Here is a 243,793-nt window from a genome sequence, read left to right on the forward strand (position 1 = left end):
GTTGTACACAAAATAGCCGAGAATGTTTCAATTAAAAAAAGACCACATTCATATTTAAAGCTAAAACTGAAGCACTATGGGTTAAACACAGACTAATGAAGGAACAGAAAATGGGACATTAATTTGTCTCCTTTCTTCTGAAAGCCTAAAAGTCCACTAACAATAATGAAAACTTTAGTTGGAAAAAAATAAAGCCTGAAGTCTTTGCTTAGAAGTAAATCAAAATTTGATATGCACCTGGCAAAAAAGTAGCTTTCTTCCCAGTCCCCAGATCAATATAATGCTTAATAATGAAGGTTCTGCTAAACATGAATTTGCACATTAAAGAGGACCTGTAATACATGTATCATGCTAAGCCATGGAATAAAAGTCTGTCATAAACATCTTGCTCACCTGGTGCTATTTTTTCTTAAAATAGTTATGCTCCTGTTGATTCTTTTCCTTAGGTTATTTTTGGCACATAGTTCCCATCACTGGGAGAAGGTGTATTAGCATAGACAAGTCACTGCTACAACTTCTGTGAAGCTAAACATGACCATGCCCCAGAGTATCACCCAAAATCTAACGAAGTCTGAGTTAGAGAATGCATGGCTGTGCAATTCTCACTTGAATCATTCTTCTGTTGAATTTATATAAAATCCAGGGTGTCCAAATTTCTCACACCAAAATTAAAATTATGACTCTGCTGAAGATTGTGTGCATTTGCTGATTCTCACATCAGGCTTACTACAATGTCATTAAATGCTTTTTTAAGAAGGCAAAATAAATATGCAATCAATATGTACTCATTAAGAAATCAAACTGCTTGTTAAATTTAACAGTGTTAGATTGGTGGAATCAGTAAATGATGTAATTCTCCACATTACTGTGGGAGGCACCTTTGGTTAATCACAAGGAACATGAAACAAAGCAAAAATGAACCAATGCATCCCAGACCAGAAAAGCAGATTGCTCAAGCACCTGCTTGAACTGCTTCAAGAGCCATCTTCAATGATATAGATGGGAAGGATGGGCTTCAGGGGTTCTGCATGGTTTTGTGAGCTCTGGAGAAGTCTCATGGAATCTGAGGCAGGTCTAATGAGGCAGGTTAACAGGCTAGGGCAGGTAAAGAGGACAGTGATCATTAAATACAATTCTAAAGATTTTTTTTTTATTTCATTTCCATACTGAAAATATATGCTTGTTAGTGGAATATAAACTTTTTTTGCTCAACTTGTTCTTATAATAGCTGCCAGTGGATCACCTGACACATGTAAGGGATTCTGGTCTTCTGAGGCAGGCAGTTCCACTACTCTGTCACACAAAGACAAAATTCTAGACATTGTGTAACCCAATTATCAGATGTTCAAGAGTCTGTTGGACAATCAACTAATAAAGTGAAATCACTCAATAGAAGGCGAATAAAATTAGATATTCTGGCAAGGCGCCTTGATTAAATGCCACCAGACTCTTTTAATTATACCTCTGTTTTTTCTTTACAAGCATTGAATACAGGGAATACCTACTACTCTTTTCCTCTCTATTTTCCTACAAAACAAATAAAACCATCTATTATTTGCTCTTCTAACCACAATACTTGCTAAGGAGACTCCCAGGTGAACTGAGTCAGGCATGCATTGTCCTTAAAACCTGCACTTGTGACAGCAACACCAAGGATGAGTGAAAAAAGTCAGGATAGGGTTATTCTTCTCCAAGCCCTTTCATACAGGTTTTTACTCTCTTTGTGGGATATATTTCCATATCCCAGTGAAACCCATTATCTAGTCATTATTTATCATATCAAACATCTCTTTAATTTCTACTTCAATAGATTTTTGTTGTTGTTGTTGTTTTGCACTCTCCACCCCTCCCCTCTATTTTTTTATAAAGTTACACAACCTTTAGGGAAAAGGGAAGTTGTTTACAATTTGTAATTATGGCATTAAAAAGGAAATCAAACCACAAATTCATTGCAGTGTGTTTGATCCAGAATATTGCTAGAAACATAATTAATAGCTGAAAGCATTTGAAACAACTCCCCTCAACTTAGTCATTAGACATCCAGAAAAATATAAACACACAGCTTTTCAAGCTTTAATGTATTGATATTTGTTTTCCATTTCAGTATTTTAAGAGTTAGTTCGGTAGCCCATTTTGTTGCTTCTATAATGGAAAGCAGAAATTATCACCATATTGTAATCTCAATTTTATTTGTTGAAGGGTTTTCAACAGAGAAACACGTTGACTTTCACTGAAGGCTTTCATTTTGCAGCCTCCACCTTCAGATCTTCAGACCCAGGAAATGCAAGTAGAACAAAAGATGCAGCCTGGGATAACCCACTGAGTAGTGAGTTACCTACTGTAGGGTTTACACTACTTGGTAGCAGCAGTATTTCTTTGTTTCTCTGACTGGTGAAAATCAGTGGAGCTGTCTGGATTTGTGTGGTACAGTGTCAGATTATGGGGGTTTTGATCCTAGCAGAATACTTTTCTTCACTCTTTCTTTGCACCTCTCTCCTTTGTTGGTTTCCATAGGTTTTGTTCTACCTGAATTTAAAAAAAAAAAAAAAAAAAAAAAAAGTGAAGTTATGACCATAATGCCCAAATTGTTCAGAGAAATTGTGTTCTGCTGTTTACTTTCCTCCTTCAGCCCTTACTTTCTTTGATTTATTCACATTACAGTAATGCCTTTTCATGGAAGAGCCTCAGTGCACACAAGAAAAGTGTCTCCTGCATGAATTGATAGCCCTTACATATGAGTAGCTTAATTGTATACCTGTTATGTTTGTGAAGGCATAATGCTCACAAGAGTATATTGAGGAGGCTAAGAAAAGTCTGCAGTCTTCCAGGTCTAGTGCAATACTGGGGAACTGAAAGGCTTGGCACAGTGTTTGGGCACAGAAGCCAGTCTAAATCCTTTAAACATAGAATAAGACCTACAGCAGGTTTCCTGCACCCAGCTATCTTTGCTTCACACTCAGAGAATGGTGCAGTGCTTTCCTCTTCTTTGTTACTTATCCTCTGCAGCACTCATGTCTTATGATGTTTTCAAAGCATTGGAGGTTGATCTTTGCTATACTGTGCTGATTCATTGCTGCAATATCATAGGCATAACATGATCTCTTTGTGCGCAGTGTTACATGCAGTTAGCATCACAGAAAAGGAGTTTGTTTTGGGCTACTCTGTCCATCTGTGCCCTGTAGGTCTGTCCTGCTGCTGGAATTGCACACCCTTTAAGGATTTACTCCATAGCATAGACCTCAGCACAACATTTATCAGGAATTTTCAAATCTTTGAATTATGAGAAACAGAGAAAGTGACACAAACCAGAAAAATGAAAATGCTCTAAATAGATTTTCTTTAGTTTTGAAGTATATTCTTCCAGCTTCTATAGCACCATTCTTGATAACAGTGTTCTGTGAAAAAAAAACCTGTATTGTGAATGGGGTTAAGGCCTTTTAATTAATTTACAGATTAGAGATTCTAGGGATACTAGTCTAACTGGTTGTTGTATGTTTCTTATTCATTTTCATTTTGCCCTTTAATTAGGTGGATTAGAAAACTGTCATTTTTTAGTCTGGTCTTCTGTTAATTAAGTATATGAAAGTATAGTGATTTGGGAATTTCAGTCTCTATAAACTGGCTAAACGCTAATCATATCCTAGACTCAACATAACTAGTAAGCTCTAAAATGCAGATGCCTCTTGCTTTTATCATAAGGTTTCATTTCAGTGTATCACAAATAAAGATGCTTTAAAAGCTCTGGCAGCTAAAATTCAGTTACCAGACTAGTTTGCCTCCAATATAACTACATTAATGATCATCCTGTGTGTGTAAGCAATAATGATTCAAGTGTTCCACCGGGATTTTATACAAACATATGGCAGAATGGCCTTCTACTTGTACGGCAAAATGATGAGAAATGCTCCTGTTTGTTATTAAATTCAATCAGATATTGTCATAAGACAAAGGCAGGAGTCAGGTTGCCTTCTGCCTCCACCATTCCCTCCACAAGAAAGCAAGAAGACAGCAAACGTTTTCCAGCTTTCCTGTCTGTTAAACAGAAAAGCTGGGGTCTAAACATCCTGATGCCTCAGTAAAACAGTAAGAGGGGTCTAAACCAATTAGCAGAAACCTCCAGCTGGTGCCTGTGCTAATTCTAGTCCAGACTCTGGCTGTCTGTACTGGAAGTAACAGAGAAGACCCCACAAGCTTGTTACATGCCTTCTACAGCAAGTCAGCTGTACCCAGTGGACTTGACAAATCTTGTGCATGTTTTGATGAGCTACGCCAATAGGTAAGAGACCATGCTGACCACTGAGGCTGCAATATCATTCTTTGTCCTCCACCCACTGTGGCACCCAGGTGCCAGTGGAGCAAGTCTTTTTTCCCCATTGTTTCTGCCTTCAGCTCTAGAAGTGGCTTTAATAACCTGAGTAAAAGCATGATTCCTAGCTCTACTTGGCAAACAACTCCAACTGACTGGGGAAATTATTAATAAGATGATAAAGAAAAGGTTTCCTTCTCTTTCTTAAAAGATATTTCTTAGAGAACGAGTGCACTTGGGATACTATTAAGCTCACAGAGTGCCTGAGAACTACAAAATATGGCAAAAAGACTCTTATTTCCCATTTTTTACTTAATGACTGTGTTATTTTTTTCAGAAACAAAGGCGCAGATGTTCATGTTGTTGTAACTAGGTGTTCTGTAGTGGGCACTATCTTTAGAATACATCATTAAGTTAAACTGGATGAAAAATAATATCTGAGTGAAAGTGAAATTCACCATAGTGTCAAGACTAAAAGAAACAATGCTGTCCACTTTATCCTTTTTTATTTTGCTTGTCCTCATTTATAGCTTTTGCATTATTCATGTTGACCTTTCAACCAGAAAGCTTCTCCTACCAGACTTGTAAATAAAACACAAACTACATGCAGTGAGGAACATTTTGGACCAACGATTTTTAGCCCAAGAGTTTTGCAAGAGGCATGAATATAGTCAATATAAAACTTCCTGTGAAGTAGTTTACTACATAAAGACTATAGGCTAGCCTTGCAAATCACTGTCTACCCATCACTTCCATTGTGTTCTTTACAATGCATGAAATCTACTCTAAACCAACTGATGTAGTGGGGTAGGAAGGGAAGATAATGCAAGTATGAGGATGGGAAAATATGCAAATAATATGCAAATATTACAAAGTTTGTTTACTTCCAGAAGCTTCTATGAGCAAGTTCTAGCTCCTGGGAGTCTTTGCTTTAGGTATTAGTGTATCAGGTGTACCTATGCCTTGGTTCTGTAATCAGAAATAGATTTGTAAGTCACTGTATGTCTGAAGAGTTCTTGCAGGACTTTGTGTGCTTATGAAGACATTATTTGTCATTTAATTATCAGGTGCCATTAATATAACTCAAACAGAGAACATTGTAAGATCTTGGTCTTCTAAGCAGATATATATGGGTCAGAATGTTTTCTAGAAATCAAATACTTCTTCCTGTGGTTGTAATTATAAGCATTATGCACATCTAAATCTGAACTGCATGAAGAATTACATTAGATCTCTAGTTTTCTATTTGCCTAGAATCTTTGTTGGCAAAGACACTTTAAAGAATTTGTGATGAGAAATATCCTAGACTTTCAACTATATATGAAGTTTCCAAATCTGCTATCTTTGAACAGGGATATGATCTCCAAAAACATTTCTCTCAGCTTTCTTAAGGCATCTCCACAAACAAATGACTACCGTCTTACCTGAGATCACATCTGATTTTCAGATCCTTCATCTTTTTACCCAGGTGCAGTATGCATTTTAGAGGAGAAAGAATGGAATATGTGAAGTGTTTTATCCTTTAGAGAGGTAAATAATTGATGAAAAGGAATGCAGAATATAGCTCTTTTGTGTCTTAAAAATACATAAGATCTTAAGTGACTGATTTCATTGGATAAATTAAACTAAATGTCATATTTCCAGGAAGAAATGGCACAACTGAGCAATGCGCAGGACAGATGTTCTATAAGAATATAACCAGGGAAAGATTCTCAGAGGAACGTGGTTAGATTTCAGGAGGTGTGTAATATTTTTCCGTTCTTTTAGATTTATTCTGGAATACAGTAGCAAAAATAATTCACTTCCTTCCTTCCTTCTTTCTTCCTTTTTCCTTCTTTCTTTCTTTCTTTCTTCCTTCCTTCCTTCCTTCCTTCCTTCCTTCCACATTACATATCCATTACGACTGAACTTGTAGCACTGCTGCTTGAAAGTATACGAAGTTGTCCAGCATGTTTAGCTTGAAATTTCATCATGTCTGAACATCATAACTAATAGCAGGCTGATAAATTTATGAAGCAGGTTTTAATAAAGCTTTCATGTTTCTGGTTTATTATTCCATCAAAGTAGTCTTTTGTCATATGAGCAATAGAGATATTCTCAAAATAACCTTAGCAGCAATTCAATGTAGCTTTTAATGTCACCATAAATTCCTGTATTACTAAACTTATTTGAAATGTGATCAGTCTTGGTTGCATTTCTAAACATATGTTTCATGTTATTATATAGTGCCAATCCCTTAGGCTGACAAAAATGCCCACTGTCTGAAAGTCAGGGGAAAATCAGTAACAATTTAGGCACATTATTCTGAGGGACAATTCACTGAACAGGAGAATTATGAATTTGATGATAGTATTGCAGATCAAGTAGATACATATACGAAAAAGCTGAGATTTTCAAAATGCTCAGCACTTGAAAATTCTCTTGAGGATATTCAAATCAGGTCATGTAGTCTAAACTTAGAGCCAAATGTGCCAATAAATTTGATACTCTGATCCTGGTTCATAATTAATTATGAGGAAAAATAAAGCCTTTAAAGCACAGAATTAAAATTTTTCCATGTAGTTTTAGGCTGATATGCCTGTGGATAGGCCAGTTACTGTACCTGATGTTAGTGTATTTCCTATCAAGAAACATGTCACATCCAAACATTTGTTTTGGTGGAATTTAAGCGCAGTTTCAATATTCTGTCTTCTTTGCTAGGCTGAAATTAGAAGGCTGATGAGGTGTCATGCATAACAAGATGATCTCAAGCTTACAGAAAAAGTAGGCTTTGAACAGAATGTACCTTTTACTGTCAAAACTGTTTGCTATACTGGTTTCATGAAAAAGAAATCCTCCTGCATACTGAAAGCAGGCTAGATAACAATATTGTCCTAGTTTGGGGAAACACATAAGCTGCAGAGATCTGTAAAGTGCCAGCTGCAGCTGTACAAGGCACTATACTCATTATATACTGATGCAGCATGAACCAAATTCTGCCTTTGGTCTGCTTCTGCTGAAAGTGATGGGAATCCTGGCCTCAGTCCAAAAGACCACTGAAGCACATGCATAATTCTGAGATTGTAAGTAACCTCACTGATTTCAATGACCTTATAAACTGAATTTTTGGTGCATACTATAGGAAATTTAAATTAAAACATAAATATAGCAGGGTAGTCTCCATCAGATAGCCATTCCTTAAAAAAGAAAAAATAAAAAAAATAAAAACTCGGTTGACAAACAAGAGCATGCATAAGGCAGCTATACCATAGCCAATAGAAAACATTGCTTTAAATCAATGGCACTTCTTTAGTGTTCCATATAGCAGGATTTGCTCTAATAAGAAAGCAAACAGAATAAAGGGTCTTCCCCACAAGACGAAAAAGATATCTTCATTTTCTCACTGTGGCCTCAGCACATTCTGTTCATGTTGAAGTTGGAAACTTAAATGACCTGTTTGAAAAACTGCATATTTTATAGTCCTCAAAAATCTTTGTATTATAATGAAGATATGATAGTGTAAAGTCAACTGTAAAATTATGATGATACTGAGCAACTTTTATGAGAAATAACTATACTATGTGCTTCTTTAGAATGTGATTCCAATTCTGAAGAATCAGTTGTTTTTATCACCACAATAGAAATATAGAATTATAGTTGCTTCACTTCCATGCCACTTGTCAAAAATTCATTAGGCTAAAAAAGGATCATATAGTACCAAAGAAGGAAAAAGACTTTAACTCTTTTATGATCTTATATACAGTCTGACCATTAAATTGTATAATGTGGTCCTGGAAAATGATTTAAAAGTACTCTCAAGAAACTGTATATAACTTTAAAGGTATCGATTCAGCATATCTAAATGACACCCGCAATATAATTTAGGTTAAGGAACTTGCGCCATATTGGGTGACAGAAGTGTAAATAACCACAGAGTATCATGTCCAGAATCTTGCCACTTTCACTTACATTATGTAACAGTAGCAACATTCAATATTCCATAAATGCAGGGTTTATTAACATGTAAAGCTTGTCTGTATTCTCACTTTCTTAGAACAGTTGTTATTTTTCAGGGAACAGATGATTGTACTAAAATCCAGCAGACTCCCTGAATTTTATTCCAAAGCGTGTGTAATGCCTTCTTTTACAGAACCATTTTGATCAAGGGAAATCATTACATAAAACGGATAGTTATCTTCAAGGTCACCAACGGATCAGAAGACATTCCTCATTTGTTTTAAGAATCATTTACATCTTTGCATAACATCACACAAAGGATGAATACTCTAGAGGACACCATAATATAAACTGTAAAATTTATGTGCCTTGTACTGTCTGTTATTATTTTTTTGTTACCTTTCATACAGCTGAGACCTGTATTCTGTTGATTTCTCTGAGTTTGTCAAATACTTCTTTATGATGAAGACTTGTCAGGACATTTCTGTCATGACAGAAATGCACAAAGCCTCAGAGGAAAATTGTAGTGATACATATGATATATGTAAAATAGAATATTTACAGTGTTAGATTATTTGTGATGAAAGATCATCTCTTCAGAAAAGAAACATTGTCACAGAAGGCTCCAATCACTTTACTGATTTTCTCCAAAGCCATAGTTGAAGAAGGTGCAATAATCTCCATTTATCTGGGCATTGGGAAACACTATAGCGTGAAAAGAGGAATGATTACCTACGTTAAAGAAAAGGGATCAAAACTTACACCATGAGTAAAAGCTTTCTGCAGAATAAGCAACACCTATTTAATAGGTTCTCCACCAGTGCAGAGAAAAAGAACACCAATAGAGTTCATAAAAAACAAATTCTGGAACTGATCTTGCTGTATCTTTTAATACAGCTAAAATGTAGATGTACCCTGATACATAGGAAGAATTGGATAACCTTGAGGACCATAATTATATATATACTACTATTATAAATTGTATACTTGTCATTTCAGAGCAACAAACTAAGAGAAAGATAAAAGTATAACTGGCATTTACAAGATTTTACTATAAGTCACTTAAATAATGAAGGTGGGAAAGGTGAATCTGATCACAGAAAAGTGCATCACATATTGTATTCCCAGAAAAAAAAAAAAAAAAGACTCGGTAATAATATTGCAGAGGCTGTAATAGGCAATTTTAGAGTGCCTATTGTATGCCTTAGAGAAAGATCCAAGCGTTAACAAAAAACAAAAGATTATTGAGAGAGAAGACTAAAAGCATCAGGCTATGTTATTCTAGAAACTGAAGGTTAATTATGAATAAACTGGCACACTATTATTAAGTTTATTGCACAAGGGACATGAAAGGAAAACAAATATTTTAGACAATATACATATGAATCTTGTAATAAAAATGCTTATTTTTTACTCTATAGGTCACAAAGGTGAGCAATTAGTAGGATTTTGACTACCAGAGCAGTTCTGAAAGAGCTTGCCAACACAAGTGTCAGGATTAAAAAAAAAATGAACCATCATAATCTGGACAAGACCAAATGTTTGCTAGAAAGCAAAACTGAAGACTCATTGTTTCCAAGAGCTGGAGGAAGTTTTAGGAAGAATGTATCTGATAGAGTCTTGAAAAAAAACACAACTTTACTGTAGAAAAAATAATAGTTTGAAAGGCTTTCAGCTGAGGGTCAAGCTATATATTTTAATGTGTTTCTCCTCATCTATTTCAAAATCACAACTAATTTGCAGTCATGCTGCACAAAACTTGAGAGTATGCTTGAAGATACTGAAATTATAAAGTCATACGAACACACTCTCTATGCATGTTTATGCACACTGCTCCCTTTAAATTAGGAGTTTATGCACAGAGATGCATTGCCTTCCCTTATGCAGAGGAAATCACTGCCTCTCCTACTTTTTTCTATGGGAGCATGATATGTGCGCAGCAATCTGTGGAATCAGTGCATGATGTCCCTTACTAAAGACTGTGAAGGTACTAATGTACATTGTGTCATGACTGCAGTCAAGACATCAATCAAGTGTTAAGAAAATAATGCGAAGCTCAGTGAGATTGTGTGGAACCTCTTGACTCTCACTCAATTCTTAAAAATTGATTAATTTAAATATGGGAAAAAATTTATGTGCATAGGACATAATTTTTATTAAACATTGAGCTATGATATGAAGTCATTAAAGCAGATCTTAGAAACTCAAATTCTAGAACTGTCAATGGGATATTAAATGGTTCTGTTTCAGCCTAAAAAAAAAATAGGTTAAAAATAAGCTGGCATCAAAGACTCACAGTTATTTGTTAGGTCTTGTTACATATTCAGTATCTTCTAACTTTCCTTATTATGAAAAGAGAAAAAAAAGTGCTCTGGTATCTCTGAGGATGTTTTGTTATATTCAGAGAAAATTAATTCAACTAAACCAAGGTGCAGGCAGAGAGAAAACCATGCTGATGAAGAGCACTGTAAACACATTTTAGGAACTCCACATATCCTATGAAATATTTTTCAAGTGCCATTTCGAATCTGAAAGGGACTATGTGTTCTTATTCCTACTATGCCATCTTTTGAATAAATTCTCGAATTTTGGTTCAAGACTTTTTTTTACAACAGTGAAAATGAATAAGTTTTAAATGTAATGTTTTATGTTACGTTAAGAAAAGCTACTTCTGTATCATGTAGTAATAGATTGCGATAGGAAAATTTTGCTATTCTGATACACAAAAATAATAAAAATGGCAATTGCAAGATAAGAATAGCAAAGAAACGGAATAAATCAAAATGATGCTGCTTTGCTGATCATCTACAACTTCTTTCCTCTCTAATTTTTTCTGTATTCTGTACAGTTTAGCCCCTGAACTTACTACCAAAATAATCAATATTTTTTCTGAAGTATGGAGGGTTTTAGAAAGCAGGTATGAATTTATTTCAAGAATCCCTTTGCTGTCCAAGTATTGTTGCAAGTGATCTAGATTTAGAGGTTGTCCTTTTCATAAAGCCAAAAGGGGTGGTGTCATGGCCAGCATACTGATGGGGAATGAAGGACATGAGAGCACGCAGAAGCTGATGTCAGACTATAAAATAAAGGCTAAGGGATCTATAGCTATGTAAATGAAGACTGGCTTCAGTGTAGCTTCACCATTTTGTGCCAGATGAGATTGGCACAAATCTTAGAGGATATATCTTAATTAAAGATGGGACTGAGAGAGGCAGGGGCAAAACAGTACTGCCCAATGCTAGTGTTAGAATCTGAATAATTCTTTCTAACTCTCCTGTTCTATAGTCATTTGTTGAGGAAAAAGGAAGAAGTTGAAGTGTGAAGCAAGAAATAGTGGTCAAACTAAATTCAGGTATACTTGATTTGATTTTATTTTTTTCCCATGAAATAATGAACAATTTCAAATTTACACAGCTTTCATCTTCCATTTAAATAAAGTAAGATTCCATTTGCCAAGTTTTAATGATCAAGGTGTTATCTGGCATAGAAGGTTGAAGTTAAATACCTGCATTGACCCACTTATTTCCACACAATATAACCTCAAACTGGATTTAACAGTAAAGGAATTAAAGCGAGATGAAAGACAGTGGTGCATGCATTGTGTATACAACCCTACCTCAATCTACCACCCTGTGGCAACTGCGGGTTGACAGATCTCTAAACAGCAAAACCAGTTAGCTTTGATACCAAATTATTTGATTGTATTTCCCTCACTGAGAGCAGAATGTTAGTAATCAGAGTTAAGAAGAGAGATAGTAGAAAAATCTGTCTATGATGAAGACCACTCTTGGAACAATGGTACAGTTAGACTTCTGTCATCTTACAGCACTGCTGCTGGTGTTATTCATGGTATTCAGACCCATTTAAAAATATTTAGACTGCTGTTTCCTCTGGAAAGGGTGGTCCTCAGACCCAGTGTTAAGCTGCAGAACATTACTGAGGGGTGGAAAGTCATCAACCCTGGAGAGAAGATCTTGCCCTCAGGGGCGGCTGTACTTCAGCAGGTGTGAAGTGTGGCTCTTGGTGAGTTTCAGCATTTAGTCCTGTGGCAGGCTTGTGAGACCTTTGAGCAGGGAGGCCTCTGCTCAAATACTTTCTCAGCTTTATCCGAAGCTCATCAGGTCAAAAGGCATGACAACTGCATGTCGTTTTATGAACTGTGTAAATCCTGCCAGGGTATGTTTCATTTTTTATTCAAAATTAGAACTATTTGTTTCAGTTAATTAGAAATCTCTTTGAAAAATATTAACATTATGAATGCTACCAATCCTTTTTATTGTGTACAGAGAGTTAATAATGTGTGCACACAATTCAAAAGCAAATGAGATGATGCATCTCTTCCCAGGGGAACTTGTGCTCTAGTTCAAATGCAAAGTGTTTCAGACACAGACAGTACCTGCTGTGCTAGTACAAGGTATTTGGAGGTAAAGTAGAAACTGGCCTGTTCATCTCGGTCTATCTCTGACAGATGTTCTTTACGTACTTTCTAATTTCCTCATTACTGCTGAGTGTCAAAGCATAGAGGGATCAGTAATTCCTCTTTTTTTTTTTTTTCTTTTTTTTTTTTCTTTTTTTTTAATAGACATAAGAAGCTGCTGAGGGGCAGGGAGAATATGTTACTGGTCATGTTACATGAACTGGTCAGCATGTTGCACTGCATAAATTTATGCAGTGCATAAAACAGCACTGACACATTCATCCATATGCAGGGGGATCCCCATGTTTTTTCTAGTAAAGCCATACAGTTAGTATGATACCAACTTTCTAATTGCAACACTAAATGAATGGTTTTGAAGATGTGTTCAGAACACAGATGAAGCTCCCAGTTTGGTCTCACGACTTGTAAGATCTCATTAGATTAGAAAGAGATGTCTAAATTAAGACATGCATCTGGTAATCTTACAATTTTTTCAAACTGTTTTCTTGCACATCCTTAATCCATTCTACTGATAGAGCATTAGGGGCAGGGGGTGGAGGGGGCACATTTTTTTAACAAAAAAAATTGGAACACATGGATGGTAAAATATAGCACATCCCTCACAGACTTCATTTTCTCTACAGGTTTCCAAAATGCAAAGAAAGATAACTTGTATTAAAGACATCACTAACAAGAATCTTTTTTCCAGCTAACCTGATATTATGGTTGATACTAGGACAGACTTTCTAGCTATATTTTCAAGGTGTTCTTGTAATGACAAAATAAGACCCTGATTTACAGATTCACAGATCGTGAAATTCAGAATTTGTTGAATATGAAGTATTATGATCACATCATATGTATTAGCTCTTGTCCTTCTATTACAATAAAGGGGAATGAAATATGTCAAAGATGATACTGGTAAACTCCTTCATAGTTTTAAAAATTATATATAATTTTCTTTAGAGGAGACAGAAGCAGGATTTTTAACCCCTTTTACAAGTGTACTCTCAATTGTGTCTTGATCGAGCTTGCATTAATTTGTCAATGAATCCTCATGGGGAAAAGAGCAGTTCAGTAGAGCAGATCGACCCTTTAAAAAAAGAAAAAAAAAAAAAAAACCATCAAGTTAAACAAGTTTCTGTTATACAACATATATTTTTGGCTAAAACTGTGTGAGGTGAGAATGCTGCTTCAATTACAGGCAGTAAAAAATAACTTGGTAAAATCGCACAGGAAGTCCTTATTCAACACTTTGCTTTGCTTTTTCTTTGAGTAAATCTGACGTTATAAGCATAACTGACTCTCTGAGGACCTCTTAAATAATTTAAAGATGCTGAGCCTCATATTCTACAGGCGAAAGATGCTGACATTATTTTAAATTAGGTTTTTATACTTAAAATATATTGAAGTGCGTTTTGGGGAAATGAGGTTTTGCTACCTGTGCTTTTTCTGAGAGCTGCTATGAATGATACACACACTGTGGGTAGAATAATGTCCCCATGTATTTTCTGAATATTTTTGAAGAAAATTTTTAAGCACAATACTCTCTCTTTCAAAGATGAGCTTAAAATATCTCTGTTACCTTCTAGAAATGTACTAGGTCTGTGTGTTTTTTTGCAAGTCTTTGTGCCTGATAAATGGCAGGCAGTGTTTAAATTGAGTTTTCTGAATTAGCAAAATATACTCCAAGTAAAATTTTACACTGGCCCTTCTGAAGTATGTTTGGACTTCTGTGAAAGTCCATTTGACATTTTTTCCTAATAGCCTGAGCACAGTACCCTCACTATTATTTATCCTTCTAACTCTTGATGCTTTAAGTTATTTGCCACAAGCAGCTGGCCTCAGTCTTATACTGCCACATTGTTCTCAGATGTCTTTCAAGTCACAGTCCAAGTGAGAACATGGAAAGACTCATGGATAAATGAATTTCATCTTTACAATGTAGAGAGCACTGAATAGAAGAGTTGGGACTTGTAGGGCTTTTTTGTCAAGTTTATTCTTATCATCTTACGGCTATTGTAGAATGATAGTTTAATGAGCAGACCCCCAATAAACCCTTAGTATTCCCCAGAAACAAACCAAAACCAAAAGTATCCACAAATTGTTCTGACTCTTCTGCTTGCTAAAACCTAATGCATCCTTCGATTTGTCATTTGCCAGTTTGTTAATTGATCGTGTCTGATAGTGCAGACATGATCAATAATACCAAGAGTTGTGCATCTCTCTAACAAATGCTATTGCCTCATCTGTGAAGTCCTAAGAATCCACAAAAGCAGCCGCGTATTCTCCCTCTCACATTTGGAGATAAAACAGCTTTTAAAAACGTAATGCAGCCTAACCATATTTGTCATCTGATTTTTTGAGCCATTGGAGTCTACCTGCTCTTCATTTTCAATCTTTGTTTTGAAACTTGGGCAGCTGAAATTTTCTTTTCTTTCTTTGTGAAGTGGTGCAGCTCCCCTGTACTCATTGTCTGATTAGCAAAGACATAGCAAATACCTCTACAGATCTAGTTTCCACTTTGCAGTCAGTAGACCTACCAAGAGAGAGAAGGCATTCTTTTTTCACCTAAACTCATCTGTTACTTTATGAAATAATTAAGTAACGTCCCATTTGGTCACAGAACTTTGGGAAGTGAAATTCAGACAGTAGCAAAGACATCACCTGGGCAGTTCAGTCCCTCTGTGACTTTGTTAGGTATCTACCAGCAGTCCTCCACATACTCTTACTAATCACCACCCTTAGTGCTGGGTACAGCTGGTGGGAAATGCAAACTTGGTATGAGAGAGAAAGAGGTAGAGGCAGACCACTTCAGAGGCTTTGATAATACTCTACCCACTGATCAGTTTGGTCAGTTTACTTGTACATTTCAGTGAACACCAAACCCATTTTTTTCAAGGATGGGAGACCATTTGCAACCAAAGATCTCTGAACACTTCCTCTTAATGAATTTGGCAGACAAGGTAATGGGACACTTTTTTCTCTTTGTTCTTCAAAAGCGATGTGCCAAGAAAAAAGGCATTTTATTTTTTTCCAGCTTTAATGGTGATGGAAGCAAGCTCATAAAAAGATGACATCAACTCTCATGCTGACCAATGGCTTTGTGTTCAGTTGTTCCTGGATGACACTTATATGGCCTTTTGTCTCTTATTAATAAGTCTGAAGAAAAGAGTTACTTTAATCATAGCAACAAATATGCTACGCCTGCTGCATGCTGTCTAGACTTGGACTAAATAGATTAAAGAAGCCCTAGAATTGAAGGATGTAATCTCAGTGACCTGTAAACTGCAGCCAGGACTTTCCACCGTGGTCAGAACCGTAGAGTTGCAATAATAATGTCTTGGATGGAACTCACCTTTTTTGTGGTGTGCAGCCTAATACCCCATACACATACACACACACAAAACCAGCATTATCAGAGGTATTCATGCTGGATACACCATCTGACAAAGTGGAATGGAAAGCAATCAGCACTTCTGCATAAGACTCTCATTTTTTGCTGGAGACTATTGAATCAAGAGTCTACGGTGAAAATTTGCCTGAAAGTCTTGGAAGTCCAATCAGGAAGGGCAACAAAGAAATTACTGGATCTTTTTGTCATTTGTTAAAGTCAGTATTAAAGAGGGAGTAAAACAAATGTTGTTGCCCTAGGCATGCTTTCAGTGTACTTTTATTTTGTTTTTGCTGCTCAGTTCATTGAGCTGGTTTGCCTTTAATGGTTCACTGAGCTTTGACTCCTGTAGAGATTGTGGTAATTTCTTTTACTGGAGTAGTCTCCTGGACTGGAACGTATTCTGGTGCATTCAAAGGACCAAATGTGGTAAATATCAATAATGATAAAGTTTTCTCATCTGAGACCACCCCCTGAACTACAAAATCACAACATTGTTAACTGGCAAATGCCAGTTCAGGAGAACAAGAGATATTGTTTATCCAGGAACTTATGGTCTGTTTTCTCTATTTGCTGTTTTGGACACCTTGATTTGGGATTTAAATGAGCTCCAGAATCCCAAGGTTTATCTAGATTGCAATCAAAGTACAGATAAAATGTTATATAGAGCCACCAAAACCATGAAGTTTCAAAGCCAAACTATGTTCACAGACCTTTTTTTAAAAAATAAATTGGCCAGATAGTTAAATGTCACTCCTATCTTAAGAAAAGGCAAGAAGGGCGCTCCAGAGAACTACAGGCCTATCACCCTCACCTCAATCCCTCAGAAGGCAATGAAACAACTACACCTGGAAACCACTTCCAGACTCTTAAAAGACATGGAGATGATCAGCAGTAGTCAGTATGGATTCACAAAGGGGAAATCATGCCTCTGCAACTTGATGATCCCATGAAATGGCTGATTTAGTGGATGATGGGAGACCAGCTGATATAATCTGCCTTGACTTCAGCAAGGCTTTTAACACTCTCCCATAAAATCCTTTCAGAGGAGCTAATGAAGAATGGGCTGAAGGAAAAGACAGTGAAGTTGACTGAAAACTGGATGGTCAGGTGCAGTAGGTGGTAATCAATGGTACAAAGTCTAGGTGGAGGCCGGTAACTAGCATTGTACCCTAGAGGTCAATACTGGGTCCAAACATCATTAATTGTAGAATCATAGAAGGGTTTGGGTTGGAAGGGATATTAGAGATCATCTAGTTCCAACCTTCCTGCCATGGGCACAGACACCTTCCACTAGACAGGTTCATAAACCAGGCTGATGGGACAGAGTGTAACCTCAGCAAGATTGCTGCTAACACAAGACTGGGAGAAGCACCTGGTGCACGTGAGAGTTGTGCTGCCACCCAGAAGACCTCACCAGGCTGGAGAAGTAAGCTGACAGTTCAGAAGTGAAGAACAAGTGAAGTCCAAAATAGTGAAGTGTGAAGTCCAAAGTAGTGAAGTGTAAAGTCCTGCACCCAGGGAAGAAACAATCCTATGCACCTCCATATGATGGGGGGAGCTGGCTGGAAAGCAGATTTGCAGAAGAGGACCCGGGGGTCATGGTGGACACCAATCTGGACATGAGCCAGTGATGTGCCATTGCAGTGATGATTTTGGCTGGGGTGGACTTAATTTTCTTCCTAGTAACTGGTACAGTTCTGTGTTTAAGCTTTGTAAGATTATATACTTGAAAAGAGCCAATTTATATGTCATCCCTGCAGAAGACAGTAACACATCTTTATCTTACCATAAGTGCTGAAATATGTTTCCGCTAAAATTAATATGATAGCTAGTATTGTTGATTCTGGCCAATGTACTTTAAAATATTTATGATCAATTTGGCCTGAATAAATAAAAAGGTAGTTTAGTAAAAGTAATTTCTAATAAAGCCAAATTCAAAAGAATAGTCCAGCTGTTTCAATAACTATGCCAAAAATATGACTATGAATTTCTGGCATAGCTATTATTGAATATTATGATATTGCTATTGCAGCAAAATGTACTTCCTACCTTGAGTACAATTGTCCTAAGGAAGCGGTAATAATGAGTCAGGACTCTTAATCTCAGGATTAGGAAGAAAAAAAAAAAGTGAAAGAATACAGAAATAAATTGAACAAAATTCATGCCTACATTTGATATCTTTTGCCTTTTTCCGTCCTGCTTTACTGCTATTCCTAAAACTCTGTCATGATGAGTTTACAATGGCATAACTGCTGCCCTTATGCCATTCAAAGTCTTTCATTTTATAAAAGAGAAAGTACAATCAGGAAGTTACATTGCCTTGTTTTGATTTTTGAAGTAAAAGTTTAAAACAGTCCAATAGGCAGCAGAAATGAGTTTTGAAGCTGCAACAGTGTTGACGCTAAATCTTCAGAGATGATCTTGAAAAATTCTCAGAAACAAAATGCATTTAGAAGTTAAATCTGTCTCTCATTTTTAAGTTCAGCTTTTGTTTTAAAGATCTAATGTTCATTAATTACATGTTTTATGCACTGATAGATCTTTTCTGCTCAAACACAAGTGAATTTCAATGACTGGTACACCATAATGATGCAAATTTACTGCTTTTCATATTCATAAACTCTACACCTAACATATCCAACCTCACAACCTCCTTAACACACCCCAAGGGTGTACAACTCTAAAAGGAGGCAGAGTCAGCAACTACTTTACATTACTGCTTTTTCAGACTTGGAAAAGTTTCAAAAATTTTAGGAGTGCAAATTATTTCTGCTAGGGGCAGAAATGAAGTTTGTAGAGTCTTCTTAAAACACCGACAGAAACAAATTCTCAGTGCTTTTTTTCTTCTTGTAGAGAGTGAGATAACAACTTGGCTAATGCTTTGAAATGGTCATCAACACCAGCGTTATTCACAAAGATATTTGTAGTTCTTTCTCTTCTCTGTTCTTTCATGTTGTATCTGCTTTACATGGAGTCAAAAGGTGGTACTCAGGAGCTTTCACAATGTTTTAAAGGGGACAGGGATTTTTCCCAGTCTTTCACTGTAAGTTTTAGTGAAAAAGAACAACAACGAATTGTCTTGTTTGGTTAGTAATTATTTCTGCACCCTATTCTGAGCCCATTGAAGCTAATGTTCCCATTGGCTTCTGCAGGCACTGAAAAAGGCCATAGATTAAACTGCATCAAACGTACAGACCATAAAAAATATACATTAGATACCTATAGACTCACAGCCCTTGCACACAAAATAGTGCAAAGCAAAGACCTCCAAAACTAGAAAGCAGAACAAGTAAAAAAAAGTAAATAAATGATATCCAAAAAAACCCCAAACCTTTCTTAAAACAAAACAAAACAAACAAAACAGAAACAAACAACCAGCAAAACCGGCCTTTCATTCATGCTATTTATTAATAGGCTTGGTAATTCCTAGACTGAGTTATAGCATTTGCCAAGATGCAAGTTCCACAGAAGGCCATAAATGTGCACAAATCTCTGATAAGACTGTGCAACCGTGTAGCTGGATTTGTGTCTTCCAGTCATTATCAGTGGAGAATTTTCAAAGTTAAGGCATGACCTAAAATAAGCTAATGATCTTCTTAAACAGCCATCTCCTTTCACTGTTTGTGTCCTTCTGAACTAGATAAGGTAACATTTCAGTTCTAGGGACATGATGAATCATCCTCCGTGGAGGTGTCTGTCATATTTATTATAAGTTTGGCAGCCCTCAAATTAAAATCTAAGTGTTTTATAGATCCAATTGTACTTTCACCTTTTTTTAATCAGTGTTGTATCTTCTGAACTTCAGTAGATATAAAATAGTACACATGAAAGAAGAATTAAGCTCTAGAACAAAGCATAATCATCACTGTTGGTTTTCTTTTTTATCTGTATAGTATTCAGTCTGGGTAGTTCTTCTACTCAAACTCAGTGACAATGCCAAGCTGGGAATTGTCTGAATTGTTCATGCTGCCCACAAGTAAAATAAACTCTTGAGCTGCTCTCTATACTCACACTCCTCATTTACTGACTGGGTGAGCAAATACTATACCATATGTTTTATGGGAAAGCAGTATATTCCAAATGTAACAAATTCTACCACCTCCCTGCTTGCTGTTCTAAATTGTTAGAAGGTGAGGGATTATTTTCTACACAAAGGAAAAAAAAAAAAAAAAAGAAAAATCCTCAATTTTCAAGAAATGGCATATCTAGCTCCTGGTGTCTTGATGGGAGTCCTCTCCCTGTGTCCGATGGATGTCTGGGTCTAACTCAAACTGACTAAAACATGATTGAAATATTCTGCACCTTACTGTCTCAGGAGGTTTTTGCAGTGAACAAGGTTTTCAGAAGTAGTTTTAAACAATTTAGGAAAGAGACTGACCTTCTACATTTAAAAAACAGTTTGGTTCTGAAATGTCTAAAGGAATGTCAATTTGTCCATACCAGAGTGATGCAAAAATGTCTGTGTCTGTACTTAAGTAAGTTTATTTAGAGCTACCTCAAGTACCTATGCATTTATTATGCCATGCAGATATTTCAGAAAGTTTTGTCAATCACCTCTTTATATTTGTAACTCAGCTAACTGGTCAAATGTCAAAATGGGGTTATAAAATGTACAAAGCCACTGAGATTAAATCTGCAGGTATTTTCTTGTACAGGGATTTATCTTTTTAGCATATGTAAATGAAAAATATGAAAATGAAAGGGTAAAAAAAAACATACAAGATCACTCTCCCCTCACACACTCATCCTCTTACCTTTCATATCCTTCTGGATTAGACAAGATAATAGAGCTAATTAGTCTTCTGACCATTGCTAGTATAGTAATCAGGAGTATTTCCAGCTAGAGTGTGACATTTTACACTATAAAATTATTTTAATACTTTGGTATAAATGTGGGCAAAGTGTAGCTCATTAAAAAATAAGTCCTTCTAATCTATCTTTCATATCTTAACAGTGAGATCTCCTGTTGTAATAAATATAAAGCTCCCTTCCTCCCCCCTCCCCCCCCCCGCACATACACACACACATGCACACATACCTTTATCAAGAAGCTGTTAGAGGTCTAATTTTCAAAAAATTCCATTTACTCTCCAGCAAAGCAGATCAATTCTTCAAAGGCATCCAGATTTTATTTTTTTAATCAGAGGTACTGAGCAATAAATTTCTTAGAGATCAAATGCATTTGACTACATGAAAAAGATTGTGATAGAAACTTATTAAGGCATTAGATGAAAGAAGTAAAGAAGTATTCTAATTCAAAAGGAGACCAGACGCAATATAAAATGATCTCCTTGCTTCCAGGTAGAGAAGATGTAATTGTCAAGATGAATGTGAAAGAATGTTCTACTTCCCCAACAAAATGAATAGCGTGTACCAACACAATGAATAGGGTGTAGAAAAATCTAATGCTTTTTGTCTCCTTTTACATGGGTTGAGCAAATATGTCCAAATTGTTCACAAAAGCCAACATTTTTACCATAAAACATTTGCATCCTACATGGACCATTTGTTTTCTCTCTCATTATTTATCCTATCACCAGATAACATAAGCTCTGTACAAGCACATGTATGGTGGCCTGACAATGAATAACATATTTATGAATATAGATATTAAGTTTATTCTTATAGTGTTCCCGACTTCTTCAAGTCAGTGTCTTCTATCTCATTTCAGTGGCATGTCTGCACATTGGAAAAGGTGGATTCCTTATCCAGATTACTCAAATTGGGGGTAAATCAGCTGACAATTTTATCAGGTCACCATCAATTCCCATTTAAAACAATCTCCATTAATTTTCATACCTCTATATGATATCATTACAAGTGCCACCAAAAGTAGCTGACATCTCACATTTTATGTGGCTTGGTTTTAGCAATGTATTCAACATGGACACAAAAGTTAACGTAAGGCTAGCCCTGCTGCTGTAACTACCCTTTACTCTTAAAATTAGCAAAAATATTGCAGACAACCATTTGTTTGCATGGTTGTATTTTGGTGGGGGTGGGGTTGTTGTTTTATCAGTAATGTTTTGTTCTTTTAAAATACCAATCAGATTTTATTGGTGGTAGTAATCTAATGGATTTAGATACAATAATTTCAAAAGCCCACTTCACTGCTTTATTGCTTAACATGTAGAGAAAAAAAATGTGGGACTTCTTGAGCTACCGCAGTTTCTCTGTATCTTCTTGGTTGTGGAACTCCATACATTTCAGATGAACCACTTCTGAAACTATACTTTTCTGATTTTGGAAAACAAATGACATTGTGAAGACATAGCCTGTATTCAGAAAATTTTAAACCACAATCTGCCCTGCCACTGATTTTCTGTATCATCCTGGACAAGACAGTTAGCCATATATCTACAGCTGCCCATTTCAACAAAAGCCTCACACTGAGTTCAGCAGCAATAGGTGTTCATACTTGAGAAATGGCCTTCATCTTTACCCATTTTTCATCTCTAAAATGGGGATTAGCAACCTATCCCTAACTCACAAGAGGCCTCCTACAGGGCAGATCATTTGAATGTAGTAAAAAACGGATATGCACAGCTCTCTTCACATGCCAGGATCTCCGTCTCCAAAGTGGAGTCAGCTCTAAGGTGCCCGAAAGAAAAGGGGAATGGGGTCTCAATGGTTAGTACCCAGCCAAGTAAACTTGCCCTTGGATGCTAGCTAATATGAGTTAAGATACTTTTATCTGGGATGGAGCACTGTAGATTCTTAAAATAGATTAATATAATAAAAAAATAAGGAAGGGAAAATATTAAGAAAGCAGGAAGTATTTGGTTCTCCATGCCTATTATAGTAAGTAACAAACTAAATTATCATCAGAGTTCAGAAAAAGCCAGATGTCTAGATGCACATTGTGAAAAGGACTGTCTGGAGGAATTTAGAATCACTCAGCTAAGCTATCACACATCAATCACAAAGAGGGTTTTACATCTTGTTTTTATTCCATACTATTCCTATTACAGTTTCCTGCAGTTCTTTTTCTATTCTTTTCATTGGTAACATAATTCTCTAGTGTTTTCCAAGTTAAAGCTTTCTTTAATTGTGGGAACATAAGAATCATTGCTAACTAACTGTTGCAGATCACATATTTCTTGTCCATTATCAGGGTATTGAACCAGCTAAACAAAGAAGTAAACTAAGCAGAGTATTGTACCTGTTTCATGCCATGGTCAACCTGTAACTGCCAGACCTTGCTAGTCACATGATAGTAAAATTAATAATGTATCATGAATTCTATAAATATACTCTTATGGATAACTCCATTATCTGAACGTGCTTGTAACTGAATGAATTTTTGAGAAATATATACCCTTTTCCCATTTTAAAATGGCTGGGGTTTATGTGAGCTCTTAGCATATAAATTTTCCTTCCAGTCACACAGATTTTTCACCCGAAGTTGCCAAATTACGATTAAGATTATGAATCAAAAATTGGGGACAAAGGGAGTACATATTCTGAGAATAAAACCATGAGTTCTAAGAGTATTTCTGTTTCGATTCTCATATATAAAGATATGTTGTACTTCAGTTAGGATAAATTTAATCAGCTTTCATCATCTGTGTTCATAAACTCCAACCACATACAGTGCAACTTGAGATTTTAAATTAGGAACTAGTTATCTGTGATACAGAATTAATCTATTATGAATATCACATCCTCTTTCCATCCAAAGCTATCCCAAAATATCATTATAGATTTTATTAACCCCACATATTCCAGGTGTTGGTTTCAGTTGGGGCAGCAGAGATGGAGAGTCTCCTTTTTACAGAAGTGCTTGTTAAAAGCTATGCAACTTTACAGGAAGTCTATTATCCCACAAGTTCATTTTAGTCTTATAATATGCTAGGTCTAGGGAATTTAAAAAGTTGCATAGAGGTTTTGGATATATATTTCTTTTCTCTTAGAGTTTGCTACTTGTATCCTGAAAGGGACAGAGCTTATGGCCTTTGAAATCAAAACCAGAAAGTTAATGAGGAAAGTACTAATCTTCTTATAGAAATGTATAACTCCCTTTTAAATTAAGTAATGAATTCATTTAAATCATTTTCCATAAGTTCTTCTCTGACACTTGAAATTCCATGTTTGCATGCTAAAAGAGGCAAGGATTTCCAAATATAAGAGCTACAATCAGGCTGGATTGTGCTAAAGCAGACTGTTGGCTTCCCCAGTTTGAAGAGTTTGTCAAGTAGAAAATGCTAACTTTTAAAGTCAAAATATTCATTTTGGCTGTTGGAGATACAATACCAATGCCTTTAATCCCACCAAGCAAAAGGAATTCCACACATTATGTTTTCAAGGACTTACAATCTTCCCTGAATAGTTTGCAACTACTATCACGTAACTTTAGCCACTGTCTGTACACACCAGTGAACTCCTGGCTGTCATGTTTTATGGTTGTTAGGGAATAGAAATAGCGAGACTAATACTTTCAGTTATTTCAGGCTGACTGAGGAATCTGCCTGATGAAAACTATAAATTAAAACATTCCACATAAGGGAGAAATGAGAATATTTTTCTGTCTCTGCAAATGTCTGTGTGCATACATATACACTTGCATATTAAAGTGTAATATTTTATGAGTCCAGCTGTTGGAGTTTCGTTTTTCTATACTAATGATCATTTCAATCCAATTTATTGAAGGTTTTGACCAGCTTTTCTTTAAGGATCATGTTTAAGTATTCTAAGTGGTTTGAGAAGATTAAAACATATTGGTAATATGGGAGATGGTATACACAAGTGACTGAGCAGCATGAAACTGGAGCTAATTTCATCCCTGACTCTATCACTCTGATAGAGTTATATTAAGAGTGTATTTGGCACCACATAGCTAAGGATGAAGAAGATGTGATGAAAAAAATATCTGCTCTATTAAGTATTAGCATTATTAAACAAAACTCAGTTTTGTAACAGTATCTTTAAATCTGAGTGCCAGTGCTTTCACGAGTAGCACAATTTCAGTATTGCATCCTCAGCAATAAAACTGAGGTGATTTAAAAAAGAAAAACAAAACTAACAAATTTTTATCTTACCACACTGAAAACAAATCAAATTCTCACCTCATTCCTTAGAAATCAACTACTGTGTTGCCTTAGGAACAACTCTCTTAAATTGCATTGCCACTGTTTGCTACAAATATCCTTGTTCCCACATTTTCCAAGATTTTGTCTACATGTAAATATTTGTCAATATTTGTAAATGACAATGCTCTACTATATCTGGAATAAATGGTGTCAGTTTATTTCCTTTTAGTAATGGACTATACTTCTCCACAACCACACTGTTCCACACTATGATGAGAAAAAGTCTCCCTTTCTGAGGAAAGTGAGCTAGCCCAGAAACTACATATCAGTTACGCTACTGTCACTGTTTCCATCAAACATTATAAATTTTCTGAAGGAAGGCATTGCCCACAGTTGCTTGTAAGAATGTATATTTATTTCTGACTGAGTCTAGATAGGTGGTATTGGTGCAGATTTGTAGATGTCATGCCATGGTTTGGCTTTGGACGATGAATAGTATGAAAGAGAAAGAGCCCCATACTAAAATGGAATATCACAGAAATAATTCTGAATATGCTTGATATATTTGTTAAATATATAGCAGACAGCACACAGAGTGGTAAATACACCCAGCAAAAAAACTCCTTTCCAGTATTGTCTTCTTAAGATGCAGATTATGAGTAACTAGAAATGCGTCCGGATTTCAGTGAAGCTGTTGAAAAGAGGGCTCTATATATTTGAGAAATCATTCATGTTGGCTAGGATAGCAGAGTGCTAACTAAAACTCATTCAAACACTCTTCATCCCTCAGTCTTCAGAGGAGTTTTCTAGTCTTTCAGACAAACTGAGAGAGTAATCTCAAAACATACTGTTCCCACAGAGATCTCTATCACTAGTGTAGAAAATATGCTGAATGCTGCAGAGAGCAAAAGTAAAAGCTTTTTCAAGGGAGGTTTTATTACTAAAGTACCACAGTTGCCTATTACAAAGAATAATAAGTGGCAAATAGAAAGTCAGACACGGAACTCTTCTCACAATTGCTAAGGGAAGGATGCCAGCCACAGGCTCATTAAACATATTTATTAATTACAGCACAACTGCTTTAAAGAAAAATTAAGAGTATAAAGTAAAGCAAGGAAAAGTTAAGAAGTGCTAGAATTAAAGTGGCACATGCACTCTTTATTCATCCCTTATGTGTGTAGCTTAATTACCTGATCACATACTATCTTTTTTCCCCCAGACCACAACTTCATTCAGTGCTCATGGCTCAGCCGCCAAGTCTAAATTACTACCTTCAAACTGAGATTTTTAAAAATGTGAAAACATTTTTTCCCCAATTTTAAAGATGCACCTTTTTTGAGTAGCTGACAGTCTATTCCTAACCTAAGTGAAGAAATGTATTTCTCCAGTGATAAATCTTCCAGAAGCAAACGTGACTTGTTAAAAAAGAATATAATTTTTAAAACTATCATACGGACTTTAGCCTGAGTTATTAATGTTTGGCAAATTCAGAAGCAAACTGTCTGCAAACCAATCATGAAATAGAGATGGTAAACTAATTACTGTCAGCAGTTTCAGCTCTATGATAATGATCTACTGTGAAACAAGTAGAATTGAACATAAACCTTTTCAGATCAGGCAGAAAACCTGTGGAACTTCTTATTAATAGCATAGTGGATGCAAAAAGTATACATGAGTTCCACAGAATGTGGACAAATATTTCAAAATTGCATTCTTTGAGATCTCTCAAACAAATAAAATATATGAGCATCAAAAAAAATCTGCATTAAAAAGCATTGGTTGGGAGAATATTGCTTTTTTTTTTTTACCTGTTCTTACTTTTCCCATGTGTCTATTCCACACGCATGTACTTTTGCCTTTTTTCTTTAGACTAGTCTCATATTTTTGCTAGCTCTTTGTTTTGTGGCTCTGCATTTACCTGGGCAACAGTATATATACCCAGTATAGGGCAGAGCACACTCCAGCGATATAGTGACTTTCATCCAGTGATTGTTCAGATCATCACTGGGGATGGCACACTACAGATGCTGAAGAGCAGCGCTGATGCCCTTCATGTTTCCAGATGTGTGACACCCACCTGAAGGGTTACCACAGCACATCACGCCCAGGATGTAACTGAGAGTTACCCTGAAGGGCTGGGACTGCAGGGTTGGAGGAGGTATCGGTCGGTGCTTGGTCGGGCTTAGGGGGGAAGTGAGTTATCGGTCACCTGGTGATGGGGTGTTGTATTCTCTTCCCTTGTTATTTCCTTTATCATTATTATTATTGGTGGTAGCAGTAGTGATCTGTGTTATGCCTTAGTTACTAAACTGTTCTTATTTCAACCTGTGGGAGTTGCATTCATTTCAGTTCTCCTCTCCATCCCTCCGAGAGTAGGGGGAGGGCAAGAAGGGGGGGGGGGGAGGGGGGGGGAGTGAAAAAGCTGTCTGGCTGGGGTTAAACCACAACAGTTCTTCAGATACTTAATCATTGTGGATATGCACATCTGGGCACTCCACCTATCCATTCCTTGATATCTGTTCAGGATCTTTGCCCTCGCAGAGCAAGTGGTGTGTGTCAGTCACAGGCGTTGGAACACAGCTTGGCAAGAATGAAACTCTTAAACCTCACCTTGTCACTGTGACTCATAGCTTCTCCTCTGTCTCTTAACCGCTTGTAGATAATAACTATGATGCAAGCCTGCATGGAATGATGGTCTGAACTGGGAGAATTTTTCTTATGTCTTTCCTAGCAAACATTAGCTTAATAGACTTCTGATCCAGGAAAATGGTCAGTAGATTATTAGCTCCAGCAGGAATTGTGCAGGGAATGATGACCTATACCTAGAAAAAGGAAGGCAAGCTAATATTCATGTGTAGACAGAAAATGTAGGATGTTCCACTCTTTTCTGTCAGATTCATACCACCGGAAAAAAAAGTTTTCCTAAGATTTGAAGAGAGAGCACAATGCTCTGAGTAACTGCTGCTTTTCTGAGTGCCTCTAACCAGTTTTAGCGATTTGATTTTCAGTAAATTTTAGTGGTGGTACAGAACACCTTGACCATTGCAAAATAGATTAGATGTCTGGCCGTGCCTTAGTATGAAAAAAATCCACTCCCAAACCTGTTGTATTTTGACCTACAAATATTGGAATAGTCATAGGGAAAGTCAGTCTATGTACCACATAGTGTCTCTAGCTCTCTACTGACAGGCACTTTGGGAGAGTCCTTGGTTATATGAAGGGAATTTTGAGAGGAGCAGTTTAAAGATCACCAAGACAATAAAAAGGATAATTACAAGGAAAATTTGACCAGCTGATTGTATACGGCTTGACTGAACAAGTGCCAAATAGTGGGGAAAAAGAAATAAAAATTGACCACCTGATAGTTGTAACTACTGTCACAGAACTGAATCTGCTTTTTATAGGTGATGGAACATAATTAATATAAGAGTGGTAGAATAAAGCTAAGAAAAGGATCAGGATCAGGAAGACTACCCTAAGAGTGATATCAGGAAGACTGCAAATCTCCCAAGAGTCTGGGAGATGTTGCAACGTATAAATCTTTTAATACTGAACTGACAAAGTTCTCAAGAATATTCTGTCATCTCGTGTTAGCACAGAGAAAGGATAATCTTACAGAAGTTTTTTTAATATGCTTATGTACGATTCTTTTTACCTTACATAAGGGTATTCATCAGATACACCTCGAAGCATATTCCATTAGGAAATGAGGCCTATGTGACTCTTCTTTTAAACCAGTGTCTTTGCAAATAAGAGTTCTCTCTTTAAAATTCACTCTCTTTGAGTATGTTACATTTCACCCACCTAGGCACCATGCATATATTGAGCATTTCTCTTGTGGTAGATTCTCCTATGTACTGTGCATATATTGAGTATTTCTCCAATGTTGTACCAATATATACGTTCAATGTAGTCTAACAAATTACAGCTTTCAAGGATTTCAGTAAAACACAGCATACAAGACTTTATATGTGTGCTTTCTGAAAGACACTGGTAGAACTATATGATGACAGCAAGTAAAACAGAAGGATGGTAATGCAGTGAACAGGATGTTTTTTTAAACTTCCGTCTCTGACAGCAAGAGAAAGCTTGAATTTACTGTAGAAGAAATTACTTTTCTTGTCTCTTGTGCTACTAGCTGCATTTTGAATTGACCATAAAGTCTGAAATAAAAACTGAATTGTACCGACATTTAACAATCATAGCAGAACAAGCAACCCCTTTTCCCTTGACCAGTTCACACACCTTTTAAGACTTTCTTCTTCATGCCCTCAAGTGGACACTAATTGTTATTGCATTTATAAGGGAAAAAACCTAGTAGAGAATACATAGACTTTAAGGGGCTCTGTCCTGTTTTGGAACAGTTTTTCTGTGAAAAGATTAGATTAGCATAAACTCCCTGAACTGAACTGAACTGAAGGATCTTTCCAATGGAAGAAATAAAATTCTGCAAGTTTTCTGAGACAGGCTGTTAGTGTCAAATCAACATTTTATTGACCAATTAAAATCAATAATAAGTTGCTTTGTAAAAGGTTTTCTCAAAGTAGAGAGTTTTTAGCTTTTCAATTTTAACAATTTGTAAGAGAAAGTCTTCAATGCACTGAAGCAGAAATTCCAACATAAGCATATGTTTGGCTGAGCTCTTTAAAAAGTTGGATACATCATCCAGGTGTGAGAATACTCTTGGGTTAAACGGAGTGGAGCATCCTTTCTTGTTAGGACACTCAGAGACTATACTCAACAGTCCACAGATCTCTCGGGATGTGTTAGCTCCAGGTTTCCACATCTGCACTTTTGCTACTGTGTGACTTTAACTTCTGACATTTTGCACTCTTAATTTTGCACCATTTTGTCTGACCAACTTCAAAAAGAATGTGTCTTCCTAAAAAAGAAGACAAAAAAAAAAAAGACAAAAAAATGTGTTATGAGTTCTATAGGATTAATATAGCCACTGCAATTTTAATTATGGGAAAGAATAAATAATATTTGACTGAAAAACCCATGCAACTAAATGCTTAACTAAATATATGGAATGCACACTAAAAAATAGCTTCAATGTTCGTACCCTAATCTACGGAATATAATATTTTCTTTGGTATTTATCCCAAATTAGTGGCAAATTAATAAATTAATTTCTGTTTGTTTTGGTGTGGTTTTTTTTTCCTACTGATATGAGCCTCTTTCTAACATTAGGTTTTCTGAAAATTATTCGTTTTTTCTTATTTTCTTGTTTCAAAACTCAAAATAAATATTTTATGTGGCTAATTCCTAGCTATTTAATTTATCTATAAGGTTTACAGTTATTTTCTATTACCCTTAATAAGAAATCTGAAAGTTGCATGATGGTGTTGTGTGTATGCATTGGATAACTTTGATTATTATATTGGTCTACATTCTTCAAATACTCTGAATTAAGAATTTATATGTTCCTAATCACAGCATTTACTGACTTTATTGCTTCCATGAACATCCCTGACAGTAAACTCTCTTTCCAGTTTATTAATGGAAAGCAAAATAAAGTTATGTTAATTCAGCTAAAACAAACATAGTGAGTCATAACCTCAGGTTCCTCATACCAGCATAGCACCACTGAATTATATTAGTTAATATTGGTGCACTATACAAAAGCTTGAGGTGTTCACTCTATTTTAAAATTAGAGAGTTCCTATCTAGTAATACCATCTAGTTTATCATCAACCATGTCACAGTGCCTGGCACCAGTGTTTGTAAACAGCTTTCCAGTCATGCAGATGGAAAATTTCATAGACGGTGCTGTTTCTTCCTACTCCACATAGATACAGATGCTATATTGCAGCTTTTGTTTCTTCCAAAGAATATTTTCAGGCTGAAAATGTCAAAGGTAAGCACAAACCCCAGGTGAGTCAGTATCTGATGTTCCAGATGAAACAACTCCACTATGGGCTCAGTGAGGAGAGTGCATTAATTTCGAGGCTTGCAGTCCCCACAAAAGTATTCAACAACAGCTGATGTCACAGGGTGTTAAGTTTCTGCATCTGAATATTTGGTTGATTTTTGCACACATTTCAAATTAAATAGCTAAAATTCTGCTGCTCATAATGAATGAGACTTGGATTCTGAAGTGCTCCTTGCAAAGTTGAAACTTACGGTTAATGACCTCCTTTAAGTTTATTTATTGTGCTGCAGTATGACCATGGTTTTTCATGTGTTATTTTGCTGGGCTACTGTTACTCAGAGAAAAGGAGTTTTCTGTGGGAGGGTGTCATCGTTGAACACAGCCATATTGTACTTGCAGAGTGTGCAGAACTGTATTGCTGCATAGCCATGCACAATTTGCTGTAAACAAAGCATTTCAGTTCAGAGTGCCTGGGGACATCTCTCCCTGCAATAGCAGGATGTATCGGACTATTCCAAATCTTCGGCTTATGTGATCAGCAAAGCTCCATGTGTTCATCAAAGCTATGCCAATTTAGTCAAAACTGAGAACAGAGTCCTAAAAAATTTAGAGGTTTGCCTGTCTAATTCGGTAGTCAAAACATTTATTGATTATACCTACTAGCTAAAGAAACAGAAATTGCTTTTAAGCACACATCACATCTTGCATTAGGCACCAGTTTATGCCTCTGCATGAATACCATTTGGAGGAGGTCAAAGCTATTCTGGAGCGTGTATGTTTCCTAAGAAAGGGTATCTCGGTGATGCACTAATATATAGTCTGATTCATGCTGAATCAATGAAGTAAATTAGCTATTTTAAACCTGCAGCCAATGATACATAAATCAAAAGATGAGACCTTACAACATCCATGCTCATAGTCTGTCAACATGATCACCTGTATGATGGCTTGCCTATTATAACTACCCAGAAAGTGTTTTGTCTAGAAATAGTTCTCTCCAGGCTACAACACACCAACCCATAAGTTTCTGACTGAGAAAATACAGGCATTCATAGGTTACAGTTTGTTGATTTTAGCCACTCACTGGTAATTTTCCTGGTTTGGCAATTGGTTGTCAGCACTGAAAGGTCTGCAGTGCAAAGGGCTGTGCAACTTTGTTCAAGCTGTGTCTTGATGAGATGAATTCTAATGAATCCCTCTTCTACACAGTGAAGCTTAATCCCTATTCAGAAGGGATTAGTATTCAAATTTATCATAGAATCAAGAGTGATTAGTGGTCTATCACGTACACTATGTCATGAAGTATTCAGTGTAAAGCTTGAGATCTTTCTTGTTTATTTCTTAATTTTTGTGATATTCTTACAGTTAGCAGGGTGGTCTCTTTGGTTGTTGTCATTTGCTATTAGAAATTATTTGCTAAAATGTTGAGAGGAACTGATAGGGAAAATTTCAAATCTGGCTGCACTGTGTGACACTTAGCAGCTGTATGCAAATGATGAGAAAAATTCTTCGTTTCCTTGGGGAAGGTCAGGATGAATTCTGGTTGGGTGCATTGGCTCAGTAGATGGAGTTTTGATACTGCCTGTCGAAAGAAGTTTCAAATGGGACATTTGATCACAAGCATGTGCTACAGTGGGAGGCTTGTAATGGAACATTTGACTGAGAAAGACTTGCAGGACATGGATAGTCAATAAAAACGCTCTTTTAAAGTTCCTCCCTTCATAAAATAGAGGTAGGTTTCTTCCAAAATTTGATAAATTTTAATATTCTGAGGGACTGGGGGGAGCTAGTTTGGCAAAAACAGGAAGAGTATTTCAGCTAGATAAGTATACCACCAATCAGTTAAAACTGACAGTAGTTGCAGTTGTGAATCAAATAGTTCCTGAGTACAGAAAAACAATTCTTAAGTGAAATTTCAGCCCAGAAGTCTGTGTTGATTAATGTCCTGATGGTGAGGTCCAAGATTCTCTATGTGCATTTCAGGAGCGCTTTTCTGTCTCCTCCTTTTCCTCCCCAGTCCACATAACAAAAAGAGTAAGGAAAATATTTCACATTATCTCATGGCAATAGTGGCTATGGAGCACAAATAAGAGCAGTATTTCTTCCTATTTCTATTAAAAATGTAAATGAATACTGTTTTCTGACATATTTTACAAATTTTTAATGTTGTTTCTTGATTCAAAGACAATTGATATCAATGGAAATTTTTTTCTGATCTCAGTGTTGTGTGGGTTTTGGTTCTTAATAAGGTTGAATGAGAAGCAGAAAAACAGGGAATATTTTCAGGGAAAAAAAAATACAAGCTACCTGATTAGTGTACAGGTCATTGGATTAAAAAAAAAAAAAAACACAAAAAAAAAAAAACAAAAAAAAAAAAACAAAACAAAACACAATCATGTTGTGGCTATATATAACACAACAGCTAAGTATTTTTTACTTGCATATTCATACTATCCAGGACTTTCAACTCTAATTAATGCAATACCATCATGTAGGTAACAAGTCAGATCATAGAGGAGCCCAGTACCTTATGATGCATGAAACATCGATATCAATAAAAGGTGTGTGCAAGAGACAGTAAAGGAAGCCCTAGAAGCATTCATGGCTGTCCATTCCTACTTAAACTGGAAGTTGTAACCTGTCAGTAATGTGGTATTTGTAGTTTCTAATATATAGCTTGGGTGTGGGATATTTCCTAATCTTAGACACTAGGTGAATATGACTTCTTCAGTGCCCATCACCACATATTTAGGGCATTCTGTCAACACTAAGGAATAAGGAGTAAGGAGTTAACTGAAAGCTGAAATTTGCAAGCATGTCACATAAGTACCTTACAAACTTAGTTTGCACATACATACTTAGCTTTTACTGGACCTTAAATTAGATGTAGGTCATGGTCAAGGTGAACAGCTATTTTACATACAGAAAGTTGTAAAAAAATGAGCTACTCCTTTGATGAAATGAGTTTCAGCTTACTTTGTGGTCTCTGTTTAATATCAATGCTCTGAGGGCAAGAGAGTGCTCAGAGTCAGACTCCTGAATGATGTAAATTAGCTTACATTAACTGAGCATAATTATCATCAGCTGGCAATACCACCCTTGCAAACAGCTGATTGTACTGAAGGAAACAGGAGAACCAGGTGAATTGGAAGCCATTAAAAGGATGAGGAAAGCTCTAGGAGATGTGACATTCTTATTAGGGCTAACCATGCTATATCAGCTCCCTAGTCACACTGAAGCCAAAGCCAAATAAGTGTGGATTAGGCATGTATCCTCCCCCTGCATTGTCTTTAATGGCATCCTCACTCCAAAGCTGTGTATAGTTAAATGAGAAATATTTTACAGTGCATGCTGAAGCTGGGGAGAAAGCAGTCATTTCACACCTCAAAGTGTAGAATTAGACTACATGATTTGCTTAGCTTCCTGAAAGTTGTGCTCAGGTTGTGAAAAAGTCATCTATAAATCCAGTTACAGATGGATATCTGAAAATAATGTTTCATTTGTGGAAGATTGCTGATTAAAAAAAAATAAAGTGATGTTATAAGAAATGCGAAGGGTCTAGAAGAGAGAAGACAATGAGAAAGAGCTACAAATGGGCTCTGAAAAGAGATGAAAAAAAGGAATTTTAGTTGGATATCCCAACCTTCAAGCATAAAGGCAGTTTGAATAAGCCTCAGGAGAGGAAATAAAGGGCAGAACCACTTACTGTGTTTGGTCACTTGTAGTGACTGGTCTTAAAATGAGTAATATAGCTTACCTACTCAGTGAAGATGAGCTATACCTTTGTCCACTGTAAGACAATAGACTTTAAAAAGACAATGTGATCCACCAATGTTAATTGCCGCTGTCTTCATGAACCCTAACAGGATCAGGTATTTTGATTAATCTCAACACATGATCACTGTGCTGACAAGACTGTGCTCTTCTGTTTCAAGTGAATGGACTAGAAGCCATAATAAGTGAGAAGGGTGGGATAGGCATATAGCAAGAGGAGTGTGGGGAGCTCATAGCTATTGAAGTAGTGTAGGGTGAACAAAAACATTGAGGAGATCTCTAGCATTCTTGAAAGCTGCTTTTTGGCCACAGGCTAGGTACCTTACTAAAACTACAACTCGTCACTAGTCAGATGACTTACCAGTTTCATCCCTTTCACTGGAGGCTTATACCTGGCAAAACACCTTCTTAATACATGCTGAACTTCTGTTTTGTAAAAAAAACAGCAAAAAATTATGTGCTCTCCTAGGCACCCTCAAAGCATTCTTGTTCAGGCAGAGTGTCTCAGAATATCTCTTCTCTTCTGCAGTAATGGTTTTATTCTCATTTCTAGTGCTTCTGGGCACACAAAATAATACATATAGGGTTTAGCTAAATTCCTTTGTTAGGTAATTGTTGATTAATCTTGGTAGGTTGAAGTTAGTATAGCTAAAAAGGCGAATGAAAAAAGAAAGCTTGTAGCAAGGTGACTTCTATTTATCTTTAATATCTTAAAATAAGAGAAAACTTTACACTTGTGTATTGCATCAATTCAGAGAATTAAAACAGAAGCTGCTCTGAGATAGCATGTGAAGAGGAGCTCATGGTAAGAAATAGCAAAGTCAAACTCTCAGTCCTGTTTATCATCCAGTCAGAAAGTTTACCACATTATTGTCTTCTGTTCTCTTATGTTCACGTGATTTAAGCAGTAATCTTGTTTGTTGCATGGGGCATATTGATTGTCTTACAGGTGCCTGACATTATTTGGAGTCTTGGTTACATTACAGCTTCTTGGTGCTGCAGCTGGCTGTGCTATTGCTAGAAGTTATGGATTATACTGTCTCTGTCTCCTGACCAGGTATTAATAGAGTTTCCTCGGTAACCCACAACTGATTAATGAGATGAGAAGGTAAAATACTCCACCTGCTGCAGCAGCCATGAAAACTAAACTAATGAGTAGGGAAAAAAGGGAAAAGGAGTCTCAAGGCTTCAGTGTATTGAACAAGCCAGATCAGCTGCTTAATGCCTCAGCTCCTAATGATGCTGTTTGCGAATAAGTTAGTTTTTCCTGAATTAGACCACTAACAGACAGTCAATTGAGGGAAAACCATGCATTACTATGATAATTACCTTATACCATAAAAAATGCCTACCTGTCTTTAAGATTGTAGTCTTAGGAAAAATGCCTTATACTCATTACTCTGTTGTGTAGTATTTCAGAACAGTAAACTGTTTGTTAGAATACACAGTGCAATAAATGTATTGATGAGAGTTTTAATAGGATGCAGAAAATGTTCTTTGGATGTAACTGACATGCATTTCCAGCAATTTGGTATTAATCTGAAGAAAGAAAAATTTTTTAGAGTAAGCAGTTTAACAACCATAATCTTGGATTCAAACTGTGTGACTAGCAAAACACAGGGAAAGTTTCTCAATATCTATTTCAAATACATTAGTAATCTTTATTTGAAATAAATTGTATGCAAAAACAGTGATTTCCTGATTTTAAACTAGATACCTTAATTTTCCTTATTATTTTAAAATTAATGTAAATCTTAGCCATACAAATCTAACCAGAATCCATGAGTACTTTACCAAACAAACCTCTTTAAATAGGCAAATCTGTCAGCATACTCTGCAAAGTAATCAACCTAAATTGCTGGATTGAGGGGAAATCCAGTCATAGGAGGTACTGACTGAAAATGTAGTCCCCACTCCTGTTACTTATAAAAGGAACATGCTTCAGCAGCCAGGTCGATGGAAATGTAAAGAACTCTATATTTTAAAATCTCCTATTTTAAAACTAGTTTATCAACTTCAACTTTTTTTTTAAGAGCTGCAGAGTTTCGAAGACATCATTTGCAGCTGATTTTTTAAACCAACACTTGCAGTTTTCAGCGAACAGTCAGGAACTGACATCTGCAAGCGAGAGTTCTCACACTCAGCTACCGACTGCCAGCAGTCTTTCCACTTTCATTTCCATGGAAACTGGGCAAGAAAAGTTTATAGAAAGTTTGGGGTGGTTTTTTTGGGTTTGGGTTTTTTTGTGTTGTTCTTTTGGGGTGTGGTTTTTTTTTTTTTTTTTTTGCTTATTATTTCTTATTATGTTCACCCAAGCACTCAATTTGCAAGGATGGGCTCATATCATGCAGGGGAGTTCATATGTGACTGGTGCTTTAGCAGAAGGATTCTAAAGCTGCCACATGATTTATTGACTAGAGGAACCTATCGTGACATTTTGTTCTTTTTGGTTTTGTTTACTGGTAAGTCTCAAAAGCTTTGGTATTTCAGTAGCTGGTTTGCCATTAGGTCCATACTAAACAGAGAGCTGATTGAAAGATCTAGGTAACTTATATCCTCTTTCTAGACCACAGTCACTGTATAGCTCATTGCAAATATATGTGTATTAGAGATGGTGGTTACTCAATTCAGAGCTTTCTGTCATCAGAAAGAGACCTTGCACTTACGCAGACTCTGAATCTGTACTTGTTCACTCTGGTTTATAGGTGAACTGAACACATGGGTTCTTATTCTGAATTTCTTTCTTACTCAGGTCATACCTTCATACACCTTCACTGAACTGAATTACTTCATCCTGTATTTACCTAAAAGTTCAATTCCACTTAAGATCCAGTTCAATTCCAGTTAATAAGTGCAAATGTAAGGGAGTACTCCAGAAACTACTGTAGGACAGCATTTGATAGTCATCTTGGTAACAGTACTGAAACTGCCCAACTATAATATTGCTGCATGTTCTAGAAAGCTATCTGCTATAACTGAATGAATCTCTCTGAATCTATTGAGTTTTCTTCCACAGTGAACACTGTTTGCAAATAAAAAAAAAATCCTAAAAAAATATTACTCACTTTCTCTAGCAGCCTTAGTAACAGTGCTGAATGTTATTAATCTACTCTTTTCAGATGCCTAAGCTATTCAACAGTTCCAGAACTGACTGGATTAATCAGATGTCAGTGAATACGATACAACGAATCACAAAAAATAAACCAAGAACATATGAAATTACTGTGATGGTTGGTAATAAAGAGTTTAACAATTATTTGACTATAAATCATATTGCTGAATAATAAACAAACAAACAAGCAAATAAATAAATAAATAAATAAATAAATAAATTAACCCCAAGCAACACAAACCCCAACATTTATTCAGGAAAAAAATAAACAAATTGTATTATGAATAATTCATCCATCTCTGTACTATATAGAAAAGATCTTGCTATTCTGCCCATAGATTTAGAATGTTACTTTAAAGCTTCAGTTTCAGTGACTTCAGGCAGTGTTCATCAGCTGAATAAATCCAGGACCACAGCAACCTGCCCATGCAAACCAGAAGACCTAATAAAAATTTTTTGCTTCTGATAGCCCAATTGACACTTTCACCATACTAATTCAGTGTTATCACGGGTGCACAAGAGCTGTTGGATGTGCTCCCTTTTCAACAGTGGTTGTTGGATTCTCCAGGGAGAGCTTCCGCCACTAGTCACAAGAACTCTGAGGTTACATCCCCTGTTCCCATGCAGAAACCTTCCTAAGACATACTTGTCTTCCCCAGCTTTGACTGGCAAGGCTTTTATTTCCTTCCTAGGGAGTCACCTGTCTCTCTGCATCACACTGAATTGAAATACCCCCTATTACACTCCTCTAAACACTCACAGAAAATAAATTCACCTGCCACTGAGTAACATGGTGGATGCAGCCTTTTCAAACATGGGTCTTCCACTCACTACGAAAACCTAGTGTGCTCTTCCTGATGATTCTTTGGTACGGTAGACTATGGACCTCATCCATTAGCTCTGTGCTCTTGGAAAAGAAAACAAGATTTCAGAGTTGTTTTATAATTGCTGTTACAGTTTTCACAACTTTGGCTCTAGGGGAGATGCAACATGAGTCTCTCCTTGGACAACACCTGTGGTCTTAAAGTCAGCTGAAACATTATGATTTTGGCCCATTTGTGTCTTTCCTTGTACTAAGTTACACATGAATCTACCTACATACAGTACTGTAAAACATCACGAGCCTTTTGCTTACAAGGAAACAGCTGGGCTAGTACATGTAGTGCATGTAAGGAATCTTTTCTAAATGCAGAACAGCCGATTACAGAAACCCACATATACTTCCCTTCTACACTAATTTTGATGTTTCAGTGACTAGTCAGTGGTCTGTATAATTATTTTTTATCAAGTAGAATATCTGGCCACTTTCACTTACTTTATCAAAAATGTAACCTGCAATGGTGGTGTTTTCTGTCAGACTTGCCTTTTATGTAGTTTTGTAAGTTTATTGTGATAACATTCAAAAGGCTGAGCCTGAAAAGTTCTATAACATATGGCATATATTTAACATTGGTTGTGAATTAAAAATAACATCTTGCCATCTGCCTTTGTGAGCAGCTTTTATCAAAGCCTAAATGAAAAGCTCAACGACATGAATGTTGTCAATTAAAATGTGAAACACTCAGATTCATGACAGGGTGAAAGTGCTCAGACTTACCTTACTTGAACCTGAGTCACTAACAGCTTAGCTACCATGTTTGAATTTATACAGGAATAAAACATTATGCTGAGCATCAAGAGCAAGTCTTATATTGAGAAAACATAAGCTCACAAGTCAGCCTATTGCCTCTTGGTTTCTCAGGTATGAACTGTTTGAAAAGGTGTGATACTGGTAATTTTCACTCATGCCAGTTCCTTAAATAAACACTTTTATAAAATCTCATTAAATCTTTTCAATAGCTATTAGCTAGTCTGTTTTTCATAATTTTAGATGTGCTAGAGTAATACAGTATCAACAATACCTTCCCTCAGCCTTATCTGCCTATTGAAGTTGGAGCTAATAGTTGATCATTGGTCCATTTTTAGTTCCAGGGGGTTTTCTGTCAAGCATGTAGATGTTTTTACATTTTTAAAGGATGTAAATCTCTAAATGGAAATTCATTTTAAAATAGAAAGTCAAAACATTCCATTTTGAAAATGTCAAAATGAAACACTGAGTTTTTTAAAAGAAATCTCTCTCTCCCTCAATCTCACTTATTTTTTTGGCTAAAATTATTCACTAACTTGTCAAAAGATATAATGCTAGCCTAGCTTACACCGTCTGTATAGCATTTTCTATTTTTATGACCTTCTGACTTGATTATTGTAACCTTTTACCTGAATTATTTTCAACTGGTATACCCAGACCTGTCAAGAGAGAGTTCAGACGTTTGTCCCCATCACTTGCTAGAACCTGTTGAATCTTGAATATAAGTCAAAATACGCATTGAAACCATGAGTGGTAATAGGACTAAAAATCCTAAAACTGCCATCAGATGGATTCTGCGTATGCATTCTGTGAGATGTAATTCTGGGTGGGGTTTTTTCAATTTTGCACGCATTACTTAAATCTCTATGCACTTTTGTTTCTCCTTTTAATATGAAACAGGACTTCAGATATCACAGTGATGCTCTAAGGTATCTAAAAGAGTTTGTAACATCCCACAAGATATGTCACTGACAAGAGAGAAGTTGGTCAATATTTCAGTCAATTGCTCCATCTTTTGCTCAGATATGACAACATTTCATACAGAATACTCCAAATTCAAGAGAAACAAACTGAAATTCTGTATGTGGGTGGTGTGGAACTGTATATTGTCACCTTTACTTGTCCTGAACTGCTGAATACTCTTCAAAAAGAGGTATTCAAGAGCAATATCTGGAATGTTTGCTGCACAAAGATTGAATTACAGAATCATAGAATACCAGGTTGAAAGGGACCTCAAGGGTCATCTGGTCCAACCTTTCTTAGCAAAAGCACAGGATGGGCTGGATATCCCAGCACCCTATCAGGCCGAATCGTTAAGATGTCCAGTATTGCGGAACCCACCACATCCCTAGGGAGATTATTCCCACGGCTGGTTGTTCTGACTGTGCAAAGTTTTCCTCTTGTGTCCAGTCAGAATCTCCCCAAGAGTAACTTGTGCCCATTACTTCTCATATTTTTCCATGACTTCTTGTAAAAAGGGTGTCTAGATAAGATGTCTTAAATTCAGTGCTCAGTTTGATGTCAGCACTTTTAGCAAAACTTCAGTGACTTCAGAGAATCTAATGAAATTAAACTAATATAAAGCAAGTGTAAGCAAGTTCCTTTTTTTTTCTTTTTGACAGAAAAGCTTGAATTGTCCTTTTGAGCAGCACCATGAAGTACAGAAGTATTGAGTCACAAAAAAATATAAACTAGTCAACTGTACATTAGACAAGTCAAAATAGATTTGATTTAAATTTAACTGGAGGATTATTGGAGGAAAAACTATGCTTTCTTTAGCTGAGGAAAAATACAATTCTTACAGTCTTACTGTCTGCCTGACTCCAAGCACACACAACTAGGGAAAAAATACAACTTTTTCATAAAAATGAGTTTTCTTGTCATGAAAGTGCATTGGGATCAGAAAGTTTCTGGACCAAAATCTTTCAATTGATTACCATAAGACTACGGAAAAAAGTCAAAATTCACCTTCAGAGTAAAAAAAAAATAAAAAATGGACATATGAATAAACAGGAAGACCCTACCACAGGCACTCCAGAAAACTCACATGTCTGAGATACATAGTTGCAATTCCTCCCTTACATATTCTTTATAACACATTTCAATATATATATATCGGATGAAATGCACCAAATTTTCACAGACAGCCAAGTTCAGCCTATCAGTGTCCTGTCAGGTAAAGCCAATTTGTCTGGCTGCAAACATTTAACAACCCCTCTGTTGGACAACCTGAATGTTTTGAGTTTTACTGTTTCTCTGGCCTAGAATTATTTGCTTATTTATCATGATCCTGTTCTGGTCCACCTGCTAAATAAATATACAAAAGCAGAAGGAAATTAGAGCTGTGTGAATTTTTGCCGTGGATGTAGCGAAGCTCAAGAAGAAACATTTTTTTCTGTGCAAGAGAGGAAACAGCAATTTGAGGCAAAGGGAAGTTTTGTGGTCAAAGCACAGGAGTAAGAATCAGGAGAAGGGCTCCCTTCTTCAGTTGCTGTGGACGTCCTATGTGATCACAAGCCTGGTTTCTGCATGCTGATGCTCAGACACTGCATTCATCCAGGTGGAAGGAGAAGCAAGCTCCTAGTCCTGCTATTTAACTTGTTTGAAAAATGGACATCGTCTTTGATCCCATAGAATAGACTTTGAACCTCACAACTGTCCTCTAAGGGTTCTGGGAAGAGCAGAACAATTATTGCTGACAAGTAGGTAGTTGATACTTACAACTTTACAAAAGATACACCTATGCATGTATAATGATGTACAACACATTCTATATAGGCCTAAATGGAAAGCTTCCAAATGTCATGCCTGTACTGTTTCTCTATATTTTTTATTTGTCTATACTGAAAGCATTTGCTAAACTATAACAAGCAGTTGCAATTTATTTCCCAGGCATTTCTGCCAGAAAAAAAACAAAACCAAACCAAATCAAACAAAAAAAACTACCCAAAACAAAAACAAACAAAAACAAATTACAAAACAAAACAAAACAAACAAAAAAACCAACCAGCTGTAAGCCAGAAAGTATTTTACTTGAAAGTTCTCTCCTTCCTCTGCATATGTCTTACCATACTGGGAACCGGAAACATAATGTTTCTCTGAACTCCTTGCAAGAGTTTGATGTCTTTTTCAGTTGCACACTTACAACTTAAGCTTTATTTGACTCATCATTATTTACAGATATACTTAAAGGTCAGATGCAGTTTAAAAGGCCATATTAGCTGGAAAAATCCTTCCGACACTGGGCTCCATGGACAAAGTTTAGGTGGTAAAGGGTCTGGAGCAAACCTAGGGACCTGTATAAAGCAGCAGCAGCAGTTGTGAGCAGGAATAAGTCCTCATCAATGGGAGCTAAGAACAATCTCTTTTCCTAGTTGCTCCCAAAGGAAAGATAAATAATATGGCATTACAGTATTGTTTAAATCTGGGGAGGGAGGTGTCAGGTTTATTGGTCTAGCTTTTTTTTTTATTTTTTTTCGAATCTTTTTCAGGAAGTCCTCTGCTAAAGTATTGAAAAACAACCCTTTACAAGCATGCTTTTGAACCCCACTGAAATTGAAATATTCTTGATATTAATTGCAGGTTACTTACTTGTTTGATTTAGGTAAATAAGAGAAAGTTTTACACAAAGGGAATCCTAACTTACAATGCATCTGCAGACAAAAGAACAAGAGTACCGATTTTTAAATTAACAAAATAACAAAGAGAACTCAAATAACCCCGCTTTGGCAATAAGAAAACAAAGACCTCATTTTTATCCCCCAGTGTTTTCTGAGAACACATCTGTCAAAAGAAATAAAAATAAAAAGAAAAAAGAAAGATGAATTATAAGATTCAGGTGATCTTGGATCATCAGTAAAAACATGTTTCAGACTCCAACAGCTCTCAGACTCTCTGCTAGTAATTCTTTCCCTGTTTGCCAAGTATGCCATGGAGAAGTGGGATCTCAGGTGTACTCCGTTGAAAATTCCAGCCTAGCATCTTTGGTGCAAACAACAGATGGTTAAACTAGAAAATACTTTCCAGGTTTCTACTCAGTTAAACCCTGTTGCCTATAAACAGAAGCAAGTTGAGGTAACTAAATTCCTCATAATTCTAAAAGTAGGTGAACAATATGGAGAAAAGCAAGAGCTCAAAAGAACAAGCCATCAATAGACAGTGTTTGTTCTTCCTTTGTCCAGAGGTTATTGACTAATACAAATGATACATAAATGCTAAATCCCAAACAGTGGATCATTAGCATGTGAGAAATATGACATGATCCTTGTTCCTCAAAGGCCCGAAACCTAAGAGATCTAATAGTGTGTTACGTATAACTTTATATATAATTAAAGAACTAGCTACTTCTTTCCATCTTCTATCTATAAATGACACTTCCAAGACAAAAAAATTTCTACTACTGGGACAGCAGCTGGGGATGCTATGCACTAACACTCATCCCCACTCCCACACATTCCCTGACCACGCTTTTGCTCTCCCTATGGCAAAAGCAGCTCCAACATCATGTCAGCCTACTTTTTTGAGGTAGCAGAATCTAGTCGCCTCTCCAGAGCTGACAAACCCAGACCTTACCATGAATATCATTCAGCAAATGCTTTACGTTTGAGTGTTTAAATGTTAATGACAGTTTTTAACATGTTACAAAATCAAAATTATTATTTTTTAAATTTTATGATTTTGATGTTTTTCAAGGAAATGAGGAAAATAATTATTTTTTATAGTCTTATTTTTGTAGCAAGCAGTTTGCCCAGCAAAATGTTTCATTTATTCTTTTAAAGAAATTGCATGTTTTAAAGGAGGAAATGCTTGCTGTCAAAAAATTGTCACGGAATTCTGGTAATTTACAAACAAAAACTTTGGGTTCAATAATAAAACAAACCAGCAAAGCCTAACTTCCTATATATGTAAAAACTGCAAGCTTCCAAAAGGGAAGAAAATTTCTATTTAAAGCAAAACATTTTTTATTATTATTACTTAGTCAAAACAAGCCTAATTTCTGCCAGTGCTAATTATTGCCAGCTGTATCAATGTGGTTTCTTTACTGCACTCATTTTACATATTTGGGAAAATGACAGCAATTCTTTTCATTCCAGTTTTCAGTACCTTTATAGTGTTAATGAGAACTCTGATAGCTTCTATTAGAAAATGGATCTCCCAATGCATTTCAAAAGAGAAAGAGGCCTGCTTTTCATTGTAAGTGACCTCTGATGTTTCTAGTAGCCTGTACAGGAGGCAGAGGACACCTGGGTACATGTTCTTGCTGTGTCTGATTAGAAGCACAGCATAGTGCCAGTCACTCAGTAGCTTTACAATGCTGGTGTGCCTGTAATAATTCACAGTGTAAGGTGTGCTGTGCCTGAGATGAACTTCTGAAACCACAAAGAAAATCCAGAGGTAGTGTGATATGACAGCTGGGTGATTCCAAACTGAGAAAATGAAAAGTTTTAGCTAAGGAGAGCTGAGGAGTCAGCACTGTAGCCCCAACTAAAGAAGGACTGAAGTAACAGGGCAGTGAGCCTTGGGATGCAGGCAGGGTTTGGCAGATAGAACAACAGCTAAGGTTTTTCATTGCATCTTTGAAGATGCCTGTGGGGTCCTAGCACATTAGTGAAGCAAGCAAGGGCTGCCAGGGGTTACTGACAAAGCAGGGCTTCCAAAACTGCAGATCCCCATGCAGAAGCACCTTTGCCACATGCCTAGAAACATGCCTGCCAAGCAGTTGATAATCCAGCCTCCAAACAAATTAAACCAAGAGGCCAGAAACACACAGCTTTACAACCATGGGCAGAAAGCAGATGCCAGCAATCCAATGACAATAATAAAACATCTGGAGCTCAAGCCTAGAGACAAACTGCATAAAAAGAAAGAAAGAGAAAATAATCTCAGCAACACAGGAAATATATACTGGCAGATTACGATATCAAAAGATGCCAGAACTCCTACAGAGACAGAGTAACAGAAACCACCATGTCACCACCTCCTCCTGGTGTGATGTGCTATTGAAGGAAAATTCCAATGTAGGATTAAGTGAACTGGAATTTTGTATTAAGGACAATATTGTAGAAATACCTTCATTTCCCTGTTGTTTGTGTGTTGCAAGGAAGATGCAGGAGGTATTAAGATTTGCACACTGAAAATTTCTGGACTTCTTACCCATCTAAACTTGTCTGTCATACAAATTGACAGAAATAACCCTTGCCGGTCATCTGTAAGAGACAAGATATTTCCTTTAAAGCATATGTTAGGACTTAGTAGTGTAATGTTGCACAGAGATAAATGTAACCCATGTTAATGATGCTGGAAGAAAACAAATGAGATCCTTAGGTCTCCTTAACTGTTCTTGTTTAATTAAAATGGAATTTAAAATAGTCCTCCTTCTAGAAGTACTAAAAAAATTGTTTCTTTTATTTAGTTCCTACACAAAACTTTGTGTTGCATCAATGTGAAGAATCATCAGCCAGCAGAAGAATAAAACAGATTTAAAATGTTCTTGTCAGTAATATATTTACCTGTTTGCTGCTGCTAGTGACCAAAGATAGCCGGAATCTAACCCACAGAAATTATGTTGATATATCCTAGAGCAGAAATTGTACAGTAAATTTGTGGTGAGAGCAGTAATTCCAGATTCTGTTGCTAGTTTGTTGTACAGGTGATGCTCACTGACTTCCTTTTTCCTTCCTATCTTGATCGGCATAAACCTGTAGCTGTCAGGTATGTTGTGTGCCCCAGAAACAGCTAAGAGGTAACCTTGTAGTGTTTTCAGCCCCATTGAAAATATAAAGGAAAATCATATTTAAAATATGCATTGCTTAAAAGACAACAGATTGAAACACAGATGTAATGTAATACCTTTGAAGGCTAATATATATTATGTGTTACAGAGAGCAAATCAAGAATGTGAAGCTCTTGTAAAAATGTTGTGTTTATATCCCTTTAAAATTCAGCAAGATGATTCTGTTCCTGTTATTTAATCTCTGTTGATGAACATAGATCAATTGAGTTTTTACAGAAATATCTGCCATGGGTTTTACTAATATGACTTAACAGCAGCAGTAGAATAACCCTATGCTCTGTGATCAGTATCTGACTTCAAGTGCCAAAAGAAATATACAATTGACAGAACAGGCAAATACAGTGCTATCCAGTCAAGTCACGATTTAGGATTGATTTATTACAGAACACAGAAGCAATGCAAGTGGTTGATGATCAGATAAGATTCATACTGGATGCTTGAGGCTTTTGAATTTGTTTTACTGTGCTAGAGAGCTCCTGTGGGGAGGAAGCATAGGTTATGACCTATGTCTGATTCAAAAGGGAAAATAGGTCTGTTTTGAGGGTTATTGAAGTATTCCTCTCTTGTAAGACGGCAAAATTTTGGTATTTGCCAAACAGAAGTCAAAGACTGGCTTCCCTGAAACAAGCACCTGTGCAAATCTGATGCTTTGACATACGACAAGAGCGGGAAAGTAATCAGGGAGACTTTGTCAGGAGAGCAATGACCTTTGTAATCACTCCTACCAGTTTGGTTCTTGAGGCCAAATATAAAATGGGAATGAAATACACACTATCTAACCAGGCAGAGCAGCAGTAATACTCTTTGCGTGCCATGCTACCAACCAGTTCGTTAACTAGCACTAGATTTGACTTAAAAGGGAAGCATTTGCTCTGAACTCGTTAACTGCAGCCAATGGCACAATGAAGCTATAAAAGGACTAGAATGGAGAGTGAAGGAGCCATACAAAAACTTGCATAAAAGCCTGTGAAGAGAAATATATACATAGCCTGAAGAAATCCTGGTAAGAAAGTCTTTTTAAAGAGGAAATATGCATAAATTCATTAAGATAAAATCTTCATTCATCCCCAGTAGTCATCCTAGACACGTGTAGGCAAAGTACAATCTTACTAACTATCTCCCGTGTTAGCTTGCCAGCCCTTGATACAGAAACCTTAAGGCAGGAAATGAGGAAGTAAATAATATCCAGCTGAAACTAGATGGAAAATTCAGGTAGCAAAAATGTAATTATCTTAAAAGGAATTTTGCCAGAATACTTAATTTAATGGCTCAATGTCATAAGGTGGGAATAGCATTTGTGTGCTTCTGAACTTTGACTTTTATGCTTTGTGTGAGGAGAACAGGCCAGTTGACCTCCACCAATATAATACAGATTATCAGCAGAGGCAACAGAATCACTTTCTGAGAATATAAACCAGTAATATCTTCACAGAAACTCTGTAAACATAGTCTTTCTAATACCTTTTGAGACAGAAAAGGCCTTTTAAAACAAGTTTCTACTTGTGCTTTGCAGAAGTTTTTGGCCATGTCCAGAAAAAAAGACTTTATCTGCCTGAAGATAATGTTCTGCTGATGGCAAGCTAGCTGTTTTCAGTCAGACCCCTTTCTATTCTGTCCCTTGTTCTTTGGCTGCACTCCAAAAGATACATAAAGCAAATATTGATCTCACTGCAAAAGATAAAAATGGCAGTTTGTGGTTAGGTAATGATTCTAATTTCCTTTTTTTTTTTTCCTTTCCAACTGAAATAGTTTCCAGAACACAGAAAATAAAGGAAAAAAAAAAAAACAACCAGAAAACAAACAAACAAACAGAAAACCCCAACAACTTATTTTTTTCTGTGTTTCCATTGGAAATTTCAAAAAGTAAACTTTTTGTCAAAACGCACATATGTCACATGTAGTCTTGTTTCATGCCATTGTCCAGAGCATTTCTCTTATCCCTTGTTTGCCTAATGCAGAAACCTCGACAATGTCAGTACTGACAGAATAGAGGTCATAAGAAATTTCTAGGCTTTGTGACAGTAATTTGTTAATGTTGTGACAATATACCCTTAGTGTAGAGAATGTAGAGAATAAAGAATGATAATACATTTGTAATACTATCATGCGATTTATAGCGGAAATTATTTGATCTCTAGTAAACTGTGCCAAGCCTTTAACTGAAAAGGCAGCTATTTGTTGTGCTAGTATGTGGCTCTAGATGTGTAGTTTGCTGAAACAAGAGTTTATCATGATTTTTTTTCTTTTTTAATCAGTGACTTCAAGATTTTTGAATGTTGCAGACATGGTTTTTTTCTTCTTTTTATCAGAGACTTCAGGATTTTCTGTGTTGTAGAGTACCTTTCCAAGTACTCACATTTCTGCGTAACAGAAAAGCAGAACATTAGGCCAAAAGCTGGTGTGGCAAAGTGCTGAACATACAGAGAGTCTTCAGGTCTCTTCTTTAGAAGGGAATTTACTTTTCTGATATGGAGCTGAATTTTTTGTGCTCTCCTATTCTGCCAGTGGTCCTCTCATGGCCCCATACCTATTGGCATAACTGATATGCCGTGTTACTAACACAGTACCAGGCTGTGCGGTGCTCATCCTCTCATGCACTGCTCCCCTGAGTACCTCACTGGTTCTACGAAGACAACTTCTTGCAAAAGACTATGTAAAAGGGCTTATAATACCAACAAATACCTCTAAGATTGTGACAGAAGTGTGATCACAATGGAGCATATTTTGTGTTAAAAAACAGTAGCAGAATTTTTATGTTATTCTAAAGGCAATGAAGAAATCAGAGCTCCACCTTGCTCCTAGACCATTCACTCTCATGTTTGCCATTTAATTCAGCTAAGGAATTTCTCACAACTAACTGACTGCTGCACTTCGTTTCTGCCTGTTCTGCTGCTAACACTAGTGACTTACCTCACTACTATAACGAATGCAGAAGAACTTTGCTGAAGTCAACAGCCACTGCATGTAATGCTTACACGAACTGGGGATGGCAATTCAAGTACACCTGTGTTCTTAACACCAACATTTTTATGAACAGACAAGAGACTTGTAAGTAAGCATAAGAGAAGATGTGCTCCAGCTCCAGATCTTCTAGCAGTTGGCCATTTCCTTCACAATGAGATGGAATGCCAACATGATCAAAGTAAGACTCAATGAACCCTTGAATTTGTTCATTTCTTGTGGTCATCAGAGTTCTCATCTACACATGTTGAATGTACCTCCTAGATTTGAGTGATTAAGACTCCTTGTTGCAGAGGTCGCTGCAACTGGTTCTACCCCCCAGCTTCTGGGTTGCATAAGAAGACTTGCATAGAAATTAACAATGGTCCATCTGCTTTTCAGACAAAGCAAGCATCCTGTTGCTTTGAAGTGAGGCTGTATGTTTGATTAGTTTGTATTTCAGCCACTTATTTCATCATTAAGAAAAGTATCAGTATTAAACTCTTAAGCAAATTACAGTCTTAATGTTCCATAACTGGATCTTACCTGTGAAGGTACAAGGTAAGTACAAAGCTTTGGCTAAAGAGCTCTCTGTATTATTTATAAAGTGGAAAAACAACCTCTCTCTTGAACCCACTCCAAACACATCAGTTATGCTATATCTGAGCACCATGAAATATTAGCTAATTTAAAAAGCATAATTGGAATTATACAGTCCTGGTACTTTACAGGCAATTAAACCACAATAAACAGGATTGTGTTTACTTTTGCACCGTGCTTGGACCAGCCATGTCCACATGTTCCAGGTGAGTTTATAAAGCTATCATATCAAAATGTTTTACATCTACTGAGAACATTTTCAACAAACATAATGAAGAAAATGGTTATGTCTTATCTCTGCAAATTTAGTACCTATTCAATGAGTTATCAATAAAAGAATGGAATCCTTTTTTTTGGAAAGGGTTGTAGCACACACAGAAACTTAGCAAAAACTTAGTCCTTAAAAGGTAATTTTATACAGGCTGTCTTTTTTCCAGAGACATTGTCTTTGAACTAAGCTTTGATTTATTTCTTATGGGGATATTCCAAAGTAGAGGAATAGCTTAGGTAGTCTAGGTCATTTCCCTGAAGGAAGTCTTCTGTACCTCAACTAAATGGTACAGAAAGAGTAGGAAAACTGCCACCTGTGGCTTCATGTTGGCCTTAACCATCCTTAAAGCTTTAAAATCTTAGACAAGACTAGGTAAGTTTGTATTAGAGAAATAGTGATCAAATAAATAGGGAAAATATTTGCTATTATAAATGTGATCAGGTGGATGATCTGAAGGACTGGTAAGACGAAAGCAGAAATTAAAACTGTTATTTCTCTAAAGAAAGAATCCCTCCAGAACACAGGGGGTATTAAAATTTATGAATGCTTTCATGCAGGATTATTACCTGATTTCATCCTAAAATGTCCCAGACACTTAGGAGATGCTAAGCAAGCCATGTGCAACAGCTCCATCCCATGACTGAGAGTTTAGGGGTGTTAATTTATGGTTCCAACCCTGATTTGAAAGACTTTCTCAAATGGCTCAGATTTTGATCTCTAATTGTGTATAACTGGGCTTTTTTATTAAAATAAATTTGAGCTATAAAGGCAACAATCTTTGTAAATACTATGAGGAATATTTTCAAGGCAATATTTAGCCATAAATACAGCGATGGGAGACATTACTGTGGGGATATGTTATAGACCACATGACCAAGAGGAATCTGCAGATGAAGCACTCTATAGGCAGATAGGAAAAGCCTCACGCTCACACGCCCTCATTCTCATGGGTGACTTCAACCACCCTGACATCTGTTGGAATGACGGTACAGCCCGGCACAAGCAATCCAGGAGGTTCCTCGATTGTGTGGAAGACAACTTCCTTCTGCAAGTAATAGAGGAACCGACAAGGAGAGGTGCCATGCTTGACCTTGTGCTCACCAACAGGGAAGGGCTCATTGGAAATGTGGCACTGCAGGGCAGCCTTGGATGCAGTGACCACGAGATGGTTGAATTTGAGATCCTTAAGACAGTGAGAAGAGCGTGCAGCAAGCTCACTGCCCTAGACTTCAAAAGAGCAGACTTTGGCCTCTTCAGGAGCCTGCTTAGTAAGGTTCCATGGGATATAGCCCTAGAGGGCAGGGGGGCTCAAGACTCTTGGTTGGTCTTCAAGGATCACCTGCTACAAGCTCAGGAGTGTTGCATCCCAACTAGAAGGAAGTGCAGCAGGAGGGCCAGGAGACCTCCTTGGATGGATAAGGAGCTCCTGAGGAAGATTCAAATGAAAATAGAGTTTTATAGAAAGTGGAAGCAAGGACAGGCGGCCTGGGAAGAGTACAGGGATATTGTCCAGGAAGCTAGGGACCAGGTTAGGAAAGCTAAGGCCCAGTTAGAATTAAACTTGGCTAGGGATATTAAGGATAACAGGAAGGGATTCTACAGGTACATAGCAAATAAAAAACAGATTAGGGAGAACGTAGGCCCCCTCAGGAAGCTCTCGGGTGAACTAGCTACACAGGATTTGGAGAAGGCTGAGGTTCTGAATGACTTCTTTACCTCGGTCTTCTCTAACAAAGGCTCTGACCACACCACCCAAGTCTTGGAAGGCAGACGAAGGGACTGTGAGAATGAAGACGCCAGGCCCACTGTAGGAGAGGAATTCGTTCGAAACCATCTTAAAAATCTGAACATGCACAAGTCCATGGGTCCTGATGAAATCCATCCACTGGTCCTGAAGGAGCTGGCAAATGAAGTTGCTAAGCCACTGGCCATCATATTTGAAAAATCATGGCAGTCAGGTGAAGTTCCTGACAACTGGAAAAAGGGAAATATAACCCCCATTTTCAAGGAGGGGAAGATGGATGACCCAGGAAACTACAGACCAGTCAGTCTCACCTCTGTGCCTGGCAAAATCTTCGAGCAGATTCTCCTGGAAGGCATGCTAAGGCACATAAAAAACAGCAAGGTGCTTGGTGACAGCCAGCATGGCTTCACTAAGGGGAAATCCTGCCTGACCAATTTGGTGGCCTTTTATGATGGGGTTACAGAACTGATGGACAGTGGTAAAGCAGTTGATGTCATCTACCTGGATTTGTGCAAAGCGTTCAACACTGTCCCACATGACATCCTTGTCTCTAAATTGGAGAGACATCAATTTGATGAATGGACCACTCGATGGATAAAGAACTGGTTGGAGGGCCGCACACGAAGAGTTGTGGTCAATGGCTCAACGTCCAGCTGGAGACTAGTAACAAGTGGTGGCCCTCAGGGATCGGTGTTGGGACCGGTCTTGTTTAACATCTTTGTCGCTGACATGGACAATGGGATTGAGTGCGTCCTCAGCAAGTTTGCAGATGACACCAAGCTGTGTGGTTCGGTTGATACGCTGGAGGGAAGGAATGACATCCAGAGGGACCTTGACACGCTTGTGAGCTGGGCTGATGACATGAAGTTTAACCATGCCAAATGCAAGGTCCTAAATCTGGGTTGGAGCAATCCCAGGCACAGCTACAGGCTGGGCAGAGAAGAGATTCAGAGCAGCTCTGCGGAGAAGGACTTGGGGGTGCTGGTCGATGAGAAAATGAACATGAGCCGGCTTCAGTGTGCGCTCGCAGCCCAAAAAGCCAACCGTATCCTGAGCTGCATCAAAAGGAGCGTGACCAGCAGGTCGAAGGAGATGATCCTGCCCCTTTATTCTGCTCTCATGAGACCTCACTTGGAGTATTGTGTGCAGTTCTGGTGTCCTCAACATAAAAAGGACATGGAACTGTTGGAACAAGTCCAGACGAGGGCCACGAGAATGATTAGGGGACTGGAGCACCTCCCATATGAAGATCGGCTGAGAAATTTGGGTTTTTAATTTGGAGATTATCCAAAACTATATCAAACAAAAAAGCAAGCTGCTAAGTTTGAAAACCTTGCTGCCTCTGCAGAAACACACACCATAAAAAAAAAAAAAAGAGACATTTTGTCACTGGATGAAAAAATACTGAATACTGACATTCGATTTGTTGACATTAAGCTAGTATATTAAATATGTGTATCTACATATATATGTACAACCAAGACAAAATGGCAATGGTCTTGAGAAGCATAGAACCTGCTTTGGTCACTGGCATTATCAGAGAAGATAAGAGGCTGTAAAGGATTAAAGTACTGTGATAGAAAGACAGATTTAAGGGAAAAGGGGCATAAACATATAAGAAAGTAGGTTTCACTAGTGTTCCTGATTATCGAACAAGCTACTGAGCTACATTACACTGCTAATGAATCAGTTTCCACATAGTGATACATTCTTTTGAAACAAGATATGTTCATCTTACCTTTCTTGGATTGGGGGGAAAGAGGAGAGAAGAGGATAAAACTGGAATGTTGAGACACACATGCTGATGGACTGTGTATATATACATATATATGTATAAAAAACTGATCACAACACCTTCTGATTTTAGTTTCAGCAAGAATTCTGGATTTACTGTGCTTCTGATTAGCATGGCTACATTTTAAAGTTTGGCAAGGTGCCTACAGGCTCAAGTACATATGTTTTTAGGTAGTATAAGCATCAGAAGGTCACATATGAATCAAATCTGTGATAGCCCTGTTGAGTTAAAGGTAGTGCAATTGCACATTTTTATCCAAAACGGTCTATCTATCTGCTTCCTCTCCCTTCAAGAAATAAAATAAAAAATTCCTAAACATTACACTTACAAGAAAAACTAGCAGTTGAGAGAAGGAGGATTTATACCTATGGAACAGTTATATGAAAAGTTATATTATGGACATAATAAAGTTGCTAATTATACCAAGTTTGAAGAAATTTATTTAAGCCAAATTACCTAATATTCCAACCTGAAGTTTTTGTTTTGGTTTTTTTTATATTTTTATTATATTATTTTATATTATTTTATTATTATTTATTTTATTTTATTATTTTTATTATTTTAAAGAAAAATATGTCAATACATAATGAAAACTGTTATATGGTTGTTATAACAATTAACATCTTTATGAATTGGCAGTACAGCTCACTGCTAATCCAGCAATTGTTGTTTCATGAGAACAGTGGTGAATCCTTAACATAATAAGAAAAGTGTGGTCACTATTCATATTAAAATGATGTGTGTGTGACTGCATTTTAGACACATCAATATGTTCCACTGATGTAATTTATTCTACCTGTTCTCTTTGTAGAAGCAATTTGTGATAAGTTCCTAGTTCATTAGACTGTTAAAAGACCAAAATATATGTGAATCTGCATTTATGATGATACATTGTACTGCACAGAGAGAAGGTGGTGGCAGTTGGGTTCTGGATTTGGTTCAAAGAATTCTGGAAAGGGGTGTTATGTCACAAAGACTGTGTTACACCCTGCTGAATTTCTTTGCATAATCAAGAATATCTTGTAGAGAACTAGAATCAATATGGATAATTCCAGAAACTTTTAGCAATGGAAAATAAAATTATCTTCATGTGGTGATCTTCTCCAATAACTGTGTGTTTCATCTTCAAGATTCATATTCTTTAAATTCTTTAAAATTGGATATGTATCTTTGGTTTAAATCATCTATATGTAACTAAAATTTTAAGTTATAAAAAAATAAGAAATTCTAACTAATGAAAATCAGTGAAGTTTTGTGGAATGATATGAAGGTATTAAACTGTAGAAAGCACATTTTACTATCAGTCTAAAAGGAGAAGATGTCTGGCAGGATACCTGTAGTTCAACAAAGATAAACAAAAGTGCCAAGCAAATGAGAACAAATCATGAGGAAAAAGATTAGGAAATGGATAACAGCCACAACTAGTATTTTTTTATCTAAGCGTTAGACAACAACATTCATATAAAAGTAGAAAATACTCATTTGAAGGGCCACTTATATTAAAGAAAACAATCTTAATATACGGTAGACAGCAGATACAGGCTCTTGAGAATTCTGTATTGTTCAGTTTAGAGACAAACTTAGAGAAAAAAATGTCATTGATTAACACTTTGGAAGGAAAACCAGGCATGGAATAATGATTGAATTTGAAAAAACTTTTAAATAAATGTTGAACTTTAAGTCTGCTTATAGCACCCTGATTTAAACTTCCATTAAAAACAATACATTTTCTCAATTTCAAAATTATGCACTCTTTGATCACAAGTAATCTTAAAAGGAATGATTGTTCAGATACATTACATGCAAGCATGATAATTTTCTCAAATATTGAGAATGCTTGAAATGTCCTTTTTCTGTCTTCAGTATACAAAAGCACTTGTGCAAAAATATTTTAACAAAACGTAAGATAAGTACTTTCACTGTTGGGTAATAATTATAATTTCTGATTTTGTTTTTCGGGGAAAGGGAACTGTAGACAAATTATTTTATGGCTGGATATAAACAGTAAAAGAGAATACATAAAATTTTAAGATAGTGTTTGAAATTTTAATAATGTAAGCCACAGGATGTTGTAAATATCTTTGCAAGAATATTGTGATTGTGAATTTGAGGGTAAATATCAGAGCCTGACCTCCCCAAGGTTTCACTGGTGAGAAATACATTTTCATTTAGACCTGAAGTAAACCTGTCTGTCTCTAAATATAAAGTAACTAAGTTTGAAGTGTGGTTTAAAGGGGGTTTAACAAAGAGGAATGATATTCCTCAAATCCCCACTTAGAACCCCAGCTGCTTTCAGGGCCCTGCCACACCACCATTTAAGAACCAACAAATATGGTGGATAATTTTGTACTCTGAGCGCGTAGAGATGGAGATTGCAATACTGACAACAAATTCACACTGGCTGGGGGGGCTTCATGTCTGCCAACATAAATTGAGACAGGTTAGCTTAAACCAAACTTGAAACTGGATGGTTTTGTCCTTAAGTGGGTTAGGACAGAGAAATGGAAGCAGCCTCTTGTGTCATTCCAGCTGGAAACATATGATGCCTGCTACAGTTATTGTGTGTAGGTTCATTGGTTGCTGGCAGGAAAACACCAAATTTCTGATCTGCTCTCCAGAGGATGTCAAGACTTCTGTTAGCTTTCTCCCCTCCCATCCTCTGTATTTTTGTAATCAAACTACTGGCAAGGCCACAATGAAAATGATCAACTCAACTGAAATTCAACTACATAGGAATCTTACCTCTAAAAGTGTCTGACTTAATTTTGTTATAGTAAGGCAGGATTGATTTTTCACTCTAGAAGATCTTTCATACCTCTATGTACTATGAAATAAAGCACACACAGAACTGATCAAATAAATGTAGATTAGATGAAATTAAATACCTTTTTCGTAATTACTTGTTACATTTTTTAGTTATGACTTTTAGCACATACCAATAGAGTTAGCGACATTAAGTTAGTGTCAGACAGAGCTAGGGAACTGTATTTCACTTTGAGCTTAACAATACTGCTGTTTTAAGATGGTTTGAGGAAGAAAACTTGAGATAAACAAGGGACCATATTGTTATCTGGTATAAATGATGATGAGAAACTTAACATGAGCTGGCAGTGTGCTTTCTCAGCCCAGAAAGCCAACTGATCCTGGGCTGCATCAAAAGGAGTGTGACCAGCAGGTCCAAGAAGGTGATCCTGCCCCTCTACTCTGCTCTCGTGAGACCTCACCTGGAGTACTGTGTGCAGTTCTGGTGTCCCCAACGTAGAAAGGACCTGATCAGGGGGCTGGATCACCTCCCGTATGAAGATAAGCTGAGGGAGTTGGGATTTTCAACCTGGAGAAGAGAAGGCTGCGTGGAGACCTCATAGCAGCCTCCCAGTATCTGAAGGGGACCTATAGGGATGCTGGGGAGGGACTCTTCATCAGGGACTGTAGTGACAGGACAAGGGGTAATGGGTGAAAACTTAAATACCCATTTTTTGGGTGTTTTAAAAACCCAGGGAAGTTTAGACTGGATGTAAGGAGGCAGTAGTATTACTGTGAGGGTGGCAAAGCACTGGAACAGGTTGCCCAAGGAAGTTGTGAATGCTCCATCCCTGGGAGTGTTCAAGGCCAGGTTGGACAGAGTGTTGGGAGACATGGTTTAGTGTGAAGTGTCCCTGCCCATGGCAGGGGGGTTGGAACTTGATGATGTTAAGGGCATTTCCATCCCTATCTATTCTATGATTTTATGATTCTATGATGCAATACAGCATCAAGTAGGGCTTCAAGGGTTACACAGTGATTGTAAGGCTTGTTCTTGATTTTATTTAGTTGTTCTTTCATGTTCCTCTATCAGTACTCATCTTCCTTCTTACTCTTCCTGTTGTTCTTCTAAATAAGTAATTTTAACCCAAGAGCTTATGTATTAATGCCTAATACAGAGTAATACAATTCTCTGTCACAGTTAAGGTAATTCTCTAATTTTGTGTGGCTAAAATGGCAGTGTTTATAAATCAGCAAGTGTTCAAGGCCAGGTTGGACAGAGCCTTGGGTGACATGGTTGAGTGTGAGGTGCCCCATGGCAGGGGGGTTGGAACTAGAGGATCTTGAGGGCCTTTCCAAGCTTAACTATTCTATGATTCTATGATTTTGTGATTCTATAAATCAGATCTTCTGGAGCCTGTGGAGTATGCTGATCTAAACAAATTTTGGTGTATCTGCCACAGTATTTCTAAGCCATAGTTTCTGTGTAGTTTCAGATGGAAATATATTCATCTGATGCAGCAAATAATTTTAAACTTATTTGTTTTCATAGCATGCATTGTTCTTTCTCATTTGTGCTTTTCTGTTTCTTCTTTAATATGTATACCTTTCTTGCAGTTATGGAAACTGTCACAACATGCACTAGGTTATTGTTTATAGTTAATGTGTGAACTCTGTCCTTGCATAAGCTATGCAGCTGATACATTTCCTCTGTGGTATGAAAACACTGCTTTGTTAAGAACCTTGGTGAAAGGGCTGAATGCAGTCCCAGCTCTGCAAATATGACTTAGCTGCAAAATTTTATGCTTCTGGCTAAGTCCAGTGCACTTAGTTGAACTTCTCATCAGCAGAATATTACATAACCATACCTTGTGTTTTGTGCAGAGCTGTCACTAACTTCTGAAGTAGTATGGAACTCAAGAGACATGTTCCTAGAATGGTCCCTGTCTAATTTTTTTAGACAGATCCCAGAAAATCTCTAAAAGGGTGTAAAATCCAAGTAGTAATACCTCAGCAGGTCCTCAATCTTACTAAACTGCTCAGTCTCAGTAAACAAGTCTGCCAATCAGACAAATTATGCCACCAAAACTTATTCTAACCCTGAAGCTTGAACAAATGACTTTTTACAGTAAGGATTGTATTTAATTTTGACCATGTCAAGAAGTTTCATGTCGACTTCAGTCTTCTCATCCAGTAAATGTTTCTACCGTGTTTTTTCTATCATAGAGTCAGCTGTGGTAGAAGAAAACACAGCAGGAGTAATCTGGAAACAAGAGGGAGAAAAAGATTAGCAATAATACATATGCAAAATAATAATGATGTGATTACACACAGGTGCAACATAAAAACTTATGCAAGCACACACAAATATGATAGTATATTCTTAATTTGAGTATTTGGTCAATATGGAGAAGATTGTTTTTCCAAAGCTACCGCTTTTGACACAAAAAGAGAAATTTTACAAGCAATGAAAAAAAAAATGTCACCAGATAGGAGGAAATGTTTTACAAATGCTATGAAATAGAAATACAAATGTACACATGAAGTTTCTGACTTAATGTAATGTATAAGATACGTGGACCTATAGCAATGGAGAGATATAAATTTGATGGATGTACTACCCAATCGATAAAGAATTGGCTGGATGGCCACACACAAAGAGTTGTGGTCAGCAGCTCAGTGTCCAAATGAAGACCACTGACAAGTAGTGTCCCTCAGAGGTCAGTGTTGGGACCGCTCTTGTTCAACATCTTTATCAGGAACATGGACAGTCATTCCTGTTTGATTGAGTGCACCCTCAGCAAGTTTGTCGACAACACAGTTATGTGGTTCTGTTAATAAGCTGGAGGGAAGGGATGGCATCCAGAGGGACCTTGACAAGCTTCAGAGTTCAGCCACTGCCAACCTCATGTTCAGCAGTGTGAAGTGCAAGGTCCTACGCCTGGTTTGGGGCAATCCCAGGGACAGCTATACGCTGGGCAGAGAAATGATTCATTCAGAGCTGCACTGAGGAGTGATTCAGAGAAATCCTTTGTCTCAGGAGAAGGACTTGGGGGTGTTGCGTTAAAGAGAAAATGAACATGAGCCGGCTTCAGTGTGCACTTGCAACCCAGAAAGTATCCTGTGCTGCATCAAAAGGAGTGTGACCAACAGGTCCAAGGAGGTGATCCTGCCCCTCTATTCTGTTCCCGTGAGACCTCACTTGGAGTATTGTGTACAGTCCTGGTGTCCCCAACATAAGAAGGACCTGGAGCTGCTGGAGCAAGCCCAGAAGAGGGCCATGAGGATGATCAGGGGACTGGAGCACCTCCCCTTGAAGAAAGGGAGCACCACCTATATGAAAACAGGCTGAGAAAGTTGGGGCTGTTCAGCCTGGAGAAGGCTGCCTGGAGACCTCATAGCAGCCTCCCAGTATCTGAAGGGGGGCTATAGGGATGCTGGAGAGGGACTCTTCCCCAGGTACTGTAGAGGGAGGACAAAATGTAACCAGTTTAAACTTAAACAGGGGAAGTTTAGATTGGATATAAGGAAGAAAATCTTTACTGTGAGGGCAGCAAGGCACTGGAATGAGTTACCCAAAGAAGTGGTTAACAAGCTGAGGATGTGGAGGGTGAGGAATAGAAAAGTAAAATCTGTGGCATGCCAGCTCAGTTATCCACAGGCTATGTCCTCTGCTAAATGTGGTAATGAGAACATTAAAAAGGTTGTTTTCATTCTGTGCTGAATGCCTGTAGTTTAGTAATATAGCATTCACTTTGCTGGCTAAGGAAAAGGCAGTAAGGTTTGAAGCCACAAGGTTTACTGGGACTGTAGATGTCAGCAATTAAGAGCAACCAGGAAGGAAATATGTATGACCATATCACCTAAGAGCAAGAAGGCCTAACCAAGAAACTTACACAGTTGTAAATACTTTGCTTTCATTTGTTATATGCTCCTTTGATAGCCTTTTTCCCCCCCTTCCTTTAGAGTCACTCCTTTTTTCTCTACCAAGGTCTCCTGCCTACAAAAGGATATCTAAAATCTGAGCATAAATGTGCTCTTGCCAGAAAAGGGCCTCTACTGCCCCTCAAAATATTGTTCTGCTGTCATGATGGCAATGCCTGAATGTGGTCACTCTTCCCTGTCTTTTCCTTCCCACCCTTACCTTCTGGTATCCCTCTTCTCTGCACACACCCTCTCTCCTTCCATGTAAAGCTTACCCTGATATATTCCTTTCAGACAAGTCATACTGCAACAGAACTACCGAGCTCAGAATAACATCAAAATTTGCATGGAACTCTTGGAAGGCATATTTATTTCTTCAGGAGCTTTAATAAATAAGGTCAGACTACTCTACAGTGACATAAAACACAACAGAAAATTTGAGATCACAGTTAAGGAAAGTAATGTCAAGAAGATAAACAGCAGCAAACCTACTGCTACTGCAGTCTTGTTACAGGAAAGTTAAAATGGCCTATAATTTGAATATTGTCCCTAAATTAAGTCCCCATGGAAAAGGTTTTACTGTTTTTAGCTGTTTAGTGGTTTAATTTCAAGTGAGTAGGTAGGCATGAGAAATATACTACAGCTCATCTTAATTTATCATTGTTGCACTAGATTTCGCTTGGATGGAGTTAATTTTCTTCACCATTAAGAAGCCTGTACAGTGCTGCGTTTTAGGTTGTGATCAAAACAGTGTTGATGACACACCAGCATTGCTCAGTGGGACCATGACACACCAGAACACTTAGGAAAGGGTGCAACACTGTGATCAAGGTGTGAACACAACCAATTGAGACCATTGCACAGATTATCCTGCAAAAAGTGCTATAATCAAGAAAGCCAAGCAGGCACACTGCCACGAACATGCGAAGGCAAATGCCACTTGCTTACAACAGTGGAAGTGATCACCAGATGGCCATAAGCATGCCCTGTAACATATATCACTGCCTGAAACACCATCTCGGGCCTCATGGCAACAAAGAACTCCAGAAATCTTGCTACTGGACTTACAGACACCTGGACCTACCACATCCTCTATCATGCACCAGCCTTTGACTGAAGGGTTAAAAACTTCACTAGAATGATGGCTGCTGGGACCTTCAAGCATTGGTGTACAAATCCAGCAGAAACAACATGTCTGAGTAACACTAAAGGATCTGCTAATCAATCTGGTCTTGCCCAAATAAAGCCTCTACATACTGTGGAAGGACACAAAATCCCAACAGTGTGCATAAGCAGCACTCTGAGAAAGTATGGGTTACTCCTTCCTCACAAAAAGGCAAAACCATTCATGGGGTGGCTTTTGCACAATCTGGATGCACTTGGTGGATAAAGAAAAAGGACAGGGAAATGCAGTGCACATCTCAAGGAGATTTAACATTGGGTGAAGATAACCCATGGTCTGGGTTGCCATTGTTCTATGATGCCATAGTTCTGTATCAAAAGTACCAAAGCATGAGTCACCCAAAACAATAGATGATCAACCTTGTAAGGATCCAGGCAAATGCACCAATGATCCAACAGTCCAAATCAGCATATCATCTATCCTGTCTTGAGTGACCACCACAACATGTGGAACTCAACTAATGGACTAAACTAACTGAATGGACATTTGAATGGCAATTTGAATGGTGATAGTCCATATGAAGGAAATCATATCTGTGCGTATATCAGAGTAGGGGGTGGCAGCTGATGAAAATATGTTGAATAATGCAGTACCTGAGCATGATGCAAATGATGTGGAATAAGGTAGAGATTGTACTAGAATGGACTTAAATTTTCTTCATAGCAGACCATACGGTGTTGTGGCTTTTGTGACAGAAACTGTGTTGATAACTCACTCATGTTTTAGCTGTTGCTGACCTGTGCTTGCACAGCATCAAGACCTTCTCTATTTCTCACTCTGACCCCACAGTGTGTAGTCTGGGAGTTTGTAAGCAGCTGGGCAGGGACAAATGTAAGACAAATGTTATGTGAACAAACCATAGAGGTATCCCATGCCATAAAATATCATGTTCAGCAATAAAGACTGAAGAAGGGTGGGAGTTTTTCCCATGTCACTTTTGCCTGGGAGCAGGCTAGGCAGCAATCTGCCGGTCACAAGCTCTTGTTTTTGCATCATTTGGTGTGGGTTTTTAATCATTTGTCCTTCATTTATTGAAACATCTTCATCTCAGCTAACAATTTTTCTCTTTTGCCCTTCTGATTCTCTCCCACTGGGAGTGGAGTGAGCAGCTGAGTACTGTTTAAGTAGCTTGCTGTTGAAGGCACACATGTGAGTGGGAGACCTGGGCTGTAACTCCTTATTAATTTGTTTTAGAAGGGGATTTTATAAATGGATTTAAATTGTAAGCTTATATTCTGTGGAGAAACCTCATATGCTGTGTGTACTTATCTATACATTGCCTAAGTGTCTTCCTCATTTCAGCTGACAGATATTCATTGAAGAAGGGTTTTTCCCACTTCAGAAGCCAAATTTTCAGCACTGAGATTTTTTAATTGTTCTCTTTCTTTCTGCCCCCCCAAAAAATTAAACTTTATATAAAAAAAGGTCTTAGAAAGGGTAACCAGCTTATTCTTAGAGCTGTGACAAATTAGGCTCAAATCTTTGTCATGAGAGAAAGAGTAGAATATGTGTTCTGGTCCCATTTTTTGTTAGGACTTCAGGGTTAACATGTAAGGAGCTAGATGGCAATAGTGGTGGTTAACATATGCTCCCTTTCCTTATGTAATGTCTTTTATTTTACACATAGCATAACATATCACATACAGGGATAATTCAGATTTAGCTTAACAAAATGTTTTGATTGAAAAAAAGAGAAAGGAAAAGAAAAATTAAACAGAAAAAAGGAAAAGATAAAAAAGGAAAAAAGGAAAAGGAAAAGGAAAAAAACAATTGGGAACTAAGCCAAAAAGTCCATTATATATAAAGGCTTATCTAAGAGGAAATGACTCAAAACCAGAACTCTGTAATGAAGATATTACCTCTAATGGATGAAATAATGCACAATTACAGTAAAAGAATAATTCATAGTTTAAAAACTCAAAATGACACAATAGTTAAATGCAAAAATTATTAAAATATAGTCATTGCATTCCTCTGTAAAGACCAGTTCACATAGACAAACACCTACATATACAGTCATATATGTATATATATAAAAATATATATATACAAATGAAATTAAGACTGAAAAGTTTCAGGAAGATATTTCAGACTTGCAGTACCAGGGATCATTCAAATGAACTTTTCTAACAAACAAAGGTAAGACCAACCAATTGGTGCAAATAGGTTGCCTAAACTAAACACAACTGACGACATGTGAGTAGCTGGCCCATGCTCTTTACATTGAAGTTAATAGACAGCATCTGTGCTGTGATTTGGATAATTGAAAACACCTTAAATAAATGGATCATTTCCAATTGGGGGTATGCTGTATAGCAACTGGAGGAAAGTTCACAGTTTATTTCAAGTACGGAAGTGTCCGTGGTTTTTTTTATCTAAAGATAAAATGGTCAGATTCTTGAGAATAACTTCTGTAAATGTTCTTTCAGGCTCTGATAGCTGTTTTCCAGGCCTGTAAATTGATAAAACCCCCTTTCTATAAAATAAAAGTTATTCTTTTCTGGGAATCAGCAGTTCCCATTTGAATTCAAAGAAAATAAATCACATGTAAAAACAAAGTTCTTTTCCTTTAGATTAGAAGCTGGAAAATAACAGAGAGGAGAGATTGTAACTCATAGCTGCTTCTCTTGTGGGTTTTGTACATACACATATAAAATGTGATTTTTAAGGAGAAAATGGTGCAGAGAATCTATTTGAATATGCTAAATACAAAAAAACTGGGAGGCAAAAATATACCATTTTGTTGTGAAGAAGATGCACAGTTTGATTTCACTGACATACTTCAGTTATGATATTCTTCATAATTTAATGTTTGTGTTATCATGGTATCACAGTATGCTAGAGATTGGAAGGGACCTCAAAAGATCATCTAGTCCAATCCCCCTACCGGAGCAGAAACACCTAGATAAGTTTACACAGGAATGTGTCCAGGCGGGTTTTGAATGTCTCCAGAGAAGGAGACTCCACAACCTTCCTGGGCAGCCTGTTCCAGTGTTCTGTCACCCTCACTGAGAAGAAGTTTCTTCTCAGGTTTAAGTGGAACCTCTTGTGTTGCAGTTTGCACCCATTGCCCCTTGTCCTATCATTGTTTGCCACTGAGAAGAGCCTGGCTCCATCCTCGTGACACTCCCCCTTTATATATTTATATACACTAATAAGGTCACCCCTCAGTCTCCTCCAAACTATAGAGACCCAGCTCCCTCAGTCTTTCCTCATAAGGGAGATGCTCCACTCCCTTAATCATCTTAGCTGCCCTGCGCTGGACTCTCTCCAGCAGGTCCCTGTCCTTCTTGAACTGAGGGGCCCAGAACTGGACACAATATTCCAGATGCGGTCTCACCAGGGCAGAGTAGAGGGGAAGGAGAACCTCTCTCGACCTACTAACCACCCCCCTTCTAATACACCCCAGGATGCCATTGGCCTTCTTGGCCACAAGGGCACAGTGTTGGCTCATGGTCATCCTGTCATCCACTAGGACCCCCAGGTCCCTCTCCCCTACACTGCTCTCTAACAGGTCGTTCCCCAGCCTATACTGGAACCTGGGGTTGTTCCTGCCCAGATGCAGGACTCTACACTTTCCCTTGTTATATTTCATCAAGTTATTCCCCGCCCAACTCTCCAGCCTGTCCAGGTCCCTCTGGATGGCAGCACAGCCTTCTGGCGTGTCGGCCACTCCTCCCAGCTTAGTGTCATCAGCAAACTTGCTGATAGTACACTCAATTCCCTCATCTAAATGATTGATGAATATATTAAATAATACTGGTCCCAGTACCGACCCTTGAGGCACTCCACTAGATACAGGCTTCCAACTAGACTCCGCCCCATAGACTACAACTCTCTGGCTTCTCTCCTTCAGCCAGTTCACAGTCCACCTCACTACCCGATCATCCAGACCACACTTCCTCAATTTAGCTGCAAGGATGCTGTGGGAGACTGTGTCAAACACTTTGCTGAAGTTAAGGTAGACCACATCCACCGCTCTGCCATCATCCATCCACCGTGTTATTTCCTCATAAAAGGCTACGAGATTGGTCAAGCATGACTTCCCCTTGGTGAAGCCATGTTGACTGCCCCTCATAACCCTCTTATCCTTGATATGCCTTAAGATGGCACCAAGGATAAGGTGTTCCATCACTTTCCCAGGGATGGAGGTGAGGCAGACTGGTCTATAGTTACCCGGGTCCTCCTTCTTGCCCTTTTTGAAGACTGGAGTGACATTTGCTTTCCTCCAGTCCTCAGGCACCTCTCCCGTTTCCCAAGACTTGGTAAAGATGATGGAGAGCGGTCTAGCAATGACCTCCGCCAGTTCCCTCAGCACCCGTGGGTGCATCCCATCTGGACCCATGGATTTATGGATGTCCAGATTGCTCAACTGGTCTTTAACCCATTCCTCATCGACTAAGGCAAACTGCTCCGTTGACCTGACTTCATCTGAGGTCTCAGCGGTACAGGGCTCTTCAGGACTGCCTCCGGCAGAGTAGACAGAGACAAAGAAGTCATTCAGTAACTCTGCCATCTCTGTATCTTCTGTCACCAGGGCACCCGTCCCGTTCATCAGTGGGCCTACATTGCCTCTGGTGTTAGTTTTACCTGCCATGTACTTGAAAAAGCTCTTTCTGCTGTCCTTGACCCCTCTCGCCAGATTTAATTCCAAGGAGGCCTTAGTCATCCTAGCTGCCTTCCTACATCCTCTAGCAGCCGCTTTATATTCCTCCCTAGTGGCCAGCCCCTCCTTCCATGACCTGTAAACTCTCCTCTTCCACTTTAGCATACCCAGCAATTCCCTATTTAGCCACGCAGGTCTCCTGGCCCTCTTCCTTGACTTCCTACGTGTCAGGATGCTCTGATCTTGAGCTCGGAAAAAGCAGTCCTTGAACGTCAACCAACTATCTTGGGCCCCTTTCCCTTCAAGCAGCCTAGCCCATGGGATTTCCCCTAGCAATTGCTTGAAGAGGCCAAAGTTTGCCCTGCTAAAGTCCAGGGTTGCAATTCTACTTGCTATTCTACTGGTCCTACCACACAAGATCCTGAATTCTACCATCTCGTGGTCGCTGCAACCAAGGCAGCCCTCAACCTTCACTGCTTCGACCAGACCCTCCTTGTTAGTGAGGATGAGATCCAGCAGCGCACCTCTCCTGGTTGGCTCATCCACCATTTGCATGAGGAAGTTATCATCCATACACTGGAGGAACCTCCTGGACTGCAGCTGGGTTGCCGAGTAGTCCTTCCAGCAAACATCAGGGAAGTTAAAATCCCCCACGACGACCACGGCCTGTGACCGTGAGGCCGCTGTCAGCTGCCTGTAGAAGGCCTCGTCAACTTCCTCACCCTGATCCGGTGGCCTGTAACAGACCCCCACAACAGCATCGCCCCTGCCAGCCTGCCCCTTAATTCTCACCCACAGACTCTCGACTCGCTCATCATCTGTCCCTGGACAGAACTCAATGCATTGTAGCTGCTCTCGCGCATAAAGAGCAACCCCACCACCCCGCCTGGCTGGCCTGTCTTTCCTGAAAAGGACATAGCCCTCCATGACTATATTCCAGTCATGTGAGCTGTCCCACCACGTCTCTGTCTGGGTTTAGCAATAGCAGTCATTTTTCTGCCTGTCCTGGGTTTAGCAGTAGCAGTCATTTTTCTCCTTCTTGGTAGCTGGTGCAGTGCTGTGTTTTGACTTTTGGGCTGGGAACAAAGTTGATAAATATGATGTTTTGGTTTGGCCAAGGACTTTGTGAGCCTCATGCTCTGCCAGGGAGGAGGGAAGCCGGGAGGAAGCAGAGACAGGACACCTGACCGAAACTGACCAAAGAGGTATTCCATACCTCAGCACGTCATGCCCTGGATGTAACTGGGAGTGAGCAGGAAGGGCAGGTGGACTGCAGGGTTGGAGGAGGTATCGGTCAGTGCTTGGTCAGGCTGGGGGGGCGAGTTATCGGTCGCCTGGTGATGGGGTGTTGTATTCTCTTCCCTTGTTATTTCCTTTATCATTACTATTATTGGTGGTAGCAGTAGTGATTTGTGTTATACCTTAGTTACAAAACTGTTCTTATCTCAACCCGCGGGAGTTGCATTCCTTTTTGATTCTCCTCACCGATCCCTCAGGAGTAGGGGGAGGGCAAGAAGGGGGGGGGGGGATGAGTGAAAGCTGTCTGGCATTGGTTAAACCACGACATTGCCACCAGGTCATAATCTCCTGACTTAACACAGGTTTCTAGGTCGTCCTGCTTATTTCCCATGCTGCACGCATTGGTGTACAGACATTTCAGGGAGTGAGCTGAGCACACCGATTTCACCCTAGGATTATAGGAGGCCTCCCAGTCTTCATCAGTTCTGGAGTGCTGCCCCACTGGGGCAAGCCCAGCTACAACCCTATCCCCCTTCGAACCTAGTCTAAAGCTCTCCAAATGAGCCTTGTTAATTCGTGCCCCAGCATCCTTTTGCCTATGTGTGATAAACCTTTCCCACATGCCATTGTCCAGACTGGTGCCCTATAAAACCAGCCATTATCAAAGAATCCAAAGCCCTGCCTGCAGCACCAGCCTCAAAGCCAATCGTTTATGAACTGAATTTTCCCATTCCATCCCACATCATCAATGGAAGATAGGAGTGAGGAGAAGATCACTTGAGCCCCAGAGTCTTTCACCATCCGCCCCAAGGCCCTGTAGTCTTTCTTCATCCCCCTTAGACTGCGGAAAGCAGCTTCCCCCTCACCCGTCTGGAAGACCAGCAGAGGGTAGTAGTCTGACAGGTGCACCAGCCTGGGGAGCGCCCTGGTGATATCCCTAATCGGGGCTCCAGGCAGACTACACGCTTCCCTACGATGAGGGTCAACTCTGCATATCGGGCCCTCTGTTCCTCTCAGAAGGGAATCGCCTACTACAATGACCCTTCTTTCTTTCTTATCAGAGGCAGTCTTGAGGTGCGAAGTCGACCGCCTTTTCCTATGTGGCCTTGTAGGCAGGCCTTGACCTATTACGGAGGGACAACCTAGGGAAGCAGGGCAGGAAGGCAGGAGGGCTGCCCAAGACGCCGAACTGGAACTCACTTCCAACCCTCGTCGTCTTTTTGGTCCCCTACCTCTGCACGACAGCTACAAGGCAGGGGCTGTCTCGGGCCATACCCCTCTGTCTGAGAGGGCAGGGGTCCATCCCCTTTTGGGGGTATCTCCCTGGAACTGTTCCAACTGGCATGCCAGGGAGTTACTCCACCAGTCGATCTCGCTGATGGTCCTCAGCGTCTCAACCTCCCCCTTAAGTTTTGCCACCAAGCTAAGCAGATCTACCTGCTCACACTTCACACAGGTGGAATGCTGTCCTCTCTCCCCCGGCAGTAGCAGGCTCTGGCACTCCCTGAATCCAGAGACCTGAACAGCCATGGTTTGGGACGGGGTCTCTGTCTGAGTTGCTACAGTCTTTTTACTGCTAGCTCTCTTTCTGGAGGCGACCATATTGGTCAGCAACACGAGCTACTTGTTCTTCCCTGCGCCTGGTGGGCAGCGACACATTGCTGCCCTCTCAAAGGCTCTTTCAAGTCAAAGGGGCAGGGAGGTGGTCGCTGTCACCGTAGGAACGCCTCCCACCACATCAGCCGCTCTCTCTCAAGGGCTGCGGGGGCTTCGGGGATCGGGAAATGTCGGGAACTGCAATGCCTCTGCGCTATCCCCTCTGATTTTCCTAATCTCAGTTGAACCTCACAGTCGCTGAAGCCTGTCAGTTGCGGCTCTAGCTGGGCTAGCTCCGATCAGCTGACTGAATTATGTTTTAAGACTATCACTTACCTCACTACACAGTCAGCAAAGAGACCAGGTGGTGGAAAAGTGGGTAGGAGAGCCCTAGTAACAACCTGGCAGCAGAGGCCTGGAGAAGAGCAACAACTATTATGTACAAAGAGAAAACAGAACATGAACTATTTCATTTAGTAGCTCTAGAAGGACCCTTATGGAAAATAAGATGCTCAACCAAATAACAGCCAGAGGGCTGACTGCTTGCAAATCTCCAGGGCTATGGAGGGAGGACCATTCCTGCATCTGGAAGAGATACGATAGAAAAGAAAGAAATGCCATCTTGGAAAAAACACCATTTTTAATACTATCATCTAAATTTTATATATAATATTTTTCAAGGAGAATGATTTCATAAAAATGGATGATGTGGTAGGAAAACTGGAATTAAACATGCATCTGGAAAAGCCAGTTGTGAATTTGAACCTGACAGGGAAGCTAGTGGTGTACAAATACTTGAACTCTACCTTTTCCTTTCCATTGGCTTTTGCAGAAATCACTGGACAGACAAAAGACTAAACCTTTTTCCCATCTTCAGTTAGGTAGCTGCAGATTATTAAAATGTTCCTAGTAGCAGGTAAAAGTGCAGCAAGGAATGGCCTTGACTCTCCACTAACTTTTTCATTTGAGGATCACGTACTCAGAAGACTCATGGAAAAGTATTTCCAGTTTATGGGAGACTTCCACCACCTGTGAATATCTGACAGTCCTGGCATCTTTGTGATAGTGAAGGTGAATGCTTTTGGTGCATCAACAGAATGTAAGAAAAGCCACAGTGATCTAACCCACCATAACTAGGTAAAATAGAAAGACTGTCAAGCACCACTTCTCTTCCTCAGTCTCTTCTTTGCATATTAGTCTTCAATGTTATAATTTTGTTTCTTGCACTGCCCTAAAATCCAAACCCTTTAACTCACTGCATATGGAAGTCAGATTAAGAATGGTTTCTTAACGGTTTTAGACCCAGGTTTTAGACCCAGGAAATTCAGATATAAGTAAGATTGAATATCCTGCAATTAGTCTAAATAATCAATACTATCTTTAAGTGTGGGTTTAAATCAGATTTTTGGTCTTAATTCATTACGGATTAATACGGTCAATGGGAGTCTATAGGCTTTTGAAACTGAAAAATATAAAGCTCTGATCAACTAGCTCTTCTAAAACCAAAATAAAGCACAGAATATGCTGTAGCCAGTCAAGACTCTATCTCTCTGATTATTTGATTGTGATATATAATGAGATGGAGACTGGGTTTTCTTGCTGTTCTACCTTTAACACAATGTATTTTATTTTTTTATTCGAGAGCCTTTGAAAGAGCTTAAGCTTTAAATCATCATTTTTCTCTGATGAAAAGGCTTTATGCCTTCCTCACTGACCTGTGTATTCACTATACAATACATTTATACTTGCTTAGGAGCTTTGATTCAGATTGAACAAAGTAAAAGGAGATCTTACTCTTAATTGACTTAGGTGTGATATTTCCAGCCCATTCATCTTAAAAAAGTGCAGAAAAAGTCATTGTTTAGAATGAAAGGTACACATTATAACCTTTTACTTAAGTATGGCTCACTTACATGGCTGTGTTGTCTCTTCTTGTCTCTTAATTTTGCACATATTTTTCATTTCACCTTTTCTTCTCTTTTTTTTTTTTTTTGTTGGGTTTTTTTGACAATAACACATTCGTTAGCATGGTGCTTCTTCAATTTATATGTAATTTATTTAAATGTGCTGAAAACATACAGCAGAATTCTTGTGCAATAAATACAATATGGAATGCTCAAAAGCAGACTACTTCTATACAACATATCAGATACTTTTCAGGTAGCATCTGCTGTTATAGGAGTATTGTACAATACAAAAAATGTAGCAATAGAAGATGTTTTCTTTCTGGTGTACATTTAAGGAATCATTACCAAAGTTACTAGAGTTATTTCATATTTTTCAGGTCTGTGTGAGAACTGAATGTGCCAATACTTTAATTTAATTAAACTTGCACATGAAATCAAAATGGACTACATTTCTTGCCTGTTGTATTTCAGTCTACTCAGTGACAATACACAGGCAATAAAACTGGCGTAGTATGTATAGAATACAGAAGGCTCCAGTGAAAACCAGGTATAATCAGACATGACTATATCAGTCTGTTGGAATATTTGGAAACTGAATTTGGCCTCATCCTTCACTTATCTAGGTTTATGTTGGCATATCCCAACTGAATTCTGCTGTTACACTAATCCAAGTCAGTAGGGAATTTGTGCCAGTGATTTTAGCAGCACCCTTAAACATGTAAGTGAGAGAATTAGCTTCAGAAGACTATTCAGAGATTTAAAAAAAAAATCAAAGTAATATTTTAAAGCAGTTCTTCATTTAAAAAGAATAAGGAATATGTACTCAAATTTGAATTTCAATCTCAGAAATCGTTACTGGCTCATATTCTATTAAATTCTTTATTATATCTGTGTATTCAGAATAATTTTTTTCTGTGCTGGAGTTCAGTTTTAAAAAGTGCTATTCTTTATAGCTGATACAGAAGAAAAATTTTAAAAGTTCCAAGAATTTCCAGATCTGACTCTCACACAGGTAAAGGTATAAGCAGAGTGGCTCTAGGGAAGAGTCTGATTTGACATTTTTTATTTTCCTTCCTGACTTTGGAGATACTGGTCTATTCAAGACTTTAACTCACATCAGAAAGCCAGTCCCTTTACAATGTATGTGCATGCCCTGCCAATTTTACTATCACAGTTTGCAAAATAGTATTCAGGTGATTAGTGTTATTAATCATCTATCTGCCTGGAGCATTTTATTTACCACAATTTTAAATATCATAGGGTTTTAAGGATATGTTCAGTTGTCACACTGATCTAAACCCAGAATCGTTCCTGTGAAGTGTGTGAATTATCCTAAATGTATGTTGACGGACAAACACTTCCTATCACATTTATTCTGTTAAAACCATACCTAACGGGCTGGAATTTTGCAGGTTAGTGCTTCAAACCTGAATTTCAATGGTATGTAAAAATAATCATCATTAAGACTGCATAGCTTAATCATCTTCTGACAGGAATGCTTCTAAAACTTAGAAATGTTTGGAGATCTCAGGCTGGCACAATGGTCTGTTCAGGGCTTTCATGGCCTTCTTTACCTAGAGAATCTCTGAACCACATCTAACTTACACCTGCTCTGAATCGGTCCCTTTTTTCTTTCCAAGATCCCAGTTTTTCAAAACCTATACCACTGGTATACGAAAAAAAGAATAATATTTCAGGATCGTTTTAAGTTACAAAATAAAATTCAGCCTGGGTGCACTAGGCATAATAAAGCCATAACCACCTCCTACTTCATCTTCTTGCCATGCTGTTGACAGGGGGGACAATTACTTTGGTTATATGATTGATAAGTAATAGTTCTCTGGAAAGAATAATAATTTCAAATTTTACTTCCTCTCTTTCTTGGGGAAAAAGGTGATTTCTAGAAGTGTTTTAAAATACACCTTTGGGCAGCATCTTAAGACTGGACAAGATGAACAAAGATTCTGCCAATTAACCTAACTGATTTTTAGTACCTTCTTACTGATTAGTCTTATGGTAGCTATTATGGTGGGTGATAATGGTGACAACTTTATCACATGCTTATTTTGACTGTGTAAAAGAAGACAAAGTCTGAAAGTGCCTTCACAAATAAATAAAATCATGTTTACCCAAGCTATTCTAAAAATCTCAACCTGTGGAAGAATAATATGCAAGTCCAGCAGAAGATGTTACTGGTGAAGTTTATGGGATGGAATGTGAGCAAGACTATAATTTTTTCTCTGTTATACAGAATTTTAAAATTAAATCAAACTGTTTTGCATTGCATAAGAAAAGCTTAGGGGGAATCAAATCTAAGTTCAGCTCAAAAAACTGCTGTGGTTAAGACATTTCTGAATATTCAAAAGAAGACAACTGGTAGATATCTTCTGATTGAGTTTCTAGTGTTCTTTTCATAAGCATGTCATCTTCTCCATTGAATTGATAACCCAGAATATTTTATTTTTAAATGGTTACCTGAAGTAGTAAAAATATAAGCCTAGAGGATACTAGAACAGTTAAGTGCTATTTTTCAGTTATGGGGTGGAACTTAGATAACCCACATAGGAATGCTGAAATTCAGCAGCCACAGGCTATCAATTGTGGCTTTTCAATACAAAATATTTAACATGTTGTTAATCATACAGTGCAGGACTGCTTATTTGCCTGGAAAGAGAATAATGCTGCCCAGTATCCATGCTGCATGTTGTAATTGCAAAAAAAGCAGCACACACTTCAGTGATGAGAAAGCACTAGTGAAACTGTCACATAAAGGTGGTAATGAAATAGAACTTTCTTCCAGTTTTCTGTCTTTTAAGAACTTCTGGGCTCAAATCGCCCTTATATTTTAAGTATTCATGAGATTGTATGTAAGAATGCCACTCAGAGTAGAAAATCAGTGTAAAAGACATTTAAAAATTATATACTTCAATATCAATTCTGCTATTATTTTTGGCTGGCAGAGAATTTTACCATCTGAATGAAATTTAGGTTTTAGATTTTGTAGATTAAACTGCATTAACATTCATAGTGAAATATGAAAGATGTTGCCACTGAAATATAGGTGTTTTGTTGTTTTGTGTTTTTTTTTTGAGCTGGAATGTGGTGAATATGTAGCTGTCACTAGTAAAACTGCTTTAAAACACCATCCAAAGGATAAGGGAAAATATCCTAATCATAAATATTCTGCTTTCCACAAAACTTTTATCCAGAAACACAAAAAAAAAAAGAAGCCAGAAATAATAATTAAAAAAAACCCACAACCGAAAACAAAACAAAAAAAAAAAAAACAAGACTTTTTCACATGCTCTATGATAAAATCCAAAGTGTGACTATCTGTCCATACGCTTCTCTGATGTGCATGCAGAAGCACATTTAGAGATTTTCTTCAAAAAGTGTCTTCTGTGCATAATCTATAAATCTCTAATTGTATATTTGGTGTATTTCAACAGAAGCCTTGCAAAGAAGATTTCTTAAAAGGAACTGGATAAAAGCAATGAAAAAAAAAAAAAGAAAAAAAGTGTTTTACACAGAGGAAGCTAAAATGAGAAAAAACATAGGCCAGGGCAGAAAAGATTGAATTTTATCACTTTTGAAGTAAATGTCAATATTGAAACTCACCTCACAAGACATTCTTTAAAAAAGTCATGTTGCTAACTAGCAGGCTAATAATCCTTTTAACTAGAATTTTTTATAAAACAAACTTCCTTGATTTCTGTAGCTCATAGTAACTTTTATACTTATAGTGATAAAATTAATAAGGACTGTGAGCAATAAAATGTGTAACTCTCATGCAGAGTACTTAATGTAATGATGTCTGTAACATCTCATCTTAAATTCTGTGTACCACTCTTATTAGACTGCTGTACATTAGCCATCCAGTAAGATGAGACATATTTATCTGCAGTTACCTTGACCAATGCTAACTGCCATAAATGTTATATGAGTACGCAATGATTAAATGAATATCCCAGTGTTTTGTCATCCATTTTTATTAAGGCTGGAGCCCTAGATGATATTTAAATGATTTGTCTATTTCCTAATGCAAGTAGTAGAACTTGATTTGTGCGCATCAGTATTTAGTATCGGGTTGCTGAAAACTTAGCAGAATATTATATATTTTTTTTGTAATTGTGTGCATTGAAACTGTAGCATTTTAAGAGGAAAAAATTCAGAAGCCTAGTTTGCATTCAAATTCCATCACAGGTTGCAAGTGAGAAATCATAAACCCCGCATGTGGTGACAGGGAGTAGTGACCAACCCAAGCATCTCCCCAACAGCAAAGACAGCTGGAGCTCATGGGGCAAGCTCATGCTGACTGGTTTTCACTATCCAGGACTTGACAGACATGTGATGGTATAGTTGGATGAAAAAGAAAGTTTGGTGCAGGGCTGCAGATCTCATCTAGAGCTGTTGGAAAATTTCTGTGGCTGCACCAGAGAATGATGGCCTTGCCTTCAAAGTCTTGTGATGCTGGGAATGTCCTGGCAAGCCATGAGACATTCAGTTGCACCCCATGTGGTGCTATTTTCTATAGTTAATCTTTGTGCATCTTTCTCTTCTCCCGTGCAAAATCACACAAAAAAAAAAAATCAGATGCCATGCTGACTAACATCTTTTCAGTCCTTAGAGAAAAAGATCTGCTTTTAAAGCCTATATTTTTTTCTTTCCCTTCTTTTAAGTCTTTGTCTTTGTTGGGCCCCTTGATTTATGATCCCATGAGTTTGCAGGCAGGGCTCAGCACAGCTTCACTTGTATTTTGCACGTAGGTTGTCTTGGGACAAAATCCAGGGGAGAGGGGAAGGGGAGGAAATCCACCTAGATTTCTAGTATCTCAGTATTGAAAACCATTTATCCTATTTGGATGATTTCCTTTTTTTCCCTCCTCTGTGGTGAAAGACAAGAAAAAATGTATTTATTGTTGTATGCAGCTACCTATCATCATTATTACTGTTGTTCCCTTAAAATCTCTCTTTTTCTATTACCATCACTTTCTATAAGCATTTTGAACAGCTGCTTTTTTTTTTTTTCTTAGGGAATGGTGGCAGCATCATGTCAATTTGCTATAGTAATTGCTGAAAATAGTCCATCCACAAGCAAGCTCAAACAACCCCTATTAAAGTATCTTTCGTGATCCTTTCCTGTTTTCATTCCCTTGGGAACTTCTATAGCTATGGCTGTCCTGAAGGCAAGAATCTGTGGCCTGTAGTGAAGAGGTGGCTGTTACTTTTCTGAGCTGCTGTTGTTCCCATAAGAGACCAACTCACCACCGCTATGGTTTGTCAGGCATTTATAACATCTAGCTTTTCCAAACCAGTCTCAGACAGATACAAAATAGGCATTCCCTGCAAGCTGAGTTCAGCTTTTGAAGAGTAAACAAACATTTCATTAAAATGGTCTCACTAAAGACGGTCAGAGAGATCTGAACTGAACTGTCACCTTGTATTAGTCACACCCATAAACTCTGCCATGTTACAGTGCTCACTTGAAGTATCCCAGAGAGCTTGGAAGAGGCAATTCTTTAGCTCAGAGGCAATTCTTCAGGTTTCCCTCTCTTTGTTTTGGCGTTTTGTCGGGGGAGGGGGGGGTGGGAGGAGAGTTTATCATCTCCCTTGCAATATCCAGAATGTGTCTGCATCACTACTGCCATACTCACTTTGCGTACACGTATTCAAATACTGACTCTGAGAGCAGCAATTTTTATTAGGCCAATGAAAATACATGTTTTTGTTAGGAAGATCGCTTTACTGTTTCAGTTTCTCTGCTTTCAGGTCTGAGACATGACATTTCTGATGTTGATGATTTCATGGTCCTTTGGATTCTTTTTTCTTCCAGTAGCAGTGACAGTGAGCTCAGTCTTCACATTTGCTCTGACAGTCTGACGACTGATATAGCCAGGTCACAGCTAGGAGTAGTTTATTACTTTTAGTAAGATTTATTTAATTCAGCCTTGCAGCCTAAGGGCGTGGGGAGAAGAGATTTAACTTACAATTTAATTCTTGTAGGATTCCTTTTGATATAAAAAAAAGGACAGGAGGAATATGGAGGCAGGGCAGAAAGGCAATGATTGGAAAAGTGTGTACTGTGAATGTGATTACTAAATGCAATGAGTCATGGGACTGAGCTTGATAAAACATGTATGAAACACAAAAAAATAGCAGACGAAAAAGAATAGCAACAGGCTTTGTAACATATATGTTAAGGTATAAATGAAACCTCTGCCTCTGAGATTTTAATAGACTATTGGCTTGATGTTTTATGTCAAAGTATAGTTTTAAAAAGGAAATTTAAACCAAAGCCTAGATGAATAATTCTTGAAAGCTACTTTTCCAATATAAAAAAAAAATCCAGTAGAAACTGCTTTTTTATTAAATAAATATTACTTTGCTTTCCACAACATTGATACTATTATTATTTTCCAAGTGAATAAGAGGAAAAAATATTTTAAAAAACAACCATAAAAGTAAGGAAGAATTAAACTGAGTTTTTCATAGCTTACTTCTATGAGCCCGTGTTAAAGAAGATTGCATAAACAATGAAATTATGAGAGCTGCCTAGTGCTCAAGTATTCCAAATTCAGACATAGTTCCCTGCCCATGTCTGATTAGGAGTTTTCCTCTCTAACCTGGACCATCAAAAAGCAATAATTTCTTCCGCACAGACTTGTGTGTCCCAAACAAGGAAGCTTTTTGACACTGTCTTTCACTGCCTACGGTGAAATATATGTACTTATGAGAAAAAACAACCTGGAAATAAATGGTATGGAAGTAGCTGAACATGATTCTAAAATGTGCTGATCTCTACCTTTTACATAATTACATGGGGGGATTTTGTGCAGATTTTTTTTTTACACGGATTTTTTTTTTTTTTTTTTTTAATTGTTGAAGCTTTCACGTCACTACACCATGGACTACCAACTTTCTTGAATACTTCAATTGTTTCTTGAGCCCGTGGACCATCCAGTTGGCTGAGAAAGTAAGCAGTACTTAGCAGAAACTCAGACCAGCATTCTAGCCCACAAGGAAGCAGTGCTCTTCCCCTGCGAGGCTGAAGAATACTCTGCATTCACGAGGAAGCTTTTAATTTTCATGAAGTTCTATTTTTTATTAACAAGCCACCTGTGGGTCAAACTTACACAGTCATCTACCTGGGATCTGCAGCATCTCCTTGAAAGTTGATGTTTATGGCAAGAAAAATCTTCCAATAATAATGGCAGTAACGCAAAATGACGCTCATGCTTGTCCACCAACGATGCCGCAAAAAAGATGGGTTTACCAAAATAGACTTCTTTTGATATTCTGTGATTTCCAGGTTAATATCTTTAGTAAACTTAGCTTGAATCAGAATGTAGTAAGTGGGAGCCATGTAATGACATACGAATGTTGCAGTTTGTGACATGTGCTACATTCAGCACTATTAATACTCTCTTCCACACTCCTTTACTCACATTTGGCCTTCAGTAAAACTGTAGTTGGCTACAAGGGAATGAATCTTTGAGATGGGACCTGTTTTAGGCACATGGTACTTACAAAATGGAAAGTCATTAGGAGAAATGCCTTAAGCTCCTGCTTCTGCTATGAGTAACTTTCTGACTGTTAGGAAACCATTCACTTTTTGCATGAATAATCACCTGGAAAAAAGCAAACTAACCAGATGTTTTAAAGCCAGTGTCATGTATTTCTGCAAGGATCTGTGAATATAGACAACTGTTAAAAACAACTGCAAAAGGAAGGAGACAATCTTGGGCACGGTATGAATTCAAGGAGGGAGCTTGAAACAAGTTTTTAAACAGAGGCTGGGGGGTGACAATGATAATTTGACTACCCATAATCTGGCCATTTATTGTCATTTTCCTGTACTGAACAAGATCTGTCAGAAGACTGAAATGCTTTCAGATCCCTTATAGTCACCTTCTTTATCTGTGAAACTTCATGCTTTTGCCTCTTCCCTTGAAAAGAAAATGATGCATTAACATTAGCATATTGCTCATAAGAGAAGAGAGGGGTAACTTGGGAAATGAATGAATGGAGGAGAGGAAACCAGTACACAGCAGTTCATCATCTGTGTATAATTGCACAGAGTCTATCAACAATAGCAATGTTCGATTTAGAGACTGCAGGAAATCTGAATAAACCAGGATTTTGTAAAAATTGCATTGGGTCTGCGCAGAAACATCATCAAGAGCGCAGACCTAAAAAACAACCTGAATTAAACCATGTGCGTAAAAAAGAGCTAACATGGCCACTAATCTGGAAGTCTACTATCCAGCTCTTGAAACCTGTATATTAATGTACGTCCTGCCTTATGCCAGATCTGGGCAGCTCCCTTTAAACTTATGCCCTCACATGCTAAGCAAAAACAAGTTATCTTTGAGGTTTCTATGGTATATATTCGCAAACATTTTAAAGAGCTCAGGTAATCCTTGTAAATGATAAGATTCAGGGGCAATATTATTTCTCGCACTAGAAATACGTGATTGCAGGGGGTTGAATGCAGGCTTGAAAGTATAATTTCTACCATGTTGAATCTATTGCTATTATCAATCTGGCTTCACAGATAAGACTCTGAAGTGCTGATAAATAAAGTTTATAGATGAATAGGAAAAGGAGAGTGTGTGGCCCAAGTGAGGAAAAGGGCTGGAGGGCAAGTTTGCATCGTTTTTGAGTAATGGGGAAAAAAACATTTTTGAAACCTCAAATCAATTATGTTTTACTTGGAACTCGTATCTTATAAGCCAGATCAACTCATCACAGGAAACAAGTCCATAATATGCACCTTTCAGTTCCACCCCACAGAGAAGTACCTGCAACTTTTCATTTCATATGCAAAAATAATGCGAGACATTAATTAATGGGAAATGGGGCAAGAAAGCCAGGAAGCCTCCATGGATAAATAAGGAGCTGCTGAGGAAACTTTGAAGGAAAAAACAGGATTATAAAAGGTGAAAGCAAGGACAGGCAGCCTGGGAAGGATACAGGGACAGTGTCAGGGAAGCTAGAGATCAGGTTAGGAAAGGTAAGGCCCAGTTAGAATTAAACTTGGCTAGGGATGTGAAAGGTAACAGGAAGAGATTCTACAGGTACATTGCAAACGAAAGACACGCTACGGACAATGTGGGCTCTCTCTGGAAGCTATCAGGAGAACAGGCTGCCCTGGATTTGGAGAAGACTGAGGTTCTTAATGCCTTCTTTGCCTCAATATTTACTGGCAAAGGCTCTGACCACACCACCCAAGTCTTGGAAGGCAGATGCAGGGACTATGAGAAATAAGACCTTAGATCCTCTGTAGGTGACAACCTGGCTCGAGACTCTCTTCAGAACCAGAACATGAACAAGTCCATGGGACCTGAAGAAATCCATCCATGGGTCCTGAAGGAGCTGGCAAATGAAGTTGCTAAGCTCCTGGCCATCATATTTGAAAAATCATGGCAGTCAGGTGAAGCTCCCAATGACTGGAAAAGGGAAATATAACCCCCATTTTCAAGAAGGGGAAAATGGATGACCCAGGGAATTACAGACCAGTCAGTCTCACCTCTGTTCCTGGCAGAACCTTGGAGTAGATTCTCCTTGAAGGCATGCTAAAGCACATGAAAAACAACAAGGTGCTTGGAGACAGCCAGCATGGCTTCACTAAGGGGAAATCCTGCCTGGCCAATTTGGTGGCCTTCTATGATGGGGTTACGGAACTGATGGACAGGGGTAGAGTAGCTGATGTCATCTACCTGGACTTCTGCAACTTGTTCAACGCTGTCCCACATGACAACCTTGTCTCTAAATTGGAGAGACATCAACTTCATAGGTGGACCACTCAGTGGATAAAGAATGGACTGGGTGGCCACACACAAAGAGTTGTGGTCAATGGCTCAGTGTCCAGCTGGAGACCAGTCTTGTTCAACATCTTTGTTGCTGACATGGACAGTTGGATTGGGTGCGCCCTCAGTAATTTTGCCGATGACACCAAGCTGTGTGGTTCGGTTGATACGCTGGAGGGAAGGAATGCCATCCAGAGGGACCTTGACACACTAGTGAGGTGGGCTGATGCCAACCTCATGAAGTTTAACCATGCCAAGTGCAAGGTCCTACACCTGGGTCGAGGCAATCCCAGGGACAGCTACAGGTTGGGTGGGGAAGAGATTCAGAGCAGCCCTGTGGAGAAGGACTTGGGGGTGTTGGTTGAAGAGAAAATGAACATGAGCCGGCTTCAGTGTGTGCTTGCAGACCAGAAAGCCAACCGTATCCTGGGCTGCATCAAAAGGAGTGTGACCAGCAGGTCAAAGGAGGTGATCCTGCCCCTCTACTCTGTTTGCGTGACACCTCAGTTGGAGTATTGTGTACAGTCCTGGTGTCCCCAAAATAAAAAGGACATGGAGCTGTTGGAACAAGTCCAGAGGAGGGCCACAAGGATGATCAGCGGACTGGAGCACCTCCGGTATGAAGATAAGCTGAGAAATTTGGGGCTGTTTAGCCTGGATAAAAGAAGGCTGCATGGAGACCTCATAGCCATCCCCCAGTATCTGAAGGGTGCCTATAAGGATGCTGGGGAGGAATTCTTCATCAGGGACTGTAGTGATAGGACAAGGGGTAATGGGTGAAAACTTAAATAGGAGAAGTTTCAAGTGGATATAAGGGGGAAGTTCTTTACTGTGATGGTGGTGATGCACTTGAACAGGTTGCCCGAGGAAGCGGTAAATGCTCCATCTCTGGCAGTGTTCAAGGCCAGGCTAGACAGAGACTTGTGTGACATAACCTATTGCAAGGTGTCCCTGACCGTGGCAGGAGGCTTGGAACTAGATGATCTTAAGGTCCTTTCCAACCCTAAACAAGAAAGGGTTTCTGAAATTCATAATAATGGGAGTATTAGATGACATTATTCCATTAGCTTTTCATCTTTTAAGGAGACTAAATGATACCATGTGAACCATTATCTAAGCACGTATCTAGTGCTCTTTCTTAGCCCCTGATCTTTACAGCTGAGGTAAGTACATTCATGTGCATGACACACGTTTTTTTACTCCAGTTGTGGCTGATGTAAGACAACCAAAAATGAAAGCTGACACACAAATCATTAAATGGAGTTGTTTCTAAATACATATGAATCTTACCTGAATGGATTTTTAATGTACTCCAAAAATTAAATTATTGCATTGGAATTTAAGACAGCCAAGACAAATGTTTGTCTCTCTATCCTGGGCTGCTTCTGGTGTTCTTGGATAGGCATTCAGAAGTCAATAAACACTTCTGCATCTGCTATGAGGAAGCAAGGTGCTTAATTCAAGCTTCTGGTTTAGATTCTTGGTCTGTTCTTGCTTATGATCCCTCCACTAGTTCTTGGAGATTCCTAAGATGTTTAAAGATACCCATTCTGCTCCATTCTCTTCTGTTTTCTTAAACACTTCTTTTACATTTAGCTCTCAAAATTGATGATAAAGGATATTTCACTAGCAGGAATATTGAGTTTAGCGGTTTTCGTTAATTTCTCAGTGCTATCTGATATAAATGTAAATCTTCCTCTCAGTTGTTCTCTGTCTTTAGCACAGCTTCCTTCTTCACAGTGGTGCTTTGTGCTGACAATCACCTAGCGCCATGCTGCAAGAGTGGGAGCATGGTGTGCCCCATGCTTAAAGGAACCCAGGGCTGTGTATTTAATCCATTGTAGAAGGTAAAAGGGTCATTATTGCATTTTTAGAGCTGAAATTATTTACTTCTACAAGTAAAGTTTATAATAAAAAAAAAATAAAAATTAAAGTTCTTTACCTCAATCAGGAATCAAACTAAAAATTAACTAAGTCTGCAGCCTGCTCCATGGCAAAGACCTCCACATCGTTTGTAATATAATGACTCTGGGATCCTAAAATCAGTGTGGATTAGCATAGGTCTCTTAAATTAGAAAAGGGAAGAAATGAAACATCTTCTCTGGAGAGAGCAGATGTGAAGTGTAGCAAAGACTGATAGAGGCCCAAACCACATCATAAGGGGGCAGGTTTGGGAGATTTTAGTTACTAAACTCTGCCAAACATTTACTTAGCCAGGTACAAAACTTGGTGTCTGAAAGATTCATAACGTCAACAACCAAGACAAACATGCATGAAGATGACAAAAGTTAACCCTTGCCAAATGCAAATATTTGTTCTGTAGTGCAAAGGCAGTAAATTTCCAAAGGTATAATCTGTATGATTTTATACTGAAAAACAAGTATTTTTCCCCCAGTAGTATCTGAGCTAAATTAGGTGAATATAAAGTAATGCTCATTTAAAAAGCTTTATGACTTTAGCAACATGCTCTAGCAAAACCTTAGGGTGCTGGCTGCAACTTCCACACTAATCTTCCAGTTTATGTCAAAATCAAATGTTCTTATTTGGTTATAGTTGTAATTTCTTTTAAACATGACTCCTGAATGTTTATAGGAAATTGATATTTTCAGTGGTTTTGGAGCAAAGAATAAAAAAATAAAACCAAAACCAAAACAAACCAAACCAAAAAACAACCCAGGTTGAAAACTCCACAAAATTCTGACTTTTTCTAGTTTTTGCCTTCTTTATTAAATTTATTTTAGGATAACTGAAGAATACAAATAACAAGCAAACTATAATTAATCATCTGGCTAATCAGAGACAAGATAATCAATTTGTGACCCTAGTCACTCTTTTCATCACAAATATGTTTGTGTAAAATTATGGACAATAGAGGAAAGAATTGCATAACTTCACAAACTCTTTGAAAACAGGGACAATTAATTAATATTAATTCCTGGTTTAACCAGGTGTAGTTTTATTGGTCTTGGTTGACATACATTTCTACACCAGACTCATAGGCAAATTATACAGGGAAAATCATATAATTACATATTTGGCATAAAGGGGTGGGAGGCAAGGAAGAAGGAGAGGGAGAGGAAAAGGAAGAGAGAAAGGGAGACGAAGAGGGAAAGGAAGAGAGGGAGAGGAAAATGAGTGAATTCCTTAAGACAAAATACCAATGTATGATTTCACAAATATCCAAAAATGGGACTTCTTCACTATTTAAACTTTTTTTTTTCTTCTTCTTCAGCTTATTTCTCTCCTTCATAGATCTTCTTGAGTCCTGTTTAAAAAGAACAAACTGAAAAAAAGGAAAAGCAAAATGGAGGAAGAAGAAAAGACAAAAATGTAAAATGTTTGAAACCCTTGTTTCATTTGTCTGTGTATCTAGTGTCATTTCAGAAAATACTAACCAAGAGGGAAGAGTAGAGGTAAGAGGACACTTTACTGTTCTCCCCAGGTGTTATTCCCCTAGTCATCTCTCACAGAGATGGTCCACCTCAAGGAACATCCCCAGCCATACTCAGGCTGTGGTTTCATAGCCTTCTCCCTCCAGAGTCAGCTTTGTTCCCAAAAAGGGCTGCCACTTCTTGTCCTTAGCATTTTTTCCGGTGCTGCTGTGTTTGCAACATTGGTTGCTAGCCAGAGAGGTTACCTGATCCATCTCACCGTGCAGCTGTAACATGTCATGAAAGCGAGGGAAAGGGACAGAATCTGTCTTTTTACAGGCAATCCAGGTCTTTTCTGGATTAAAGTACCTCTTTTGCCACAATCTCAGCGCAAACCGCAGAATCAGTCCTTTGATGCTGTACAACTAGAAATTTCTTTACTAACAGAAATTTATCTTTTCTTCTAATGCACTTTTGAATTACTTAAATATGGTCATGTCTTTTCTACAGCTATGAACACTGAAGCAATTGAAGAGAGATGCCTTAAGATAACCTAAAAGGCAGTGGAAAATCAAAAATAGTAAGTCAATGGTTCCTGTTTTTCAGATTCCTCCTAATTCACTAGATTATGATATCTTCAAGAGTTCTTTGACCTGTCACAGCATTAGGAATGATACTGTAGATTTTTTTAAATGTGACCTAAATAGAACCAATATGTTACCATAGAGCTTTATGCATTTCATAAGGAAAAAGGAGCCTTTTAAGACTATTTAAGATTACATATTTTTATTAAAAATTGTATTTAACGAAGTATGTTCAAGCAAATTTCTGTCAAAGAGAAGTTTAAATGTGAAATTTTCAGCATTACAGTTGCCATGTGGCTATATACAATAAGAAACATTTCTTTTCATGTTTAAAATATATTTTTAAACAAAATATATTGTAAGAATACTAAGATGAAGTCTTGTGTTTGTGCTTATCCAGTTTTGCTGTTTGCTTTTTTTCCACGTAATTTTTTTCCTCCTCACTGATATTCCATCCTAAAGCAATTATGCTTTACTTAAACTTGTCAGCAAGTGTGGGCAATAATGTAACCTTTTTGAGAGGATGACAATAGCCTCATTCACAAAACAAATTCTCCCTAAGGATTTCAAAGATAAACACCAGGGTTGAAACAAGTTTTCATAACCTATGCCATCAAAGACACATTATTTTTTCACAAAGAAAAGGATTATATTTGGTTTTGACGTCTATAACTTTATTAACAAGACTGAAATTTTAAAGTTCTCTTCCATGTAGCATTTCAAGACATTTTTTCAATATTTCTATACACAGATTAGCATATGGAGAGCTATAAGGAGCTTTCTGTGCTGATTCATTACTTTTCTGAAGTCACACAGAAATAATCTGAATCATCTCTAATGTGTAATTGGCAACATCACTCTGCATAACCTCATCACTGTCTTTTTCCATAATGCCACTGACACAGGCATTAGAAGCAAAAATATGAAATTATTTGTGTGTCATCCTAGCTAAGACCTTATCTTCTGCTGCTTTATTGGTTTACTAGCTGAATTTTGTGGAAGAAACCAGTTTAGACTGATGTTTCCCATCAGTTCTGATCCCACCCCCCCCCCCAAAAAAAGGAAAAATTATTACAATGAAATCTATAACATAGTTAATTTTGAAATAAAGTATTTAATTTCTAGTTAGGGAGAGAAAAATCAAGCTGGTTTAAAGGAATTAACTTGGAGCCTATATTTTGGTAGTTATACCAACCTAAGCAAGAACCTTCAGTTGCTGTTTCACTACCTTACTTGTGTGCTTGCACAGTGAACTGGATCAAGCAACCATTCTGGCTGGAAAATAATCATTTAAGTCAACATTCCACATCATGCTGGTTGACTGAGAAGAGAGGTAATTCAGAGTTTTCCAGCGTTTGGAAGGATGTCCTAGCCTACAAGTTTATACAGTCATGTCCATTTCCTCTGATAGAAGAAGACTGTTAACTGTACAGTGCAGAACCAGAACAACTAAGTCCCCAAATATCTGTGTGCACTCATTTGATGTTCAATCGGCACTGGCCAACTTAACTAAGACACCTGAAGAAGCAAGAAAGGAAGCAACTATAGATGTGAAAAAACTTGACTACAAAATAATATGAAGTTTTATAATATTCATTCCCTTTGTGTGAGCAGTTTGTGTCTTTATACATACCCAACATAGAACCTCAGTTACAGTTGATTTAAACCTTATGAATACTACATTGTTCTGTGAATAAGTCATGTTGATTGATAGGCTTTTACAACCTCCCTCTAAAAATGAGAGAAATCTGCTTCTGCAACCTTGTGGTGCAGATGCGACTTTTTTTTTTTTTTACTTTTGGGGAGTTTAGCATAAGGATTCCTACATCTTCTAGAGAATTAAGATATTTTCCTGAAAATCACATAAAAATGCTAAATGCTAATAGTCTATGTAATGTTTTACATAAACAATATACTCCAAACAAATTTTTCCCAGGTCTTTCAGTTCACGTTTCAGCTGCTAAAAATATCCTGTCAACCTTGATGCAAAGCTGTCAAGACAGATACATAAGAACCATTTATTAAAAAAAATGTCCTGGGTTTGTTTGAAAAGCAACATTGAGAACCAATGAGTTTTGGATTTTATTTTTAAGAATGAGGAGTCAAGTGATAAAAAAAGAACAGGATTTTATTTCAAATAAAAATGAATGAATGAATGAATGAATGAATGAAAGATTACATACACTGTAAACCACAAAAACTGTTGCTACAGTCACAGTCTCAATTCAGTCATGTCCACATGAATCTCAAGCCACTGGCGTCACTTCAGCTTTAAGTTCTTTAAAGGAAAGCAAGTTCTTTGTTCCATAGTGAAACTCATTTCTCATTTCCTTTTTTGAAGGGCTAACTCCTGTACTGCAGGGAAAGTGTTTATTTGGCAAATATGAACAACAAAAAGGACTTGCATCCACAGCCTGCAGCTTCTGTCTCAAAGTCCTACTGCAATTTGAGTAAGGTGAAAAGAAAATGGCAAGCTCTCCTTGCATCACAAGTTCAGACAAAATGGGGTGCTGTAAAAGGAGAAAGGTTAGTTGAGAAGCTTACTGGACAAAAGCTTAGATCTGTCTTCCTTGAGACTGGTGGTTGAAGAGTAGACACTCCAACTAATCATGTTTGTTCCAAGGACACAGAGTGGGTGGAATTGGAGGTGTAATTAAAATAACAGTGCCTCATATACAACAAGAAACAGGAAACAAGCATTTAAAGGAGGATGCTTACAATTTAGCCATCAGTGGTTGCTGCATTTTTTAATAAAAATTTCATGGTGACAACTAGTTTTGTGAAAGAGGAAAGTCATTTTACCTCACTGAGTCAACAGTTAAAGTTTGGGTTTGTTTTGATTGGGTTTTTTTTTTTCTTTACTCTTTGAAGCAATTAAATAGCTTGCATTTTAAGATAGGAGTTACATATGAAAATACCACACATGGTTTTAGGAACTTTATATTTTCTTTAAAGTATTGGTTTGAAAAATATCTTTAGCAATATACTGCTAAAACCAGGGAAATGAAAGGTGGAGATGATCTTCACTGAAGAATATTTTCCACTGGGGAATCCAGTGGCATTCAGTTGTCTCATTTAATTACCACTTTCCTGATTCAACCATTATTCATGAGCTTCCTTGTGTTCTTAAAAAGCTCTGAGCTGTGCTCACCAATGTTATGGCATATTATGAAGCACAGTTATGCAGCAAGAAGGAGGGGGGCGATAATGCATTGGTCTACACTGCTGGCATGTTTTCTGTTTGAACTCCTTGGCTGCCAGGAGAATGCAGAGCTTTTTATTCAAAACCTGCTGGTTTTTTAAGCATTGCGCTAGTATCACGAACCTGTGCATTGCTTCAGTAAAATACAGCAAAACAGAAGTGGTATGAATTATTTGCATGAAGTTTACGCAAGTTTCCATTTGACTACATTCCTCTTCTGTAATAGTGGTGAAAGAAATGCATGGAGATAACAGTTCTTAACAGATGCAGGCAGAACAAACCCAGTCGGTTTGTAATTATTTTTAATTGGTGTCAGTTTTATCCATACGTGAAGCTGGAGTACATGCATTTCCTTTCTTCATGCCTTCTCTGCTTAATTTAAATTTTCAGATTTTTAGCTGAATTATACATTGCTAATTTACTAGATTTGGATTTTTACTAAAAATATGTATGTCCAAGCTAGTCAGGATAAAGATAAGGATAGAAAGGCTAAATTTAAAATAACTGCTCTCCAAAATGCGCCTCAAATCATGTCACGGGTAATTTGAGGGGCTGGGGGCAGGAACAACAAAAATGGAATCATTTCTGTATTAAACCAGTGAATTTAATTTATAATAGCAATAATCCTGAAGAAATCAGTCATTAACGAAGTTAACAACCAGTTTGCTAGAGTGTTAGCTGCCCTTGGTTTCACCCTAGGCCATTATAATTAAGATGAATTTAAATTTATTTTTACTGTTGCCCAAATACTGAGTGGGCACTTTATAAGTACAAATACGAACTTCAGAATACAGCTAAAGTGGAATATTTATTTACTGCAAGTACAGAAGCACTGCTACCTTCTTTTATATTCAGATGTGGAAAGCAAAATCAGGAAAAAAGCTCAGCATGTTTGTTAGCTGACTTCCATCAAATATATATGAGAGCAAAAGCTGATTTTCCCAAATTTATACTAGGGTGAAAGGAATACAGACCAATACTTTTCTACATAGCCTGGTTGAAATACTTATTACTCCAAATTTCTCTTTAAGGAGTGCAGATTCTTTTGGTTTAAATGAAACTATGAGGCAGTCTGAAACTAAGATGCAGTTCCAATAAATTCAGCACAGTTGCCTTTACCTCACTGGCAAACAAGTTTGAATTTGGCAGCAAATTATACACTAACTGAATATTTACAAAATGCAGAAGTCTTCACTTAGTCAAACCTTTCATTAATTTCAGTAGGAACAGTAATATTACATGAGTGGTAGGTTGCTTGAACAAGCCTTATTTTCATATCCAAATACATTAACACTAGTATGGGCCATGAATGAATAAACCATTCCAGCATCTATTCAGAATTACATCAGTGTAACTAAGAACAGAACTTGGCTCCACGTGCTTGGCTGTGGCTATAGTTGCTAAGACTAGTCTATGAATTGAAAAAGCTGCTGCAACCAGGATATGCCAACTGAGCAAGTGCTGGAGCTGTTGCATCTCCTGTGCTCCACAGACTCATGGACAAAACAACTTGCCCAAAACCTCTATCCCTCCAAGTGAGGACCATCAGGGATGATTTCCATGCTGTGTGGTCTATATCCTGTGCTGTAGAGCCAGATATTCAGCAAGTCGTACTAAGAAAGCAAGACATCACTGAAAGGGGTAAGTTTTAAAGACAAAGCCCCAGTAAGTTTATATGGTGTGGGTGTAGTTTAGAGACAGTAGCTTAGATTTTTAACAGGATGAGCTGCTAGGACAGCTCTAGAAAAGGGCACAGTAAAATATTCACTGCTGGTGAATTCCAAATTAGTGTTGCATGTTTTGCCTAAAAATTGTGCCTTAGTTCAAAAAAGTCCCAGCAGAAACCCTATGGATTTCACTGGAAGTCAGTGTAACAATTCTTCCTTGCTTTATGCTCTATAAATATGTTTCTTCCTGCAGATTTTTTCACCACATATACTGGCTGTGGCATCTATTCTTTTGCTCCTAATATTTTTTTCAGGGTTTTTTTTTTTTTTTTTTTAATGTAGGATGTGCAGTTCAATATAACCAGTACGTATCCTTGTTTAAATTCAGGTTTGATATGTAAAAGATATACCCTCAGTTTTTCTGCTTGTTTTAGTTTTGCTAGTTGCACTTACAAGGTAATACAATATATGGGTGATGCAGAAGAATTACAGAAGAATTAGCCAAGCAACAATTTCACAAGTTGCAAGTACAAAGGCAAATAGGTTCCAACAGAGGTTTACTACATACTTCACTTAACTAACTGCCTGCTTTGCTAGTGCCTATATAGCTTGACCATATCACACTGATAGTTTACCTTTCATTATACCTTTTTAAATAACCACTGCTATTTGCAGATATTTCTAAGTGACATCACAATCTGACTCTGCAAACACTGCATGCTAAGTAAAAACATTTCTACAGCATGTATACAGAAAACTGCAACTCCTTAAATACACAGTATGACCATATTTACTAGTATTTAGAAAATGTATTCTTCAGATTATATAGATCATATAGAAAAAGATATCTGGCAGAAGTATATAACCAAAACAAGACATTTTGACTGTAAAGAACTGGGGAGGGGGGAAGAATACAAACACAGAAAAATTGAAAATGCAAAATTAAGAAAATGCAGTTTTCACTGGAAAAGCATTTTGTTTATGATCTTCATTGCTATAGAAATTAACTTCAAGTAATAGACAAGTGTCCCTTAGAAGTCTTCACCTCCTACAGGCTTACGCTTATCCTAGGAAGTCCTGGTTTGACACATGAACGCAGACGTCATTTTAGAGCTTTAGGAAGTCTCCTAGTCATCTTGGGACCAAATATAGAGATGAGAGAAGAGTCCTTGAACCTCATTAAAAATTCTACAGGAAACCATTGGAAGGTCTCCTATGTTTGTGGTAGCTATCCAGCTCAGTAAATGTCACAGCTTCCTGAGCTAGTTGGAGTTCCCTAATCATCCGTGGCTTCACATCCAGCTGCTTCAGGACTGTAGCCCAGTCCCAGGAAGTCATTCTTCTGGCAAAATTGGATGGAGTTTCCTAGACAAAAGGACATAATTGGAAGCTTTTTTGACTGATACTTCCTGATCCAGGTTTAGCATCAGCAAGAACCCAGGAGCACCCATACACTGCACACAAACTGATGTTCACTTGCAGAATGATGTGGCAGGACTGTCCATAAGTAATAATTTTATTTTACTATCTCCAGTTAAGACTGAGTTTTGGCTGGTTTGGACTTCTTTCCTAGACAGGCTGGTGGCCATAATGAAGTGTAAGATAGGTAATACTGAGCAGCACATAGCTGCAGCCAGCACTTTGTCCTCTTCTGCTAGTTTACAGAAATCCTGTAAAAGCAGGGAGGAAACAAAATTGATCCTTGTGCAGTTAAGTTTATCAGTTAGGCACCAACTGACAGAGGTGCAGTTTTGCAGGAAAGTCAAAGGTATGATCAACAGATGTAAAATGCTGAAGAAAGACCTAACAAAATAAGAAGATGTTTAGTGAAGCCAGAATGCGTGACCATGGACAAAAAAGTATTTATCAATGTTGACTTGAGATCTTGCTTTGAAACCGGACAGTTTAAGATTAAAATTGAAATCTGGCCTTTGGCATCCTCCTGCACAAGTGTATTCGGGAACGAAGGGTTTGATGCAGCACAGAAATTGTGTGCCACACGCAATGTGGCTAGCCAGGAAGATATACACAAAGGAGTGGTTTATATGTTGGTTCAGTGTTAGTTCAATTAATGTATATTTGACAGAGGAAAAAGTGGTTTCTTTAAGTTCTATGTCTGTTTCAATGGTATAGTTTATAATACACAGGAAGCTAAGACGAGTCCTTTTAACTTTACTCTTCTCCTTTGCTTTTATTTTTGGAATAAAAAATGAAGAAAAGTAAACCTGTTATGGCTTCTACAGCTTGCAAGGCACAACTTGTCATACCTGTTATTTGAATAATGTTTTCATCATCCCTTGGACTCCTTAAAATTATTTGATTTTTTTTCCTATAATTTTGAAGTGGTTTGGCAGTCCTTGGCATTATTTTCTTTTATTTCTTCTTTTTTTGATTATTACCTTCCCAATCAAAAAGAAACACCAAGTATGGCAGTCCAAAAATATCTACACTGTATAATAATTACCTAATCTATCTTAATAATATCCTACCAAAGTTTTCTAACATAATACTTTTTTTTCTCCTAAAGGCAAATCTTCTTTAAACTATTTTGACACGTATAAAGTTATACAACTACAGCACTTGTACGTTCTAGCAAGCCTTTAGGAGTATAAAAATTATCATAAAGCATCATATAATGGTCTAAGACAATATTTATTCTCCAAAAATGGTAAGCACTGCAGTTTTTACATGCAAATAAATCAAAATCTTATAGACTTCTTCAAGAGCTAAAAATCAAGTTTTAAGATTGTTTCTAAAATGTGACACTTAGCAGCCTTAAAAGAAATCACTACTTCTATGGTTCTAAGCTTACTGAGTCTGGTCAGAATACTGTCTCTGCTCAGGGAAGAAGGCATAACTTACCCTTTACATTATATGCCTATAACCTGTACGACATTTGCAAGTTCCTCTAAAACACAAAAGATTTGCAAGAACCATCATGTATTCTTCCACCCCCTAAGTATTTCCTCTCTCTGGTCTCATCACAATAGTTGTGCTGTGCTAGGGAGAGTTATGAAAAAACATTGCACAAACCATGATCATTGTGGGTCAGTGTCAAAGGGAGATCAGCTATGGGGACATTACTGTGGGGATCCATTACAGACCACCTGATCAAGAGGACTCTGTGGATGAAGCACTCGACAGACAGATAGGAACAGCCTCACACTCACAGGCCCTTGTTCTCATGGGAGAGGGACTTCAACCCCCCTGAATTCTGTTGGAGCAACGGTACAGTCCAGCACAAGCAATCCAGGAGGCTCCTCGACTGTGTGGAAGACAACTTCCTCATGTAAGTAATAGAGGAGCCAACAGGGAAAGGTGCCATGTTTGACCTCGTGCTCACCAACAGTGAGGGACTGGTTGGAAATGTGATGCTCCAGGGCAGCCTTGGTTGTAGTGGTCACAAGATGATCGAGTTCAAGATCCTCAGGACAGGATCTTGAGCGTGCAGCAAGCTCACCGCCCTGGACTTCAAGAGAGCAGACTTTGGCCTCTTCAGAAACCTGGTTTGTAAGGTTCCATGGGATATAGCCCTAGAGGGCAGGGGGGGCCCAACACTGTTGGTTGATATTCAAGGATCAGCTGCTACAAGCTCAGGAGTGTTGCATCCCAACTAGAAGGCACTGCAGCAGGAGGGCCACGAGACCTCCTTGGATGGATGAGGAGCTGCTGAGGAAACTGTAAAGGAAAAAACAGGATTATAAAAGGTGAAAGCAAGGACAGGCGGCCTGGGAAGGACACAGGGACATTGTCAGGGAAGCTAGAGATCAGGTTAGGAAAGATAACACCCAGTTAGAACTAAACTTGGCTAGAGATTTGAAAGGAAACAGGAAAGAATTCTATAGGTACATTGCGAATAAAAGACAGACTAGGGACAATGTGCGCTCTCTCCGAAAGCTATCAGAAGAAAAGGCTGCCCTGGATTTGGAGAAGGCTGAGGTTCTTAATGCCTTCTTTGCCTCAATATTTACTGGCAAAGGCTCTGATCACACCACCCAAGTCTTGGAAGGCAGATGCAGGGACTATGAGAAATAAGACCTTAGATCCTCTGTAGGTGACAACCTGGCTCGAGACCATCTTAAGAACCAGAACATGCACAGGTCCATGGGACCTGATGAAATCCATCTGTGGGTCCTGAAGGAGCTGGCAAATGAAGTTGCTAATCCACTGTCCATCATATTTGAAAAATCATGGCAGTCAGGTGAAGCTCCCAATGACTGGAAAAGGGAAATATAACCCCCATTTTCAAGAAGGGGAAAATGGATGACCCGGGGAACTACAGACCAGTCAGTCTCACCTCTGTGCCTGGCAGAATCTTGGAGTAGATTCTCCTCGAAGGCATGCTAAGGCACATGAAAAACAACATGGTGCTTGGTGATAGCCAGCATGGCTTCACTAAGGGGAAATCCTGCCTGGCCAATTTGGTGGCCTTCTATGATGGGGTTATGGAACTGATGGACGGGGTAGAGCAGCTGATGTCATCTACCTGGACTTGTGCAACTTGTTCAGTGGTGTCCCACATGACATCCTTGTCTCTAAATTGGAGAGACATCAATTTGATAGGTGGATCACTCAGTGGATAAGGAACTGGCTGGATGGCGGCACACAAAGAGTTGTGGTCAACGGCTCAATGTCCAGCTGGAGACCAGTAGCGAGTGGTGTCCCTCAGGGTTCGGTGTTGGGACTGGTCTTGTTCAACATCTTTGTTGCTGACATGGACAGTGGGACTGAGTGCACCCTCAGTAATTTTGCCGATGACACCAAGCTGTGTGGTTTGGTTGATACGATGGAGGGAAGGAATGCCATCCAGAGGGACCTCGACATGCTTGTGAGGTGGGCTGATGCCAACCTCATGAAGTTTAACCATGCCAAGTGCAAGGTCCTACACCTGGGTCAGAGCAATCCCAGGCACAGCTACAGGTTGCGCAGAGAAGAGATTCAGAGCAGCCCTGAGGAGAAGGAGTTGGGGGTGTTGGTTGAAGAGAAATTGAACATGAGCCGGCAGTGTGCGCTCACAGCCCAGAAAGCCAACCGTATCCTGGGCTGCATCAAAAGGAGTGTGGTGACCAGCAGGTCAAAGGAGGTGATCCTGCCCCTTTATTCTGCTCTCGTGAGACCTCACTTGGAGTATTGTGTACAGTTCCGCTGTCCTCAATATAAAAAGGACATGGAACTATTGGAGCAAGTCCAGAGGAGAGCCACAAGGATGATCAAGAGCACCTCCCATATGAAGACAGGCTGGAAAGTTGGAGCTGTTCAGCCTGGAGAAGAGAAGGCTGCGTGGAGACCTCATAGCAGCCTTCCAGTATCTGAAGGTGGCATATAGGGATGCTGGGGAGGGACTCTTCATCAGGGTCTGTAGTGATAGGACAAGAGGTAACGGGTGAAAACTTAAATAGGACAAGTTTCAAGTGGATATAAGGAGGAAGTTCTTTACTGTGAGGGTGGTGATGCACTGGAAGAGGTTGCCCAAGGAAGTTGTGAATGCTCCATCCCTCGCAATGTTCAAGGCCAAGCTGGACAGAGCCTTGGGAGACATGCTTTAGTATGAGGTGTCCCTGCCCATGGAACGGGTGTTGGAACTAGATGATCTTGAGGGCATTTCCACCCCTAACTATTCTATGATTTTATGATTCTATGATGCAATACAGCACCAAGTAGGACTTCAAGGGTTACACAGTGATTGTAAGGCTTGTTCTTGATTTTATTTTTTCTTTCATGTTCCTCTATCAGTACTCATCTTCCTTCTTACTCTTCCTGTTATTCTTCTAAATAAGTAATTTTAACCCAAAAGCTTATGTATTAATGCCTAATATAGAGTAACATGATTCTTTCTCACACTTAAGGTAATTCTCTAATTTTGTGTGGCTAAAATGGCTGTGCTTACAAAGCAGCAAGTTTGGGAAAGATAACAGGAATATGAACATTCTATTAATTTTATTTTGTTGTGTTAACAAGGCAGCTATCTTTGTATTTTCCTGTTTCTTTATAGAGCTTTAATCTTGGGTTACTATCATTAATTTGTGAGTACATGGGGTTTAGCCTATCTTTTATTTGTTAGTTTTAACTGTGTTGAAAATTTGAGTTCTGTCATTCTGTCCCCCTGTTGTTCTTTCATGAACATTTTCCAAATCATTGTTTTTACCTTTTTTCTGTTAATTGAAATTACTACTGTGTTTTCATTTTCCTTAATCACTGGACTTAATACCTCTTTCGATTGCAGTCCCTTCCCCACCTGGCAACAAAGTTAATGTGTTTTGACACATGAGCTATATTCCTGTGATGTACTGGAAACTCACCATGGGCGGGGGGACAGCACCTTGTTCTTTGTGACTGGCATTACAGCAAAGAGAGAGAGACACTTGCATTTTTTGCTGTATCCTGTTAGCAGCAACAGTCTTGAAGTTGTTAATTTCACCTAAGAGTCTTGCAATAATTGTAGGTGTTTGGAGACTTTAACAACAGTGAACTTGCCTTCCCTTAAAACTACCTCATTTTTTTGTGCCATGTAAATGTTTTCGTTCTGTAGGAAGAGAGGATGCATCTCAAGATTGGACACATCTCACCCAGGAAAGTTCTGAGTAAGGGTGAAGTGGTTTCATGAATAATCAGAAACCATTAGAATATTTGTGCATATTATCAGGCAGTGATAGGCTCCAGACTAGCTAACTGCTTTTTGCCCCACGCCTCTGCTCTGTTCAATCAATTTTGCATGAGAAGGTATTATGCAAAATGCTGTGTCACAGCCATCTCACAATAATAGCATGGAGTGCAGGACAGGCTGTTAAACTTGCCCATGCAGCGGAATAAACTTCTTACGCAGAGTTAGCTCTTTGCTATCACAGCTTGGCTGTTGCCAGTACCCAAAATAATTTGTGTACTAGCTAGCTCTGGCATCTTTATGCTACACTGTGGGCTTTTACATTGTCCTATTCTTAGGATTTTAGCCAAAGAAACCAGTGGAGAACACTTGCAGTTTGTCAGATGCAACTGGCCAACCTGGAAACCTGAGATTTAAACGCATATCAGCTCCTTGGACTTGCATGTATGTGTTCAAGCTGTGCATTTATCCACCCATGAGCCAGCTACACTGGAGGTACTGAGATATTTAATGCTTGAAATACTTCAGCATTGCCTGCATTTATGTTGGAGTGACATACAGCAACATCAGCATGGGGTGGTATATGTGACAAGAATTTGATTTTACACCAGCATTTATTACTTTCAAATATATTAGTTTCAAACATATCTTAGGAAAACTTCTGCATGTCTATCTACAAATATGAGTTGTTCCGCATTTTTGTATCACTGTATCTGGAGGTGTTTCCTGAACTCAGTCATGCTCATATCACAGTGAGTATGACAAAAAATCATTCTGGAATTAAAGCAGGCAATGCTTATTAGGTAAGTTATATCTCATACAAATATTTATATACCCTATATAACTTGCCCCAAATTAATAAAACAAAGAGAACATTCATAACAATGATACTTTCTGCATTAGGTCAGCCAAAATGGGAAGATTTTCTTAATATCAGAATTGTAGCTAAATAAGCATTCTGACACAGATTCTAGTTCAGAAAAGCACATAACCGCATGTTTAATCTTAAGCATTTGCATTAGTACTTTCTCAGATCAAGACCTGCTAAACTGCCTTACTCACGTAAGGGGTTGACCTGAGGACATTTTTCCCCTCTTGGGATTGTCCTATGAACTGGAAGGAAAAATTAACTGCATAAATTCAAGAGGTGTTAATAGTTTTATATGAGAAAGAGGGTTTATTTGAATGAAAGGGGAGCATGGATGCTCACTTCTACTTTTGGAAACTGTTTTTGTTATCTGACGTAACTATCTTGTTTGCTTTGTGCTGGCCTGTAAATGGATCATGCCAAAAATAGGGGCAAGCAATCTGTAGACTCTTTTCTTCTCTTTAAATATCTACCTTAACACAAAAAATCCCAAACTGCTTTTTAGTATGTGTATTTTCAAAAGCCTGATTCTATTCTCATAGGCTTCAAAAACTAGGCCAACAATGGACACTTTGAATATCCCCGGCCTTACTGTTTGGACAGTGTTTAAGCATTTTGATTTTCTTTTTAACTATCTGAAAACAAGTGTGGTGGTTGGTTGTTTTTTTTATGGGGCTTTTTACTGATTTTTTTAGTAACACTTTACAAGCACAAGAAAGAAAACAGAACTTTGTATACAGCTCTGCAGTAGACATTATCAGGTCATTCCGTAAAAGGAAAAAGGAAAAAGAAAAAAGGAAAAGGAAAAAGAAAAAAAAAAAGAAAAAGAAAAAGGTAAAAGGTGAAGGGGAAGGGGAAGGGGAGGGGAGGGGAGCAAAGCAAGGCAAAAGACAAAGCAAGGCAAAAGGCAAAGCAAGGCAAAGCTAAGGAAAGGAAGGGAATGGAAGGGAAGGGAAGGGAAAAAGGCAGGAAGGGAAGAAAGGAAAAGGGAAAAAAGGAAGAAAAGAGGGGGAAAAAAAAAGGAAGAGAGGAAAAAAAGTAAAAATTTTAGAAGAAAGTAGAAATCCACTTTAAGAAGAGATGTCCTTAAGCATCCTTAATTGTAGCAGTTGCTATGAGCTACAGCTAAAGCTGCAAGGGGGAGAAACAGAGACTAAATGTGTATGGGAGATTAGCCTGAAACAAAACCCCAAATAAGAATACCTCAAAAGCCACAAGACGGACAAAATATTGAAACCTAAACATTTCTTGGCTCAGTGAAAATTTGAAGGAAGTATGTCTTTTTTCATTCCAAACCATGAAACATGGCCATTTTCAAATGCTAAATCCAAACTAACTTTTTATCTCAAGCCAATTGTTGTTTTGCAGGTACAAATTTACTGTAACATAAGAAGTTACTGAATGCTCAAGGGAAGGTTATACATTACTCCCTGTCAGTGTGTTTCATCCTTCTTCTCGAGTGCGGGATACTAGAAACTATAAATTTTTCAAAACTTTTTCTGTTTCATATTCCTGTCATTCTTCTAGTTTCAGTCACAACCTGTGTTGAAATGAAATCAAAGTGTTGCTATTTCCCTTAATTTTACCTTTTTCAGAAAATAATATTTTTGATATTTTTTATAGTGAAAGATTGATTTTAAACATTACGTAAATGTATGTACTGAACTAAAATCTACAATTTTCTAAATAGACATTAGCTCAGAAATAATAGTTATCTATCTTGCATACAATGAAAAAAATCGGTTACTATTTTAAAATAAAGTTTTTAACCTTCCTTGATTTCAAAATGTGAAAATGTAGTGCACAAATATTAACAGGAAAACTGTGATTTCACCAGAAAATTAATTATTTTCCTGATTAAAAAAAATAAAATCTGTATTCCAAGTTTTGCTTTTTTTCCAGTGAAACATCATGAAAAATTTAAAAAATCAAATTGCTTCCATAAAGCGAAAAGAATGCTTAGCTGGAAAGTCAGCATGCATTCAAAGTGGAATATCTTTGTTTGTAATAGATCTTTGCTTTTTAAACTACTGCATGAGAGCAAGACACATTTGAAGTATCATCTTGTTCCTGACCTACGGTGCCTCAGAGGCTGCTAGTAGGAGGATTTGAAGCACTGATCGGTAGGTAGGTCTTCTGTCTCCTGCTTCTTTGTTAAAGCATTTTATTTTGACCATGTGTTCCTTCCAACTCTCATCTCTCTGTCTCTTTGGGCTTGGGTTGCCTCGAAACAACTTAGGAATGCTTGGCCCTGCCAAGGAAGGAGAATGTGGACACAAATGTCGGAAGGTCATTGATTCAGCAGCTTTTTTCTGCAGGAAGAGTCTTTCACTGCTACCTCCTCACTTCGTCAACATTTGAATATGCTGCAGTTTCTTCAGAGCAAACACCAGGTTATTTGGGTACCACTGTCAAATTTAGCTCTTTCCCTGAGTTTTATGACCCAAACTATCCATTTAAGATATGTGGTTATTTAGGGTTAACACAGCTCTGACCAGCAGTTATAAACTTACAGACAGTCTTTTCAGTTGCTGACCATTCTGGGCAAACACTGGGGTGGAAGAGACCACAGGGGAGACTGGTGATAGAGAGTAATTCTCACCTCATTCCCATACTTGTTCAAAGAACAATTTAAGTGAGATCTTTTATACAATGATCCAGTGACTGATACTGTACTAAAAGTAGGGGTAAGTCACTATAGAACTCTGCCAGCAGGGCAGTGAAAAATAAATGAAATTAAATGAGATGCTTCATATTTTACTTTTTTTTTTGAGTTAACACTCAAAAAACCAGTGCATTTGTAAGAAAAAAGATAATCTTTATATCAACTATGAAAATTTTACTATAAATTTGCAGTACTATAGAAAACATCCATTTTTAAATGTCATGAAGTATTTACAGGAGTTGAGATTCCTTCACTGTGGCTAGGGATTGCTTTTCATCTCACAAGACAGAGGAAATAATCAAGTATGTTTTTTTCATTTTGATTTTTTCAAGTTTCTGGTTATCCTGTCATGCATAATGCATTACATTCTTAGCTTCTTAAACTAAGTTGGCATAATTAAAGATTTCAATTACTGAATATTGTTTCTGATTGTGTCAGGATTTTCCAAGGCTGCTTTTGAAACAATCTAACTAGTTTGGAAAAAAAAATACACAGTTCTTGAATGAAATTATATTCTGTGGAAACAGTTCGAAATTTTATGATGGTTCCAAGGCATTATGGGACATAAACACGGTATAATGTATGTGCATATGTTCAGATTGTAGGCATAAAAAAATTGGAGAGAACTAGAAAGTGAATCTAAAGTGAAGAATCTATAGAAAAAGTTCAGATTCCTAAGTCTGTCAACAACTCCATGCAGAAGTCATAAAATGAAAAATTGGAAAGTTTTTCTCATGACTTAAACAAAGGTGGGAATCTCTGGTGATGAGACTATGTCTGCTGGAGACAGATGAGATGAAGAATACTCTGACCAATATTACGCCTATTGAATCTAAGAAATTTTGACTATCAAATGCATCTGACTTCCTTTCATGCCAATACAAATTAGCCACTGATGTCCAGTGGAATGAAATTGGGCCTGCACACACAGTTTGCTTTGACTATTTCCTATTCAGTAATTTTTAATAATACAACTGAATTGGGCATAACTTCCTATAGCTCTAATGAATATATTGCAAATGATTAAAATGATAAAACTATGTGCCCTTAAATATTGTCTTAGAAGATTTGTCATCCAAAGAGCCTTGGGAAAAGTGCTAATGCAAGTGAGTATTCTGAAAGGCAATTTCTCATTGTTTAGTTTGCAGTGAAAATATAGTAACAATTATATTTTTCCCTGGCTTTCTTCTGAACTTTTCCTTTGAAGGACTCTTCTAAAACAAAAAAGTACCATTAAAGGCTCTTTGAAACTTAGGATAACTATAATTTTACAAGAATAGTGAGCTGAACAGTACTGCTCAGTTAATTTAACTACTGAAGATATTTGTTCAGTTTTTAAATATACTATAAAATCCTGTATGGCTTCAGTTCATATGGATTTCCTGTGTGTTGTTTACCCGCTTCAATGTATAATGGCTCCAAGCAGCCATATATTTTGCAAGAAAGTATTTAGGATTTGCCTGGTGCTCACTGAAGTCCACATACATTTATTATATGTATAATTTTATTGCCACCATTACTAGTGCTCAGCAGGCAATATCTTATCCTAAGCATTAGAATAAGTTGCAAATTTAATAACTTGCCCCAGCTAGTGAAGAAGTTAGCTCAGGCATTATAATACACTGAATATATTGGACTGACAAATAAACTAAAAGTCTACAAGGACTTCTGAAAAAAGATAAGTAAAAATTGCCAATCTATACAATAAATAGAAAAATTTAGGGCCCAAATTATTTGGGTTTTGTACATTAAAAAGAGAAGTTGTGTTTAAAAAAATCAAATTTAGAGGGAATAGTGGCATTTCAGTTTCTTCTCCATTGTAGCAGCATATAAATTCCAAATAAAGGTGCACCAGTACATAGCGCAATAGCGTAAGGTATTCTGAATGCACTGCTTAGCAAGCAGACAGCTTGTTATTTTCCTATCAAAGTTTTGACTCATGTTAAGATGCAGCTTTACCACAATTAAATCTAAAAATCATATTGGCATAGAGAAGAAAAACAAGACTCTGAATACGAAAAAAGAGTCATATGAAAAAAGCTTCCTCTCAAAATTCACCTAGTTTTTTATTCCTGCAGTTAGATAGACATCCGGGAATTAAAAAAAAATAAAGTGTATTGGTTGCAGTACACCAAGCATGAAGTTGATGGTACCTTTGCTCTTCCTCCCAGTTGTTTTTCCAAAGCCACAAGCACTAGCCAGGAGCTTATTAATCCTTCACCTAAATTCCAAATTAGGTACCATGTAAATTATACCCATTAGAAAGGTAACAGGAAGCCCCAGGCTTTCTAACTTGCTTTGCAAAGTGATGCGTGAGATTTTATTACAATTACCTCAGAAACTTTTGAGTGTGATGAACAGGTTGAAGAGATGGCTGACGGGAAAATCCACGAAAAAGAATCCTAGATACAAGCCTATCTGCTGCCAATTGCATCTGCTGAAATCTCAGTTATAAAGAAAATATGACATTGTAAATTCCTGGTCTCATGAAGTGAAATGACGGATAGCATGTAACTGATATTTGAAAATATGCTGATATAAGTGGAGTAAAAAATAAGCAATTGAGAAGAGTTTCTGCATGGGATCCTACGAAAATGCCCTAAAAATGAGTATCAACAACTTTGAAGGCAGTATATTAACTGCATAAATACAATGCTCAAGAATATAAAACCCAACTAACACCCTAGGAATTCAACATGATTGTTTTTAACTGACTGTGACTTAACTGTGACTGTCACTTAACTGTGACTTCATCACAATGAATGCAATTAAAATTCACCATGCTCAGTTATATTAAAGATTTTCAATACTGGCAGAGTTGATGCTTAACACTTTCCTCAGTTTCAGTTCAAACACATATTTTGAAAGAGGCTAACCATGAGAACCGCTGCCTGTAAACCTGTCAGCTTGTTCCCAAAAGTAAAGCTTTGTCACCTTGCACTCAGTGGAAACTTCACGTTGTCTCTTTCCTGTACTGATTCTTAACTTTTTCAGTGCAGAAGAAAACATACCTATGATTTCTTACATTACAGATTTAAAAAGAACTTAATCTCATAATTCATGTAGGAAAAAATAAATCTACTTAGTCAGGCCCATACTTAACTTAAAAGTATCTCTCTTTTTTCAAAACATATCCCATTTTGATTTATGAGGCATATATGAATAATTTTGTATGGATACACTTTATTTAAATAAGGGTCTTCCTTTACCGTTTTAGGGTTGGTGTTAGAAGCTGTGAACTCTGGTAGCAGGGACTTGTTTCCAAGATGACAGCCAAAGATCCCGTGGGGTTGTGTCCCACGGTTTAGCACACAGGAAAACCACACAATTAAAAAAAAAAAAAATTCTAGAGGATCCCGCACTTTTTTTTTTTTTTTTTCATGGACAAAACATCAACTAACGGGCCGGGGGGGCTGGGAGGGGGAGCGGGGGACAGGGGAGGAAGGGGGCAGTTTAAGTCAGGAAAAATCCTGCTGCCATTGGAACAAACCCGTTTTTCAGAACCGTCTGCTAGTCTTACACAGGGAAAACAAACAGCTTTCGAGTCCAGATTCGCTCCTTAATGAGAAAGTGACTCACCACCAAACTTTCCCATTCTTGTCGGAAAACGCCGTTACCCGGTGACAATCACAGCGGGGTGAGCGCGTTAATCTTCGTCCCCGGCGCCCACCGCGGCCCCCCCCCAACACCCCCCCCCCCCCCCCCCACGCCACCAGAGACGTTCCCTCGCCCTCAAAGAAAATAATATTAAGGCACAGGAGGCGATTTTCTGCGCCCGTTACCTTTCTCCACAAACTCCAGAGCTCCGCAGATTCATTTCCGCACCACCACCCCCCTCCCCGGCTGCCGGTCAGGACCCGCTATCAGCCAGGCGCTCCCGAGCTGAGCAAAAGTTGCCGGGAAGAGCCGGCGCAAAGCCCCGCGGAGCCGCGCGCCCCCTGCGCGGCCGCGGCCGGCGCCGCAGTCAGCGCTGGGGCCAGAACCTCGGAGATGACAACGGCGGCTGCGGGGTGCCGCCCGCGGCCGCGGTGCCGGGCGGGCGGGCGGCGATTGGCGGCGGCGGTGACAGCGGGCGGGGCCGTGCCGGCGGCGCCCCCCGCCCCCAGCTATAAGCCTCTTTGCCGCTTTCTTCGTGGGTTTCACTCCCGCTTCGCGCGTCCGTGTGGCTGCGCAGTGGAAATCCGCACCGGGGAGCTGCTGAGGGGCGCCGGTGTCATGTGAAAGCGCACATGCTCTGCCATTCACGCAGCCCCTCCCAGCAGTTCTTCCTCCGTGTGTTTTTCCTGCTTTTGCTAACGTAACTCCTTTCCTTCTCCCTCCCCTGCTTCGCCGCTAGCCATCCGCAGCCACTCCGGGGGCCCGGCGACCCCCTCAGGGGCTCCCGCGGCGGGCGGGCGGCCCGGGGCGGCAGCCGGGGGGGAGCGCGCCCGGGGGCGGGCAGGTCGCGGAGACGCACTCCACGAAGCAGCCTTGGAGGTATGATTTTCCTGGCGAAGCAGAGTTGCTACGGCGGCCGACGCCTCCGCGGGTGCTGAAACGGGATTTCTGCGGTGCGGTTCCCAGGCTCTCAGCTTCATGACTGCGCGAAGCGGAGAGCCAACACCATGCGAGGTAAGCGGGCCGGGTTGTGTGGGAAAACTGCTGGGGAAGGGGCTTGGGGAGGAGGTTACATGCCGGGGGCAAAGGGTCCCAGGGAGAAAGTTCATCGGTCGCTCCCGCCCGTCGGCGTGGCTGCTCGCAGTCTCGCCTCACGCGCGGGGCCGCGGCTAGCCTGAAGTGCTGTCCGCGTCAGGAAAAGGGGGGCCCGACGCACCTGTGCGAGAAACTCCGGCGTCTCCCAGGGCCATAGCGGGCAGTCTGGGAGGGAAGGGGCAAATGACTGGCGGAGCCTGTGTCCTCAAGTTCCCACCGGGAACTGTCCCGTGGGCACTCGGCCTCGAAAGGTGGCCCGTACCGCAGGAACCGCCCGAGTCTTGGTACCGGGTCGCTGTACTCGCGGAGGAGCTCCCCCTTCCTTCCCCAAAAGTTGTTCCCAGGACTTTTCAGCAGTCTTCGCCCTGTTCCCCAGCCGGCATGTTGCCTGGGGGAGCCTTCCCGGGGAGTTGCTAATGGAGCAGGGAGTGTCTGCGCTGACTGGGACGCCTCTCCGTGCGGCAGCTCTCTTTTGCGAGAGCCAGTGCACCCTGCGCAGCCCTATCTTGGAGGGCAGCCAGAGCTTCCCCTTAGGGCTTACAGCCTCAGTCGGGAAGGATGCCTCGGGAGAGCACACAGCATCCCCACCGACATCCCAGGCGTGGAGAGCTGCCTTGGTGCTTGTCCTGAGGGTATCGATGGGTCTGGAGAGGGGCTGCCTGCCGTGGCGGGCATGCCGCACACTTAAGTGCGTGCGGAGAAGTGCGGGAGACATGGTAAAGCGTGTCTCCTCTGGGACCCTTCTCGGGGCCAGGCGAACACCGGCACCAGGACGAGAACAGTCCTGGTAGCCCGCGGGGGTCGCGCACGTCTTCCGACTCTCCACACTGTGCTGTATCGCCCAGCTCTTCAGCCCAGTTGCTTGCCTCACCGTAAGGCAAAGTGGTAAAAAAAAAAAGAAAAAAAAGTAGTCTTTCAGGAGTGTCGGGGTGGAGGAGAAAAGCTCTTGAGGAGTGGAACATGCTCGGGGTTGACAGCGACATGAGGTGCATATTTCTTGGGTCTTTTTTAGTGAATGGGGACACACGCTAGAAACAACTTTTAGCAAGGATTTCCTCATGTGGGATGTCAGCTCCTGTGGCTGCGTGCGTTAAAAGCGCTAGCAAATCACGTGTGTAATTTTCTGTAAAGGAATTGGGACTGATATTTGCACAGAGAAACAAACAAACAACAACCTTTCTGCCTGCATTCTTAGAAGATGGGGTGTTTGCTTTGGGGCATCTGGCAAGAATTTGCTAAACAGTATTTGTCTTTCATAAGAGCAACAGGAAATTGAGATAACTCAATTCTGTAAAGCAGCCCATGTTGCAGGGTTGGGTTGTTGGGTTTTGTTGGGTTTTTTTTTCCTCTTTTTTTTTCCTCTTAAGCTCTTCCAGTGCAAGCAGGTCCCATCAAAGGCTCTGGGTCATTCGAAACTTGCCCATCAGTGCCCCTGGCCAGGAGCCCTGTTTCCCGGGCGGTTTCTCCAGCCGATCTAGAGCCCCCACTCCCTGTCCCGGGGCAGCTGCTGCTGCCGCAGAGCAGCAAGGGCAAGACTGAAGTGAAATGAAATGTCGTCCCTGTCCTCTGACCCTTTCCATTGAAACGGTGCAGGGCGCCCTAGCTGTTTTGGACAGGGAGAGGGAGGCGGATCCCTCTGCACACCTGGTGGCATTGCTCCGCAGCCGCGTCTGCCGCCCCTTGATCATGAAGCGGTGCTGCTCTAACCTGGAATGCTAATTTATGTTTGCATTATATTTAGGCTTGCTCAGTTGGGAATATATGGGTGATGGGGGAAAAGGATGGGTTAAAGGGAGAAGAAGAACACAAGCAGACAACTTTCATCTTTGTGCAGAGCTCATATGCAAGAGGTTACCAAACTGATGCTTTACATTAGGTGTAGGTCGAGATAAGAGCAGCACTTGCCCCCCCCAGATGAACAAGAATACTGTATACTAATTAAGTATCTGTCCATTGCATTTTTGGCTTTCCTAATAATGGAAATAAATGTATATCACAATTAACACACTGTGAGCTTCCATGAATTAGTGTTTCTGGACAGTTGTGAGCCTTGTGAAAGTACAGTTCTTTTCAGCTATGCTGTATTCACTGCTGGGTTTGAAAGAAGAAGCTCTTTCACTTGTACATGTGAGCTCTTCCCCTAAACTTTCCCAGCTGAGTTGAGATCTGTCCAAGCTGCAGTTGACACACTCAGCCTGAGATGCTTGGGACGTGCAGGGGGTGCTGTGGTTGCTTAAAGAAAATACTCAGCCTGCGTTGCTGCCTGCTGCATCCCAAAGCACTGAGCAGTCATGAGGGCTGTTGGTCATCCCATCCCATGGAAGCACAGCTAGCTTTGGGGCACACCTCAGCTATTGTGCCACTACATTATAGTCATTGGTTATGTCATATCTGAAATAATAATTCCCTGTACTTCAAATCTTGGTTTAAAAATCCTTTGAGGATACACACCCATGCTAACTTACAGTAGAATAATATTCTGGTGCAGGAGGCTGAGTGCTTGTGCTTTTGCTGTTCAGATTGTCACATGGTATTTCCCTTAGAATGGGAATGGAAGTTTTGGAAGTTAATGACTTTTGTATACGTATTTTATAGAGGCAAACATAAGTGTAAAAGAATGAAATTTATAATTGCTTATCACAGTCTTCTTTCCTTCCACCTGTCCATTCTTGTGACTATACTGTGTGGAGGGCTAAAACGTAGAAAGTGTACTTAAGTACACTTTTTTTAGAAAAAGAGGACTTAAAATGCACTAAGATTATTGTGCTGCTTAATCAAAAGAAAATGAAGCATACAGGTTTCTATCTTGTAATTTAATTTTTTGCGAAATTGCTTCGTAAAGTTTAAAGCTATTACAACTTAGTGAATTCTGTATATAATGCAGCTGATAATGCAAATATATATATATATATAAAACCAACAAAGTGGCAAAAAACTAATGTCAAGTCACCTAAATTTAATCTGGCCACGTGCTACCTGTGCACACACCAGACCTGAGTTTGTGGTCACAATTATTTCAGTTGTGAAAGTGGCACCAAAGCAGTTGTACAGAGTACCCTTTTATTGAAAAAGTAGTATTTCAGTTGGAAATCTTACTAAAAAGCTTTATCTTCTGTGTTTTCAAGAAAAAGAACTCCATAAAGCCCTGAAGTCAAGGTATTTGAGCAAGTTTTCCTGTGTAGTTTTCTATTGTTGGAATCAGGACTGAGCAGTGATAGATGTTACATAATGTTACATAGTTACTCTGTTTTCTAGCATCACTGAAATATTTGTAAGCAATTAGGAAAGTGTGAATCAAACACAGTATCTGTAGTATTGCTGAGAGCTTATTAAGTAACATATACAAATAGTCTGGATAGCTGAGAAAGTTCTACACATTTAATAAACGATGGCAGGGAATCTTCACAAGCTCATTAAAGCGAAGTAAACTTGTATCACAAGTTATTCCAAGAAATAAGTATGACTAAATTTGGAACATGTAACATTAATATCCTAACGTATTTCAATTAACACACTGACTATTTAAAACAAAGGTGGTAAGAGTGAAACTATACAGATTTCGACAGATTTAGGACTCGCCACAGCAAAACCTATTCATTATGACGGTGTAGTGTTTGCAGCTACTACTTGCCTGGGTAACGTTATTTGACTTCATTGAGACTCCTTGATACTGATGGAACAGAATTTTCTGGTGTTAGAACTTGGCACATCAAATTTTAACAAGTATCAGTAAATGCTTAGAAAATCATGAGTCAGGAGTAAATTATTACTGAATTACATAATAAAAAATACAGATGTGTATAGTTAATACAGAGCATCACCTCTCTAGAATCAAATTGAACAAGAAAAAAGCTGAAGCATGAGAACCTATTTGTACTTCTGCAATACTTTTAGTTTGAATTCCACTGTATTTACATTCCAAAGGGTATCCTGCATTTATCTGTGGTTGTTGTATTATGCCGTAGTGTTCGGTGTAGGAGGGGAGTACATAATGAATGTTCATCAATAGAAAGCTGTTTGGTTTAATAACATTAGAATTTTTACCAGAGAAGAGGGTTTGTTTTTTTGTTTGTTTGTTTGTTTGGGGTTTTTTGTTTGTTTGGTTTTGATTTTGTTTTTTTTCCTGGGGGGGGGGGGGGTGTTCTATTTTTTTTTTTTTTTTTAGATTTTTTTCATGGGTAGAAGGCTGGTAAAATGTAATATAACAGTTAATTTAATAGCTATGAGGATATCCTGTGCACTAGCTGGAAACAATTTCTGTATGGTGGTTTGTAAAATGTCTGACACTGCCTTTTATGAATACAGTCATAGGCAATAACTTGGTATGATCTACCCATTTGACAATACAGCCATATTTGTAAGTACAGATCTGTGGGGGTTTTTTATTAAAAACGTAATTTTTATTATCAAAGTTTCGGGGAAAAGGTAACAGAAGAAGAAAAGATGTATGTTCTGAGTAAACTGAAAGAATTCCTGCTTAAAATATACTTGTGCTAACGAGTGGAAAGTCTTTAGGTTACTATCATAGGTACTGCTATATATGATATTGACATGTGTCTAATAAGAAATGTACAGATAAAGTACAATAGTACTGTGTGTTATTAAACATTTTTGTAGTATGGGCACTTGTTACCTGATACAGGAAAACAAAATTAAAGGAGTGAAGGATTCACAAGCTATTTAAGAAATCTTTTTTTTCTATGCCTCAAGCAATGCAAGGAATTCACAGAAATCATGGTTTGTGCTATGAAATTGAAGAATGTACGCTGAGTAGCCAAAGACAAAAGATGCATGCAGGAGTAAATATTGACTGAACTAATCATCAGATGAATAGAAATGAGCTTTACCAGTACACCAGTATAATGGATTTTGTTAACTAGCCCTTTCGTCGTCCATACGGTGCCCTTTCAACCTGCAACTCTATCTGCTGAGCTCTTAATGAGGAGACTCACAGGTGGTGTAACGGCATTTATGGTAAATTGGGCTAAACAGAATAGTTGTATAAATAACCAGTTTTAGTTACATAGGACAAAAAGGAAATTATTAAAAAGAAAGAAAGAAAACAAACTTTGAACATCACTACACAATCAGGAGGTAACAGTAATGTATTGGTGGTTATGCAGTTTTACACTTTCGAAACACAGTCCTAGATCACTTGCTGTTGAGCTTAGTAATAAACCTGTTAAATTAACTTCAACCAAAGTATAAATTTTAAGAAACCTGATACATTTGAATTTAAAATAAGTTTCTTTAAAGAGCAATATTAACAGCTTTGTGCATTTAGCACATTTGGGACTTTCCATAATGACTTTCATAGACAAACTATAGATGTCAAAATGTTGTTCTTTGTGCTTCATGTTTACAGAGTTCAATGTTGTTGTTCCTTCCGATTCTGTATGCAGTCTGGGCAAAGTCTGCAGTGCAGCTTGAAAATAAGACATCAGAGAGTGTCACCGGGGGTGATAGACAGAAGGTGCCTTTGGATTCTGCCATTTTCCTGATTGTTTCTAATGTTGCCTTCATGAGCATATTAAAAACTTTATTTTTGCACAGGATTCAGAATAGAATACGTCTGTGATAACCTGGTCCATGTTTGACTGAACAACAGTTGCTCACTTGTGTGGTCCTATTGATGAGACATTTGGCCCTCTGTATTTTTGCTGTCTTGGAAATATTTTTTATCAAGCAGAAATGCTCACACTTAACTTTGCCAGACACAGTCTGCTGGAAATCTATGCAAACAGAATGACAGCTGTTACTGCCTCTATTACAAGTATATAGTCTAATTCAGTTTGACATAAATGTTGTTATTTTGATGTTAATGATGATTTATTTTGATGAATTGTCAATTATGACGCATCTACACAAATTTTAAGGGAGATCAGCGCTTTTATTACTGCACAGAAATGGAATAAATTTAAAAAATCATATGTTTATCTGGATCATAGACATTTAAAACCACATACTCATTACAGAGTAAAGTCAAGTAATTATGCTTACTTGACAGACAAACTCATCATGAAAGAGCGTTCCTGTTACCGTGGGCCTTATTTATCTGAGTAGTTCAGTTAGACTTAATGGGACCGCTCATATAAATAAGGCAAACTAAATTTGAGGCTGCTTGTTCTCTGTCCGTTTGAAACTCCATAACTTGGGATTATAGGAAACATCAATGATTATAAAGGCTTACAGGGAATCAATGTCATAAGAAGCAAGCCGTGTTAAAAAAATCTTCTTGCCCTGAAATTTCAATAAAATCACCTTGCGCTTTTAACTGCCTAATACTCTTTGGTGCTTAAATATAGCAGCTTTTTTGGCTAGAAATTTGTATTTGTTGGAAAAAGATATTGGTAAATATGCTACTTGTTTTCTCAGCTATTGTGGAAATTCAAAAAGTATTCAAAAACATTGTTCTTCTGCCAATTATCAATAAATTACTTAGTTTAATTGTTAAGCTTACGCTGATTGCTGTGTTACTGCTGGTAAATAGTGGCCAATTCAATATTTAAGTAAAGATTAAGAAAATACATACATTTGTAATATATTTAAGCATGAATATGCCACATAGGGTAGTAAAAATTTTAACATGGCTAAAAAAGGCAGTATAATTTTAAGAGTAATTTGGACAATTATTATGAAGTCAGTCTTTGAAACATTCTGTCTGCTTGTAGATCTTGAGGTGGTCTCACAATTAACTGATTTCTTTTAGTTATCCATGGTCACTTAGATTTCCTGAACACAACAAAAACCTTTCACGCTATAATTTCTCTTTTTAAGAATCTTATTTCTGCTTCATTAATCCATGGTAGCCATAAATGACTTTATCCTTCCAAGCAAGACATGCATTTTCATTGCATTTATTTTTTCCACTCTCTGAAGCAATTCTTTAAAATAAGAATGTCCTTACTCTTACAAGTAATAAGTATTATGAAGGTTTTTTCAGTGAAGATGTTCAATGGGGAGGGAGAAATAGATCAAAAGAAGACAAAGAAGAAGTAGCTGTTAAATTGCAGTTCAGTCTACTGTCAAAATAATGAGCTGTCAAGAGGGTAGCATATTACGTTTTGGAGCAGGTTGTTGTTGGTCTCAGATGAAATTATGGTTCTCTAAAATAAACTTCAAGTGTAAAAAGTGAAGACAAGGCTGTTTATAAATAAGCCACTTTTAAACTACCATTCCCACTACAACAGGAGGTAAAGTGTGATAGGCTTCATGCGTTTTGATAATTTGGGAAGATTAGTGTGCATTACACATTAAAAGTTTACACTTGCTTGAAAGATACTTGAAAACTATAGAACCAGTCCCAGAGTTGATAGGATTTTTCTGTTTGTTAGCTAGTAGAGTGAAAACTGTGGGGAAACCATTTTCCAAAAGGTTTATTGGAAAAACAGAATCTTTTTTGGAGGTGGACAGATTAGTGAATTTACTATGTGTGAACTCTATAAAACGGTTTAACAAAATTAAGGATAGTATTTTCATTAAAAATTTTGTTTGGAGACATTAATGTATATTGTCTTCTCTTTCCTTCTTGAAAAATATGTCTGATTTTACTACGTGATGAGAAACTGTCACCAATTACCTTTTTGATTAAAGAGGCTGCCACGGGAGTGATTTTTGGAAAACCTAATAGGACGCTGCTAGCACATTCTTCTTGATTACTTGTATGCTTCAACAGTGCAGCATTGCACCTATTTTGATTCTCAAAACAAGTTGGAAAAATGAAATTAAATGTGTATTTCGGGTCCTGACTTAGTGAAACGTGCTCTATTTTTTCTTTTCATATTTGTCTACCTGAAAGAACGAAGCGGCAAACTGGCTATGAAAAGCATTTTTTACTTCAGTGTGCATTATTTGGGGACTGATGTGCAATATTTGTACAATGAAATGTATTTAGTATTTTAGCTGGAAGTAACTGACAGGAGGGACCACGTACAGGATCTGAGAGTAGATATTCAAATGCAGTGGGAGCATAAATATGAACTAATGCAGCACAGTCTAGTGGCACAGAGAAGTAATGGCACTGGAAAAGACATGTATTAATAAGGCACAGTACTATTGAGTGATTTCATCTTGGTGAAGAAAAGAAACTTCTGTTTTGGAGAAAGTTCCACTGGTGACCAAGCAAAGATAATTTTAGCTTGTTTTAGTAATATTTATTATTATCATTAAGTGCTGTCAGCAAGTCACACTTCTTTTAATGACACAAGCCATGCTTTCTATACTAGTATGCAAGGAAATGGCAATACAACACAAGAAATATCAACTTAACTGGTTTTTTAATATATGGAAACCTATAATATGTATCATACTGTAGACAGTAAGTAAGCAGTACTGCACTGGTAATCTAGAATAGTGGGAAAATTTGCATTTAAAATTACTGTTGCTTTATATTTAAAAAAGTAAAAAGATCATACCTCATTCAAAAATCTACTCATTCTAAATAATCTAAATTTATATCTAAAATAATGAGTATCACGTAGTATGAACTGCAGCTACACATATATAAAAAAGTTTTCATTTATTTGAATAGAATGCATTTTATGGAGGAATGAAAATTCCTAATATATACTAGTTTCCTCTTAGCCATAGCCAGTTTTGGAAAACTCAGATTACATTAATCTCTCAAATGATTAGTAGGAATAAGGAGGAAGATTAAAACAACATCAGTCGAGGCAAAGTATGGTTGATTAACACCCACTGGGAATAACTCAAACTACAAATTGTTCCATAGCTTAAAAAATGTCAGCATCAAGTTCCACTACAATTTGCAAAGCACTTCTACGTGCTTATAAAAGTAAATTCCCTGTTCTGAACTGGTCGAGAATAAAGGCATTATCAGTGTTGTGGCAGCTGCTGCAATATTAAAGATGAAACTTCAAAAGTATCTAGTAACTACTGTAATTTAGCCATAATTCAATTCTTAATAATGTATTATTTAAAAAAAATGCAGAAAATTTTTCATGCAATACTTACTCTGACATTTTGAGGGGCAATTACTATTACGCAAAGATTTCTGGAGAAGCTTCATATGTGTTAGTATTTCAGGCTAATGCAGTGTATTACATCACCTGAGTGAAATCTGTCTGCAGAGCTGTGGTTGAGCTAAGCTATATCTTTAATTTTGAAACAGTTCCCTATAGAGTTGGCTGGAATGTTTTACTGTAAAACTAATGGTACAATATGTCTTGTTGGTTGTTTACAGTGTACTTATTTTCAGAAGATGGGAGAGCTAAATAATTCTTTCACTTGAGTTTAGCGGATAAGAGGGGAGAGAACTTGCATTATCTTAACTCAGGTGCCTCTGCGAAAGTTGCATTCTCCATTTGTAATTTACTTGAGTTTGCCAAAGTTCCCGTATTTATTTTTGTAAAAGACCATTTAACAAGATGTGTTCTAAATCAGCAATTGCTACAAGTTCTAGTGGGAATGCCATGAAGAACAGGACACTGAACAAGACCTTTTGCAGCAATCCATTTTCAGGCTTCAACAGGATTTAGGAGAAAAAGGTTGTGCCAGCTGCATCATAAAACTGAAGGAGAGAAGTAAATGTGTTTGATAGAGAATTTAAACAGGCACAAGAGAAAATGGAGAGGAAAAAAGGATGGTGAAATTGGATAAAAAACAAACTAAATAGAAAGGATGCTGTTTTGAAAAAGAAAGTGTGATGTGGAATAAGTAAGTGGAAATGTAAAGGAAAAGAACAGAATATAAAAAGAAGGTATGAGGAGATGGAAGATTGGGTTGGTGTTTTTGTTTGTTTGTTTGTTTTTAATGTGAATAGTTCTGCACTACAAAGTGCTGGACTTCTCAATTTCAACTTATCGCAGGTGGAATTAACTACAGTGGGCATGCTGTTAGAAATGAGAAAGAAAAAGTAGAGATAACAGGGAAAAAATGTTAAGTAAGGAAAAGAAAGTTCAATATGAATGTATTCACTGTGCTGCTTTTTATTACTTGGTGTTGCATGTAGATTTGTTGTAATGGGACTTCAAACTATTTGGTATTCAGCTAAATGTTAACATTAAACATCTGCTCCCATTCACTTCACTATGTATATCCAGAGCTCCACTACTCAGAAGTGCAGCAAGTTGGAACATCGCATATACAGTTATGTAAGCTGCCTGTACAAGCTTGGCATTCACTACACTTCAGCCAAGGTACTCATTTGCTAAATTAAAATGTCATTTGCAAAAATACATCCAAACCTGAGCTTTTTAAAATCTGGATCAAATCAAATTGCCTTTTCTATCCCCCCATCTTTTAATTATTTTTATGTCCCTCATTCTTTCTCTCTAGTTTTTCCAGTCATTTGTTTTAAAAAGCAGTACACTCAGAAAAGTCCTTGCCACTTAACTTTGCTGACTTGTTAGAAAATGTGTAATTGGTTCATTAGACCATGTATCACACCTGCCCATGTATTACAGAAAGACATATTGTTCTTTTTACACTTTGTTTTTGTTCATTTGTTTGTTTTGTTTATCTTTGTTTGGTATATACTGTAGGGAAGAAATTAAAATTGTTAAATCTTGGCCTGGTTACATCTCCACCATGTACCTCCATGACATTTGTATGCCTGTAGCCTTGGAAATAGAAGAGGTGCTTGACAAATGAATCTCTCTGATTCTCTATTACCGCTTGGTTGCCAGCACCTACTCTTTCTCTTGCTTGGTAAAAAATGCATTGCCTATATCTTTAGAGGTTTTGCAGGTTTTTTTAAACAATGTATTATGTAGAGTTCACTTAATTCATAATAGACTTCTGGAGACAGTGGAAATATGTCACATTTTGACTGCAGCAGAACATTTTTTATGAGATAGAAATAATGCCTTTAGATCTTTTCTCCATGCTCAGAAGATAAACAAAGAATGGTCTTTTGATGCTCTCAGTTTCTCCAAGACTAGGATGACTTTTAAGTACATACACTTGTCTAACTTTTCCTTCTGTAACAGCCTCACAGAGCTTATTACAGAATCAAACAATTGCAGAACTCTCCATAAATGAAAAGAAAAAGGAAATCTGACTTTTTGGAAAACTATTCTGATAGCGTAGGAGGTTCATTTACATGAATTCTCTGCTTTCCCACCTCCCTGCTGTAGTTTTTTGTAAGTCCTAAGCATAAAAAAGGCAGAGAGCCAAGCTGTCATCCATTAACATCTATTTCATCCTTTCTGAGGATCAGCTGAGCTAGAGGAGGGTATATGTCTCAGAGTAAAGTCTTTATGCTCTTACTGGAATGTTAAGGAATGCATCAGATTTTTGACCCAGTGTTAACCTACATTATATTTTCAGCAAAAATGAGCATCAGGATAAAATCATTTCAGGAAGACAAATGCTACAAAATGTAAATTGTGATTTTTCATAATTCCAAAATAGCATTTTTTTGAATATGCTTCACTGTGAAACAAGTCACAAAATTTAACTTTTAGTTTACTGTCAAGAGTAATGTAAATTGTTTAGGAATATTTTTTTTTTCCATTTAAGGAGTAGAGCTATGTCTGTGAAACTGCTGATTACTGTCTGAAGGCCAATTGTTACGGTATTTCAAGCAGTACTAAACCATTAATATTTTGCTGCTCAGGAAGGGAACTGAAAAGGTTTCATATTATAGTTGTATCTATAGCTATATTTCATATTTCATGAGGGAATAGGTGATATTTTTATACATTTATGCACAGAATGGTTGAACAATTCTAAAAATTAAATAATACTATTTTCCCATGATGTGAGTTTAAAACCCCTTCCATTTCCAAGAGGAGATATATTCACATCTAAGCATACAGACATACTTCACATATCTGGTTATTTTTGTAGTTTATTATGAAGAGGGAAGAGAAAAAACAGTATGCCGTATTCCAATCCTCTTTGGATGTCAGATTTTGCTTTTAGACCTAGTCAGTCATTCTGTGTTTATTCATCTGAGGTTTTACTGCAGTTGCATATTACCTTTTAGATTTATTTTTTGTGTGTGTGGTATTAAATCCACACCTCCACTGGTTGTCAGTTACTTGTCGCTTCTTGGTACATTTCATATTCTTGTAAGCTTTGTGGTTTTTCATTTTGTGATCTGCTGTGTTACAAGTATACTCTTAACGGAATACTCAATAAAAGGCAATTGAATAGGTAGTAAGGATGAACCTGGAATATGATCTTTTCACACTATCCATTAGACTCATTAGAATGGAAGGTTGAAGAATTTATAACTGTCCCTACCAGACTAATCTATAGTTACGCACACTGTTTAATGCTTTCTGTAGTGACATTTATCAACTATTCATGTACAAGAAAGCCAAACTGTAACTAAGTTATGTCATTTATTTACTTTCTTCTGTGTGACAGTTTCTACCTATGTGAAAGGTAACAGTTCCCCATCTATTGCAGATACAGTTGGCATCTTTTTATACAGTAAGGAAAAGAAGCAGAAAAGGTTTGTGCAATGGAATTTTATCAAATCAATTAAATTTAAAATCTCTTAGGGGTTTTACTATCTAGTGCCTTCACATGTGGTGTATTCTTTACTTGAAAAAGGTGCTGGATTGATGGCTTTTCTGTGTTTTGCAGAGGTTTAGGACCTATTCCTGAAGGGGGTTTTTCACATGCGAATAGTTCCATAGGTGAGGTGACTGATGTGAAAAAGTTATTGTCAGGCTGATCTTCAGAGGGGCAGGCCTAACATAAGTTCGGGGAGCCGAACTTCCCAAGGCACTGGGGCTGTCTCTCTCCCATGCCATTTCCCTATTGTGTCTCAACAGTGACCTTGAAAGACCCTCTTCCTGTGGCTGTTATAATCTTGGCCTTGCTGCTGACAGTGCCAACAGGGGTGCCAATTAGGGCTATGTGGTAGGTTTTGTTTTCCCTTTTTAACAAACAAAGTCCATTGAGGCCTGGATTGAGACCACCAGCTCACTTCACGGGGGCCACCAAGTGTCATAGCATTTTTATTTTGCTCAGTCACTACCGACCTGCTTTTGAACCTTCATCTGTAATCTGTATGCAGTTTCTGTGCCTTATCATTAATTTGAAATCATTTTACTTGGAAGAAGATGTTTGCCTCTGAAGTAAGATATGTTAATGAAGCACGGTATTATGTAACAAATATGTAAAATACCTGAAGTTGCTTCTTGTGGTTAGATACTGAATTTGAGTCTTCTTTTGCAAAGTTCACAAATTTCATCAAAACTCTGAAGAAGTGATGAGGCACATGAAAAGGGTGCAGCTGGAGTGTCAGGAGCATTATAATTTTATATAAAATGAAGAGAATCCCATGTGTTACAATAAGCTTTGCAATCTAATATACAAATGCGAGAATATTCTGTTATGATTTCTTGTAAAGAATCTTAGGACATTTCTAATTAGTAGGGCCTTTCTGTCAAAAATATTGCCTGGTGTCCTGTCTCTGCTTCCTCCCAGCTTCTACTGCCCCTCGCAGAATGTCAAAGATAGATTGAAAAGTCTTTGGTCAGGATAAGCACTACTTAGCAATAGGTAAAAGCATGGGTGTGTTATCAGCATTGTTCTCAGACTAAAATCGAAAACACAGCACTACACCAGCTACTAAGAAGGAGAAAAACAACTGTTACAGCTGAACCCAGGACAAATATTTAAGTATATTCAAATGCATTCCAGCCTTCTGAGGTTTCAGAGATAGAAAATTGAGCTGAAAAATAGAGTTGTTCTTAAGAATTGCAGGGAGCCCAGGATTAAATCAGTTGTTCTGAAATATTATGCTGTATTTTTCTGTCTGTCAGCAGAAAAGTTGTTGTACAGGAGTCTTGATTTCTTCCTTTAAATATATGTGAACAAAGTTTTCTCAGTGTCTAATGGCAGTAGTATCACTAGTTTCCATTTAAACCTGTAATGCCAAATTTTAATTAACATGTATTTATATGGTAAATACATACATGTATGTGGATGTATGCTAGACTTGTCAGCTGAATACCATATTCTTGATTTTATGGGGTTTTTTCAGTATTTTTAACAATTTTAAATGTTTAATTTTTTCTTTTTTTAAATATTTAATTCTTTTGTTTTCAAAACTGAGCAGGAAATATACTGTTCAGGTTTTGGCTGGGTTTTGGTCTTCTTGGGTTTGTTTTTGTTTTTTTCTTTTCTTTTCCTTAATGAAAAATGTGATCCCTTATAGTGAGGCATATTATAAGTGTGCCTGCAACTTTGAATTCTATGGTAATGAAGCTGAAGTTAAGGAAAACTAGAACTTTGTATTAGCAGCAGTAGACAGGAAAGCACATGGAGAGTACAACTGGCTTGTTATTAAGTCATATTAAGGCTGCAGATTGGACTGTGGATATATCCTCCTATCAGCTGTCCTGATGTTGAAAAGAGTAAGTATTCTTACTTATTTTGAATGTAAAATCCATGACAAGGCTGTAGAAGGAATCATACAAATGTTGGAACAGCTTAGCAAGTTATGCCAAAAAGGATTTTTATTCCAGTTCAGTAAATTCAGCTGGCTACATTTCTGTGAAAGAGAGAGAGCTATAAAGAGGAGAAGGGAGTGTATGAGTGTGAGTTTGTGAAATGAGTAAAGAAATCTGTGTTAAAGATGAGAGAATTGGGGGAGGGAGACACTTTAGCCTCTCCTTTAAGTACATCTCCCTCCTGAGTACATTTACTTCCATCACAATAGGCTAGACGAGATCTTTGTTTAGTGGTGCAGTGCCCCTGAGACCTAATTTAGCTTTTATAGGAAATTCAAAAAGAGGCAGAGTGAGCAAGAGAGGCCAGAACAAAGGTATGAGTTTGCACTGTGCATATTGATACTTGTGGGTTGCTTCTGTAAATCCTTTGAAGGGAATTCTCATAGAAACGCTGACTTGGACATTCTGCTGAAGGAGGGCTGAACTTTAGAGATTAACGTTGTTTCATTATTCAGCTGCGATAATGAGGAGATGGTGTGTTTGTTGTAGGGCAGCAGTGGCTTTGTTACTTTCAAATAACAAGTAGGAAGGCATAAAAGTCAAGCAGAATTGCATAAAAAATTAATTTGCTTCTGAAAATATCTTTTTTTATTAAGCCATACTGTTAGAAACACATACTGGATCTAGTTCTGTGAGCATAACAAAAACATTCTCAGAGGTCTCAAAACTTCATGACATTTCTTATTCCTTTGTCTGAGCACCTTCTCTTCCAGCGTTCAGAATAGTTTTGCTTTCTTCTGGCACATAATTTTGCAAAGTTCATCTTTGTTCCCTTGGATTTAGGGCTATCATGATGGTTTTTGGATAATTTTTTCCTGTATTTTACAAGTTACATTTTCATGATGAAAGGAGTTATACTGTGTGTTCATGTAACTCTACGAATCTTACTCTGTAGGACCCACTTCCATAGAGTCTTGACATCAGAGCTCTGCTTGCCACACTACAGATGTGCCTTGTGAGTATCACTATTTTAAAAATACAATGTGAAATAAATTCAGATGTGGGGGAAATTTGCTTTGCAGTAATGCACTATTGTGTTACCAACCCACAAATGTTGCTTTGTCATCTAGAGTTATGGACAGCAGTTGAAAATAGATTTTTGGTTAAAATGAGACAAGGTGAAATGAATCACCCATTAGTTGATTTAACTTGAGGTTTTATTGATATTTTCATGGCTGATCCAGTTATCCTGCAGGGTCATATATTAGCATTTCCTTCAAAGAGTATTTGATAAATAAAACATAAGTTTGTCAGCAACACATGGAAAGCTGATTTGAGTCAGCTCAAAAGTACACATTTAAAATCACATACTTTTAAGGAATTCACATTTATACTTTATTTATCATCTGTTCCTTCTCTGAAGAGCACTTGCTAGTAAATCCTTCTTTGACGAACTCACGTCCACAAAGGCAATTACTTTTTTACATCACATCACCTCGCTGAAACTTGTTGCTGATGTTGCTAGGCAGCCCACTTTACACAGCCAACAGCACAGTATAATTCTTCAGCTGGTCAGCTCCAGTAGTGAAGGGGAAAGCTTCAAGAGCTGTGCTGTGCAGCAGCTTGATTCCATAATATTTTCTGTAATAAATCTGGGCTGGCTATCTTAGAAAAATATTTAAACAAATAGTTGAGCTGTTTCTGTTTTCTTTTGTATGATTTTAGATGGGAAGCTAGTACTTGTAGTGGTGCTTGTTTCCTTCATTTTCCAAATATATTTTATCCCCTCTGTGGTATGTTACTGTCATGGTTTAAGCCCAGATGGTAACTCAGAACCACGCAGCCACTTACTCACTCCCCCTCACCTTCTTCCTCCCCCTATCTCCCAGAGGGATGGGAAGGAGAATTGAAAGAATGTAACTCCCATGTGTTAAGAACAGTCCAGTAACTAAGGTATAACACAAACCACTGCTGCTACCACCAATAATAATAATGATAAGGGAAGTAACAAGGGAAGAGAATACAACCACCAGCTGATACCCAGCCGGAGCTGAGCAGCGATCTAGCCATTATGGGTAACTCCCCCCAGTTTATATACTGGGCATGACGAGCTGTGGTTTGGAATACCACTTTGGCTAGTTTGGGTCAGGTGTCCTGTCTCTGCTTCCTCCCAGCTTCCCCTCCCCCCTGGCAGAGCAGAGACTCAAAAAGTCCTTGGTCAGAGTAAACATCACTGAGCGACAACTAAAAGCATCGGTGTTATCAGCATTGTTCGCAGGCTGAAAGTCAAAACCACAGCACTGCACCAGCTACTAAGAAGGAGAAAAATGACTGCTACTGCTGAACCCAGGACACTCACAAAAGTTAAAAAATGAGAGTTTCCTTTCTAGACACTAAGTCTGGATGAAAAAAAAAACCACAAGATAGTCCCCCCCAAAAAGCATTACATGCGAACTCTTAGGACTTATGTGCTGCTTCAGTGTTCCCAGACTGCATGTTTAGTGTCTACCTTATCTCCATACTAGGTATGCTAGAGATATGTTTTTGAAGCTTATGTTGGTCAGATCTGAGGAATATCCTTGTCTGGAATAAAACCATGCCAAATACTGTGAAAATAATTTAAATCATCTTTCCTTGATTCAGCAGAGGGAACATGCACCCTGGATTTTTCTGAGGCCCAAGATACACGCAGGAGGGAAGGATGGGCATCTCTTTTCTGCTAGCATGGCAGCCCAAATGATGATGAGCTTAACATGTAGCAGGTTAGGGTAGGCTGTGATTATGGTCAAGTCTTCTGGATAGGCTACTTGCTTATTCAGAAAAGCTGAAGAGAAGGAGGAGAGCAGGGTGCAGAAGCAAGTCAAGTGAGTGGTTAGATCAGGTGCTGTAGCTACAAATCACTCATGGATTCTTTGCTCTATCTACTTAACACGTTGTCTGTATTCCCTGATGTGCTTCTTTTGAGAGTACCTCAGAAGACCAAGGCTTCAAAATGCCGTTCAAAGTCACTTTTTGTTGTAGTTTAAGCCCAGCTGGTAACTCAGAACCATGCAGCCACTCGCTCACTCCATTGCCACCTTCTTTCTCTTCCCCCCCCTCCCCAGAGGGATGGAGAGGAGAATCGAAAGATTGAAACTCCTACAGGTTAAGATAAGAACAGTCCAGTAACTGTGGTATAACACAAAACTACTGCTGCTACCACCAATAATAATAATGATAAGGGAAATAGCAGGAGAAGAAAAAGTAAAACTAAAAGGGGAAAGGAAAACAATAAACAAAATAAAACAATAAATATAAGTGATACACAATGCAATTGCTCACCACCTGGGAACTGATACCCAGCCCGACCTGAGCAGTGATCCAGCCTTCCAGGTAACTCCCCCCAGTTTATATACTGGGCATGACACGCTGTGGTATGGAGTAACCCTTTGGCTAGTTTGGGTCAGGTGTCCTGTCTCTGCTTCCTCCCAACTTCCTGTGCCCCTCCTCACTGGTGGAGCATGAAATTTAAAAGTCATTGAGCAGAGTAAACATTACTTTTTAGCAACTAAAACATCACCAAACTGAGTTAAGGCGTGTGAATTTATGGACCATCCTGTGTAGCAGACAGTTCTTCAAATGGTCTCCTTGATTCCACTGGGGATAGAGTAAGAATTACTGAATGCAAGGATGACTCTCGTCTCAGAGTATCTGTGATTTCTGTCTGTCCGTTCAATCCCATGTGGACAATAAAGATGCTCCTCAGAAATTCAGCAGGTTTTGTTTTTAATTCTCCTAAGCTATTAAATAGCCAAGTGAATAATTTAACTTTTCTGCAAGATAAACTTGATCCTCCTGGCTGATGAAGTAAAATCACTCAATCTTTTTCCACTTGCTATTTGTAAGACAAAGACAGAGGGTCTCCGAAGGTGCACTGATCATTGGTGTACACTGAGCTGTGTGCAGCTGACTATATAGCATAAATAACTGAAGATTTGGGGGTTTTGTTTTGTGGGGTATTTTTATTTTTCTATTTTTGAAAGCAATAATGCCTGGTTCCCATCAATTACCATCTTTTCCATTTTCTTTTTCTTTTTTTTTTCTTTTTCATTTAATACAGAATGCTTTCATATTCCGTATATTTTCTGTTACTTAGCCCAGTCTCTAAAGTCTCCTGCTTGTGCATTCTTCTTGTCTTTTCTGCTGTTACCTGGCTGTTTCCAGCTGTTTCTGATGTTGTACTTCTTTGAGATTTAAAGTAAACTTGAACTAAAGCATTTTTCTTTGCCAGTGAAACTTTTTATTAAGCATTTACAGCATGTGCAGCACATCTTGTCTTTAGAAATCACTTCTCTACTATTACTTAAGTATTGATTGAGGAAAGTGCCACTTTTCATTGCTTAAAGACTGTTGCTGAGATCATACATACCTATCATAACAAAATATATGTAATATATGCAATATGCATATAATATATGCAATGTATAAGTAATACATGCAAACCTGGCCCTATATTTTGTGGGGCAACACAAAAAAACGAAGGCCACCCTTTTACTATGGCATCCTTTCTCTGACGCCAGGCTTTCCTTGGCAGTGCACCCAAAGCCTATAACTATTCTCTAATTTCTTTTTTCCTTCACACAATTTGCTTCTCATTTCAGACAGTAAGCCTGTCCTTAACTCCATTTTAAGTACCTTGCTGTGTGTAGCCCTTTAATGGAGTGTATCCTGCTAGGCCTGTACTTTATTTCTTTGGATCTTTTCTCGAGGTTAGCAACCCTTAATTCTATTTCTTCTTATCCAATCCTGGAGCTGCTTTTATGACGAACCTGTTGGAAACTGTATCCTAATTGTCTCTCTCCAGCTTTGATGATATCTAACCGAATAACATCTCTTTCTGTATGTTAGCAACACTTACTAATTGAATCCATGAAATTTTATAAACTGCATAACTAGCTACCTATGCTATTACTTTTCAGTACCCTGTGATGTTGGTTTCCTCTTGGGGAAGTCTAACTAAATGACCAAAACACAGTCAAAGAAGAAAAGGTCAAAACAGATTTTCTGACTGAATCATAGATGTATGAAATATCCCAAATTCTTCATTGCATGAAATAATGACATCACGATATCTCTAGTAACATGAAGTATTTGGATAATGGTAAGTTTCAGTTCAGTTGCCCTTATAAGTACTTCAGATATGGAAAACAAATTTTCTATAGGGTTTTGGTAGTTTATTCATCTTACTGACTCTTTCCCCTTTTATTTCTAAACTTTCTGTTGCTGTTTTTTTTTCAATGAATACTTTACTGCAACTTTAGTTTCCTTTATTCACTTACATGCGTATACTGCAGTAGGTAAGCCATCACAAGGCTATCTTTTTTGCTATTTCTCCACAAAGAAAAGTCAATTTCCCAATACCTTTTAATATACACGAGCTTCTGTGATATATTAAATGATGTTCTATTTAATATTGCTGGATCATATCATGGTCACTTTGCCAGTCAATTCCTGTAGCATGTCAGTGTTTTACTAGTAACTGTGAGCTGGTCAGGTAACTGGGATCAAGCAATAAAATGTGTTCCTTTTCCTGTATTTTGGCTTGACATTTATTTGAATTGCCACCTCCTCTGCAAAATTTTCATGCAAAATCGGAAGTGATGGATAGTATTGTTTGGAAGAGGCACCAGCATCAGCTTTCTAATGCTCTTTTCCCTGCTACATATCAGCTTTATTCTTTTGTATAGAGGGGTAACAATTACTATGCTCCTGGGACATTTGGATGTTAACTTAATACTTGCTAAGATCTACATGTTGTTATATGAATGGCAGGGTATTTTCTTTAAGTTTTTCATTAGTTAGCAGATTTTCCCCTCGGGTATTCATACGTCAATGGCTGAAATTGGATGCAGCCACCACTTTTACCCCAAAGGGTATTACACACTGATACAAACTAACAATGATTACAAATAGAACAGGAAAAGTTGTGGGAAGGAGAGGAAGGATTAAAAAACTTCTAGTGAAATAGGCAGGGTAGCAATAAGAATTTTCCAAATTAGAAAGCTGTTGTAATATTTCCAAAAGAAACCAGAAAATAAAGTCATCTGGTATTGGATTGCCTTTACTTGCTCTTAGCGTATTTCCCTAAATAAATTGTCTGGACTTTTCCAAGAACCACATCTAAAGCATTTGGCTCATAAAAGGGCTACATGTTGGAGTCTTTCCCTGCATTTTTGGCACTTTCACTCTTTTTGCCTTCAGTACAGCACAATGACCTTTCACAAGCCATTAGTATTTTAAAAGAGAAACATGCAGGAAAGGTATCAAAATATTTGCATTTTCACCATGGTACAATATTTTGGGTTTGTTGGCTTTTTTTTTGATTGTTTGTTTTTAATTTATTTTTATTTTAACAAAAAATTGTATACTTCTAATTATTAAAGTTTTAACACTAAAAAGTTTGAGTTAATTGCACGGACATTCAATCTCTCATATTTTTTCCTTAAGTATTCTCAATGTCTTGGGGAATTTTCAAAAATTTCATTGAAATCTGTGTCTTTTAGCTGATTTTAGTAGCTTTGGAGTGTTTACTCTGGCACGGAAAATCTTCATTGCGATGAGCGTTACCGTAATCAAGAGAGTTAAGCAGGTACCCTTTATGGTTTTGACATAAGAAACATTTTATGGAGGAATAAGTTCAGGATGGAAATTCATATATGTATTTTCTGTATATAAGGGTTTCTATTGCAGTGATTTGGTTGTACCAAAATAAATCTTTAGACTTGTGCTATGGTGTAAACATGTTTGTTGTTCATTCCGTCCAGCATGTGGAAATACAGGAAAATCAGGCTGTTAGTTCCTTCTTAATCTTACTTAAAATTGTTTTTCTTATGTAAATCATTTGAGTTAAATTTTCATCTGAGGCAGTGTTCTTTACACTACAAGGAAGCTGGAGGTTTTGCTTTTCTATTGCATCTGCAATACTAGAGGTAACTCACGAATTTGCTTGTCTCAAATTAGAAAGTTGAAACCGTACATTAAAAAAATTTTATGAACACAGTTAATATGTAGAATATATAATATAGTTAAGGTAGAAGTTTAGATTCTGTGCAGGTTCACTTGTGTCTAAATAGTTAAGAAATAATGCAATTTTAAATACACAATAATTATGAATATTAAATGATGGATTTATATTTATTTGTAGGTTAAAAGAAAACCTAAGGAATTAAATGATTAAAGAAATTAATCTAGGAAAAGTTCTGTATTCTTTGTCATGTGATTTTTTTACTTAATTTTCTGTATAACCTTTAAATGAGAAGAACAATCAGCTCAACATGTTATAGTTACAGAAACATCATCATGTAGTTCACATAGTTGGAAAAATACTGAAGAAAATAAGCAAAATAAATTTGTGTGTTACTCTGTATTGTTAAGGACTCAGTGAAATAAAAGGCAGACATTATAAAACCTGGATAGCATATTGTTTTTTCATTATAGGATAAAGGTTTTCTTACAACTGAAAATCTGTGGCAGCAACTAGTAATGGCCCTGGAATCCTTTTGTGGAAAGCAACAGAAAGAACAGCTGTCTGCCTTATTTCTCTAGTTTGTGTAGTGTATACAGATAGGGTTGCAAGACTTTTTTATTTCTGATGTTAAAAACTTGTAGGGGAAATGTTTGATTATTTTGGCTTGTTTGGTGTATGTGTGTAATTAAATCTATAGAATGCAGGCAAACTATCCTTTTTTAATCCATTTCTTCTCCTGTGTTGTCAACTTTGCAAAATAAGCCTTCAGTATCCTTCATTTACCCAGATTTAGTTGTTGAATTTCCTCCATAAATAGTCTTAAGGCTCTAGATTGTCCACAAGAATTTTTGTTCTAACTATGTGACATTTAAAATTTAATCATTCTCTTTGAAAAATACAACATACAGTGTAGTTTCTATTTCTTAACGGTGAAGGGTATTCTAACATGTGGGTTTCTAGTGAGTAAGTGCTCATAAATTCATTAACATGCTTTCATATTTATTAAAAATCAGTTGTTTGTGGAACTTAGTAAATTGTTTGCTAAAGTATTTGTGGAAGGTGAATGTGAAAAGTGCAGAAACTGAAATTAGACACCTATTTTTTATTGTAAATATTTTCTGCAAATATTTTTATATATTTGTTTACATTATATCTGTATGAAACTCTCATATAGGTGCACACAGGCAATAATACCAGGAAAAAAACCTGCAAGCAGTATTCACAACAAATATCCCAGTCTTGTATCATAGTGGCAAATGTATTTACATCTGTAGTTTGCCCTTCTTTTGACTTCACTGATGATAACTGATGTCCTCACAGTGTAGTCATGGGGTATTCGAGTTGTTTCTGTGGCTCGCCATTGACACGCATGAGATTGCTCACTGGCTTTGAGGGGATCAGTTGGCACCTTTCAGTATCAGACCCTGTAAATTTAATTTAGACTAATAAACTATTGTTTAATTGAGCAGTTGTTTGCTTAATCTTTTAATTATGATTGAAGGGCAGTATCAGATTATTTCTGGCACAGCAGTGATTGCCGAGTTGCTGGTCTTACAGCAGAACATAATAAATTATTTTAAACTGTTCCTGTATGATCTTGATGCACAGACTTGATGCCGTGTTCATTGTAAGTGCAGTTGAAATAGCTTTTCTGGGAAACTTGGAGGAAATAGTAGGAAAGATAGCTGATCGTGCTTCAAATCTTGTTCTTTTACCTAGTAGAGATTACTTAGTCCTCAACTGCATATTTAATTCATTTACAATTTAAGGTTAAATTTACAGAAATGTCTGGCTGCTTTATAGTCTCATTCTAGGTGCTTGGGAGACTGGGCTCCTCATTTCCGGAGAGGCATAGCCATACAGTTGTCAAAGGACTTAAGCAGCCGCTGTGCACATTTATACACATATGTATTCAGAAAACTTCCCAGTCCATACAGCCTAATTTTTCAGAGAAAACTGACAAATGCCGAGTGTCCACAGGAATTTTTTATTTTTTTTAATTTCACTATGCAGCTTTTAGCTGTTTAGAAAGGCAGTACTGAGGATGGTAGTCAAGCTCACAAGCCTTGTAAAAAACCAGCATGTGAAAATACATCTTGAACTTCTTGCCAGTATATGATTGCCAATGTTCTGTTTTCATTACCAGTCTTAATTTTAAACTGGAACTGCTCAGTGCAGGTACATAGCCTCAGACACAAATTGCTTCAGTAGTGCTAGAAATGGAACTTTGCATTTATTGTCACTAAGAAGGTATTTTGAACTAAATTCAATATACAGATTTGAAGTAGACATACATTCCCATTACAGTAAGGCCTTAATTTCAGATTTAAAAAGCAGGTACTGTTGTAGTGTTAGCCACAGAAATACTAAAAAGCTCCGTTGAAAAATGTGACTGCATGTTGTTAGTTCCAGTTTGTAACTCATTTCTGACACTTGCATATTCCTGAGAGCATTTTTCTGGTAACTTTATTATCTGAATGAGATTATCATTAAAAATTGAACAAATATTGTTTGACTTCCCTTTGAATAAAAGAACAGCTCTTTCGAGACACTTCCTAAGCTTTACTCTAGGCATTGTAATTCACATAACAGGAAAACTGTTGTGGAAAAAAAAACAAACGAACAACAAACAAAACAACCCCCCACGAATACTATTCATTGGTTTATAGGGTGGAAGGGCAAATGAAGCAGCAAAAGGACATGTTGTCAGTAGGTTAGACACAGACTATAAAACCTGGAGTTTAGACCTCCCACCTAGAATAACGGTGGACATACACATTTCTGGCCTTACTGCATCACATTTGCAACTTCCTTACCATGAATGAGGTGCAGGTATTAAATTTGTGCAGGAACTTTTCCATCAGGTATTTTATGTTACAAAATACTATTAACTTACATGACACATCCCTGAAAGTGCCTGAAGTTGTGTGGGGCACATCATTTAGCATTTCTGCCTTCTGGTCCCCGTTGGGTAGGATATGGAGCCTGTCTTGCTCCTTTCAGGGTCCAAGCCAATGGCATGACAGTCCTGTGGGTCCCCAAAGACATCATATAAATGGGGAGAAAGCGCCCACATATAAAGCCACATTGTGCAGGAGTGCACCGTTGGAGCTCATAGAGGAAGCTTGCTGGTCATGTGCAGTAGCTGGAAAAAATCCATGAATAAGTAAAATGTCTGTTCCATGTGAAGTGTTGATCTCATCTTCCAAGCACTGGGGGAAAGTTTAGGTATGTATCAGCTAGCTGTGTTGGATGTTTTTTTCTCCTGCAACTGAAAACTGTTTTTGAGTCGTGTTGAGCTGCTGAGGCAGTGGATGTCAGATGAATTTTAATAAGAAGATAAAGGAGGAAAAACAAAACCCCAAACCCAAAATCCTAAACCCCTCCATTGAACTTGCTTACACCTCTGTGTTTAGAAATCTTTTCCTATCTAGATGTTTCCCCACTGAAGATGACCTCAGTTTCGGTCTTTCATTAAAGGAGAGGGGCTGTAAGCTTGCACACTGTGTGTAGCCTGTCATTTCTTAACCATTCCTATTTTCAGAAAAGTTCTGTTCTTCAGGTTGCTAAGGTTGTTTTGTCCTGTAGTATCTAATTCTATAATTTTGTAGCTAAACTTGTCTCAGTGAATAGAGGACAGTTTGTTTTTCTCTGACACAGGTCGAGCATTATATTTTATCCTTCAAAAGTATCATGTAGAATACAAAATCTACTGTATGCACAGACCATGTTCAATGCATATTAAAAATTCACTGTAAAGATTATATTCTCCCCCTAATGTGCAGAGATTTACATATGTACTAGGATGAAAAGTTATTATACCCACATAAAAAGTTGCTTAAAAATGCAGAACATGTCCTTTTTCAAAAATGAATATTACAGTATTAAATATTTGTAATACTGAGTATATTCTTGTAATACTGTATTCGTGCCAATATTTAACAGTGGCCATTCTCAAAGACTTGCCAATTTGCAGTTAGATAAATTAACTGAGTTATTTCAATATTTGGTTTAACAATAGCTCCCTTATTCCTACTACATGGAAAATATTGAATAATTAAAATGCTGCTGTATAATTACCTTTGACAGTATTCATCAGTGAGACTATACTGATTTTGTCATTCTAATGCATGTTTCATGACTGAGTTGCACTAAAAATATGGGTCTTGATGCTTTGTTCTACGTCCCAAATTCTCATAATTTGGTGTTCCCATACAAGTAGACATTCAATTTAAAAAGTCCAGAATGATACTGCAGTAGGGAGGGGAGAAGTCTTAAAGAAGTATTTTGACAGCTTGACAGTACTTTGACATCAAGGCCCTCCTCCTGGAGTAAAACTCATATTAGGGTGAAGAATTAATGGGGAACTGTGGATGATAACAATACTTTAAAAGATGGAAGTTGCTGAAAGAAGAAGAAAAGGAAACAGAAGAACAAAATAAATGGTAGGGGGAGGAGAAAGATTAAAAATCTCAGAAAACATGCTGCTCAAAATTGTTTTTTACAGTGCGGCTATATGTGAGGCTTAAATGGTTCTGTAACCTTCTCTTGAATACAAACCACATTCTTGCCTTTACTAGAGTGATACATTGATATAAGAAAATGGTTTTGTGAGGAATTAGTGTTTATTAACGTCATTCACAGAAGTAAGGAAAACTTGTGAGATCCAGCAAAACCATGGTATAGTAACCTTGGAGTTTTTTGTGAGGTCTCTGCTTGCATTTATTGACCTGTACCCAAAGAAAGTTCATGCACCTTTTCAGTCTGCATTTAAAGTGAATTCTTTGTGAAAATGTCCATACAGTCTTTTGTATTAGGATAACACTTAGAGCACTAACAAAACAGCCCAGCTACAGAGGGGTCCTGAATAGCCTGGTAAAAATGCAAGATGATGGATTCACACCAATGGTCATCAATAGCACCTAGATTAGGTAGCACTGAGAAGCAAGAAAGCAGGGGGCATTAGATTTGCCTATTCAAAGCTGGCAAAAAAAATCCAGTATGAAAAGGAAAATCATAAACCTCCATATTGACTGTGTTGAAAGTAAACCTGTTAAAGGTATTTCTTGTTTAACATATTCTGTGGACACTTATTCCTATATAGGAGTGTCTTACTCCTCTCTAGACTGCTAAATGTTTCTAAGTTATTGCAAGGACTCTAGATTTTAAATGCAAATCTAATGGAATAAGGCATTTGAAGTTACATAGATCTGTCACTTTTACATAAAGCATAATGAACCACCTAAGTTTGGTGTCTGGGTGTATAAATCCAGACCCTAGGCCCTCTCCTCTGTCTTGCTCATGCACACAGTGCACATACATATCGCGCAACCTGCAGTACAGAAGCCAACATTTGTTTCTAAATCAGACATCCATGAGGCAGAGCAATAAAATGCATCACAGGAGCTTATAGTAGTAATTATTCTCGACGATGTTTTAAAACAAGTGTTTGTGCTGTCACATTCTTTTTTGTTCTGCTGGGATGGAGGCAGTGCATTAGCCAGAGACTGAGTCTTTCCTTGGTAAAAATCTATGGGAAGGGATATTGCACATCACTTCTCTACATCTCTTACCATCTCCTATAAACTAAGGATATTTTCCAGTTCTTAATTGATAGAGGAATGAATCAGAAATTTTAGCTGAGATGCTATTCACATTATTGTTGTAAATAATTGGATTGTTTCAACTAGCACATCAGCTATTGTGGCTGTGATATGCCTCTTACTAGCTAACACTGTGTCCCGAGTTCAGCAGTAGCAGTCATTTTTCTCCTTCTTGGTAGCTGGTGCAGTGCTGTGTTTTGACTTTTGGCCTGGGAACAGAGGTGATAACAATGATATTTTGGTTTGGCCAAGGACTTTGTGAGCCTCATGCTCTGGCAGGGAGGAGAGAAGCTGGGAGGAAGCACAGACAGGACACCTTACCCAAACTAGCCAAAGATGTATTCCATACCACAGCACATCATGCCCAGGAGGTAACTGGGAGTGACGTGGAAGGGCTGGGGGACTGCAGGGTTGGAGGAGGTATGGGTCGGTGCTTGGTCAGGCTGGGGGGGGTGAGTTATCGATCGGCTGGTGCTGAGGTGTTGTATTCTCTTCCCTTGTTATTTCCTTTATTGTTATTATTATTGGTGGTAGCGGTGGTGATTTGTGTTATACCTTAGTTACTAAACTGTTCTTATCTCAACCCGTGGGAGTTGAATTCTTTTCAATTCTCCTCTTCGTCCCTCTGGGAGTAGGGGGAGGGCAAGGGGGGAGGGGGGGGGAGTGCAAAAGCTGTCTGTCTGGGGTTAAACCATGACACACTGAAATACGCGTTAAAAGATGAACAGACCAGAAAACAGTGATTAAAAATATATATATTCTTTTTGTAATGACCAGTGAGAATAGCACGGCATAGTAAAATGAGCAGATTTTTCCAGTTGGGTCCCTTGGTTTAATAGCTTTTTTCCACATTCGTCTTTAGAGAATTTTTAACCTTTCTTTTTTCAGAAAATAAGTGGGGAAACAAGCAAGCAAGGCTCTTAGATATCAAGTAATGCACATCTTTCTTTAAAAAAGAAAAACAACCCAAACAAAAAAAGGGAATGCAAAATTACATTGAATAAGTCTTTCATGAGTAAATAAATCCAAATTAAAAGGATGCTGCAGCAAAGTGTTTATTTTGTATGGCATTAGAAACTTTTTAGTGGTGAAGTCTGTGGGTCTAAAGTGCTCTGATAATAGTCCGTGAAGGCTCTAAGATTCAGCTATTTAAAGAACAAACCTTAACATGAATTAGATCAGACATGATGCTGAACCCTCTGCAGGGTGCCTGTACATACAATGGCTATATTGTGAGAAGTCTGCCTCATAAAGATTGTCTTACATAAAGCGTATTATATGAAATAGCTCTTCACCCACTGGCATACATTCAGAACTCCAGAAGGTTCTGCAAATCCCCCAAAGTTTGGATGTGTCACCATGTTTGAGTCTGTTTGTGTATGTAAGTGGCTACTACTGTTTGGTTTTATAAATACATACACACTGATCAAACATCCTAGTCCAATTATAGAGGCAATCAGTGAAGAAAAAGGAGCATCCCTGTTGGAAAAATTGGTATATACTGCTTTGCCAGAATTGTTACTGCAGTTTTAGTATCTGCACAGATCAAATAAGAATTTAGCCTGTGTTTGAGATTTTGTGTAGCAAGCTGCCTGAAACTGAACAGGCATCTTATGCTAGTATGAAACAGTTCATCCATCTATATATTATGGCATACTTATTGTTGTTATTATTAATGGTAATATCATCATCATTATTTTTGTTGTTGTTGCTGTTTCATTTTTTAAATAGCCAATATGCTGAAAAGTACAGTAGAAATTACGTTCTAGCCTCCGAGCACATCTCATTCAACTCAGCTGTGCTTTACAGCTCACAGGCTCTCAGCCCATTAATCACAAGGTGACACTCCTAAGTGGTAAACCTGATGATACATATTAATATTTATGGTTTTGCTATACTGTATTCTTGTTTTTACTATACTGGGAAAGAGCAGTGCTGTCTATCAGTATGAGCTAACACCTCTTTAAAGCTGTAAACTGACAAGCAGCACATGGCATTTTTACTAATTATTTTACCAAGCTGATGACAACTAATCAAACTGAACTGCGAGGCAGGCTGCCTATACAGTGGCTGGCACTACTTGCTTTCCATACCTGCCCTGTGGTTTTAGGAATTTTCTTTCTCACCAGCATCTGCTTAATGTAACATATTTCTTGAATGCAGATTGGTTTACTAATTTAAAGGAAAAACAGTGCAACTGTAAGGTTGGCCCAAAATGGTCCAGATGCCAGATACTCTTATTTAACACAAACATACATTTTTAGTGGAAGATGCTGGGTAGTTTGGAAATAAGGCCAAGCATCCTTGTATATTTGTGTACATCTGTACATATACACACACAGCTGTGCATGTGTACATATATAAAATATATATAGTACTTCAAGCTAATAGTACTTTTCAATATAATATTTCAGTATAGCAGTACTTTGCCTACATTTGGGTGTCAGTCCTGCCAGCATTTTGAATATAAATGTGTCTGGAGTTGTGACTTATTTTGACATAAGGTTTTTTTTCTGGCGTTTTGGTGTGTCCCTCCCCCCTTTTTTTAACAAACTTCATGTTTTAGTGAATGGTCGATTATCTGTGGCTACTGCAAAAGTGACCTGTTAGAAATGACTGACTTCTCACTTTAAATGCTACGCCAGTTGACCTTTAAAAGCAGAAAAATTTTTCAATGATCTGGGGCTCTCCCAGTGCCCTCATATACACAGTCCTTGAGACTCAATCCATGAGTCATAAACATAGATAGAGCCACTTGTATGGAATATTTCTATTGAAAATATTGTACCTTGAGAACATTAGCTCAGCTGATGTTTGGGTTCCTGACTTCAGAGATTTTTGGCAACTCTTAAACTTCTGTAAAGCTAGCACTGCAGGAAGAAATGCCTCTGATCTTTTTTAGCTGAGCTGACATGTTGTCTCTCTAGCTGAAAATAAACTGATCTAGTGTGCTGAAGCCTGATTCCAAGCTGCGTGTTCTGTCAAGGCTACTCTTCCTTAAGCAGCTCTCCCAGTTATTCAAGTCTTTAAAAAATACATCTACTACAGTATAAAATAACACATATTACTAGTGTTAGTTTGTACAAGTGATAAATAATGCATTGTGAATATTCTCCATTACTAATATCACTGGTAAATGATAGGTTCAGATAAAATCTGCCATCAGATACTATAAAAACATTCTCGGAAGCATCTGCAGCTTTTTTTATGTGTATGTTTATCTATATATGTACAGATACTCATATACAATATTATATACAATATACATTCATGTACATATGTATACATACAGAGGAATGTATTTATATAGCCACACCTTCTCAGGTCATGTTTTGGCAATGTTTCACCACCTTTTTCTCTCTGTTTGAACCATTCATTATTGATTGATTCTAGAATATTTAAAATAGTCAAAGGTTTTGATTAATCAAAAATAATACAGATTTGGTCATAATGTTCTTTCGTAAATTGTATGATCATACATGTGCAGTGTTTGTGGAAAGTTCCAATGTGTTCCCCTAGGGTGTGTGTATATATTTACACACACATTTTATTGCCAAACGTATAAATGCATGTTGACTCAATAGGCTCTGCTTAAATGTGACATTGCATGTAAGTTGTAAAATGTGTGAAAAATAAGTTTCTGTGACAACTATTTTACATGTCAAGAACAGTGTTTAGTTCTACATGAAGGAAAAGTAGGAAAAACACTGCAACAGCACCAGCAGGGTAACGCTATCTTCTTTGACGTGGTCATTTTCTGCCACCTTGATTCCTTGTCATACTGTGGTATACAGCAAGATTATGTCTTCACTGAGCATGAGGTTTGCCCTCGATGAATCCAGTCATTTCAGCTTTCACAAAGAACCAGCCTGTCTGAAAACTGAGTGGATTTGTGAACTGTTTACTAATCTTTAAAATCTGGCATAACAGGCATGATTAAATAGTCACCAATGACAAACAATCCTGTAAGAAGCAGCACAGCCATAACAATAACTGCTCCATAAGTTTTCTGTTTGTTGCTGCTGATTCCTGCAGAATAGAAAATGTGCAATATTTTTTTCTTTTGGAATTTGTTGGAGTACTTGAAGAGCTCTGTTTAATGTTTGTTTTGGCTTTTGTGCCACTTTATTAAAAAAAAAAACCCAACTATTTACTTCCATTGGAACCCTAAATAAGATGGAACTTTTGAACAATTCAATGTTCATAGCTCTGTTTTGCTTCAGGTGTGAAGGCACTGCTGAACAAGCAGCCGGTTATTTCGCTCTGTGGCAGCAGACAGTTGCGTTGCTTTTCAGCGACACTGTAATGACAAGTGACTGGTCTGTTTCATGGTCTACCATTTAGGGAAAAATCACATAGCAAACTTACGGGTGACTTTATATACTGTGGGGGCTGGGATATCTCACTTCTGAAGACTGGCAGGCACATTCAAGCAAGAAGAAGCATTCTCGCTGTGTTGAAGGGGCTCCTGCGGCCCTAACGCTGTTGTCTGGATGATGTGTTAAGTGCCTAGCCAAGGTCATACTGCAAGTCAGGCTCAGATGTGGAACTACTGTTGAGGAACACTGTTCTTTGTTCCACCATTACAAACTGCTGCATGCCAGCAGTTACCTTAATCTACACAAATGAAAATTAATACAGCTGCTATTACACTATGTCAGTGTGAGAAAGTAAAATACATTCTAGTGCTATTCTTTCAACAAGTGGTAAGGAATGCAGACTCTGAGTAGAGTCTCCTCTTCATCTGCAGTAAAGCACCCTTTAAGCAGTATAGTTAAATACACTTGATACAGTTGACATTATCTTCCTAATGACTCCTTTAGTTTAAAAAATAACTGAGAGTCTATCACCCCTGCAGTAGACCAGCAGCCACATTGCACAAAAAGGCATAGAAAGCATTGTCTAAAAGCCCTGAAGAGTGGCAGGATGTTGACCTGTATTTAGGCCAGCAGTCACAGGTGTGTCGCTTCTAGGAGAGGCAACAGAGTTGGGCTGAAAAAGGCTTCTGTAAATTCTGTATCCCTGGCACCTCATCTTGTCAATTTTATGCCACTGCAGCTATTGAAATCTTATCTATAACTGTAATTTTGATGTGGTTTTTTTTTTTTTTTCTTTTAAGTATCTAAGTTTACTTTTCAGCTTCTAGGTCTAATCCGCCTGTGGTCAAGAGTTCTGACAGAGTCCCAGGAGCGATAATGAAAAGGGGAAGAGGGAGGAGACACAGACAGAAATAAAGCATTAACTATGCAGACGCCCAACACACTCCTTATTATACTGTTCATCCATTCTCCCACTCCTTTCTGTTCTCTTTTTTGACTTGGAATGAATACTACGTGTGGTTTTCTGTAGGCTGTCACCCCTTGCTCCAATGGAGCGTCTCAGATGAGGAGTGTAGGTCTACAGAAACAAGAAGAGCTCTTCTCCTTGCAGATCTCAAGAGCTCCTGCTTGATATTTGAGAAGAGGCTGTGATTTGCTTGCATCCCACCTCTAGCTGAGATCTGAACTGGGATAAGCATAAACCATCTCAGTCCACCGAGTTATGTTGGTACATGGCGATGGTTGCACCAAAAGAGTCAGCGTGTCGTTCAGAAATGTTACTGCTGGTAGAACTCCACGCTAACATGGCTTCTAGTCAGGGGAACTTTTGTTTGAGAATTAGCCCACTGAGGGCCTACCTGTTTGCATCAACAGCTTTGCAGTTTTAAAGCAAGCCTAAAAAAAGCAGGTAGACCATTGTGCACTACTTCAAACACACCACGAGGTCTCTTCTTCTCCCTGCATACAGAGGTTCTCCTTTATAGTCCTGCGCTACTGTTTTGTGGTTCTCGGTACTGACACATTTAGCTATGCAGAATGTCTTCATTACTAACTGTCCCAAGAGAGGTAGGTACCTGTTAGCACATTATGCGATGCTGTCCTGTATTGTGAGTGCACTGCAGTGACTGGGGAAAGATTATGAAATAACGCAAAGACCACTGTGACTGTCCTGGAAGATGAAGCCAGCCCCACAGTGATTATAAGTGTGTTTTTTGTCCCCATGGTTATTGCATCCCAGAGTGGTTGTGTCAGGACATCACTACTTCTTTTTCTCATTTTTTTTTTCAACCACAGAACTAGGCTCAGAATTTGATTTGGCAGCTGCTAAGCCACCCTAATATAGCAGCAGACGAATCTAGGCAAAGAACAGATCTATCACTATATCTGACTGATCTCTCTGCTTATGCACAGTGACAAATTCTCACCTCTCCATATAGATCAGCAGGCTCTGTAACCAGTCAGTCACGCATAAGTTGTGACAGCACATCACAAGATTGGCAATTTGGAACCCCAGAGTACAAGGTAAAACATGTCGGTTTTTTACATAAAAACAGCAGCCTTTTCCATTCCAATGCTTTTTACCACCCTCACCCCCCTGTCTTCCTTTCACAGGAAAACATAATGTTCTCCTCTCTATCTTCCAATACATAGGAAAGCACACAAAGCAAGGAAGTAATGAAAACAAATCTCTCAAGATTAATTTTCTGTAACATATATTTATTTTTCTTTAACATATTTTCATTCTGTCAGTTCAGGACTGGTTAAGAAAGAAATTCCTATTTGCTATGTTACCTTTAAAATTTAAAGTTGAAAACACCAATCTTGAGTAAAAAATTAGACATGTCAATTGGTAAAGAATGATAATGATCAGAAGAAGAATATTACAGATATGGAAAGTATCGTCAGCTGTCTTTGACTTCAGTGAAAACTGGAATTATGATACCTCATTTTAGAAGCTAGTGATATGAATAAAGGATATTTTACAAGTAACTTTACATGTTACATTGCTTTTCTATAGAATTTGAATTACTAAAATACTTCAGCATGTCAAAAAACCCATCCCAGTTAAAGACACTGGCACTCAGTTAAAGGCACTTAGCCAGAAGTCTTAGAAACAAGATGTTTCAAAGAGCTGCTGAAGAACATGTGCGTTTTGTATGTTTGCATGTTGAATTAAACCATTACAAACTACAGAAACAGGGAAAAAGACCTGAAGTGCATAAAACTTCAGTTAAAATAAGTAAAAGAATTGAGTACTTTTTCAGGCATTTTTATTATTAAAAGTCATAAGGCACAAATGTGCTTATTCTTCCTAACATGGGAATATTGATAACACTGAAAAATAGGTGTGTCAACTTCATGTTTTTTTCCAAAAATATTAAAAACCCCTTAATTTCCAGATCAGAAAATGAAGAGGAGATTTATAAAATTAAAAAAAAAAAAAAACTGTAGAACATTTTAGTCTGACTTTCATGTTAGACTACATGTTCTGTGTTCTGTTGAGTGTTGTGAGTCTAATGGATGTCTGCACATTGCATTGCACCATGGCATTATCTATCAAGTCTATTAATGACATTACCTTTAATGTAATGGTTCTCAAACGTTTTTTGATCACTGCACCTAACAGGTATTTAATTTTTTCATGGATCTTTATTGAGCCCCAGCCTTTAACTTTTCATTTAAAATTCCCTTTAAGATAATATAAATGAAAATAAAATAATGGTTTCCTGAAGCAGCTGCAGGCTGCTGAGCATGGAGTCACAGACCACCCACTAATCTATAGGCCACAATCTGAAAACAGCTGTTTGATGGTCTTAATCTGATGATTTTTATTTTTTTTTTTTTCCCAGTTTGCATGTATTTAGCTGGGCTCAGCTTGTTACCTAGAGTTTTATCCACTTTCTGAAAACCACAGTTTCATTGTTGGTAGAGATCACAAACTCTGAGTTGGACATAAAACGGACCTATCTTCTCAAGAGATAGCTGCTTCTTTCTGAAGTGCCTGCGTGCAAGATTTCAGAAAATACCAATCTACTGCAGCAGCCTCTGCAGTGAGAATGACTAATAAAAGAACTCATAACAAAGTACGGCCTTGGTCACTGAGACCAGCATGGAAGCCTGGCAGTCCTTTGGTATTAGAAAATTCAGGTGTCAGAATAATAGAAGCTTTGAAACCATCCAATATATTAATTATGCAGGGTGCATTGTTCTGGATTCCTGGTTTCCTAGGCCTGAAGTGTCGATGGTTATAATGATGGTCTGGACTATGAGCAAGGAGAACATACACTTGCAATGGCTCATTTTCTTTCATGAGGGGTGAAGCCTCAAAGTTTTCACTTCTTAGTGAATATAGCAGACAGAAATACCCAGTTCCTCAATGTACTTTTGCATAACCTTGAAGCCTCAGTAGGAATGAAGTAATATTTTTAATTTATATAAGAATAGGCATCAGATCTGAAAATATTATTGCTGATTTTTCTATTGTGAGAAATAATGTGCTTTTGCAACTCTGTAAATTCTGGAGTGAAATGGCTATGTTCAAAATGTTCCACATGCCAGTGGTTCTAAGAGGGTATTTGCCAAGCAAGGCAGCTTTAAAGGGGTAACTCTGAAGGCAGTCAGGCTCAGACAGTAGAGTTTCCAGAACACAAGCCCTTTAGGATTTGCCTTCCCTCCATAACAGTAAGACATCACTTTCAAAATCTTGGTTTTACATGAGCTGGCAAGATATTGGTCAATTTTTTTTTATTGGACTTACAGAACCTCAGGGACATCTAGTTCAGCAAAGGTGAGAGTGGCAGTGAAAAGTTAATAAACAAATTCCAGCCTTCAGGGATGTTACTGGTTATGTGAATATTTGCAGAATGATCCATCCTGTTCTCCTCAGGTCATAAGGATAACCTGTTTTGATCAGCTGAAGGAAAAAAATTAGTCCAGAGTGAAGAAAAAAGTGTAAGACTTTAAATGCTTCTACATAAGGCAGAGAAACCACCTGTTGAGGAGAGACGTAGGGACTTTCATTGCATGCCAGTGCTCACAAAATGTATGTGGCAGCACAAGAGGGAATGGCAGGGCCCTAATGACCACATAGCTCTTCCTGTTCAAACGCATCATGATCTCTCTTGTATAATTCCCAGTGAAGCCATTTTCCAGAAATATTTAATTAAATAAGCATAATATCTTGAGAATCCACCATAACAAAAAATAGCAAAAAAACAAAACAACAAACCAACCAACCAAACAAGAACTCAAAGTTAATATTATTTCCAGCAACACAATGCTAATGATATTTACTATGGGATATTGAAATATCAGAGAACTGACTTCAGTTCTCAGCCTGATTTCAGTTTTCCAGAGGTATACCAATGAGGGGGAAACCTAGTGCTTCTGATGCTCTGTTTCTCAGCAGTAAGACAAGTCCCTTTGCCAGACACTTCTCACTCTTCTTGACCATAAATACGAACTTTTTTGGGTGTTCTGTAAAATTAGCAGTATCTAAAAAAGAAAAGAAACTTTTGAAATATTACTTGTTGCAAGCAATGAAAACAATCTCCAGCTTATCCTTTGAAGCAGGTGGATTTCTGTTTGTTTTGTTGAAGTGGGAGGAACCATAATCTGCCTAACAGAACAAAGTACTACATTTTCAAGAAAAAGAGAAAAATAACATGTTATATTCTATATTTAGTACCAAATCATGGTGTAAACTGAAAAAGTCTAGAGCAGATATTAAGTCAAAATAGCATCACATAGCCTTTAAATTACAGAGGTAAGAAGGACCTTAATTTTAACTACCTGTTACTCAGTAAGCATCCCTGTCAAGGTTAGCTTTATTTGCCCTTTCTGGATGCATGTTACAATGCAAGACCTGGAAAAACAGATATGAGTTAATACTGTGTAGCTTAGCATGGAGATACCTACATGCCCTACTCTATTAACATTTTGTAGGGTAAAATAAACACAATGGAACAAAAGCAACATTAAGAATCACAAAGCTGAGTCGAAAGTACATCCTGTTCTAATATATCATAACAATAAGGAAAACACATTATACTTTCTCAGTCCCCAATCCTTTCCTTCCAAAAAAGATAGAGGTAATCTGTGAGATAATTTTTCTTCAAATTAAGTTCTGTTTTCAAAAGACCATCATGTTTTCAAAGTATTCTTATCTTTAGGTGCTCAGGTGGGTGAAACCCCTTTTGGGGGAGGGAGAAATGTAGCTGTTTCACCCTTAATTGTTGAAGGATGTTCTGAGTAATCTGATGTTTCTACATGTCAAGCTAAGTGGGTTTTGATTCACTGGGATTTTTGCTTCTTTTTGTGACTGCATTTGCAACATCTGCATCTATTCTTTACTTTAGGAAGGGAGAAAATGCTATTCCAGTACCTCCAGTTGCACTGAAAGCAGCACAAAAAGTAAGAAACACAGAAATGCTCCAGCACTTTCAAGATTTCCATGGGAGAGGGTTAATTTAGCATGTGCTGTGCTTGTGACTTGTGGCCACCCAGCCAGTATACTTATATATATATATTTATATAGAAAGAGATAAAAAATACAATTATAAATATATAATAACTAATTCTCAAGTCCTCAGTAGGGTTTTGGTCGGTGTCTCGTAGTCGAAAACATGAGCAAGTGCTCTGCAACTACCCCAAAAAACTGCTTCCCAGGGAGATGACCAGGCAAGATCTGAGTCTCAAACTGTGAAATCTGGGAGAAAGAGGCAGTTTTCCTGTTGCCTGTGATCTTTAAGTCATTGTGCAAATCTGTGAGAACATTCTACAGAGAAGATAATCACTACCCTTTATCATCACAGATACACAATCAAACAGTCATTGGATATGTGCTAGGCAGAAAGTAAACTGATTGGTTTATAAAAGACTTCTTTTTCCATGCAACGTGCAACATCTATTATCCTTGCTCCCTTGCTAAAGTATCCATTTCTTGGTACACTTTTTCAGAGAATAAAAAACGTCACTTAAGAGAAGAACTTAGTTCCCTTTCATTTGGCTAAGTCGATGAATAATTGGTAATCTAAATCCCTAAGTAAAAAAAGAAATCAAGTCACTAGTGTGCTTAGAATGCACAAAAAAACCCTAATTTTTTTAAAATAAAATACATAAATGCACCCCCCCCAAAAAAAAAAAAAACCAAAAAGAGGGGTGAAGAGCCAAGAGGCTGCATTCTACTATTAATTCATAGTAATTCCATTGAAACCACAGATGAAAACTGGGTTTGGAAACAAATGCAACTGAAAGTTTGATTTATGCATGAAATTGAGCATGCATCCCAAATTTCTTTTCCTATACTGGGGAATGAATTTATGTTGTCATAAGGTAAGATGGAATCATGTATTCTGTCTTTATTCTCCTGAAATCATACCCTTGCTAAATTAAGTTTTGATAATCTTCACTGAGATAGGACCTTCCTTTAGCTGTTTTCCGTCTTGCAGATAAATAAAAATGATTTAGGGAAAAAGTAGGAGGACTGAGACCTTTGGGAATCATACAGAGCTGAAGTGCTTTCCAAGATTAAATAATAAAATTCAGGTAGTTAATGCCCCACCAATGAGCTGATCTACTGATACCTTTAAGTACATTATATAATGCCAGAAGCTGCAGTATGCCAATAAGGACAAACTGCCTGGCATTCACAGATAAAATGAGAGGTCTGCTTAATCCTGTATTAAGATAGTAATACCTGATAGTGGGCCATTTTGTGTCCGGAAATATCATTGATAGCTTGTAGATGTGCATTACAAAAGGTCATAGAAGAAGTTTCTTGTTTCAATGTAAACTAGTTGATGATGGAGTCAGGAAGGTATTGTTCAGTTTGTTGTTCAAGCAGGAGTCTGGACTAGATGACTCCAGAGCTCCCTTCCAACTGAATTATTCTTTGTTTCTGTGATTATCCAGCTCTGTAGTTAAGCTTGGGAAGAGTTTTGTGACATTCAAGCGGTTTTCACGTTTATCTAAACAATTAGGAGTGTCCTATGTGGAAAAAGAATATCAAGCTTGTTTGACTGTCTTCTCTGATCCTTTATGGCATATCCTACTTTTCTTTGTGTAATACAGCTTAATTAGGCCTGCGTAACTTCATTATTTTGCAGAATTCCAGGTAGTTCAACCAATGAAATGTGGCTTCAAAAGATGAAGTCCTTTTCTGTAATCAATCATTATGTAGACTTAGGAAAGGAGGCTTCGATGTGATCAGAGGAAATTATGTACTATGAAAAGATGCAGGTACTTTGTCATTTGCAGGTTGAATGGCTGTCTCTTCAAAGCGTTTCCCTCTAAACCAACCTATATGCCTGTAATGAGGAGAGTCCATGCCGTAATATTTAGTTGTGCATCAAGAGGTCATGTACTGTACTAGACAGATTAGGGAAAGAATAGGGGGTTTGAATAATATTCTAGTCAAAATATGTGTTCAGATTGCAAACACACTTATCAAACCTTAGAGCTTTTTGAAACTGGGATTTTTTGTAGAGTGTGGTTTATCTTTAATATAAATACTTTTAAACAAAAATTAATATTTTATTTAGGGGTTGGAAATCAGCTATTATCCTAAACAGTCTAACCTAAATTTTCTGCTAGTTCAAAATGTAGTCATGCATAGATTAAGCATGAACAAAAGCCCAAACTACTCAAAATTTGCCATTAACTTTTCAAATGTCTCCATTAAATGAAGGTAAATTGAGACTGCCAGTTTGCCATTTTGAACATATGGTATTTTGATAGTTCAGTAATATATCAGTTTCAGTCTAGAATTCATTAATACAAGCTAGATTAATGGAAAACTTGTAAAAGGTTTTGTCATTTCACTTGAAATATATGTCTTCTTTGAACAGTGTGTCTTCTTAAAAAAGAATTCATACAGTCTGGCCATCATCCTCACTGCTTATACCTGTACCATAAGAAAGACTATATAGTTCAGACTATATGCTGGAGTTTCTTGTTTGTTTCCTTTTGTCCTGTATGGATATAAACATTTTATTTTTTCTTCTGTTGTTGGTCTTCTTTTTCTTAAACATGCAAAATTGTAGTCACAGCATCACATAGGTGTCATAATTTTGAATCCTTCCTCCCCAGCACTCCATAGTAAACGTGAGGACACATCATGCTGCTACCTGAGATTTAATTTCTTTGAAAGTCGTAGTTGAGTATCTTTAAGAAATAAATGGAGGGCCATTATTCCTTTCACAGTATCCATATCTGATTGAAACTTGAAGAAGTTTCCTTTTTGTCAAAGACTGGATTAATGCAAATAGTTCCAGAAGTAACTGAAAGTGGCTGAAATACTAACCTGCATGCTCTGATGATCCAAAAGTACTTAGGCAACACAGATTGCGTTATATTTCCTTCCTTCTTCCCCAGACAGTTTGGGTTAAATGTTGTTACAGGAAATCTTGGTTTTAGCCTCTCATTGCTGCTAAAGTTGAGGTGAATAAGTGCCGTATAAGTGTCGTGGAGAACATACAAATGGCAAAAGCTGAAGTTGAAAATATGCAGGACAACAATAAAGCTTTCTTTCCCATTTCCTCTTTTCCCTATCCGTTTGACTGCTTGATTTCCTGATGGGCTGAAGATGTAACATGGTCTGCCTCTTATGCAAGTCAGAAATCAGATCTGGCATGTGATTTCTTTCAGCCTGTCAAAGATGCAGTATCCTATACTCTATTCAACAGTGCTGCTCAATGCAGCATATGATTGTAAATCTTTTTATGTACACTGCAGTAGAGACCTTTGTCCCTTGTGATTTATGAGGTTCTATTCAGCTGAAAAAAGACTGGTGTTCAAGAGCTATTTCAGGAGGAACTTAACTAGTCCTGAGAGGGTGCAAAAAGAAAGTAAAATCCATTATTAAAATAAACAAAAGACAAAAACCCCACAAACAGCACAAACAAAAACAAAAAACAAGTGAACAAGAAACAAACAACACCCAAAAGAAAACAACCCACAAATAGGAGCAAATCAAAATTTACTGCAAATTTTTGACCACATCTTGCTTACAAAATTATAGGTCAAGAGCTAGTAACTGGAAATGTAACTCTGGAAGCCTGTGCAGCCAGGAAAGCAACATTTTGTTTAGTAGCTATTGTTAACTCCTGAAAGCTTTTGCTGTTTAGCTTTATACTACCACATAATCAGCTGAGGGGTTGGACTCATTTTCTAAAAGCAACTGCAAACAAGAGCTAATAATGCTGTATTTAGCTACTTCTGAATGTAGATTTGACATGGCAGTTTGTGTATGTCAGAAAGAAAGAAGGAATTAGTATCTGTAAGCCTATCAGAAGTTTCCATAGAAGGCACACATCAAGCACTGCTGAACATACAGTTTAGACACTTCTTAAAAATATGTATTTAAGCCTTAAAGTCCTGTCAGTTATTGTATTTATATTGCCAAGATTTAACTAGACTCCACTAAAATCATGTATTGTATTGCTACTAAGTGTCATCTATCTTCTGCCTGTCTGTCATTTCAACCTAGATTTCTGAATAAGGAATTTTTGAAGATTTAAACCATGGAATTAACCCATTCTACACGGAGTTTCTGAGCCATTAAGAAGCTTCGTATAGTTTAGTTTGACAATACCTGCCAAGGTTTTTATCGTACTTAATATCAACATCTCACTGGAAGCACAGGGTAGGTTTCCAGATCTCTGTAGAGTGCTAAGACTTTACTAGTCAATGAAACATTTGTCCCTCCTTTATCCTTTATAGGATAAAATTGTAATTAGCAGTTAAGAAACTGCTGATGCTGCTATTGATCCATAACATCCAACGTGCATAGGCCAATCTATTGTTCTGCAGACAGCTAGGATAAACAGTCTAGAAAAGCCTGCATTTCAACTCAGTCTGAATATGGATTTAAAGATAAATACGCATGAAAAATCAGCTTTCTTCTGTTGTGCAATTAAAAAACAAAACGAAACAAACAAACAAAAAAGAACAAAACCTTGGGATGGTTCAAAAGTATGTAGTTTCCAAGGAGGCATAGGGTCTAAGACAAACCCATCAGTATGCTAAACGAGATGCTCTAGTAAGCAGAAAATGCAAATGGATAAGATTAAATAACAGTGAAAGAAAATGAAACTAAAATAGTTTCTCTCAGTTGTTTATTTATTATTCTACAAAGATTTGAAAATTCAGGGGGTGTATTTTGGGTGTACTTGTAAACAAGGCAAATGTTTCGGGAGGTTGTATTACACATAAATATATTGTATGAAAACTGTAGCTAGTGGATGAGGGTCTGTGAAAACAGAAAAACAAATTATAGGATTGTTGAAATCAATGTTGTTCGGTTGATAGAATAAAATATGAGCAATTTTAAAAATTTTTGAGTAGATTTTGCACAGGCATTAAAAATTATACACTAGAGTACAGCATTTGGGAGATGTTCAAATTCTTACCACATTTTAGAGCTCATTATATAATCATCTGAAGCTCAGTTTCAGGTACTCACTCTACAGTGCTTGAAGTTGTAAAAATACTCAGCTCTCCCCTGCCTACTCATCTTTTTATTTATGTAGACTTCATGCAAAAGATAGGAATTAAACTCATGCTGGGATGATTGTAGTAAATTTTCCACAGGAATATGGTAAAAATACGGTCTGTTGTGTGCTCAATATTTATCCCACTAATATTATCTCCTGTTTATGGTAAATGTTTTTTAAGTTAATACCAAAAAAAAGGCATCTCCAAATAAGAGTTTAGGTGTTGTGGAAATTATGGTGTACAAGCTTGGTGGTGAGTTTTTACTCAGTGAACTTAATGTTCCTCTGTTCCTGGCCAGACAATTTCTCCATAAAGCAGTAGAAATGCTGCAACTCTGATGGAAAGCATCACAAAGTAGTGAGAGGTTTGCATCACAATATTGAATATATTGTTACTCAAGAACCCCAAAGGAAGAAGAAAAAAAAAAAAAAAGGTAGCATTATTTTAATAGTTACGTCATTTAAAATAAAACCTTTTAAATAATGTCAGCATAATTAATATCTTGACCTAAACTTGCATGTCTAGTTTCAGGGTTTTCCTACAGAAAATGAAATTTCTTGCCCGTTTATACTTTCCAGAATATATCACTGCATCAAGACTGGAAACAAGAGCACATTCCTACATATGTACATGTGTCTGTGTGTGCATGCACATACGTTAAGATAGAGCAATTCAAAGTACTGTTTTATTTAACTGTTTTCCTGGTGGCATTGTGATGATGCCACAGTTAGCTGGCTTGTACATTGATTAGCTTCCTTGTAAAATTATCTTCTGTGTAAAATATATTGGAAAATATAAACTGCTCTTGAAATAAGTACAAACAGGGAAAAGTACTTTATAAGAAAAAACTAGTAAAAAAACCTAGGAAAAATTCCAAATATTTGATCTTTAAACTGAAATGCTTTCTTTTCCCCAGCCATTTTTTGGTTGTTTTGTGTTTTTTTTTTTTCATTTAAAAGGAGTGCTTGATGTCCTTGAATTTACCTTCTGCCCACCGTCTTGTTTCTAATCCTCTAAAACCTTTAATGGATTCCTTGATAATTTTAAGTTATTAAACATTTCTGTAGGTTTGTAATTTCTGCTACTGTTGTGGTGACTGTGTAATCAAGTAGTTGTCATATAATTGGAATCAAAATCTATAATCCTAGAAATGTTTAGAGCTGTGTAAAAGTCACTGAATTTTAATTGAAGTGGTTAGAAGGTTAGGAATGGTATATTAAAGGGATGCTGTGATAAAAAAGAGGATCTGAGCTACATTTAGACATTTTTATGCTTAGCTCAACTGTTAAACTCTTCTGGACTTTTTGACCAAGGAGGAAAATATGGCAACATGAAAAAAAAAAGGTAGGCAAAATGCAGTATGATTTAGAAGTTGCGTCTGCAGATCACAGAAAAACTTCAGTTTTTCTGTGGATTTCCTCAGAATTCAAAGGGTAAAAAGGTTTTTTTCAAAACTGAGTCTGAAACCAAACCTTAGTTAGTAACTGGCATTTAAGTCACTAGTTTTAAATAAATCAAGGCATTTTAAGACTTTAAACTTGTAGGTTATTGCTAAAATCATGGACACTGGAGCATGCACATGATTTTATGTAATGCCAAATCACTTTTTGCTTACAGGAATGCAGAAATTTATATTACTTCCTGGTGTGAGAATAAAAGATCTTCAGAAGAAATTTTTTTTATTTGATATCAGGCTCTCAACTCTTAGCAGATCCTTCCAAGGATTATTTTACAGCTCAGGAAAAATTTTTACAATTTATAGAATGCACAAATTTGAAAGTTATCATGTACAATATTCCTTAGAACTGTAGGGCCATGCTTGCTGCTTTTATAAATTTCTGTGATCGTGGTTGAGGTTGACTGATTAGTATCAGCCACCAGTTCTCACTCCCACTTAAATCTGATGCTTAATTAGCTGTGTTTTGGTCTTGTTGTTTTTTTTTACTTTCCTCCATTTGGATCAGGTCATCTAACATTCTGACTACCTCTTAAAATATCCTGAAAGCTGGGGAACTGTAAGTCATTGGTATTTCTTGCAGAATGGGGCCGTAATTTGTATCTGAAAAGCAAGGACTGAAAATGCCAGAAAGAACTTCTGCACTGATCTGTTACAGAGGATACCTCATTAGGTGGTCTGCTAGTAAAAGCCTTTTAGAAGTTTCTGAACAAGTGATGGCTATTTTGGATAATCTAGATTTCTGTAGCTACATCATACATGGTAAAATGAAAACAAATAAAAATGTTTCAATAGCAAAACACGCTAATAATCCTTTTTCGTATATGTCAGTGGCCTCCTTTGTCCTCCCCTCTCTACACGCTGAAAAACATATTAAAATTCAGCCTGCAGTTATGATATTGAATATGTATGACATGGTAGAATAGGAAATTAAATATAATTCAGCACTGGACAGCACTTTTGAAAAGATGAGCGAATCAGGTTAAAACTACTTCATTTCTGTGTTTGGCTGCAGCATTTATTTACATTAATTTTACAGAAATGAAAGTCAGTGTGGTGATGATGATGATATTTCCTATTTTACCTAGTGATATAGAAAAGTGACAGCATGAATGTAACTATAAACAGAAGTATCACTTCTCACCAGATGAAACAATTAGAATGTAACAGATTTCTTTTCATAGTAAGTAACCTGTAGCTTTCAATCTTCTGTTCATGATTAAAAAATAAAAATAAAAAATCAAGTAAACTAGAAACGTTCTTCCATTTCAAGTACTGGGATTTTTAAAATACAAGATAGAAATAATTCCCACTCTCATCAAGAAAAATAAATATATATCAAAGCTTCTGATGTTCTGGAATTCATGCTGTGAATCTAAACGATGAAATTCATTAGTCTCAACCTTGTATATTCATAACTGAAAAATTCAGAAAAAAAATATCCTACAGCGTTATGTCTTGTTTATACATGCAAGCTGTCACCATTGTATACGGAACCCTTCAAAGATGCTTTCAGTGAATGTTTGAAGGGTGGCATTAGATGGCCTTCAGAGCCATGTAGAAAAATGGTCTTTGTACTGATATACTGTAGAAATGGTACTGTATTAAGAAATAATCTGGCCTATGAATATCAAGCTAATAAATGTTTGTAAAGGGTGATTATATGTTTAGATACGTGTGTTGGTTGATGGCACAACTATAGAGTTATAACTCGTTGCTTGGAAAAACAAAGGCTTGTTTGTGTTTTTCTTAACCTGAATATAAAGTGGAGTCCACAAGTAACTATTTTAACAAGTTACACATTTTGGTAATACTTTCTATACTAATTAACAAAGAAAAAAGTTGATAAATTACATATTTAATCTCATCATTCTCAAATGTCAAATCATAAAAGGGGGCTTCCCCAGGCTCTCACCTGCAGTAAATTGGTAGCTCCATTAATGTGTGACAGCCATGAAACTGTGGGCTTGAATTTTACTTGGCATGGATTTTGCAGGTCAGGTACATGTGGTCGGATACTCACAATAAAGTAGTGATGGGGCTTTGTCACAGTCAAGTATTAGAAGGCACTACACCACCACACTACTCCTCTCACCCACTGAAGTGATTCACATCTCCTGCAATTGGACAGCAAAGAATGCATATGTGTATTTTCATACTTGTATACATAAGTTACCTAAACCTAAACACATAGATTTGCATTATCTTGCACACACAATTACTTGCCTCTTTAAATTATCAAAATCTTTTAATATTACATTGCAGTACAACAAATGTTAAACAAAATACCTTTAGGAAAACTGTTCCTGTTGTTTCCTGCCAATGTGTGCTTGTCTCTTGAAATGTATTAATTAGTTTGAAAAGGTTGTCACTGGGGTGGGATAGGGAACCTGACTCTGCAGAAACTGCTTTTTGTGGAACTAAGCTTGATCTACAGAGTCCCTGCGTAATTTTTTGCTTTCTTATCTGCTGATATGGATTTGTCCAATATTTAGACACTTTTAGCTTGTTCTTAATGATTTATTCTGTTATGGTGAGATACCGAAATTACTGGAAATGTTGGTAATATTTTACAAGCATTTACATTTTGAGCAGGTCAAACGACTTCCACTAGATGGAGCCAGGTTGGCTCCTGCATGCTTCTGTATTACTATACAGAACGTAGGAAACCATGTCATCTGAACCCCATTGAATATTTGCCAGGATGCTCATTTTCTTCTATGGATTTAGCCTTCTCCAGGAGTAATTGTGGAAAATAAATGGTCTGGTTTTAACTTGGAACCGGGCAGATTCATAAATGGAATATAAAATATGGTAGAAGCAGCACAGCAATAATCGTGTTGAGCTGTATTCTTATAGCAACCAAGGTTTTGCCAAAGTTAATAATGTCAGTGCTTTGATGGAGACATGTGAGATTCCTCCCCATTGTGCAGATTAAATGTCTAGTATATGCTTCATGTGACAATAGTTGCATTCTTCTCAATGATCTGTGTGCTGTAGTCTAAAGAATAAAAGCATCTCATAACTTCAGATCAGAAGGGCTCCAAACCCAACAAAAAATAAAGTAAAAAATTATTTTCCATCATGAAAAGTCAACAAGAGTCAACAAATACAATGCTTATTTTATTTTTATGGAAAGACAGAAACTTTAGACCAAGCCCAGCCTTGCTGTAACTCAGTAATGAGTTACACTCATTACTGGTCCCACTGAATTACCCTGTAAATAAATAAATGATATTCAGCTTCATTTCTTACACATTATTTTGTAAACTTCATCTTTAGGGTTGTGTAAATAATCCTAAATAAAGAAAATATGATATCATATAGCTTGTAATAATAGGTACAGATTCATTCATCTGGTGTAATAAATCGGCCAGTTGCTCAAAATAGGCATAGTCTATTCTATTTGATGTGACATTATAATTGTTCACAATCTGTGGAAAATAATACTGACTGGATATTACCATTTAAAATTTATAATTAGAGTATATTTTTTTTTCTCTTACATTGAAGAATAAAAGTAGTATTTGCCACACTGTTCTGCTTGATTGGAACATCAGTAGAGAGATACAGAGTGAATTGTTGTCACAATATTAAAATAAAAGAGGAACATGTAAATGACCTACCCTTCTCCTTCTTTGGAGACATTCAAAGCCCACCTGGACATGTTCCTGTGTAACCTTATCTAGGTGTTCCTGCTCCGGCAGGGGGATTGGACTAGATGATCTTTCGAGGTCCCTTCCAATCTCTAACATACTGTGATACTGTGATACTGTGATACCCTTTTCTTAAGGACTTGTACTGAATATTAGTTTATTACAAAATTAACCAAAATGCTGTTGCCTGAAGAAATCAGAGACATTTCTGAAATAACTGTGATGTATTATTAATTAAGTAGCTGGATATGACTGGGCTTGTCTCCAAACACTTAGTGTGCCCAAGGACAGAGGGCTAGTATCACTGCTGGAATTAAATTGCGACCAACCACAGGAGAGTTGGTCACCAGAAGAGCTCCTCAGTGTTTATAGCAGTTAGAGCAAATGGAAAACTGGAAATCATGTTCTCAATAGTATAAACATACAGTAACCTGTGGGGTTTAGGCAGCACCCCCAGACAGACATTATGCTAACGCTGTAATAGGAGACAAAGCTTGTTTGTCTCAGTGGGCAAGTTAGTTGAAGCATTACGTTGCTATTAAAGTGCTATTAAACCTAAGAAAGATAACTTTAGAGTCTGAGGGGAAAAAAAAAACCCTTTGCCTTAGGTTCCTCTAAATTAATTTATTGTAGCTTTATTTCATCAGTTTTGTGATACTGTAAAATCACATCTGAGGCATTACACTGTAAAACAAGGTAAAATTCCAATGAGATAGAATGCACCAAAATGTCTTCTTGTGCACCAGTGCTGATAGTGGTGAAATAAGTTTGACAACTCTGTCATTTTGAAAAGCATTTGATTTCAGTTTAACTGAGATTTCTAAATCTTTTACTTGTAAAAAAAAAGTCTTTTTTTTTTTTTTTTAAAGTCTGAAAATGTTTAGTATTAATACTGCCTGTGGGAACAGGTATGCTACATTTACCAGGATAGAATACTTGGATCAAAACCAAAAGTACTGAAGAGGGAAAGAGAGAACTAGAAAAGCCTTCTTCTGCTGCAAACACTGTCTGTTAGAGGCTTAACCAGCCAGATGGCCTGTGGTACAATGTAGCTCTAGTCTCTACTGCAAAAAGTATTTCAGTATTTTTTCAAGATAACCCAAAGTGGAACAGAATAGCCAATGGATGGATAATGAGGAGATCATCTTCATTATAAGAGGGCACCAATTGTATCTTTAATTGGAAGAAGAGGGATGGGGAATGAAATTTTGGTACATTTATATACAAGATCTGCCTAAATCCTGAATTATTCTAAAGCCAATATATTTCTCTGACGTATTTTTCATAGAATACTCCTAAAGAGTCCTTGAATTTCATATTACAGAATAAGAAAACCTGTGAAATGCCCAATATTTTCACAGGGTAGCAAAATACCTTTCCAGTATATCTGAAAAAAGTTCAGCAATCCTTTGCAATCAGTGGATTGCCCTAGATGAAGCCAGGTAAGTGGCCAGGTGTGGTTCAGATCAGATTCTTCTGTGACTTGTCAGTTCAGTTGACAATTTCAAGATTTTGTATGTGGTTTGGCTTTTCTGTTCCCCCCTTCAGAACACATACGTTTATGGGATGCTTTGCTAAATCTAGTGAGATGAAGCAATATGTTTTTATTCACGTTTTTGGGAATTGTTCAATCTGAGGAGGCATTCCTCTAATTCAGTCTGTCATTCCAGGATCTTTTCACTATATTCTTCCTTCAGACCTCACAGCTTTCAGTTGTGTGAAGGGTTTGTAATACTGGACCAAAATAGTAGCTACTTGTGAACTACATTGTGAACAGTTCACAGCATAGAATCATAGAACATCTTGAGTTGGAAAGGGCCCTATAAGAGTAATCAAGTCCAACTCCGTGCTTCTCACAAGAGCATAACTATAGCTAACTTGACATAACTGTAAACACATAAAGACTTACCAAAATATTTTTAAGTTCTCTTTGTGCCAAATTTGTTGACATGCAAAATTTGAAGAATGATCACAGCAGTTAAAAATATGCAACCATGTAAAACTTTGTTGCAGTTCTCATTTCTACTAAGTAACGCTAGACATAAGTATTCTCCATGGTAATATTTGATCCTTAGCTTTGGATGGAAAAATACATCTTCAGTGACTTGTATGATGTAATGACTATTCAGTACAGTTCATTAACACTTTCTTGAATATTAATACAATGACTGCCATATCACAGGCATGAAACTACTTTTCTTTGTTAAGAACAGTTGTTCCATTTACTTCAACTGTGTCTTTATAGTAATTATCTTAGAAATACCCCTGCCATTTTAAGAGGTAGGACCTCATTGTGAGTAATGGCACTTCTCACTTTGTCTTGAGTTTTTGTCAGATGTTGAAATACCAGACTTACTGAGACTATATCCAAAATGGCTACATTAATGCCTTATCTTTTTCACCTACAAGTTTCCTGTTGTTCTGACGCAGTGACCATGTAATGCAAAATCTTTTAAGACCAGGAGAGGTATATTAAATAGTTCCATTAAGGTATTTTCACAATCTTTATTCTCCTGAAAGCAGTGAAAACTTGGCTTGCTATTGATCAGCTTTGTAGCCTGTTAGTCTATGTGGTTAGAAAAACACAGTAAAAGGACATTTGTTTTCCCTCATACTTGTTTGGAAGCCTTTTCTAATGCAAATATCCATTTTCATCTGTAAATGTAATACAGAATACTTACTACTTAATAGTTCTATCCAAACAGCTGTAATCCTCTACTGTAAAAGCTATCATTAGGTTTAAAAATCTTAGAAACATCAGAAATCATCAGACCAAAATCAGGATAAACAGTGGCCTTGTTTCCAAAAGTTAGTTTGTCAGTCTTAACCTAATTCTTTGTATGCCTGCATTGCTCACAGAATCAGGCAGCAGGCAATTAGGGACTCTGGCCAGATGATTGTGAGAATGGTGCAGAACTTCAACCAGCAAAACTATATTGTGGAAGTTTGGTTTCCTCCATGTAATTAGTCATGTCTTATGTAAGCGGTTGGATTTCAGCAGCTTAAAAATGGACATCTTTTTATATTTCATTTGGTTGTTGCTAACTGGAATGACACAAAGTTGCAGAGTTTAAAAATACATACTAGACAACTGAGACGTCGTCTGCTCTGTTTCTTTTACATAAGGAATAGATTTTTTCACAGAATAGTCTAGACGGTGGCAGAATGAAGTGAGGCAACAGCCCACACACAGTTTGGGGAGCAAATGCTTAAACAGGTTTCTCAGTTCTTCTCTCCCCTGGAGATTTTGATAAGGAAAAGACTAAAAAATTCAGAAGCATCTTGAGTCCCTCTGAGCACAGGGTGGGTGAGGGACGAAAGTCAGCAAGCGATCAATCACATTGTTCTGACCTTTGATAGAAAGAGCACACTTCTGTGGGCTCAGGGTGGATCGTGGGGAAAAGGGAATGAGGAGAAAGCTGGCTGTTAGTTTCTGGAAGTCAGTCCTGGAGCAGGGGCAGCAATTTGTCATGAAAATCCTGAAAAGAAAGGAAAGAAGTTCTCATAGACACAGAGTAAGAATCAGTAACTTTCATGAAAGGAGGGAGATGGCCAGCCCAGGTGAAAACAATCTGTAAGCAGCACAGTATTGCCCCTTATCAAAAGTGAATCATTTCCAGCCCAGCAAGGAAGAAAGAAATCCAGAATGTGGTGGACAAGAAAGCAAATTGTCCAACAGATAAGTCATTATACTCACTGTTCAACACAAAGCTCATCTGAGAGTAACAAACTTCAAGAGCATCATAGCATGTATCTTACTTAGGCTGAAGACTAATGAGGTCTGAGGATTTTTTTTTTACTGCAGTAAATAGGATACACAATAACAAATGAAAAAAAAAGAAGTGGGCTAACCCCATTGATTTTGAGTGGCAAGACAAAAAAGCATGCAGATCTCTCAGGCGTTTTGCTTTATTTTACTTCAAGGTGAGGTGTGTATTTATACTACGTTGGGCCAGCAGTAGGTATTTTTAGACACACCTATACAATGCAGCTCTTGAGTAGACTGCCCTCTAACTAACAAAATATTATGCAATAGTTTACAGTACTGTTCTTATAACCAAAGCTTTTGAAAATGTGATGCTGTGATTTGCCAGAGGAAATTATATATAATTCAAAATCATGTACCATGTGACACCAATGAACAGTGTGATTTTAGAAAGGAAACCTTTTGTGCCTGGAGTGTGTATGAGGACAGTTGCCCTTTCATAGAATAAGGACACTTAGGGTATGTCAACACCGTACAGGGCAGTGCTGGATTAGAGATCGCTGACAGCTCAGCTCAAGGCCAGGTACACACGTGCATGATAGAGTGCAGCTGTGAGGAGGCCTGTCATGCCTGGTCAACCTCCACTGTCTTTACAGAAAGCTCCCTATAACCCTTGAAAAATGTACCCTTGTACATCACATTGTACAAATGTGATACAAATATTTCCTTGAGATCACTTGGGATTCATTAAATTATTTTTATGGGTTTGATAATTATAGCTATTATTCAAAACAATAGAAGAGAATAAACAGGCGGTAATGAATGAAAAGGTGGGTTAATCTGGAATATGAAGTTTTCTTTATTTTGTGTTTCATAGAATTCAGCATAAGAGAAAGTAAATGATATATTGCTGAGAGGGACATACAGTAATGGAGTGAATAGAATATCTTTTCTAGTGGAGCTCCTCAGGCATCATTTTTTTGCCAATTTTATTTAATGTTTCTATTAATGACCATGGCATGATTATTAGGGATGTACTGACATCACAAAATAGGATGGTTTTATTAATTTGGAGGAAGTTTGGATCAACTGCAGGGAAAATAGATGATCACAAGGACAGGAATAGAATTGGGATGAAATTCTATAATACAGATTTCACAATGTATGCTTGTGGAGTAGTAACAACTCCTACAAAGTGGGAACTTAGCTGTTAAAAATGACAAGGAGAAGGATGACCATAAAGTGGTCATTGAATAACTATCGATTACCACAGTACTTCCGTTGGAGGGGGGCCATTTGCGGGGTTGTTTGTTTTCCGTTGTTTCTTGGTTGGTTTATTCTAGTTTTCAGGTGAGATTCAGAGATGTAAAATCCATTCTCAGTATTGATTCATGTCAACAAGGACCCCCCTGCAGGACTACTGCACCCACTTACTCAGTATTACAGTATTTATGGCAGTTTCCTGCGAACTGTAAGGTAGAGGTTTGTACCTGATGGAGATTTTCAGGTTTGTGCCTGTGTGTGCTTGCATGTAAAGCACCGAATTAAAAATATGTGATCGGGAATCATGAACCCTAGAGCTTCATGAACTTTCCCCTAAGGAGAGAGGAGAAGCTGTACTTTGTGAAAGTCATTAAATACTCACTTGTCTTAAAAAGGAAGAGTGTGTCTCCTTAGCCTGGTGATGTGCCGAAGAAGAAAATCAGCTTGGACAATCAATCCAGTTAATAGTTCTTTAAAATTGTGGATAGCATCTTCAGCCCTTGAGCATTTTCTTTCTGGTTTCTTTAACACTCAAAATCTAAACAATATTTATTCTTAGGTTGTTTGGGGGGGGGGGGTTATTTTATTTTGTTTATTACTGCTAGTAGCATTTTATTTAGCAGAAACCCTCAGGTTACAGCATTCGAAACAATTTTTTGCCATGTCTTACCTCTTTGATTTAATGAAAGAGAAAAAAAAAAAAAAAAGACAAATTCTACCAGCAAGGTCCATGCAATAAGAATCTGTAATTTTTGGTGACATACTTTGAATCCACCTTTTCCTTCCATATTTCTATTTTGTTCATTTGAAAGGAGATTTGTATTGGGAAAAAAAAAAAGTCATCTCCCTAGCACACTTGTTCCTTCAAATCTCTATTGGTCTGTGGGGTTTTGTGTTTTGAAGAGGATAACTGAGATCAGAAACCCAAAAACAGCCAACAGCAGCATTTATGCATGTAATTTGAACTAATGAATTTCTCCATTAATCTTATATTTTAGATGGCAGCTTTGGCACTTTTATTTATTTCATGTAGTCGCTGAAACGTAGAGCCCCTGTGAGTCTGATCTGACAAGCTTCACCACAGAGGCAGAGCTCCTGTTGTTAGACAACTGGTCTTAATGATCACAGCAAGCAGGACTGAAATTTTATTGGTATGCTTCTCTGTGACTGTGACAGTGTTGACACTAAATCAAATTCAATTAGCAAGGGCTTGCTAATGAGTTATACTGCTTTGCAAAGTAGAAAGGACAAAGCATTTTGCAATCTCCAGCCTGCAGACTTCGTTACTCTCAGTGTTAATGGAGCAATTGCTTAAGGAACCACTGCAGGATTTGCTTCCTAGATTAATGTTAAAGAATGCTTTGCTAATGAATCCCTGAACAAATGTGTTGTGTGTTACTGGGGCAGGGTGGGGGGAGAGGAAGAGGCGGGGAGAAGGGGTGGCAGTAGAGGAAATACAAACAGCTTTTTTGTCCTCAAGTGCTCTTGAAGTGATTTATAAAACCACTGTGGAGTATAGAGAGCAGTGGAAACTGCATTAGCAGATGAAAACATGGCTGAACAAGAGTATTGCATCAGGAAATATGCCTGGTGAAGATACCAGACCTAACGCCACTGCCGATCGTGAAGCCTTGGGGACTAGGAGCCTTTAAATGAAAAAGCACACACACAGGTGCTTGGCTGTGGCACTCAGAATATGGTATGGCTGGGCTCTGTGAACTCAGCAGTTAAACACAGCAGCTTTCCTTATGCAGCACTCGTCAGGGTAAGGTAGATGTGCCACAGGGGCTGCTGGACCCCTGGCTGCCTTCATCTGTGTTCCACATACTGTTTACCTTGTAAACCTGCCTGTGCAAGTGAGGTATCTTTTGAGTAAAGAGCATGTAAAACTCTAGTTCACAATAAGTGAATGTAGTGGTTCCCATTTAAAATTCAGAATAGCGGCAACAATAATAATTCCCCCTTTAGGGTCTGCTGCCAAGTCCAGTTCTAATTTCTGGAGCAAGTTATGTATATGTCAGTCAGACTGAATTGTCTCATTATTAGTCTTCTATATCAGTATTAACTTACAGTGATATTTGAAATTAACGTTTTGAAATATTTGGATTCCTAGGGGATGTGACATCTCTCTTTGGTTTGTACACACACACTTTACATTATGTTTATGTATAAAATCAGTGTTACATACTGCTGTCATATGACTCTAATTTCAAGTGATGATAGCTTTGTAAAATTTAAATTATTTGTATTAATATATTTTCCCAAAACTGATGATCTCCCTCTCAGTAAATGTTCCTGGAAAGTTATAACTGAAATATTTCAGCTACTTCCAGAATGAAGGTTTGAGTACCGTACTTCATGTTGTCCAATCTGAAGCCATGACCAAAACTAAATTGTGTTTTACTGTATAACCAAGCTCTTCAAATTTGCTCTGCTCTGCCTCTGTGTATACGTTCATATTCCTGCCATGTTAGCAAGCATACATAATACATTGTTTTTGACAGTTTATAGAGGGCTCCAAAGTAAATTTGCAACCAGACCCAGTAATTTATTATTTCAGTCTTCTGCACTGATATTTTCTACTAAGTCATAGCCATTCAAGACACTCATGCCCCCATGCTGCAGTTTACCATGTGCTGACTTTGCTTTGTGGGGACTATGATGTACAGTGAGTCTTCCAAATTATCAGACGTATTAATGCAAATATAGGTGCAAAGGCAAGGAAATGTAAACCCTTTAACATCGTCTTTTGGAGGAAACTACACCACCCACATGAGGAAATGGAATGAAGCTGCATAAAGGGAAGTCATATTGGACATTAGGAAGAGGTTCTTCACTGAGAGGGTGGTTGGTCACTGGAGCAGGCTCCCCAAGGAAGCGGTTGTGACACCAAGCCTGTCAGAGTTCAAATCAAGTCTGGACAATGCTTTTAGTCCTATGCTTTAGTTTTAGATAGCCCTACAAGGAACAGCAAGTTGGACTTGGTGATCTTTATGAGTCCTTTCCAACTTGAGATACTCTATAAAATATACCAGTTTTTTGATAGGAGCTGCTTGGTTTGCAGACCTACATATCCTCTCATTACCATGGAGATTAACCTCAGGGAAATACATTTTGCACATGCCCTCTAAAGATGCTCCAGGACTTTTAAGATACATTCCTAGTAACTTCTGTTTATACTGGACCTATGGCACGCTTGGAGTAAGGAGGATTTTCCTCTGGAATTGTCCAGGATGAGGACTAGAGCTGAGACCGGGAGTCATGATCCTATGGCCCTTCTGAAATAAATTGCTTCAACTTGTGGCCCTCAGAGGTGGGATCATCCCAAAGATGAAGACAGGAGAACCTTTTCCTCTCTTCTTTCAAGGTCTGGGTGTTTAGCTCTGGGGATTTCAGAAAGTCTGAGGAATTTTGGTCACCAGCCAAAAATGTTGACCTGCCTGTCTGAGGTTCACAAGAGACTTCCACACCTCTTCCACTGCAGCTTAATGTCTTTCTTATCTGACAGCTAGCTTTCCTATAGTTTTTGGCAGTCAGGATACAGCAAACATGTCAAAATTAAGAAACCCTTCCTAGGAAACATTTCTTCAAAACTGTTTTCAAAAGCAGCTGACAAATGAACATCTTAGAATATAAACCGTTAAGAAAGCTTCTGTACAAGTTTGTTTCTTTTATTTCAGTCTCCCTATTTCTCAGCTGAGGCTTTTTAAAACTGGTGTATGTATATCTGTTTATGATGTTGTAAAAATAAATATATTCATATTCTTTAAGCATTAGGATACCAACAAACATTTTTAAAAAAGGCTTATGAGAAACAAGAAGTTCTGAGTTTAGAACAGCACTGAGTGATGTCTACAGTAAAGAAGACCCCAGGCCAAACATTGAACAGCTAGCTGAAAACAAGCTATTGACTGGTTGTTTTTTCCATGAACACCATCCATCCTATGTATTAAGTGGAGTTCTACGGAGAACACATTATTGAATCTTGTAATTCACAACTGTATCATAATGTATACACACCACTCTGGTATTTCCTAACTTTAGAGAGCTTGAACCCACTGCCTTAATAGGATTCTTTTAACTTATACTGTGTGCATGTTACGCATGTTGTGTAGCATGAATGATGATACTGTCAGCCCATGAAATGGTTTGATGTGGTCCAAATATTCAGTCAGAAAGGCTTGGAAAATACAGTATTTTATTTCATCAGTGAATCAGATGATATTCTGCATTTTCACTGCTGAAGACCAGTGTGAGACCAGACCTCTGAAGCTTTAGTTTCTACTCTGCTTTTTAAAATTGTGACTGTCTTTGGGCAGATCACTTAGCCTCTGATCATGGTTGTGCTGGTTAGCCTGAAGTAATTCAATCAGGAATAATGTAGTTGAGCTGAATTTGTATGACTACGACAGATCAAAATCTGCAGAGATAGGAACTGAACCCCTGATTTGGCTGTCACTAGCCACATCTAGTCACACCACTGCCTCATGAGATAAAAGTTCCAGAGAATAATTTTAATGAAATCATTAATTATGAATCTGGTTTAGATTTCTGCTTAGAACAGTGGTGCATAAATATAAAGTGGACGATCCTGCAGAATGTTTTAGCTGCAGCAAAAAGACACTGGCTGAGTCTAAAGCTGTAACAATGAGAAAGAAGGCAAAAAAAAATAGGGCAGTGATGTGATGACAAGCAGACCCATAGTTGGGATGTGGAAGATCCTTGTTAGGTAAGTATATTGCAGCCATTTATAGAGGTAAGAGAATTACAGAGGATTCTTCTAAGGGTAAAATCCTCTTGTATTGAAGGATTAAGTTGCTGTAGTTAACCTGATATTAGGTAGGCAGCAGTGTGAGGCCATTAGTAAGGCAATTTTTCTTTCTTTATCCAAAGCTAAAATGGAGCTGTGTTACAGCTAGCTACAAGCCAAGTAATCCTTCTTCTTTCTCTGCTTTGCTTCTCTCTGCCTATAAAGTTGGTAATAAGTAGACAGCTGCTGTGAAACAGATGCAAGGTAATATGTTTGTTCATAATAAGGTAGATGTGAGAAAATAACTGAGTGTAATTTCTTATTTAACTGAAAATGCTTTTTAAATCTTTTCATATTATGACCAGTATCTGAGGAAAATCACTGATTCAGACTTGGTCTATACTCCAAAATAGAATATTAAATTGCTGACTTCACTGTTAAATATTTTAGAATCTTAATCTGTTCCTCTTAAGCATGTGACCCACTCTTCTGCAGAAGAAAAGCTGCATTTCTACATAAAGCCTTTATTATGAGCATACTGTGAATGGGCAGCTGCAGTGGCATTTTAAATTTATTACTTAATAGATTTATTTTGTTCGTACTGATGATGACAGCTGCTTAAATTTTGCTTTTCATGGTTGCATCCAAGCAAGACTTCAACAAAGCAAAGGGATGCTTCCCACTTCGCACTGAGACAGCAAGCCTCAAGATCAGTAGAGCATACTGTTTGGAGGGAAGCTAGGGCAGAAGATCCTCTCCAGGAAGTTGAACCTGAACACATCTACTGAGTTGTAGAAAACATAAGAAGGCAAAGTAGGGTTTACCACAGTTGTTAGAGGACAGGTGCAACAACAGATCTCCTGGGCTCCTTAATGCATGACTTGTGCTAGGTGTGTGAGGTAGGCCAGATTAGACTTTGCTTTCATTTTCCAAGCTCTGTCATGTGCATTAGAGTCTGTAAGCATTTTTCTGTATTCAGAATTAATGCTGGAATGACAGAGAGAGTTTAGGTGCTCCCTCTTCCACCGTTATGTATATCCACTTTAGTTGACATTGAGAAGAACACAGTGGCCTCAGGGACTCCTCTGGATCTTGAAAGTGTGATATACCAAATTCCTGACAACTGAAGACAACATTGCCAAAAGAGTTTGCAAGTGCTGCTAGACCTAGGGATGAAACCAGAGAATCTTCTTTTACCTGTACATCTTCCTGTTAGGATGGATGTTTAAATAGACATGCCTTTCTAATTCAGATTTATTAGCCTGTTCAAATTCAGACTGTTCTACGTCAGCTAAAAAAGAGCAAGTTAAACAGCATCTTGAGATGCATAAAAACCTGAATCTAAGACTTGTGGAAGCCAAATATGAGTAAATCTGGGCTCTTTGTAAGAGGGGCACATTAATAGAAGTGGAAACCAAATATACTGGCCAACTTCTCTATCATTGGTAATTGATACGTGTATAAGTTGTCATGGCTTGTACCTTTTGCTATGTATGTCAACCTTTTACAGTTTTATAATACACCTAACTGGTTACAAGAAATACAATGCATATATGTGGTTGAACAGCTGGTACTCTACTATTTAGTTGAATGACTTCTGCTTTTAACATTTAATTAACTTTCTCTGTGATAGGCATAACAATTTTTTCTCTTATACGTGATTTGGCCTCATTTCAAAAGCAAGTAAATAAAAATTATACTATCTTTTAAATGTAGAGTCCACAAACTTCTTATATATTTAAATATTCAATAGGATATAACAGTGGGGGGGGAAATCTTTTTGTTATCTTTCAGTGTTTGGTTCATTACTCATTGTGATGTATTTTTGACAATTAAAAAAAAATCTTGGCTATTAAGCTAGCGTTGTCTGCTATGGACCATAAACTTCAGTGAGGTCTCAACACAGAACTAAGGACAAATTGGTAAAAAGAGATCATCTAGTGAGGACTGAGGACATGTAGAAGAGACAGAGATGGCAGAGTTACTGAATGACTTCTTTGTCTCTGTATACCCTGCTGGAGGCAGTCCTGAAGAGCCCTGTACCGCTGAGACCCCGGATGAAGATAGGTCAACGGAGCGGTCTGCCTTAGTCAATGAGGAATGGGTTAAAGACCAGTTGAGCAATCTGGATATCCATAAATCCATGGGTCCAGATGGGATGCACCCGCGGGTGCTGAGGGAACTGGCTGAGGTCATTGCTAGACCGCTCTCCATCATCTTTACCAAGTCTTGGGAAACGGGAGAGGTGCCTGAGGACTGGAGGAAAGCAAATGTCACTCCTGTCTTCAAAAAGGGCAAGAAGGAGGACCCGGGTAACTATAGACCGGTTAGCCTCACCTCCATTCCTGGGAAAGTGATGGAACACCTTATCCTTGGTGCCATCTTAAGGCATATCAAGGATAAGAGGGTTATGAGGGGCAGTCAACATGGCTTCACCAAGGGGAAGTCGTGCTTGACCAATCTCGTAGCCTTTTATGAGGAAATAACACGGTGGATGGATGATGGTAGAGCGGTGGATGTGGTCTATCTCGACTTCAGCAAAGCGTTTGACACGGTCTCCCACAGCATCCTTGCGGCTAAATTGAGGAAGTGTGGTCTGGATGATCGGGTAGTGAGGTGGACTGTGAACTGGCTGAAGGAGAGAAGCCAGAGAGTTGTAGTCTATGGGGCGGAGTCTAGTTGGAGGCCTGTATCTAGTGGAGTGCCTCAAGGGTCAGTACTGGGACCAGTATTATTTAATATATTCATCAACGATTTAGATGAGGGAATTGAGTGTACTATCAGCAAGTTTGCTGATGACACTAAGCTGGGAGGGGTGGCCGACACACCAGAAGGCTGTGCTGCCATCCAGAGGGACCTGGACAGGCTGGAGAGCTGGGCGGGGAATAACTTGATGAAATATAACAAGGGAAAGTGTAGAGTCCTGCATCTGGGCAGGAACAACCCCAGGTTCCAGTATAGGCTGGGGAACGACCTGTTAGAGAGCAGTGTAGGGGAGAGGGACCTGGGGGTCCTGGTGGACGACAGGGTGACCATGAGCCGACACTGTGCCCTTGTGGCCAAGAAGGCCAATGGCATCCTGGGTTGTATTAGAAGGGGGGTGGTTAGTAGGTCGAGAGAGGTCCTCCTTCCCCTCTACTCTGCCCTGGTGAGACCGCATCTGGAATATTGTGTCCAGTTCTGGGCCCCTCAGTTTAAGAAGGACAGGGACCTGCTGGAGAGAGTCCAGCGCAGGGCAACTAAGATGATCAAGGGAGTGGAGCATCTCCCTTATGAGGAAAGACTGAGGGAGCTGGGTCTCTATAGTTTGGAGAAGAGGAGATTAAGGGGTGACCTTATTAGTGTATATAAATATATAAAGGGGGAGTGTCACGAGGATGGAGCCAGGCTCTTCTCAGTGGCAAACAGTGAAAGGACAAGGGGTAATGGGTACAAATTGGAGCACAAGAGGTTCCACTTAAACCTGAGAAGAAACTTCTTCTCAGTGAGGGTGACGGAACACTGGAACAGGCTGCCCAGGGAGGTTGTGGAATCTCCTTCTTTGGAGACATTCAAGACCCGCCTGGACACGTTCCTGTGTAACCTTATCTAGGTGTTCCTGCTCCGGCAGGGGGATTGGACTAGATGATCTTTTGAGGTCCCTTCCAATCTCTAACATACTGTGATACTGTGATACCACTGCTGTTGCTGAATTTCAGAACGCCACAGTTTATTTTTCTCACTGTTCAAACGCAAAGCATTTTGACAATGTCTGGTGCTGTTGTGTCTATTGTTTTCCACCAGCACCCCCCCCCCCCCCAAAAAAAAAAACAAAATCTGAATTAGTTAATTAGTTCATTCTGGTTGCTTCCCAGACTCAGCTTGAGCAGACTTGCTTATGTCATTCTAGCCACTCTTCACGTGTTCAAGCAAAAAGTGTGTCATGTTATGGAACTAATGCTTGTATTTTTGGTATCAGAAACTTCACTGAAGGTCAAGACTGCAATTGCTATCAGAAAAAATAAGAACTGATACTGTGTGGATGATTCGAGGAACTAAAGGACAAATATTTGCTCCCTGTGTGTCACCTACGTAAATACTGAGAATTTCATGCCAGGACACAGGACACATGTTACATGACTTTAGCAGAGGATGTTTTAAAAGCTCCTGTTTTAAAGGCCCTACTCAAGGTGATAATATACTATGTGAAAAGAACCCAGTGGGACTGTGTGTTTGGGTTTACAAAGCTATCAGTGAAAAAATGAACTCTCCTTTTACTTTTAAACCCAATGCATTAAGAATGACAATCATTGAGAGAAAGAGTGCATATGGAGCTTCCAAATGCTATTTTTGGGAGCTTGTGCAGAGAGAAACTGAACTTCAGCAAAATTTTGTATATTAACATTGGCAAGTGTAACCAATGCTACTAAGATTTGCATACAGAAGATTAAGGATGGCAGGAGCTACCCAGTAGCAAGGGAAAGCATGCTAAATACTAGACTATCTATAGGTAACTTTTTATTATAGCACTTGGCACATATTTATGGGTGGAGGGGAGAATAAGGCATCTCACCATTAACGTTGAACATAATGAAAAGTTCTCCATCTTGTGCATCTGTCTTGAAATAGCTGGACCATAGGTAATAAAGATGGCGGAATTTTGCTCTCCAAGTGATTTGTGTACTCACTGTTGTAGTCTAAGCCAGTCAGTTGAAATTCTTTAATAAGGCATTTTAATTATTCCACCAAACTTCAGACTTTTGCCCTACTTTAAAAAAAAAAATAATGACCTAAGATATGAGCTACTTGTCGACATTTATGTTTACACGATTAGAACTGATGATCCCATGCTACTCAGCCTGAAAGCAGTTACCATTTACCGCATTCGGGAAGCAAGATCCTTGTGGTTGCTAAGCAGATTTTCAGTAACACAGAGATTAAAAACAGCTTCAGATTCACACTGTAGTTATAAAGAAAATATTTACATCCTGTGAAGGAGCAGTGATTATTTTCACTGGAAGAAAAATATAAAGGAGAAAATGTTACTCAAAATATATGGGAATGACATTTATCCATGAATGAATAACATAGCTGGGAGCTGAGTTCATAACAGAAAAACACTGTAGGCAGATCTGCCATGCAGAGCACAGTGAAAAAAAATGCTTGTAAGTCAGGAGAAAAATTAAAAAAATAAATAAATCACACTGACAAACATAGGAAAGAACAGCTTTTACATGAAGAAATGATAGTACCTTTTTAAGCAAAGGAAGCATTTCAGTATATATCTAGAAAAAAATATTTCTGTTTTGGAGTTACCTAAGTAAGTCTGAAAGTAAATAAGGTAAAACAAACAAACAAACAAACAAAAACAACAGCAACAAAAATTTCTTAGGTTGAAACTGGTTTTCATGATATTCCAGTTCAGCCAGCAAGCTTAAAATCAGTTATTTATCCTTTTCTGTAAATGAAGAGGCTGAAGAAGTATCTTGCTTCTCATGCCCAGCAACATGTGCAGGAGAAAATTTGGTTAATGGTATTAACTTCAGGAAAATGACATGGTATTACTAAGCCAAAAGACAGGATCTTTTGTGAAGTGTGTGTATTTTTATATATGTTCATATGTAGAATTTGTATGATTAGATGTATAGATGCACCTTTTGGGTAATTTTTTTTTCATATAACCTGTTTTAAATTAATTGTTTGTAAATTGATACTTTTTCTTTTGCATGTCTAAAATTAAGGAGTTACACATTTCTTAGAGCTCTGCTTCTCTGCCCATTCCTTCTATATTTGAGTTGTCTGGGCTAGAAAAATCCCAGAAAAGTGCTCAGCATAGTCGATGTATAAGGCAGCACCCTGTTCTAAGGCCCTGCCTTTCTATCCTTTCTCCCAGCTCAAAACTTAGAAAGGCAAGGCGAGGAACAAAATTATCCAGATGAGTCCTCTAAATTCCTAGATTACTGGAGCTATTTGCATGAAGTGTGTGCCTCTGGGGGATAGACATAAAGGTACTCTTTTAAAACGTCCTTGATATGACCAGGATTTGTATTTATTCTTGCCTAGTGCTTATAGTTGCAAAAACATTGTGGGGAATAGCAGATACATGCTGTCTGAAAGGACATCATAAAGATCACCTTGAATTTGACTGCAACAATGGGACAATGTACACTTTATCAAAGTCTGAACATTAATGAACACAATCCTTTGTTCTTTAACAAGGACCATTTGATCAATGCAGTCCTGTAAGGTTATCTAAACCTGTCAAAGTAAAGGCTAATAAAAAAATATATTTTGCTGTTGTTATAATTTTATTCACATTTACTGTATTTCTATCCCTGGAGCTCTGACACTTGAAGAAAATTTTAAAATGCATAAGGTTGTTCAGCCAAGCTCACTTGTGACTTTTGTTTGACTTGATCACCACTTCGGCTTTGCACTTTGATATATAAACACCATGGAAAATGAATGTGCTCCCAAGCCATGCTGTTGTAAGTGGTCAAGATTATTCTTTACTATATGTTTTTTAAATATGTCTATGCATATAAAAATTATTAAATGATAAACTGAAAGCACAGCTTTGACTCTGAAGTTTAAATCTGAAGCTTTGCTTTATCAGAAGTCTCTGGAGAAGAGTTTATATACCTGTAAGTTTGACTGTTTTTCTTAGTAATAAATGTATATTCAAGTCAACACTAAAACTTATGCTATGGTTTTGGGTCATCACAGCTAACCATCACCATTATACTGAAATATAATTATAGAATCATAGAATATCTCAAGTTGGAAGGGACCCATAGTGATCACCAAGTCCAGCCAATTCTCTGCTCCTTGCAGAACTACCTAAAACTAAAGCATATGACTAAGAACGTCATCCTTGATCTTTAACTGTCTTGGTGGCCTGAAATCAAGCCATGGGGAACACCACTGGTGACTGTCTGCCAGCCTGATGGAACCCCATTCAGTGTAACTCTTTGAGCCTGACTCGTCAACCAATTGCTCAGCCAATGTATTGTGGACTTGTCTAGCTGTATGTTAAGAATACTGTGAAAAAGGGTATCAAAAGTTTTGCTAAAATAAATAGATAAACAGAAATACAAAATCCAAATCCACATCTACAGGTTTCCCCTGGTCAACAAGATGGGTGACCTTGTCATAAAAGGAAATTGTGTTGGTTAGCAGGACTTTCCCCTCATGAACTAGTGCTGGCTACGAGTGATGACTGCAATGTCTCTCAAGTGTTTTTCAGTAACTTCCAGAATGACCTTCTCCATAATTTCACCAGTTACAGGTAATACATCTATAATACCTATAATACATACATATTCTAATGTTTCAATATCTATAATGAAATACATGTTATTAGCTTAGTGCTGCAATATGTCTACTCTAGCTCTTTGAGAAAACATGACACATTTTTATTGTTAGATTTCATGTAAACAGGTGCATTTGCTCCTGTATAGCATTTTAATAGCAACTTTCAATTTCTGTAAAGGTCCCATTTTTCACAGAAGTAATTTGGACTAAACAGTAAAGATAAATTTGTAGATTATATCAAACTAGAAAAAAATTGTTTGAGCCTAGTTATTTCAAGCTCTCTAAATAGAGTGCCTAAATACCACTATGGAGGTTTTCTTTGTCATCCTTCTAGCTAAAGGGAAAATGAAGAAGTGCCATATCTTGCTTTAGACTTTTCCTAACATCATCAACAATGGGTCATCATTAACATGAACGTATCAATACATCTCTGACCCATAGCTGATTTTATGCAGTGATGATTTTAATTACCCTTTTCCCCTAGTTGTTTTTTTCAGTATTTGCTCGTTGTTCTGGCTAAAGAAAACTCATATGGCTGAAACATTACACAATGCTCTTCCTCTTATTTTTTCTTGCTCGCTTCTCACCACCAAGCTTACATTTTTAAAAAACAGTGAATTAGCTGAGACATTGTTATTTCTTTGCAGCGGATGCTTATGTTCAGGATTTAATACCATGCTGAGTGATAAATTTGCCTCATCCCTTAATAATATTAATGGCAAGTAATTCTCCAAATTCACTAAATATCTATTTCAAAATGCCAAAAGAAACATACTTACTACTTTGTTCTGGTGCATATGGATGTAAGGTTATGGCTGTGAACATAGTTTTTCCTTTGTATATTCTTGGTTCATGCAGACAGTCCTTAAGCATGTCAACATGTGTCATTTCAGTTCATCCTATCATATAGTGTTGATAAATATTCAGTCATCAAAGTGGAGAGGTAACTTCAAGTAGAAATATATAATAATTTACGCTCTTTCAGTTTAAAACCATTCCTGCTTCATCTGTCACTATATGCTCTTGTAAAAAGTCTCTCTCCGGATTTTTGTTATACACCGTTAGCTACTGGAAGCTGCTCTAAGGTCTTCCCAGAGGCTTCTCTTCTCCAGGCTGAAAAAGCCCAGCTCTCTCAGCCTCTCTTTATAGGAGAGGTTCTTGAGCCTTCTGATCATCTTCTTGGCCTCCTGTGGACTCACTCGAGCAGCTCCGTGTCCCTTTTGTTGGGGACCCCAGAGCTGAATGCAGTACTGCAGGTAGGGTCTCACAAGAGAAGAGCAGAGGGGCAGGATTGCCTCCCTGAACCTGCTGGTCATGCTCCTTTTGGTGCAGCCCAGGATACGGTTGGCTTTCTGTGCTACAAGCACACACTGCTGGCTCATGTTGAGCTTCTCATCAACCAACACCCCCCAAGTCCTTCTCCTCATAGCTGCTGTCAATCCATCCTCTGCCCAGCCTGTAATTATGCTTGTGATTTCCCTGACATGTGCCTTGGCCTTGTTAGATGTCATGGAGCTCACATCAGCCCACTTCTCAAGCCTGTCAACATCCATCTTGATGCAGAGTTAAGGTGCATCAAAAGCTGAAATTTCACTTGTGCCAAGCAAGGGAGGCATAATGTGTCTAATCTGCGTAACTTACCTACGTTGCACAGTAGCTGAATTACCTTCTTTAAAGTTGCCCGGTCTCTATCTGCCGTAGATGAGAAACTGCTTGTAGACGAGAATGTAAGGTATTCATTCATTTATGGGTACTTTGGACACTCACAAAATAACCTTATGGCTTGGAACACCGAGTTTCTTATTCGGATCTCTACAGTGGATGAAAATTTCTTGCAATCACATGTATTCTGACAGGTTCTTATTAGCAGTTCATTTGAAGAAATAGCTACTTTTGATATGTAATATTTGAAGCCCACAAGCACAGAAATGTATTTTTGAGAAATTATTAGGCAAATAGAAGTGTTGATAACAATTTGAATATATATACATGCTGACACTATTGTTTGTTCATAATGTTACAAACTTAAAATAGACCCACTGTCATGTCCCCATTTGCAATAGCACTCTACAGTAGCTTTTGGATCTGAAACTGTAGAAACAGGAATTGAAGAAACAGTGGCAGAAAATGAACCTGTCACGAGGAGTGTTCAGGTTTGCAAATCATTTATATCTGCTCAGTTTTCAGCTGTATTGCCCAAAGTGATACTGTGTAAACTGTCGACAGGGTTGTATTGCTCAAATGAAGCTTGGGGCTGATACCTAATGTGTGATTCAGGAACTTAAAAAGATCTTCAATCCTTCTCAAGGGAAAGGGACAACAAATAAAAGAGGGAAAAAAAAAACAACCAAATAACAAAAACAACACTGGGAGACTGGCATCAGCCACCAGCAGTCAAAATAACTATCCATGCTTTTCACCACTGTTAATCATAGCATTAAGGGAGGCATATAATTTGAGAAAACAAAGATATTAACTGGGGTTCAATATCTCCCAACAGTGCATTTTAAAAAGATCATCTTGGTCCTGAAAAGTCCACTTTTAAAATTTTGGTTAAATAAATTATTTCCCGTCTGTATCAAGACTAATGTAGAAGATTGATTTACTTAGTGGGCTACTTCTGGAGAAAACTTTCCTCAGGTTCAGAAAATAGCACAGGTTCAAGAAAGTTTATCTACATGTGTACCTGGTTAGGTAAACTTTTTAAAGGCTTCAAAGTTTTCTGCTTGTGTTCTGAATTTTCATTTCTAATTCTTTTCATAAATTCTTCACTCTTAGGTTTTTTTGTTTGTTTAAAATACCATTATATTGGAACATCTCTAATGAAACTTTCTGACTGAAATCTGTGCATTCAAATTCTATAGTAACATTAGTCAAAAAGGATGATTTAACTGCACTTATTTCAGTCCTTTATATTGTGATTGCTCTTTTAAGATCCAGGAGGGGTGAGAGAGGGCAAACTGTTCTATTCGGTTTTCTACATCAACAGAAATTGTTAAATTTCAGATAGTTTAAGCCACTCAGACAAGGAATTTGCTGTTTGTATGTCACTTAAGACTAACCACAGGACAGCAGAGTCAGAAATAAAGGTTATTTTTCTAGGTAACACTTATTACCTTATTTATAGACTAGGAAAGAATCTGCTTGATTCTCAGACCCCACACTGAGCTTTCAGGGCCTGCAAACTGGAAGAAATGGAAATAAAATCTTCTGTAAAAAGAAAAAAAAAATTGAAAAAGCAAAGATGGAATTTTAATGAAAGTTTTTGCTGCACTTCTTCAGAACCATTTTAATGGATATATAAGGTACCAATTTTAAATATTTCCAGCAGTCCAGGACAAGTCCCACTCCTATATTCAATTTGGTGGATATGCCTGAGAATGTTACACATGTCCTGATGTTTTGCCTGCCCCTTTGCATATTGCAAACCTCTTGTCTTTGTGAAATCATCCTTTGTGAAAAAATAAGTAGAAAGAACAGCAAAAGACTTACGGAGTTAGCTGTGTGGGCAGGACCTGTGTACCTAAGATGCCATAGATTTGCAGCCACAAACAAGATTTTTTTGTGCATCACAGAAGGATTTCTGAGAGTTGTTGCTAGACCTGTGTTAAACTTCCCAATTTAACCATGGACACCAGGTTAATAAAAGGAGGGATACAGTTCACATAAAGCTATAGCATCTCATAAGCTTACCTGTATATCAGGAAACTGAAAGATGCCTCTAGTAATGCTGTGTATGATAAAGAAAGCACCCAACTCCTGGATCACGCATTGTTTAAATCTTGGAATGAGCTGGTTCTTTGTTAACCTCAAAATGGTTAAACTTAATGATGTCCTTTCAAACTTTTCTGGGAGAAAAAAAAAAAAAGGTACTTTTGCTAAATGTTGAACCCTAAGAAGCAGTACTGTCTGAATTCAGGTTGCTGCTTTCTGTCCTCTACGCTAAGGAGTGGAGATAGGAGCAGCTCAGGCTGTGTTCTGCCTACAGTAAATGGCCTGTAGAGGCATTCTGCACACAGGGTCAGTAAAATCCATAATGCTAGTCATTACTTGTGCCTTCTGAAGTGAACTCTTTTTATGTAAAATGCAGACTGCTCAAACTAAACTATTGTGCTCCTCCATCCATTGTTTTTGGGCACATGGAACATCTGATATATAGTAAAATTACCATGTTCTAGAATAGAAGAAAGCTTTTCCAGTTCCAGAAATTAGACAGTTCACCTCTGAGATGGAAATCCCATTTTAGACTTTGCTGGAGAATGCTAAGTAATTCACAAAAGAGATGCACTTTCAAATCCCTTGGGGAACAAGAAATACTTACCCTGAAAGTGTGCCATAATTGTTAACCAATCTGTAGTTAAAAGGGAGTGTCAGCATCTCCATTTCCTTGTCAATTCTGCATTGAGATCCCTAAGTGTGTGATCGGTTTCTTAAGGAGAAATTACTGGTTCTGTCTTCAGAACAGGTTCCTTAGAGTATATAAACACCTAGTAAACAAAATCCCTGGAGTAACAAAGATCATCACATTTTTGTTCATTTCCCAAAAAGACTAATGATAATGTAGGTTTGATTATGTAACAGATAAAGTCATCTTTCTGACTGCAGGGAGTCTTACTGTTTGTTTAGAACTCAATTCTCTTTCTTCTCTAATAAAGAGATACAGGTATAATAGAAGAAAGGATTTTACAGGTGTCTATACAGGCATGGTTTTCAAGCAAGTAGGTGATGAAGGTCTTCAAGATCTGGATGCCATTTTCAAAAATAATTCAAGAAATTAAGGCTGTAAACATAATTTAAACAAGCTTGTCTATTCGATTTTTTAATTTATTTTAAAAGTAGTTTTTAGTGTGTGGAGGATTGTTTGGATGGCAGGTGCCCATCAAAGCCACTGTATCAGACCTCCTCCTGAATTGGACAGGAGAGAAAAAAATGTAACGAAAGGCTCATGGGTGGAGATGAGGACAGGGAGAGATGACTCACCAACTACTATCACAGGCAAAACAGGGTTGACTTGAGGAAATTAGTGTAATTTATTACCAATCAAATCAGAGTAGGATAATGAGAAATTAAACCAAATCTTCAGGCACCTTTTCCTTCCCTTGCCTGCTTCCTGGGTTTATCTTTACACCCAAATTCTCTACCCCCTCCCCACAGAAATGCAGGGGGATGGGAAATGAGGGACATGGTCAGTTCATCACATGTTGTCTTGGCTGCGCCTTCCTCCTCAGAGGGAGGACTCCTCACACTCTTCGCCTGCTGTTATCCCGAAGGTACTACCACCAGCACGAGTGAGCCAGGAGGGGGTTGGCTGGGGCTGGCTTCATCAGTCACAGGGGAAGCTTCTAGGAGCTTCTCCCAGGTGTCACACCTATAGCACCTCCACTACCAAAACCTTGCCATGCAAATGCAATACATGATACTAGAAACAACTAGTTTGTACCACTAAACCAAAAACTTGGTTCTATCAAGACTTCATTAACTAGTGCCTACTGAAATGATGCGTAGATCTCCAGCTGGCTTTCAAAAGCTCTATGCCGCTTTCAAAAGTGAAGCTTCTAAAGTTACCGACATCTTTTTAAACACTTTATCATACATTGCAAACTTTTTGTTTCATCTGCACACTTAAGTGTTAAAAAAGTAAGAAGCCTCAGGAGTAAAAGTTAATTAAACAGTAAGAGTTCAGTTTATTTTATATTGTTTGGCCTCTGAGGCAAATGTCAAGGTAGGAACTGTTCTTTGAAAGCATAAGGAGATATGAATAGCTGGAAAACAAACAAAAGTAAAGGACATTTGGTTTGAGTTATGCACCCCTTAATAATTCTGATTTCCCAGTCACCAGGAGGCTCGTGGTGTATGTTTGTTTGCCTACAGTCCAAATGTCTTTTTCAGAATAAACGTATGCATGCCTTAGGTCAACACACTTCAAAACTTCTGGAGACCTATGGACATGAAACACCTGGAGTCATTGCATGCAGTTTCAGCTATTTACTGGTCAGGATATTTTTCTTGAATATGTCAGCAACTTCTTCTTAAAGACCACATAAATGTAGTTCTGTTTTAAAAAAGTCCTTCATTTGATTGATTCTCATTGTTTTGAAGTTTCTATAAGGAGAAGGCTTACCTCATTTATTGGCTTTGAAAAATAAACCCTTTTAGGTACTTAAGGTTAACAAAATCATAATTTGCGAACGTAACATAATTGCTACTTAAAAATCCCTTGATAACTCTTCATTTAGATCTATCTAACAGATACTCACTTCCAGGTGATTGATGAAAATTGTCTTTCACAACATTTGACATTTGTTTGTTACTTGCTCACTTTGTGTGTGATTTTTATTAATAGTTTTAATTCAAAACAATTATATTTGGTGTCTAACAGAATTCTATTATAGAGGGTTATATTATGAGCTTCTCTAATACCTTCTAAGACTACTACACCACAGCAGGTAGATTCCAATGGCCTCACAATTCTGACCTCTTCAGTAGCTAGCTGTTATTTTCCTCCTTACTAGTCAGGGCCTGTATGTCAACAAATTTGGTTAGAAAATATTTAGCAAGAACTGTTTCTGTAACAGTTCTACATGGCAAGAGCTGAACTGCGGTACTGCAGTTACTTGATCTGAACAAAATAATTTCAATTTGTGGATTTTTTTAAAAAGTTTGAAAAAATTGTGGGAAAATTCCCAGTTGCAATGAGTGACCAACGTGTCGGGCAGGTGAGCAAGTAAGAGTCATTGGCACACTGGTGAGTAGGCAGTCAGTTGATCTCTGCCACTTTCAAAATTGTTCATGGTATATGTCAGAGTCAGAAGTGGCGGTAGCAAAACAAACCAAGAGAGTTACCCTGGGGTTTTTTTGTACTGGCTATGGGAAAGAAAGAGGAATTTGAAGGAAAGATTTCATACATTCAAATTCTACTGGAGTGAGAGCAGGGGAAATATGTATTTTTATATAGGCCTGTATAAAATCCATGAGAACATTAAGGAAAGGAAGTGGCAAGTAGGATTTGAGCATAAGATGGGTAGTTCAAGTGTTGGGAAACTATCAGAAAGGCACCTTTTCTGGTGCCTTTCTGCACCAGATATAAAATAAGCTGGCTTCTGGAAAGGAGGCTGAGCAGCAACAGTGGTGAATTCATTTGTTCTGAAATCAGTAAGAGGAGAAAGAAAATGCAAAAGAAGAGCCAAACATTGTCCTCTAGCTGCCTGTAGGCACCCTGACAGAAGATTCAAATTGTTTTGGTTGATACGCTGGAGGGAAAAAATGCCATCCAGAGGGACCTTAACTTGCTTGTGAGGTGGGCTGATGCCAACCTCATGAAGTTTAACCGTGACAAGTGCAAGGTCCTACACCTGGGTCGGAGCAATCCCAGGCACAGCTACAGGCTGGGCGGAGAAGAGATTCAGAGCAGCCCTGCGGAGAAGGACTTGGGGGTGCTGGTCGATGAGAAAATGAACTTGAGCCAGCTTCAGTGTGCTCTTGCAGCCCGGAAAGCCAACCGTATCCTGGGCTGCATCAAAAGGAGCGTGACCAGCAGGTCAAAGGAGGTGATCCTGACCCTTTATTCTGCTCTCGTGAGACCTCACTTGGAGTATTGTGTACAGTTCTGGTGTCCTCATCATAAAAAGGACATGGAACTGTTGGAACAAGTCCAGAGGAGGGCCACGAGAATCATCAGGGGACTGGAGCACCTCCCATATGAAGATCGGCTGAGAAAGTTGGGGCTGTTCAGCCTGGAGAAGAGAAGGCTGCGTGGAGACCTCATAGCAGCCTTCCAGTATCTGAAGAGGGCATATAGGGATGCTGGGGAGGGACTCTTCATTAGGGACTGCAGTGGTAGGACTAAGGGGTAATGGGTTAAAACTTAAACAGGGGAAGTTTAGATTGGATATAAGGAGGAAATTCTTTCCTGTTAGGGTGGTGAGGCACTGGAATAGGTTCCCCAGGGAGGTTGTGAATGCTCCATCCCTGGCAGTGTTCAAGGCCAGGTTGGACGAGGCCTTGAGTAATATGGTTTAGTGTGAGGTGTCCCTGCCCATGGCAGGGGGGTTGGAACTTGATGATCTTAAGGTCCTTTCCAACCCTAACTATTCTATGATTCTAAATTAACCATGGACCGAAACTGGAGACACATGCAATCCTTCCCTTTTTGGAGGAAGCCAGGTGGTTAGAGGTTAGTCTTTTGGGATACCCAGTACCATTCTATAACTTAATTGCATTCACCCTGCTAGGAGCAACAGTGGGGGCCCATAATAAAATAAAATCATGATAATAATAGCTGTTCTCAATTCCTTCTTTATCAGCTCAGTGTCTGTGATCCTATTGAGAATATATTTAGGTGCATTACTTACGCAAAGGATTCTGAGATCATGTCTTTGCACATAATCAGAATTTCCTCCAGTAATTGTACCAGTGTGATGGTTCACACTTCTCTTTCCTATATAGAATGGAGATGAGTGATTGCTGCTGGGTGATCTTTGCACCTGGGACAATGCAAATGCAAACTACTCAAGGTTAAACTAATAGGTAATATTTCTTGGAAAAATTAGAGTACATGACAGTCTTGCTTAGAAAAATTAGCTGACATCTGGTATTGAGTTCTGGCTTCCTGTCAGTTTTTGCCCCCTTTTCTAGACGCCTTTTTTCATGTTGAGTCTGTTAGGTGAAATCCTGCTGAAGCAAAGTATGTGGCATAAGGCCAAGTGATGGTACAAACACAGCAGACACCAGAAACTGAGAAGTACAGAATCAGTGAAGAAGTGAGGCTAAAACTCCTCTTTTTTGTTTGTTTTCAGTTGATTTACTTACATTCTACAAAATTATTAAATATTTTGTCAATGAAAATATGCAGTTGCATAGTATCTATTCTTGAAATGTCAATCAGTGTTTTAACTTTATGGCTACTTTTTGTGGCAGCTTTTAGCTAAGATAATAGAAGCTTCTTCTGTGAAGAGGATCATTTTGGAAGTTGCCCAGTGAAGACTTGTAATGTTGTAGCTAGTGACTGACATTTGGATTTGACAAGAGGTAGAGGAAATTTTAAATAGTCACAAGCTAACAGCAGCAACAGCTGCGTTTGAGAAACCCTTAAGCAAAAAGCCTGCTGTTACATGTAATAGCCCTAACTTCTTATTGGAAAAAGAGCACATGAGTCACTTAAAGTAAGGAGATTCATATTTTCTCCCAGACATGTCTTTTCTTTGCATGCTGTTTAAAGACTGAACTGTATAAAACAGGATTGACATTATGTAATTAGTTGCCTCTTACACTGTGCTAACTCAATTTGCTTTTCATTCCCAGGTATTTAAAAGACCATTATTTTCCCATCAGACTTTACTGTCTGCCCAATTAAAGCTTTAGATCGATGAAGTGGAGAGAGAACTTTGTTACAAAAAGTTTCAGGTAGACATATTGAGAACATCTGTTTTGAACTGCTTTTCTTTCCTTTTTTTCAATGTTTACAATTTTTACAGATACAACAATTTTCCTGACATTTTAAATAATGTTTTTCCAGCATTTTTCTGCAAAGCAAAACATTTGTGTCTGAATGCTAGATTTGCTTAGCAATGATTGCTAAGAAACTAACAGGAAAAGCTCCAAATGCTGCAGGATTTTACATTTCTTCTGCTTTCTTCACTTTAACAGCTAAAGCTACAGCAAATAAAATGTTAACATGAGCTGAAGTTATGCATATATCTGTGGCACATTGTCTTCTCCTTACCTAGGTAGGTAATTCCTCATGGGACCAATATTAGAGTTTTTCTCAGATCTCCTGAGTCACATTACCAGAAGTCGTTAGTGTCCAAGGGAACACGAGATAGGGTTGGTTGATAATCGAACGTAGAACCACCTATATTGAAAATACCATCTGTAGTTATTCACTGTCATCTTAAGTAATAAGGGCCATGTTAGTAAGGTCTGTCTCTTGTACAGTAATTTGAATTCGGGTCATTTTCTTTCTGTGTAGTTATGGGAAATGGCTGCACTTTTGAGGTGCAGAAAATCATAGTAATTGCATTACATATGACAGCTATGCAAAGGGGTAGATGTTACACACTTTTCCTCCTTCAGAAAGGGCATTTGTAGAGAGAAAAAAAAATGATATAAAGGTCATTTCAGGCAGACCTGAGTATACTATACCATTAAAACATTTTTAATAGCAATACCATTTCTGACACCTGTAATATGGCTATGTATGGAATACAACAGACAGTACCTTAGTACTTAATCTTGGAAAATATAGTTGTTCTGCTGTACCCTTCATTTAATTTGTAAAAACCAATTAAATTCCCGATCTCAGCACTTAGATTGCAATTTTTTTTCAGTTAGGTAAGTAGATGTGTCTTGTCTAGGTAATTATCAGAATTAAAAGTTCCAAGAAACGTATTTTTCATTGTGCTTTTCTTACTGGATTCTTAGATTTCATCAGCTATCCTATCTCATTAGGAGATAACAAATTTGCATCTAATCATTTCACTGTCTTCATCAGAGGTTATGTCTTTCATTGTTCTCAAGAACAATCAAAACATACCAGGAAAGAGGATTTATGTTTCATAGCTCAAAAGTAGAATCCCCTTTCCATATTTTTTTTTATGTTTATGAAACTGACTAACAGTGGATCAGGTTTTTCTCCCTAGTTTTGTTTATTTTGCGAGTTTGGGTTTTTTTAAACCTAAGAGGTACATGTTAAAGGTTTATATCTCATTTCTCTAAATTAGCTGACAGCTCCTGGAAGGGGAAGCCAGAAAAGCACACCTAACCTAATGACAAAGCAGTGTGACAGTGATTAAAAAAAATTACAGTAACACCACTGTTCTACTGGTGGTCTCTTCTCTCCTTTCAGCTTGTTCTCATTTCTTTTAAAATGGCCTTATGAAAGGCTTCTGTCAAGGATGTATTATTTCACTAGCATGGCAGGAAGCTGTACTTGTGATTCATTTGATATTGCTCTTTCCTTTTATCCTGTAGATGGTGATAGGCTTTATCAGTTCCTGAAAGGGGTGAGGGGCTCTTTCTGAGAGCTCTCACAGCATCTTGTGAAAGTGTTCTGACATATATTTCCTAGTACACCAGACACATTTGCCTAACTAAATGTCCCTGAAGTTCTGTGTGGCTAGAACATATTGCATTTCTTGGTCTGTACTGCTGTTTGAGGCTTTCAAGATACTGTACTTTGCCTCAGACATGGCCATGTCCCAAATACTAATTGTTAAACACAGACTTACAAACAGCTTCTCCTTTACCCTGTAGGTATAACAAAACAAACAAACAAACAGTTTTATGCAGCTAGGATGGAAAAGCTGCATCCCTCTTAGCCTTAATGAAGTTACAGCTATTTTCATTAAAGGTTTGTCAGAAGAAATGTTCAGGTGCTTTGGGCAGAGGGACAAAAACGTTACTATAAGCAGATTATTACATTTGGTATATCTAATGATTGTATAAGAACAGTTTATTCCGTGCTTTCCCTCTATTCTGATACCACTAGCACAATTTTATTGGTTAGTTGCTCTTGAGAAGGAAATTTGGTACATTTTCAAAATGAAAACCTCCCTTAGCAGGTTACCCAACACACTTATGATACTTTACTTTTCTCCAAATTTTATGTGTGACCAGTCAACAGATAAGAGTCAGATCCAATGGCAAATCACTGAGCTGCCTATACACTGTAGAAGCATTTAGGCACTTCATACAGGTTTAATAATCCCATTTTGAATCAAATTGGTCTTAGAAGACAGGTGTCTAAGCACCAAAGCCTTAGGAGCCTTTGTTCTTTGTGGGTTTTGGATCTCACCATAACATATCTCAGTGTGGATGAGTATCTTTTCATGTCACTAGTTAGAATAAAGCTGTCATACTGATTGCAGTTTCTCTCCACTCCAGTTCATGCCTTCCTAGAGGACTTTCACTGACAGTGCCAGAAATTTTGTCTTATGCTTGGAGATCCTACTAATATCTAAAATAGCAGCACGGTACATTGAGTGGTTCATGCTCACTCTCAGTTACATGTCTTCTTTCTGCAACGAACATGATCTTTAGTTAGTAATTTTTTTTTTTTCATTATTTTTAAATTTGTGACCTCTGCATCTATTATTCATATGCTGCGCTTGGAAACAGAAGACTACAGTAATGTTTAGAGGAGTGATTTAAAAGCACTCACTCTGTCAAAAGCACAATCTGCTGCTGTGCTTGTAATTTTACCCCACTGTTTCCAATATTTGGGCTTGGCAGACTGAAGGAACATGATAGAAGCAGAGTTCAGAAGCAGCATTGCTGCCAATCAAATGCCATTTGCTGATACATTTAATTCAGAGGTGTCAGAGACATTTTATTGTTTCCTCACATTAAATACAGAGGTCTCAGACTAAACTATGTATAGTTAACGTTGGTCTCGCTAACTTACTCAAGATGATTGTGGTCTTTGGCAGAAAATTGTCCCATATTACTCGGTTTCCAACTAAATATTATAGTCACAGACTATAATCCAGAGAGTTTACAGTGGATTATTTTACAGGAAGTAGAGTGCAGTCACAGTAATTTACGGAAGTAAAACTAAGAGGTTTCAGCTCATACTTTGCTTAAAGTATTGAAGACTGAGGCTTGCATTACACAATAGAAAACTCCTGAAAATATTTCCTTTTGATACGATTTGTTTAATTAACAAACTCACTTAAATCCTTCTGCTTTGAGTTTATTTTCAAGATGTAGGGGCTACTTAACAAATCACTTCAGTATTCTTAACAAATCACTTCAGTATTCACAGGGTTGCTGTTTCTTACAGTTTACAAAGAAATGTAGACAAGAAAATAAGTCTTCATAAGCTTGGGACCCACAAAAAGTCAATCTTTGATTCTTGTCAAGTTTGTTGAACCTCAGCAACAAAGCCAGAAAAATATGGTAAATCTTACTTTCCGTCCCCATCCCGTGTTTGTATGGCAGTTCAACTGACAACTTTCTTGTGAAGCTTTTGTGCATGTGTGTTGAGTGAGAGTCCACCAGAGTTAAGTTTTTGTTACTCTAACAGGAGTCCAGAAGAGCCTGGATTCTTTCTTTATGACATCCATCAGCCCCCAGGATCTTGAGGACGGGAGGAAAAGGAAGGGCAATAAGATATACATTAAACACAGAATTATATTTTGGCTCATGACAGGAAGTACTGTGAGGGGTTTTTTTATGCAACCATCATAATAAAATAATTTCTGTAAGTGGCCAGAATTTCAGACATGTAATTGTTTATCCTATGCATACAAATAAATCTACTTTTAAATTGCCAAATTATGTAATTCATATTCAAATTATCAAGCAAAGAGTTAGTTAGATCTGTGGGTTGAACCTGAAAGCACAGTCAGTATTCTTACTTCTCTGAAGGTGATTTATAATTAAGAGAACATTTGCTGGATATTTAATCATAGTAAAAATATCAATTAGGCAACCAGTGAAGATTGCAACATAGCATGTGGCTGAAACTGTCCAGCACTTCAAAACTTTGGAAACGTGTCTGGGTGCAGAGTGAGTCAACTTTTTGTACAGAAGTGCAGCAATTCATGATATATTGGGTGCAGGGTGGAAGAGAGTGCTTTATTTATGTCTAACCTAATACGAATTTTGGTGCTAGTTCTGATGAACTTTAGGCATAACAATAATATGCCTGATTGCTCTAGTATTACAGGTGACCACTATAGTTCCAAAAGAGCCCTGTTAGGTGCATCTTCATGGTACTTAGAGTAACAAGTAAGTAAATAGTCAATAGTTCCATGGGCATCAGCTGATGACAAATTATTTGCTCAAGTGCTAGAAAAGACAGACCAAGAGATTGATGCTTGTGATGTGATATGTGTGAGATGTGACACGTGAAGTTTAAAACCATGAGAACAGCTATAATTGTTCTGGAAAATCAGTGGTTTCCTGCAGCAAAATTTTGGTAGTCTGATTAAATGGTGTGTGAACATCTTGACTGTAAAAGTCTAACATACCTGACTTGCTTCTGAATGGATTTAGCTGTCAAGTCCTTTTGCATATGCCAAGGACACAGAGCATCGTTTTTAGGGATGTGACTTTTTGTATTGAGAAGGGTCTGTCACTCCTTAGAAGGTGAAATAAGAAATGGTGAGATAAAAAAAAAGTCACTCAGAACAAGTCACCCAGATGCTGTAAGTTTCCATGGAGAAGTATAATAATAGACCATCTAAAAATCTGAGGTCAGCACTTTCAATTTGGTTCAAAGTTACTATTTCCTACGTGTCCATCATTTTCTTCAAGTTTTCTATGGATAACCATCTAGTCCTTAGTTCTTAAAATTCATTCAGTGTTTTTCAAAGCTGTTAAAGGGCATACCAACAAAGGAAGTCTGTCACCTTAATGTTAAAAGGTTGTCCAAAGATCCTTCTTTTCTGCACATAAAAGTTTGGCCTCTCTTATAATTTCTGATGTCTTTGAACTTAAAATGTACTGCACAGTGGACTAATATACCTTTGGAGCATGCACTCTCTTTCATGGCTCCCCTTCACCCAGTCTGGTAGGGTTACTTTTCACCAGAAAAAAAAAAAAATTAAAAAAAATCCAAATATATAGCAACCCTGATAAAAGCACCTGGATTCTTGATACATTTGTATTGATTTTTCTTTAAACTGGGAGGTAGTTTCACCATTTTTGTTATCTTTAGCCTACAAATGAAATAGAACTTGATTCACATTGTTGAAATGTCCCCAGGGCTGCAGAGACTTAGATATACAGATCACAAGATTTCGGGATGCAGCAAGACTTTTCTTTCTGTTCAGTATTCACAAGGGAGGAAGGCCAACATCGAAAAGGATATTTGCAAGGTGGGTCAGAGCTTGCATGGCTGAAGAATATACAAATCAAAAGAGAGCAAGGTTCCTCACATAACATTCCCCAAGGACAATACCTACTTCCTAAAATGAAAGAACAGAAGCACCTTCTTTGAAACTCTGCAGGGCCACAACTTATAAGCTCAATTTCCTATAGTTCTGGCAATCAAGACCAAGAGGATGTAGCACATGCAGCCTTCAGGAGGAGAGTGAAGGAGTTACCTGTAGTCTCTTAAATAACACTCTTCTACTTTATTTTTCACCTGTCATGTAATGTAGGAATAAATGAGAAGAGGACCTGACCTCCAGTTAATGTAATTTGGCACAGCTTCACTGGCAGCTCTGCATCAGTTCACACCAAATGAGGTTCTGAGCCAGTACAGTCTTGCTGGTACACACACACATGCACACACACTCTTTTTTTCATTACCCTTACTCCCCAGATGGCTGGGTGCTTTTTGATAAAAATGCAAGAACAGCAAGAGAAACGAAAGTTCCTGCCTGTGCATGCACTTGGTGACTGCTCTTAATAAGAGCAAGGTGGCTGAATGGAAATGAATTCCACTGTACCTCCCTCGTAATCTCCACATTTGCTAGTCTTTAAAGCAGTGGCCATATTATCCTTGGTTTAGCTAAATCATTTTCACCAGAGCTATCACCTAGAACAGCTGAAGCTATCAAAGTACACAGATTGGCTCCAGCAGACCATATCCTTGAGTATTTGTATTTTCTACAAAAACCTGTAATATCCAATTGATGACCTTTATGAATTTGAATGCCTTTGTCTTTTCGGGAGAGCAGTTTTGGTAGTTTTGGTTTTTCTTTTGGTTTGTTTTTTTTTTTAACTGTAGTGCAATCATCAGTTTCTGTGAAACAACTTTTACAGTTTCTTTTTCTGTCTAAGTTACTGGGGTAAATCGTTTACATTCCTCCTTTCTGTAATTAATCCTCTGACTGTCTGTATTAGAAGATGCTAAAAACTGCTAAGAAGGACTGAAGAAAGTATAAACTGTCAGAACATTAAGGAATAAGGCATAGCATTTATCAGCATCATACTCTTCCATTTCTTGATCTTAAAAATATTTATCATATTGAAAAAATCTTTGTTCTGTTGAACATCATCCGGCAGAAATAAACATAGGCATCATATTTTCATGAACCTTTTCATGGTCATTGCAGGGGGTTTGGAATAGTTGACCTTTAAAGGTCCCTTCCAACCCAAACTGTTCTATGACCCCTTTGTGTTGAAACAGTTAAAAAGAAAAGTGCATAATGGCCCCTTTTATGCAGATTGTCCATTGGTTCAGGCTATTAAGCCAGCTCACAAGACAGCTTTCTGATCAGAAGACAGCTAGCAATGCATTGATATCAGAGCTTGCTTTACTTTGTGCTATAGATGACTGGAGTTTTTTGTTTTATATTTGTTCAGGTCTTGTATTGTTCCTCAGTATCATCTTTTTTTCAGCTGAGAGTGCGGTATGTTTCAAGAAGTACAAACTTTGAATTGAAATGTATTATATTTTTGTAAGACTTTAAATATTGCCATTTTCTTCTGAACTGAGTTCTCGTTACAAAATGCAAACATTGCATCCAATTCTGCCTGCCCTGATGCCTGTAGAGGTAGAACACACCCTGCAGGACATACAGGGTGATTTATTAGGCTGCTAGTCAAGTGATCATTCTTGATTTGAAAGCCAGTGCCTCTGGAATCACTGCTCAGTACCATTTTGTGACTAATTCCTGCATCAGAAGCGTCTGTAATATTTGGCAACAATCTATTGATTTCTTTCTGACTCATGCAGAACTAATTTTCAGTTACACAAATTAGAGAGAGAAAAAAAGGAAAAGGAACCCTTAAATGTTGCTCATTTCTTTTGGTCATTTCTTGGATCTGGGTTGTTTTTTTTTTATCTAGAGGAAAATGGTGTGTCTAACAGGGAACTGTAATATATTATGAAACAGTAAGGCTTAAAAATCTTTTTAGGCAATCACTACTTCAGCAGAATGAAATGCTGTTACAACAGGAGGAAAATTATACACCAATTATTTATCCAGTTAAGAAAAATTATGCCCCATAACATCAAAGGCTTTCCTTTATGAAATAATAAAGAGAGGGCAATTCCTATTCTTTTAGCAAGCCAGGGAATTTTTATTCATCTGAAATTCAGCACGCCAAGACTTTGGGACCTCATTAAAGATTATAATCCCACAACATCACATGCAGCCTACGTGACTGGTTCTAGGAACAGACATGAAAAAAATAGCTGTGCAGTGTTTATGCAGATTTAAATGAGTTATTATAAGTAATTAAGTCATCCTGTTTGTTATTATGCTTTCAATAAACTTTTCCTCATTATTGGAAAAAAAATATTTTTTCAGCCTGCCTATTCCCAGGTCTTGTCTTTGTTTGCTTTCTGTACTTCACCTAATCTTCAATAATTCTACTTATTTTCATAAACTTTGGAACTGTCCCCTAATATTTCCCCATGCATCGTTTCTTTGTTTGTTTTGGTTTTGTTTTTTTCTTTAAATTCCTCAACTGTTGTATTTAACCAGAACAGGCATTCAATGCAAAGTGGCTGAGATGCAATTTAATCTTATTTTTTTTAATAGTATGTAGGATTAAGTCTTCTGTATGTATCAAGCTCATAGCATCTTAAAACTTAAGTCCTGTCTGTTTTATCTTTGGCACAAGTTCCAAGGGAATGAATATGCAGAGTTAGCAGGACAGAACTGTTAAAATCTCAATAATCTCTTATTCCAAGAATTACTTTATGCAAAAGGTTAGGACATGAGAAAATGGTTTAATAGGGAATGGCTACCTGGAAATCAACTTTGCAGAGCTCTTCCAGCAAAAAAGCCTGGGAATGTGTAATGAAGAGTTCAGGGAAATTCTCTCCAAGCACAGAAAACCCGCAAAGACTCCCAAGGGAAAAGTGAATTAGTGAGAGGCACTGCATTTAATGTATTAGCTGTCTTGTAAAAGTGCTCTCTTCTTATGCCTTGCTTTGCTTTGTTTTGTTTTTTGACAGAAAGCCTGTTGTGAAGCTTGGGGTGCTTTGTGTTTTTCTGTACCATGACAGCCACTGCATGCCTTTGCAAGTATAACCTGTGAATGAGGGTGCAATTCTAGCCAATGTGGGGGCCTAAGGGGAAAAAAAAAATAGTAGTTCCAGGCTCTGAGCAAGTCTGTTAGAGATTCATACTGAAAGCTTTCTCCTAAATTCCCTCTGGCCATGAAAAATAAGGGCAACTGGGATTCAGCTGATACTCCTTTAACATAATATTCGTCCAACAGAGACAGTTCATTCAGGTCTGTAACACTGTGTCTAAAAAAAACTGTAACCAAATTAAGTTTTTTGCTCTGGTTGCAGATAGGTAGAATATAGGTGTTATTTCACAAGGTGGGGTTTTAGCTGTAAAATATCAGATAAATTAAAAAAATATGTAAAATGAGATTTCTCATTTTAAATCTATCATTCTAATCCCCCATTACTTAGACACATTTAAAAAAAAAAAAAAAATAATCAACTGATCATAAAAGAAAGCTCAGATTTATTTTCAGAAATTCCAGAAAAAAGTATTGTTTTTAAATGATTGGGCTGGAATAAGAAGTGCATTTTACAGTATCAAAATAAAATGTTTCATTACCTAGTTCCTCCAGCAGTCTTCCTCCCTTCCTTAATGAAATGGAACAGCCTGTGTCTTTATCACTTCTTCCATTTAATCTTGTTAATGCAGTCTGTTGAGACTCCACTTTTGCAACAGCACAGGTGTAACTGTGAATAAGAAGGGTAATAGGAAGAATACTGTTCTGTGTCTAGGAATCTTACTTATTTACAACAAAATGTGTGATATTCAACCCAGAATAAAAACTGACGCAACTGGTGAGTTGAAACATTTTTCTTCTTTACTTTCTTAAAAATATGAGGTATTCCAATGAAAAATAAATAGGGAAATATTAAACATGCTATATCAAATCTATCTTTGACACAACTGCACTTGGAGTTTTACTAAAGATTAATTCTTCCTACTGTGTTAAAAGATGGCAGTTTAAATTGGTATGTAGACAGTTGAGAAGTGTAACATTTCAGACAGCAACAGATGCAAATCCAAGAATATCTCCAGCTGATTTGATTGCTTCTCAAAAGATGGGGCAAAGATTTTAAATAAAAATGTGCCAAAGTGAAAATCCATATTGATGATCAAAAATACGGACACATTTGAAAAGCTCTGAGAAAAGAACATTAGGAGGATTTCAGACTCATTTCAGGCTGAAATCACTTTTCTTACTTGTTTATTGTTGCCTATGTCTTTTGTCATTTTTACATTGTAGGAGTTATATTCTGCCTAATTTATGGGGGAAGGTAGTGTAAGGAAAGTGATTCAGGAAAGTGGATGGGAAATTATTCCATTGACTGTAATGGCAGTTACATAAAGTCCCAGGCGATGTCAGTTAGATCCTTCTTTTTGCTGCCATGCTATAATTCTACTTGAGTGTGTTGAATTACTCCTAGCTTACCTAGGTCAGCTCAGAACCAAAATATGTACCTGCAGAAAAACATTTTCCTATTCCTTCTTTCCCTTGGGGAACCAGCTTGATGATTTTCTGTCTTAAAAGGAAAAAGAAAAAAATTAAAAAAAAAAATCCCAAAACAGAAGGGGAAGGAGGGGCAGAAACTATTTTTCAGAAGATCGGAAATCATGCTCATTAATAAAAATTAAGACATAAACTGAGCGTATGTATTCTTCCCTCTCAACTTTTCTTTGAGCGTTAGTTACCTATTTTGGCAAGAAGCTTTAAACTGTAAAACATACATTAAAAGCTGCATTAATTAGTGGTTTTTCAGGACTGCAAATATACAATATATTCAGTTTACTAAAATGCTTTGAGTTTTTAAGTTGTATCATGCCCTGTGATCCACCAAAGTATTGTTAATCGTACTATATGTTTGTAATAGTCAAATCAGCTAAAATTTTCTTGACAACTTGCATATGGCGCTCAGAAAACAGTATAATTAAGCATGGACAAATAGATTTACAGAGATTTCGAAGAATGAGAAACATTCCACAAAACAAGAGTAGTAAGTGTTGGGAGGAGTAGTTAATCAACTTAAATGTACATCTTCAGGTGACTCAAGAGTGTATATATTTCTTCACTGTTTATTGGTGGGCTACCTTTTGTGCTTTATTTTCAGTATAAGATAAAAGAAAACTCCCAGGACTAAATTTCCAGAAATGTAACGTTTACCTGACACAGCAAGTGATACAACTGTAAAAATTCATACTGGTATGTAGTATTTGAGAGAAATTGAGGATATGATCAATTAATGTCATTACGTGTTTAAGCAATCTTGCAGGGATGCATATTCAAATAAACAGGGTAGTTTTGCTAATAACAGCAATGTGTTATAGGTAATCAGTTATGTTATTTTAATGAGTAAGGCATTGGGCTAATTGATAAAGCAAAAGAAATATTGTTTTCTTTTATATGTGATTTCCACAGCAGAATATTTATCATATGAAACATATCATTGTTACATGTCATTGTGAGATGTGAAAGTTTTTTTCTGTATCTCCTTTATAACGTAGTATGTGGAGAAGAGAGAGGAAAGTTGGAAAATAATGTTTTTCAACATTTGCAAAAGCTATTAGTAACCACTGAGTATGTTTTAAAATTGCCTTTAAGTCATTTTAAGTCACATTTTCAAAACTTGTAAAATAATATGCCATCTTTGAGTACAGTATCCTAGAAGTAATGCTTAAGGTAGCTGTAACAATGGTTACAAAAGAAAATCAAATTTGTTTTTTAAAGATGCATGATATATAGGAAATTACTAGACATTTCATGTATGCCCGTCCAATGATTTCTGGACTCTGAAGTGATTTTTTGTTCCTACTGAAGATGACATTTTAAACATGGCTCAGAAATCTTAAAAATGGCCCTAATTATTCCTGTTATGTATGTGTTAGGTTTGGACTTTTTTTGATCTCAACCTCCCTTCTTTCCTCTTCCAATATTTCGTTTATAAAAAGTAGAACATACTGAGACCTCTACAAAATCAGAAATAGAAGAATATGAAACATGCAGGTATTTGAATGGTGAACTTACTTACATGGAAGTACTTTCCCATTCTAAGTATCACTTAGTGACTTTTCTATCATATTTTTAATCGCATTCAGTCCTAGCAGTATACTACTTACTAATTTTCAGAAGTAGAGATTTATTGATTTGCTTCTGTTACATTATAAATTTCCAAAAGGAGAAAGCATTTAAAACTCTGTATTTAATATTTTGCGGATAACTTTTGCATTAAATATAAATATTGGGAAAAGAAAAAAAAACAGGTGGGAAAACAGGAAAAGGATCTGGCACAGTTGTTATTTTCTCTGAAGCTGCATTCTTTGTAGGTCCAGAAATTCTATTTTATGTGCATCCACAGGTTAAACAAAGCTTCTAAGTCCTTAATCATTCACTGTACTATTGCATTACTAACACCCATGCCTTTGCTGTCTCTTACAGCTGTCTATCCCAGCTGTTGGTGCAGCCTTTCTTCCCTTTATTGGAGCAAGTGCTTGAGAAGCAGTTCAGAAAACAGTTGTAAAAGATGAGTTAATTAGGATTATCCTTGAGGCCTCTGTTTGTACGTACACTGGCTTCAGGCCCCATTTAGTGGCAACTGAGTCATGAATACCCAAATTGCTGCTTGTCAGCTCATTCTGCGTGCAGACCTAAACTTTGCAGCAGTCCTCATTTCCCTTGATAATTTTGCATGGCATCAAACTCTGGGTTTGAGTGTTACTGGAAGTATAGGAAACTGGGAACACTAGAAGAATACAGTATTAGTAGGAGGGGAAGAGGAGGATACAAGAATAATGTATGTGCTGCAGCTGTAGTCCACTAGCAAAGACCTAGAGAAGACGGTGCTGGCACAGGGAGAGCTAAGCAGAAGCAGTACACCTTCCTTCCACTGCAAGCTGAAGTAAGTTTTAAATTCATTTCCACGCCACTCCAGCAAACAATACTGGTTGGGTGCGAGGAAAGATAAGGTCATCTGTGATCCCACAGCCTTAAAAACAGGTCTTCAGAGCCTGTTCCTGCAACCTCTCTCTTTGTGCTGCTAGACTTTGTAACTGTACAGCAGTGACCTATGCACATCTAACAAAGAATTCCCACTGAGATGGTGAGTACTATATGACAACTTCAGTCAGCTCTCAAAAAGCAAAATGGACTGTAAATATTTATCATGCTATCTGGGCTCTTTATTTCCAAAGTTCATTAATCCATTTATCCAGAAGAGATTAAACAATAAATAGCCATGACTACTTGTCTACCAGGAAACAGTAATTTAGAAACACTCAACTCAGAGGAGCTTTCTTGAGTAAAGACAAGCAAGGAAGAAAAGAATTTGTCCTGGTGAATGCCTACTATATTGTAACCATTTAAGTGAAACATCCACATACTATGACAAATAGGTATGCAGAGTAAATATGGAATGTACTTCTCATAGGAAAGAACCTTGTGTTTGCGATGTATTTTCTGTATAGGCTTCTATTTTTTGAGCAAGAGCACATTTACTGTGTAGAGAACTGCACAGACAACATGGTCATCACTGCTCAAATAGCCATTCTGACCAGTTTATATAAACACTAGGTAAAGCTGCTAGAGATTATTTGCAGAACATTGGATCTGATGAGCTCAAATATAAAATAGCTTAGGTAGTATAATATTTTGGATTACCATAATAATCTCTTTAGGGAAAGTGTGCAGTATCAGCAGAACCATTGCTTGAGTCTTTTAGGGAAATATAAACTGTACAGTAATAATTCTGCATTTATTATACACTAAAATCTTCCCCTGTGAATAAGGCTCTTTATGGGGCCCAGGATATGGCTTTGAGAATTTAATTAAATCTCTCTGATTTGAACTATGGAGCCCAAATCATTGGTTTGGCAACCTGGTTTTGTTGTGTGGTAACTTGTTTTACTGTAGCACCATCCTTTGAAGTTACACACATAATTTCCATGCATATGAATTACTAGGGGAAAGAGTTCATAGATTAATATAGAGAAGCCCATGTTGAAAGGCAACGAAAATGCTCTACTACAGATTTACAGAGCTCTAGGTGAAATGCCAAAGTTCACTGGTTCTTTGACCCTTTCTGATCTCATCAAGCACAGTTTTTCAGGGGGCTACTTTTGAGCCATAGATTCTGACTGGGAGCTGATTTTTGGTTTGTTTTTTTTTTTTTTTTTATCTGGACACTAGGCTGTACTTGCCTACGTTAGCTGTTACTGCCCTACAAAAAGGGTACAGGCAGTTCCGCTTCTCTTCTGCTACTCTCCTGGTCATGAACCTTACCACAAAAGTCCAGGACAGCCTTAAACTTTTGTGCTTCTTATGCACTTCAACCTCTCTTGTCTTGTCCAAAATAAAGAAACAAACAAGCTGCTGGGTAGCAATCTGTGTGCCTTTGGCATCTTCCTAAACTTCTGGTGTTTCACTGACTGTTGGCTTGCCAGTCTTGGCAAAAAAACCCCTGCATAGCTTTTATTTGTAGTCCCCGAAAGAGCATGTAATAACTGCCTGGAAATCCAGATTTTCTGTTAATTTATGAATGGTTTTAACTCATGAAAATAATCACTTCTGCAGAAAAAAATAAAAGATTTGCAATCAAAAATAAGCATATATCAATTATCTCACAGGATGAGGTCACTTTTCTTAAGACTTTTATGGCTCTCTTGCTCACAACTAGCTTTGCGCCACAGAGAATCATCCAGCCTTGCAAATCTTGCAGCTTTTCTAATTGATTAGCATAATGAAATTCAGCTCTATGCAATTATCCTTAACCTGTTTTAATCTTGAAGTCCTTTGTTCCTATCTAAGGTGTGATAAAAACCTAGGGTCCAAAAGCATTTCTTTTCTAAAGAATGTATCCATTGGTCTAATAAAAGATATTTCATCTATCTGAAAATCTCATTTCATCTATATCCTTGGACCATCATAAGCATAGCAACTTTTTACTATTCATAAATTGTTAAATAACACTGCTAGATCTATTGTAGTTACACTTCACAAAGGAAAGAAAGGGCATGTGAACAAAAACATTTTTTTCCTATTTCCATTCTTATTGTGATGGGAAAAGATTGTTCTACTGCACTCATTTTTTTTCCCTATAATTTCACCTCCTATGCCGGATGTAAAGGCAAGTAATCTTTCCAGACTTGCTCCAAAATGTAACAGTAAGATAAAAAAAGATGAGATCGTATGAGCACTTTGGAGATTACTTTTGACTCTGGAGCAGTCAGAATCATTTGAACTATTACTTCATCTGTCTGCTTCAAAGCTTCTGACAATAGTCTGCAAACGTTATTATGGCCATGAAAATGTTACTAAAAGTCTTACCAAGTATATATCTATAGTACAGATATAAACATATGTCTTTCGTATGTAAAACCTGCAAAAAGGCTAATATATAACGTAATTTTGAAACTTTTCATCAGTCTACAGACATTGTCATGCATATCTGTAATGTGTGATCTTACTTTTTCTGTAGAAAAAAATGAATTTTAAATACACACAATAACTATGCACATAAAGACTTTTATTTTCATCAAAAAAAATCTTGATGTTTTAAAAGGGTTTTTTCCAGCAATTCTTAGAATTACCAGGCCATAAAGGGCAGAGCTGATTTGTAAGAAATGTTGGTGTACAGCTCAGTGCTTTTTTTTTTTTTTTCCCCATTGGAAAATCATAGAACAGGAAGGGAAAAGAAAATATGTCACCAAAAAAAAAAAAAAATTTCGAGTGGCATTTATTATAAGCTAAAAAAATCTACTGAAACTGTGAGACCATGAAGAAATCAGACCTGAAAATTGTGTGGATATCTGGCAAAACCAATCTTTTTTAGCAGAAATCTATCACCCTTCTATTTTGAGCAATAATTTTATCAGATTTCTCAGTATCCAGCCTCCAAGGCTACCACTTACCTTGAAATACGTGACAAGTTTTTACAGATCATACAAAGATCAAATCTACTGTGTTTGCCTAGTGAGACATATAGATATACAAGGACTTCTGCCTCTGGGGAGTTAGTACATCTCTGCCCATGAGCTGTAGGACTGTCGTATTTGGGAATCATCAGCCTTGCTGCACATGCAGATAGGGCCCTGGGCAGAGTGGACCTGTCAGTCTTTGTAGTTCTACCAAAGTCCAGGGTCCAGACTCACAAAGTTGTGTGTATCACTGTGTGAAAATGCTTAGATATTATGAAAATATTTTCCTGGATGTATTCCATCATATCTGCTTACTCTATTGTCTCATTTGGGGTATGGCTGACAGCAGATATATCTAAGGACACATTAATTTACATTAGCTAGCATTAATTAGCCTGCTGCGGTATTGCTCTCACTGCATGAGGTATTCACAGAGGCTGAAAACATAAATAGTATCCTCAGCTGTGTATTTTCAGGTATTAAATACAAATGCAAAGAACCTGACGTCTTGCTGTGAAGCCACAGCATATCTAATATGGTGGCAAGGGAGTTACCAAGATCTACTTGTCAGCCTAACTTAAAGTGAAAACTTCTATTGATGGTAAAGTTCAAGGGAAAAACCCTCCCTTACTCACAGAGGCCAGGATAAAAAAAGCAGAGTTCGCAACTAGATAAAAATGCTGAGTATACTTAATTTGAAATCACTTAGGGATACAAACATGAAAGTGAACTACATCAATCTACTAGCATTTCTCAGAGAGCTCCAGCTTAAGGATTATGGGAATCCCTGGAAGGTGAAGGAGCTGCTTTTTTTTTTTTTTCTTTTCTATCACTTCTCTCATTAGCCTTGAAGTTTCCAAGTGCAATCCCTCCTGTAGCAACAAATTAGAAAGAGGACTTCCTCTTCAAAGTTCGTGCCCAGCATGCTTTAGTATCTCTTTTGATCAAGAACTAAAATGTCGAAAGCTTAAATCTTTTTTTCCGCTTGGAACCAGAGCTACAGGCCTGGGATATTATAGTCTCACCCAAATGAAGTTCCGCAGATGTTAAACTGAGATTACAGAAAATGTGACCTTGGCTTTTTTTCTAGCTAACATATGCATCTAAACAACATATGCATCAGAGTGGCAGTCCTCACAAGTACACAATAGACACATTAGTTCCTTTTTTGACTCCTCTTTGTTTCAAGAGGAATTTAGCAAATTAACTGTATAACTCCTTCCAGATTTACCTACTTTTGAGATGATGAATTTTGTGCCTGTGAGTAAACTTTTCTGCTGGTTAAAAAAAACAAACAAACAAACAAATATCAGCTCAGTGTACTTTTTTATTTATACCTTTTGGGGCAGCATTTGAGAAAACAGCAAATTTTTGGTTTGAAGATGGTTTTACATACATATTTGTTTCCATCTAAGTGTTCATTTGAAATGTGTGAGATGACCCAGTTAGAATTCTAAGGCCCAGTTAGAATTCTGAGGCCCAGTTAGAATTAAACTTGGCTAGGGGTGTTAAAGATAAAAGGAAGGGATTCTATAGGTATGTAGCGAATAAAAGACAGACCTGGGACAGCATAGGCCCCTCCGGAAGCTATCAGGAGAACTGACTACCCTGGATTTGGAGAAGGCTGAGGTTCTGAATGACTGCTTTGCCTCAGTCTTCCCTGGCAAAGGCTCTCACCACACCACCCAAGTCTTAGAAGTCAGATGCAGGGACTGTGAGAATGAGAACCCTAGGCCCACTGTAGGAGAGGATCTGGTTCAAGACCATCTTAAGAACCTGAACGTACACAAGTCCATGGGACCTGATGGAATCCATCTGCGGGTCCTGAAGGAGCTGGCAAATGAAGTTGCTAAGCCACTGGCCATCATATCTGAAAAATCATGGCAGTCAGGTGAAGTTCCCAATGACTGGAAAAAGGGAAATATAACCCCCATTTTCAAGAAGGGGAAAATGGATGACCCGGGGAATTACAGACCAGTCAGTCTCACCTCTGTTCCTGGCAAAATCCTGGAGCAGATTCTCCTGGAAGGCATGCTAAGGCACTTGAAAAACAACAAGGTGCTTGGTGACAGCCAGCATGGCTTCACTAAGGGGAAATCCTGCCTGGCCAAATTGATGGCCTTCTATGATGGGGCTACAGAACTGATGGACAGGGATAGAGCAGTTGACATCATCTACCTGGACTTGTGCAAAGCATTCAACACTGTCCCACACCACATACTTGTCTCCAAATTGGAGAGACAGCAATTTGATATGTGGACCACTCGGTGGATAAAGAACTGGTTGGATTGCAGCACACAAACAGTTGTGGTCAATGGCTCAGTGTCCAGCTAGAGACCAGTAACGAGTGGTGTCCCCCAGGGAATGGTGTTGGGACTGGTCTTGTTCAACATCTTTGTCACTGACATGGACAGTGGGATTGAGTGCGCCCTCAACAAGTTTGCCAATGACACCAAGCTGTGTGGTTCGTTTGATACGCTGGAGGGAAGGAATGCCATCCAGAGGGACCTTGACTTGCTTGTGAGGTGGGCTGATGCCAACCTCATGAAGTTTAACCGTGACAAGTGCAAGGTCCTACACCTGGGTCGGAGCAATCCCAGGCACAGCTACAGGCTGGGCAAAGAAGAGATTCAGAGCAGCCCTGCACAGAAGGACTTGGGGGTGCTGTCGATGAGAAAATGAACATGAGCCAGCTTTAGTGTGCGCTTGCAGCCCAGAAAGCCAACCGTATCCTGGGCTGCATCAAAAGGAGTGTGACCAGCAGGTTAAAGGAGGTGATCCTGCCCTTGTGAGGTGTTCCTCTGCTCTTATGAGACCTCACTTGGAGTACTGTGTGCAGTTCTGGTGTCCTCAATATAAAAAGGACATGGAACTGTTGGAACAAGTCCAGAGGAGGGCCACGAGGATGATCAGGGGACTGGAGCACCTCCTGTCTGAAGATCGGCTGAGAAAGTTGGGGCTGTTCAGCCTGGAGAAGAGAAGGCTGCGTGGAGACCTCATAGCAGCCTTCCTGTGTCTGAAGGGGGCCTATAGGGATGCTGGGCAGGGACTCTTCATTAGGGACTGTAGTGACAGGACAAGGTGTAACGGGTTAAAATGTAAACAGGGGAAGTTTAGATTGGATATAAGGAAGACGCTCTTTACTGTAAGGGTGGTGAGGCACTGGAATGGGTTGCCCAGTGAGGTTGTGAATGCTCCATCCCTGGCAGTGTTCAATGCCAGGTTGGACAGAGTCTTGGGTGGCATGGTTTAGTGTGAGGTGTCCCTGCCCATGGCAGGGGGGTTGGAACTAGATGATCTTAAGGTCCTTTCCAGCCGTAACTATTCTATGACTTTATGATTTTGCATTTGTTTCCTTAATAGAATTCCGCCTTCTTCCTGTTGTCCTAAGAGAATGAATTAGGTTCCAGGTGGTAAATTCAGCATCTGAGGATTATTATTGCTAGTCATGTAGAATTAATTACCATCGCAGCACTCTAATTTGTAGGGTGTCGTATTATACTAGAGGCAGATCTCAACCCCAAAGAAATTTAAACTTAAGTATAAAATAAGAGATTAATATTGCAGAGAGACAGGATGATCTTGTGGTACTGATGAGAGAAGCTTGGTGGGTGATAAGGAGCAATCACAATGGAGCATGTATGCAAACATAAATTTTTTCTTAGACATTAGGGGGGTGGTGGTTTTGCAGGCCTTTAGCAAGTGTTCCGTGTCAAGACAGGGTGAAAACTGAAGATGGTTGTTGAAAAACTGGACAAATGGACAGTTGAGACCTGTGTTATTGCATGAAAACAGGCAGGAACCATTATTCATATTTTCACTTTGAAAGTTGATGGGTAGGAATGCAAATGGAAGGTTTTTAAAAGCAGAGAGAAGCAGATTTGTTCTTATTGCTCATGTTTACTACATTGGGAGAAAATAAGTTCTGTTCCTCTGCTGCTGAAAGTTATTGTAGTGGATACCCCACTATTATTCATTACTTTTTTTGCCTCAATATTGAGGTAGTCGTACTGAATCAGTGCATTTTATACTTGTAAGGGATTCCCAAGCAAGCTGCTTATGTTATAATAGCTATGAAGGTAGGATATACAAGTCCCTAAACTGTTTGTTGGTTTAAGAGGAGAAGGGACGAAGAAAAACAAGATAAAATTATATGTGGCTGATCAAAGATGCAGTGTGAAAAGGTGTAGTAGCCTCTGACAATCATTAAATCTGCAAAAGAAACCTGGTACACTGGGTGTTAATTACAGTAATTCAAGAGGTTTCTGGGAATACAGTGGCTTCTTTTTCATCTGGCTTGTACAATTAATGACTCAAGTTTTCTGTTAAGAATCCTTAAATTGTTCTGCTGTCTTATGAACAAAAAGAAATGCCTTGGAGACAGTAGCAGAGTTTAGTTTTCCAAACTTCTTCAAATGCCTTCTGTGTCCTAAAGATACTGTCTTTTCTGTGAGCTCTCTAAGGAGCCATTTCCTAGAGATTGTGTACTTACTAATTTATAGAATGGTTAGTTTTGAATAAGGGTTTGAATTAACTGATGAGTCACAAGTTTATAAAGTATTTACTTCATATTCATTGCAACCTGGATCCTTAAAGTTTAGTGACCTGGTCTATAGATATTTACCATGAGCATAGTGCTTATAATTGCAAATCATGCATGGAATTATTGATTGCTCACAGAAATGAGTACTGTGCTAAATGCAACAAGTGTCAGAGGATCAATTCTTCTGTCTCTGTTCTTAGGTCTCTGTTCTTAGTTACAGATATATATGCAAGTCACATTAAAAGTGCTTTCATATTGTTTGGGTTGGGGGGGGGGGTTCCTTTGTCTTGGCTTTTCCTGAAAATCTCCTCACATTCCCAACTGTAGTTCTTGTCTCTGACATTGACACATGTCTTTGAGGCTTGTCAGCATAAAGCAGTGCGTGGTCTCAGACTTGAGCCTTTCTCTGTCTGTATGATTCTCAGTCAGAGACATGTGAGCAATCACTCAAACTAGCCTCTCACAGAGCAGTAACTGGAGGCATATATTTAAATGTTTTAATTATCTCAACAGGGATAAGGCATAGGAAGTTTTGAGCAAGATAACCTGGCAAAATTGCTGAGGAACTGTAGATGCTTTTCCGTAGGGAATCGCCTTCTTTTTTGTGTATCTATCATGCCAGGATAGCTAACGTATGTTAATTTCTTGAGAAGGGAAAGAAACTACCACTGCCTAGTTCATGAAAACAAAATGGGATACAGAAGCTGACCCCAAAATTGTGGATGACGTGAAATTTTATTTCTAGATATGAACTTTCATAAAAAGACAGGAAATATTTTGGTTCTGGGGTGTCTCCATCCAGAATATATCAGCGACAAATTACTATTTAATACAATAAAATTAATCATCCTGGATTAGGAGCAATTTGAAAATGGTTTGCTTGCCTAAGCCTTGGCTAAAAATGTACTCGATCAGAGACAAGCATATCTGAAAAGGAAAACAAATAGTTCTTCCACTTATTCGCAATGCACCTAAATAGAATAAAGGCACAGTCCTTCCCTACATTTCAGAGTTTGTGATTTTACAGTGTCGTAAAGGAAATGCACAAAGGATTCAAAGCAGTTGAGGCAAACAAACAACTATGAGGGGAAGAAAAAAAAAAAAAGAATATGTTTTCCTTCTCTGAATTAAATGACCTTTATGTTTATAACAGGATCTGAAGCATATCCATATTCAAACATTTTCAGATAGGACATGCCTTTCCCAGCATACAGCCACTGGCTGCTGTGGGCCTTGCCTGCCTGTGCTGAAACAAGGAGCTCAAAGAGAAGATACTAAGCAATTGCCTGCAAACTTAGCTCTACCAGTGGGATTGGTATCTTTGCATGTCTTGAAGCCATAATCTGAAGGATGTGAAAACTTCATCACCTCTACTGCTTTGAAAAATGCATCAAAATTCATCAATACTATATGTAATCCTACAAAGAGAGAAGTCATAAATACTTGAAATGTGTAACCAAGAACAATCTGTATAATTATTTAGGAGCCCTGATGACTGTCATTAGCAATAATGATGGTGAAATTAACAAGTAAAAACAAGAAATGGGAATATGAGGGAAATCTTGCTAATCCTGGGATATTTAAAATTGTTGTAGAGTTTTGTGGGCTATGGTAGAAGCTACATAAGTTAAAGCAATTAAAATTTGCCAAATAAAAGCATTCAGAAATGGACAGTAGAATACAAAGCAGTTTGATATTGTCAGGAGGGTGATGAGATTGCCTGATGTCTAGCTATAGTTTTCAAGATCTTCATTTGAGAAAGAAATTAAGTAGAATTATTTACTTTTTATTATGTGTCTTTTTCAGCACAAATTGAAGTGATACCATGCAAAATTTGTGGTGATAAGTCCTCTGGGATACACTATGGAGTCATCACATGTGAAGGATGCAAGGTATGAGATTTTAATACAGCATAGTCATCAATATCTGCATTAGCCTCAGGCAAGAGTGTGCAATAATACACTCTTACATGCTTTCATTCAGTGGTGCCAAAGGCTGTAAAGCCTCCTGCTGATATAGACGTGTTTCACACCTAACTTTACTAGTTGCTTTTCTTTTCATCAAATAGTCTTTGCAGTTAACTCCCCATTTGAAACATGAACTTACTACATCTGATGCAGTTTAAGTGCTGATACAGAGGCTGACAACTGTAAGCCACACCTGTTCTACCTTAAATCAACTTGAGAAATGGATTTCTTTTTTCCTATACAACCTGTGTAGCACTAGAAGTTGGTGCGGTATCTCAGTTCAACATCTTAAAAGCTTACAGGTGTCAGTTTGGTCCTATTTTATCCTCTTTGTATTCTCTGCAGGCAAATTGTAATCTCTGGGGGAAAAAAATGCCTTACATTATAAGTAGTGTAAAAGGATCCTTTGTTTTCTTCCTTATAGGCTCCCACACAGGGCAGTTGCTGGGAACTGGAGGTTAAAAAAACAAATGGGGAGGGAGGACAGGAAAAAAAAAAAACTTTTCCAGGATGCTTAGTTGTATTCGTGTATTATCACAGGCATTATTTCAAATAATACAAATCAGACCCCAAGCCAAGAGAAAAAAGGCTTCAGTTTTCACCCCCAAAATACTCTGTTATCGAAGAAGTTATATCATTAGTCATGGAGAATCAGAATTTCATACTACATGTTGCTATTTCAGCTTTGTAAATGTGAAATGATTAAGATGGAGGGGCAGCATCTCTAATTTCTTCTATGTGGAAGCACACAAACTATTATATTTGAAAGTGGGTGTATATTTGTAGAATGAAATAGCAATTCTGTATTTTCCTAATGCTTTACAAAATTTTAGAGCATCTGAAAAATCTGAAAATTTGGGAGCAGTCATTCCCAAAAGAAACCTTTTAATGCCAACATATTGAGAAGCAATATATTGTGAAATATCACATTTGTTTCAGAAAAGTTAACAATTGGAAGCAGAACAAATTGCAGCGTTTCAGTGTCTTAGTGTGACACTGGACTAAAAATAAGCATCTTCTTATGATGATCATATGAAACAGGATTAGATTAATTGATCTGATACTTCAAAATATAGGCACAAAATATACAGGAGAAAAATGTTTAAAACAGAAAATCAGCATCTTGTTGCAGTACTCAGTTCCTACAGAGCTGTTAGGGGTAGAGTCACCTGTAGATGTGGTTAAAGTTAATACTGGCCCTTATTTGTGCCTCAAGAGGAGATGATACCCCTCAGCTCTCTATGTAGACTGCTTATTGAGATAAAGAGCTTCTCTTCCACTTACAGTGCCTTTAACCCTATTGTTTTTGTGCCAGTTTTGCAGTATCAGATCTATTAGTCTAATCTGTTTTTGCAAGCCTGTTGTGAAAAAAGATGTCAGTTTTCACACTGGGTCAATGGGAGGCATTGCAGTCTGTCAGAGTTCTGTTTTAAGGTAAGTGCTGTCTGAGGCAGCACAACTCTGTTCTTCATTGCCCACCAGTTAAATAACTCTTTGTTCAGCCCACATACTCACTGGTCATTTCTGGTTTCTTTTGTCTGAATGCATTAAAAATCTGAATTGATTAAGAGGATGGCCATGTGTGGAAGAAGGACATGAGGACCACTCCACAAGCATGCACACACACTGAGCCAGGCACCAGACAGCTGCAGCGTTTCAGGGCACAGCATCCAAGGATTGTACTGAGAGTGGCAGTGCTACAAACTTCAAGGGAGAGGAAATCCTTTAACTCTGTGTCTCTACATTAGCTATGTCACTGCAAATGCATATTAGAAGTGCTTAAGGGTCATCTTAAATATTACTGCTGTTTCACAGGCATGCCTGCATAAGCTGAATAACCTGCAGGACCCACTGAAGAAAATGGTGGCTCTGCCACTATCATCACTGAAAGGTTGAAAATGGAAGACAGGTTTCCATCCCGTCTGTCTTCATGACTCCTTCTTTTGCTGAGAAGCCTTTCATCATCTCTCCTGCCTGCAAAATATTTGCTATGGATTTTTTGTCATGATTTAGACAGTAGTTTGCATGACCATTTCCCTTTTCAGACTGACTGTTGGTGATGGATAAACTGACTTGTTCAAGATGCAGAAAGACTTGTCAGTGTTGGGAGTATTGCAAAACCTGTCACTGAGACCATATCTCCTCAGTAATGAACTGCCACATCCTTTCTCAAATGGAATTATTCTCTGTAAATATAGCCAGTATTATATAAAGATCTCCTAAAAATGAAATTAAAGGATTACCTATACTTTGTAAAGACAGCATTTAAATCTCTCTTTCTTAGGAGAAAAAGAGTATAAAAGTCTCCACAGAAAAAAATAGATTACCTGCTGTAGATTAATTTTATTAGATAACCCTTTATTTTTTCCTAAGAGAAGAAAAGAAGGAACGAAGAAATTCTTCTGAGATGAACCTGAATGGGAAAAAAACAGCATTACAGGATAAAACACAGTCAATACTTGATGGTTGGGGGGGGGGTAACATTATTTAATTCATTTGTTCTCTCAAATCCATATCCACTTAGGAGCTGCTAAAATCTAATCCGATCAGTCTTAAACTCTCCTCCACAGTTTTGTGAAAGTTTTGGCCAGGCAGGGTCAGGTAAGTCCCCACCAGATTTTTTCTGAGAGTTCCCCTAAAAGACATCCATGTTCTCAAAAGTGCAAATCATAAAACTTAATTTAGATTTTGAATACACTATAACTGCTGATAAAACTATCACAGGCCAGATGAAATGAGTCTCTTCATGCTCAGCCCCAGAAACTAGTACTGCTGGTGTTGCTTGGTGAGACACACCAAGTGGGACAACCTCTCCCTTCTTGTCACTGACATACCACATCATCCTCATTGGGTTCAACAGGACTTGAGTGAGAATTCAGGACTACCTGTAGCAAGCAAATTTAGTCCTGTGACACTGTCATCTTGTTGTTTTCCCACTCTCACTCCTCCAAAACACATGACTGCCATGATTCCCATGCTGTCAGCCTGTATAGTGATAATACAAGTCACCTCTTGCTTTATGGCTCCATTCACAGCTACTTGCAGGGCAGCCCAAATAGGCACAACCACTTTGGCATCACTCACTTCTGGTGACTAGTGTAACTACAGAAATAATGCTTTCTGCCCCTTTTCACCACATGGCTTCCTGCAGCGGCTAGGCTGTCATTCAGCTTTCCCTCCACTCAACACTGCACCTGCCTGTTTGCAGATGCCAAAATGCATAAACTTCTCTTCTTTGTTTCTCTCTCTGTACTCTCTGTTCCTCCTGTCCTTTATTTTACAGAAAATAAAATAATATTTTAAAATGCCTTCTGCTCCTTGCTTTCTTGCTCTAATCTTCACCTCCTGGTTTCATTTCCCTTGACGCATCAGCCGTTTCATGTCACTGCCGCCAAAATGGTACCTCCTGGTGTAATTCAAAGCACCTGGGAGCTCATAAGGCCTTAAGTATGGGTTGATACTCCTTCTAGCCATCTGATCTTTAGCCTAATAGCCCAAAACTGGTCAGAAAAAACTTCTAGGAGATAGAATAACTACAAATTTTTTTCACAGATAAAATGGTTAATGCTATATTCCATTTAAATGGAAAATGTCATTACTTTCTCATGGTAGTGACTAAAGATGTTACTTTCTCCTTTGTGTGTTGGTTTTACTTGATACAGTCATTAAATCCTAGTGCTTTTGTGATGCTTGAATTTCAATTACTTTTCACTCCTGAAGTGTATGGTCACTCCAGATCAGATTTACATTTGCCAGGTTAAATTGAACAGTAGACGTCAGCTTCTAATGCTGTGCATTTAGAAGCTGGTTATTACCACTCTCTCATTAAAAGAATAAAATTGTCAGAACTAGTACTTTAAACTCATCTGTTTACAAATGCTGCCAAGCTTTTCCTCTACTAGGAGCAAACCTTAGGTGATGCATGGTCATTATTGCACAATAAGAATACATTCTTTAACTGTAATTATTATTTGCATTTTAACAAAGTAGTATTACATTCTTTACAGAATAAAGCACAGTTCTCCTTATTATAAGCAAAAGTTCTTTTTTTCACTATACAAGGCAAACACATCTGCAAGCCATAGTATAAGTAGCACTGCACTACTTAAGAGTTTATTGTACTAATTTGTGTGGTTCTCTGTTTATGTGTGAGTGTGTGCATGTACATATATGCACATCATAATACTCTGTCTTTTTTGCTCTCTTGGCCCTAGGGATTCTTTCGGAGGAGTCAGCAGAACAATGCCTCTTACTCCTGCCCAAGGCAGAGAAACTGTTTAATTGACAGAACCAACAGAAATCGTTGCCAACACTGCCGACTGCAGAAATGTCTTGCCCTAGGAATGTCTCGAGATGGTACGGAGTCAGTTTCCTGCTTCACACCTAAACCCTTTGAAATTCTTCTTCACTGCTGACTTACTTAAACTCCCTGTAGATTTCTGGAAAAAAGAAAGAAGAGAAGCTTCTTGCTTTGTAATGTACATGCTGTGAGACATATATCTTTGCTATTTAGTTAACAAAGGATGCTATTTTCATGGGAGGGTGGGGAAATCACAAAATGGAGAGCAGCATTAGTTTGGAACAGTCAGAAGTGCAAAGTGTTGTTCTGATCAAAAGCACCAAAAGGTCACCTCTGGAGAGGTAGATTTATATTCCAGTTTATATAATATCTTATATTAAACATTAACGTTTATCTTAATGTTAAATATTAACGTATGAAAGTATCCCTCTCCTTGAGATCTCTAAAGGTCTGTCACAGTAAATAGGCAGTGAAGAAGAAATTTTTACCTTCATAGCATTAGGGGGTTCTGTTTATTTTATTCAGAGCAGTTGACCAAATATTTTGAATTGCTAAAAAAGCATTTATTTTACCCTTACATTGCTCCCTGTCCCTGTCTGGGTCTGTAAAAGAAGCATTTCATAGTTTTAACACTGACTTGGACACTACACCAGAAAAAAACTCCACCATGCATCCAACAGTATCCTTTGGTCCTTGAGGAGCTTTGGTCTACCTTCCAAGTTGTGGTGTGGCACACCGTCAACAGAGTGAGAACACGCAGCAGAGGCTGCAGTCTGTGGGAGGCTTGGGCAAGGTTGTCAACAGCTGACCTGCCCCAGCTACCACTGCTAGTGCAGGGGGGTTTCAGCTCGCAGACACATCTTTTTTTAAATGGTCAGCAAGTATGAGAAGAAAATGTTAATTTATTTAAGGCAGGTTATGTTTATTTCAATTGCCTAACAGCAGTTTTCTGTCTTGGAAACTTTACACAAAATGTGTCATTTGAAATTAACAGTCATTGATGGAGAAGTTACTCAAAGTGCAGTGTCTTTCCACAGATTATAAACTTTTTTTAAATTTGGACTGTAGTAGGTCTTTCCTACTTCATTGTGCCTCATGTCTAACTGGAAGAACTCTGGGAGGGTTTAGCCTTTAATCCGGGAAGCATTTTTGGTCCTAGCGTGCACCTTATTTGAAGCTTTAGTTCCCAGTTCTTCCCAGAGGACATTGAAGTAGTAACATTTCAGTAATTTAACATCACACGCCTTTCTCCTAAACGTAGTACCTTGCAATGATTTGAGGTATCACAGAAGCATTTTAATTTGACTGACAACACTGTCTTCCCAACCTATAATTCAGGGACCACTGTGTACAGACAAAGGGAGTGATTCTCTGACAGCATCGCTTTCTTGTCTCATTGTTTATGCAAGGGTGTTTATATTTAACAATTTTAAGAGCTCTTTCAAGTTTAAAATTGGTTGTATGAATTTTTTTAACAGAGAAATTGAGTGTGATTTTTACCTCTCAGCCATGTAACATTCATTTTTATCATGCAGAGGCAGAATGCTAATTGACAGCAGGTGGAGAATCCAATTAATGAATATATAATGAGAATAAACAGTGGGTGTTTGTTTTTATTACTGAGGCCCTAAATTTGGAGAAAATACACTGTTGCATTTTCCAAAATCCAGTCATGGTGTATTGTCAGTAAGAGTATGCAGTGCACTGTGGATTCCAGGGGGAGGCTGTATTTGTGTGAGCTAGCTTGCAGCCTGTGTGAAGGGCTGCAAGTTCAGGTTGGCAACGGGAAATAAACCTCTTAGTGTAAAAAATTGCAAACAAATTGAAGAGGCTGCTATCTCCTTGTGTTCTGGTACTGCCTTTTCATATTATGCTCTTTATTTTCTCTTCTTTTTCCTAACTGAAGATTTTTCACATTCATCCACATGTACAGACTCAGACTTTTCCCAAGGGCTATAGCTGAACTGTGGGGTAGCAAAAATGAGAGCAAAGCCCATCCTGTGCTAAGAAATTTGATGATTCTGAGTTCATTCCAATTACAGATGGACTGGCAATATTCAATGTTGGAAAATACACCTCATAAAACTTAGAAATTAGTATTTCCAAAGCAGTGTCCTCTTATCTGTGCTCTGATAAATTCTGCTGAATTATTTGGTTTAGAGTACAATTTTAGAACCCTCATTTGTTGAAGAGCACAATTAACAACGAACTCTGCTCTGAGATTCCAACATCTAACCCAGTACAAAGTCAGCATTAAGAGAGACATAGGGGGGGATAATCAGCTATGTCCCACTGTATATGCAGGCTGTGGATTTACTCCTCTTAGTTCCACAGCAATCAACCTGCAATTTTTGTAAATTTCAGTCTCAGTGTAATGAACACTGTTCCTGGGAAGAGTAGTGTGCACTCTGATGTTTTCCTCCCTTTCTCATCAGAAGAAATGCATGGATTTGTGCATGGAGTTTATGTAAATTGATTGTGTAAGTCCCTGAGACTTTCTTCTGTGGAAAAGATTACATTTATTTGCGCTGTTTACCTTTAAATCTGTTATTTTCCTCTAGGTTCTAACTCTAACCTGTAAGATTTTTTTATTATTTTTTTTTTAAGTGTGAAGATAGCACCCCATTGAAAGGATGCGATAATAAGGCTTTAGGGCTTGTTTTCATCCAGAGTTCTAATCCTGTTAGAGCACTGTTTAAAGGTTTGTGGAAAGTTGGTAAATCACATGGGATATAAATCTAAAGACTGTACATTTCATACAGCTCTGGGTTGTTGCTCAGTGAATACAGAGATGTAAAAAGTTACATGGTCTTTTTAACATTCACAGTAGGGAGTTGCTTGACTGAGGTCCTCCTGTCAAATAGGAATCATTGTCATCACCTTGTAAATCCAAGGACACATTACTTTTTCCTTTGTGAGATGCATATGATTCAAACTTTTGCATCCTCTCTCATTTCCACACAAAAAAAAAAGAAGTTTTCACAGCAAAAGTAATGGCTGCAAGTAAATATCAAGAGTGGTGGGATTGAGGGGAATCAAGAAAAAATGAAATATGTCAGTGGTTTGAATTGTGCTTTGCTTTTCAGCTGTGAAGTTTGGGAGAATGTCCAAAAAGCAGAGGGATAGCTTGTATGCTGAAGTGCAGAAGCACCAGCAGCGACTGCAGGAGCAACGGCAGCAGCAGAGTGGTGAGGCAGAAGCCCTTGCCAGGGTTTACAGCAACAGCATCAGCAATGGCTTGAGCAACCTGAATAATGAAACTGGCAGCACCTACTCAAATGGGCACATCATCGACCTGCCAAAGTCTGAGGGTTATTATAACATGGATTCTACCCAGCCTTCCCCAGACCAGTCTGGGTTAGACATGACTGGAATTAAACAGATCAAGCAGGAACCTATCTATGACCTCACCTCCGTACCAAACTTGTTTACCTATAGCTCTTTCAACAACGGGCAGTTAGCATCCATGGGGATATCCATGAGTGAAATAGGTAAGGAAAATTCTAATTCCTCTAGTATAATGTATATATATATATAAACTACATTGCAATACTGTCTTTATTAAAATATTATATAGGCATTCCATACACAGGTACACAATAATTACCTATTCACACATCTGTATGTGCACACACATATAGGGAGTAATGGAAAGAAAATGACTCTGGCAGTAATTGACACAGTATCAAGGCAGTTGTGGTTTTACCAAAATCTTCAGATTATGCAGTTTCTTAAATTCAGCAGTTCATGTTCTGTTTATGAAATAGGAGCATCAAAGCAGGTGATGAATCAATCAGAACCAAGTGATAGTTAGTACTGGAAAGCTTGTTTCAAATGAGCTCATTGCTAGCAGGGTTAAATGATCTCTTCATCATCCACCCATCCATCCATCCATGCATATGCTTGTAAACTCCCAGAATCCCTATGGAAGCTAATTCTAGTATATTTATTGTCAAAAAGCACCAACTTGCTACTTCTGGTGTATGGATATATATGCAGAGCAAGATCACTGAATTCATGAGGTGCACAAACTCTGAATGCAGTTGCATGGATAACCTTGTTCCTCTGCTTTAATGCCTTCGAGATTTCTTCTCGACTTAATGCCTTCCTTGATTTCTTCTTTAAAAAGTAGCAAAGAAACCTCTGTGAAATGAGTTTAAAAGACAACAGATTTCTGTTAATCTAATGCCTCTAGTAGTACCTCTTAACGCAACTGGAAGTACTAGTTCTATTATAAGGAAATAACATGAAAGAAGATTGTCATCCTAATTAGGTACTTCCGACCTCAACAAGTGAGGTATGCTGAGTCAGTTGTGGTTGAGAATATAATCAAAGAGTAACACTTCATTAATGCAATTTAATTAAAACGAAAGAAGGAGAAAAAAAAAAAAAAGAAGGTGATATTCAAGAGTACCTGTAACAAATGAATTAATGTCACATCATAAAAACCATGTACAGTTCTGGCCTGGCCTTGCTGCCTCATGGAGGTATACTGAGATGTTTAAATTTATATGTGTACTCAGACGCACCGAGGGCCCTGGAGATGTGGCATGCACTCAATATGTGTTTGCAGAAAGGGCATATGAAGTAGTTACTGTTGGATTAAAAAAAATGAAGGCACAGCTAGAATCTGTAGCATATTTTCTACCCATGGCTGCTCATGTACAGAAAGCTGTGTAACAAATTGTGTACTTTAATTGCAAATTTGCGTTGGAGAAAGTTACGCTTTTCTGCTCTTCTGTTTAGTGGGACATGTTTTGTTATCTTGTTTGGCCTAGGCTGCTGTTCAGTAAAGTCCTACACCCCCAGCTTAGTAGTACAGAGGATTAGTAAGCTTTCCTTGCAGCTGTTGTGGTCATATGCATAGTACTTACATATGGCTTGTGCAAACCTCAGTTCTTAGCAGTGGTTCATAGTGCTCCAGCTACAAGGAGATAAATCATAAGAGCTGCTTCCCTGGAGCACCCTCTACCAAAGAGAGATGTTCCCAGAGAGATTCAGAGCATGTACCAGAAATAGAACAATTCTGATAGTCCATGAATTAGGGTTTGTGCCTACTTGCAGAAGTGAGCCCAAAGAGAGAATATGGCCACAGGACTATATCCTTAGTTGCTAAAGGATCCCACTGAAGTCAGTGGGATCTTTAGACTCACAGAGCTTTAGAGAATCACTGAACTTTTATCTCTTGCAGGATCACTTAGAAATAATGCATCTTTAAATAGTCACTTTTATTTTCTTCTCCAAGTCCTAAACCAGCCAGCCCTAAACACACCCCACATTTTCTGGTCTTTCATCCTCTTGTGTCATGCAGCCAGTGTTCCCATTCTGGGAAACGCAAAGCAGCAAAAAGCACAGAACACAGGGAGCAGGACATAGCAAAAGGCCTTCTCTGAGCTGACAGCAAAATTCAGGTGTTGGGAGTTACCACTCTTCCTTTTCAAATCAGAATGGGGGCTCCTAAATTGCTATGAATTCACCCAAATTCTACTGTATGTCATTTGTGGCACCCGCAGCAAAGAGGTAAGGGTGTTAGTGAGAGGTAGTGTCGTATAACATGTCAGCTGACACAACTGAAAAAATGGAAGAAATGTACCATAAAATATTTGGATTAATGCACAGATAAATTACATTTTCAGTGTTTAAAAGCAACCAGAAAATGCCTTTTAATAGTGGATTGTTGGACCATCTGTAATGCTGCAGTCCTTCAGCCAAAGCAGGAAAACTCTAAGCACTGGGATACATTGATTTCATATTACGGTGCTCTTAAATTTCACCACAGCATTTTATCTTACTCCAGTGAGATTTAGGAATAAGCTCAACTCCTATTATATAGAAGATACTGCCTTAACTGTTAGATGAAATCATAGAGAATATGTAAGAGATGGATCAGTGCAGGATAGCATTGATCCTCATGCCTAATAGAAATTTCTTTATACTATCTTGTCTAGTGGTACATTGAATCATCACCTAAAGTATCCCGATCATGTTAGTTCTTTTCCTCACTGAACACTTCCTACCAAATCAAAATTTCCTGGTTTAGTTTTCCTCTCATCTTTATATTCTTCATATATATCTGAATATACATCTGAAACTCATACACATGGGGGTTTTTAAGCACAGCATCTCTTGCCACTTGCCTGGACTTCTTCAGTGCAGCCCTCAAACTTTTTCCTCATAAGTGAATGCATGAGAATCCTTCCATCCTTAAGCTCCTAAAAGTTTCTTTAAGCTATCCAAGGGACAGACTTCTTCACAGGGAGATCAGAATCAAAGCAGCCTTTGCAGCTTCCATATCACAAACCTACTAATATCAAGTTCGCTTACTCCTTCAGTGTTATTACTTTGCTTGTTTCCCACTCACTTCTCTCCTATATAGGGCAGGTTTTATTGAGATAGCTCTAACAGAACATTTGCAAGTTTAAATCTTTTATATTTTCTTATTTTTCTAGCATTTTCAGCCCTGTTATGTTGTGTCTCAGTCCTCACTTGAGCTTTGTGACTTCTTTCAATTTAGATTTACCTCTTCATTTAGTTAGCATGCTGTGAACCCACTCTTTCAGATTATTAATGAAAATGTTAAATGCCTGTAAAACAAGTTCTAACAATGGTCCCTGCTGCACCTGACTAAACAACTTACTGCAACTGCATAAATTACTTCAGTGTTTACTTTTTGTTTGCTGTACAACAGTAAGGTTGTCTGAAAAATCCAAATAACAAGTCTTCATTTGCCTGACAGATTCAGTTATAAAAGTAATATTTTGTAAAATAATCTATGACATAATTTGTACATCATTTACATTCTTATAATCACATGTTAATTTTCTTATCTACCAAAAAGGAATTGAAATGGTCAGGCCTACTTTGATCTTTTAACAGTTCTGTGCTTCAGTGTGAATGTGAAAGTACTCTTTTCCTGAACATACCTTCATCTACAGTAGACTTTGTAGTGGAAATGGAAATTGTTCAACTTAGCAGTCTTGAAATTTTACACAGCAAATGTTTCAACACATAGGATTAGAATGGCACAACAAGCAAAATATACCTTATCCTGTATTGCATGCTTACTACTATCTGTAAATCATGTACCAGGAAATAGGTGTAAAAGAAAGAGGTGCTGACAAAGTTCTGTAGGGCTCCTTCACACATATTTAATACCAATATTCCTCCAAATGAGTTGAATAGTCCAGGGCACAACTGCACAATATCTGATCACTACAGGATAGGTGATGTCTCCCATGGAAGAGACGGGTAAGTATAAGCAAAGAGCAGTTTCATATACAAACACAAATTTCTCATGTAACTTCCAGGGCTTACGATGGATGAAAGTCGAATAAAATCAGGTGGTTCCCATTAGGCAGAACTGTGCCTTAGGGTCAGCCCACACTAGTACTCTATTTTCTGGGATAAAAAGAAACAAAGCATAAAGAAATCCATCCAAAGCTTATAAATAAGTATACAGAAGCAAAGCCTTGGCTTGGCATCATCTGCATTTCCAGGCCATCTCCTTTTTCTAGGAGAGGTATTTTTGTCCTTAACTCCAGACATCTTATGGACACTTGATCTGGGTTGATAGCAGGGTAGGCAGAGAGCAAAATAGGTCAGATGCTGCAATCAGATGAGTTGGGCAGGTGCTTTCTTTACCTGTTCTGCTTTCCATGGGTGGCATGACCAAGGTGTGTCCCACCAGCCAACAATACTGCCAGCACAGGAGACACCCATGGCTTGAGAGTGCATGCTGCCAGGGACCCTGTGGCATAGTCCTGCTTTTGAACACCATGCCATGTGGTCTTCCCCTTCTGGGAAGGCAGAAATTCCCTCAAACTGCAGGGTGAAATCCACTTGTCATGTCAAAAGCAAGAATCTGGTAATTTGCAGAACAGCTTTTTTCTCACAGGGAGAGTCACAGAGGTCAGATGGTGTGTGGGAAATCTTAAAGGGAGGAGGGAGCGCCATTTCCTGACCTGGTAGCCCCATAGAGGAATGACAATGCTTGCTCCCAAGCGTGATTTTAAATTAGCAGGTATTAAAGGCTTACTTTTAGACTTGGTCAAATTTAAAGACCATCGTGTTTAAATATATGTGCATAATATTATCTGTCACTGAGCTGAGCATTGCATTTTCCTCACAAAACACATGGCTCAGATCTTGGACTGTGAAAATTAATGGAATGGTTTCCCTGCCTTGAATGCAGTTGAGATTACCAGCCTATGATTTCCTAAAGATGGGAAGAAATAATTAGCAAACACTGTTGTGAAGAAAACAGGTTGGTTAAGGAATTCACTCCAGGTCACATTGAAGACCTATAGTTGTGTGTATTTAGATAGTGAGTAAGGCACTACTAGATCATACAGAAGGTTACATATGCCAGCTTCTGTAGTAACAGAAAGTGTTATTTATGCATACTTAACATGGCATTTCTTCAGCATCCGTGCTTGAAAAGAAGCTTACATTTCTACCAAAATTACAGTGAAGTACTAAGGAAGGTTGATAATCTTGGGCCCAGTCTTCCCTTTCCTCAGTGCCTCTGACCCTGCCCTGTAGTGTGTATCTTAAGGTGAGCAATAGCTTACTAGGGCAGCCTCATGGTGAGAATTGAAGGAGGTACCACCTTTCTTGCTCACCAAATCCACCATAAAGCACAGCTCTTTTAACCCTGACACATTGACAGGAAAATTACACTAAAGCGAAACCTTCAAAATGTTTTAAAGACTGGTTCAGGATGGGTATGTAAAAGTAAAGCTCCCTTGGTAACTTAAAATGACACCCTGTGCGTATCTAAACCTTAGTTTAGCTGGGTTCATACATTTATCTCACAACCCACAGCGAGCAACTTTATACACTGTAATGTTATTAAATTTCCATTGCTGCAGTACTGTACAAGCAGGATCTTAGCGTCTAATTCTCTCATTATCCCATCCTAAGTGGAGATCTTCACCTGAAAACATTTTCATGTCCTTTCAAATATACTTGAAAGTCAGTCCCACACCTTCCTTCTTTCAATAGAAATCATTCCATTAACTTTAGAAAAGTGTAATTTAATCCTCAATGTCTATTCTGTTCATGGATGCCCACAGCTCTGCATGTTGCATATGCAGTATATAAACCAGCATCAGCCTGATGTCTTAAAAAGTATGCCCTGCCTTGTTGAAAGTTGCAAAAGCACTTCTCCGGTGTAGTAAGCAACTTTTATTATTATTTTTTAACTCCTTTCTCTGGCATTTGTTCCCAGTGTAAAATCAGCATCGACAGTTTACAGAACATATATCGGTCAGTTAGATGTGGCCTGAGAGAGATCAAGGGACCCTGTAGGGATTGTCACATTCAAAATACAATGAACTCTCTAAAACCCATGCCTATTGTGAGATTAACGTCTATGTCGACATTCCCTTTACAAGGCCACTGCTCACCATGCGGTGAAGCAGAAATGATAGGTTCGTGGCTATAGTACTGCGTAATGTTTCTTCACCCCTTTTTCTAAGCCATAGTTTAATAGCTCTCCTACCAAGTCTATGGAGAAGGTTTCAGGGCAGATGTCTACAGCCTTACAGCTCTACTTCAGCAGAACAATGTTGCCATCTAGCGAACAATTAAAAACGTGCAGCATGTGCATTTCGCTCAGATACCCTTAGGGCACTATCTTACCGTCATTACCTATTTAAAGGTGACAATCAGAATGAATTAATATTTCATTTCTGTACTCATTTCAGTTCATGTGACAAAACTTGGAACTTCTGCTATTTTTTCTCCCTTATCGCACACTCAAGAAGAGAACAGCGAATGGCAAGGTTTTAAAACTAATTTGACAGCGCTGCTCGGTTAGGAAACCCTTCAATTTCATAAAAAACAGACAGAAAAGTGGAAAAATAAATTAGAGCATTATGGTGCTGAAACATTCTAGCTGAACTGATGTTGGAGGGAAGGGTGGTTTTTTATAACTGTAGATTCTGATTTCATGAAGCATATATTTAGAAATTAATTTACCCAATAAAATCAACAAATAATAAAACATTAGCAGAAATGTTGAGTAAAATGTAAAATTTTTGAAAGTTTATGAAATTTATTATTTTTATCTTTTCCCACCTCCCAGTTAGTAATCTCTATTTGTAAATGTAGACGAAGCCCAGACTAATCACAGATATACATAAAGGTTTTAATGAGTTTATGTTGCCCAACCCTGTAGTTTAAATATCCAAATATTCATAAGTAACTGATTATGTTATATTTTACTAACTGCATATTTTAGCACTTACTGATTTATGAAGGCTTAGAGAGGGCACAGTTTGTGTTATAACTCTTGATGTAGATTTAGAAAATGCAGTTTTCTAGAGTACTATATTTAGGCACTATATTATTTCCACCCTGTGGTTTTCAAATCACTGGGCATCCACACAGTAACTGCAGTGGAGTTTGGATCAGTTGCATGTTGGTACTGGCAGTCCTTAACACAAACTATAGCAGCTCAATAAGCATGATGCAGTGTGCTTTTTTAACTCTAATTCAAATTTATGCAGTAAAGTAATTACTTAAAACTATTTGAAAATTAAGCAGGTAGCCTAAAAATATACCCAAGACTGGATTTTCTTACAAATTATAAAGCTTTCTGGCTATTTCTGAAAGCAGCTTGACTTTTCATGCATTTAAGTCTCTCCATATGTCAAATGCAGGCCAACTACTTAGGTCACAATAATTTTATGAATTATGACATTGGCAGTATTCCTAGCTGGGGTTTCGTCACAGTACAGGCCATGCACTCACTATACATGGTGTAGAAAAGGCCATTTTAAATATTGTCTTTTATGTTTATTGGTCGGATAAGTGTTGCAAGTGGGAATGAAATCAAGAGCTCTGTTCACAGAGAGGTAAAGTGTAATAACTTCTGACATACGATGCATGTTTTCAAGAAAATAAAATTTTCTACAGACCATGTTGTTCTGCAGGACCCAAGACACTGGGGTATCAGCTTAACTGTGCTCCTGATTATTTGAACAATATAAGTAGCTGGATTAAGCAGTGAAATTAATAAAATCAGTGACATCTTTTAACTGAGATTGAGGATGGGGAACATTTTGTGATATTTTATTCTGTCTGACTTGGTTTTCAGATTGCTTTACAAATTAATTAAAGAGATGCATTCAAACTTAATCTATAGCTTACATTTCTAAAGCATGATAATATAGTTCTTTAAAGTCATTACATTTCTAATCTATTAAAGCAAGTATATAAAATTTCTCCTTTCTTAAAAGATATGAATTTTTCTTGCATAACCAACCTTGACAAAGTATGTTCATTCTACTGAAAATCCAAAAAGGAGTTAGAAAGCAACCATTTGTAGCAGTCAAAATATGTAAAATACTGTATCATACATCCCATATATTACCATATATCAATCATAACAATCTTCTCAGGAATGACACTGTGCTGTGAATATTGTCAGATTAGAAATCACACAAGAAGATCTATGTAAAGCTAACAGTATAATGAGTACTGAGGCGTGCTGCTGCCACCAGCTGTAGGAATAGCCATTTGGTTGATTTCCTGTCGTAAGCTTCACAGCAGCAGTGTCAATAGCACAAACCCTCAAAAGAGAAGACCAGAGCAGTTGCCGGGGTACAGGGGGCCTGGGACATGTGAAGGATGCTGTCTTGCAGGGTTGTGTCTCACACACAACCCGTGAGGAGGCAAAAATAACACTGCAGATGATAATGAAGAGAGCAAGGCAGTGATGACTTAGAAATCGCTGTAGTACTTGGAAGTGACATACTATCTGCAAAAATTGTTGTGAATTAGTAGTGGTACATTGCTTACTTCCTTATCTGAGTAATCCCTTTATCTCAATGTCAGTGCTTCCTGTCCTTAATGTTTGTGTATGTTGCTTCTGGATAGTCAGCACTGACAATATGCATACTTACCTTGTGCTTAATCTGGGATCCATACTGTATTTCTTTGTCATCCTAGACATCATTCGACTGCTCTTTAATCTGCAGGCACATGGAAGGCAACAGAAGTTTTTCTTTCCCAGTACACATGCAACATCCTAAGTTTGACTTCCCGAGGGCATAGTTCACTTTTTTTTTTATACTGTATGCTTTCTGTCTGTAAGATTTCATCACTCATTGAGTACTTTTCACTATTTTACACCTTATTCTTGAGAATAATGTAATTCTGCTTGTTACAGTTTTGCAGTGCTGTTTCCAGCTCTATAGGTACAATATCTTTATTCAGTGCATTCAGTTTTGATATTTTATTTCATAGAACAGCAACAATTATTTTATGCAAGAGTTAAAAGATGTGAGAAAAAGTTGGAGTGAAACATGCGGGAGAGGCACATGGATGCATTTAGTGGAAAAATACAATGCAACAAGACACAGGACTCAGACAAATTCTGAGACAGATTATCAGAACACAGTTTTTATAGTGCAGTAGTCTTTCAGGGATGAAAATCACATGTAAACTGCAACAGTTAAAGCAAGATATTAAGGCATGGAGTGCTGTCTTGTGTTCCTTTATGACTGAATGCATTTTTTTTCTCGTGATTAGTGAAATCTCTATTATTGCTTATGATGACCAAATTGTTTCACTTTCTGACAATATACACTAACAGCACTTTCATCCACCTCAGGTGCCACACTATAGGAAAATAAAACCATCATAGAATGTTTTGTCATTACTTTGTAAAGCATTTCTATACCTAGATTGCTTAAAATCTTCATAAAAATCTAAATGTAAGCCTGTGAGAGTGAAAGAAGTGCTAAGATGTATGTCTAAAATGTATGTCCCAGCACTTTGCAGACTCTGACAGGGCAAACCCTCCCAACCCTAGTTTAAAACCCATAATATTCCAATTGTGCCACGCATATTTATAGGTTTTGCAGTGAACAGTGTCCACTCCAGCAATGTTTGCTTAATTGTAGTAAATGAAACCACATTCTTTCTTCGGAACAGTCTAGATTTAAATATAAAGATCTCTGTGTGTAAGCTGTCCTGGAAGAACTTAGGAACGAGCTCATCTCAATAAATTTGTGATCATTATATGGTGCCTGTAGAGTCCATGTCCCGTAAGCTCTAGTGATTGCCATGGTTAGTGCTTTTGCTGCCAGCTAAATGATTTCTAATTAGTTCAAAATACACGTTTTACTAAATTGGCTGAGACCCAGCAAAAGTATTAATAAGTGGAGACCTTTAAAGCACTTATAAAGTTCCTCTAGGATTTAACAGAATACTAGGTCCATCCTCTAGGTTCCTTCGGATTAGGACTTCATTCAATTGTATTGTCATTTGTTGAAATTTATTTGCATTTTTTTGACAGCAAATAAAACTGATGTATTTCAAAAGGAGAGGAAATACAGAATTCACACACATAACATTGACTCAGTGTGCAATCTGTTCCTGACAGTAAGCATTCAATAACTTGAACACAAGGGAGGGTTATTCCTGAACTAATTTCAAGCACTTCTAGTTTCATATGAGTGTTTTAATGTTTCATATCATCTTCCTAGGCTGCATATTGTGTAGTGTTACAAATTTATTAAACAAATGGGGATTCTGAAACTTGTCAGTCTATCTATAACATTTTTTTAAAGGGACATCTTTTGTGCATTATAGTATTGAGAATGCCAGGGACAGATGAAAAATGGGATGAGGTTTTTGCAACCACTTTTAGGAAAAAGTGATCCCATTTTTCTGCAAAGAAAAGGTTCATATTTTTCAGCCAGTTCATTTACAAGAATTGGGACCTATTATTCATGTTTGACAGCCACCACAAGACATAGTTTTGCTTTGTTACCCTCACCAGTGCCTTTACTACTAAGAATTTATTGAGCTAGTTGGTATAATGAAACTTTTCATTTTGCAGTCATATTACCCTTGAATTAGAATACAGAAGAGTGTTGATCTGATACCAGCTTGGCATTATTTTGGATCCTAGAACAAAGGTTTTATTTAGGATGTTTAGCTGGAGTTTTCAAAGTTGTATGAACTGATACCCAAGCTTACAACAGCCAGCCAAAGCTGTGGTATTATTGCTGCATTAATTCAAAGGGCATCCCTGTGAGAGCTCAACTTAGGATATAAGCTGAGATGAGCTCTTAGCTACTCAACTGGATCCTAAGGGTAAGTGGCAAATTAAAAATTCATTATTCATTTTAATTGAGGATGATTATCAGTGTTTTAGGAGGCACACTTCAAAGTTCTTCAGTTCCCAGTGCAAAAGAAGGGAATGCTGAGGAAAACTGAGAGTCTCTCCTGAGAAAAGAGAGACAAATGAAAGAACTAAAGAGCCTGTAGGAAACAGACGCTGCTGAATAGTCTGGATAATTTCCACTTAGCAGGCCAGATTCACAGCTGGTGAATGCTATGTGCAGTCCATGGAGTTATTACACCCATCCCCACCAGCATTTTACTTGACCCAAAGTTGAGAGTTTTTTCCTTGGTATTGTAGTTTGAGATCTCTGAATGTTATAAGGAGTTGGTGAAAAAGGCAAGACTGACTCATCAGCTGATGATAGACCCCTGCAGGTCTGTGCTGTGCTGATTTTTACTATATAGGTTGCAATGTTCAGTTCCCTGTATGTATTCGGGATTTTTGCAGCTCCTAACCAACTGCAATGCATGTTTGAGTTGTCATAACCTTTGGAGAGCGCTTTTCATGACGTGTCTACTGAAATCTAAAAAAAGAATTTACAGAAGGGGGAAAAAAAGGATAGGGAAAAAAAAAGGGGGGGGGGGAGGGGCAGCAGAGTAGCCAAAACTGCAAACAGAAAAGGTCATTTGCTGTTCTGGAAGTTGTTGGGAGCTCTATTCCCAAGTTTGTATGAGAGGTATATAGCTTGTGCACTGTTGCTCTTCCCTAGTAGCATATGCTTTTGGTTTTGCTGATGGAATAGGGCTTTTGCAGGCTTGCTGTCTGCCCAGTCTTTCTGTCAGGACCATCCAACACTTAGAACCATAGAATAGTTAGTGTTGGAAAGGACCTTAAGATCATCTAGTTCCAACCCCCCTGCCATGGGCAGGGACACTTATTTACCTACTGTCCAGCTTAAGTGAAGGGAAGCAGAATCTCAGCTGTTTGAGCTTCAGCAGGCTTTTAAAAAGGGGCTACCCTGCAGGTGATGGAGGAAGACAACATTAAAGAAAAGCAGAAGCTATGACCCAAGCCCATGTTCACCCCAAAAGATGGTGGTTGCTCACCAGTCAGCCTGAGCAGGGCAGCCCCTAGTACATGTTCATGGCGCCCTTAACCCAGCCAAGCACAGCGGACAACAGGTCAGAGAGGGAATGGCAAGTGATATTTTGACACATCTATAGGGAACTATGGTGGGTTTGTTGCACTAATTGTGCTATAGCTTACTTCACTCTTCACTGGGCCATCCTCAGATCTTTCTGTTCTCTTTGTAGATCTTGGTAGGCCAGGCTAAATTTAAAGCATTTTGCCTCCTAAAACAGTATTAATCCCTTGTGGCCCTCTTCATCCCTATCTTGTCTACGTTTTATATTCCACATCTGACTCTCCAGATGCTGCTTTTCCCTGAAAGCTTCATCTAATTCTGTTAGCACCAGTGAGATTCCTAGTTGTGCGTCAGGACAGCTCCCATCAATACTTGCATGTGGCCTCTTTCAATTATTGGCCTCAAAAGCCTTGTTTGTAACCACTGAGTCACAAGCTCAAGGGGACACGTCATAGATCTTTTATTTATCCTGTTACCATGGTCCCTTTCACGTTGTACAGCTTTTATTTCACCCACTGTACGTCTTACTCTTTTTTTTTTTTCTTTGCTACATCTAGTTATAGGTATTAAAGCAGTCTTGTCTGACAAGCTGCATGTCACAGACCACAAAATTACATACAAGCACACAGTATTTCTTTAAAGCAATCCACAATTTTTTCTCTTAATGGGAAAAACTTATTTGACAGATAATCCTTCAGCTTCCTAATATATACTTTTCAACTGGTTCTGGACATCTCCTTATATGCATTTGATTTTGCATATAAGTCAGATATATGCACAACAGAAATGAAATATAAGTGGTCATTCCAGGGTAAGCCTTATTTGAGTATTTCTGATTTTTCAAGACCTCATGTTACTTATAACTATTGGCTGTTTTCTTGAGTATGTTGTTTCTGGTTTATCTCTTTGGAAGCAAATAAGTTTTTATAGAAACATATTTTTCTAATGAAACATAACATTTGTGCCAAAAGTGTCTGCTTTTCTATGAAAATTTTCAATACCAAACTAAGAAATCTTCAAACTTAGAGGCAAGCTATCTCATGCAAAAGTTTCTGTGTCACAGTGCATGCTGGAGTTCAGACAATAGGAATATTTTGTTGTCTGTGGACTGTTTACCAGGCAGACTCAATTTTCCAGGCTATGCTGTGGCTGTCAGGTTCCACATGATATCATGTAGTATGAAGGGATCATGATGTATGTGTAGGAGATACTGCCCTAATATAATAAACCCAGTATGTAGACAGGAGGAGTGGAATACCTAGGCCTACATTTGTGTTTGCGTACTACAGCAGATAAGCTTTACAAATCCTCCAGTTTACATCTGTAATTATAATGCTGGTGGTGTACTGTCATGCAGGCTCAGTAATTCTTTTGGTTGGAACCCTTAATTTGCACTCAGCAGCTGCAGCAATTGGTGCTTGTAAAAGAAAGTATTGCAGACTTTGATTCTCACACCTGAGTGGCCAGCATAATCTCTTTTGTTTCCCTTTTCATAATGCAAGCCTTGCAAACCTTGTAAATTACACAAATTTACAAGTGGAAGCTGACAATACTTCAAGAAGAAATGAAGTTCACATTGAGTTCAGAAAAATGGAGTTGTCTTTTATAGTCCTCACAACACATCCAAACAGGATTCCTAGATGTGTCTGTGCAGCTTCCAGTGTAAGGAGATCCTTGAAATCTCTGGCCTAAGGTTTTTGAAAACAAAACAAACAACAGTCAAGATATGGTGCTTTGACTAACTTTGCTGGACTCTTCTAGCCTGGAGAACAGGAGGGACGTTGCTGTTGAGCACAGCCGCAGCAGAGTACCTCCATGGGATCAAGGCCCCTGTAGCAAGGCAATCGCTCTCCATGTCGCTTTAAGAAGCTGCTTGCTTTTTTTCCTCATAGACATTTTTTCCTAGTTCTACTAAAAGAATTAATCTGTTGAACTCAGTTGCCATCAGTGCTTCAGGGCTGCCAGGTCTCATGGAAATGAATCATGTTTTTGCCCAGCACATTAGCTGTGCCATGTGACAGGACAGTGTACATTAGCTGTCAGTACATTCTTCCAGTAATCTAGGAACCTGTTTCTGCATGGGATTTCTGAGATCTGTGCTGATTCTGACTTCATTACTGAAAAGATGGAAAAGTGACAGAAAAACTAAAATGACAAAAAAAAAAGGTTATGGTCTTTGAAACCTTATGAGAGTGATGTTCTTTGCTCTACCTGCATTGGATCATCTGCTGATGGACCATCTGAGAAGACAAGACAGGTTTATACTTAGTTAATTTTTGCATCATGTCAGGTCTGCATACTCAGTGTATGCTACATTTGCATGAAACTTCTTCCAGTGACTCCACTGTTGAGTGTAAGTAAGCAGCCTTCTCTTCTGCTTGTGCTGAATGAAGCAGTCTGCTCCTCCCCTGAGACCCAGTGTACCCTTTCCATCACACACTCAGCCTTGCTTAGCCTGCGGCACAAGAGTTTCAAGTCTGTCTTGCACCTGATTTCTCTTTGGATGTCAGCATTCAGAGCTGCTGCTTGCTGTGATTGCCCTAAGCCTTCACACTTCTAAATGGGTTTTAATGTCAGCTCAACATAAGCACAAGTACACAAGAAAAAGATGTATAGGGGTAAAACACAGGATGCCATCCCTACAAAACCCTGAAGAGTTTGTCAGTTCTTTGGTCCTAAGGAAACTATTTAAATGGTAGGAAAAGGAGTGGAGCTGAAAATCTTTGCAGTAATGTAGAACTGCTAATCAGGTATATTTTGAGGTCAGTGAAATGGTTTTATTTTATTGTTAGCATCAGGTCACCTTATTTGATTCAGAATCTGCCTATGCAGTAATATTAAAATATTTGAGGTATTTCTTCATGTCAAGATTTTGAATAGTTCCAGCTTCAGTAACAAATGGTGTAGCTAGGAGACCGGGCTGGGAAGCACTAGAGAGAAAAAGACCATCCAGTGAGTGCAGAGAAGAAAATCCTTCTCCATTCAGGCTGCAGAATTGTAATACAAATTGAAATCATACTTCTTTCACTGGTATTTTAGATACAAGGCTTAAATGTTCCTATACCCATACCTTAGTTCTGTCTGGTTAAAACCTTCCAGGAACATAAGTGACAAAACCTATCACTTAGGTTTACTGTGGCTAAGGGTATTTCCAGAAAGATGATATTGTTAAAACTGTACTTCAAAAAGAACAGTGTGGGGCTTAACATCTGAAATTTGATCTTCCTAAAAAAGATGGGTGTCACTTGCTTGTCTTAGTTAAAGAAATTAAAATAAATCTTTGTCAATCTTTAAAAAAAAATATCTGTTTGAATACATCATCCACTTATTCCAGCATCCTCATTTATATGGTTTTACTGTAAAACTCAACAGCTTACCATCATGGGTTAAGACTTGCATCCAACATTCCATAAAAGAACAATGGATAGATCCTTGTACTTACGAGTATGTGCTTTTACTTATTTTATGCTTGAGTCAATTTTCTCATCAGGAAACCTAAAGATAGTGCTGACCTTTAAGGGGGTACCTGTAAAGATTGAATTGAATAGGTTTTATTGTTCCTACAAAAACCTGGAATTCTTTTGTGTTTTCTTCGGCACCTTTCCATTGAGTCTCAGCTTATTAGCTGTGACAGGAGCGCAGACATCTCTCCTTTAACTAACACTCCTATAGCAGTGGCTGCAGGGAGCATATACATGTTTACATTCATTTTTCAGCTTTCCTTCTTGCTGATGTTTTAAAATTCAGTCAACATTTGGCCAAAGAAACAGTTATTCTGGGACTCCAAGCACCAGATCCACCTAGTATAAATCTTGAGGATGTGAATGAGTAAATGATGAGATTCTTAGTTCTTTCTACTTCCCATGCTCAGATTTGGCTAATGCATTGTCAGTGTGCCTTCCTTTTTTGACAAACACATTTTCTTTAAAATGCCAGTTCTGCTCAAGGGCTTCAGTTCTTTGCCTTCTACTTTGTTCTGTTTTCTAAAAGGGATTCAGCTTAAGCAATGTTTTCATGCTGAAGCAGTGAGCTTCATTAGACATATAGGTCTCAAAGTTGCAAAATAAGAAATCTCCATATTTCTATGCATGTTTTATCAAGACATTTCAACTTCAGTGCTAATGAATTAATACTGGAATTTTTTGTGATTTTTTTTTTTAATCCAGTCAGCTGGCTTAAAGGGCAAAGATCTACATTAGAATGCTTCCTTGAGAGGTTTACTTTACATTTCAGTGGGATCTTATGCCAGCACTGAATGTTTCCCTTCCCCCTTCCATCCTGCATTCCATGTTAGGCAGTAGTTTCTAAGACTGCAATTTCAGAATAATTTTAATAATAACTTAATCCTGTATGTGAGATCTATTCCCACCATTTCTCCTTCAAGGCTAGCTTGGATGGGGCTCTGAGCAGGGATCCCTCTGGAAGGGATCCCTGCCCATGGCAGTGGGGGTGGAACTAGACAATCTTTAAGATCGCTTTCAAATGAAACCATTCCATGATTCTGTGATTCTGTGAAGACCCAGGACACTGATTTTACCCCTTGCTAGAACTACTCTCCATGTTCATGTTCAAACTAAATCAGAAACTGATCCAGCTGGAAACTAATCTGAGAAAAAAGAGGAGACTGTTTCTCTGATACGAGTCATCCCAAGGTAATGCGAATGCCCATGCAAGGATTGAGCTGCCAGAGCTGGATGCCTGCACAGGCTTGGGGCAGACAGAAGTGAGAAGCAACCAGAATGTCCAAATAAAAATTATTTAAACGCAGGAAAAAAAAAATCACATCCAGAATGAAGATTCCGAGTAGTTTTACAAGATTCATAGTTCTTTTCATTTGCAGATGCACTATTTATCAAGCATTATTTGCCTTTGGCTTAAATACTGAAATATTTTTCAAAAGTCATCTTCAGAAAATGAAATCGTAAAAAAAATGAAAAAGGTAGTATTGCAAAAAAAAAGAGTTGGTTTGGGGTTTTTTTTATCTGCATTTTCCAGCATCTTTAATGTTTCCAGCATTTTGCTATTGCAAATCACTGTTTGCTGTTTCATGCAAGATGTTTTTTTCATTTCCCTCTTCACAGATCGAATTGCACAGAATATCATCAAATCTCATTTGGAGACATGTCAATATACAATGGAGGAACTGCACCAGCTAGCCTGGCAGACCCACACATACGAAGAAATAAAGGTTTACCAGAGCAAGGTACAATCCTTTTTCTTCTGCACCGTATGGTTTGAAATTGTTAACATGTAATAATGTATTTGGCAAGGATATACTGATGAGTTTCACAGAGATCAAAACAGACTTTTAAATATCTTTGAGGAGTGGTTACAGAAAGCAAAGGAGTGACACTTCATAAAAAGCAGCAGCTTTCCAGCAAGTTGGGATACTTGCAAATGTCAGAGGTTAGGCATAGTTATGGAATGCAATTTTCCATGCTTTGCTTCTTATCACAGGCCTAAACGTCATGCAGAAAATCAGTGACTTTAATGTGATCAGGATTGGATCCCCAGTTGTAAGGATATTAAGAAAAAAGTCAACCTAAGTTTGTTTCCTTATGAATTTAAAAACACATTTGCTTTTTATGTGAATAACAAGTACCTGTCATTTACAGGTAACAGAAAATGACAAAGTGAAACTCCTTAAATTGAAGTTATTCAAAACTGGGTGAAGAAATTATCTCATTACGCTACATTTTTGTTGTACCTCTACAATTCCCAGGTCAAGTTTAGACTATTTCCCACTGGCATCTTTTCAGGTGTAGTCCACTTAACAGAAATCTTTGTGCCTCTTACACCAGCATTGCTATCAATAATTCTTCAGGCAGATTTCAGTTGGCACATTAGCTGATCATGCAAGAGAAAGAAGAGACTCCAGCTTGATGTTTGAAATCTGAGGGGCTATATGCATACTGTGTATCGAGCATACTAGAATAAAGGCACATCACAGCTTGCATAGACCAAGACCATCAATTTACATTTGTGCACGTGTGTGTGCAAGGAAAATTATTGTCAAGGAAAATAATTTTTGATGCAGTGTTCAGATTGCAATGATACTTTAATTATATGTGAATTTTGCATTGAAATTGAATTGAAACCAAACTAGCAAAAATAGTTTGTTGAATAGCTTAGTAGCACTGTGCCACTTCTTCCCTAAGAGTACTCTGGGATGTTTACATTGTTTGTGCTACTGTTTGTCTATCTTGCACAAAAGCCAACATCAAAATCACGTTTTAACTTTGGACAATGCATTCTTCCCCTTTGAAGAGTCAGTGTCAGAGTTCAGATCACTGGGGCAATCAGCTTGTGAAAACAGCCTTCTAATGAAAAGTGTCAGGTGCCTAAAGAGAAGCAGAGATGCTGCTAGCTCTGCCTGGGGTTGGGGTCAGAGTCTGAGGTCTGTACCTTTCTGTAAGGCCACCTGAAGAACTTAGTATGCTGATGAACCCACTTGCTCACTGTTTTGCTTTTCTGTGTATGTTTTCTCGGAAGACCAGAGAAGCTCTGTGGCAGCAGTGTGCCATTCAGATCACCCATGCTATCCAGTACGTGGTGGAGTTTGCAAAGCGCATAACAGGCTTCATGGAGCTCTGCCAGAATGACCAAATTCTTCTCCTTAAATCAGGTGGGTAAAGACCAGAGGCTTGAGACTGCTTTAGCATCCAGCATGTTACAAATGTGCTCTTCTTAACTTGTTTTGCAAATCATTTTAATTTTGAATGAGACTTAATTTCAGTCTGTCTAATTACCTACCTTAACCCTTCCTTATTTTTTCCACATTAGTCATGTTACTGCCTTCCTTTACAGTAGGTCTGATTATTAAGTATGCACACTCACACAATCATCGCAGAAACTGCAGTCTCAAACCTGACATGTTGTGGAAGAGGCCTGCAAATTGAGCTGGTCAAATCAGTCATCTGCCACCCTGTAAAATCCCCACTTGTCATTAGTGAAATGAGCGCAGGCTCACCGGGGCCTGCCTCTGTGGTCATCTCTAATCTTTTTAATGAGACTACAGAAATACCCTCCAGCCACTGCACAGGAGGGAAAATCCCTGCTGGTGCCAGTTGGTTTCAGAATAAATGAGGGCGGATTATGGCACTGTGCTCTGGCTGTGCTCTCTGTGCGTGCCTGGGTGTGCATGTATGTGCATAAGGGCAAGGGGGAAAAGGATTTCCTTCCCTGTCATGGGACTTGGATTCTGTCCTCCAGAAGAATCATGATAAGATTTATTGTGACTATGTAGTAACACTGCCAAACTCAAGAGGACAAAATGATATGACCAAGCGAACTGCAACTGATAATTTACTACATTTACCCTGTCATATCAATTTCTTGCACCCCCATATGTAATAGCCAGGATGCTGTTTGAGGCAGCTCGTTAAAGTGTAGGAAGTGCTTCCTATTTCAAAAGAGCTCTTCATTAAGGCTGAAAACCAATGTGATTCAGTGCTCTATACACAGAGGGCTGTGGCTCAGTGTGAGGCTGGAGTTAGGCAGCAAGCACGGGTGCAAAGGGAAAGGATACAAAGACCCTGGGAATACACAGGCAATATTCTGGAAAAGCAGAATTGTGGCATGAGAACTATTTTTTTAAAGCTCCTTATGCTTCTGCAGATGCCAGTGATGCCCGGTTTACTTCCTTTGTTTGGCTGGTGAAGCTAACAACACGACTACACCTTCAGTGAAATATTTAGCTATATTTGACTGTACTGTCAGACAACCCTGTTTAGCTTCAACATGTGTAAATATGTCAGGTTTTATTTTCTGGTTTGCTGAATGCTAAACAGGAGCTAGAAAATCAGGACTTGTTCCTCAAAAGCATGTCTGCAAAAGAATCCTCAGATTCAGAGTTCCTCTTACAGGAGATTTGGATTTAGTTAAGGGATGTTTGATTTTTTTCCCTTCATTTTCCCAAACCATATATTTTGCAGTTAGGAAATAATACAGAAATATAAGGAAGGGCGTGGGGGGATTTTTTTTTTCTATTCCCCAACTTTAAAGCAAAAAAAAAAAAGAAACAAAAAAGTAAACCCCAATTTAGGGGTGTTCTTCACATTACTTTAACTTCTATTTTCTCTCTAAAAACGCTTTGTGGTATTCTTCACCTCCAGCCAAATGAAGCTGGGATTTATATATACATAGAACAAACCTGCTTTTTTGTATACATTAAAAAGCCTAACAATAACTCATATTTCTTTAAAAGAGGCTTAATAAATGCTTGATTTTCAGCATAAAATATTTCAAATCTAAAATATTTGCCCAGGCCTAAATTTGGGTTAAGCCTAGGCTGCAACTTGCTGCAATGGGGGGGAAAAATCAATCTAAAGAAAAGGTAGTTAAGCTGGATGAGAAATTACCCCTTTCTCTATCCAAAGCAGATATTCAGACACATACCCTCTAGATATCTTCAAAGGGTGTCGATCCTTGCTGATGTTTCTAATAACTGATGTATCCTTAAATATTTTAATGAAAATTCGTATATTCTGATGGTTTGTAGTTAAGTGTGGTACTTTTGCTCTTTCTCATGCTTAATAGGCTGCTTGGAAGTGGTTTTGGTAAGAATGTGCCGTGCCTTCAACCCACTCAACAATACTGTTCTGTTTGAAGGAAAGTATGGAGGGATGCAAATGTTTAAAGCCTTGGGTATGTTGGTTTTTTTCTTTTCAACCAATTAAATTAAGCCATATAGTGACAGATTTGTCTTTTCTGAAAATAGTGACCTACAATGAAAATCTCCAGTAAATGTTGAATCCCCAAACCCACAAATCTCTAGGCTGCAACTGAAAAAAGAGGACTCCATTAGTTGCTAGCAGTGATAGTTGTCATGAGGATTTTTCAGGTAGATTTCTTACTCTGCCAACTGAAGTTATAAGAAAATATTAGTTTATGACAGGAGCCAAGAAGTTTATCGTCATAATTCTGTTATGCATGATATATCAAATCACTCCCACGAATTGTGTGGCAATTTTAGCACTAGCAACATGGATACTAAACTTATGAATGACTACAAAATATAGACAAGGACTTAATTAAAATACTGTTTTGCCCAAAACTTTTAAGCTCATTTAAATTCATGTAATGAAACAATTGCATCATTTCTCAACATACTGAGTGCTACCTGAAATGTTAATAGCTAAATGGATATCTTTTGCCCATCCATGAGACTGATGCATTATCAGGACCAAACTCAAAGAGGGATTTGCTTCAGGTATATATAGATCTATCATATAGGTATATATTTTTCTTATTTGCATATGGATAAATGTAACACTACTTTACAAGCTTAAGGCATTTCTGAATATGCATTAGTTAATTTATTTTTGTCTTTATGATGTTTTCACAAATTTTCCTGAGTATTTGTACTATTAATAAAATTATATATGTGAAAGTTATTTAGGACTTGTCATTCACCTCTTTTCTATTTAGTATCTGTTTAGAAATAACATTTCTTTCCACATTGAGAATATAAAATACTCTCCTAAGATGCCGTTTTTGTTCAGGTTGTACCCCTAATTCTTGATATTTCTTATGATTCAGTGGATGTTTTAGTGATAAATTTTAAGGGTAGATAGAATTGTAATAGCTGATGTAAGGCAGTTAGTTTAGAAGTACAGACATGAGCTCATGATTTTTTTTTATACCAATCCAATGTACTTTTCATGTCAGGTTAAAGAGCTGATAAATTTCTAGCACTGATTTTGTCCTCTGTGGTCTGCAGGTTCTGATGATCTGGTGAATGAAGCGTTTGACTTTGCAAAGAATTTATGTTCCTTACAGCTGACTGAGGAGGAAATTGCCTTGTTTTCATCTGCTGTTCTGATATCACCAGGTAATTTCCCATTCCAAACACCATAATGATTTGTTTTTTTCCTCCTAGTCCACCTCTATTTCTACCTACTTAAACAGCAGTTTAAGCTGTATTAAGCAATATTAAGCAATGTATTAAGCAACAGAAGAAGGTGTGGATTACCCAAACCTACCTCATTCTCCTGGTACATTATTGGAAATTAGACATACTGGAGATATATCCAAAGTGTGGGGATAACAGACATGGAGCAGGATTGTGTAGATAAGCAGTGCAGGCGGACGTTCCTCCAGACCACGTACAGAGAAGGGTGGTACTCATGGAGGTACATGTTCCTCCTAGCATTTTCAGGGACCTCAAACCTCACAGCCCTGAGCAGATCATCTAGTTCCTATAATCGGCTTTTTTTTTGTGAGTATAAGAACAAGAGCAGTAAAAATCTGTATGAGGTCCGGTCTGAATTTAGTTCCAGGTGAAAAGTGGTGATTCCAGGGGCAACATGCTTTTTCATGCATTCACATATCATAACTCTGCACAGGCAAGCATTCATTTAATGAGTGCTATCTGTCTGACCACAGAAAAGACATTTTTGTGATTGAATCAACTCAGAAGGTGAACTGAGTAGATAAACTCTCAGTTTAGTGTGGGATTTTTGAATGTGCCTCAGGGGAGGTAGGCTTCCAGTTCCCACTAAATTCACCTCTTGAAAAGCCTTTACAAAAAATCTTGCCAGAATTTTTTTTTCCAGCATGTTCTGCTAAAAACTTCCTCTAGGTCACTTTGCGCTTTTGCACATCTATGGTGGAGAGTATGTTAGGCAGAATTAGGCTAGCACAGATGGTGTCAACATGCTCATTCTCATCACTAATGACACCCAGTATAAAAATCAAGCATCGCTTCACAGAAGTAACTGCACCAGTCCTTCCATCTAGTAATATGGGTACATGGAAGTTCCCTGTGGAAAGTACTCATATTCAAATTTATTTTCTACAGAAGCCATCATCCTGAAAGGTGATTCGTCTGCCCTTGATCTCAGTGTTTAAGTAGTTTTAAGTAAACCAACTTCTTTTTACTATTTTGTAAAAAAGGTGTACTTGTAGACCTTTTCTTTAGATTGATTTTTTCACCTCCATTGCAGCAAGTTGGCAGCCTAGGCTTAATCTGAGTTTAGGCCTGGCAGATATTTTCGATTTGAAACAGAGTGGTTCCATCAGGAGTAAGGGGACCTAAAAGCATCCACTAATACAATTGCTAAGGCTGCAAAGCCCAGTGTCTGGCCCATTTTCCATTTGAATCAGAGCACAGATCCAGATCTTCCCCTTTAGGATGGACCTAACCACTCTGCTTAGAGATGATTCTTTACTTTGATTTCTGATGTCAGAGGTTAAACATGGCCGAAGGAGTCTGGAGAAGGTTGCAGAGGCATCTCCACTTGCTAATATGCCAGACTTAGGTCGTAAGACACTTACCTGGCTATGAAATTCTGAAATTCTGACTCACAATCTTCCTTTTTGCAAAATCAGGTCGTCCTTCATCTTCTTGCCTACATTACTCTCCAGGCTAGTGGCCTGCACAGTCCTTAAAAATACACAAGTTCAAAACACAAACAGAAAAGTACAGTTGAACCACTGCTTCTTGTATCCTCTGTGGGTAGACACTGATCTATTGTCTTTTTTTCTGCACTTTTGTAAATATAACTAGAGGTATATAGTGCATTCCAGCCAAATTTGCAGACAGTGTCGGGTGGTAGAAACAGCATTTTGGGAGACAAAGTTAACATCCATTGTAAAAGTTTCACCTAGCTCTTGTAGTAAATTTAAGAACTCTTGTGTTATATACAGCATGATCCATGACAGATAAGTGATTAAACCTGTCCTCCAATAGCCATAGAATATTTTTAAGCGTATTCTTGTGACAGAAAGATAAATCCTCAAGCATTTCTCTCTATGAGAACTCATTTTAGGTCCAGTCTGCCACAGTAAGCCTTGATTGAACACTATTGAATGGAATGTTTTTGCAATAGCATAAAGTTTGGAACCTAACCTGTGAATTCTAAATATTACTGTGTGCTTATTTGTGTAGTGACTGGGTGTTGTCTCGGCTAATTCTATTTCTACAGTCACTGGTGGCACAGGATCCATTGGCTTACCTTCTGGGAGTGTGATTCTCTTGGCTTTGCAAAAAAGTCATTTTCTTTTCCTGATCATCTATTAGTTAGCTAGAGGCTTGGTTTTGTTTCTTTTCACAGTACTTGGTGGTGAACACTTTTCATACATGCCTCTCCAATGACAGTCAGGCAAATGTCAGAGTCATACTCCTCCCACGATGAAATGCTATTCAGCTCCAGCCTCTGTGACATGTGCACTCGTTGAAATGATTGGCCTGTTATTTCTATGCATTACTTCAGTGACTGGAAATGGGTGAAAAAGCTCTGAAAGTGAAAGGCATTTTCCTTCACCTTTCAATTTGTACATGTACATTCATGCCCTGTGTTAAAATAGATTTTCTTATTTCCTGTTTGAAAGCTAAAACCTATACCCAAGAATTGGTTTGGTTTGAGGGATAGAGGGAGGAAGAAACAAGTTTGCAGCATGGCAAAACAGAAGTTCAATGGTGCTGTAAATACACTGTGTTAATGGTTTGAGGATTGTCTGGGGTCTGCTACTTCTCTTCCTGTGTGTTTGTCTCCAGAAGCTATGACTTGTGAGAATATAGTTCTTAAGGAAGACCACAGAGACTTGGGTTTGAATTCAGTAGAAGCCAATAGTTTCCAAACAATTGTGTCTGTAGCTGTTATTCTCACAGATAATCTTTTATTTTGTGTTGTTTTAAAAGAGAACATTTTTAAATAATGAGAAATTTGCACTTCAAGACATTGCAACAACTCATAATTCTGTTGAATTATTAAAGAAAGTATTTTGAAGGAAGCCATTTCTTTTTATTCAGAATATAATATTTGGTCTCAAAGTGTTAGCCTAGTAAATGATGAGATATACTTTATTTTAATTTTTAAATAATTATATTCTGTTATTTTCAAAGAACTGTTTTGATCAATATATTTATTATTTATGTATTAAGACACTGAGATAACCTGACATGTTTTTCACCTAGCCAGTATGAAATTAAAATGCTGATTGTACCAACAGAGAATACTAAAATGGTTGGGCCTTTTTTCATTTCTACTCCTATCTTTCACATCTTGGTTTAAACAAAGAGATGCAGAGCTAACATTGCATTTCTATAACGCTTTGTTAATTAAACTCTCAGGTGATCCTTTAATGGATTAAGAGGCTTTGTGTCTGAAGTCATATCTTAATTATCAAGCAGTCCATCCTCATGGGAATTATGAATTCTGTGAATGTTTGCCAGCATGGGACATTGTGTTCATCCATGAGCGTTCCTGTGCATCTCGACTTGAGCTCTTGCTTTCCTTTTTTCACAGATCGAGCCTGGTTAATAGAGCCAAGGAAGGTCCAGAAGCTTCAGGAAAAGATTTACTTTGCACTTCAACATGTGATCCAGAAGAACCACCTCGACGATGAGACTCTGACAAAGGTAAATTGTTGAAACAAATAGCCAAGCATTCCTTGATCATGACTGTTTTTGATTTTTTAGCCATTTCTCCATGTACTGGCACATTGATGCAAGCTAAAAACAGCATTTTAAGTGCATGCAGTGTGCAGGAGAAGTAAAGTAAGTCTTACTGTTTTTTGTTCAGTCCACCATTCTTTTTAAATGGTACCCTCACAAGAATGACATTGCATTAAAAGCATACCCCTGGAGGCAGTTACTTCCTAATGCATTTTTGGCACTTGGCTAAAATTTCCAGGACAATAGTTTTTAGCCTTGTGTAGTAAGGACAATGTCTGGTCCTTTCCATAATTTTCTTGGAGTTCAGAATACTGCATTTAGTTACCCAACAAGATGTTAACATAGTTCTTTTGGAAACTGTAATTTACACTAAATTTTCTTACTCCCTATTACTTTTTATTTTAATGTCTCACAGTTAATAGCCAAGATACCAACCATTACTGCACTTTGCAACTTGCACGGAGAGAAACTACAGGTATTTAAGCAATCTCATCCAGACATAGTGAACACACTGTTTCCTCCATTATACAAGGAGCTTTTCAACCCAGATTCAACCACTGGCTGCAAGTGAAGGGGATAATAGAATTTTCACGTAGTCATGGAATGCATCACTATTAAGAAAAAAAGAAATGTTTTCATGAAGAACTTATTAAAAATGTCACTACTGCAACACTAGGAATGTCCTGCACTTAATAGAATTATTTTTCACCGCTACAGTTTGAAGAATGTAAATATGCAACTCTGAGTGGGGATGTCTTTTTTCTCTTTTCTTTGTTTACCTTTCTTTTTTTTATTTTTGAACTGACAATGAGTATACAAATATGGGTGTTACCTTTTTTTTTTAATTATTATTTTATTGGGGGATGGTTTGGGAGACAACTGTTCCTAGAATTTTATTGTAGATATACATGAGAATAGAGCAGTACTTTGCAGTATTACTCTTGCTGTTTATTGTTCAAATATAATTTAAGAAAATTCCACTTATTAGGCTTGCCTATTTCTATGTTTTTAGGTAGTTTAATGCATGTGGAGATTTGTAGCTGTCTTGAAAATTACAGTGCATGTATGGAATACACATATATATATGTGCTATATACTTTTATATATATATATAATATATATATATATGTAGGTATTATATGCATACATGCTGTAGCTTAAAAATCCCATGCCCACTTTTAAAGGATGCTCAGACCGGCTTCGTGTATTTCTTACTCTCCAAGTAATGTATTAGATTTACTTTGGGCAATGAAGATTTGCTTTGCCAATCAGAAGTTATTTGTCAGATGCTGATGTATGATGACAGGATCACTTCTGAGATATGTGTAATGTAGTGCACGTGCGCAGCCTGGAAATGAAACATCAGGATTGTATCAACGGTGCAAAAGCCTTGTCTGGAAGATCTTAGTGAGGAGAGGAAAAGTTTTCTTGGAATTCTCTTCCTGTTACAGAGATAGAGCATATATAAAAGTGAACATCGGAAGATCCTGATGTCAGTAAAATATCTGAAACATGGAGTAATAATGTAGACTATCCCACATGCATATTTTTTCTGATTCCATACATGATTTTGTTTTATATATACTGCTTTGAAAATTAGTTGCGAGGCTTGTTTTTTGCTGAACTCAATGGAAAGACATGTAGTGAACTCAGTGAAAACCATAGGAAGGCTAAAATGTAGCTCTGAAGAGTAGCAGCAGAGGGAAGAAGGGAGGGAAGGAGGAGGAAAGTCAAAGTGAGCAATGTCCATGGTTAGTTACAAAGGCGAATATCACTGTTTCTGACATAGCCACCATCTAGATGGGACTCATGGTTTCCATTAAACATATACTTATATGTATGTCACGTACACATGCATATATGTATGTGTATAACTGTGTGTATATAACTGTATATATATACATATATAGGTTGATCTTAGATGCACTTCAGGAGAGGAGCAAAGGATTGGGTCTTTCTTTTCGTCTGAATTCACTTTATGTGCAGTTGCTTGTAAAACCAAAGGCAAACACAGAGGATAGTGGAAAACTGCCATGGACTTAATCTTGTGGATTAATTAAGGTTAATTAGCAGTTATGATTTATGTATTTGGATACTGGTAGAGATACGAAACACAGACTTTTTCACTATAGAAGAGGGATTCAGTTTCTGCTATGCCTCTGTCCTTACCACCATTTCTACCTGCTGAGAGCTTTTGCGGAGAAGTCTCCTCCTGGAACACTAGTAGAGGGAGTGGAGCAGAAATAAGAAGCAGCAGGTAGCAGATTAAAAATGAAGTGAAGGTGACAAGCAGATGCATTTATTTATTTCAAATAACACAGAAGTCACTGCAGTCTGAGGCAAGGCAAGGAGGCACACACTGGCAGGAGGGCAGAAGACTCACCAGCTGCACGGCAGAGCAGTGTCACAGGGAGCCCACTGGGACTCAGATGGGCACCAGGGTACGTGCAGAGAATTGGTTTGTCACAGTGACAACTTAATACCTCCAGCTTTTCCAGCAGACTCACACACCTCTAGTCCTGATCTGTTCCCTTTTCTGCATGGCCAAATAGTTCATAGGCTATTCCAACTACTTCATGGAGTTTTCCCTTTCCCTCCATCAGCCGGTTTGCAAGTTTACATACATGTTTCTAGACAGAATCCAGTCTAGACAACAGCAACCTGTGTTTGCTCTGTTTTAGCAGTGTCAGACCAGACACAAGGGTAGTTACAAACTCTCAGCTAATAAATGTATCTCTGTAGGTCCCTTACAACTTAAAAAAGATTAAAAAGTAAAACTTCACAGCAAAGTTGGTTGTGCTGGTAATTGTGTTGCAAACATAACATACTCTTCAAAATTACTTAGTCTTATAGAACAGCAATATCTAAACCACTTTTTTTTCCGCCAAATTCAGAGAACATTTTCTGATCTTTGCTGATTACTTTAAAATGTCATCAATTGACATAATAAAGCATTACTCTTGATGCTTCTTTATACTACTTAAACCCTAAGACTGGCATTCCTTTATGAGGTAATTTATCTGTTTGCAGCCTTTTTTACATGGCAAATCCATGAATAGGACCCCCAGATCTAACTCTCTCATATCACAAAAACTTAACTGCATTTATGTATTGCTTGTGTGAATTTCTTTAGAAAAACAATCAAGTTAGACTGAACCTTGTAAGTGTTCAGTTTTATCTTCAAGAGATTAATGTTTTCCTTGTCTTTTCCAACACAAGAACACACAAATACATGTGTGTTTGAAATCCCTTATAAACTTGTTTTCAGTATATCAGAAGTAACATATTTAGCCAACCCACGGGAATATAGAATATGTGATACATTTTACTGTTCTTAGTGCTGATAAATAAAGAGGTTTGTCATTTCTATAAATAGTCCTTCACAATTACGTGTTAAATCTTGAAGAAGTTTTGTTCCTTTCAAATAAGCTAATCAGTCCTCGGGATTTTTTATTATGTCATAGGCAAGATAACCACATGGAGATCACCAATGAGAAAGACATTATTAAATCGTCCACAGGGCTTTCAATCCTTAAAGCACTAGTCTTAAATCACTGTAGCCTAATGACCTTTACAATCAGTAAGGATTACTGCCACTTTTTAAAGGTGCAGAATTCAAGGAAAAGAAATTAAATTAATTGCCAGGCACCACACAGGCAGCAGTGTCCAGTCCTGGAACTGTAATGGATTCTTGCCTTTTTCCAAAAAATATTATGATGCTGGTATATAAAATCTTCATTGCCATTGATAGGCAATAGCCTGTACAAACAATTACAATCATTGCCAACAGTTTTTTTTTGTCTTCAAATAAAGTTAATTATCAACAGCTTGCTCTATTTTTGTTACTATTTTTACAGAATTTGAGCAAATAAACTTGTAGTTTATTTGGAAAAATAAAAATCCTTTCTTATATATTATTTATTTGTGGTAACTAAGGCTGATAAATTTTATTTATTTTCCTGTGATTTGGGATTGGCCACATAGGTATAGTACCTCTTTTGCCTGTCACTGACTGAATATAGAACAACAAATAACAATCACATGTTACAGGCTAGATTTTTGTTGCTGGTTTTGATGCATGGTAATTTATACTCAAGATTTCAAATTCTTGATATTGAATTTCATATGTTCCAGTTATTCATAGACTTTAAATAATAAAATAACACTAATTTGAGTGAATAATTGCATAATCTACTAAAAAATGCACTTCAGGAAATATTAGTGGTGTACTTCTTGGCTTTCACGAGTCCACAGTAGCATCTGAGCCCTTCAATTAAATATCTAAACCTAGGATTTGTCACATCTGCTCTCTGTAGCAATTGGTTTCTTTTGTTGATTTTTTCAGTGACAAGTTTTTCAAAGAGGACACATTTTTTAATGATTAATTAACCCAAGATCTTTAACAAAAAGATATGTAAAGCATGTATTCAATCTTCTGCTTTTCACATTGCTCTCAGATAATTCAGCCACATTGATCTAAATTATCCTTGGCATTGAGGAAGCAGATGTTGGCTGTTCATTACACTACAACAGACTTAATTTTTGTATAAACGTCACTCTTGCCAGCTCTTTGTATGAAGAATTAATTCTAAGAGTCATATTTCCTTCTAACAGAAAGACTGCTTTAACGGTTGCTAGAAAAAAAAAACAACAGGGTAGTGGAAGACACCTCAGTTGAGCCAACTTGTTTCCAAAAGAAATGTGTATTTTTTGATAGTTTTGTGATAGGCAGCATTTAGGAACTGATTCTGCAAGTTCCTTAGCTCTAACTATAGCCACTAAAAATGGAGGAATCTCAGCACCACACAGAAGGTGCTCAACCCCTCATAAAGTCAGAGGCCCTTAGTGTTAAGAGGTCCCCTTTGAGCTTTGCAGAGCACAAGTCAGATGTTATACTCATACTTGCATTTTAATGCTCTTACTTCATGCTTCCCATTGTTCAGCTCCATTTCACATTTTATTCCTCCTCTTGCACTGTGAGCACCAATGCTGTCTCAATGCCTGTGCCAGGTAATGGTGCTCGAGGGGTGGAGCAGCTACTAGACCTGCCCATGAAGATGAGCTTTATTATGTGATTTTCTTTGGTTTCATGGTGGCAGCTTGCACAGCTGTATGTTTCCTTTGAGACTGTTTGCAGGGATTTCTGACGTAACAACTTCTACACAAGAGGGTGCAAAGCTGCTCTTGTGTGCTGGCCTCTCAGCCTCCCACCATCAGGCTGCGAGAGCTGCTCCAAGGCTGCAGGAGTCTCACAGATTCATCAGACAGGACAGTTAGAGATGTGTCACTGATGGCACCTTTCCCTGTTGTCTTTTTTGCCTTGTCTAAAGTTGTGCTACAAAGCCCCTTTGAAAGATGTTCAGGCTACCCCCATCCTCCATCCTGACTCTGCATTGATTGTGCTGTTTCCAGAACACCCAAGGTCCAGCCTGGAAGATGCTTCCAATTTCCAGAACGTCTGTTGGATGTTCCAGTAACATAGCACTGGGCAGTAAGGTCAAGCTGAAACATGAAAGAGTGTTTTGTCCAGATACGTTATGTCTAAGCACAATTGAAATGGAAACCTGAAACAGAACAGCTTGCTTTTCCCAGGCAATGACAAAATAGTCTATTCATACCCACCAGCCTGTACCAGTGGTTTCTGCCTCCAGTCTACAAACTAACTCCTGTCTCTGACATCTATTAGGAACAGTGTGTTGGAGGCCCAGTCCTCTTCTTTTCTTTTTGAGTTTCACACTTTGTAAATGACAATCACTGCTTGACGCAGATGTTGCACTGTATGCCACTCAGGGATGTTTCATTACTAAAAATAGATATATAAATATAACAGTGATAATAAGGAAGAGAATGTTGGAGGCTTTGAAGGGCACAGGTTGAGCTGCCCAAATGAATGCAACCCAGACAAGGTTTTCAAGCCAGTGATTATAATTAGCATTGATATAAACTGAATTCACGGTCAGTATTTCCTCAGCTTGATGCAAGACTCACTTCACCATTGTTTCACAGTCAGTGGAGCCCTACTGACCCATCAGTTTGTGATGTTAAAGGGCTTTTGGAGACAAAATGCAAGTAAGCTTTGTATGAGTTACTGGATTTAGACAACTGACAAAAGAAAGTGCAGTTTAAAGGTACTGAGTTTATGTACCATTAATGTGAGCTCATATTCAGAATTGCTGCAGTCATGTAATCAGAAAGGTTAAGACATGGATTCAATGATAGTATGGCATCAGTTACAGCAACAGTTATGCCGAGCTACCACATGGAGACATTACTATAAAGAGCAGGCAATATAAAGTGGCTAACAGCTACCCTTTCCTCTCAGGGATGCACAAAATCATAACTACCCCCAGGCTTCTGTAGCAACACTTCTCCATGGTATGACCACTCCTTTTCCCACCTCAAGCAAACATGACCCTGTTCTATAGTGTGTTAGTGAAAAATACTCCTGTTTCCTATAATTTTGAAATCTACTTCTGCTTATCCCTAGCCTTTCACTACATTTTCTATAGACATTCTATAATTACAAGAGCACACACAGAAAAACAAATTGCAGTCATTGAGTTAATTCCAGGTCTCCAACCAAGAGGTCTTCCTCAGTTTTGAGTATGATCATTGCTCCTATCCCCAAAGTGAGTATGTATGGGTTTTGACTCCATCTTCTGAACTCCCTACACCTAGGAGATAGGTGGAGGAATTCAAGAGATGAAAAGGAGAGGCCAACATCCCTATGCATCAAAGCTTTTGTAATTGTATTGTTCCATTGCAATCTGAATGTTAATCTTTCAGGTTGCTGGGAGCCATGTCCATGAAATTCTTGTTAGCATGATACCTGCCCATTAGAAAGTAAACTTTGCCTCTATTTCCTTTTTGTTTTACTCGAATGAAGTATGGAGAGGTAGATGAGTCATCTTAGCTCTTTTTCTAAGCTGATCCTTGCCTGCAGCCTTCAAGGGAGGCTCCTCAGAGGAGATAGAAAACAGGCTCCTCCAAGCCTCCACATCCTCAGTTAGCTGTATTGTTCCTGTATATATTGTCCCTGGAAGTAAAGCTGTGTGTGCCAATGAGCCAAACAAACCAGTAATTTACCATCCCAAAGGTGGTTTGCAGCAGATCACAACTATAAAAGCCATTTCTGTAGCAGTCTGCAGACAAAACCCATCGTGAAGAGACCTGAAATTTCTACAGTAGCTCACAGAACAGTAACTCTAAAAAAGGCAGCCTGAATGTCCACTGACGTGATAGATGTGTCACTGTCCTACAAATGGTCCTTACATTTCATTTGTGCTGAAAGAATAAGGAAATACACAAAATGGTCTGGGAAAGGAGAGATATTTCCTGGTTGTTACTTCAGGTAGAGAGGATAACACTGCTCACAGTGAGCTCAGTAACATGATGTACTACATTTACATAATTTCGTCATCCTCACAATTCAAGCACAGCACGTGGAGTGAAAGAAAACATCATTGGATATAGCAGCAATAAATAAATTATAAGTGTTTCTTTGTAACTGTACTTGCAGAAATTGTTTGCTTTGCACGTGGTCTTCTGTACAATAACATAAGGAAAAAACTTCATATAATGTAGATATCACTGAGTTTGCGTATTTGTTGGATTTGTTGGATGGAGCTGCTAATTCGTGATCGAAGACACTGCTGTTGAGAAAAATGTATGTGCTTCAAGAAGAGGCTCAGGCCCTTGTTTATGGCTATACATTGGCAGCAGTAAATAATGCTCGATATAAAACTCTGTCTGAACAGAATTTAAAAACTGTCTCCTAGTTTTCAATATTACGATCACATTGGGTCCCTTATTTGGGCACCAAGACCGCAACTGCATCTAAAAAAAAGCAGGGCCATATGGCCAACCACAAAGAACAGGAAAGAGCAGGCTTTACCTTGAAGACTGTTCCAAATAAAACCAGCTTATTAAAAAAAAATAAAAAAAAATAAAAAAAGAGCACTTATACCTGTCTTGACTAGACACCCAGCTTAATAAGTCAAAGTAACTACATTAAGCTGTTGACTTTGGGGATTCAGATTCAGATGCACTACATTTGTGTTTTTTTAATGTGTCACTTCAGTGTCAGAATCAGGCAAAAAAGGTGTTTTGTTGTTAGTAAGAAATGCTAATAATCATTCAACCCTACAGAGTGTGGACTACTCATTCTCGTGCAGTAGATGGGGATTTATTCGTGCACTTACTCTTAAAAAGCCACTGAGTAGCATAGCAAGTGAGCTGGCCGTGGTAGTCTCTTTCTCTTGCGTGACTGCAGTGTGACCTCTAGTAGGCTAGAGGGAGCAGCTCTCTGATTGTACCTGTGGCCACAAATAAAGCACAACAACTCTAAACTGTTATCAACATCCAGCTAAATCAAATGCATGGGGTATTTTGAGATTTATGCTAATAGCTGCGAGGTAATTCCCATGTTAAACTAATTATTCTGGTTAGAATGAGTGGACGATATAAATAAAATTGTAATCAGAATAGCAACAAAATCCCTTATTTTATAACTGCACTCTCTGCCTCATCTGATTAACACTAAAGAAAGTTACTTAAAAACTTAACAAACAAAACAAGAAGAAACCTGAGTATGTATTGTAGAAATGTAGAAGACAAATAAAATATTTTTTCAAATGTAATTACTTTTAATATATGCTTGTGGAAGGTCTGATACTATGTATTCTGTCTCTGTAACTTTTGCTGTAAATAACTTGGGACAGTGAATACACTGATTTTTTGTATGTCTCTGTTTAAGCATAAGACTTTGTAATGATTTTTTTTTAAAAAGGAAAAACTTCAAAGAGCAAATTATGTACTTGCTTCCTGTAAGTATAATGTACTCTTCGGTTTTTATGGAAACTGATTGTAATAGATAAAGCCTTTTGACCAGCCATTGATGTTTAGTGTATACTTCTGTTTGTAATGGGGTAAAAAATAAGATGGGACTGTCAATGAAACATCATCCCAGTGAGTCTGTACAGTGAGTATTGTATTAATACCTGCAGACTGCATTTGACTAATATAATTTGAAGAAAGGTTGCTCAAGCAAATAATATTTCCTTACAGCATATGGCTTTTACAGATCCTTCTGGCATTAATTATATTAATAGAAACCTTTCTTTCCAATAAGCAAAATATTTTTATATGCTTTTAATTTCTTATTCAACTTTGAGGTCAGATCACTCGTTAGCTGTAATCTGAAGCCATAACTGACCTTTCACCAAATACATATTTTAAAGATCATAATAGAAAAAGAAATTATGTCCAGATAATTGACAGCTGTAATAACACAGGCAGGAGCATAAATAACACACAAAGTATCTGGATGCTTTTCCAGCATCTCAATATGACTTTAATGGCTAGTATTTTATGATTAGCAGTTTATAAAAAAGAGGAAAAATAATTAAAATAGATATTTAGATTTAAATGAAACTTTCTAATATTTTTGAAATATCCCTGAAAATGCTTCCTTGCTTTTAGGATTGTGAGAGAAAATGATTTTTCTTATACTTCCCACTTTCAAATATTTAATGCTTTTATCCTATTTCCAATTCTTTTTGTTAGAGTGAAATGAGATGTTAAGTCCCAGATCTCCAAGCCTTGAGCTAGTTAGTGCTCGGCTGTAGATATAATTGCTGTAAATCAATTTGATTTGAATTTTGGGGGTGTGTTGCTTGCTACCTGATAAGCATGCTTACCAGTGTTGGTAACACACAAGAATTGCATTGCCTGTCAAGAAGTATAATAAAAAACAGTCTTATAAAACATGAATAACATTCAAATGAATCACTCTCAAAAGCTGAATAAAAATTTCTGTCTAAAATTGAATGTCTCATAGAGCCAGCAGTTTGGGGGTTTTTTTAAGCTTAATTGTATAATACCTGTGATGAATCTTAACTGGCTTGGAGATGCAAAAAGCAAAACCACAAATGAACCATGACATTCTGAGTAAAAATATGTTTCCATCGAAACCAACAGCAAAATCCCTCACTGATTTCCATGGAGCCAGAAGTTCATCCAGCATTTTTACATCTGCAGTTTTCTTCTGATCTTTCTCCCTTGTTTAATATAACTGACCTAATTTATGTGTATGTGAGTAAAAATACAGCCTGATTAATTTAGAAAGTGACTGTTGAGGGGTTTTTTATCATGAATTTCGTAGGACAGCATCTCTGTCAAATGAAAAGGTTCTATATTACTTTAGAATGTAATAGATTTTTTGTCTTATTTTATGTCCTGTAAATTATTAGTTCAATACAGTTAGCATTCCATAATAATGCACACATGATTTTTGAATGTTTTCTGTAAATGACAATCAATGTTAATGAAGTTCTTTTCTTTAATGCAAAATTTAAAAAAAAAAAACTGTATAAGAAAATAAATTCTGTTGTGTGATCTTTTTCCTTGTGCCTTTAAATTGCCTGGATCTGTCAAGAAAAGGTGCAGTCTGTGCATTTCCAAAAGAGAAGGGGAAAAACAAAAATGTAGACATCAGAGGACTCTACTTCCCAGGTTTTCTCTTAACCTTTGAATTAAGTATAGCATGTTGCTCCATCAGTGCATCAAAAGTGGATATGTTTTGCAATTTAAATTAGAGCTGCAATTTCTGAATATGAAAATTGTTAGATTATTTATTTATTTATTTATTTATTTATTTATTTGGAAAAGCCTCCGCCAGTAGAAAAACAACATAAGAAACACTTGCATGAAGGCAAACTGCACAGTAATGTAACAGAACATTATCTTATTTAAAAGAAGATCCTGTATTTAAAATAAATTATAACTATATATAAATTTTTTGTAAAGTTTGTGTATGTCTAGTAATAATACCGAGGATGGAACAGAA

The 243,793-nt window shown here is 37.9% G+C and overlaps 1 protein-coding gene across 1 annotated transcript; it reads left to right on the forward strand.

Moving 5' to 3' along the window:
* Positions 1 to 104,041: 104,041 nt before the first annotated feature.
* On the forward strand, positions 104,042 to 236,773 carry RORB (RAR related orphan receptor B). Its single transcript, XM_061366013.1, has 10 exons — positions 104,042 to 104,190; positions 199,864 to 199,949; positions 204,239 to 204,380; positions 207,411 to 207,815; positions 224,630 to 224,751; positions 226,041 to 226,173; positions 228,087 to 228,194; positions 229,270 to 229,380; positions 232,799 to 232,911; positions 233,363 to 236,773. The coding sequence occupies exons 1-10, from the start codon at positions 104,184 to 104,186 to the stop codon at positions 233,516 to 233,518; spliced, it is 1,383 nt and encodes a 460-aa protein (XP_061221997.1). The 5' UTR covers positions 104,042 to 104,183; the 3' UTR covers positions 233,519 to 236,773.
* The last annotated feature ends 7,020 nt before the right edge of the window (positions 236,774 to 243,793 follow it).

This window comes from Neopsephotus bourkii, unplaced genomic scaffold (genome assembly GCF_033783945.1).
Source record: "Neopsephotus bourkii isolate Nb327-2 ecotype Australia unplaced genomic scaffold, CSIRO-AGI_Nbou_v1 NB_1293, whole genome shotgun sequence".
Lineage (NCBI taxonomy): Eukaryota > Metazoa > Chordata > Aves > Psittaciformes > Psittacidae > Neopsephotus > Neopsephotus bourkii.

What these genes read in the sequence shown, in the direction of transcription:
- RORB (XM_061366013.1), top strand. An exon ending in AATTCTTCTCCTTAAATCAG is followed by an intron (nt 226,174 to 228,086) that starts GTGGGTAAAGAC and finishes CATGCTTAATAG; the next exon opens with GCTGCTTGGAAGTGGTTTTG. An exon ending in GCAAATGTTTAAAGCCTTGG is followed by an intron (nt 228,195 to 229,269) that starts GTATGTTGGTTT and finishes TGTGGTCTGCAG; the next exon opens with GTTCTGATGATCTGGTGAAT.